At 42.4% G+C, this 227,376-nt stretch overlaps 17 protein-coding genes and 1 long non-coding RNA gene across 40 annotated transcripts; 7 read left to right on the forward strand and 11 right to left on the reverse strand.

Moving 5' to 3' along the window:
* Window positions 1–27,675: 27,675 nt before the first annotated feature.
* LOC117901698 (tubulin-specific chaperone C) lies at window positions 27,676–29,727 on the reverse strand. Of its 2 annotated transcripts, none has more exons than XM_034812560.1 (2): window positions 29,704–29,727; window positions 27,676–28,986 (listed from the first exon to the last, which is right to left on the reverse strand). In XM_034812560.1, exons 1-2 carry the CDS (start codon window positions 29,710–29,712, stop codon window positions 27,883–27,885), a joined length of 1,113 nt encoding a protein of 370 aa, XP_034668451.1. In that variant the 5' UTR covers window positions 29,713–29,727; the 3' UTR covers window positions 27,676–27,882. The 2 variants fall into 2 exon arrangements, with proteins under 2 accessions (XP_034668451.1, XP_034668452.1); XM_034812561.1 differs by lacking the exon at window positions 29,704–29,727 and adding an exon at window positions 29,210–29,300.
* LOC117901699 lies at window positions 29,375–30,317 on the forward strand. Of its 7 annotated transcripts, none has more exons than XR_004649333.1 (4): window positions 29,375–29,574; window positions 29,887–30,001; window positions 30,054–30,125; window positions 30,183–30,317. It is a non-coding gene; the product is annotated as an uncharacterized LOC117901699 (long non-coding RNA). The 7 variants fall into 7 exon arrangements; XR_004649330.1 differs by having other exon boundaries at window positions 29,387–29,574; window positions 30,063–30,125; XR_004649335.1 differs by lacking the exon at window positions 29,375–29,574 and adding an exon at window positions 29,617–29,640.
* Window positions 30,318–30,890: 573 nt separating this feature from the next.
* Window positions 30,891–41,874, reverse strand: LOC117901701 (nicotinate phosphoribosyltransferase). 4 transcript variants are annotated; one of them, XM_034812562.1, is made up of 12 exons: window positions 41,620–41,874; window positions 39,404–39,723; window positions 38,281–38,451; window positions 38,091–38,217; window positions 37,536–37,619; window positions 37,341–37,468; window positions 35,382–35,522; window positions 35,144–35,315; window positions 34,151–34,546; window positions 31,876–32,141; window positions 31,408–31,817; window positions 30,891–31,345 (listed from the first exon to the last, which is right to left on the reverse strand). In XM_034812562.1, exons 2-12 carry the CDS (start codon window positions 39,495–39,497, stop codon window positions 31,268–31,270), a joined length of 2,067 nt encoding a protein of 688 aa, XP_034668453.1. In that variant the 5' UTR covers window positions 39,498–39,723; window positions 41,620–41,874; the 3' UTR covers window positions 30,891–31,267. The 4 variants fall into 4 exon arrangements, with proteins under 4 accessions (XP_034668453.1, XP_034668454.1, XP_034668455.1 ...); XM_034812563.1 differs by lacking the exon at window positions 41,620–41,874 and adding an exon at window positions 40,248–40,502; XM_034812564.1 differs by lacking the exon at window positions 34,151–34,546.
* Window positions 41,875–42,013: 139 nt separating this feature from the next.
* On the reverse strand, window positions 42,014–43,651 carry LOC117901704 (putative tRNA pseudouridine synthase Pus10). The gene is made up of 2 exons (XM_034812573.1): window positions 43,478–43,651; window positions 42,014–43,415 (listed from the first exon to the last, which is right to left on the reverse strand). Exons 1-2 carry the CDS (start codon window positions 43,595–43,597, stop codon window positions 42,039–42,041), a joined length of 1,497 nt encoding a protein of 498 aa, XP_034668464.1. The 5' UTR covers window positions 43,598–43,651; the 3' UTR covers window positions 42,014–42,038.
* Window positions 43,630–44,416, forward strand: LOC117901709 (NADH dehydrogenase [ubiquinone] iron-sulfur protein 5). Of its 2 annotated transcripts, none has more exons than XM_034812581.1 (3): window positions 43,630–43,774; window positions 43,967–44,184; window positions 44,250–44,416. In XM_034812581.1, the coding sequence occupies exons 2-3, from the start codon at window positions 43,972–43,974 to the stop codon at window positions 44,340–44,342; spliced, it is 306 nt and encodes a 101-aa protein (XP_034668472.1). In that variant the 5' UTR covers window positions 43,630–43,774; window positions 43,967–43,971; the 3' UTR covers window positions 44,343–44,416. The 2 variants fall into 2 exon arrangements, with proteins under 2 accessions (XP_034668472.1, XP_034668471.1); XM_034812580.1 differs by having other exon boundaries at window positions 43,664–43,716; window positions 44,250–44,388.
* An 80-nt stretch (window positions 44,417–44,496) lies between these two features.
* On the forward strand, window positions 44,497–45,793 carry LOC117901705 (U5 small nuclear ribonucleoprotein 40 kDa protein). The gene is made up of 3 exons (XM_034812574.1): window positions 44,497–44,688; window positions 44,760–44,889; window positions 44,953–45,793. The coding sequence occupies exons 1-3, from the start codon at window positions 44,581–44,583 to the stop codon at window positions 45,756–45,758; spliced, it is 1,044 nt and encodes a 347-aa protein (XP_034668465.1). The 5' UTR covers window positions 44,497–44,580; the 3' UTR covers window positions 45,759–45,793.
* A 50-nt stretch (window positions 45,794–45,843) lies between these two features.
* On the reverse strand, window positions 45,844–46,659 carry LOC117901707 (protein transport protein SFT2). The gene is made up of 2 exons (XM_034812578.1): window positions 46,406–46,659; window positions 45,844–46,337 (listed from the first exon to the last, which is right to left on the reverse strand). The coding sequence occupies exons 1-2, from the start codon at window positions 46,589–46,591 to the stop codon at window positions 45,906–45,908; spliced, it is 618 nt and encodes a 205-aa protein (XP_034668469.1). The 5' UTR covers window positions 46,592–46,659; the 3' UTR covers window positions 45,844–45,905.
* A 266-nt stretch (window positions 46,660–46,925) lies between these two features.
* Window positions 46,926–48,951, forward strand: LOC117901703 (probable tRNA (guanine(26)-N(2))-dimethyltransferase). 2 transcript variants are annotated; one of them, XM_034812572.1, is made up of 4 exons: window positions 46,926–47,018; window positions 47,073–47,521; window positions 47,580–48,659; window positions 48,715–48,951. In XM_034812572.1, the coding sequence occupies exons 1-4, from the start codon at window positions 46,992–46,994 to the stop codon at window positions 48,887–48,889; spliced, it is 1,731 nt and encodes a 576-aa protein (XP_034668463.1). In that variant the 5' UTR covers window positions 46,926–46,991; the 3' UTR covers window positions 48,890–48,951. The 2 variants fall into 2 exon arrangements, with proteins under 2 accessions (XP_034668463.1, XP_034668462.1); XM_034812571.1 differs by having other exon boundaries at window positions 46,977–47,018; window positions 47,070–47,521.
* A 1,947-nt stretch (window positions 48,952–50,898) lies between these two features.
* Window positions 50,899–51,641, reverse strand: LOC117901708. The gene is made up of 2 exons (XM_034812579.1): window positions 51,104–51,641; window positions 50,899–51,045 (listed from the first exon to the last, which is right to left on the reverse strand). Exons 1-2 carry the CDS (start codon window positions 51,558–51,560, stop codon window positions 50,924–50,926), a joined length of 579 nt encoding a protein of 192 aa, XP_034668470.1. The 5' UTR covers window positions 51,561–51,641; the 3' UTR covers window positions 50,899–50,923.
* A 1,870-nt stretch (window positions 51,642–53,511) lies between these two features.
* LOC117901706 (serine/arginine-rich splicing factor 2) lies at window positions 53,512–56,270 on the reverse strand. Of its 4 annotated transcripts, none has more exons than XR_004649337.1 (5): window positions 56,095–56,270; window positions 55,834–55,964; window positions 54,598–55,033; window positions 54,450–54,526; window positions 53,512–53,868 (listed from the first exon to the last, which is right to left on the reverse strand). XR_004649337.1 is itself a non-coding variant. In XM_034812577.1 (4 exons), exons 1-3 carry the CDS (start codon window positions 56,170–56,172, stop codon window positions 54,622–54,624), a joined length of 621 nt encoding a protein of 206 aa, XP_034668468.1. In that variant the 5' UTR covers window positions 56,173–56,270; the 3' UTR covers window positions 54,111–54,526; window positions 54,598–54,621. The 4 variants fall into 4 exon arrangements, 2 of the variants coding, with proteins under 2 accessions (XP_034668468.1, XP_034668467.1); XR_004649336.1 differs by having other exon boundaries at window positions 54,450–54,534; XM_034812577.1 differs by lacking the exon at window positions 53,512–53,868 and having other exon boundaries at window positions 54,111–54,526.
* A 406-nt stretch (window positions 56,271–56,676) lies between these two features.
* Window positions 56,677–62,048, forward strand: LOC117901702 (eukaryotic peptide chain release factor GTP-binding subunit ERF3A). 4 transcript variants are annotated; one of them, XM_034812568.1, is made up of 8 exons: window positions 56,677–56,809; window positions 56,912–57,577; window positions 59,219–59,404; window positions 59,462–60,231; window positions 60,304–60,390; window positions 60,456–60,632; window positions 60,701–60,869; window positions 60,930–62,048. In XM_034812568.1, exons 2-8 carry the CDS (start codon window positions 57,145–57,147, stop codon window positions 60,971–60,973), a joined length of 1,866 nt encoding a protein of 621 aa, XP_034668459.1. In that variant the 5' UTR covers window positions 56,677–56,809; window positions 56,912–57,144; the 3' UTR covers window positions 60,974–62,048. The 4 variants fall into 4 exon arrangements, with proteins under 4 accessions (XP_034668459.1, XP_034668458.1, XP_034668461.1 ...); XM_034812567.1 differs by lacking the exon at window positions 56,677–56,809 and having other exon boundaries at window positions 56,894–57,577; window positions 60,930–60,994; XM_034812570.1 differs by lacking the exons at window positions 56,677–56,809; window positions 56,912–57,577 and adding an exon at window positions 58,217–58,238 and having other exon boundaries at window positions 60,930–60,994.
* Window positions 62,049–64,258: 2,210 nt separating this feature from the next.
* On the reverse strand, window positions 64,259–69,073 carry LOC117901540 (solute carrier organic anion transporter family member 74D). The gene is made up of 8 exons (XM_034812331.1): window positions 68,823–69,073; window positions 66,986–67,344; window positions 66,688–66,929; window positions 66,374–66,626; window positions 65,823–66,310; window positions 65,568–65,761; window positions 64,771–65,510; window positions 64,259–64,706 (listed from the first exon to the last, which is right to left on the reverse strand). Exons 2-8 carry the CDS (start codon window positions 67,203–67,205, stop codon window positions 64,537–64,539), a joined length of 2,307 nt encoding a protein of 768 aa, XP_034668222.1. The 5' UTR covers window positions 67,206–67,344; window positions 68,823–69,073; the 3' UTR covers window positions 64,259–64,536.
* A 288-nt stretch (window positions 69,074–69,361) lies between these two features.
* On the reverse strand, window positions 69,362–71,235 carry LOC117900622. The gene is made up of 5 exons (XM_034811050.1): window positions 71,119–71,235; window positions 70,952–71,057; window positions 70,642–70,894; window positions 69,990–70,586; window positions 69,362–69,933 (listed from the first exon to the last, which is right to left on the reverse strand). The coding sequence occupies exons 1-5, from the start codon at window positions 71,211–71,213 to the stop codon at window positions 69,722–69,724; spliced, it is 1,263 nt and encodes a 420-aa protein (XP_034666941.1). The 5' UTR covers window positions 71,214–71,235; the 3' UTR covers window positions 69,362–69,721.
* A 403-nt stretch (window positions 71,236–71,638) lies between these two features.
* Window positions 71,639–75,392, forward strand: LOC117901400 (solute carrier organic anion transporter family member 1A1). The gene is made up of 5 exons (XM_034812134.1): window positions 71,639–71,876; window positions 71,939–72,127; window positions 72,823–72,979; window positions 73,040–74,337; window positions 74,401–75,392. Exons 1-5 carry the CDS (start codon window positions 71,810–71,812, stop codon window positions 75,270–75,272), a joined length of 2,583 nt encoding a protein of 860 aa, XP_034668025.1. The 5' UTR covers window positions 71,639–71,809; the 3' UTR covers window positions 75,273–75,392.
* Window positions 75,393–75,805: 413 nt separating this feature from the next.
* LOC117900969 (C-type lectin 37Db-like) lies at window positions 75,806–76,448 on the forward strand. The gene is made up of 2 exons (XM_034811551.1): window positions 75,806–75,939; window positions 76,009–76,448. The coding sequence occupies exons 1-2, from the start codon at window positions 75,811–75,813 to the stop codon at window positions 76,414–76,416; spliced, it is 537 nt and encodes a 178-aa protein (XP_034667442.1). The 5' UTR covers window positions 75,806–75,810; the 3' UTR covers window positions 76,417–76,448.
* A 1,194-nt stretch (window positions 76,449–77,642) lies between these two features.
* On the reverse strand, window positions 77,643–126,297 carry LOC117901779 (protein bunched, class 1/class 3/D/E isoforms-like). 4 transcript variants are annotated; one of them, XM_034812684.1, is made up of 3 exons: window positions 126,092–126,297; window positions 100,740–100,791; window positions 77,643–80,052 (listed from the first exon to the last, which is right to left on the reverse strand). In XM_034812684.1, the coding sequence occupies exons 1-3, from the start codon at window positions 126,280–126,282 to the stop codon at window positions 79,582–79,584; spliced, it is 714 nt and encodes a 237-aa protein (XP_034668575.1). In that variant the 5' UTR covers window positions 126,283–126,297; the 3' UTR covers window positions 77,643–79,581. The 4 variants fall into 4 exon arrangements, with proteins under 4 accessions (XP_034668575.1, XP_034668577.1, XP_034668576.1 ...); XM_034812686.1 differs by lacking the exon at window positions 126,092–126,297 and adding an exon at window positions 118,024–118,199; XM_034812685.1 differs by lacking the exon at window positions 126,092–126,297 and adding an exon at window positions 106,944–108,063.
* On the reverse strand, window positions 123,166–190,015 carry LOC117901778 (protein bunched, class 2/F/G isoform-like). Of its 2 annotated transcripts, none has more exons than XM_034812682.1 (3): window positions 189,949–190,015; window positions 178,795–183,103; window positions 123,166–123,184 (listed from the first exon to the last, which is right to left on the reverse strand). In XM_034812682.1, the coding sequence occupies exons 2-3, from the start codon at window positions 181,986–181,988 to the stop codon at window positions 123,181–123,183; spliced, it is 3,198 nt and encodes a 1,065-aa protein (XP_034668573.1). In that variant the 5' UTR covers window positions 181,989–183,103; window positions 189,949–190,015; the 3' UTR covers window positions 123,166–123,180. The 2 variants fall into 2 exon arrangements, with proteins under 2 accessions (XP_034668573.1, XP_034668574.1); XM_034812683.1 differs by lacking the exon at window positions 123,166–123,184 and having other exon boundaries at window positions 178,919–179,120; window positions 180,179–183,103.
* Window positions 124,157–124,920, reverse strand: LOC117901780. Its single transcript, XM_034812688.1, has one exon. It carries the CDS (start codon window positions 124,873–124,875, stop codon window positions 124,192–124,194), a length of 684 nt encoding a protein of 227 aa, XP_034668579.1. The 5' UTR covers window positions 124,876–124,920; the 3' UTR covers window positions 124,157–124,191.
* Window positions 190,016–227,376: the final 37,361 nt, after the last annotated feature.

A 227,376-nucleotide genomic window follows, 5' to 3' on the forward strand; every position in this document is an offset into this window, starting at 1 on the left:
TAAGAGTATCCCAATATTTAAGATTTATGTACATAATTTCCAATAAAAAGCTTTGAAAATTTCATAAAAGATATGTATCTCTAAAATATTTATCAGGAAACTTTCAGAATATTGAGGTCTCTTTCCCAATCTACTTTCATTGCTGCTTAATTATAAATTATTGCAAGATTAGTTCCAATATTTGACCACTTCCCCACGATCCTTTGCCTGTCAAAGATCTCTCCACACCCACCCAACCCATTGAAATACCATAGAAATCGATGACTCGACCATCAAAGGATATTTCACCCAAAATGTCTGCATAGTGCAGGCGCCAGCCAGCTAGCCAGCCAGCCAGAGGAGTTGCCAGGCAACTTGCAGTTTGTATAAATATTTTATAAGCTGTCCGACGGCACTCCCTATCGTCTCTCCCTCTCTGGCAGAGTGTGTGTGTCTTCATATGTGTGTGGATCCACCTGTGTGTGTGTGTGTAATGATTATGCAAACTGCAGTTATTTGGTGTATGCAAGGCAGGCCAATAAATTAATTTAGAGAGAAGGCTGCGCTGCTTGAATGGTTGAATGAATGAAGAGAGAGAACGGGAAGGAGGTAGGTGCAGGCAGCACTTGGCGATGGCGTTGAATGTCCCACCTGGTTGCCAGCCTGTCTGCTGGTCTTAACAGGACATGACCGGGAAAGGCAGGAGCGAACAGTCAGGCCAAGCCTCAAGCCAAAAGCCAGGCCCCGAAAACTGGAGACGCCTCAGTGACGAGCACGGACTTTGGTCTCCGGCTCTTTGCATAATTGATGGCTGCAGGTGTATTTGCGCTCAAATGAGGCATGCTAAACACATGCCTTTGACACTTATATACAGAGAGGTCCTGGGTAGTGGCCTTAAAACACACACAAACACGCAGACTGAAACAGGGAACGTCCTGCTGCTGCCAACGTCGGAAAACTGTCGTGCTTTTTGAGTAACCCGTACAGCAAATACAAACATAAATATTCATATAAATATTTAAAAAAGTAGAAGAACACACAGAGGCAAATAAAAAGTGTGTGCGTGTGTGTGTGCCTTGAATGTGGGTTAAATTTGTAAATGGGTAAAACAATTTTCAGTTGGTATTTAACTTGGAGTTTCATGGGGACTTGTCTGGGCAGAGATTTCAGTTGGAAATTAAATTAGCGAGAGGGAACCTGAGGCGGAAGTTAGTGTAAATTTAAAATTTACTTTAGATGGAAGTAAATAATAATATTAAACCATCGAATAATCGCTGTTCCCTTGAGAGTTTTACAAATGTAACTACAATTACAACCCACAGGGCAACTTATAATCTAAGCATCTCTCGGGCCCACAAGTTACCATTTGATTGTCGAAACTGATTCGATCTATCTTGCCGATGTATGACTTTCTCTCACCTTTAAAATTCTATGTGTTTAACATCTCTAACAACATGCCACCTATCGAACCTCTGCTAACAAAGGACACGGGTCCCTTAAGCCTACGCCTCTATTGCTGAGGAAAAAAGTCCCCAAAAAAAGGATCGACGTCCATTCAAATTGAAAAATTTACGTGAAAAACATGCAAATTTATGCCATAAACACAATGAGTTTAATGTGCGACACACACACACAACAGAGAGTCACAGAGAGAGAGAGAGAGAGAGGACAGACAGAGAGGTAAAACTTATGGGCTGACAGTATTCAACCGCATTCAGGGCTACGATTTGTAGGCCACACGACCGACATAAAACCCCAACCCAAAAGAGAAAAAATAAAAGTGGAGAAAATATATAAAACACTCCATTTTTTTTGCTGTGTGGCAAACAGAACTACGTTTGGGGGGGCGGGTGTTCATTTTTTTCATGCCTCTCTGCTCTGACATTTTATTGACAAAATTATTGAACACGTTTTGACCGTGCCGCAACAGAAATCTAGGAAACGCAGGCGGCAACATAATGGCGGCTCTCGGCCCAAAGCCTACCATTGTGTGTCCCCCACCTGGGGGTCGTGGGGCGGGTCTGCTATATACAGGTGAGAGCATTGGCAGGGGCTGGAGCAATGGAGTTTGGTGTCTGGATGAGTGGGATAATGGCTCGATGGTTGTGGCAGCGCGTCGCGTCGGGCATTGAATTTATATGAATTTATAAATGAAAATTTAACAAGTGGCAAAATGTTTGGTCAGGCATCAAGCGCTGATGATTGAATGCTCTTCAAAATGTTACTTAAAAGGAGGAAATGCTCACCTGTGTAGCAGTTGTTGTGTTTTGGGGATGCTCCTTCATGAGTATCTGTAAGAAATTTATTAAAATTTAATTTAATTAAAAGATATTCAAAATGGTTCGAAAATCACTTGGATAGAGGCAGACAAAAAATTTAAAGATCTTTCTTGATGGACAGTTTCCTAAAACCATAAAAATAATTAATTTGCATGGTTTCCATGAATTATTAAAAAAAAAAAACAATCGTAGACACTCCTTCCCCAGTGTGGCTTAGCTTGAGGGCGTTAGAGTTGATCTTCGACTGAAATTCATAGAGGATTTCATATCAGCCCACTATTTCTTGAGAATTGTTCTCTGTATAACTAATGAATTATGAAAAGATCCTTAAGGCCCAAAGATTAATGTTTTTCGCCTGGAAATCCAATTTGGATTTCCAATTAGTTTTAAGATCTCACAACTGCTTGTTATTCCTTGAGCTGCACTCCGTTCAAATATCGTAAATCATTGCTCCCGTTTCAATCAAAGATATATGTACATAAGCAACTCCACATGATGCCACATGCACCATCCACATGTCATTTTCCATCTACCCCTGAAATGAGTTTTGTGACAGCAAGAGAGAGATGAAGAGGGAGAGAGAGAGAGACAGAGGCAGCGACATTGAGTGCAGGTTGGTTGCACGTTGCATTTATAATGACAAATGCATTTTTGATAGAAAACCCCATGGAGCGTCAAAATTCTCATTTGTGTATGCAATTCATACGTGTATGTATGTATACATACATTTGTACATACATATGTATATACATATTTGAAAATCCCAGCGATAGGTGAGTGTGGTATGTATTTAAGTGGAGTGTACTCCGTACACGGCTGCTGCTGCTGCGAGAGCTGTATTTGTGGAGCTCTCTCGCTGTTATGGATAGCCTATACCCGTAGCTAATTTGTTTGCCTAAAAGGTAGGGAGGGGGAATGGTGGGTGGGCATGTATTCACATGCATATGCATGCCATGTACATACATATATGAAAGCGATATGTCAATTTGGAACACTCCACCGTGGACACACACACTCACACTCGCACTGCGGGTGTGTGATGTATGGACATGAATAATCATACACTCCGGAAAAATGTTCCGAAATAACAAATAATTTATTGCATTAATCTCTCTCCCAGCGTGGCTTTGTAACAAATAATTGCTGTAGAAACTGTACACCATGTTCCAAAAATTATATAAATTCTTGCAAATGAATTTCTCTCAGTGTTGGCTATATCCCATACAAACTTCCCGTATACTGGCTTTCAGGGCATTCCGTCTGCCTTTTGTTCGGCGATAAACTTAATTTGAATAATAAATTACGTTGATATTTAATCAGCGTTGTCCTGCGATAAAATCCAATGGCCCCTAGAGAAGGACATTGATAGAGAGAAAGAGAGAGAGACAGAGGGGTCGAGAGTGGTGCGACGAGTGGTGCGACGAGTGCTGGCGTGCAGCTGATAATGGATAAGCCGCGCCGTGTCCTTTTACTAAGGGTCCCTGGTTCTGGACTGCGAATCCTGGCGCACGCACTGCCCATAAACTGCATGAAGTCATTATCGTTAAGCGGAATTTGTGTTAATCTGATAACAAAATTATGAACAATTAAGTCATTGCATGCGAATTGAAAATTTAAACAGCCAACAGGCCACAAGCCACCCCCACACCAGCCAAGGACGTGCATGATCTGAAGCCACATTCAAAGCGACATTAATGCCCCATGCAACACACACAGATATTAATGTATCTGGATATATATGAATATATATTGTATGTAAGTAAAATGTATGTGGGTTTATCTGTGAGTGCCATAAGAGGGCAATGCACTCCACGGACTGGAACCATAAATGAGCAACAGACAAATGCAAATTAAGCCCCATAAACAATGTCGCATATTCATACGAAACGCCGCCAAAAATGGCCTAAAAAAAATAAAAGAGAAACAGACTAAAGCACCAGAAGCTGTACATTTCGCTTACATGGCAATTATGTTAAAATATTCACAGGCACAAAAGCCACACAGACAGAGAGACAGACAGACAGGAATGAGAATGCGAATCAGGTGAGAGATTCCACAAAATGACTGCCGGGCAGATGGCCTGCAAAGGTGGCTGAGATTATAGGGTGAGAGCTAGGGAAATGAGGAAGGTATCATGGGGAAAGTTCACCTCCATGGAAAAGGTGGAAATAATTTATACTTTTGGCTAGAAAAAGGATTCATTTGTACACGGTATATCCGGAAATACTACTCGGTAAAAATATTGAAAAATATTGAAAATATGAAAAAGAATTGCAGAGTCTGCATAGATTGTTCTACACATCTCTATCCCATCCAATTGTCACCTATTTGCGCACAAAACCAATGAACAATACCAAACATAATGGCATAATAAATGTTGAAAATGTTGCATCAACAGCAGATAACATGCAACAGCCAAAACAACAGCCAACAAAAAGACAAAACGGGGAAAATGGAGTCATTAGAAGTCAAATGCAGCAGCAGCAGCATCAGCAGAAAAGTATGCTACGAAATACGAGTATTTTCCAACTCTCTATCTGCAAGTGTGTGTCTGTGTTTGTCTGTTTGCATAAGTGAAACATATGTTTTGTATGCAATTTCATTAAACAAACACACAGCAAAATGGCAACAACACCATCTCTCCCAGCTATGGTAGATAAAGGTTGGCGTTGGGTCGCTCGTTTTGTGGTTTAGCCCCGCCGTGGGGTGCCGTGAAGTTCCTTGCTGCTGCGTGCAAGAGGAACAGCCGCCATGTTTTGTTTCCGCCGGAAATCGCACACAAAAGTTGTAACCAAAAGCGACAGAGAGAGAGTGGAACAGGAAGAGCTAGTTAAAAGTTGTCAGTTTCAGAACAAACAGAAACAAAACAAAAATTTGAAAAATGTAAAAATAAAACACCCAAAAAATGTAAAAAAAAGAATGAATACAACACCGAATCCAAAACCATTAAAAACTAATGAGATTTAAATGCAAATGCTAGTACAAGTGGGCGTAATATGGGGCCACAGGGGGTGCACAGGGAGGGCGTGGCCTGCTTTCTGTTCTGTGTGTTGGCAAATTACTAAAAATTTACATAAACCATTGAGCAGGGGAAATGTGCTGTGAGAAAAGCGGTTTGGTGGGGAGGCGACAACTAATTCGGAAGTGTCCATCCAGCAGGATGGATGTGCAGTTAGATGGTACGGACTATGCTCCATGGAGAAACCCTAAGGGGTACGCAATCATTTAAGCACCCAATTGAATGGAAAACAATTTTAATATGAAGTCAAAATGCATTATAATCGTCACATTAATCATGGTTTCTCATGGTTTTATGGGACGGGGTATCTGCTATTCGTTGCCCTTATTTCCCCTTGATTTTCCACTCATTTTGTATTATCATTTTTTTGTTAAATTCTTTATTGTGTGTGTGTCACTTTCCATGCCATTCCGTTGCTTCGCGGTCATTTTGGTCAAATTTTTGCCAGCGACAACGAGTGGTCATTGTCATAGTTTGCCGTTTGGCTATTGACATTACACCCCGCCCCACCACACAGACACAGCGGAGCTCCAACACTGCCCTTTTAACACTGAAAATTTAATTCAGAAAGCGCGAAAAGAGCGCGAGAAAATTGTTGAAAGTGGCAATCAAATTTGCATGCCTGTAAATATATAATTTAAATGAGACGCACGCCCGCCCCACCAACGCCAGCAAAGTAGGCACTAATTTTAATTCCCATTTTTTTGTACACAACCGTGACTCTGTGATTGTACCCTGTTGCTCATTAAGGGTTTGGGCATGCTGTGTCTGCGGGCAGCGCAGTTAAAAGTGGAGCGCAGCTTGAACACAGGGACGAATATGCTCATAATAAATACGCGGTAATTCGTAGCTTCGATCGCCGCGTCTCAGTTTTTGCCTTCCTCTATTCCACCCCCACGACATCGAGCTTAAGTATCAGCGTCTTTGGAGAGAAGGAGAGGGCAGTACAAATATTGGCATCTACCTGCGGCGACAGATCAGCCGCGCTGGCCGAAGCCCATGCAAATTGCAACAACACTTTTTCATAGTTCTCATTGCCGTACCTTCGCCATCGAGCTGTGTGCAGGTAGGCGCTTGCAGGGCAGAGAAGAGTCACAGAAATTGAGCTTTGGTCTGTGTATTTCTGTGACAAACAGTCGCTTTGGTTTGGGTGCAGACTTCTATCCTCTGATTTAAAGCAGGGTAACTTTCTAGTCGCAAAGCAAGCACCTTTCAGCTATACTTATTTTTTGTTGTTGGCTATCACAAACACGCAGGGAGCAAGAGAGAGAACGAGAAAGAGATATGGCTAATTGCTTCTAATGAGCAATCCAACAAGATGACACACAAAATAGGAGCAACTTTTTCCCATTGTTGCTGCTGTTGTTGTTGCTGCTGCTCTATTTGTTGTTGTTGCTGCTGCCTGCCTGCTGCTGCCTGCTGGCTGCTGGCTGCTGCTGCTGTTTGCTGTTGTCATGTGTCGCGCAAAATGTTGACAATGAAAATGATTATGACTGACTGCATGCTGGGGGTGTATGTACGTATGTCCACATCCACATACACGTCCACGTCTACGTCTACGTATATGTTATATCAAAGCGAGAGGCGCTTGCTATGACGACGAGGAGTAGGTGGAGGCTGTCGGCTGCTGTTTGAAATTGCTGCGACGTGTAAATGTCGCTAATGTGCCGCCGCGAGGACAACGACAACGTGGACGAGCGCTGATGTGGGTTGTGCGGAGCGGATGTGAACGTGGATGAGGCTGAACGCTGAACGCTGATGCTGAAGAACGTTGCCATCATGGCCAGAGATGCAGGCAGGCAGGGCAGGTGTTTTGGTAAGCTTTTGGCCTTGTCTAAGCCAATGTCAAACGCGATGCTGGCTGACAAAGAGAAACAGCGAAAGAGAGAGGGAGTGAAGTGCAGGGAAAATGGGAAAAAATAATGCTAGAAAAGTGTGACATTCAATGACGAATTTATGGATACACTTGCAGAATTTTTCTATGAATTTATTTTCAAGGAAGTTTCATGCAGTTCGAAAATAAAAGACACATTTTTGACCTACTTCTGCTGCATTGCAAACCTGTTAGGAAACTCCGAATACCCTCTATTTATAGTGTACAAAATGAGGGAAAAAAACTTGGAATTCTCGTAAGTATGAGGCGGCAGCGGAGAGAACACATTATAGCACACATCGTTGGCCATAAGGTTAAGCTGTTTTCATAATACTAGAAATGAGACACCCCACACCACACCACACATCACACCCACACACACACACTGACAGATACGCCTCACTGCCACAGCTGTCGCGTGCCCCCAAAGTCAAAATGCTGCAAATTAGATTTTTATGTTAATTAAAAAGGTACGGCACTCACATCACACACCACCCAAACAACCCACACACACACAACCCACACACACACACACACAGACATTCCATTCCCCGGTTAGAACTTCTTGAAATCTTATTTTCCGCCCAAGAATCAATTGCTTGGAAATGGATCTTAATGCCCTCAAGAGTTTGGCCAAGAAGAAAATTACCAAACGACTGACAAATCGATGATTGAGTGAGTGATTGAGCCAATGAATGAATGAAACTGAATAAATGAACTGAAGAGCAACGAGTCATCGAGTGGCAGGTGAAAGTTGAACGATTAAATGCCAGAGATTTCCAGCGGCTTATTGAGAGATTAACCTTGGAGTGCGGCAAAGTAGTTTTCTGTTGGGGAAAATTAAGAGAGATTTAGAAGGGAGATTAATGCGGGAAGAGGAGGGACAAATGCAGAGATGAATATGTCTAGAGAAGGATGGGAAACACTATTATTTAAGTAGTTCCTCTCAACCCAATCTGTCGAGGCTTTTTAGCCTTGGCAAAGTCCTTCTTTCAAAGTCAACCCCTGCGCTTTGCTGTAAGTAGACCCTTCCGCATCTTCTGTAATTTGTGGCCAATTAAAACCTTTCCTGAAAAGTATTTTCCTCGCTAAAATCGCTAATTAAAATATAATTTCAAGGCGAATATTCCAAAACTCAAGTGGAAACGCAAGTGGAGAGACAGGCACGACATTCATATGTTTCGCCTGCCCCTCTTCAAAGTTTATAACTTTTAAGTCAAAGCGCCAAGCCCCCGCTCCTCGAATCACTTGTAAAGTCAAAGTCATTCAAAATACACGGGCCCGGCCATACTTCATTTCATTTCATAAATTACGAGGCAGGGCATTAAATGGTACACCAAACCTGCCACTTGCCTCCCTTCCACCTGCCTTGCTGCAGACTCTCCACACACACTCTTCACCTCTCTCCAATCTCCAATCTCCCTCTCTGCTGAAGTCCTCGAGCATCGGGGAAGAAGTTCTCTCAAAGCAATTGATGCGCAACATAAATCTTGAGGTATGTGAAGAGGCATAGGAGCAGCAGCAGCAGCGGCAGAGATAGAGCCGCCTGCAACTCGCAAGTCAACCTGTGAGCGGGGCCCATGAATACCAAGGGAGGGGCAATGAATGCTTAGGTAGGGGGAAATAAATGCTAAGGAGTGAGGGGAAATTGCGGTGTTTTGAGGAAGTAACAACGTATCAGTCGCTGCTATTTATCATTTAGGTCTGGTCTCCCTCGCTTCGCAGTTAGTCAGTTAGTCATGCCATCAATCCATTTTTTTATTCGCCCCTTTTTATTATGCAGGGTATGCAGAGGGTTATATAGGGTATATTGGGTGCAGGGAGAGCAAATTTAAATTTTCGAACTTATTCCTGTTGAAAACTTAAGAAAAATTGACTTGAAAAAACACGGCAAAACTTCTGATAATTAAATTGATCGAATTATGGTCATAAGCCAAGCAAGTAAGACTTTTCTACTCTTTTTTTCATCTTCATCAAGAGGTATCCGCTAGTCCCTGTGTCACCCACCACATACATACATCATTCTTATACGTTTTTCTTCTGCGTTTGTGTGTGTGTGTCTGTGTTTGGTGTGAGTGATTGCAATTCTGCAACGATTTTTCTTTTCGAGTGCCATTGCCGTTGGCCACTTGGAAAAGTTTCATATTCCAGTGTGGCAGTTCAAGGCGAGAAAAGGATTTTGAGCAGCCGAAGCAGCTAAGGAATGACAGCGAAAAGGCAGGTGGGGCAGAGGCAGAGGCAGGAGCAAGTCCATCTATATTTATTCCTACCTCCAATCTGCCAGCTCCTACTCTCCTCCAATCTCCTCTTCTAGTTCTTCCTGAAGGCTGTTTTGTGATTTTAATGCCGATTGACAAGGGGCAGAGCGTGGAGCAGAGACTTTCGGGCAGAGATTGAAGGCTGCTGCTTCCGAGGGGCTGCTGAGTGTCGGAGGAGTCGGCATTTGTTGAGTCAGTGTCAAGGCGGGTGTTATCCTCCGCCATCTCGCTCTCTCTCTCTCTCTCTCTCCCTCTATCAGGACACTGTCTTCGTAATGGACTTGGCACTTTGCAACTTGCCCATTCAAAATGTGTGTGTAAGAAGTTTAAATCGCATTCACAAGCAGCCAGAGCAAGCAGGCAGCCAGGGCGACAGACACGCAGATAGACAGAGAGACAGGCGGCCAGGGTACTCCTGGGGCTGCTCTGATGCTCACACTTGAATAAATACCAGAGGACGATGGACCAGCCAGCACCCGGATGACGATGGCGACGGCAATGTCATTGCAATTGCAAATAAATAAGAAAACGCAGCCAGCCCAGCGTCAGCCCAGCGACAGGGATCTGCTGCAGAACGAACAGAAAGTTTGAGCCCCAAGAAGGAGCTTGGAGGGGAGCGCGGAGCGCGGAGCTGTGGGAGGTTTTAAGTTGCTTGTAATAAAATTGCTGCAAGGACTTGAGAAAAGTGCAAAAATGAAGTGCACAGATGCTTATCAACTCGGGCTGCTCGCTGTCCCTCACGCTGATTTTTCCTTTGCCCCTGTCTGTTCCCCCCTGCTTTCCCTCACACTTCTCCTTAGTGAAGCGCTGAGATACTTTTGCTATGATTTAACCGACACCTTGCACTGGGGATACAGACTGGTGCCAAGTGAGGTAAGAGGTAGAGTGGGGAACACAGTCCGTTACTTGGGTGTCACAAAAATGAAAAATAGCTTTGGTCCGAGGCTGCAAAAAGCTGCACTGAAAAGTATATTTATACCTCATCTGCTATGGACATTTTACTCAAGAGAAACCCAAGCTAGTTTGTAGTTCCACTTCTGGCAATTTCTGCAGTCGAATTGTAGTTTAATTTCTTTCCAAACAAGTCCTTCTGCTGCTTAATGTCTACTCTAATATCAGCATCACTAACAAGTAATACAAAATACATAATACAAAATACAAAAAATCGATTTACTTAACGATTTTACAACCTATTTCCCTTCTTTAAAACTCATTTAATCTCCCCGCCATTAATTTCTCTCACTGCATTTACCTGCTTCCATTTCGGTCCAAAAAGAAATGCTAAGTAGTCGTCGCTCCTGCCCGTAAGTCGGATCTACTCCGATAGGGAGCCAACGATAGGAGTTACCCCAGAGAGAAGGAAAGCAAAAAAAGAGAGAAAGAGTGAGAAAGAGTGTGTGGGGAAGGCGTGTCAAAGCTCATTACTTGTTGTCATGTTGCGATTACGTTGGGCAAAAGCTTACGTTACGTAAAATGTAATTCATAGCCATGTGAGGAGAGAGGAGGAGGAGTGGCAGAGCGCAGTTTCAGAACAGAAGTGGAGCGCTTCCAGAGGAGTTTGTGGAGCCAGCAACCAGGAGCTTGGGTGCCATTATGAAGTGTCTGTGTTCCTGCCTTTAAGGGAATCCTGCTACCGATTCTGCTCCTGCTTTTGCTCCTCCTGCTGCTCCTCCTACTCCTCCTTATGCTCCTCTTCCTGCCATGTGATGTATGGCTGTCATTTTCCTTTCCATGTGAGAGATTGTCTGAGTGATTGTATAGCGTCGCTACCGCACCGCCTGTCTCTATTCCGTCTGTCTGTGTGATAAGCCTGTGCTAACTAGCTCAGCTCTCTCCCTGGTTACAGATTTGTTTCAGTTACTAAAACTTCACTTACAGCTCTATGGAACTCTCCTCCCCCCACAGCGGATAAGCTTCATTGCTGCCTGCATCGAATGCCGGGACGGAGGGGCAGATGGACTCCTGGGCGCTAATGTGACTTACACTTAACATCCATGTGCTCTCCATCCTGCACTTTTGTATGCCAATTGGTAAGCCATGCACTTTGTAAGCCAATAAGTATGCTCCATGTGAACCAGGAGACTGTTTGTTGTTCATTGAAATCTGTTTTTTGCTCTTTTTGCCACAATTATCGGTTAATCAAAATGAATTTGCAAGCGGAAATAGTAAGAAAAAGTTTCTTGTTTAGACGGGCTATGCCACTGTACTTGTATGTTATGGTGGTACCCTAGAAAAGTCACTGAAAATATTGAAATTGGTTTTTTGGAACAATACAAATAATCTAGAAAATTGATTGCCTGAGATTGTTATTCAGGAAGCCATAGATTGTACTGCTAGAAGTCGCCCGCAGCAATTGTCTGGAATTGTTTTGGTAAACTTTCTCATACTATTTCTGTTATAATTTATACAATTTTTGGTTGATTAATTTAATTGTTTTCCTGCTATTAATGTATTTTTCTGGTATTCTTTAATTTATTATTTGTGGTATATTTTGTAGTCTTATCGCCATTGCATATTATTATGTTTATATCTGGTGGATATTTACTGAGCTATTTTTCTAATATTTTATGGCCATCTTTTCGAATAATATTTTGACAATTTCTCAGCCATATTTTGATATTTATTTGGAATTTTCTATAAAATGTTCAAGGCATTATTTATTTATACTATTCCCCCATGATAACCTACAACCAACCTATGGAATATGACCCCTGGAATGCCGTGTGAGTGATACACACAGTATTTCCACAGCTCATCATCCTCCTAAATGGAGCATTTCCCCGGCAGCCAGAGCCAGAACACAGCATTTCCATGCCTGGGAAGCAAAAAAAAAAAGAGAAGAAAACTTTGCCAAAGCAAAAATTGTTACTAAATGGTTTATGCACACATGGAAGGCAGCAGCAGAAAAAAAAAAACAGAAAACTAGGAACAACAACAAAAAGAACAAGGAAAAGCAAGTGGAAGGGGCAGGGGAGAAGGGAGAGGGAGAACCGTAGAAAAATAAATGCAACATGTAATGATTGCAAAAGTTATAAAACGTAAATTAAGTTGAACGAATGAAGAGTTACCGACCGAGGCTCGGAAGCTGTAGCATAATGTAATGAAAACGGGGGAAAATCTACCTACCACTCGCTCCCGCCCTCTTCCTCTCTCTCCGCCCAGCCAGGAAAACAGTCGGCAACAAACAGAAGCCAAACCACACAGTAGCACACACACACAACATGCTGGCAATGTTATTTTTCCAACTTTTAATGCCAGAGAGAAGGAAAAACTGTAGGAAAACTATGAAATTAACTGCTTATTAAGGGCAGCGTGGACGCCTGTGATGGATTCCGTTTTCCACTGCTCGTAGGACTGTGGCCCCCGTGCTCTGCTCTGCTCTGCTCTGCTGATGCTGCTGCGCTCTGCTCTGCTGCTGCGGACGGACTACTTCAAGTTTTGTCAAGTGAAACTTTTCTGCCAAATGGCATGGAAAATGGTAGAAAACCCACAAAGAGGGGAGGGGGAGACTCTGAGACGACAGACGACAGAAGCATCATTAATTATTTTGCTCATTAGCGTGTGTAAGAGACATTACTAACCAACCCAACCAGCCAGCCAACAAGGCACCCAAGCAGCAGCAGCAGCAGCAGCATAGAGATTCAACCAAAAACAACAACAAAACTGCATAAGAAAATTCTTGAACATTTCTTAGTTTAGGGTTTGGGTTTTAGCCTGATGTCTCAGCATCTCAGAGATAGAGATCGGGGCAGAGAGTGAAATAGAGCGAGCTTTGTGGCTTGTCAAAAGCAGCAAATGCAGCACAAAAATTGCAATTTAAAATGTCCGAAAAATAAAAATGAAATAAAACAAAACTAAAAATAGAATGTGGACTATGGAGTGAAGAACTTTAAGAATTCCCGTCGCGCTGTCCTATATTTGGGATAAGAAAATGTGTAAGAAAATTGAGAAGCGTCTAAGCTAAACCTCGAAATTTTCTTAAATTTCCTTAATTTCATTTTTGTCTCTTTTTCTGTATTTCTGTATCCTCCATTCCTTAAGCTACAGTAACGTCCTACATTTCCATTTCTTACTCATCTACCCCCAGTAAATATCTCCCCTCTGGCATGCATTCCACTTTTGATAAAAGCAATTGCCAGGCAGCAACAAGCTGCAGCTTCAGCGTCATTCGTTGTCTGCAACGCTTTTGCTGCTGCTGCATCACGTAACAAAAAAAAGGGGCATGAAGGGACGCTGGCAGTTCAAAGTCAAATCTACACAATGGATCCAAAATGTGTGCTTAAACATTTTATTTATCACGTCAAATACATGCAAAGGAATGCACCATGCATGCATGCAGAGTGGAGTAGAAGCGGCAACCGGAAACGGAAACGGCAGCACGTGTGTGCATCTGCCTGTGTGTGGATGGAAAAATATGCGAAGTTTCTGCATCACGTTGCGGGTATTCAATGATTTCTACCCCCAACCCTTCAACTCCATCCATTTGCACTCACCCCCCGCGCATTTATCGCAATTGTCTGCATTTTACAGCTTTTCCTTTTTGCTCTCTTATTATACCCGGTACTCGAAGAGTAAATAGGGTATATTGTATTTGTGCGGATAACGGTTGTATGTAACGCACAGAAGGAAACGTTTCCGACCCCATAAAGTATATATATTCTTGATCAGCATCAATAGCCGAGTCGATTGAGCCATGTCTGTCTGTCCGTCTGTCCGTCTGTCCGTCCGTCCGTCTGTCCGTCTTGTTTGTCGGCTAGTTCTCAGAGACTATAAGAGCTAGAGCCACCAAATTTTGGCACCAGACTGCTGTATGCTCACACTGAAACCAGTGTATTTCAAAAATGAGCCCCGCCCCCTTCCGCCCCCGCAAAAGGGCGAAAACCTCCCAAATCTACAATTTTGAAGATAACAGAAAACTAAACCATATCTATCAGATCACCAAATTGGGATCCGATTGGATCATTATTATAGCCACAATGAAGAAATTAGTTTGCAGTGGCCAAACCCACCCCGCCCCGCAGCATTTACACTCTGCTTCGCGCTGTTTATGGCCTGGCCCCTGACACGTCACTGCCTCTGCCTCTGCCGCTGCCTCTGCCGCTGACTCTGCCGCGACTCTGCAGTTAGTTTCTAGGGGAGGGTGGCGAGCTAAAGGAGCGTGTTGGTGTGAGTAGTGTTGTTGATGTAGATGACAGATGAAGAAAAAATGTAAAACTGGACAAATAACCGCTAAAGTGCAGATGTAGTACTGAGTGCCGGGTATAAAAGTTGTGACGCGTAAGAAGCGTCTCACACGTCCCTTCTCGTTTTTTTTTTCAATTCCCGTACGAGTGAGATTTCTGCTGAGTGTTGCTCTTTCTTATCTATATTTTCTTTGTTTTTCTTACGAGAAAAACAACGTTGTGGAGGGTGCAAAACTAGAATTTAAAAAACTTTCTGCGTGAGGAACTGCATTGACAGGAGCCACGACAGAGGGGGGGAGCATCGTTCTCCTTCTTGGGGTATCTTTTAATAATGGCATAATACCAATTGAAAACTTTTACTGTTTGACTACGTGAGTCATTCACATAAAGTCATCATCGAGAACTATAACAGAGCATTACTCTTATGCGAACATTTACACGCAGAGAGCGGAGAGGGAAAAAAGTTATCATTCTTTTACAGTTATTCTTGAGTAGAAGTTCGTGTCGCTTGTGTGTGTTTTGGGGAAACGTGTCTGAAAATAGTTATCTTTAAGCTGTTTGTGAACGATAAACAATCAAAGAATCATCTGTGTCAACGATAATCATAAAATATTTGAAAAGAATTGATTATAATCAAAGAATATTGGAGGAGTTTCAGTCAATTTCCTACTGAGAAATCTGAGTAATTTTTTTACTATAAATGAGAAGAGTTTTATTTTGCTCTCCATTCTTTCCTTAAACTTTTTCCAAAAAAGTATTTTTCCATCATTAGTTTTTCTACCACAAACAAAACCAATTTTCATTACTTTAATTACTCCCCGAAAATTGGTTTATAAATTATCAAAGTTTCAATTCCACGTAACAGACTTTCCCTGAGCACTTGACCTTCGTTTACCTTCAAAGAACTTTTCTTCGTTTTCCAGTCATTAGGAACCTTTCAAACTCTTTCGTTATCCGTCAAGGTTGAAAAATTATTTCCTACTTTTAATTTCCTTTTTGGACTTGCCCACCCAACCCACACCAGCTACTACCCTTCAGATTACGAGCTGGCCAAAATCTCTAACTAAAATTAAAAGCAAGAAAAATTAAATTAAATGCAATGAACCATTAAACGGGCACATAATCATTGATCTTTTAATCAATTTGGGCAGGGCCAATAAAACAGAATGCGTGAGAGCGAGAAAGTATAGAAGCAGAGGGTAAAGAGAGAGAGAGAGAAAGAGAGAAAAGGCCAGCGCCAGAGTCATAAAACATTGTCTATGTGTATGTATATGTAAGTTTACCTTTGGGTACGGCATGGGGTCCGTCCGCTTGTGCAGATTAGGCCAACTTTTAAATGGTTTTAATGTGCTTTTTATGGTCGAGACTTCAGAGAACCTACGACTACAACGAATGCAGGGCAGGGCCATGCACTGAGGGAAAAACAAGAAGCTTGAAAGATTATTACGCTTCTGATTTTGAGCAATTGTAACCAGAAGAACATTAATTTATGCTCCCAAATTTGCTGCCTGCGCTTTGTTTGTACCCTGTACACGTGAGGCGTTTGGGTATGCTGTTCTTGGGACAGCACTGAAGGCACTAGAGCGCATCATGAGCCACAGTCTAAAATGCTCTCTCGGTGTTCGCCCGGTAATGCATGCGATCCCCGCGGCTCAGCTTTTGCTTTCTTGCGCTCCACCCCCAACGACATCGAGCATACGGGAGAACGGGAGAGCACTACAAACATTGCCGTCTACCTGCGAAAGCCAGTGCAAATTGCAACAACAATTTTTCACAGTTCTTCTATTGCTCAACCTTCGCTTTCAAGTTTTGTGCATGCAAGAACTTGCATTAGCATGCCAGGTAGAATGGAGTCACATAAGGTGTGATGTTTGTCTGTGTATTTTAATGAGAATTAGTCCCTCGATAATTAAGTGCATTTTTGCCTAGTTTTGTGTACTTTTTATCTGTTTTTATTAGCAAAGCTGGCACTCAATGTCTTGTAGCAGCATTTTAGCAGTGAACTCTCTGGCCAACTCTCTAATAAATATTCGCTCGCAGCACCTTCTTCTCGCGCAGTGTAGCATAAATTTCACCTTCCTGGCATTCAATTCCCTGGCATATGAGTAATGAGAGTTTTAGTATGCTGCATTGATTTTTCATTTCATTTCGGGACCGGGACTCCCCACTCTCCCCAAACTCGACCCTAATTACCGGACCTTCTCCGCCTGGTTCTTCTGGCTCCTCTGTTTGGGCCTGTCACAAGATTAGAGGAGGGAAAAGCAAAGTTTTTCTGGCTACCGAGAAACTTCTCCCTTTGTCTCTCTCTCTCTGGACCTCTGGGGGTCTGTTATGACATTGTAAGCGACCGATAAGCAAATGTCATAGAGGAGGAAAGTCACTGGGGGGTCAGTGGAGGCGGCAGCGGTCATGGATAGGGTCAAAGTTGCAGTCGCCTTCTGCCATTTGTCATTTAAATTTTCCAGTGAAAGGGCAAAAGTGTCGGAAGAGCGAGAGAAAATAAAACTCCGAAACATACACCCAAAAACCTCGAGCTTCTTGGTCGGAAATTTGCATCTGTCTCTGGGTACACCAGCCACCCAGCACCCATTCTGGTGTAGACCCCTTTCATTTGTTCCTTTATTTTGCCTTTTGGTTTTTATCTTCAGGGCTCCCACCAACGTTTTCGGCTCCGCTCTGCCCCTGATGCTGGGCGGCGGCTGCTGCTCGTCGTCGAATAAAAAAAGTTGAAGTGAAAAAGTTAAGCAATTAACAAGCTGATAACTTTTTCGGTTGCCCCTTCCGACTTGCAGCCATCTCTCTGTCTCTCTCTCTCAGCCATCTCTCTCTTTGGCTTTCTCTCAGCCTTCTTCAAGGCTTCTTTTATGCCTTATAGCCGGTCCCCCACCACACCCTTTCTCTCTCGTACAGTCCTATCACTTTTCATTTACTGTTTGCATACAATTCGGTGTCAGTTTTCGTTGGCTTTTGGGGTCAAACAGTCCTCCTTCTTCTCCTTTTTTTGGTTAAGAGTTTTATAGCCACAAGGGTCTGCACCATAAAGAGAGAAAGGACATATCCTGGGGGCTATAAGCGTATCCGGGGTTTATGTGCTCATACGGTTCATAATTGCGGCACGGTAATTGGCCTGACAATTGCTACACGAATGCCGCACACAAAAATCCGCTTCACTGCCCGCTTAAGTATGCTATGAAACAAAAAAAAGACTCCTTTCTTCTGACACATTGAAGAGGGGAGTACAGGAATATAAAAGAGTGTATGAGAGCGCCTGTTGGATGTGGCGTCTGTGGTAGAGATGGACAAGGTTTGAAATTTATTATATACTCACGAAAAGAGTATATAAATTCCTCAACAAATCCCATGACAAGAGTATCAGGCATAATCAAACTACTTTCAACTTATACTTTTGGTAAATAAAATACAATACAATTTAATTTGTATAAATATCTATTTTTAGTGCCTTTTAGCACCTCAAGTTTTACAAGTTTCATGTACAAAATAGCCCGAGAATTCCCCCATCACGAGTCCTCACTTATCACGAGGAATCTCCTACCTCCTACCACGACCATCTCTAAAGTGACTTGCAACCTTGTTGGCAGGTTATCAAGTTTAATGCAGCAGACATGTAAAACAATGAACATGAAATGCTATGCTCGTTTTATGAAAGACAATTAAAATGGGGAACACATGAACCAAAATAAACCAAACCTTTAAAAATCTTCCAAACAACAAAAATTCTCTTGTATTTGTCCAACTTTAAATCTAACAAAAACCCAATTGGATTAATAAGCTTTATTGCTGCCTGCCAACTTTTTGCCCAATAGTTGATTAATTGTTTGACAAACTTTGTTGGCTCATAGAAAAGTTGTTGACTAACAAATTTATACATTTTTCAATTAAAATCCACATGTCAGCCAATAAAAATGGACATAAAAGAGATTCTAGTAACTTTTAGTGATGGAAATGAAAGGAATGGAAAAAGTCAACAAAATTTAACTAAATAAATATTTATTTTCGTATATGAACTCCTTTTAAAAGGAAAAGATTTCCTGTATTTGCTAACATCGAATTTTCATGCTACATAATAAAGCACTTAATATTCAAATTATACCAATTCCAGGCACATCTACGAATAAAATGCCAATAAAAAAATGTGAATCATGTCAGAGCCACAAAAAATAAACTGCAAAACCGCTTCACGGACTGTCTGTCAACCCCTTTGGTGGGGGGCATGCCACAGACCATTTGACACATTCCGCCAGCTAATGCTAATGCACAATTCTCTGGAGTTTATAAAAGAAGATGAAGGAAATGTTTTTTCTCAGCGAGAGAGAGAGAGTGAAAGAGAGATAGGGTAGTCAGGGGGGTGCCTGAGAAAGATGGCCATCTTTATGTTTTGGGCCAAAAACTGACAGAAATAAAGTGAAGTTGGTCATAAATTTGCTTTTACGCCAAGATGACTTCATAAAGCGACAAATACGCAAAGCATAATGCCGAGTGCAGTCAACCCAAGACTAGAGGGGGGAAAGAGCGGCAAGTACACACAGCTGGCAAGAGAGAGAGAGAGAGAGAGTGACACCGTGATGTGGGGTGTAAGCAGCAGCAGAGGCGCCGCAATGCAGGCAGGCACCCAAAAATTGTTGTGTCTTGTGTCTGGTTTGGCTTTGGCATTGTCGCCGGATCAAAGATGCAGGAGAGAAGGAGGCGCAGGAGGAGCAATAGGAGAGGGTGTAAAAGAGGGACAAAGAGAGAGAGAGAGAGAGAGAGAGACAGGAGACAGCGGTGCCACAGGCCTGTCCCTGTCCTGTCGCCCGTTCCCAGACGACGCTGATTTATATGCATGTCTTACACATACAAACTAAGAGGGAGAAACAAGGGGAATGGTAGGTGGAAGACCATAGAGATAGGGAGCCAAAAAGAGGATCCCCTGAAAGAGGAGATGGACGACGCCGTCGGAGGTGCTGCCACGCGCATTTTTTCCGATTTTGCATCGCATACTTTTTGGCCGAACGCGTCGCTGCTTGAACAATGTGTAAAGAGGTGGGGAAAAAGACGATGAAGGGGGTGGGTGGAAGATTGGATAGGGGGTTCAAGGAGGAGCATGGATGATACAGTGAAAAGCACCAGCATCAGAAAAGGGAAGGGACACGACAAGGTATTAGAAACAGAAGGTGCTGCCGTAACTGAAATCCGAGAAGGCAAGCCTATGCAAAAAAATTCATCAATAAATCTTGAGATTACGACGCGATAATGAGTTCGCTGGGGTTTGGTTTCATAGTCGAGATCACATATAAAGGATGGTCACTGCTCCACCCTACATTACCACACCTTGCAGCTGTGCATGAGACAGAAGTGCATAGCAGAGAGAGGAGCAGCGCATCCCCTCCCCCCACCAGAAGAAGTGCAAAAAACGTCTCCGATTTTTTTCACTTTGAACACAAATATTGAACGTTTACATTACGACCAACCGTTTCACCTCCCACACCAGCCCGCCACCCAGTCTCCTCTTCCCCATGAATGCCTGCGTACACCTCCCCCCTTTGCATTCCACACACCCCCCTCTCAGCCGTCTGCTACGCATGAGAGCATTGCAAGTCAGCAACGAGAACGAAGAGAAATTGCCAAAATGAAGCAAAAGCAAAACGACCAAAAAAAATGGCAAGCGGCAAAAGCAGCAACAACATGACAAGGAAAGCTGCGAGTAGATCCGCGTTGATCGAGGACTTTAATACCCTGGGGGATTAATCGTTCTTGTGGCAGCTTATATGACAATATAGTTTCAAGAAACAGTGAGAAAGAAAGAATGATCATTATTGAAAGATGGCAATCATGAATGATTATTACAAATAGAGCTCTAAAAGCGCTTCCCTCTCTTCAGCACAAAGCTCTTTTCATAATCCATACACCCTCTCTGCCAAGTGGTATAACAATAACGACAATAACGGAGCCATGCAAAAGATAGCGGCACCAAAGGGAAGCCAGCAGTCTACGTGAGTACGCGAGAGAGGGGCAGAGCGGATGAGAGTGGTGTGTAGGGTGAGCGGGAGAGTGTGGTGTGTTCGGAGTGCGGGAGAGAGTGGTATGGTAGGGAGAGCGGAAAGGCGGAACGGAATTGTGAGCAAAGAATATGCAGAAGAGGAAGCGGGATGACAGCAGCAGCGAAGAAGGAAAAGGAGCCGGAGCTGGCTGTGGAGCTGGAGCTGGAGCAGGAGTTGGGGCGAAGCTTACAAGCGCATTTCGATTATTGTTGATGTAATCATAATTTTTCATTTCCAAAGTAAACGATACGCCCAGGCCACGCCCCCTCCCCTCTCTGTCTGTGGCACACACAACTCAACGCACAATCCCCCAACACCCAACCCGCGACCGCCCTTTTGCACATAAAGAATCGACGAGAATTAAACGAACTTTTCATTTATTTACACGAAAAGCATGAGAAACGCGTTTAAAACGCGGCCCGCGCCGATGATTTAAGCAAACAAACAGTTAAGCGGAGTAGGAGTGGAGGAAAGGACTATGGGGATACCCTAGAAAATAGAGAAAATTTAGGGTTTTGGAGGAGGTATCAATTTATCCATAGATTTTTATAATTTGAAGGATGATTTGCTATTAAAATCTTCTTCTTAAATGAGAAATATGAAGAGAATGAATTTCATTTGTCCAGTAATGGAATCTACTGATCTCCAAGGATCTACAATCCCACGATCCATTGCAAACTCCAGTCTGAAGCTTTGAAAAAAAAACTCCTTTTCGAGGGTATTAAAAAAAAAAAAACAACAAAAGCGCAGGACAACACAGGAGTGGTGGCAGGATGACAAGGCCTACCCGGATCTGGCAGAGATTTTCGGTTTGGATCCGCCTGTGGTCTGTACGCCGTGGAGCAACAGCAGCAGGAGCAGCGGATGGGGTTGTGGGTGTAAAAAGGGAGGAATTGGTTGGTACTGCTGCCAGCCGGGCTGTCTTGCATCATTAATTACAATTTGAGCTGCACACGCAGCGCCGAGATTCGAGGGAATAAACAGCTGGAAACCAGGATGGCAGGATGGAGCGGGGTAGCGTTACATAACCAATACTGGCCGATATGCCGGTTGCCCGGGAGCCTACATATAACCTACATACATATATATAAATATATGTAGAGATATCCCTGGCTCGGACTGTGGGCTGCGCTGACATTTTAATTGCACTCCATGACTCCAGTAATTCGCTTAATTAATCAACCATTTTTTTCGCTTATCAATATCGGAAGGAAGGAATTTTTAAAGGAAAAACATGGTTCAGAAATTGGGCAGACAAATTGGAAATGGAAATTTACTAATTTGTTTCTCTAAAAAGTATATGAAACTCCTGGGTAAAATAAAGAAATAATTCTTTAAATATAATTAAAGTAATATTTAGGTGTTTCTCAACCACTAACTCCGGTTAAGTCCCCTTAACTCTCATAATTTAAGTATTCCACATTACCTAAATACAAATTCTAAAAGGCAGTAAAAAAGGAATTTCAAGCAATTTCAACAGCAATTGTTTTAAGGAAAGCCAAAAAGGTGCATGTCGACGGCGTTATCCTGGTTATCCGCTTGAGGTCTGGGGCTTATTGTGGTGCTGCCAAAACCTAATGCGTAAATTACCATCGTTGCCACATCAGCTGAGCCATAAAATCTGCACACAAAAGCATTTGGCGTGGTTATGTGGGTCAAAATAGGGGAACACCGAGGAGTAAGAGAACGGGGAACACTCAGAGTAGGACGAAGAGAGCAGGCGACCAAGCAGCAGGAGCGCAAGGCTGTGGCAGGAGAGACCAAGAAACGGTGTAGGGGCCAGGTGACGCGGGTCGGTAATTTTGCAGTAATTGAAACCATCAAAGCATAGGTAGGTGCCATTTGTGCGACTGGAATGGAGAGGGAGAGAGAGAGAGAGGGAGAGAGTGCGGGAAACGACATGGACAAGGCAAGGACAAGGCAGAGTGAGATGGTCATGTTGGGCAATTACAGGCACATACACGCACACCACACACAGGACAAAACGATAATATTAATGCACATATGGAGGCGGTTGGTCACTGGTGGGTCTGAACGGGGGGCCGGGTCGGTCCGGTCCGGGCCCTTATCGCAAATGCGGCGAATATTATCTGCGATAATGAGAAAACTAATTGTGAGCTATGCAAATGTGGCACCAACAGATGCACCTGTACATCAATATGTGTGAAGTGCTTGTGTGTGTGCTTACCAACACTGGCCAAGTGTGAAAGCAATTAAATTTGATGGTTTATCAGTCAGTGAGGGGCTGACTGGGGTTCATTTGAATAAACGGAAATTGGAACGACGACAAACACTCGACTTCACTCGAGTTGACCAAGTCTTACATTGTTGCGTTCAATGAGCAGCACAGCATTACAGATAACCAAATTGGAGACTTGCAGCTTAAAGCTTCTGTTTAAAGCAGATAATTTCAAACGAATTACCAATGCAAATTGTATGCAAAATATTTTACAAAAGAAAAAGAAGAGTCTAACAGTGAAAGTCGATAGTCGCTTTGGTTTTGGTCTACTCTTCCTGTCGAGCTTGCCAAAATGTCTGCCACTGATGAGAGCACAGGCAGCAGCCGTTGGAACTTGAGAGCTTAATTGCCCTGTCACTGGAGACGATCTCTCTCACGCAGTTGCTGACTCAATTCACCCACACATTACATACCTCTCTCCCTTTCACACCCACTCACACAGTGAGCTACTCAATTTGCAGTCAAATGGCAAGTGAAGCAGAAGGTGTAATTTTACAAGGGACTTCTCTCTCCCACAGAGCGCTCAGCCAATAGCGCCAAAATAGAGAGCCATCGTAACAGCGGAAAATTGTATGCCCCACCCCGTTTAAATAGGCCTTGCTGCAGGCATTCCTGTTACAGTTAGCTGATTATGTCCCCCCCTTGAAACTTAAAGACGCAGCAGCCTCATACACTCGCACATTCTCCGTCGCCATCTTTGTCTCCCTAAGCTCCGTTCAATTTGCAATTCAAATTGTTCAGTGAGTATTCTGGGCAGAGGGTATGTATGATGATTTTGACTAGATGTTTGCAACGTGGCAAATAAAACTTTTCAGAGCCTATACAAAATGTAGTTAAACTCACCTTTTTTTTCAATTTAAGGAAAGAAGAAATTCAAAGAACTAAGTCTTTTCAAGTCTCTATCAGTTAGTTTATTTTGTCCTTTTCGCGCACGAAAAATCAGATGACTTCGACGACGAAACCCGCACCGAAACCGCACAGAAACCGCGAGCGAAACGCACAAAATTTCCAATAGGTGTATACTTGGGCATATTAATTTAAGATGAGGCATTAGTGGACGGAAGTTCGTGTAACACACAAGATGAGAGAGAGTCAGATCAGCAGATTTGGAATGCCTCACCCCATCACTCACTTCACTTTGGAACGCTCGTTCCTTTTTCACTCTCTTTCTTGACTGCGCTATTTTATGCTGGAGTGGGAAAGGGACAAACTTAGCGCCAAATTTTTACACACACTAACACACACTTTGCTGGACTGAATCAATGATTTTTTAACATTAAAAAAAAGAATTTACGCATATTATAATATGCCTTTTTATATTTCACTTCAACACATTGCCAAGCTACCATTTTATGCCATTTTGCCGCTTTCTTCGCCAACATATGTATTAGACCACTTCACTTATTCGCCGAGCTGCTTCATTTTCGCCATTTTGCCAATTCGCCGCTGCCGCTGCCGCCCTTGAGCCAACACATTTTCATACACTAAACACACACTTTATTGTTAATTTTTAGTCAATCACAACTACACTACACTGCACATCACTTCACTTCACTACACATCACATCACTTTTTCGCCATATCGCCATATACGCCAAGCTGCCATTTTCGCCTTTTGCCATATCGCCAACGCCATGTACTCATTGTACGCCAAGCTGCCATATTCGCCATTTAGCCAATTCGCCGCCGCCATGTACGCCAAGCTGCCATTTTCGCCTTTTTGCCAATTCGCCGCCGCCGCCGCCGCTGCCGCCTTTGAGCCCACACATTTTCTTACACTAAACACACACTTTTTTGTTAATTTGTAGTCAATCACAACAACACTACACTGCACATCACTTCCCTTCACTGCACTACACTTCACTTTTTCGCCAAACTGCCATTTTTCGCCATATACGCCTAGCTGCCATTTTCGCCTTTTGCCATATCGCCAACGCCGCTGCCGCTCTGGAACCAACACATTTTCTGCACTAAACACTTCACTTTCACTTACACTTACACTTACACTTTCACTACACAACTGCACCTCACATTACTTTTTTGATTTGTTTCCCGAAATTCCCGATTTATACGGATATAAACGCGGAGACTACGAAAAGCGACCCGCACCCGGCACCGGTTGAAATTTAAAAGAGCGAGCGCAGCGAAGATGCGTGGGCTGCTTAGCGCATTTCATGCCAAGGTGTTGACTTACAAGGTGACATCTTGACCGCTGGGCGGTCTCCCACTGCGAAAACTTTCACCTCGTTAGTAAGCTCACCTTGTGCTGCTGTTCTTGACGTTGCTCTCTCGCGATCTCCTCTCTCATCAGCTAGTTTTGCTATGGTGGTGGTGGAATCTTTCGGTTCTTATTGTCATGTACAGCTTCACCATCATTTGCTAATTGCTTGCATATTGGGAATTGACTCTCATTGAAATCACTGCCCCTTCACCTCTCCCTCTCCGAAAGCTGACGAGAGTGCGCTTGCGAATAAGTGGTGAGAGGGTGTTGGTGCATTGCCGTCGGCTATGCTCTATAACATTCCATGCTCTTCTTCTCTTCACCCCCTCATGCTAAAGCAAAGATCGAACATTTCGGCTGTTGTTTGGTCACCTGTGGGTGGGAGTGAGATGGAGTGGTTGGTGAGAGAACTAAAGCGCTTGGTGTGGGTACAGCCAAAAATGCATAGGCGGCTGCGCTGCCAGCTTTGTTCTAGAACATTCCATGCTCTTCTTCTCTTCACCCCCCCTCATGATAAAGCAAAGATCGAACATTTCGGCTGTTGTTTGGTCACCTGTGGATGGGAGTGAGATGGATTGGTTGGTGAGAGGCTTAAAGCGCGTGGTGTAGGTACAGCCAAAAATGCATAGGCGGCTGCGCTGCCGGCTTTGTTCTAGAATCTAGACTCTACAGCATTCTATTCTCTGCTTTGCTTTTTCTAATTGCGCGAACAAATTTCTTCACCTCAGCCATAGCAATATATAACCTGCCAGGGTGTGCAACGCTTCGACCCCCAAAGCGGGCGTGGCTTGCCTTTCTTGTTTGTGTGATTGTCGCTGTGGCTGCGCTGCTGCCTGGAGCAGCGACTGAGGCCGAAGCACAGGCGTTGATTATGAAAATTAATTCAGGCGAATTCCAGGTGTGCATTTGACATCCACCTGACAGGCATATTGGGCCACTTTTGTCACATTATAAACAATTCATTTGCAATTTGATTGCAGGATTGTGTGTTGAACAAAGACACGGGCATTAAGTGGCAATCGATGGGTACTGTGGGTGCGGAGAGATGGAGACTGACAGGGTAATTACGTTTTGGGAGTTACATTTGGGGTGGCCTTTGGTCTAGCAGCCACAGACATGGGGGTCATCGAGCAATTCAATTTAACATCTAAAGCACTTGTTGCGAGTATTAATTATCTACCATTAACAGTTATAGGCCTTGACAGAGAATAAGCTTTCCGGAATAAACCAACAGTTTAAGATGTTCTGTTTATTAAGATGGTGTAGCCAGTTTTACAGCAAGTGGAAAGTTTACAGTTCATCTGCGCAAAAACCCACAACGCAGTTTGAGACGCTCACAACACAGTCTTAAGCAACAGCCGCGCATAGAAAAGTTGTACAGCCACCAAAAGGTTTTACAGTCACCACACTCAGTTTAATAGCCACTGCCAAGAATCTCTTTGAATCCTCTTATCCTCTTCTCTCTCTCGCTGCACTGAAAACCACAATTTTGATTAGAAAATTGCACCAAGTTCTGGCTCCCCATTGTGCTGCTTGCATAGCAATCCCAAAGTGCCCACCCACCGTACCCCTCAGCAAAATGCCACCTAATTGACGGTTAGCTACTGTCTCTGACTCTTATCGTAGCCTTACTTTACCCTTTAGCTGTAGCCAACTTTGCCCTTTTGTCTTGGCCAGCAGCAGCAGCGGCAACCACCGAAACACGTACTAAATTGTTTGCACTTTACCTTTTGTTCCCACCTCCTCCTCCACCTCTGACTTCACTTTGCTTGCTCCTTGTCTTTTCTTTATCAGTGTGCTCCACCGCCCCACACATACACACACCCAACACCCACCACACAGAAGCCACAAAGTGGACAGCTGTTCTCACGTTGACAGCTTATTACATAACCTCATTCTTCGCCCGCACGCCATACATTAGTGTGGGGGGGGCATGGGCAACGGCAACGCTGCTGTAAGTGTAATTTGCAGTTCAATTACCTCACTAATATGGCATGTCGATATGGTCGCAGCGGTGGTCTCCGTCTTCCCCACTGTCATTGGCTTTCTGCCCACACGCATGTAACTCGAATTCGTTAATTATTTTGACAGTCGGACGAGCGGTCATGTCGACAGCCGCAACAGAAATCAACAGCGCAAGGAGAGGCCCTAAGTAGCATAACGAAGAATGATTACACTCCCTCTCAAGCTGTGATGTTATGACTCCGCATGGCAGCTGTGCTTCCCGACCAGAGAGTAGCCCAAAATTGTGGCCAAACTTTCGCTGTAGTACACACCGCACGACAGAGTTGACCGACCCTCATCAATGTCCCTGTGGCCAAAGAAGTTACCAACTTGAGAAGTCCTGTTGTGGCCACACATGAAACTTGCATGAGCGCCGCCGTCCGCACTGTCCTTCCGCTGTCCGCCACGCCTCCTACTGCTGCGAATGGTAACTGTAATTTGTGTGGCACTGTCATTTTGGCCAGCCACTGATTATGCTATCCCCCGAAATGGACATGATGTCAAATTGCCAGAGACACATGTACACTGCCAACACACACACAAATAACAACTGTGACAACCCAGTGAGCGAGAAAGTGGGACTTTGAGTTGGGGGGAATACATTTGCCGAAAACAGGGGCGGGGTTATATATATATTCTAATTTTCATGCACTTATTATCTATTTACATGCGAGTGCGAGTGCCAGTCGTGGGAGGCACCAGCGGCAGCGGCAGCAGCAGCTCCAGCAGCAGCCAGCCCAGCAGCAGGGCATAGGCCACAACGGTCAAGAGCAGCCGCCGACGCCGCCACTATATAATCGTGCTCGTCTCCTTCTCTTCCTTATCATTATTATTATTATTATTGCTGAGAAAATCGCGACGCAGGGCATTCCAATTGGGTGCCGGATGATCCTTGAGCAGGCTCCAGTTGGGCGAGTGCACATCCGGCGACAGCCAATTAAAGTCTGCCACATCCGTGTAGTTATTCTGGGATTTATTCAGTCCAGAAGCAGCATAGTCCGCCTCTAGCTCCGGGTAGTCGTAGTTGAACTCCCCAATTTCGATTTTCTTGCAGTCCTCGATGATGGCGCGACAGGTGACATGCAGATAGATGCGCGTGGAATGGGAGGAGTGCAGTCGCAGCTGCTGACAGGCAATGGCCACGGTGCAGCGATCCAGTTGCTCGGCAAAGAAGGAACGTGCCACCGGCCCACAGAGCAGGGTGCACTGCGTGGCCTTGGAGATCTGCACAGAGCCGGGATGTCCCTGCAGCTCAACCAGACATTCACTTAAATTGGAAATGGTAATGTCCTGGCCATTGACTTCGTCTGCGGTCAGCACAATGTGCGCATTTCGGCGATTGGCAATGGTCCAAGTGAAGTTGCTGCCGCTCTGCTCCTTCTTTGGTGTCTTCTTCTCCTGTGGCTCCCCATCAACGACCACCGGCAGCGGCTTTTGCTTGGGCGCAGTCTTCTTGCCACTAAAACCAAACTTCTTCTTGGGCATCAACCGCTGGCGTGCCTCATCGTTGCTGCTGGTCAATGCATTTAGCATATTCTGACAAGATTTGATTTTGAAGTCCGAGAGAAACATCGTCGAAGCGGTTAGATAACGCTGCAGTTCCTGTATCTGAACGGTGATCTCTGGCAGCCGCTTGCTGAGATCCGGCAGCGGTGCATCGCCACTGTTCATGTCCAGCATCAGGATGCTCTTCTCAATGTCGTAGGCGCGCTGGCCAAATGTTTGCGCAAAGTAATCCACGCCCTCGTTCTGGACAGTCTCCTTGGAGCGCTGCTCCGACTTGACATCCAAATAGTTTTTCCTGTCCTTGTCGCGCTTGTTAATGCGATCCAATATGAGATCCTTGCGGGAGCCGGTGTCCCCGTCCAGTGTGTCCTCCATGTTGTTGATTAACTGCAATGCAAATAGTGTTAAAAATCAATTTATATCCAAAATCTTCTTTCAAAGAGATGAATCACAACGCAGCGCAGTTGTTGCTGTTGCTTTTGTTGTTGGGGCTGCGCAGCTGCAGCAAAAATCGAACAAATCTTTGATTTTCTTTCTCGCCCAGCTACTCTTTGGTTGTTTTTGGGCACTGCAAGTGCAAAATGGTGTAGTCTTTATGCAGTTTATTAACCTTTTTAGTGTATTCTCTTGTTTATTTTTTCATTAAAAATGGAAATAACAACAGTTAACGTAAGAGGCGCGGTGTCAGCTGTAGAGTGGCGGCGGAAATATCGATACAATATACCGCAAAACCCTTAAAAATATACCAAATATACTTTCTCATTTTCTCATATCGTCTTCTTAAATCATATTGCTCGATTTTGATGTTCTGTTTGATATTACTAGCTGGTTCGGGGTTTCAGCGCTAAAGCTATAATTTTATCCGACCTATCAATCAATTCTTCACAAGATTGTATATTTTTCAAGACTTCCTTTCCTTGGAGTGTTTCCAAATTAAGTTTAAAACTAAAAAGGTCAACAAAAAAGCATTAAACGGTAAGTGAGTAGCTTGTCAACTGTTAGGTATAGGTATAAATTCTCTTTCGGGGAAAGAAATGCTTTGTGAGCATTAGGCATCATTTGGAAAGTTCCCATAATTAATTAATCTTTTTTTGCCGTGATTACTTGATCCATATAAAATACAGCTTGCGTCCAACGAGAGCATTTCGAGAATGGCAAAAGACAGATCTTAAATAAAGTTTAAGAGCAATCAGAGCAATCAGGGCACAAGTTACAACAAATTTTGGGTAAGTTTTTGGCGGACAACTTCTGAACAGATTTTCATGGCTTACTTTGAACTCTTTTCAGTGAACTGTAAGCCTGCCTTTTGCGGTGAGCCAAACTGAGAAGAATCCAGCTGAGCTAGGAGGAGTCAGGAACAGCGCCCTTCCAACAGTCAAACTGGAACTCAGCGCCCCAAAAGGTGAGCGACCATTAAGCTATAAATTCTCGATCAATATCAAATATTTTTTTAGTTTTTCCAGCTGTCGGCTGAACCGGCCCAACGCCCTTCAACGAATTGTCTCGTAAGTCGGTTAAGCGCGTAGGTAAGTAGTTGCACTCCTAAACAGCACATCAATCGAGTCCATAACTTAATCTTACAGATGGACATCCAATAACGTGTCCTAAGTGAGCTGCCGGTTTCGCTCTTGATGACAATTTAGTGTCTTAATCTTTTCAGCGATTCGCTGGCTTCTATGGAAACTCTTTTAGACACACCAAACGCAAATGCAATAAACAGCACAAAAAACACTCCAACAATTTCGTGGCTTCCTTCAGCTTATTTTGTTTTATTTTTGATCAAAACTACAGGCAACAGTTTGAAGTTTGGTTTTATGTTCCTTTTGTTTTCTTGAAGCGGTCTTTGAGTGGGGGTTATATTTGTGTTGGTTCTGTGGGTATTGGGGTATTGTGGGTTATGCTGCGAGTGCTTGGGATGGGCGTTGCGGCGTCTACTCGTACATTTTGGGGACTTATAATTATTAAATTTTGAACATATTTACAATTGCATTTTATACGTTAAATACATAAACATAATATGTAAAGTAAGATATCGCTTATATATATATATATATATATATATGTATATATAAAGAGTATATGTATATATAGTTAGGTGTGTGCTGGTGTGTGTGTTGTGTGCTTGTATGTGTGCCCTATATATTTGCATGCAAAATGTAGATACTAAACAGCATTTGTACTTTTTTAACTTTCGTTAATTAGCGCAACATTTTATCAACACTTAAGTACTAAAAATTCTATTAAATACACTCTGCGCTGCTTCTGCTCTGCTTTTTGCTCTGAGTTTTACACTTTTCTCTTGGTTGATTATTTTTCGTTTGATAAGGCACCTGGACACATTCCTGAATATAATGTGCGTTTCATACATAGATAGTTAGCAATTATTTAATTTTTAAACAAATTAAAATCGACTTAACAATTGAAGTAAACGCAAGAAAATTCGTTACGGAATTTCTGTTTGAAAAAATAGAACCCAAAATTCTATTCCAACAACATCTAGAATATTCATATGACCAGCAAATGACTAAAAAATCATCATCTAACTTCTCTGGGATGATGAGCGAGAACAGTTCTACGTCAAATAAAAGTACGTTGTGTTTTTTCGTTTTTCTTCGGAAATGTTTTCTCTGCTTCGGTCGGTCGGTCGCTCCCCTTATCCTTATATAGATCATGAGAGTTCGCCAATGGGCGCATTCTGCAGCCACAGATCGTGTATGAAATTGTACAGATTATCGCTGACCGAAACCTGCCAAAAAACAGAACCAATTCATTATAAATGGCCAAAATTTAATATTAATTTATGCTCACCTTATAGGGCGTTGGGTTCAGTGTACGCTTGTGATCATTCCTCAGCGTCTTCAATGAGATTTGCACCTTTTCGCGCACCTGCTCGAGCGTCGGCAACTGCTGGCATATCTTGCCCGACTTCCAGTACACTTTGTACAGCGATTCCACATGCGAGGGTATGACATAGGCGCGCTTTGACTCCTGGAACGGATGGCGACACAACACCTTTTGGCCCACAGCTGGTGGCGGCTCCGAGACCTTTTGCAGCAGATCAATGAGTGCGTGTCCATCGGCACTGTACAAACGATAGGCGTTCTTGTTGCCCGGCATGGTGACCTTCTCCACATCCTGACTCAGCTTGATTCGCGGCTGTCCATTGATCTCCACCAGCTTGTAGACACAGCCCAAGGCAGGCTGGCGCTGACAGGTCACTGGGGAAAGCGAAAAAACCATTAAAATCTGTTTGCAATTCCAACTTTGATGACTCACCCAAATGTGTGCCTATGCCAAAGCAATCAATCTTATGTCCCTGCTCATTCAGGCTCAATATGGTGTCCTCATTGATGTCATTCGAGGCCACAATTGTAAGCTTATTGAACCATGGGACCTTGAAGCGTTCGGCCACCTTCTCGAAGGTCTCTCGCGCCAAACAGCTGAGATATGCCAAGTCCCCGGAATCAATTCGTATGCCCAATGCATGATAACCCAAATCGTTGAGGGCCAAAGCCACGGCACTGAAATTCAACAGCCCGCTCCTACGGAAAAAGCAAGAAAATAACAAATTTTGATTAAAAATTGTGTCTATAAATTTCAACAAGTGCTGCTGGGGTTCTCAATTCAACAAAAATAAATTTCTTTTTAAGTTTTTCATTTTTCCACTAATTTGCAGGCGAAAAGCTTACACAAAAATATGTTTTTATAAGGTGTTTGGGGTGTAGAGCTCTACAAAAGTGATGGAACCACATGGGATTCCCGCTATGGGTTTTTGCAAGTGCTTCTAGAAAAATCTTTTCCTGTGTTGGAGTTTTTCGTATTTTTACTCATTTTTGAGAGCAGCACAAAATGTTGAATATTCATTTCTTTTGTTCGTTAAGCCATGCAGTGTGCTCTCTCGGACGCTTTCTTTCAACTATTTACAGTTAACAAAACACTAAACAAAAAATTGTTGAAAAATATTGAAAGGATTAAAAATTTCTTCGGGGTTGATAGGAAAATGGTTCCAAGTCATAAAATAATGGTAAACATTTTAGACAATAAAAAAAACAAAACTTAAATTGGGTTCCACAAAATGTTAGGGAAAACTGAACAAAATGTTTTGTGTGGAGAGTTTCAGGACAAGGGACATGTACCAGTATTACACGGGTTAGGAGTTGGGTGGTCTATGACAGCATTAGGGTGATTCAGAGTGTGATTTGAATATTTCTCTATGTTTCTCTACAAAGTGCATTAAACAATTGGTCATTCAGAAGGTAGTTTTACATTTCTTAAAGTTTGTTGTTAAAACGCACAATTTTGCCTTTGAGCAATGTTTTTCTATATAATTTATGTATTTAATTTCATCTACAGACTGTTTTCCAATTTGTTTTGTGCAACTTTGGTTAAATGTAATCACAAATTACAGTTTCAAACATTTTATATGGTTTTACTTGGGTGAGTGGAGCGTATTATGCCATATGATATTATTGTGCAGTTGTTGTTTATTGTCGCTTGATTGATTTTTGTATTGTTTTTTGGGTTTGTTGTTGTTTTGTACGAGTAACTTTGAAGACGTGTGTTTTACATACCTCTGCCAAAATAGTGCCGGAAGTCATTTTGTTTACTATGTTAGAATAGGAAATTCTTTTTGCTATGTTTCATTTTTTGTATTCATGGGTTCTCTGATTCGGTTTCGAATAATGTTTGATTAGGGGGAAAAGGTTGACACATTCAGGACGATCAAAAATAAAATGCATTAGAAACGAAAATGAATAAAAATTAATGTTAGAAGAGAAAAGTTGAAGAAAATGATTGTTAAAGAAAATGTGAGTACAAATTAATGTTCAAAAGAAAAATGTGAGTTAAAATGTTAGACAATAAATGGAAAAGTGAAATAGAAAGAAAAAAGGTTTAAAACCTATTGAAAGCGGAGAAAATAAAACCAGAAAGTGCGCATGGAAAAGGAAAAAGACTTATTTCAAAAGAAAGCAAAAATATTAGAGTATGAGAAAGAATAGAGTAGAATATTAAAAGAGTATAAAGAGCAAAAATCTCAAAAATAAGTAAAAACAAAAACCGAAACTTCACCTGTTTTTTCTGGATTTATCTTTTAGCCTTTTTTCCAATCTTTTCCCAATTATACGAGCTTTGTACTAAAGGACCAATGTAACACCATAGAGTAGCAGGGACACATACATAGACATACAATATATTATATGTACATATATATAACTATATATCTACATATATATGCATGTACGTGGTTGGCTTATTAAAGCGTTAATTTAGAATAAGTTTTTCAATGAATGTTTCGATGATTTTTAGTGGCGTAGGAGGAGGGACACATGCAGCACCCAAAAACCATTAGGAAAAAGATCACCCAAAAACGAAGAGAGAGTTGGAATGGAAAGTTAAAGCTTAAGTTAAACAAATAGCAGGGGAAATTACACACAAAAATAATGCACATGATTCACATGAATAAGGAATGTTTTAGGGTTTTATTTCGTTGAACTTTTTTTCCGATTATAAAATTCGTTTTTGGTTCCCTCAAAGAGTTTTGGACATTTACCTGAATGACTTCTCGACATATTTTGGTAGGTATGCCGTCCCATTGGACGTTGTTCTTGTTAACGTTGTTGCTGCTGTTGCACTTGTTCTTGTTCTTGTTGTTGCTGTTGTTGTGCTGAGATTCGTTTCATTTAGAGTATCTTTAAGGGGCGTTCTACTACCACCAATAGCGCCACCACCACCAACAATATTCTGTGCAGCAATACCATTCTGATGGCCATTGTGATTGTGTGTCTTGTGTCCATTGCTGGCTGATTGTTGGCTCTTGCCATTAGTTATTTTTTTCTGTCCATTAACAGTGCTCTGTGGCTTTGACGGACTGCTGCTGTCTTTTGATTTGGTAGCATTTTGGTTACCCGATAGAAGATCTTGTGTAAGTTGCTGTTCTGTCTCTCGGCTGTTGGATAATACTTTGTTGTTGTTATTATTACCAATACAAAATCAAAAGCAAAAGTGACAAAAAAGCGAGCACAGGAAATGAATTACAAAAATATGGAATTTGGGGAGCAGAAAAAACATGATCATAAAACAACTGAAGGATGGAGTTTAAAGGATTCAAAACTAGTTTTAAAATTTCATATTTTTCACTGTTTTATGGGTTTACTCTTTGGGGGTTTCTTGTAGCTTGGTGCACGTCTCAAAAGTTTCAAGTTTTACGAGTACAAAAGAGATAAAATCTAGAACTTAAGAACAACATAGAGGGAGGTGGAAGGTTACCAGGTAATGGACAGAGGAAAGGAGATTACCAGGATATTGTCAAGGATTTACGATGGTAATCAGGAGAGCAGCAGGAAAGGAAAGCATTCGGGAAAGTCCACAAGGGAAGATTGTTTATGGATCACAATCAAAAGTCTCACAAAAAGTGATAAAAAGGTTTCCAAATACAAAAACCAAATCAAAACAAGGAAAAAGATGTAAAAAACACAAACACAAACACAAAGAAACAAAAAACCCGACGACACGTTCCGAGAGAATCTGCCTAAAAGCGAAATACCTCTTAACATCGTACGTATCGACAAGTGCCATAAATCCATCCGGAAATGCAATGGCATATGAGACCATAGCCGCCAGTTCGCCCTCACTCGACTCCTCCGTTGAGACATCCAAGACGTGGGACAACATGCCACGATGCCGAACAGCATGCTCCAACAGATCCTCCATGACACCTGCAAGATATGGAAATAAATATCAAACTGATACTTTGATTTAGTTCAAGGATTTGTGGCACTCACCCGTTTGCTTGTGCTTGAGCAGACGCGTCTTGAGCTCGCCAATGCTGCTGAAACTGGTGATGTAGGCATGGGCATGGGTGCCCTTGACGGGTATGTTGAAGAGTTTGCCAGCCAGAACATTGGAAGTGCCATCAAAACCACCTAAAAGGGACAAACGAAAGGGTTTTAGTGGGAGTTTTAGTGAAGCTGCTGGAATTCCTAAAAAATGGGACATAAAGTTAACAAAATGTAATGTGGTTAAAGCAACTCTTTCTCCACCCTTTCCCTGCCCCAAAGAACACCTGTCTCTCTGCCATCATATATGACTTCATTTCCTCATGGAAATCCATAAACTACAACAATGCTTGCCTGCAACATTTCAATTTGTAAGACTGCCTCTGCTCCTTTTTGTTTTGGGAAGCCTTGACAGGAACCTTGACGCCAACTGGACGCGGCGTGAGTCACGCGCACGCGAACCCATCGATTGTTCGGATAGGGTTTACCCTATCACCCTCATAGGAGCTCCAACAATAATTTCGAACGCATTAAAAAGTTGTAGCGTTGAAGCTTGCCAAGCAAAAACGTTGAAACGGAACCCAAAAGTTACGATGTGTGAGCGCCAATTGAAAGGAGCTCTGAGCTGGATGGTGGTACCAGGCACCGACTTCCCTATGCATGAACACCCAGAGCGGGTCCGCTCCCACACAACATTCTTTATCAATGGGGGCATTGCGTGTGCCACCCACTTTTAGGGATCTTTTTTTACTGCCTATGGGGCGCAGCGCACATTTAGTTTAACACATAAACAGAGTTCTTGAACTTTGTCCCAAAACAGAGGAGATGTATTATAGGTAGAAGGCAACAGAAGGGACTAAGGGAAAGGCAGGTAGTAGGTAATCCTAGGGTTAAGGAGTAGGAGTAGTAGAAGCCTTGGGAGTAAGTTCTGGTAGCAAGTAGAGGGAGGAGCAGGTTGATATGCCTACCGGCTACTGACAGTGACACGTGCTTTGCATGCATGCACATCATAAAAAACTCACAGGCACAAAACAACATGAGAAGCGGTGTTTTTCCTCTGTTTGTCCACCCATAACCCACTGAAAGCGATCAATTTGGAAGATGTGGGTAGGTAGTGGGGGTTTGGTATACCCTAAAAAAGGTACCTAAGCTGTGGGGATTATAAAACAAATTTTGATTTGGCCATAAAAAAGACCAGAATGCTTCAAATTGTACAGTTTTATACAGGGTTTTAAGAGAATTTATATCTTTTTCTTGGTTAACACATTAATTTGTTATGGACATAATAATGTTGACCATTATTGTTGGAAGGATATTGAAGATGGAATGAAAACTGATAGAGGAGATATCCCTTAGGGGATAAACCCTAACCCTTTTTGAAGCTATGACAACCATTTAGTATCATTTAAAACCACAAACAATTCGAGCTGGTAACGTTGGTTTTTAATTAACAAAAGATGTCAATAAGTTTGTGGTTTTAAATAACATTCTCATGACTCATTCCAGGCATTACAGGGCATACATTGAATTTACATCGAAATTTCTAATAGATAACTTCTAGTCAAAGTGTTTGCCTTATTAACCTCTAAAGTTCACGGTTTTCTACAAATATTTATCACATCATTATCACAGACAATTCTTGCTCTCGCAGCTGGCAAACGTTCCATAAAACCCACACAACCCGCACCTCGATGGCATACCCAAAATGAAATCATTTTTTGGAAGTGACTATGACTATGACTCCGCGTTGATTCCATGCATCCATTGCTTTGCCCCATTCCTTTTAATTGATAATGAGTTGTCTGCATGCAATTTGGCAATGCCAAAAAATAAAATGTATGTTTATATCGCACACGGATGACCTTAGTTGTCACGACGCTGGGTAGTGGAGAGTAGGAGGAGCAGCGGCAGGATGAGGCGTGTGAAAGTTTCAGCTATTTGCTATGATTTATTATTGTATCATACCTGTGTAGGAATACTTCGATGCGGATAGGCCACCATCTGGTCCCTGGGCACGACGCAGTCCAAATTCCAAAAGTTTGACATGTTTGCCAGCTACCATGCGATATCTAGCTGCATTCGTGGCCATTAAACTGTTATTGTTATGGGGGGATAATAAATTATTAATAAATGTTATTATTGATAAATTCGATACTATACCTAGCATAGTTGACTAGAGTTAGGAGCGTGGTCTCCAGTAGCTGTACAATAATCAGGGGTCCTTCAATCTTAATGATGGGCACACTGTGGAACAAAAAAGAAGATGTCATTGGAATTTGTTTTGTAAAATGTTGTTTGTTTCTTCAGTTATCTTTGCTGCTATGATCTTTACTATATATGCTTAGCCATGTGCTGTATCTGAGGTCTTTATACTCATAATCTTCTGAGCTATAAAGCTATTTTGAGATAGTATTTATTACTAGCTGTCTGGTTTTGATACGAATATGAACTTTGTATGAGAAAATGGATCAAAAACGTAAAAAAAAAACAGCTTTTACAGCTTTCCCCAGCTGATTCGCTGCAGTTAAGTTCCCCTAAACGAACGGACACTTGCCATTGACGTGAAAACGCTGCGTGAACATATTTCTCTGTAGAAATTTACCCTAAACAAACGGTTACATGTCAGTCAGTTGCAAAAGTCAGTTTGAACATCCATTTGGAGCCACTATCAAGATAGTTGTACCATTCCAGACCTCTGTAGAGGACAAAACTCACCGTGGAAATGCCACAGTGCCCTCATCAATGGCAAACAAGGTGACCTCGCGCGCTGTTAGATTGCCCAAGTACTCGAAAAACTCATTCTCAATGCCCTCGGGCAGTGTTTGCTTAAGGTATTCAATATCTGAAAACAACAACAAAACATTATTAATTAAAGCAATATTGACATAGATGGGAAAGTACATACCGCTTTGTGAATAGTGGAAGCTATCCAGGAATTTGAGGCACTCCTCGAGGCCAGCAAAGATGGTGAATTCACCATGGAATGGATTGTTGCGAAAGAATAAATCGAATACCGCCTGATCATCGGTCTTATCCGATTTCCAATATGCATATGCCATTGTGATTTGATATAAATCTGTAAAAATACAAGGTAAGTCCAATAAATGTCTAGACTTTGATACATGTAATCCCAAAATACAACAGTTTATGTGGTGGGGACAAAAACGCTGACCTAATGGCCAAAGGCGATAAGATAAGAGGGGAGCAAAAAAAATGTCCACAGCTCTCATGTTGTGTTGGTGGCCGCAATTAACGTTCCAACAAAAACAAATAGAATCCAAATGCAAATTCTTATCTAAGTGCAAAGACCCTACCAGATCGTGCATTGTATTTGTTCGCCTATATCCCCGTTTCTGTGTCTGTGTGGTCTATAAATACATGTGTATGTTGCTATATATACGAGTGTATTTTCGAGATCTAGTAGCATCGAAACGCGCGCCAAATTGTCTCGGTTTGGTGCTATATAAATGTCAACCCACTTGATGTTTCTTTGGAACGAGTTTTAAATATGAAAAGCGAGAGTTTATTGGTATGGTTCCCGTATTATAGATTTAGGTATATTTATCAGACACCAATTTGATGATGATTTTGGGTATATTTCAGAGCAATGCCTTTTAAATCTTTTAATGTCTTACAAATGGGTTTTATTTGGGAGACATTTCATTTATAATTCCATGCAAATTCTTTATTTTGTATCGCTAATCTGTCTACCATTTTCTATATATTTGCAATTAATTCTTTAATATTAGACTCAGTTCCTATTCGAAAAATTTTACTCCATCTAGCACTAATATTCCATGGGCCTACAAATCTTTACAACATATACTCTTAAATTGTATCACTCTGAAATCTACATCACTTTCTTCTTCTAAAAATATTCCATTACCATCAAATTTCTCTCCCTTATCGTTTATTTCAAACGTAATTCCCACCAAATTAAAACAGCTCACACCTTTAGACCCCGTGAAAACCCAATCAACCTACCGATAAAGTATCAATTCAGCTGGAGAATTTAAATTTCCACTTACCGGTTAGCAATGGCTGGACAACGCCATTCTGGTTCATTCGTCCGCGATCCATAAACTGGCCGCCCGCATTGCAGCTCAATTCACGGTCATTCATTTTGTCGCCGATCCGCTCCGATCTGCTGTGCCTCTGATGAATATTTCTCTGTATGTTCTGTGACTATTGTTTGTATAGTTGTAGTTGCCTATTTGTCGTATTGTTTACACGCGACTCGTATATGGGAGATCAACGAATGTGCCAAATAAACAAACTAATTAATTTGCTTTGGTTTTTTGTTTTATTTACTCTCTACCGAATGCCGTTGAACTTTTGTGTCGGATATCTGTAAAGGCAGCAAAAATTGGTAAAATTGTTTATTTTGCGTTCGTTCAATGATTGTTGTAATTGTAAATTGTTGTTGCTTCGGCTGCTGATGTTGTTGCCTCTTGCTGACGTAAGCGATGGAGCACCCAATGACCGTTTGTCAATCGTTTTTTTGAAATAATTTAGCATAAGAATGCAATAGAAATTAAATGGGAAGGTTAGGTGGAAGATATTACGAATAGTTGGGCTACCCTCGATACAGGAAGGCATTTTTTGGGAAAATTGTTCCACTGTGATTGCAATCTTTCAATTAATGATCACTCTACTACTTTTATGGATTGTTCTCTTAATTATCACTATTAAATGTATCTAAAAGTGATGATTTTGGATACATTTATGGATAATATCATTTTATATCATCCAGAGCACAATAGCCAACAAACCCCAACACTCTACGATTATAGGGTACCACAATAAAACGCAAAAATAAAACACCAAATCAGTGAAACATTTAAAACGATTATGAAATAAAAATTAGCATACGAGAGGCGAAAGAGGCGGCAGTCGGAAAGCGGCAAGCGGCTAAAGAAAGAGACAGATGGTACGCGTCTTATCAATTGGCTAATCACGATATTATTGTATTTAGGCACTGGGTCAGACGACCGGCTGTCAGGTTGATAAGGCGGGCGAAGCGACTAACGAACGATGATCACTTTATTTTCGATTTGTCGGATGTGTCTCACGGAACGAAAGCTTGGGGCAAAACTTTTCCGCTGAGCGATTGGGGCTCAACTGAGTAGAAAAAGCTGCGACGCGAGCGAGTTAACTGCGAGTGGGTGCACAGAGCGGGGCACAGTGGGCGACGCCGTTCGAAAACAGTTCATAATTAAAAGCAATTGCTTGAACGTTTTGGTCGTGGCACACGTGAAAATAATTGAACCTCTGCGAACGCATGCCCTTTTTATAATCGAAGAACTTTCACTTTTGATTGGTTAAAAATAAAAGATGAGCCAATTCTGAGGATAAGTATGTGTTTGTTTTCTCTCCCAGAGACCCCACTGTGCGCTGGCAGCGACGCAAGCAGCAACAGCGATTGAGCAGAGAGCGAGCAGTCGGGGTACAAACAAGAGAGCAAACGAGCGGGAGAGTGCAACAAACAGATGCAGTTATGATACCCTAGCAGAGGGTATGATGTTTTGGTAACTCAAATCCACAGTAGGTCTGAGTTAAAAAATATTCTTGAGCAGCATCCACACGCGAGTCGAGCAACAGAGCATTATTTATTAAATTATCATTATCAATTATTAAGTCGTATGCAAATCACTATAAAATATTCCATTAATTTCACAAGCATGCGAAAATTTAATGGAAATTAAATGACTCTATCAAGGCAACAATCGATCTGCGAGGGTATCACGTGCATCGGACTGTCGCTCTCTCACTCTCACTCTCTCTCTGGCGTTTCTCTCTTGTTTTGATTGAATTGTTAGCGCGTAGAATTTGTTGATTTTTTTTGTTGATTGTCGGTTACCCGTGGCAGCCGGCAGAGGGCGGGGGTGGGAGCCAGATACCTTTTTGTTTTTTGGGTATTTTGTTTGCTTCAGCGGCTGCTCTGCTGGTGGCTGCCCCCTGATGACGCTGCTCCTGCACACTGTCACTGCTCCTATTGCTGATTCTATTGATTACACACAACGTGTTGCTGCATGTTTTGTGGGCTGAAGGTTGTGTGAAGGTCGGAGACGCTACCAAAACGCTTCAATTCGCACGATTTACACAAACACAATCCCGAGACACGCGCGCGCATATGCATTAAGGTGGGTTTGGGTTGGGTGATTGCCGAACCGAAGGCTTACACTTCCCAAGTGGGCGTGGACCATGGATAGAATCTCTATGTACTTGCAAATGCAACACTCACTTTCGATTTTTGCGCACGTTTCAATACAGCACTTTGTACAAATTCCAGCGGCTATTTCGGGTATTCCATTTATTTGTACGGCATTTATTTTTAGCACACAGAACTTTGGTCGAGGTGGAAAAGAAAGCGGCGTATCCAAATCAAGTTATTTCAAGGCCAGGAAGTCAATGCACCAGGCAACCAGTAGTATGGGAGACCTGTAGTATACGCCAATGTCCATTAATATACTTTTTTATTTCATTGAATAGAATGTAGGCTGGAGGCGCACGCTCCAGCTGATAAGAAATAGTGATGGTTCCATGAGCGAACTGAACTGGTGCAGGAACCACAACTCGCGAGCAGTGTTGTTAATTGTCATACTTAATTTGGCGCTAAATAAGACGATATTTTGATGTTATTTTGTTTTTTACAACAGACTTTTATTGGGAAAGAGAGTTATCCACCTCTGGCGGCCAATCCAGATCAATGCCCACCACATCCAGGGCCTGTATATCAATGGGCTTGCCTATAATCGAAGAGAACGATGGAGTGGTCCTGCCGAACTCGCCGTGAACCAATTCCTTAATGTAAGTACCCGCCTGTGTGACAATGTCGATGACCAGCACAAGGGGATTGTCGCGTTGCAGGCGCGCCTTGACGCTGTAGATTGTGCGCGGACGTGTGTGCAGCGGCCGACGATGTAGCACCCTTATGGGTGTCTTCTGTTGAATGTCAAAGCTCTCGGGGATCTGCAGTTTCTGAAGAATTTCCAATGTGGCGGGCTCCTTGAGGGCACACAAGGCGCGATAGTACTTGCGTTTCTGCTCCTCACCCGTCTTGATGTGCATCGCCTGCTCGCGCGGCACCACCTGCAGGTTGAGGATGGATACCTTGCCAGACTTATCCACTGCCTGCTCCATGGCCAGGGCCCGCTCTTTTGTCAGCGAACTGTGCCTGGAGTTGGGTATCTCCAGCACAAAGGGACGGCCCTTGCCCAGACAACGCACATCCACATCTTCTCGTCCGCTCGACATGAAGGTGATCTTTGGCACAGTCTCCGTGAAATGTGGACCCACACTCCGTATGATAATCTCCTCGATGCTGTCCTCCATCTGACGCACTCCCTGCAACAGCCACGGCGTGTGCGAGAGCTCGCGGCTCAGCTTACGGTAGCGTCCGGCCACGCAGACCATGGGACCCTGCAGATCGATTGACTTGAGGCTGAGTGACTCGTCCACAGCTGGCGGTGGAATGGGCAAATACTTTTCGTATGTCTCCGCCTTCACACGCGATGGTTGGTACTGCTTTTCCAGCAATCCGCGCGAGATTTCTATGCGTTTCAGCGTCTTGCCTGGAAAGGCCACACGATTCAGTTCCACCAGTTTGTCCACCTCCTGCTCCTCCACCGTGTGCCGCAGATCTATGCTGATCATCAGTCCATTGGCATCGTACTTCTTGTCCAGCTTCTTGCATATTATGGGATGTAGAATCAGCTTCACGGCCTCCTTGATGGGCACATCTGGCGGTGAATTGCTGTGGACAGTGGGTCCAAACTTCCGCTGCAGGGCAAACCACATGGAGAGCTGTCGCAGCTGCAGGCTCATGGGCATTGTAATGGCCAAAACGATGCCCTCGCTGTCATATTTGCCAAAATCCGAAGCGATAATCCCCTCGATGAGCTCACGCTGAAAGTCCTCAGAGAAGATGCCCAAACAGGTGGAGCAGTGACTCAGGCGGGGCTTCTTCAACGGCTGCTCATCAGTGGAGATTCCATTTGTTTCATCCTCCAACTGATTTTCCGGCACTTTCACTCCCAGCTATGGGCGAAAAGTTTACCTTTGAAATAATTGTCTTCAAAGAAAATCCCATTTTTACTCACCCGCTGGAAAGATTGGTTGATATCGTTGTACTCCGTACCGCGGGCCCGCAGGTAACGCAACTGGCAGATAGTGCAGACACCACAGGACACCAAATAGTCCACAAGTTCTTGATTTTTCATTTTACTTTTCAAAGCAAAACGTGGGTGCCGCTAAAAACTCTGTTTCACACACACAAACAAATCCACATGCATAGAGTCAGCTGTCGGCCGATTAAAACGTTTGCCAACACTAAGCGCTAGTCGGTTCAAGAAAAACAGAAAGAAATTGTTTTCATTGCCAATTTATTGGAATTTAAGGTGCGTGACAAGTCAAATTAGAACAAAATCACACAAAATAGCAAGTTTGAAATAAGAATTGACCATTTAAGTTTAATTGGAAGCCAAAGTGTGGCTTCTGTGAGCTTTGTTATGGTTACGTCACAGAAGGAACAGACAAAATCTCTTTCCAGACTCCCATGGACATAATGTAGTTTCCTCTTTAACCCGCAGGCAAGATGTCTCTGACGCCGTTCCTGCGCCTGCCCCTCACGGATCTGACCGGCTGCCTGATTAACCATCAGACCTACGACAAATGTGGAAAATTTGAGATGAAAATGATGGACTGCTTGGAGGCTTACGGTCTGGAGCGCGGCAAAAAAGAGTGCGCCGATCTGATATCCGACTTCCAGGAGTGCGTGGGCATGAATAAGCAGCTCTTGCGTTTCCATGTGCGTTTCCAAATGCCTTTATATCAATGAATTATTTAAATAATCATTATAAATCTACATTTTAGGCCATGAGGAACGAACGCTACAAGCAGTGGCTGGTGGGAGAGCGCAAGAGGTCCGAACTCCATGCTGAGCCACCACGCGTGGATGCCTATTAAGAGGGAGATCAATTTCGTGTAAAACTTCATATGAATAGGCGCAAATTGTATACAAAATAAACAAAATTATAAAATAAATTATGTATTGTAATCTATCGGTACTTGCGAAAAATCATCGCTGTCTGCAGCGTACAAAACTATCGCTGACATCCAGTGACATCCCTATTTGTTTTTCGGCTGAAAAAAAAATTGTTCTCGTCGGCGAATTTTTTTATATTTCTGAATAAAACCAAATAAAATGGGCACCAAACGACCCCACAACAGTGTGGTGCTGGCCCAGGAGTCAAAACGCAGTAAAAATGATATAATAGCATACACAAATCGGGATAAAGCACTCTTGGAATCGGTGAGCGTGGTGCAAGAAGAAGCATCATTCAGATTTCTCAATGGAACTTTTGATACATTTATTAATTTTAGGGTGTACGAAGAACATCGAATCTGCAGGCACCCATAATGCAATTGGAGGGACACGAGGGAGAGATCTTTACGACAGAATTCCATCCGGAGGGAGAACTGCTGCTGTCCTCCGGCTTTGATCGCCAGCTCTGTGAGAAAGACCCAAGAAAAACCATGGAAAACCCTTATGACTGAATTTCCTTTGCTTTTGCAGATATTTGGCAAGTCTATGATGACTGTGAGAATGTCATGGCCATGTCCGGGCACACTGGAGCCGTGATGGAGGCTCATTTTACGCCCGATGGCTCTCACATCTTCACCTGCTCCACAGACAAAACGCTAGCCATTTGGGATATAGTCACGGGGCAGCGTTTGCGTCGATTCAAGGGCCACACGAGCTTCGTGAACAGTGTGCAGGGCACGAGGCGGGGACAGCAGCTGCTGTGCTCCGGCAGCGATGATCGCGGCATCAGGATTTGGGATGCAAGGAAGAAGCACGCCGTGCAGACCCTCGAGTCGCCCTATCAGGTGACATCTGTGTGCTTTGGCGACACTGGCGAGCAGGTCATCACGGGCGGCATCGACAACGAGCTGAAGATCTGGGACATACGCAAGCAGGAGGTGCTGCACCATCTGCGTGGACACACGGACACCATCACGGGCATGTCTCTCTCGCCAGAAGGTGACTTTGTGCTCACCAACTCCATGGACAACACCTTGAGGGTGTGGGATGTGCGTCCCTATGCCCCCGGCGAGCGATGTGTCAAGGTCTTCCAGGGACATCAGCACAATTTTGAGAAGAATCTGTTGCGCTGCGCCTGGTCCCCAGGCAGCGATAAGATCTCGTCGGGATCTGCTGATCGTCAGGTCTACATTTGGGATGTGAACACACGGAGGATACTGTACAAGCTGCCGGGACATAATGGCAGCGTCAACGATGTGGATTTCAGTCCCAAAGAGCCGCTGATACTCTCCGCTTCCAGCGATAAGACTTTGTACTTGGGCGAAATTGAGGAATGAAATTTGATGATTAATAAACGAAGATTCAGCGCCGATTTCGTTTGTTTGTAGTTATTGTATCACAAATAAGTTTTATTTTGGATTTATCGTAAGGTTAAATAAATTATATCGTTGTGTGCGCGGGGCTATGGCGCCTATGTCATTCTTTCACACCGGCAAAGCACTCGTTGAGGCAGAGACGCTGCTCTTGAAGAGCTGTCCAAAGAATTTCAAGCCTGTGGCACCACCCGGCACCATGCCCAGGACCATGAAAAGCAACGCAATGATCTGGGCAACAGCAAACAACACTGTGAAGGCTGTGCTCTTGGCCACCAGAGCACAGTAGAGGGTCAGCACCAGGCAGACGCTGTAGGAGATCGATGAGAGCAGCCGCGGCTTGGAGAACATCTGCTTGAGGAAGGCCCCGAAGCCAGAGAGAAAGCAAAAGGCCAGAATGAAGAAGAGGCTGCCCAGTGTGTAGAGCAGCGCGAATTTACGCGCCTTGAGGATCAGCACCGGAATGTAGAAGGTGGAGAGCGTCATGCAGAGACCGCCCATGCCCAGGCACGCCACGAAGCCAACTATGCGCTGCAGGCGGGACTGAAAAGAGAGAGCGTTACGTTACACACAGTCTACATGTGACATTTACAAGGTTAATGACGCCTCACCAGCTTGGGGCAGCACGAGTCCTGTGTGTCCTTCAGCCAACTGTTGGCCTCCTGGGGCTCTGTCTGGCGCGAAAAGATGCCCCCCAGGCTGGGCACCTTCAGCTGTGGCATCTTTACATTGAAATTCTTCTTCTGATCGCTCTGCAGCAGCAGATATTCGTCCAGGTCCTGCTTCAAATTGCTCATCGCGTGTCAAAACTTCTTCCAAAAACAAAACAAAACACAAACAACCAAACAACAGATTAAATATACTGTAATATACCAAGCAATTGATGTAATATACCAAATAAATCAGAGTGAGTGAACGAACTCAGGCCACTTAACCCATTTAAGCCACCATTTAAACAGGTGAACAACTTGAGTTATGCCGCCGAAACTAAAACTCCTTGTAGGTAGGGGGAGCTTATCTCCTCACATACAATTTTATCCGTTAGATGAAGATTGGTTGATTTTAAGGACTCCCTTTTATTGAACTATTTATAAAATATGTCCGATCGAAGTATTGAGCAGGCAGAAGTTTCGGTCACATTTCTAGCACTTTTCACGTTTTTCAGCACTGCCACACGTGTTGTTTTTACCGGACCAAATGGAAATTGACGAAGAAAAGCATCAGGTTGTTGTGTGTAAACCTCGTAATTAGAGCCTCTAAGAACATGTCCCATTGCAGGAGACCATTCCGAAGAACCCCAATGAGAACATTATACGCGAGCGCCATGCCGAGATCGTGTCTGGGGGCAATGTCTTCTACAATCCAGTGCAGGAATTCAATCGAGACCTCAGCATTGCCGTTTTGAATGTCTACCAACAGCGCCTGACCAAGGAGCGATGCGAGAAGGCGCTTAAAAAACTACGTAAACAGGTGAACGAGCCGGAGGCCACTCCGCCGATTGACACTCCCCCGACCTACGTGGCAGGCACACAGTACGCGGATGGCTTGCGGATACTGGAGGCATTGGCTGCCACGGGACTGCGCAGCATTCGATATGCGCAGGAGATAGCCGGCGTGCGGCAGATTGTGGCCAATGATCTGTCCCGACAGGCCGTGCAGTCCATTAACGCCAATGTTCAGCACAACAAAGTGGAGCCGCTGATTGAGGCCAGCCATGCGGATGCCATGTGAGTGGAAGAGCAAAAGAGTGCACAGACTTTCTGCTATAGTTGTAATCCATTGCAGGACTCTCATGTATCTGTCTACCGCTCAGGAGAAGCGCTTCGATGCCGTTGATCTGGATCCTTACGGCTGTCCGAATCGCTTTCTCGACGGCGCCATGCAGTGCCTGGTCGATGGTGGCCTGCTGCTGGTCACAGCCACCGACATGGCCGTGCTGGCGGGCAACGCCCCGGAGGCCTGCTACGTGAAGTACGGCTCGGTGCCACTGCGGATGAAGTGCTGCCACGAGATGGCACTGCGCATTCTGCTGCACTGCATCGAGAGTCATGCGAACAGGTATGGCAAGTACATTGAGCCGCTGCTGAGCGTCTCCGCGGACTTTTACGTGCGCATCTTTGTTCGTGTGCATGTGGGCCAGGCGCAGTGCAAGCTGTCCATGAGCAAGCAGTCCTGGCTGTATCAGTGCACGGGTTGCGACACCTACACGCTGCAGCCGCTGGGCATCACCAAACCAAATCCCACCGCTGGCAATCCCCAGCAGCTCAAGTATGGCATCCCAACGGGTCCAGCGGTGAACACCCAGTGCGAGCACTGCGGACACAGGCATCACCTAGGCGGTCCCATCTGGTCTGCACCTCTGCACAATCCAGACTTTGTCAAGGATTTGCTCCAGGCTGTGCAGGAGACGCACCTAAGCGAGCTGGGCACACAACGACGCATTGTGGGCGTGCTATCCGTGGTGCAGGAAGAACTTCCCGATGTCCCACTGTACTACACACCCGACAAGCTGTGCTCCGTGCTCAAGCTGGAGATTGTGCCCATGCTGAAGTTCAGGTCTGCCCTGCTGCATGCCGGCTATCGTGTGTCCTACTCGCATGCATCGAAGAACTCGCTGAAAACCGATGCACCGCCCTCCGTGCTGTGGGACATTCTGCGCTGCTGGAGCAAGAGGCATCCAGTGCGGCCAGAGCGGATGATTCCGGGTACACCCTTGCAGGCCATACTGTCGAAGGCGTGCACCAGGGACTACGAGTTCGATGAGCTGCATGCGGCGGCCAATCCAAAGAGTCGCCGCTCGGCGCTCTCACGCTTCCAGACAAACCCAGCGCCACACTGGGGGCCGGGCACAAGGGCAACCATCATGTAAGCTAGTCGCAAGAAAGTTTTTCCCGCAAATTACTAATTGTTCTCTCTGCAGGATTGGTGAAAATAAACTGCCAAAAAGTTATCGTAACCAGAACAAGAAGCAGCGCCATAAAACGTCACAGGAGGCAGCTGGGCCACAGGACGAGCCAGTTGAAGCGGAAGAAGAGGAGCCAGAGACAGAGGCACATCTCCCCAAGCAGCCCAAGCTGGAGGCAGCGACTGCGTGACGTTGCTTTATGGGGCTGCTTCCTTGTCAAAATTTAATTTTCAATAAAGTTCTTAAACGCAATTCGGCTTCCCGCTGATTGGGGCTCTCTTTGCAAAAATAAAAAAGTGTGGCATACTTTCAGGGTGACAACTTAAAAGAGCTTAAAAATGGTTGATCCTTGTGGTCCTTCGTTGTTTCAAACGATTCACGAGACTCTTCCGCTCACAAGGACATGCATCACGTCCTGGTCGGATGTGAAATGGCCATAATATACAAATTATATCCTTAGTCCTTGATGTCCTTGATGCCAAAATGATGCAAAAGAATCAGGATTTTTTTCCTGATTACGAAAAGGTACGGCATGTCCTGATCGGTGAACGAATGGCCAGGATATGGCAAAAATGTCCTTAAAAGACAACAATTTTTAGTGACGAGATTTAAAAAAAAACGGTCAAGTTTCATGGCAGCCAGCTTTTGAACGGATGAAGAAACATAAGACCAGCCACCTTCTGCTGATTTATGTTCGCCTAGTACTCGGTTCGAAAATTGCCAAGCAATTTCAACAGTCGTTGAAGACAAAAACCAGTGGCAATTTTCGGACCGAGTACTAGGCGAACATCAATCAGCAGAAGGTAGCTGGTCTTATGTTTTCTAATCCAATCAAAAGCTGGCTGCCATGAAACGACCGTTTTTTTTTAAATCTCAAGTCACTAAAAATTGTTGTCTTTTAAGGACATTTTTGCCATATCCTGGCCATTCGCCAGTCCTTTAGACTCAGGGACACTAAAGATAATGACATTCTAAAGTAATTTGCATATAAAATCCCTATAAAGCTAGAGCTCTGCAGTTTCTAATTTGATGAAGCGTCTCACACGTCCATTCTCGTTTTTTTTGCTTTGTTGTTCCAAACAACTTTATTTTGTTTGAAAGCGTTTTTCTTTCCATTCATTATCTTCCCCCTCTTCTACCTACAAACCTGCAGTCGGTGAAGTTGATGTAGATGCCCAATAATAAAACATATATATTTTTGTTGTATCTCTTTTTTTTATACCCGGTACTCGAAGAGTAAATAGGGTATATTGTATTTGTGCGGATAACGGTTGTATGTAACGCACAGAAGGAAACGTTTCCGACCCCATAAAGTATATATGTATATTCTTGATCAGCATCAATAGCCGAGTCGATTGAGCCATGTCTGTCTGTCCGTCTGTCTGTCCGTCGGTCCGTCTTGTTTGTCGGCTAGTTCTCAGAGACTATAAGAGCTAGAGCCACCAAATTTTGGCACCAGACTGCTGTATGCTCACACTGAAACCAGTGTATTTCAAAAGTGAGCCCCGCCCCCTTCCGCCTCCGCAAAAGGGCGAAAACCTCCCAAATCTAAAATTTTGAAGATAACAGAAAACTAAAAACGCCATTCCGTAGGGAATGACCATATCTATCAGATCACCAAATTGGGATCCGATTGGATTATTATTATAGCCACAATGGAGAAATTAATTTTCAGTGGCCAAACCCACCCCGTCCCACAGCATTCACACTCTGCTTCGCGCTGTTTATGGTCTGGCCCCTGACACGTCACTGCCTCTGCCTCTGCCTCTGCCGCTGCCTCTGCCCTGACTCTGCAGTGTGTGTTTCTAGGGGAGGGTGGCGAGCTAAAGGAGCGTGTTGGCGTGAGTAGTGTAGTTGATTTAGATGACAGATGAAGAAAAAATGTAAAATTTGACAAATAACCGCTAAAGTGCAGATGTAGTACTGAGTGCCGGGTATAAAAGTTGTGACGCGTAAGAAGCGTCTCACACGTCCCTTCTCGTTTGTTTTAACTACCAGTTTACGTAATACATAGTTAATATACATATGCTTATATATATATATATTTATATATATAGTTAAGAATGATTCTTAGCGGGATCCGTAATACGTTTATAAGTCAAATACTAATGGAGTTTACAGCTAAAGTTGCTCTTTACTTGCATATGAACAAAAAACAGAAGTCTCCGAAATAGTAAACATATATCAATCAATATACATATATATGTAAGCTTCGCTACGAAGCTTAATAGCGGAAAAAGTTGCCATCGGAGGTCTGGCGTGAGAAGCCATTGTTGACCAGTTGATTGTGGACGCCGCTGCAGATGAGCTTGACGCTATGCGGATGAATCTTTTCAATGCAGCCGCCTGTAGAGGGAACTCCCAAATTAGTCAAGTTTAATTTACGATCTCGATGGACACTTACCAACGCGCAGGGGATGACCCAAAGCATCGTCTTGTTTGCGGCGTATAACGCGCGTATTGCGCAGCACTCGAAATGATTGATGCTTAGCGCCAATCTCCTTGGCACCGCCAGGCGCGGACCAACTGCAGATGGCCATGCACGTCTCGCGCTGCAGCACCGAGTCCACCTTCTCCGGGAAGCACTCGCGACCATGATCGTAGCGCGATTGCAGCTGAAAGTCCAGCGAATCCTTGGGTACATTCGGATTGGCACGATAACGCTTGCTGTAGCGCACCGAGTTCATTGTCTGATGGTAGAACAGACGCTCATGCGGCTCCAGATGTCCATGCCAGGTGCCTGTGTCGCCAAAGGGCGGCGGCGGTGGCGGCTTGGGAAACTGACAGATGTAGGTGCCCTCCGAGCGCAGATCCGGCTCGTACGAGTCATTGCGCAACTGCACCTGCGTGTACTTAATCATGATGATGGGACTATTCTTTTCCTTTATTTCAACTGAATTTTGAACTGATAAATATAGTTTAAATGTGGGACAGAGCAGCTTGTCGACTGAGTCTCGGTTGCCCTGCCAATATGTTAGTTGGGTCAATAAAACACACGCCTACTCTGACCGATGGCACTTGGAAACGGGACACTAGTAGTCATGATATCCCCCATGAGAATTGTCAGATTGAGTTGGCCATGAACCAATAACTAACTCCACATCAGAAAACATTTCAAAAATATTCGCATTCGTTCTGAGGCTAGTGATACATTCATCGCTATGCAACACTAAACATCAAGACTGGCTTCTATCTCCAGGTAATTTGACAACTACAATTTATTAGACGAACAATTCACTGAGTCACGCAGGTGCTTCTTGTTTACAGCGAGTTAGCTTGGAAAGGGTCGTAGTGCAAAAGCCTAGCAAGTTCCTTTGCTGCGCGACATGGCCAATCGCTAAGCCTGAGAAGAACGCCGCCATAGTACATAGACGCCACTCAGGATCCACTAGATCTACAATCAACTGACTCCTCATTGCTCATGGGCTGCAGTGCCAATGCCCAGCCCGATAACGCCGACTCCCAACTGGTGGCCATCCGCAAGAAGCCGAAAGTGCAGATGGTAAACACGAAGGCAATGCGGAAAACGTTGAAAATTGTATTGACGGGCAAGTCAACAAAGAAACATCGCCATAAAAAGGCACAGATGGAGATAGTTGCAGCGCAGCCTTATATTGTCCATCGTTTGGACACTCAACTCACGGCTGTTCAGTCAGAGCTGCAATCCATGCGCGACGATCTCGAGGTGGCATTGGAGCCGCTTGATGCCGCAGCAGTGAACACCGAAAATATGGCACCTATCGCCCGCAGAGATTCACTCAACTGTAGAGCGAGTCGATGTGAATATTTGCTTATTTCCCGAGTTCTTGGTGCTGTTCGATATTGGCATTTGGATTTTCAAGGAGGACATTTTGGGACCCAGCCCCGGGAGCTTCCTCTCCACTGCCAGCAATTCACGTGTAGCTCGTCCGGAGTTATGCCCAACTCCAAACGTTGTTTCCGCAAGTCACCATCATCTACAGCTGCATCCACAACTCTAGCGGTTGCAGCAGAGGCACAAGAATACACCAATGAAGGAAGGAAAATCTGCAAGCTAGATGGATTAATTTCCTCCAGTTGACTAATTCTTTGCAAACAATTTATCAATAAATTTTGGTGTACCTCAAAACGGTTTGAAACTTACTTTGTTTGAGGGGTTTTGTTTTAGGGCCTTTGTTCCAGATTAGCTGAAGAGAAATATTTTTCTAGAGTCTAGATGAATGCCAAAATTAAAGCGAACTTGAACTACTGAACTACGAATTTAGAATGGCTTAAATGTGTCAATTACAGGCTCTTATATAGCTGACGCAAGTGTCAAATGCGGGCACAGTCGCCTACTGCCATGAGGCATGAAATTATTAGGTTCGATGAAGCATTCATCCAATTAATATCGTTTAAAACGATGTCTACCGTCTGCACACATTACAAACACATTAGTTGTGGAATAATTTGATTTTATTGTATATTTCTTTGAGCTGCAATGTAATGGTAAATGTTAGTCCTTGTTATATTGTCACTTACCACACGTATCAGAGTGTGAGGATGCAAATCCAGGCCAAGTCCGGGTGCAAGAGCATTCCGTTTTGCCAAGTCCAACTTGTGTCCATAGCGGCTTTGCAGTAAATCTGTTTATTCGCCTAAACTTAAAATGGACGCCCACCAAACGCCAAGCGGCAACACAGGAAAGACACCAACTACGCCAATCAGCAAACGGCGGCAACCAGCAACAAACGACGGGACGAGAGAAGTGAAGAAACAGGAAACCGGAACCGGCAAACGGCTAACGGCAAACAGCCAAAGAAACAGTCTATCATATAGTCTATCCCTTCTTTATCTCCCACTCTGATCGAGAGTGTGCAGCACGGCAGCAGCAACGGCAAACGGCAAACAGCAGCAGCGGTAGCAGTAGCAGCGGCGCGGTGGTGGCGGCGACAGCGGCTGACAGGAAACGCCAACGGCAACACAGCAACAACAGCTACGCGATGTCCGCTCTCGTGTCGTGTCGTGTTGTCTCTCTGCTAGCGCTGGACGGGGGGAAGAAGAAGATGCTCTGATGCCTCGTGCTGATCGGATCCGAACTCCGATAATCCGATCACCGATCTGATCTGATAGATCTCCTCCTCCTCCTCTCCTCCCTCGCAATAACCATAACATTATTCTCAACCGCAACACTGCCACACACCAATTTGCCTGCATATATAATAAATGTGTAGAATGAGTGGGAGAAGCTGGTTAATAAGTTTTGTCGTTAAATTTATAACAAAGAACGAACGAAACGAGCAACACAAACGGAACGTAACGAAACAAACAGAGAAAGAGTCAGAGAAAACTGTTTCCTTTTTTCTTCTTCAATATTCTTCATTCATTCTCTGGCCTCTTGAATCATCTTCCTTATCCTCATCTTCTTTTTGTATTCTTTGTATTTCCGGGAATTTCGTAGCCGAGTTATTTTGAGTTTTATTTTGTCTTGTTAATTGAAGCACTACACAATTGGCCAATTGCCAAAAATAACTAAATGCTACCATGTATCATGTATCAAAATCCCTAGCACGCCTCTTTTGCGGGGTGGATGGGATGGGATGGCATGGGCGGTAGATAAAAGAACAATAAAATATTTGGGGGGGATCATCCCACCTGTGTGTGGGTGGGGATCACATCCTGTACATAATAGTGCGTGTGTTCTCTACTTTGTTTCTTCCTTGCCAAAACTTAAAATAGTTTTCTATAAATAGTTGTGTAATGTGTAAGACTGTTCAATTTGTTTTGTATACCTGCTGTTCTGGTACAGCATGACAGGATGTGGAGCAAGATCCATGAATCGGGATCTCTCTTGTCAGGCGAGTAAAAACTGCAAAGGCAACAACGAGAGCACTCATTAAAGATCTATGTCATCCACTTGACACTCATTACAAAACATACCTCGCTCCAATTGGAACGTGAATATTAAGAGCGACTGCGACTACGTGAGGCTCCCACAGCCAAGGCGGATGCTCCGATCCCGTTGCGACTCTCGCCACGCACTGGACTGCGCGAGAACTTGGTGCGACGCTCCGGTGAATGGCTGCCAGCCGACTGAGAGCGCGAGCGCGGCGAGTAGGAGCGACGACGAGGACTACGCGAACGGCGGCGCATCGGTGAACGGGAACGTGAGCGACGACGACCGCCTGCACCTCCACCACCAGCTCCTCCGCCGCCACCACCACCACCACCAGATCCTCCACCACGACGCCCGTTGCTGCGTGTGGGCGACGAGGGACGGCCATAACGAGCCATCTGGACACGGAGCTCCCTGCCATCTAACATGCGACCATCCATGGCCTCAAGTGCGTCTTCAGCATCACGTTTGTCATAGAAGCTGTGGGAAATAGCGGATAGAAAGACATTAGATACTCTCGCATTTATGCATTCAATCAGTCATGGATTCAGTTCGATTGTGGTATTCGCAATATGTCGGCTAAAAATAATTTAGTAGGCAACAGTCAAGGAAAACACATTTTTCTGGCACTGTTTGCTGAAGAAAATGTCCAGAATGGTAGCTGAAACATCTTCGAGGATGGCAAATAATGCAGAGCACATGACGGATGAGGCCTAAGCTGACTTTTTGTATAATTCTCAGTATGTTGGCTAGCAGGGTTTTGGTAGGCAACAGTTGCAAGAGAACACAATTTATCTGGCACTTTTTGCTGTAGAAAATGTCCAGAATGGTAGCTGAAACATCTTCGAGGATGGCAAATAATGCTGAGCACATGACGGATGAGGCCTAAGCTGACTTTTGTATAATTCTCAGTATGTTGGCTAGCAGGGTTTTGGTAGGCAACAGTTGCAAGAGAACACAATTTATCTGGCACTTTTTGCTGTAGAAAATGTCCAGAATGGTAGCTGAAACATTTTTGATGATGGCAAAAAATGCAGAGATGATATCGTATGTGGCTTGAGTAGAGTTCTTGTAAAATTCTCAGTATGTTGGCTAGCAGGGTTTTGGTAGGCAACAGTTGCAAGAGAACACAGTTTATCTAGCATCTCAAATTTGCTAGAAATACGAACACAAATGTGACATGTTCATACATTTGACAAGCAAGAAATGCAAGACTTTTGTCGGATGAATTTATTATTCAGTGGTGAAAGCCACCTTTCTCTCTGTATGGAAAAACTTACCGCACAAAAGCAAAGCCACGGCTCTCACGTGTGTAGCGGTCCCGCGGGATGTAAATATCACCCACTTCTCCGCAACGCTCAAAGACACGACGCAAGTCCTCTGGAGTGGTGCGATATGTGAGATTGTCGACCTGTACAGTACATATAAAATACGCATTATTTTTATATGCAAAAAGAGGTTAGATAACCCCGGCAACGTTGTCTGACGCAGCAGCCGGCCGCCATTTTGTGTGCTGGGATTTGACTTGTTTTTGTACTTGCCTTCAGCGATACCATGCCATCGATGCGTGGTGGAGGACGTGTTCCACCCAGTCCCCCAGCACTTCCACCATTACTCATTTGTATTTAGATTAATAGGATATCACTTAGTAAATTACTAGTTCCAAAAATTTTTGACGCGTCTACTCTCTGTTCACAATTTTTATTTTCTGTGAAAATGGCGTTTGCAGTGTGACCGCGAAATTATTGATAAAATATACCGACAGACCCTCAAAAATATACCAAAACATACCCTTGCATTTTCAAAATATACCGTAAATGTACCATATGTCGATATATATTTTTGTTAGATATTTTCAATCGATGTATTTCTTTGTGGCGATATTGAAGAGATTATCTTTTGGGATATAGACAATGTAAATATTTCGGCAAAATATACATATAATTCCAAAGTAATGCATATATTTTTCTCGCTCTCTCTGAATTCTTTTCCCTTAAATCCGTATAAGTCATCCGGCTAAGAGAGTTAGGCAAGTTAGCCAATAACTGGCACCGCCTGCATACTTTGGCACATCGATAGAAAACAGTATCGATAACTATCAATCTTTGTCTCCATGCGTGGCGCTTCAAACGTAAAATAATATTAAATTATATTAAATTAAGAGGAATATATTTAGTTGACAGATATTCCAATCACACTTGCATACGATAAAAGACATACCGAACCAAAACCGTCACACACGGCCTGCAGACGAAGGTTAGATTGCCAGAATAGCGTATGTTTCGGTCGCCAACAACAGAAAGTGGCCTGGCATTTACCATAGTGCAAAAAGTTAATCAGGTTCTAACAAAACAACAGTTCTCTTTAGTTATTTATTCTAGCTTTATAGTCTGGCTCAGGCCCCCCGCCTCTACCGCTCTCACCCGCGAATCAACGAAAGGCGTGTGTTCTTGTGCCATTCCCGACCGCCGACCGCGTGTGTTTGTGAGTGGACGCAGCGCGAAGAAGAAGCAGAAGTTGAAGGAGGGCGAAAGTGTGTCGCGTGAAAAAAGTGCGAGATTTTTCGTTGGGCATAATTGAAAGCAGGAACCATGGCCGCTCAAGAAAACTCAGATGTTTCCACAAAATTCTCCACGCTGAACGTGAACGCAGTGGAGTTTGTGCCGAGCTTCAGCTACGGCGGTCCTGCCAGCACGGCGGCTGTCGTATCGGCGCAAGCAGAGGGCGAAGCGCCACCGCCAGCGGACACCCAGCCGCCTGGAGCTGGCTCAGGGTCGGGATCAGCCACACCAGCCACAACTCCGGACTCCACCGGCAGCGGGGGATCAACAAATGCCTTGGTATCGACCGGAGCAGCGGCAGCATCAGTAGCAGCAGGACCTGCGGAGACACAAGCGGGATCCTCGTCGGCCGCCGCCTCAAACTCAGCCTCGCCCGCTCCAGGTTCACCGGCTACCACGCCTTCAACGGCGGCAGCGGGGCCAATTGATATCATCAGCGCGTCGGACAAAATTGCAAACAATGGTAAATAGCCTAAGACTATCCCCAGGGAGGTGGAGATGGGGTCGGCAGCTTTCTAACTGCTTTGGCGCATTGAACTTTTCCTCTGTGACGTCACATTGACTCGTGCATTTGTATATGTAACAAAGACAAGTCGCTTGCTATTGTTGTTGCCGAGTTCACCTGCCTCCCTCCCCCCAACCTTCCGGTACCGACACCAATAAAGAAAAGGAAAAGTCTGCAATTGCTAGGTTATTATCGCCTCTAACACATAACCTCAATGTGCGGTGTGCAGCGTCGGCAATCGTGACAGTCGCATGTGTTGTGCTTCGGCTGCATTTGGGTGTGAGATTTGTATTTCAACGACTGTAAACAGCAATTTTCATGCATGGAAACAGTTGTTAGTCGCGGCAGGCATTTTCTTTGGCCCGCCGCTTTCCACGCCGTCGTGTCGCCAACTCTCAGAGATGCGAAAATGATTTTCCCGTGACTAATCGCAGTCTCGCAAGAGCAGATTGTGAAATACTGTTTACCCAAGCAAAATATTTCAAGTGCGGGAATAATAATACACATTACCAATTTAAAACAGTCAACAAATTTAGATAGTCACAGCTAGTTAGAGTTCAGTGAAATTAAAGACATATCATTACTCTCAAAATCACAGTTCGCCGTAACAGGATGTTAAGTATGGATCACAGCTACTGCGCATCTCTATCCACCTTTCACATTTGGATTTCACCCGGCGACGCCGACACACCAGCTGTTTCACACATTTGCCATTCACTGGTGCCATTCGTGCGCCTGTTACGTTTTGTGCATGCGTTTATTTGTCTATTTGCCTCACACGCTGACCAACACCACCAAGCACACACACACACACGTGTTTGGCCATGTCTCATGTGTTTTGACACGTTTACGTTGCAGCTTTTGCTTCCAAGCTGCTTCGTACGGTGCGTGGAGCGACTGCTAATGCTTCGCCTTCGCCTTCCACGTTATCGCTGTGGCGGTTGTTTCGGCCTGAATGGGGCACTTATTGCAGCTCCCCTGCGGTTGAAACCGCTTCGAACTTGATTTCAGTGCGGCAGTCACACCGAAGAGAGCGGACCGCGTAGTAGTAGTGCCTGCCTGTTGACTCTTACACTTCGGCGCGATCAGAAGCCACGCGACAAAATTACTCACCTTTTGGGCAACAGTTTGTTGTTTTCTCTGATGTAATAATGATTAAACAGAACGGTGCCGAAACCCAGAGCACTGGCTCCAAGGAAGAATCGAAGAAAAGTTAGTAACTGTGGACACGGACAGAGACATCCGGATCCAGCTTAAAATCATCTCCTAGTGAAATCCAAAACGCGTCCAGCTTCAACTGAAAGCAAGTAAAATGTCTTCTGGCCCGGCCCACCTAGCAACCTCCTGAAACTGTCTTGGATCACAAGCGAACCTTGCCTTTAGCACCACATATGTGACACGTGACTCATCTGGGTGCCAAGCGATTAGCATGTCTCAGCCGAACCCAACAATTACATGGGGAAAGTCGTCCCATAATATTAGTTTAACCTTCGAGAACCACAGCATTCATGGAATATTCCATTAGACGGGCATTCCTCTGTTTAAATCCGCTCATACTTCATAGCCATAACTGATGTGATGTGTTTTCTCTTCAATTAGAAACCGATCCCGCTGATAGCTGGGATGTGGATGATGATACAATCATAACACCTGAAGACGAAGAGGCCGAGGATGAGTTTGTGGAGGGCGAGGCCACGCCGAAGGTGTCCAAAAAGAAGATCGTCAAGGTCGAGGAGAACAGAAGCAAGCGGGAGCACGTGAACGTAGTGTTCATTGGTCATGTTGGTAAGTGGATACGATTTTCTTGTGTGAAACATAACTCAATTCCCGTCTCACGAATAGATGCTGGCAAATCAACAATTGGCGGACAGATCATGTCGCTCACAGGGATGGTGGACAAGCGAACGCTGGAGAAGTACGAGCGCGAGGCACGTGAAAAGTCGCGAGAGAGCTGGTACCTCTCTTGGGCGCTGGACACAAACCAAGAGGAGCGCGACAAGGGCAAAACCGTGGAGGTGGGACGAGCCTTCTTCGAGACAGACCGCAAGCACTTTACCATCCTCGATGCCCCCGGCCACAAGAGCTTTGTGCCGAACATGATTGGCGGCGCGGCACAGGCAGATCTGGCGGTTCTGGTCATCTCAGCGAGAAAGGGTGAATTCGAGACGGGTTTCGATCGAGGCGGACAGACCCGAGAGCACGCCATGTTAGCCAAGACGGCGGGCGTTAAGCATCTGGTCGTGCTGGTCAACAAAATGGACGATCCTACAGTCAGTTGGGATCCGACGCGTTACAACGAATGCAAAGACAAGATACTACCATACCTCAAGAAGCTGGGCTTCAATCCAGCCAAGGATCTTACCTTTATGCCTTGCTCCGGCCTCAGCGGCTACGGTCTAAAGGATCAAATTCCCGAGTCCATCTGCCCATGGTACAGAGGGCCCGCGTTCATACCATTCATCGACGAACTGCCCTCGCTCAATCGCAAGTCTGACGGGCCCTTCATCATGCCCATTGTCGATAAATACAAGGATATGGGCACAGTTGTGATGGGCAAAGTGGAATCCGGAATGGCGCGCAAGGGTCAAAACTTGCTAGTGATGCCAAACAGGGTATGCAAAATCGACTTTATTATTAATTAGATCCTCGATTTTAATTCCATTTTGATTGATTGTTTTCTTCAGACACAAGTGGCCGTGGATCAACTTTTCTCCGACGACTTTGAAGTCACATCTGTTGGTCCCGGCGAGAATGTCAAGATCAAGCTGAAAGTGAGTGGACTCTTACAACGTTTTCGAGCATTGAATCTTAATTTATTCCGGTTTGTTTCTTGCAGGGCATTGAGGAGGAGGATGTCTCACCTGGCTTTGTACTCTGCGATGCCACTAATCCCATTAAGACGGGAAAAATCTTTGATGCTCAGGTCGTTATATTAGAACATAAATCAATTATCTGTGCGGGTTATTCGGCCGTCATGCACATACACTGCGCTGCCGAGGAGGTTACAGTAAAGGTGAGTTCAGGCTTTATAATAATCCATCCCATATATGTACTTACTCAATGTGCTTTAATTTCCCTTAGGCCCTCATCTGTTTGGTCGACAAAAAGTCTGGTGACAAATCAAAAACACGTCCACGGTTCGTTAAGCAGGATCAGGTTGCAATTATGCGAATTGAATGCTCTGGAATGATTTGCCTTGAACAGTTCAAGCTCTTCCCACAAATGGGTCGTTTCACGCTGAGAGATGAAAGTGAGTTCGGACAACCCGAAAAAGTACAAATATCTTTAATATTTTTTGATGTTTTTGCAGACAAAACCATTGCCATTGGTAAGGTACTGAAGGTGGTCGAATAAATTGAGCCAAGCTACATTCTAGCGCCCGCCTTTCACTGCGACTCTTGAGAAATAGCATTGCACACGCCGCGACGAGAGACAACAACAACAACAACAACGCCACGCTTTCTTCATATTTTACAAACAAACCAACAAACAAGGCAGTACAGTACACACTCATACTACACCATATACCGCGTTCTTTTACGTTTAACAGCAATAGCAATTGATTAAACATTGATTAGAGGAAGTTTATATAAATATAGCAAACGAGATATGAAGGCGCTGCAACGGATCCGTACAACCCGAAAAGACATGCAGGCGCTCCGAGACAGACCGAAACAGAAAAGCATTATATACGCGACATAAACTATATTTATGTGTAACTAAATGAAAATCGGTAGTAAGATCAGATTGCATTGCGAATCAAGATGTACTATTTATATATATATACACAACAAGAAAACACACATACATATATATATGCATATATATGAGAGGGGGGAGACACGATGCAGAGATGCCGATGATGATAATTGATTACGAATGATAACACGCATTAAATAGGTTCTTAATACAATTTGCGTTTGTTAAGGCCACACACTCTCCAACACACACACAGACGTACGAGACGTAGTTGCCGCCGTCGTTTTTATTATTTCTTGGTCTATTACTTTTGTATAAAACTGTAAGCATTATCATTATATAACAAGTACACGTACATGCCTAAATCACGCGCAAGTCGTGACATTTTTTAAAAAACTAAAAAAGCAAAACAAAAAACTAAGAGCTGCAAGCTACCCAATTTTTATATTTATACAAGCGAAAAGTAAGAAAAATACAACCGAACTGCAGGTCTCCGCAAATACCCAATCAACCCCCATAGATTTTCCTTTTGTATTTAAAAATTTTGTTAAATAATTACCCCGATTACCAACCAACTTATATTTCTATTTTTTTATAAATACACACACACATATATTATATTAACTAAAGGCTTTAATTTAAGTTTAAGCCCCAAAATATCTTTGCAAAAAGTTAGCTTGATTCGTAAGCTCAAATGATAGATTGTTTGAAATCATTTAACTATAAACAACACCGAAACTGTACGGGGGAGAACATTATCCATTACGTAAACATTTAATTGTTAATTTTATATTACTTACTTTATGCATATATTCCCTTTAAAACATACCCTCCCCCCTCATATTTGTTTTGCTACCACAAACGAATTTGATTTGATTTTTGTATAATTTAGTAAATTGAAGAGATCTTGTGCAAAAATCCACGAAACCAATACGAAAAACCCCCAAAATTAATGAAGGAAAAATAAAAATGCCTTTTTGCTAACAAGCAGAAACAAAAAACAACAAAAAAACACGAACGAGGTTTTTATTTGAGTTTCTATCATTTAACCATTAAGGACCAGGACCAAGGCGGTTTCAAAAAAGAATATTCACACATTGTTCAGAGTTTTGTTTCACTCCTCGTTTTGTCTACCATTAACACACACATTCCCTCGCCTTTGTTAACAGAATTCAAAGTTGAAATCAAAAAGTTGTTGCCATTGAAACATACAAAAAAAAAAAAGTAAATGATTAATATATATAAATTTATATATAAAATAATATCATTAAACAAACAGTCGTTGAACCAGTCGCCCTTTGTCTAAGTTAATTCAATTAACTGAGAAATATTTAACTTTTGAGCGAAATGCTCGCTCGTACTTAACGGAATGGAATAAAAACCTGCTTTTAACGCTTTCCACAGCCTCCACAGCCTAAGAGTCGTCGACAAAATCGAGAGGGATATTTAATTAATTATATACATAATATATAATACAATAAGTGCTATATAATTGTTGACCACGCGAGAACTTATTTAAAAATGTTTCACACAACAAACACAACACTCAACACTCACAGCGATCGACACACACACACAGACACACTACATACAGTAAGTAAGGGAATAGAGCGCGATCGAAATAATAGAAATATATAGACAAAACGGGAATATTTATACAGAAAAACGAAACTCAAATGTATTATTATTATACAAAAATACATACGTATGAAATGAAAACAAAAACAAAAAAACGCATACATTTGAACATTTTTTATCAATAAAACGTGAACAAAAAATTACAACAACAAAACGAAAACGTCACAACTTTTATACCCGGCACTCAGTACTACATTTGCAACTTAGCGGTTATTTGTCAAATTTTACATTTGTTCTTCATCTGTCATCTACATCAACAACACTACTCACGCCAACACACTCCTTTAGCTCGCCACCCTCCCCTAGAAACACACGCTGCAGAGTCATGGCAGAGGAAGCGGCAGAGACGTGTCAGGGGCAGAGGCCAATAAACTGAAGTATCTTTTGGGGGCTGCTTTTGTTCTCAAAAGTATAGCATACTTTCAGGCTGAAAAGTTCCCAATTACAAAATAGCGTACGACAGCCATATCCTGCAGTCCTTGTGGTCCTTGATGGACTCAAGCGATACAGGAGACTCGTACCTTCGCCAGGAGGCATGCCATGTCCTGATCCGACAGGAAACAGCCGAGTTATAGCGTTGAAGGGGATTATATAGAAAAACAATATTCAAATGGCATTATCCTTAATGTCCTAGCACCCGAAGTGATCCGGGACATTTTCCCGATCCCGAGGAGGCGTGACATGTCATTTTTCGACAGGAAAGAGCTGAGCTATAGCCTTGTTGAGATTAAAAAGAAAAAACAACGTGAAAATGGCATTATCCTTAATGTCCTTGCACCCGAACTGGTCGCAAAGGATCCAGGACATTGTGCCGATCACGAGGGGGCGTGGCAAATCCTGGACGGACTACAAATAAAGGAGAAAACAACAAAACAAATCTCTCCTGTTATTTTTGTCAAATTTTGACAGTCACCTCTTTGCACAGTGGCGCCCACGCGATGAAGACGGTCATTTCTGGAACTAAAATAACGTAGTTCGAGAATTGGCCGATCTGTGTTGGGACGCCACTGTGAACTTTTGAAATTGCTTCACTGAAATGGCCGAAAACAGGAAAATTTTCAGACAAAGTACCAGGCGAACAGAAGTCAGCAGAAGGTTACTGGTTTCCATGTTACTGGAAGAACTCTATCAAAACCATTCAGTGATGGATATTCACAGCATACAGATATTGAAGAATATAGATTTAGAGTCTCACATTAAGAGCACCCAGCTTCAAGTTGTTATTAATTCGCTTTTTAAACATTAATTTTACACTCTTATGGATATTCACATACAATATAAATTCATTTTCATTTATTATAAAGCTAATCATGGGTTGGTTCATGTTTGGTTCCTTAAATGAGTAGGTAGTAAAAAAAACAATGACAATTTCAACAATGGAAATAACAACAAAGAATGGATAATTTCCTTAGGGCCTAGGCGCCAGCGAGAGGTTTGTTTGTACATTTGGCTGTGGAATTTCTGGATCCTCCTCTACCAATACTTATGCGAAAAATTCCCTTTTCCTCCGATTCGTTTTATGTTTTAGGAACTCGATCTCGCCCGACCTTAGAACTGAGTATCACGCGTTGGTTCTGGCTTTAGTATTCCTCTTGGATCTTCTCGGATTTCTTGGCCAGCAATGGAGTAATGGGCTGATCCTTTCGGTTGGCACGCTCCTGCTGCTTGGCCTCCTTGTCGCCATAGATGTCCAGATCCCGGCCGTAGTACCACACCAGGTAATCAAAGAACATGCCAAAGAAGGTGAGCACTGAACAGGGGAGAGAGGAAGACTCGATTAGATTAGGTTTCCAGAGAGTTGAGGCGAGTCTTACGGCATGATAAAAAGTTAATGGAGTAGCGGAACCTCGTCTGATCGTACAGCTGACAATTGCCATTGCCATGGCAGGTCTTTGTCCACACCAGACACGTAGAGTCAATGAGCCGTCCGAATATAATCGGACCAGGAATCAGGGCAAACATGCTGATCATCATCAGTGCCAGGCCCTGGGCAAAGGACTTGTCGCCTGTTTCCACTGCACGGTAGTTGACCAGCACATTGCCTATTCGGCCAGAGGATCCAAACCAATTGACAACCATCGAGGTGATGGAGAAGACCCAGAAGCTCCAGTTGCAGCCCTGCATGCAGATGCCAGGCCGAATAACCTGCTCGGGAGTGGATCGTCGCACTCGGGATGGCAGCCGCTCATCAAAGCCATTGTAATCGTTGTCATCGTTGAGCAGCGGCACTCCATCACTGAGCCTGAAGTCTGTCATGGACTCATACATATCTGTATCCGTCGTGGACTCCAGTGCTGGCTGCGACGTGGGCTTCCAGTCTGTCTCTGTCGTGGGCTTCAGCAGCTTCAGCAGTCGCTGTGCCGCATTGGGCTGTATCAGGCCGGCATCCGCCAGACAGCTGCAATTCTCGTACACCTTTGACTCTGTGTTGTAGCCTTGACAGCCCGCATGGCAGGCGGAGAAGTAGGTGGTGTCGGTGGGCTCATGGCAAACTGGAGTGTAGGTAATGCCGCTGCAGGAGCAATTGGAGTTGCAGGCGCTCGTGAGATTGAGGCTGTGGAAGAACTGCTTTAAGTTTGGGATATTTCAGAGAGAGAATTGCGCAGCTTACTCTCCCACATGTGTCATGGAAAAAGTATCCGGGCAGTACAGAAAAGCATAGGAAATCTGACCCATGATGTAGATGCAACCCACAATGACGTTCCACATGAGCACCTTGCTGACGGCAGGCTTCTTCTTGGACAGCACCAGACCAGAGCCAATTAGGCCAACAACCATGCCCAGAATGGAGACAGGACCAACCACCTAAAAGAAAGCAAGGGGATCGTTAGTTTTGGATACATTTTAAGGCCAAAAGTTCACGCACAATGGTGGCACTCTGTGCGTTCTTGTGGAACTGCACTTCCATGTACTTTGTGAGGAAAGTCATAAATCCAGAGGCCCCCAATATATAGAACACAGCAGAGGTAATGTTGAAGATCAGCAGCTTGTTGCGCAACAGTCGCATGAGGGCACGTGGAAAGTCCTTCAGCTTGGGCAGATCCGCATTGGCACCAGCCCCCGCGCCAATGTTGTCCAGCGCCGCATTCGAGGAGAAGCGACTGCTCAGTGAGAGATTCTCCTCACGTTTGAGCTCCTCGTGGCGCATGGCCAGCGGCAGGTGGGAGTTGTGCTTGATGGGATCGTGCCGCTTGGGCAGCTGCTTGGGAAAGAGTCCAATCAGTCCAGAGAAGAGGCACATCAGTGTGCCCAAGATGACCCAGCCCAGCCACCAGGCGCCCAACCAACGCGGATCCTTGCTGTCTATCAGCGGGGTCTTTGAAGGATCAATGAAGGTGTTAAGGGAGATGTAACCTGGGGGGGGAAGAGACACAAAGTTAGCAGTTTGTAAGCTCATTTAAGCTGCAGTTTACTCACCAAAGAAGAAGCCAACGACGGGTCCAATCATGCGCAGCGCCATGGCCACCGCCAGCATTAGCGGCGTGTTTGTCTTCTTGGTGTTGTCATCCAGATAGGTCTGCCCCAGCGAGTAGTACAGGGTGTTGCCCACGCCCAGCACAAACTGCGAGAGGAAAATCAAGACCAGTGGCACGTAGGTGAAGAGATCATCACAGCCCTCCGCCTGCTTGCCCACGCCACATAGTTGCTCGCTTTGGGTTGATGATACATTCTGGAAAGTGAATGGGGAAGCATTATAGTCTACAGAGAGAGTGGTAGAAAGAAGTGCTTACTGGCAGTAGAACACCCTCATCGGTGGTGCCATTTCTTAGACTATCCTGATACTCCTTGGTAAACTGCAGCACATCTTGCCCCGCGCCATAGATGAAATGTGGCAGCACCAGAATGTAGCAGGACAAGCCACAAAAGACAATGCCCCAGGCGATCCATCTCGGACGATTGCGCTGTCCGCCAATGTACGACAAGATGAGGGACAACATGATCTGTGAGATCTCATTGCCACTGAGGATAATGCCTGTAAGGAAAGGACTTCAGAGTGTGCTGCTTAGAACTGTTTCTCTATCGTCTCACCTGTCGTCTGGCTGGGTATCTTGAAGCGTTTCTCCAGCGTGGTCAGTGTCACAATGAAGTACATGTAGGACATGGCCTGAATGGTGCCCAGCAATCCATAGACACCCATAAACATCTTCGTGGTGGCGTATTTCTGCAGCCAGGCCGGATGCCAGTTGGCCATGCCGCAGAGGTAGTGTCCCGGTGGGGGAACCGAGCCCCGTCGTCGCACTTCCGTCATGTTTCAGCCTCTCTGTGGGGGGATGCTCCGCTTACTCTCTGTGCCGCGTCGTGCAGCTCAATAAACCATTGAACGTGGTGGACAGATTAGATTGTGTGCCACCAGACAGACAGTTGAGGGGGGGTAGCAGATAGGCTAGCTGCAATGGAACCGATACGAGAGGTAAAGGCTTTGTAAATAACTAAACCGATGCAATACAACGTCTGTCCGTATCGGAGTATCGTTAGCTTCTGGTCGAAGATTCCTTCAACGATCACTCGTAATATTATGGGGCCATCTGGAAATACTACGGGTAACCATGACTCTTTGAAACCGGATCCCGAAAAACATTCGTTTAGGACATCATATAAAAGCCGAAAGTTAATTGTCTCGATAGGGAAATTCGGCGTATTGATTAACCAACGATAATGGCAGTTACTCAAGATCATATTAGGTCTGGCACTGCGACTGGAACTGGGCCTAGAAACGATTAGATTGGGCCTCGTATTTGGTATCTATATGGCTGGGGGGTGTGCTGTGCTCTGATATTCTGATATTTTTGCTATTTTTAACGCATAACGATGACCACCACGCGACCGACTGGCGGCAGGCAGGCATCCCTTAGCTTTCAGTTCATCAAATCACGCCCTTGGGAAATTATAGTTACGATTATCGTTTGTTTATGATATCTTATCGAGGGCTGGAGGTCTGATCAACAGGTGATTTTCAGCAGAACTCGCTGTGGCTTAATCACAATGACAATTCGATTTGCTTCGAGGAATCCTGATTCCGCCCTTAAAACTGTGTTGTCCCGACCCCTAGAACTCTCAGCGATGTGCCACCTGTTCGCAAGTCCCTCTAATAAATTCTCCTTCTATTTCTTTGATGGCTGGACTTGTGCCCCAATTTCGTGGAACTCAGATATTTTGATGATACTAACTAATCAGTGCGTAAAACACTCTCTAATCAGCTCGCACAAAGGCTTTCATTTGGGTCCGTCAAATGAAATCGGTTTAATGAACTCCAAAAGTAATTCAAGGAAATTCCATCATTGCACCCAAAATAAATGTGCAAATATGATTTCCTTGTCCATCACTCTTTTATTTTCATTGTTCATTGATGTGTTTGATTTATTACAAGTGTGAAGCATAGATCACTTGATATGCGCATGTCAGGGCATGGATATCTTTGCATACCGTAGAATAGATTGTGACCCATGGCAAAGTGGAGTTCTTTTGTTTTCGGTACATGATTCATTACAAGACACATCAGAAATCACAAATCACATTTTTTGTGGGTTGTTCTTCTACTGTGAGTCAGTGAATTTTCACTTCAGAGTACTTCTACCCTAGGGTGGTGCCAAGGAAATATTTGTTAAGCAGTTTAATTATTTTCCCATTTTTGAGGCTGCCTACCGCTACCCTAGAATAACTAAACCACTTGTTAACACTTTATCAAGGATATTCACATGGTTACTATATCCCTTCCTCATGTTGAACTACCCCAATGTCAATCACCGGCGCGGGGCTGCCCAGATAGTGGCTCCCCACCACAATCGGAATGCCAGACAGGTGCACGCAAATAGTGCGATTATTTGTATCTGTATCTGTATCTGTAGGTGTAGCACACAATACGTACTTTTGGTTGAGTAGTTAGTTAGGATAGAGCTAATTTGTAGATTTCCTATATTATTCGCACATTTATTGTCCGTTTATAATCTTATCGAGGTCCACTTGAATGATTAATTAAATTGCCGCCGCTCGAGTTCCTTGCCGAAGGAACTTGTTCCGAGGGTAAACGAGCTTCGAGTATCCCGATTACTGCTTCAAGTATGGGTGGCTGGAATAAAGAGAGGACCGATCGACCGTGCAGCGTTGTGGCGCGAATCAGACTGAAAATTGAAATTTTCAAATTTCGTCGCTATCCGCTGGCCGGGGGCCGCTCTGCTCGTCGCTTGTCGCCAATCGAAGCCCGATAAAGCATTATCAAAGCTATAAAATAAAGCGAGTAAATAGTTCCAATCGGCTCTCGTAGGCCCAACAACAACCCCTACCCACACCCTCCCCCGCCTCATGGCTGACCCACGTGCAAATTTGATTTAGGTCGTTTCTCCAAAAAAAAGAAAACATAACACGTTATCGCGCTGTCTTTGTCTTTCGCAGGCAGGTTGCCTCTCCTGTGGAGACTTTTGCACTGGCCATAGCAATAACAATGACAATAGAAAAACGGGACAATAACAGAACGCGACAATGACATTATTATTACGATGCCACTGTCCACTGTCCACTGACAGTGGCGATCCCCTAATACCGCACCATGATTAGATTTGTAAGCAAGTGAATTGGGCAGAATCTGTGTGGTGTGGAGAGTGTATGCAGAAAGCTTGTGTGTGTGTGGAGAGTCTATGTGCAGCTTGAGCGTGTGGAGAGTATGTGCAGCTTGTGTGTAGAGGAGAGCATAGATGTTGTGGAGAGTGAGAGCATACATAGAAAGTGCATTGCATTCAAGAAAGAGCGCTAACGGGGTATGGCAGGTACCTAAGTGTCCGTTTTGATGTGCAGATCCGGATCGTTTACGTTCTGCACGAATCTGTTGCGGCCAATGTCCCAGAGCATAATTAGACCCACGCACAGCACAAAGAACAGAATGGCCAGTGCGAAGATACTCTGCGAGATCACTGAACTGATGTATTTGTCGCAGTGCCAGCAGGGTTTTGGTACGTAATCCGGATTATAGCCCGAGTCCGAGGCTAAAAAAAACAGAAATGATTACTGATTAATCATTAGAGGAATAAGAGGAACCCACATCTACGCATGACATCCAAGTGAAAGGAGTACAGTGTCAGTCGCCAGCCTTCATCCGAATACGCGGTAACGGACTGACAGCACAGACTGTGCTGGAAACTGAAGAATGTCATTTCCCGAGGATAGAACGTCATATTGGAGTTGAAGACAATGCGTGTGATGAGCCAACTGCCGCCCACGGGCAAGCACTCAATTAACATGTAGCCCATGTGCGTCTTCAAGACCACGACGAAACCCTTTTTGACAGTCTGCACACCCACCAGGCCCATCTGGAGGCTGTCGTTGCCCGTTTTCAGCTGAACGTAGGTGCGATTGTAGCGCACCTCGTGGCCCACCTTGATCTCCATGGCCTGGATGATCTTTTGCACCCCAACGATGGCGAGTTCGTGCCGCAATATCGTGAGGTTTGTGGGGTCGGCCTTGAGACCCACATCGCCAGTGAAGACGACATTCATGTCATCGGTGTGACTGTGCCGCATGCTGGACATGCTGTACACGCGACGACGCCTCAGAGCGGTGGACTCCTCCTCCAGGGCCGTGTAGATGTGGATGACACGGCAGCTCTTGAGCACTTCCAGCACTGCGGCAATTGTGGCATCTGAAATGGAGATCAATCCAGGGATTATCAACTATAAACGATGAGCTGCACCCACCATGAGCTTGCATATTGCGATCCCCAAAGTTGAAGCCGTGAATGCTACCAATCTGGCAGCGTATCTCCTTCGCCAAGTCAATCTCTGATCCATCCATGGATAGCGAGTGCCAAGTCAGGCCCGGCTTAAGCGATCCCCGACTAATGTGATCCAAGGCTCTCAAGGGTTTTTCCACCTGACTGAAGTACCTCACGGGCAGAATCTGACTCATTGCCGGAAAGCATGAGGGGCAGTTGATATCCTTGGCAGTTAGCTATAGGAATTGGCTCCAAGTCAAGTTACGAATCGGTTGTATTTAATGATGAGTTACCTCGGAGGCCAGATAGACAACTATCATATAATCATTTTGTATCGGCCGCAGCAGCCTAACCAAGTCAAAGGTTTTCATGTATCGAAAGATGCTTTCGGGTTGGGGTCTGCAGAGTAAACATTTCCAGAAATTATACTCCCAAGAGATGGAAATATCATTGGACTCACACATCTATGCCCCATATCAGCATGGGTGGCGAACTGGGAGTATTATGGGCCAGGACGCACTTTATAATAACAAGTAGACTCCACCAAGGAAACATTTTGCAGAAAATTAAAATAAGCTCTTCTTTTTTTTTGTTTTTTATGAATTAAAGCAATTCTTTGAGCTTACTTGGAAGCTATAATCAAGACTTGCTCGGTTTTCTTTTAAGGAAAAATAAGACTGAACATTAATAGACATGATTAAACACGATTGAACACGATCGAATAAGTCAAGAAACTTGAATCCCAACATGAACCCATCAACATGGCGATCCCAGCTGCTTAGCTACATTTTTGATGCTGCTGCAACATGTTGCTGCCCACCGATCCTAGCATGCGTAAGCGGCGGCAATAAAGTTGCTACCATTAAGCACAAAAATGAAACAAAAAGCACAAAAATCAACTGTGATAAGATAATAACTGTTATCAATGGACGGACGGGACAGACACTGGAGAGCGAGGTGAGGTAGAGCAGCAGAGTTTGCCACTCAGTTTGCTCGATTCCCGCTATTCGAATAGACGTTGGTCTGGCTCGTCCGCGTGTGTTGAAGATGCCATCGATTCATGGCCATTGATGAAAGTTAATATCTAAAGAACAAGTAGTGCGAAATAACAAAAAACAAACGAATACGAAACGAAATCGAATAGACGCAACATGGCGCAAAATATGCGCAACTCCGATCTATCGCAGATAGCGGTGAATGCCAACAACATACCCGACGGTGCGTGTGGCTATACAAATATTTTGTGCCTCCAGTGTAATCCCTCTCTTCCTCTCCCGCAGACAGCGTTGATTGCGGCATTAAGGGTCTGGGCTGGTGCCGCGGTGCAGCCTGCCAGAAATATGCCCGTCTGCGCACCTTTGTCCTGGTGCTGGCCTGCACAGGCATGCTCCAAGGCGCCTGCGAGTCCTACTTCCGTGTGTCGGCTAAGCAGGCTGCCTTCCAGTACGGCTACAGTGCGCTGCTAGTGGGTGAGTAAGCAGCAGTGACCACAGCTCACAGCTATCGCAAAAACAAGCAGCGAACATTACTCAGGTGTACGCTGTGGTTCTACGGTATTAATCAAGGTGTTGGCCTGGTTCTACGTGGAGAGAGATTTTTTTGTTGTGACTTATCAGTTTTTGCGATTGTTGTCAGTGTTTGTGGGTGGGGGCGGCCAACCCTTCTCTCGGAGTGTTTGGTACCCAGTATTGTACAGATTGCAAGGTTGTGCTGGTTGTGTGGGTCTATAGAGTCGTTGGGTTGTTTATGGTATTATTTCTTTAGGTTTCTTACAAATCATGGATTCCCTTCTTACCGGCAGTAATGGGTAATAAGTTCTGGGTTTTCCTTCTATTTTGCTGCATAATTTAATAAATTTCACTGATAAGTGAAATGTTCCTTTTGTATTCGTCATCAGTATTGCAATACGTAATCAAGACTTCATCCGGTCTGGCCAATTTGCTATGAACTTACTCGGAACTTACCGAAACGTTCTTCGTAGTTTAGGGAGCCTCCAATGGACATCGCAGTTCAACAAAATGTGTTCCCGCATTACTCATACGTCATATCTGTGCTCTATCAATGGGCAGATAAGGATTTTGAGATATACTTGGCCGAGTTATGGGTTTTCCTGCCACTAAAGTAAAGGTTCTTAAGGTTTTCTTTTTGGTACTCTAACCCTCAGATTGGCTGCTGGTGACTAGTGGACTGTGCCAGGCTGTGTTTGCCTTGGCGTTTGCCTTCTGGGCGGATGTCTTTCATCCCATCAAGTGGCTGGTGGGCACACTGATGCTGCAGGCGGTGACGTGTGTCATTGCCGTCATACCATCCATTATGAATTTGTAAGTGGCACAAAAGTTACTCAGATGTACCCCCTCTAATGCTTTGATTCCCCCTCGTAGTGCTGCTGGCACCAAGGCAAAGGATGCTCTACTGGATGCCAATCTGTGTGCCACTTCGCTGGCTCAGTTCCAGAAACTAACGCTAACGGAGGAGCAGAGCAGCACCATCACTCTGGTGATGCTTTTCATACTCCAACTGGCACTGGGCATGGCTGGACTGGCATACTACACCATTGGCGTCACTTACATCGACGACAACTCGCTGTCGCAGGACAGTCCGGCGGTGATTGCAGCCACGCTGGCGGCACGCGTCTTTGGCCAGCAGGCGGGCTCCTTTCTGGTCTTGGGCGTGGGCCTCACGAACGTTGGCTGGTGGCTGGGTTGGGTCATCCTCGCGCCGCTCATCTTTGTGGGCGCAGTGCTGGTGGGACTGTTCCCCAAGCGACTGCCCAAGACGGTGATCCATCAGGCGGCACAGCGTATCATCGAGCAGTCGAACATGCGCAGCTTTGGCAGTCAGTTCTCCACCTACCTGGACGACACGGACTTCTGGCCATCGATGAAGCGGCTGTTCAACAATCGCCTGCTCATGGTGAACCTCGTGAGCGTTATGTTTGTGCAGAGTGCCGTGGTGAACTTTGGCCTGCAGGAGGAGAGCTATCTGCAGAGTCGCTTCTTTTTGCCGTACAACGAGCAGGATGGCCTCACCGAGGAGTGGCGCTCCGCCTTCGTCTCGTACTTCCTGAAGCCGCCAGTCATGGCTGTGGGCATGCTGATTGGTGGTCTGGTCATCTCCAAGGCACAGCTCTCGGCGCGCACCATCACTTCCATCAACATAGGCATGGGCCTCCATCTGGTGGCCATCTTCGTGGGCTTCATCTTCCTCAATTGCGATGTGGGCGCCATTGCGGGCGTGGTTGGTGGCAAACTCAGTCAACCCTACTGCTCCAGCCAGTGCCTGTGCACACCCACCGCCTTTATGCCCGTGTGCCCGGAGAACAGCACCGTGACGTACTTCAATCCCTGCTATGCAGGCTGCACCAAGCAGAGTTCCATCAACAGTTTCCAGATCTTCGAGGGCTGCAGCTGCAGCGGGGATCAAACGATGAATTCCTCGGGTACGATGCGTGCCACAGCTGGTGCTTGCAGTGGCGACATTTGCCAGCAGACCATCATCCTCTTCCAGATCTTTAGCATTTCCTCGGCCTTCCTGCTGGGCGTCATGACCATTGGCAAGACTTTGATTACACTGCGCGCTGTGCTGCCACAGGATAAGTCCTTGGCTTTGGCCTTTGAGCTGATGATTGTGGGACTCTTTGCCTATATACCCGTGCATCTGAGCTACGACTTGGTGACACGTAAGTACTGGTCTTCGACTCTTCTTTGGTGACAACTTGCTTATATTTATTCTTCCTCTTTAGGCTCCACTTGCGTCTACTGGGCGCCCAACTATGAGCGTTGTCTGCTGCGCGAGACCCCAAAACATGGCAACATTCTGGACATACTCACCGCCAGCTTGATTCTCACTGGAGTGCTCTTCGACATTCTGGTGTTTATCTTTGCCAAGGGCCTGAACCTCTACAACTGCAAGGTGACGGACAACAACTACACGCCGTCCCTCTACGCGCCCATTCCACACGAGGAAACAACCGCCTCGGCATCTGCGCCAAGAGGTGGCAGCCCCATGACCACGACAACCACATCCATGGCCTCAGCCTCGCCCATGCAGCGACGAGATGCTCCGCCTGCCACGCACGAGGAACCTCAACATGCGGTGGGAGTCTATCGAAATCCCAGCTCGGTGACAACCTCCTCGGGTGAGGCTCAGAGCATTATTGAGCCCAACGGCAGTGGTGTGACCTATGCACAGGTGATCTTCCCACCGGACAGACGCAAGGCCAACGATGGCAACACCTCGCCCAAGCGACTGGCTGTACCTGCAAATGTTCCACTGCATCATCTCTCCGAGACGGATGTGCGCGCCCAGCTGGGCACCCTAAAGTCCTTCAATGCACCCAGCCAAGTGGCTGATCCGGGTCAAGATGTTGTGGATGAGCAGAATCAGACACAGGCTAAGATACAGCCACTACCACAGGCCCAGCCATTGGAGGGGACACATCGAGGTGTGACTTCGGCTCTGCCTGTCACTGCTCCTACACTGCCGGAAACTGCTCCCCCTGTTCCGGAAACTGAACCACCGACAACTCCGCCTGCTGTACAAAAAGCCGAGCTCAGCAATCAGCGACAGCTCCAGGATGAAGCAAGACCTCAGAGTCCCGAAACGGATTTCTAAAAGGGTCACACACAAAGTATTTTAAATCTTTTTATTACATTTCTTAGTCCTAGATACCAACCAAAATGTCCAACAACGAATCATTTGAACAAATAAAAATATTCTTCATTTCATTCTAAATTGGACTTTGTTTTGAAGATATGCATAAAATACTCGTAAGAGCGTGGGACGGCTGCAGGTATGGAAAGCAAGAGAGGATACTCCAGAGTATTTTTGAAACATTTCGGAAAGACTGCGACATTATGCTAAGAGTTTGACTCTTTCAAAACCACCGCTAAAAAAAACTATCGTAAGATATTAATGCTAGTTTGTTCCAGTGAATCATGACAAAAAGACTCGACAGCGGAAAAGTTCTGTAAATATAATTCAATTGAAATTTGTTAATTTGTTTGTTAATAATAATTGTAATAGAACCCTATACCTTCATAAGATAAAATGAGATAAGCAGACAACAACTGAGAAGATAATATGCCATGTGTGAGTATAAAAAGGGCGATATTTTTGTTAAACCATTCAAAGTGTTCATACAGACAGCATCATGACCATCGCAGTACTCTTAACCGGTGCCCTTTTGTCTTTTGTACTCGTAGTACTTATAAGGGCAGAGAGCTGCTCCACTGGTTTTTCGCGTGTGGGCAATAAATGCTATTACGTGTCCTTAGAAGCGGTAAAATTGCTATAAGCCTTGCATTGACGTGGTATGAATATTGCATCTACATATTATCTACATTTACAGGCCAATTGGCATGTCGCGGATCGCAAATGCCGAAAACTGGGAGCCGATCTCATGGTATTCGAAGATGCACAGGATCAGGAGCTCACAATCGCACACCTCAAGAGCCACGGGCTGACCTTTACCGACGTCTGGCATCAGTCTGTGTGGGTTGGCATCAACTGTCTGGGGGCCAGACGCAACTTCACCCTATCCAAAACTGGCGATCCTGTTCCCTTCTTGAATTGGGTGCCCAGAGAACCGGACAACGCTACGCCCGAGGAGGATTGCGTGGCGTTTGCTAACTACAGAAGGGCCTTTGGCTACCATGACATTGAGTGCAATTACGAATTTTCATATGTCTGCGAGACTCCTGTATCCAATAACTATCTTTGCGCCAAGCAAGAGCTTTTCACTGCTGCCACCCTCTAGTGCATCGATATGTTTGATACTTATTAAATAATTACAAAACACAACTTTCATATTTCATTTCCACTTTTCCAAATATATATGTATAAATGTATAAATACCCCTAATGATTTTGGATTATATAATATACATACATATGTACATATGTATGCCTAATATTTAGAGAAAACAATGCTGCGGCTTGGTTAGATGTCTGAGATTTTGTGCTCCGCCTGGAAGTAGGCAATAAATAATTATCGGTTTTTAGTTAGTCATCAAAGTGGCGGCATCTATGCCTCAATATACCTCAGTTAGTTAGCAATATAATCAGACTTCCAGATAAATTAAATAGCCAATGACACAATTAGTGCAGGAGTAGAACCAATTCTCTCATTTATATCATTCCTGTTTCTACCTGACCGACTTTTCTTGACTTATTTCGCCCAAACAGATTCAGATATGGCCAGATATAATATGCGCCTTTATAAGAGCCCTCCCAAAGCCACTGAAGCGCTTGTGCAGATCCTCCACAGCAGTGTTCATTGTCTTATTGTTGTTTGTTCTTTTTTACGTCTTTCTAGTTGAATAATGTTGGTGTCCAATCTGAGACTTGCTGGCAGAGTACATACAGCACAAAATCCACGTTGAAAACATATGTATGTGTTTTATTAGCACAATGCAGGCCAGTTCCATTTAAATTCATATTTCAGAAGACTTCCTTAAATTTCCTAAGTCCAAGTGGCCTCTGGATATCCAAAAGTAAGCTAGCATTGACAGCCATCCAATATGAGAAGACAAGAGAAGCCACTCCGTACTTCATTTGGTTTTCAGTATAGTTTTATTTTATTTGTTTTCCTTTATTTTAATTATAGGTGTTTTTGCAGTTGATTTTGTTGTATCGTTTTGTTTAATTTATTTGCAATTGTGGCTGCACTTACAAACTAATTAATAAATTAATAGTTAAGCTTAAAAAGAGACTTAAAATGTAGAAATCATAGGAGCAAAACTAGACATGAATTCAAAATAAAAATAAAAATCATGGGAAAAATACTTTGAACAGAATTACTATGGTGTTTTCTTGGGTAGGGTAGTGTATGCTGTCCGTCCTTTGTGTCCGCCAGGGTAGAACGCTAGTTTTGAGCACTTCAATGAGAGTATTTATTTGGTTTCACAACATTTCTTGTTTCACTTGCATTTTGGATGGTTTCTTTCCACCATTCTTTCTCTAGCTTTTCTTTTCTTTTCTTTTCGCTTGCCACGCAAACCTTAGACAATTTGAGTCTCCGCAGGTTGCATTGAGTGTGGTGTGGCTGGGGCTAGGGCAGGCTGTTCTGCCATGCCTTGTGAGCCCCAAATGAGTGAGTGCGTTCTGGCACATCAAAACTTGGCTTCTACGGGGCGGATACGAACGGAACACTTGGGCACTTCTATCTATAGTGCTGCAGCAAAAAATTCTTCATCTTTCATCTTCTTGTGGTAGGGGAGTCTTGTGGCCTTCGAGTGCGAGGTGGGAAAACGACAAACGAATGGGAAAATAAAATCCTATAACAGATTTTTGTATAAACATCGAGGCATCTTTTGAAGTGAAGATTAATGCAAAGTTATCAACTAAATAATTATAACAAAAATAGGACGACCTTTTCACTTTCTTCTCTTATTAAAATTTAACTTTTTTGCATTTTTGTTTTGTTGGTTTTTGCGGGTTTTTGTTTTCCTTGCTTTTTCTCAATATCCTCAAGATCCTCAATATCTTTCGCACTTTAGAAGTTTTTGTTTTGCTTTGTTTCTCTTTCGTTTTGTTCTCAATTTTAGTTAGGTTTTACACAATATTTACAGTTATTGATTGTTGATTGATTAAGAGTTTTTGAACAAACAATTGTGATAAGCTTTCGTGTTTGTTTGGTTTTGCGAATAGTTTTACAATTTTTTGTTTTTAAAAATATATCTTGAAAATATTCTAAAACTACGACAATTTTCTACGTGTTTTTGCATTCGTTTTTTGTTTTTTTAAATTTGAAACATGCATAATTATGATTAAGTTAATATTTGTTGAGTGGTTTGTTTTGTTTGTTTTTTTTTTTACAATAAAAGTAAGGTTTTAAATGTAAATTATAAAAATAGCAGCTGGCTTTTTGTATTATCATTTTTAAATATTGTTTGGAAATTTGAATTTTTACTTTCTCGCTCCTCTCTTGTTTCTTCTTCGCACTTTTTTACAATTTACATCTTATGTCTCTGACTGCACAATGCAAATTATCACATATTTTTCTTTACATTTTCCATTCATTATTCATCGCCTCCTACTCCTTCATCTTCCTATTCCTTTTCTGCATTTCCCAAGCACTCTCTTTTACAGTTTATTGATTTGCGTTTTGTTTTGTTTTACTTTTGCTGCTGGTTTTTTGGCTAAAATTTTACTTTCTGCAAGTATTATTTTGGGGCCATGTACATCATAGTATACATTCTACATGGGTATGGTATTTTTATATTGGGCGATTTTTTTTCACGTTTTATTGGTAGCGTTAATAACATGGAAACAAACGGTAAAACAAGGATAAAAGATAATCAAACAAAAATGGTGGACAAAAAAATCATGTCTACGCGCAGCAGCGCCTCTTTTTTAAAAACTAGCTGTAATTCTTCTTCTTCATCGTCTTCTGTTAAGCTTAACAGCAAACGTTAACAGCACGCAGCCGCAACCACTGTTAACGTGCAGTCTATGTGTGTGTGTTGTGTCTGTATGTGTATGAATTGCTTAAATGGTGTGTGTGTTGGTGTGTATGTGTGGTGGTGTGTTAAACAAATATCACAATCGAGAAAATTAACAAAACAGCGGCTGCGCAGCGTTTACAGGAACAGCCAGCAACCGACAGGCCAGACAACATTCGCTCTTAATTAATACTTTTCATTTGCAAACTGTTAAATGGGTTTGCTGTTGTTGCTGTTGCTGTTGCTATTGCTGTTACTGTTATTTGTTGCTGTCCTGCACTGCTCTGCGCTTCGCTTCGCTCTCTCCCTCTTGTTCGGTCCGTGTGCTGCCGCAGGCTGCGGCGACGCTAGGCATTCGACAAGGAGACAAAGTTGAGCTTACATTACGGTTATTCTTCCCACATTCCAGTGGCCGGGTCTGTGTACGCCACGGCCATGTTACGTTCCAGGAGAGAAAAACTAAGACTAAACACCAACAGCCTAGGACATGGGGCCGTTTGTGTTCACGGGCGTCGCTGTCTGCACAGACGCCGCTGCCGCTGCCGCCGCCGCTGCCTGCTGCTCCACCGCTGCCACTGCATCGACAATGACGCTGCCGCCATTCTCAGCGCTGCCATTGGGAATGGTTGTGGGTGCTGCTGCCGTTGCGGGGCTGGTAGCTGCTGCTCCCACCGCTGCCACCACTGCTGCCTGACCAGCGCCAGCAACGACTGCAGGTGGTGCCTGAATGGCCGGTGTGGCCGGTGGGGCGCCCACTGCCGCCGGTTGCTGTGTGCCGGCAATCTGCAACTGCATTTGCAGCTGCTGCAGCGTCTCCTGCGGTATGTTCGACTTGAGGATGTTATTCTCCAGCTCCAACTTATTGATCTTGTCCATTAGCTCGGAGATGCGTTCCTTTAGGACCTCAACCTCCTCGCGCACGGCGATCATGAGATGCGATTTGACCAGATCCTGGAAAAGCACAAGCAAAAGAGAAGTATTTGATTAGTATTTTGTTTGTTATGATATCTCAGTAATTTGTGGTAATATTATCTTAGTTTTATCTCTATTTAATGTACTGATAGAAGCTCTGACGCATAGAAGAAATATTTACCTAAAGATTACTGTAGCTAGGAGACCAGACACTCTGTTATTTGTACGACACCTGATTTTCTGACTCATTTCAGCCAGCTGTTAGTTAACACTGCTGCTGTTATGCTACCACTGTTACTGCAATACATTCGGATTTCCCACAGCTTTCTGTTGGTTAACATTTTGTGTGCATTGTCTACCCTTTTCATTCTGTTCTTGTCGCCCTCCATTCATAAATCGCATTTCGCTCTTTTACTGTTGCCAACCAATGTTTGATTTGCTCAATGTGGCGTGTTTCCTCTTGCGGGTATTTTGTTCTGTTTGTTGTGTAAATGTAAATGCTTCCCCCTGCCACCACCACCCAAAAAGAATCAAATATGTTCTTGCTCGTTTCATTGTCAATGCCAGGCAGCCGGAACACGTCACCAAAAACACAGACCCTGACCACAACATCATGGCTGCCGCATAGCAGCACACCTGAGCCATCGCCCTCGCCATTGCCCTGACTGCACCTTGTAAAAATTTAATAAACCTATTAAAGAGTAGCCACAAGCTAAAAGGAAAACGCGTGCAATGCAGCAGGCAAAGTCACTTTTTCTAGAATAATTGCAGAGAGAGAGAGAGCCATGTCTGTGGTACATTCGCTTTCTGCAGGCGCATTTAGAGGCACGTGTTCAGGTACCATTTTTTATGGGAAATGTCAATAGGCGGAATGTGGGAAAGAGGCTCTCGGCTCTCTCTCTCCCTTTACACACACAGTCGTTGACATTTCTCTAGTTCCGTTTCATGAAAGAGTTTTCTTTGCACACTCTCTTTGGGCTCCCCACCATGCAACCAACAGCAGAAAATCTCTATAAATAGTCAGCCTCTGGCTGTGCTGCCCGCTTGGATGCTTTCGTCGTCGTCGTCGTCTTCACTTTCAACAATTTCTTTCGACATTTTCTTGTTGTTGTGGCCTGATTTCTGTCGAACGTACAAAATAAAAGTGCTGTGCGTCGTCGGTCGTCAGCATATAAAAATCTCAAAAGAAAGAAGCAATCAACCAAAGGATAAGGCTATATAATCAGCTCATAAGTACGTCAGGCCCAAAACACGGCACGTCATTATGATAAATATTTAGCAGATCCCCATAAAAAGAAACACAGCAAGCCGCAGCTGCAGATGCCCTGCAAAAAGCGTTGAAAGAGCTGTAGAGATCAGCTCCTGCTTTCTATAATAATACCCATTGGCAGGGTAGAAGTCCATTAATTGAACAACTGTGAACTCGTCGCGCGTTTGTTTCCTACGCTTTTCGTATGCTGCACTCATTAGTCATACTTTCTCACATTCTACACGATACGCGGTAATATATAATATATCCCCACACACCCCGAACAGGGCAGGCATGGGGCACCATGAGCATGAGGCATGGAAAGCCGTCGCATGTTCTCGGAGCATGGTTTGGCACCACGGCCAAGAAAAAATAAAATCAAACAAAAAAAATACCAAAGAGCAATGAGAAAATTATACCGAGTATTCTGCACGTTTTTTTCGCTGCTAATAAATAATTTTTATAAAAATAACCACTTTTATTTTTAGACACGGGTACACTCATTAATAAAAAAAAGACTCGGCATTACCAAAATTAGAAGTCAGCGAGAGACAAGCAAAAATTTGATAAAAGTTGGAGGCATAATTCGGTGCAAATCACAAAAAAACAATAAATAGCAGCAACCGCATTAAACAAACGCAAACCGGTTAATACTGCTTTGGTTCTGCTCGGGTTTTGCTGTTAACAATGAGGTGCAAAAAAGCCAGCAAAACAGAAAGGCAAAATAACAAAATAAATACATGGCATATACGGACAGACAGACAGATCTACATACATATGTATGTACGGTGTAGGTACATATAGTGCCTCCAGTCGCAAGTCCCCAGACATCGCAGGTGTGTCTGCATGTTTGCTTTTCTTTTCTTTATCATTTTAAGCATTTTATTTCTAGATCTTTGTTTTGCTGTTGTATAATTTGCGTGATTTATGACTTGATTTTTGCTCTTGTCTTTCTATTATTTTTATATATTGTTTTATTGATGAGATTAAAGTCTAGATGCCAACTGTGCCCCTGCCATTCCCTGCATCTTTTATCAATTTACTTTGCACAATTTATGGCTCGTTCTTCTATTCTTTCAGCTTCTTATCAGTTTTCAGACAATCCCCCTGAAGATAAACCCTGGCATTGCGCTGAATTTGTTGACAGAGATAAAGTTAACCGCTGGACAGGTAACGGAGGTAGGAGAGGCACTTGAGAAGTAATCTCGCTCTTCCTCGCTCTCTCTGTCTCGTTCTTTCGCTCTGAAGCAATGCTAATTATACACACACGTGCACGCATACCTACATGGAGTGCTGCACTCCTACTCATACCCTCAAACAGAGTGTGTCTTGTCTGTATACTGGAGAACCGGGTTGGGTTCGGTCTTGGGGTCAGGTCACGCGCTTCTACTTCTCTTCTCCCCTACCCACTGCCTCTTGTGGGTATCTCTTCTCTCCAAATCTCATGCAGTTCTCAGTTTTCTTTCTCGTTTTGATTGTATTTTTTGTTGGTTGCATTTTTCTCAAACAAACATGGCGGAAGAGCCAACGAGAGGCCCTGAGGCTGAGGTTTTTTGTACTTTTTTGTCGGATTTTCGTTTCTTGTGGTGTACACTTGTCGGGGGTCCTTTTTTTTAGGTACAGGAACCGAGCCGAGCCGAAACGAAACGCGAACCCTGCTGATGATGCCTTCTTTTGTCATCAAAAGAACAAAGGATTTGGAAAATGATGAAATGATTGAAATTTCACTTTGAATATCACATTATTTTTTGCACTTTAGCTAAAGTAATTCCTCAGACAAGTGACGGGCACATTTTTCCCCCATTTTTTTGACATTGAAATATTGCCAGAAAAATGCCACACAGCCTCTGACAGCCCAAATGGATGCGGTGGGAAAAAATCAATAAAATTGCATCTAGTCTCAGTTGGAGACCAGGTGAAAGAGAGGGGTTGGGATTTGGTACGGGGGGAAGGGCTGTCTCTAGTTATACATACTTTTGCATTGGGCACCATCACATAGCAGGGGCTGTCGTAGCCCTTCTGCCAGACCTCATAGAGCCAGTTCTCGGGCTGGCGCAGCGACATTGTGCCCATCATATTTTTTTTGGCTTTTGGTCTGTGTCTTTATAGATTTTCTATTTGGTTTTTATGGAAAGTGGAGATTTTTCTCCCTTGCACTTGCACTGGCACAAAATTTCAGGTTTTTCTTTTTTGTTTGGTCTTTGGATCACAGCTAAGAGTGTTTTTTGGGGTTGTTGTATTTTTTTGATATTTTTCAGCACTTCACTTTGGAATATTCTTCTGGTTTCTTTTCAGCTCTCCTTTTTTGGGCTTGTTTGTGTGGCAAAAGTTTAGCAATAACTGAATCGGCTGCTTAGCTTTTCAGACTGATTTACGAGACCGGCGCAGAGCTTTTTCTTCTTTTCGTGCGAGAGCCGAAGCTTTTTGTTTCAATTCGCTTTTTGTTGTTGCGTGGTTTGGTTTAGGTTTGGAATTAATATAATTCACAAGTCTCTTGGTTGGCTTTTATTTAAAACACAAATAATTGCTGCTACTGTAACATGTACTTATAGATTGTTCAAGCAATATATATTTAATTATTTCTTTTGGTTTGCGTTTGCGATGTGGCGTGTAGCGAGGTTTTTTGGCGACTCCAAGTCTACTCGCGAGTAGCGGAGACTTTATATCAAAATGGCCAGCGCCGCAGCAAGAGAGCACGCATGCGCAAAGAGAGAGTGCGCTCTCTCACACGAACACTCTCTCCTCTCTTTACTGCTGCTGTGTATCTGTCACAGCTGTGTCGGTGCGTGTGCATGTATCTGCCGTTCATCGTGCATGCCATGCCGTCCGTTCGTCGTATCTATAAGCATTTTGCCTTCGCTTTGACACCGCTCCGACTCTCTGTTTGTTTTGACGCGCGCCTCGGACTCGAGTCGAGACTCTTGTGCCGTGTTTTCCCATCAATTTTTACCCCACATGCCCCTCCACATACCCACTATATCTACGCATATATTGGATCACTTTTGTATTTGCCAAAATGTTTGAGTGAATTTTTGTACTGGCTAAAAAAACAGCAGCCGGTTTTTTATTATTTAAAAAATAAAAGCCCGTGCGTGATGCTTTTTTTGTGCTTTTTCTCTTCTTTTCTCTGACTTTTATTATGTTCAAGCTGCGACGCAAAAACTTTACGACACTTTTGTTTTTTCACTCGCTCCCCTCACACTCATTCGCACACTCTCTCGCTCTTTTTGGGGTAGGGGCTGCCGTTCTGTGGCGTTCTTATAGATACTTTTCGCTTGCCACGCGGTGGTTTTCCATGGCTGTGTATGTGTGTGTGTTCCTATGGGGAAAGGGTGAGTTTTCTCACCTTTTTGCGCATTGCATTTCGGTCCAAAATCGTTCTGGGGGTTTGTTTGGGGGAAAATGTGGAAAATTGTACAACTCCAACACGGCTTTTGTATGAGCTTCAATTGTTCCGATTTTGGCATTGACAAACTATACACAATTCAAGGGCTTTTTGGGCAGAGCAAAGCAGCAAAATTTTGCAAAACAAATCGAGCTGCCAAAACAAAACAAAAATCCCCACACACGGAACATATCGATTTCACGCGCATGTTGAGGGAAGCATTTCCAGTCAATCCACAGATCTCGATCTAGTATACGGGCACAAAAGCCGGCAGACGCCTCGTCTCTCACTCATCAACAACAAATTGTTCAAAAATGGACACCGAAAAAAACATCCGCATTGAAAATCAAAAATGAAATATAATAATGCATGGCAAGAAAACAATAATTTAATGGGTGTAGCAGCAGCGGCAGCAGGCAATTACATGCACATTTTATGCAAATAAATACTCAATAGTTTTTAGGGGTGGAGAGAGCAGAGGGAAGTGTTCTCCTAATTGAAACGCAAACTGCGTAGATGGGCGCGCAGATATGGGATGGCGGCGTGAAGTGTTGGAGGGAGCTGTGGCGGCGGAGTGGGTGTCGAGTGAAAAGCGCCGACTGTGTAAACAACTGAAAATACACACTGAGTAGGGGCACTTGAAAGCCTCTCAATTCAGATGGTTGAGAGCTCTCCTACCTCCAGCAGATGCAATAAGTATGAGTTACTTAAGGAATTCCCAGACGTTGTTGAGGTTTAATTGGGAACTGAGGTACCTTTTTAATATTATCAGCAGGCTCCTAAAATGTATCATACACATCATACAGCACAGAATACCAGCTCTTACTGGTTCAGCCAATCCCTCACACAATTTCTCTCTCACAGCCAACACATGTCTGTGGCTCGTGTCAAATGTTTCAGCAGTTTGCAGCTTTTGGATGGCATTTTGCATTGCATTTCAGTGTGGATTGCATGCATAAACAATATTCTCATTCAAATGCCACACAAAAACAATGAATATTCTTTGTCAGAGATGTGTGCGTGTGCTATGTGTGTGTATTAGTTTTCGTGTGTGCATTTGGAATCAACAAATGAAACATTTCCAAATCGTCGCCGCGTCTGGCAATCAATAAAAATTGAACAGAACGGCAAGGGGGGTGCTGGCTGTCCACTGAGTGATGTGTGAGAGGGGAGCTTTGGATGTTTTGTAATGCCCTGACCACTGGGACCACAGCACAAAGAAACAAACAGTATTTTCGTCGCCTAGTCAACCCCTTCACCGACGTAATAAATACCGTACACAAGGCGGAAAGAAAAGTTATAAAATATTTGAACAAATTCAAAATAGAAAATATAGAAAATAAAGCGCAGGGAACCCTGTGCCAAGACATCTGTGGAAAATTACAGCATTCCCATTTTACGTTGTGAATGTTTCCTCTGTTGACTGCTTTTGCATTTCACGCCCCCAACACGTGGCCCCACCCCAGCTGTCCGTGTGTGTGGTGCATTGTCGTGGTGGTGGTGGGTGTGTTGAGGTGGGTTGAGGTGGGGTGTGGTGGCTGTTGTTTTGTGGTCGTCGTGTGGGATGATAAAAAGTATTTCTCACACGCAACACACGCAAATTAATTCGGAATCACTTGGCGGCGCGTGTCGCCAAATTGTAAGATCGAAGAGGAGGAGACAGGAGGAGCTTCACAGCAGAGGGGAAATTCACTTGTCGTGCTGCAGTTTTTTCCAAGCATTTTCCATCACTTTAACTGGACTTTGGGCTTAGATTTAATTCGGTTTCGTTCCGCTCGCTTGAATTATGTTGATAAGATAGGGTTATCAGGGCACAACAAAAACTAAGGCATCTTGACAGGTTGTCCGACTTTACAAGTACTCAAAACATGCCTATAAATGGGGTGGGATTGGGTGAGGGGCGGTACTCAGGGGGGTGGGGTTAGCCGCCGTCAGGCAGTCTCCGTAAGTCTCCGGCACAATGTTAGTCAAAAGGTGTGCCACAAAACAAAAAACAACCCCAGGAAAAGGTCTCCCCAGACTGCTGTGGAAATTTACAAGTGTTTTCTATTGAGTCATAGAGATAGACAGAGAGAGGGAGAGAAAGAGAAAGAGAGAGGGAAGCAACAGCTGGCTGGCCAGTGGAAAATTATTATGAATTGTTATGAAGCTCATGGAGAGCATTTGGGTAACAATTCATGTAACAAAAGTTTGAGGAACTGGCAGTTGGAGAGCTTGAAATCTATAGAGGATGATCCTCAAGATCGTAGTGGAAATTTGGGATTCATAAAAGTATTTTGAATAGGCAAAGGTAGGAGAAACATTTCTCATCAGCTATTGCCCAATCGATTGAAACATTAAGATTAAACTTCAGTTCGACAAGTTCTTTCTCAAATGCAAGAAAATCTATAATTTTCTCTTCATTTCCAATCACTTGAGAATCTTGTTTCCCAAATGGTTTCTTAAATTTTCATTTCAACAGCGATTCTTGAGAGGTTTCCCTTTGCCAGATTTCCATCCACAATATACCGTACAATACAGCGGGAATATTTTCCCAATAAACACAACTTATTGAGCTCGTTAAGAAATTGTTTCGCATTTCTTTGGACAATCGACAGAGAATATGTTTTGATTAGTGATTTCCTTATACAATATTGTAGCAGAAAAACTATCTGTGTTGATTTGTAGCAGTATCTGTTGGATACAATTAGAAAAATTACGTCTACACAAATTGATAAGAGAGAGATAGAGACACTGGGGAGAGTCTGTTTAGTCAGAGTTGGTTCCTCTTTCTCCTGCCCGCTCCCCTGTCCACGTGTCAGCTGAAAGTCAACACGCGCCAGCCGAAAAAATGCACAGATAGATAGGTGGAGGGAAACTATCTATCGGAAAACTATCTAGCTGCTATGGTTTGGCGAGAAAAGGATATTACACACAAATCATGCACACGCATGTAAGTTGTTGCATTTTGTAACTCTCGGTGGTTTCTCTTTGGCCTCCTTCGCCTGTGCAGCTCGAGTCAAGCATTAATACAAAAAACCATCAAAGCAAGAAAGAATCATACATCACACAGAGAGTTCCCTGGGGTTCACCTTAGACTCACCTTCTTCTCCCTCTAATTGTACCTCCCTTTTGTAACATTTGCTGACAATGTTTGCCCTAATCCCAAGTCTATCTCTGCTCTATTTGCCTTTGGACACGCGAATCACGTTGAAGATGAGTGGGATGAGCTCTGACGCTGATAAGCAGCCGCTCAGCTAGACAAAAAGGCAAACTGATAACAGACCACAACACAGCAGAGATGAAAAGTAGCTGATAGTGGCGCACCCCACCCCACACACCCCTCCATCCACATCCACAGCGCCCCTCAGCTGTGTTTGAGTCGCGCAGCAATTTGAGAAATTTTGTTCTTGATTTTTGTTCGATTTGCCGTCAATGAATTTCAATTGTCGCTTGTCCGGGGATCATTTAGCAGCAGGGCGACAGGCAGGCAGCAGGCAAGTCTGCGTCAGCAAACAAAAATTGAATAAAAATCAAAATATGAACACAAAGCGTCTTCGTTCTCCTCAATTCTGCTTAGAACAAGTTTTGTTCTGCCTAGATTAGCTTTTATTTGTTGATAAGAGCTGAGCTGTTCGCGCTGTAGTTCCGTTTTCAATATAAAACATAAATGAGAGATGATAAGCGCCTTTTTTGTGTGTGGCATTCTGGCCAAGGGAAACACCTTGAAAGGAACACGCTATATCAATATGTATTGTGTGCAGCTGTCCATTTGTCCATCTGTTTGCCTCCTTCTGATTATGGCAAATATTTTGTGTGAAGCGAAATATATTTCATGGGAATGACGATCGACAGCCCCGAAATGAGCTGAGAACAAACAGAGACTGAATGCGCAGGGAAATATTATATATTCTAGCGGTAGATATTGCCAAAAAGAAAACGGTTAAGCAAACAAAACGAAAGTGGATCTGCTTGGACATTGAGTGAAGTTTCCTTCGGTGCACGTATCTGTTTCTTGGTTGTGGCTAAAGTAGAACAAGTTCTTCTTCTGGTTTACTTTTTGTGGATTTCTGCCGAGTCTGGAGCGGATTTAGGGTTCATTATAATGACTAATGACTGCCTCTAAGGAGTGTCTAAGAGAGGAGAGAGTTTCAGCGAAGACAATGCAATGACTGAGATGATTTAAATGTTGTCTATTGTTACAGTCCTTCCCTCAACAATAGCCCTTGGAGTGTAAGGCTGACTTTTTGATGACTGTTAAAGCCCTTTTGGCTGTCGTAAATCCCCCTGCTGACTGACCGCGACTCCCGTCTCAGAAGTAGCCTCATGACCACATCCCAAAATAGCATCTTACAGGCCATTAAATGCTAGAGGCGAGACACGAATGTAAGACGGCAGGCCAGGCACACTGCAATTAAAACGTCAGACAAGAGGCCTGGCACTGCATGTGGGCCTCGGTTTTTGGGCCTTCTGCTGCAAATGCTGTGCCGGAGACATTAAATCGTTTTATGGCAGCTTCTGGCACAGGTAGTACCCCAGGTAGAACCGCCTGCTAATTGCATTCGAATGCGCAAATTAGTTGTAAAAATATCTTCGAGTATTCAACCGCGTGGAGGCGGCACGGCTCGGCTCGGCACGTGTGGCACCAATTAACTTTTTACCCGGTGACAAATGTTTTGGATTCCCCCGTTCAAGGTCCCAGCTACAAAATCTATGTGGAAATCCTTTGCTCGTGGCGATATCTTTGGATACACAAAGATGTATCTCTCTTGCTTGTGCTTGTGATTTATTTTTAGACATTTTCAATTTCAGTTGAATAGACTTTCATCTTGACCTGAATTTTTTGCCTGCTACTTTTATTTTGCACAAAAATTTCATTGAATTTTGCTGAGAATTTTGTTGTTGAATTTGTTGCTGCCTTTGGTATCCTTGAGACCATTTCTGTTGGTCGATACTTTAATTGACAACAAAAAATTACTTTTCGACAATTGGCGAACAATTTTAGGTTAAGGACACGCGAAAAACAAATTCCTGAAATATCAAACTAATTGGAAACTTTTGTGGATAAACAAAAAAATGTTTAAGGTTGTCCAAAGAGTAATTAAATGTATTTTAAGTTTTATTTCAATCGAACATTGTATCTTATAACCCACTTACGCAGCAAATTCCTTCCCCCAATCATAAGAACTCTTCCTCGAACACATCAAAAATTGTGCAAACAAATCAAAGTCTTTTATCTCCCCCCTCTCGTTCACATTTTCCCACAACAATATAAGGGACCGAAAACTTGGTAAACAAATGAGCAGACCAAAGCGGAATGATCGAGGAAAAAAGAAGAACTCACAACAAAACGAAGAGAGCCCCGCGCATCAACAATTAACCAAAAATTAAAACTGGAAAGCGAAAAAGAAGAAAAGAAACAACAACACACACAAATGCCCACAAATAATCATGAATTATTCAAGGCCAATCGAGGCGGGCAGCACTCACAATAACACTATTTTATAGAGCTCCACTCCACCCCTCCCTCTCCCTGAGTGTCTGTGTGTGTTGCTTCGTATCATTCGATTTTTGTGTGTTTACTGTTTAGTGTTCTGGGCCCCGAATGACAGACAACCGAAAGAGCAGGCTCTGGTCTGGCTGGGGTTCTGCCCTCTTCCCTTTTACATTCACATTCGCATTCGCACTGTTCGGTATACCCTAACCCTAGGGGGAAGGGTAACATTATTTTGTGGAGAGCTTTGCAACACCTCCAATCATTTTTACAAGTTTGGGCTACATCAGAACTATTAGCAATTATATTTATAATTATTTTTTAAAACCAAAATCTGTTCGTTAAGTTTTGTCTTCATTCCCTTGCCCAAAAAGCTGAAAGAGTATCGAGTTCGGTCATCAAAGCTGCTGCTCTTTTCTGATCCCCATGATATCATGATATTTGCGGCTGATTTCTGTTTTGGGTTCTCTACGCCCTAACGCGAAATAGTTTAATTATTTTGTTTTGCCAACGAAGAGGAGAAACATAGGGGAGCATAAAATAATAAAAATAGAGCAAGAACGCTGAGAGGCGGTCCCCAATTCTGTTTTCATTTGTTCTATTTTTGGCAAAAAATAAACAACAACAAAAGCTCACTCTCTCGTTGATCCGATCCATCCCCTGGAACTTTTCAAACTTGTCAAAGTAATTTCCATTCTAATAAAACTTATTTGTGGAATTTTTCTGCCTTCATGTTTTGATTGAAATTCATTGAACGGGTTGGGTTGGGCGGTTTGTGGAACAATTTCAACTACCATATACCAGATGGTTATGGTTAACCGATTGACTTACGGACCACAACAACAATGTGTTGTTTTCATTTTCTTACGATATATTTTCCATTTGATTTTGTTGTTTTGCTTACCTGCAAAGAGAAGAAGCAGAATGAAGAGTGTCAAAAATGAGTAAACAAAATATAGTCGAATATTTTCTTAGACACATTAAACTGTCAGCGAGAAAATTATATTTCTGGGAATGTGTACGAATAATATTTGCTAGAGGCGGGAGATGCGCTAAGCGATTGTTCTAAGGCGTTTAAAAATGTTCTCAATTTTTGGTGTACGGAAGATTTGCAATTTTTATATTCTAATACAAAATAGATGATTCGCAGTGTATGATCTTCTGCTTGCTGGCTGTCTGGAGTCTCTCTGTACTGTTCCATTCATATCCAAATCATTATTTATTGAATCCAAAGTCTCAATCGAAACAAATTTATATATGCCATAGAATTTCTAGAAGCCATTCCCCCAGTCATGCTCCTCTGTTTTGTCAAAGAAACTAAATGAAAGACAAACAAATGTTTCTCAATCGTTTCTATGTGTCTCGTTTAGTTATAATGCGGAAGCAAAAGCATTTTACACACACACACACACACACAGCACACACACACATATATACATACACATACATACATACACATACATATGTATAGTATATAAACCCCATTAAAGCTCTCTTTGATATATTTATGATCGTTTTGTTTTCGTAGACCAAGAGGAAAACTTTCAAATGTGTGTGTGTGGGGGCCTAAAATTTGCCATGTCGCTTTCAGGCCGCTCGCTCGCTGCCTCGAATGACATATTGGTGTCAATTAAAATGCAAAAGGCCCAAAAATAAACCAAAGACAAAGGCAAAGGCAAAGGCAGCCAGCAAAATAAACAAGCCCAAGCAAACAGGCGGCTGAAACAAACAAGCGAACGACCGAGCGACCCAAGACGACATTAATCATCAATTGCAAAATCGCTTTTTAAAAATGTACGATGAGTTTTTGTATCACTGCTAAAACCAACCAGCAAACAAATACTACATATGGCTTGGGGTGCGGGGCACAAACGCGTTTTTTGTGTTGGTGTTCGATCATGGCCAAATTTAAATCACAGCCCAACCGGCGGGTAGGTGTGTCTCGGCCAAGTGCCAACGCGCGCGCCATGCCACGCCACGCCACGCACTCGCTCAGCTCCGCCCGTGATCAGATTCAGATCAGTTGAGATCAGATCTGTGCGGTTCAATTCGGATTGTTTGCAAGTGGTCGAACAGGTCTCCAAAAGCAGACTCCCTCCCATACAAGTCGTGACTCTGGGGACTGGGTCTCGCGCGCTCACATCGATCAGTGAATGCATTTGACGACATGCCTTGGACCTAGTCTCCTTTATAATAAATTGGAGAACGAAACGCACTTGAAATTATGCTAAATATGTGACTGGAAAATGCATAATAGAAGACTGGCTATGGAATGGCAAAAGCAAATGAGAAATATGTGGAGTACGAAGGAGAACGAGAATAGAGCGAGAAATGTATAAAATGTACATTTAGCAGGCACTACTTTTAAGTGTGAATTAGTATCTTTAACTTGTGACTTTTAGGAGAGATTAAAGTGTCTAAAATCTATCAACAAATGATTGTTTATGATTGACTACTGAATAAACCTCACAACTCTGCAACTTTGATCTCTTGCAGTCGCTATAATCTGTGATTGCAGACACCAATTCATCACAAAATATGTGGCAATCCTTGACTTCGAGTAAACCCAAATTATCCACAAGTAAACCCAAAATTATCTTATCGGTTTTACCCCACTTTGATTTTATACCGCCCGCACCAACACCCCTTCAAGCATTTGTTAAATCCATCAGGTGTGAGCTGCCATTTCAAGTTGGACTTAATCAACTTCCAACTCCACCGACTGGTAAACTGGTTTCCAACTCGGCCTGTGATGTCACTAACCCAATTAGAAAGCAAGTGCTGCCACGAACAGCCCAGCGAACAATCAAACGAATCAAACAACGTAACCCAGACAAATTGCTGCCACCATTTGTATACACAATAATAAATTACCTAAAATACACAAAAATAACAATATAAATAATTGCAAATGCTAAAACTGTGGCAAAAATACATACAACATTCTGAATATATATTTAGTTCATTTTGTTTTGGGTGTAGCTTGTTGTATGGCCAAAAAGTTAATTAGGTCAGCAACTGTTTTTGTCAGTTCTCAATTTTCTCAATTTTTGAAAGATTTTTTGTTGTGTTTTATTTTAAACAAATTATGCGGTGGTGTGTGTTATTTTAAAGCAATTTTGCGTGAGTGAATAATTTGGCTTGGCAACCAACTTGGAGAAACGTTCAACAAACCACAAAAATTGGCAAAGTATGGACGAAAATTCAGCAGCGTTCAGAGTACAGTGACAGCTGGACAGTGGGACATTTGGGACAGTTGATTGACATATTCAGTTGTTGTGCAAAGTGGCACGGCATACGGCAAACGGCGTAGAGAGGCCATGGGCCACAAAACATAATTGTTTGCCCTGAAGCAGAGAGAAATTTTCATAGACACGCCCACAAAAAATAATGGACGTTCCCAAAGGTCAACCCGGCAAAAGCAGAAGAAGGTCTAGGACACACAACAACAACAACAACATCCAAAAAGTTGAAAACACTTTTGCAAGGTTTATTTACGGGCTTTGGGCTGGATTCTTGATCGCCTTTTGTCTTGCCTGATTTATCATCGGCACAGCACACGGTTGCAAAATTAAAAGCGATTAAGAATACGTTGAGCTTTTGTTTTGCTTCCTGCATTTCAACAAAATACTTTTTTAATGATTGTGTGTAGAGCGGCGGGCGAGCGGCAAACGAGCGTAAGAGAGAGAACAAAGACGGAAGATTGTGGCTGGAGTTCAACGGATATGGCACAAAAGGTCAATCGGCAAAGTATCTGAAGCCTCAATATATCACATTGACTGCTCTGAAGACGGGGGGGATTCACCCAAGACAGACGACTACTATTTATTTTATTTAATGTCCAAACGGGTTTCGGTTTAATATTTATTGCCAGCGACTCAGTGAAAACTTTGGATTTTGAAAGTCAAAGTGTTTTGTTGATTAGAAAACACTTTTTTGGCAGCCATTAGGCAGGCATTTTTGCCGTGCCTTTAAAGTTCCGCATTTTCGTTTAAAATTGTAGGCAGCCAACACAGGAAGCAGCTTGTCAAAGCGCAGAGAAAGAGGAAAAGCAAGAAAATACAAATACAAGACAAAGCAAGATGATAAATTGTCTTCGAATTTGATGAAAATCTGCCTCATTAAATTTAATATTAAGCAAAAGTCGTTTGGCCGCATAATTGTTGGCTAATTAAACGTTGAATGAAGCGGAATTTCTCACAAGGTAATTAATGACAGAAATCAAATGTGGCAAATTCCCTGTGTACCCTCCCCTCTTTAATAATCGAATTGATATTTTGCAATGTGGCAAGATAAGCGGAAGCCCCAGGGTATTTGAAAATGTGTTGATTAACAATACTTTTAATTCCCCAAGGTGTACAGATAAGACCGCAAACATATATTCTCACAAGTGCGCCAGACTCCTAGTTCCGATATGCCTATATGAATTCCCACAAGTGTAGGAGTGTCTATCTATCTACTCTCATACGAATTCGAGTGCTTTAATGGGGAGAGAGAGAGAAAGAGAGAGCATGCTAAAACCGCTATAAGCAGGGAAAAGTAATCCACAGTAATCACAGCGCACTTTTGGCCAAGCCACGTGCGTGCATTTCTAGAACTTGCAGAGCCAAATGCACAGCGCACTTTTAAAAAGCTTAAAACAACAACCGTTTACGAAAAGACTGCGATCACACCACACTCTTGCGTAAACAACAGCAGTAAAGATGCAGAAGCAACGGCATTCTGCCATCGAAGCATCTAGAAAGACATACCTCCACAGGGCACTTTTGTCTCATAAGCAAATAACAGCCGCAGCAGACAGTGCACTTTTTGCCGTAACAACCGTAGGCAAGAAGCTTTGGCAATTATGTGTATCTCATGACAGTGCACTTTTGTCACAACGGCCGCAGTCTCTGTGCAAGAACTCTACAGGTGAATCAGCTCATCGCACAATTTCTATTCTAGCGACAGAGCACTTTTGTCGCAACAGCCGCAATCACTCCACATGTGCATCAGTTTACAGCGCACTTTTCTTTCTACTAGCAGTCGCCGCCTCGAGCGACAATGCACTTTTGCCATAACAACCGTAGGTACTCCACAAGTGCATCAGTTCACAGAGCACTTTCCCTGCCAGCAGCGGTCAGTTAACTACAGTGCACTTTATGATAACCACCGCAAGAACTCAACGTGTGCATCAAGCTCACAGCTCAGTCTTCATTTTAGTAGTAGAACCGCATGTGACGACAGTAAAGAGCACTTTGTGATAACAACCGCAGAAAGTTATACATTCAATAACTTCGCAAGAGAATTCAGCTCACAGCGCACTTTTACTGCCAACAGTCGCAGAGGAATTCAATGCTTTCGCATTTTTCGTTTGTATTTTAAGAAAATTGAGTTCGCTTGGCAACAGCAAATGAAAAATCAACTACATCGTGCATATGTACGCACACATATGTACATATATGTGTGTATTGGCGATAAAACTGACCCACTTTTGGAGCTGCAGCAGCAGCAATGCACGTACGAAAAACAGAAAAAAACATCAAGCAACTTGAACGACAATTGCAAAGTTAAACTAAAGGCTATCTGGTCGTAGTCGTCGTCGTATTCGTAGTCTAGCTGGAAAATGTTGAATGTCTGGTCCGGTCGAGACTGTTGCGACTGTTGGGGGAGAGGGTGTGGTGCAGGGCAAACAAGTTATAACCTAGCACAACCAGGCGATGGCTTGGCTATGGCTTTTTGGGCAGAAACTCCTCTCATAGAAAAAACCCCAAGCCAGCCCAAGCCACCCACTCGAATGCATTGCAACCTTGAAGGTGGAAAAACAACGTTCGATTCGGGGAAACTTTGTTTCCTCTGAATGTGTCTGTAATGGAACTCTAATTGCAGTTAACTTTTCTCGCAAATTGTGGCATTAATGACTCACACAGAGAGATAGAGAGAGGGAGAAGGGAACGACTGCGATGAGGTCACCCTCTCGCTCATCCACTGAAATATTAGCTCATTGCATTACAGACTACCTTTCCCAGCAGAGTTTTTTGTCTTGCACTTCAAACGAACTGTGTGGAGAGTCGGCGACCTCCACAAAAGGGTAAAACAAAACCAGAATCAAATGTCTTTAATTCTAAAGAAATCTCTGTACACTCGTCTTATGTAAAACGTGTTTAGCTGTTTGCATTACGAGCACAAAAAAGAACAGAGATCATCATCTGGTTTCTGGGCGTTGAGTGACTGCACTTTGTGACGCAATTTCACTTTGTATAATGGATGACGTCAGCCCCCCCCTGCTGTGTGACAAAGTCCAGTTGGTGGTTATTTAATGGCTAGGCTAGGGATGGGATATGAAGTAATATGATTATCGTAGCAGCAGATATGTATCGATAAATGATCAAAGAGCAATTGCAGGCTCTAGTAATCGCTGTCCATCGATAACCCAACACACACCTGACACCATTTTCCATCTTCCTTTTAGCTTTCAGTCCAACCTTTTTCCTTTCCCTTTCGTGTCCTACTTTTCTGTCACTAGCCCATCTCTAGTTGGGTATAAATTACAGATCAAGCGATAGACACGCAGCGGCAGGCCTTAGCGTCAGTGCCACGTCTAATTAGCACATAACTGGCTCAAACCATTATGGCTTAGGATACGAGCCGAGCACTCACTTGCTGCTTTGTGTCGACCAGTCGACCGACCGACCCACAAGTATCGATTCTGACGTCAATTGTTTGAAAATGGCACCGAGCGGTGCGCGAATTGTCAATGCAATTAGTTGAGTAGATCATGACAGAGTCCCTCCTGCCAGTCATAGCTGAACGACTACTTAAGCATTAGTTATCGATACTCGGGTCAGAGACAATTATTGCTTGGACACAACTCTGACTCCAGCTGGGCACCGCTGGCACGTGGCTTGGGCACGCAGTTGGGTCTTTCTGTATTGGATTTAAGCCAATGTTTACCTCCTACTATGGCTCTTTCTTTTGCAGATTCTTTGCTCTGTTATGTAATCTTCTTGCTGGCTTTCCCGCCAAGCGGGATTCTTCTTTTCTTATCGAAGTTTGTTTGTGCTTCGCTCGCTTGGGAAAGCAAATTCCTTAACACTATTCGAGTGTCGAAAACTCCCCACACTTGCACAAACAGCAGAAACAGACCAAAATGGGAGTGGTAAAACCCACCAGAGTCAAGTCAATGTGTTGATATGTATTTTTATCTTATCTGTCATGCTTTTTTATGGTCTTGTTTATGAGCGGGGGTCTGCATTTTGTTTTTCACAAAAGTTGACAAAAACAAAGCCCGAGTACCGGCAGGCAGTACCTGGAAGTGGGAGGCTCGACAGCCCAACCCCATACGAACCCAGATGCCATAAATGTCATTAAGTCATTAACTGGTCTTAACTTGTATTCATATTCTCCGCTTTATCTGTGTTTTTGTTTTTCACAACTCCTTCCTCAATATTGCGGAGAATCGGTTGGGAAATGTTGGTATTTATGGGTTCCAAATGTGATTCAAAAGATAATATTTATGGCTGTTGGTAAGGGTGCGAAAGCATTCCTTTGATTGCTTTACTTCTTAGCTGATTCAAGGTTTCTTTTCTATGTATATTATCATCCCTAACCATCAAGGTTTAGCCCTACATTTTACCTTGGAACGGTCAAATAATATTCCAAACCAAAGTATTGTGTTTCTAGTCTGGCCTTTCTGCTGATAAGTTCGAGTATGGCTGGCTGGCTGGCTTGTGCCACTTCAAATCAATCATTAAATGTTAGAGTAACCTAAAAACCTTATCAATAGACTCGTCTCCTTCTCGGGTATGTGTGGAGCAAAACATAATCATGGGCGGCGCCTCGGCTCGCTCACACTTTGCTTTGTTTTTCTTTCGATTGGAATTTGTTTTCTTTCTTCGATTGGAAGTCCGAGTACGCGTAGAGAGAGATTAGCATACAAATAGGAGCGTGTGAGTATAGTATTCCTCAAACAGTACGAGTATCGAGTACTCAGATTACACTCCATCAAACGTTGCTGAACGTTTCTGGTGCTGCGCGAACAATGACAAAAGTCTCTGTGGGCATCGCATGTTTATTTCCATATTTGGAAAAGAAAAAGTGCGCAATTATGAACACGGAGGTGACGGTGACGTCAGAGCATCTTGGAATGATTGATAGCTGATATTTAACTCGCTTGAAATAATTGTTTAAGGAAGCGTACGCTTCCGCCTACTTAAAGGGTTGTGTCTCGTTTATTATTATTATTTAAAATGCTGCAGCAAAATAAATTACATTTTATTTGACGTTCTTTTGTGGGGCGAGCGGTCTTCGTGTTCTTTAGGTGACTCAGCGATGAAATACAGTACCCGTAAACCACAAATGGTCTGCCTCTCAGCCCACTGCTTGACAAGTGAAAAGCTGAAGCAGCAGCTACGGCACGAAAGGATGCTAAAGATAAACCAAAAAGATTCAATGGGAAATGTCATAGAATTTGAATGAAATGCGCCAACTGTTGGGGGGCTGCCGTGATGTATCCGTAGAAGAGTCATCTGTGGGCGTTCAAACGGAATTTCATTGAGGTAAAAATATGTTCGAGATGCTAATTGGGGACCTAATTTGGGAACTTTTAAAGAGGCAAACAAATGAGGAAAATTCTAGTGAAATTTGAGGCAAAGCCAGAGTAGATTTTGACTTCTTCCTTTCACCAATTGATGACATTTATTACCGCAAGTAACAGAAGACTCTGTAGCGCACTCTCTCCCCTCTAACACAGAGTAGCTTAGCAGCAAACGGATGTACAAAATGTCATTGCAGACTTTCACTCGAGACAGAAACAGAGATGACGAAACGGAGGAGGATGGAAAGGCCTACTGCGGTGTGTGTCACACAGACAGACCGCGCCCGAGGGCAGTGTCAGTGCTTTGGTGATTGAGTTGAATAATTATAATTATTATCTCAAAGCAAACACAAATCGTTGGTGTTTTTGTTGTCTTCAATTGGCAAACAATTTATGGCACTTTTGAAGTGTGGCAGTTGCTGCGAGTGTGTGTCCGTGTGTGTCCAGAGATAAGCAAAATCCATACAATTGCGAACAAAAATGTCTGCCATTTTGTAAACAACACAAAAGCCCTGATAAGAGGCCCGAGAGTAGAGAGAGCTGCCTACACCCCAACCCTCCGCTCTGTTGAAGCTCATAAAAATATCAGCCCGAAGCCAGCCTCGCATAAAATTTTTATTTTATTGTATTTATTTTTTTTTGCTGCCGCCAAGGTCAAAAGCAGCAACAGAGAACTCAACGCATAAATTCTGTGGCAAACAAAAAAGAGAGAGGGGGAGAGAGACAGAGTGGGGGTGGGGGTGAAAAATACTTTCACAAAGAGAGCGAGAGAGAATGCGGGAAAAACTTTGTGTGGCAAGAAAGAAAAGAACTGCAGTGAAAATAAAATGAAAGTGTGTGTGGGGAGAGCGAGGAGAGGGGAGCGGAGAGCAATTGAATTGACCCAAATGACCATTATGGGTGGCAGCAGCAGCAGCATGGCCACTGCTCTCTCTCTCTCTCTCTGCATCTTTCAATTGGTATTCGTGGAAAAGGAAAAGTTGATTGACTTTAAATGAGGCATGCCACAAGTTGCCACACAAGACACACGATACGACACGACACAACACACAAAATGTGTCACAAACAGCCAGAGATCCGGGAGATTTTCTATTAACAATTGATGCTTTGATTCTGGGCTTTGCCTTAGAAATTATTCCTAAAAGCAAGCGGTTGCCTTCATGAAACGTTCACAGGTGACTGGCAATGGTCAGTGTTGAACAACTCCAAGCAGAAACTAAAGTTTAAAGATAATTTACTGCAGCTACAAAGTTGTTAAGTGTCGAATGACGTTGCTGGCGCCTTTTTTTATGGCTTTTAGGCCCTGAAATGTTGCCAATAGCTTGATTAGATTGCCTCAAATTCGATTATTCCCTGAGCCCACAAAGATTACCCATAAACAAGTCGTTGGCTTTCCATTCATGAGGTTCATTGAAAGTGTTCAAAAAAATCGTTTGTCATCTTGTTTGGTAGGTTGTTCATTTGCTTCTTCGCTGCTTTTAATTGGGTCTAAATATAGAATCGCCTCCATTGATATCCGTGCTGAGAGGCACTCACCACAAAGCAAGATTCAATTCAATTGAACTAAATTCGTGCCTCGAACGCACACAATTGAAAGGCAGAGGGAGGGCCAGCCCACTCTTGATTGAATTGTATCTTTTGGTTGGCCCAGCATCCGAGCACATCGCTCGATGGGCCTTTCAATTGCCCTGTTGGCTCTATTTATGGACTGTACCGGCGAGACCTTGCCTAATCGAGATTAAGAATGGATCTTCCAACAGTCCAAGCGGCCAACCGCTTTCATGGTCAAAAGTTCAAAAACGTTTCGCTCAGTCCATGACGTCGTCGTCGCCTCTCATATTTTTTTTTCATATTTTTTCAGCTTTACAGATAAGACTTGTTTTTTTTCTGACATTTTTTGTGTCCATTATAAAGATTAGCGACTGCTTGTTATCAGTTCTTATCTATTTTATGACCTGATGGTCGTATTAATAAAACTCCGATGTAAAAACAATTAGAAATCGAATGAAAATTGAATGGGGATTGAATTGGGAATTGAACTTACCATTGCCTGTTCGATTTTGTTGTCAATCGCAACTGCACTTGTTCCAGATGCACTGAAAGAAATTTATGGGAGGGTAAAGAATTAGTTGAGAGTTTAAGGTGAGGGAAAAATGTTCATAAAATAATTTGGTGATACATTTAAAGGCTCTACTTTGGTTACTGACTACCCATCTAAGAACCCACCACTGCAGTTGACTCACAACTCTCCGACATTTTACATGAACTCCTACCTCTACCCACAATTTATTGCTTTAAGCCAACTGCCATTTGATGACACACACCATGGCACATGGCACATGGTGCCATTTCTATTATTAGAAATTATTGCGTGCCAGAAAACAAAACCAAAAACATTGCGGCTTGATAAATAATAGACGGGCAGCCAGACAGAGGTACTCCCACATCGATCTAAAGTGTGGCAGAAGTTGTTGCCTTGAGGCAAGATCATGGCTGTATTCGTGTGTGCGTGGGTTCATTGCTCCACAAAGTATTTGGGACTCAAATATCACTTCAGACTGGATTATCTGTGAGAGACGGGCTCATAAAAGTACGCTTACTTTAAGCTGTTTTAAAGGTAGGTTTCTATAGAATATTAATCAATTTTGTAGGTCCTTGAAATGTTTTTCTTTGCTCACTTAAAACCCGTCATTAGCGCCGATCGAAGACCGGCATTAGTGTTGATCAGAGACCGGCATTAAAGTTGATCAAAGACCGGCATTAGAGTGGATCCAAGACCTGCTAAATATTTTTAGTTTTCTAGCTCCAAGGTGAGCCAGAAATTTATGCCTAAATCCATAAAAAAATTCTACTCTTTGCCAGCTTTTATGTAAAGCGAATTCAAGTTGGAAAATTACAGTGTTGGCGGATTTATCTAGCTTTTGCCAGTGTTGCATAATGGCCACGCGAATTGCACAAAGCAATGCTGTAATTTTCAGTGTTAAGAAAGTTCATGCCGCACCTCTCTTTGATTGATTGGTTGGCATTAAAATAAAATTTAAAGAAAAAATTCAAAACTCCACCAAAAAGATTTCGATTTCTATTAAATATCTCCCATTCATCTTTCACTCTGGCCCCTTGACAATTTAATTGCTCATTTGGCATTGCAATTAGATGGGGAGCTTAGATTGGTTGTGCGGGGGGTGCTTAAAACTTTAACTCGACATCGAGGAAGTTTTATTGTCAAAGTGACCTCAATTTGCCCGACTGACTGTCTGTCTGTCTGTCTATCAGCAAGGTCAGACTGCCAAAAATAGCGTACATTCGAAGGTCTCCCCTACGATCTCCCACCTGGGGGAAAAGTCTTGCTTGATTGGATTTTAATTGAGGCTTGAGTTAAAAAAACTATTGAGAGATGATGAGGCTATTAAATCTGTCAATTAAATAATGAATATGCGATGATTACTATGCGTAAAATAATTAAGTAGAATCCATTATTTAGAGAGGACATTGATTATAGAAAGCATTTATCGACTTTTGTTAGGTCTTTAAATATTAAAAATATACAGCTAAAAATGCTTTTAAAGTGTTATTCGCACAAAAAAAACAAAAATTGTTCGCATGATTAAACACATTTTATGTGACTGCGGCTCTTTTGTGTTGAAATGCATTTTAGTTTACGAGAGATGCGAATACTATAGGGAAAAGGAATGAGGCATGGAATGGGAAATGCACAAATGATGAGATGCGATGAGACTTTTGGATGGATTTGCAGCTGGCGAAATAATTAAAGTCGCTGTGGCAGGCAGGCAATAAAAAACCGAGACAAGGAGCACCGCAGCAGAAAAAACAGAATCGAAATCGGACTCAGAGGTTGCTCGGAAATCCGACACGGCGACTCCACCCTGAGTGCACAGCCACAGCCACAGCAAGGACGCGATGCGGCAAAGTTTTTTAACCTGAGAGGGCCCCAAGGGCCAGCGGCGTATTTTTTTATGACTTTTCATATCTCGAGAAAAGTAAAAGTCTTGGCCCTCCCCCCTTCCATGCAACGGATGCAGACGGGGCGACGAGCGCCGGTAGAGTGCAATGACTCATGTCGTGACTTTTGTTCTCTTTCTTTTGGCACAAAAATGCGAGTAAGTGCGAACAAATGAATAAAACAACGCTACATTTATTTAGTCAATGTCAGACGCGGACAACGGTCATTGGCGTCTTGTGAATATTGTTGTTGTTGTTCACTTTTATTTGTCACGGGTAAAAGAGTAGGAGTTTTTTCTTCTCTTTTCCTCTTTTGGGTGGAAATCCGTGTGTCGCGTGGCAAGAGTATGGAAATACCCATTGGTCATGGGAATATGGAAATTGCAAGAATTAAAATCAGTTTTATTGTTCCACTGCAGCACATTTATGGCCTCCTAGATTGCATCGAACATTTATTTAATTTAGGCTAAGTTTCCAATGCTTCAATTTCAACAGCGACCCCCAATCTAAGACCCTCTCCTAAGCCCATCATCTCTATGCAGCATCAGACTTTCGCAATCATCGCACAGCTGGAAACATCATTGGAGCTTTTATTGTTATGGATTTCTTATCATCATCCCATCAGTTGTTATCGTCTGGCCTCCCTTCTGCTGTGCAAGAATTGTACAAAGTGAAAAGAAGCAAACGAAAGACAGAACAGCAAACACAAACACACACAACGTAGAGCAGAAGCAGAGCAAAGCAAGCGAAAGAAGAACACCAACAAATAAATAGGGGCGCATAAAGAAATGCAAAGTTTATTAAAGTTCAAACGCTGCGCAGTGCGGGCTCCCGAATAATTCTCCATCAAAAATACGAATGATGTCATTTATTTATTTGTTTTCATTTTGTTTTTGTAAGTTTTCAGATTATTTTATTCATTTGATTTGCTGTCTTTTTTTGTATTTATTTTATTTTCGCTTCTACTGTTTTTTTCATGCAATTTTGTTTATCAAATCACGTGATGAATGAATAAAAAAAATCAACAAAAAATATGAAATAAAAGCTGTCACTGACAATAACAAAATGCAAATTTAAAGCAGCGAAAAAGGCAATAAATGAAGCGCGGCTTTAGTTGAGTTTTTTTCTGTGACAAGCTTTAAGTTGTGCTTCGAGCTTTTTATGGCCTATATAGAACTTAGGAACTTATGTCGTTGTTTGTAGGATAAATCTATTTATAAGAAATGTTTCTGTATATCAAGTTTAAGTACGATAAATTCATTCAGAGTTTAAAAATGTTTCTAGAATTCGTTATTCCATTCCATTCCTCATTCCATCTCCCAAAACATACAACTTCGAACACCTCTAAAACTTATATAAAACCATCAGATATCCCCCCATTTTCCAAGTAACTCAAAGTATTCCGTCTAATACCAGACCCAATGCAAGTTTGTTTTGGTTTTTATTTCTGGTTTGGCTTTAGTATTTTCTTTTCTCTATTTTGTTGCATTTTTGCTGGCGCCACTCGCTTGAACGTGCCATTTTTCCCTCACTTGGCAATTGCAAAGACATCGTCAAATTACACGACGCCAATTGGCATGCAAATTTGGACGAGTCGAAGTCGTATGGAACCCGTTCGATAAGCGAATTATCGCTGGCCAAGAGCCAAGTGCCCGGCGGCCAGGTTAATCCCTTGAATGTCGCTGCTCTTTGGCATTTTCTCTACTTGGGGTCTATTTTCATGCCATCCACCACATCGGACGCACCCAAATAACAGGCGACACTTCGACATTCCCGAAATTTTCAAAACTGTTGCGGATGTCAGGCCATTGCTTCGATCCCCCCATACAAATTGCTCTTCCAGCATTTTTCACACCAATTGTTTTCCGCCAATGCGGCAAAAAAGAGCCAGTCCCAACCACCAAATGGAATGGGGGAGAGATATTGAAATTTTTGCTGATGCAAAACATTTCTGCCAAAGAGAACTTGGCATATTTATGCCACAACAACTCCTCGATTTCCCGGTGACGACCGAACGAACATTTCTCGAGTGTTTATTTGCATTTCGCGGAGTGTCTCACGAGCTGGGGGATCTTGAGCGTTCCATGGGAGCTCTGATGACAGTGAGTTTACGACTCCAGGAAGTTGACATCATACAAAATGCTGGGCGCAAAAAAAAAAAGAAAACAAATAGCCAAAAAACAGGAAGTGCATTTCGTAACAAAATATGTAGAGGGGGGATGGAAGAATGCGTAACAAAATAACAAATTTAAAATATTAGAGCTGCTTTTTGGGGGATCTCCTAAACGATCTTTTCAAATTTTGGAAAGAAATACAATTCAATTAAATGCACATTTTTTAACAGAAATTAAATTTCTTTGGGAAGTCTCATTTAACCTTATTTTTTTATCAGCTTTGCCTCTCTTTCGAGTCGATTTTCTGAATATTCGCGAGCCTTATTCGAGTCCCATTTTAATCGTGTTCGAGTGAACTTCATTCATAAACAATAAATCAACACAAAATGATAATAAGAAATACAACAAAAAATGGGAATAAATTAAAACAAACTAAAGGCGACAACTGGCATTTGCCCCTGACCCAATTAAAATCGAAAATCATGGAAATGAGACAACAAAAAAACACCCAAAAATATACAAAACAAAAATATCCGTGTAAGTAGGAATGGAAGAAAAGGGTTCCAAGACAAAAACAGGCCAGGCTAAAACCGTTGAAAAATAAAAATGCCACTGCCATAAAAGTGGTCCAAGTGCAAGACCGGTTCGGTTCGTGTCGGTTTCGTGGTTTGCCGCCTTACTGCCAAAGGAAGCCTTGCTGAAACAACAACAAAAAGGCAAAGAAAATGTCTCCAACTTGTCAGGCTTCCATGGCAAAGATAGGCGCGTGGCAGGCAGTCAGGCAGGCAGAGAGCCTGTAGCTCCAGCCTAATACACAACTTTGCAACAAGTTGCCTAACTGGACGGTAACGGACACAAAAATAAAACAACAAAAATGAGGTCAGCGCTAAAAAAAAGCATAGTATTTCATACACAAAGTCCGCACACAGAGCTAACGCTGGCTGCGATGCGTTGGCCCGTTTTTCGATGATGTAAGGCGGCAGGAAGCGACAGGCAGGCAGGCAGTCAGTCAGGCCTGGAACTTGTATCCGTATAATCGTGCAGGCAGCAGTAAAAAGCTCTCCCAACGGGCCACAGGAGGCAGTGCCAGAGGGTGCCTGGGGGGAGTGCAAAATTATTTCCCTAAAAATTACACCATTCTAAATGCAACCTAAAACTAATTTGTGTAGCTATAAAAAAAACCCATCAAATGTGCAGCTTCCGTAAACCTGATCAAGCATTTATGATCTCTCTCGCCGTCTCTTACCCAACAAATATCATTTACCCATACAATTAGAGCGTAAGCCTCCCCAGCCTCTGGGGGTAAATATTTATGTGTGCTTATAAAATCAAGATTCAGATACAAGCTACATACTCGCATCGCTTCGTAACGCTATATCCAACTTAGCACCTTGAAGTCAATTTAGAAGACACTCTCTAAGTTGTTGGGTGGTTGCCAGGCACGGCACAGAGCCAATAATTGTGGTGTCTGTTCATTATACATCAGCATGATGTCTGTCCGCTCTGCTAATTGATTTTTTAAGCAGTGTATCACATACAGCCAAAAGTTGTTATTGATCTATTTATAGCCACCTGTTCAATAGTCGCTTGTTTTCCCTACAAATTTCCACATGCATTTTTCACATAAATTTGCTAAAATTAGCTGCAAAAGCAATTGGCAACTGTCATTGGAGACACTTTGGAGCATTAGTCACCCACATTTGGGGGTGGGGTAATTATTTAGTTGGATTCCAATCAGCAGTGGCTGATGATACCATAGCTAGCGCTGAAAGTGAAGTTGTATAAGCTAGGAGTTGCGTAACACGGTAATGTACATACATATATGCTTTAAAGTAAACAATGGCTCTCATATTCCCATCTAAAAGTAGAACCCAAACAAGTCTACCCCACAATAGCAATCCCATAAAATTACCCACCCTACTGGCTTACTTAACCAAACGCCCAACAATTTTATCTCAGCACAGATAATGGAATGTAAACACCTATATAAAGTGCTACCGTATTCCAACCCAACATAGAAATCCCTAACCAAATAGAGGCTTTGTCAAAGAACGATTTCCACCTTTAGCTGGACAATAACCTCAGGCTATCTGGCAGAAAGTAGCAGTGGCTGAAAGTAGTCAGCCATAAGGCTTGGAGGTTATAGCTCTGATCTAAACCTAATTCATACTCACTCTGGCAGAAAATAGTCGATGTATTTCATTACGACTTCCCGTACGGGATCCTGTTGTTTGCCAGAAATACTTGGATACATATCGAAATCCATATTGCTTTTATTATTATTATTATTACTAGTAGTGATATTATTGATATTATTGCTGCCGGTTTCAGTTTTCATTATCGTTAATACGATACGTTGCGATAAGGTGTGTCGGGTGCGTAGAGCAATTTTTCAAGTGTTTCGTTTCGCGTATGATATGTTTGAATTTTTTTTTGATGCTTTTTATCTGAGGGGTGTATACACACACACACTCAAGCACGCACGCGTCCTGTTTCGTGGGCCAAAACAACGGGTTAATTGGGTTTTGTTTTGTTTTTGTCTACTCTCTTTCGGTTGGGCTTCTCTTTTAATGAGTTTCACTTGCAATTATTTTAAATGCACACACACAGGCACACACACGTGTGTGCTTTTTTGTAGGCTTTTGTGCTTTTATTTTTGTGTTCTGTTCGTTTTTTTTGTATGCTTAAAACAAACAAAACAACAAACTTGGGAGCTCTTTTATTTGTGTGCTTCTTGCCCTGCTGAGAGAGCGTACAATATGACTCTGCTCTCTCTCTCTCTCTCACGCTCTCTCCTCTCTGTCTGTATTCAGCTACCTTTGGGGTATTTTCTTATTCAGCAACTCAACTCCCTCAGCGCGCGCTCTCTCTCTTTCTTGACTAGCTCTCTCTCTCACCGAGTGAAAATGTTAAAATGCGCGCGAGACGTTTTTATTTTTGGCTTTTTCGTGTACAATTTGATTCTGTTAAGACCTTTTGCAATTGTTTATCTGCTCCGCTGAGCTTTTCTATGCAATTAACTAGACTTTTCATTCATTTAGAGATCTCTTTGTTGGCCACTGTACTGTGTGCCCCTTTTCTGCTCTTTTCACACTTTGCTCTCACAATTTTATCACACACAAAAAACACTTTTTGCACACGCACACAACGGGCAGAACAACGCCTTTACAATTTATTTGTTTAAACTAAACAACAGCAACATAAAAAACAAAGCCCAAAGCGAGAAAAAATGCTTCAAAGCTGTATCTCCTCTTTATCTGAATTTTTTTCGTGTTTGCTGCACCAGAGCTCCCAACATAATGTTGACGTCTCTGTCGCTGTCGCTGCTGTTGGTTGCTGGCGCTGTGGCTAGAGACACAGAGAGAGAGAGCAAATCGGTGAAAGAGAGCAACGCAACATCCGCGCCAGGTTACAACAGCTTTTGGTGGTGGTTTTGTTGGATTTTTGAAGTTCCGAGAGAGCAAACAGACAGACAGCAGAACTAGCGGCAGCGATGGAGCAGAGCAGCCATTGAAGCTGAAAGTTGTCTGGTTGTTGTTGTTGTTGCTGCTGCTGCTGTTGTTGTTGGGTGGGCAGAAAGGGCAGGCAGCGCTAAAGCAAAGCTTAGAAAAGAGGGGCATGGCATACGAAAAGCAAAGCGTGAACGGCAAGGCAGTTACAGTGGCCACTCGTTAGGTGAAACGGAAAATATGGGACGGTGGTTCATACATTATATCGAAGGGGTTCCAAACTGTATTATACTGCTGAGAATAAGGAGGATCAAGCTTATATTTGAGAGCATCTCTTGGACTTGAAAATGTCATAGAGCCGAGCACACCCTTGACAAAACCCACAATTTCAACCATCACAGCTAGCTCCCACTGTACTTCGTTTAGTTACTCTCCTTCTGACTCCACTGTTCTCGCTCTCCGAAAGCAAAATGATATGATTTTTTTGGGGGCCTGTTGTGGCCTTTCCACGTTTTTCCTTGGATCGTGCGGTAGAGGCAGGCGGCAAACAGAAAAATACACGAAAAATAAACAAACAAGATACAAACAACAAACAGAAATATTTCAGTTAATTTTTGAAGCAAAGAGAGCGCCCATGTTTCTCTCTTACACTCACACACACACAGTGGCATTAAAAAAGCAACATGGCTGCTTTTTTGAAAGCTTTTTAGCTGAATGCCAGATACAGAGAGAGAGAGAGAGAGAGCAAGCGAAACCATACAAATGGTTTTGTCAGCAAATGAGAAAGGCTGCGAGAGAGAGACGCAGTCAGAGAGAGCGAGAGCGACAGTAACATGTAACGGCAAAAGAACTTTTGAATTTCAGCGAAGCGATGCAGCAGCATCAGAGTTGATACTCCGACCCACCGTGCTCCATGCCACTTGACTATGACAAGGTGCCACGTTGAAGGCTCAATAACCCGTACTACCAGTGAGCACCACCAGCCGATAGACTGACAGACAGAACCACCACCCACAATGGGAAAGGTGGGAGAGCCATTGCCCATGAGCTGTGCATACATTGCTTTTCTCACGCTGTTGCTCTTTGGGTGGGGTAAAATATTAATATATCGCACTTCAGGTTCCAATCAGCTGATTATGGCTGAGAAAAAGTAGGGTAGGTAGGGAAATGTGGATCCCAAAAGAGGTAACAAATTCGTAGATTTCTTATCGTTTACGGGGCTGAAGAAGCGTCCGCGAAGTCCCTTAAATATCTACAAGCTTACCCATACTTTTCTCATATTTTTTTACAAGAACTACGACATACATATGCAAGTACATTCGAAAACTCACCTGCAAAAGATAAGAGAAGAGAGGGATCATTAATTAACACGAAATTTTAATCAAAGACTATACAATTAAATTACATTTTCTCCCATAGCAATGTAGGCCTAACTATTTCACGCATTTAGGCCTATTGTTTTCCGCAATTTTACTACATTGTTTTTAACGACTTTTGCAACACTCTCAACCAAAAGCCAACGGATTTCAAAACCGCATCGAAATTGTTAAAGAAAATTGTTGTTGGTCACGCAATGGATACACAAGTGAAGAAAATGAGCAGAGAAAGGGGCGAAATAGGAGAAAGAAATGTGCGTAACGATGGCGTTGTGAAATGCTGATTATGGAGTTGGGATTATTTTGATATTTGTGGAAATATTAAATATATGTATTTGCGTTGAGATTTAAATTAAAATAGATTATTCCACACTCCATTTCTGAACTCATTTGAATCTACATATGTTTACCCCATTTTGAACTCATATATTTCCATATTTACCCCGTTTATCTCTGTTCCGCTTCTCCCACAATGATAAATCTCAAAAATATGCAAATTGCTTAAGCAAATTGTTGATGGCAGCCAAAAGAAAAGCCAAGTGCAAATAAATGTCAACAAAATGCTTTAAACAAGCGGCGCCACGTGTCAAAAAAGTATTCAAAATATACACAAAGTATACCAATAAAATACTGTATAAATACCCCCGCTAATGAGTGCGATTTTCATGTTTGTGGAACAGCTGTTGAGGCTGTTGATTTTTCGCACAAAACAACATTGTTGTCGATTGCAGCCACGCCCCAGCAATTAGCAAGAGGCCTCTACTAAGCGTACCCAATAACAAAAAATAACAACGAACAAAAAAAAGAAACCAAAAAGCCGCAAGAGATCGTCAAGCCTAGCCGGATTAAGGCACTCTCCGCAACAAACAGACAACTAAGCAACACAAAAACAATTGTGTAACATAAAACAGAGTCTAACTGTGAACATTGTTGGCTGCTGACAGGGGAGCCCGTAGCGCACCGCAGCAAACTGAACCAGCCAAGACAGATAGATATTTCCAGGCATTGTTTGGTTGTTATGAAACCCAAGACACAGCCAGCGAACGAGCGAACAACCAGCCGACAACAACATTTAATCGCTTGAGGCTGGAGGCGACGCCGCATCATTATACCCTCACTCATGCAGGGGCCAGTACTTTGATTTTGGTGAGAAGTTGGAGACGGACTTGGACTCAGACAGCGATTAAAGCAGAAACTTTAAAGGAGTAGAGATCGTGGCTTCATTCTAAGCATTTACCTAGTAGTAGAAAATATTTTATATTTGAGCCCCTTTTCATCGAAAACATAGAGCATGCCGGCTTCGCCTCACTGAGATTCGCTGCCTTCCATGCACATTTGCTTTTTTGCAGCAGCAGCACAACAAAATCGTGAGGTTTTTGTTTTTGTTACTTTCATTTTCAGCGTTTTTTCCAGGCAATGGCAATTTAATGCCAGGCTGCAAGTCATTAGGTGGTGCCTGCACCTCTGACCTGCCCCATACCGTCACCAGCTCCAAACTGCAGCTCGATGAAAAGCGAAAGGCAAGCTCACGTCAAGTTCAACCTTTGACCTCAAGCCTGTACGTGTGTGTGTGTGTGGGTGGAGAGTGTTAAGCGTAAACAAAAAACAAACCAAAAATGCAACACTGATTAACCATTTGAATGTTTTCCACCGCTAATTTCCACTTGACATGTCAATTTCTCATTAATTCGAGTTGAATGTCAGCTGTCGCGGGGTGCCATTTAATAAATTTCAAATTCAAAAATGTAGATCCTAATGGAGAAGGACAAGGATGGTTTCCCATGATGGGGGATTTATTTATGCATATCTAAAACCTTTTTCCTTTTTCAATTTAATAATATAATTCCTGCTTAATCTTGCTGTAAACTTCCTTTGGAAAATTTCCCTTAACAAAAACAGTTCACCCCGTCACGCATTTTAATTAAATTGTATGCAAATTTACGCCCGGACTGCTCCTTAAAAATTAAATTAAATGCTCAAACAACAACAAGTTGAGGTTAAGCTTTTGCGGTCTTTTTTGCCTTTCACTCACGCACCGCTGCTGACGTTTTACGTTTGTTTTGTGGAGTCGTAAATTAATAAAACAAATAAAGATGTTGCTCATAAAAGTAAATAATAATAGCAAACACATAAATAAAGAGAGAGAGAGAGAGAGAGAGAAATCGGCTAGATGGCGGGGTATTTCAATGGGATTGGTTACCCACCATTCGAAGGGGAGTTGAAATCTGAGAATTAGTTTAAAGTTGTTTCACGTAAACACAAAAACTATTTGATAAGAGAAGCCACTGGATAACAAATAAACAAGGCATCTTCTTCCACTTTGCATTCATTTCTTTGATTATCCCTTAACTGCTTCGATCCCTTTACTGTTTCACTCCCTTTACTGATCCGACTCCTCTCCTTCTTGCACGACCAACCAATTGCAGCAAATGTCCCATTAGCCAAACTCTTTCCTGTCCTTTCCTTTCCTTTCTTTCATCGCTCAGAGCCTAGAGTGCGTCGTGTGCGTAAATGTGTCCAAATATAGACGCCGCAAAGTGTTCATAAATCTCTCAACAATTTGTTTGCTTGATGGGTTGACGTCATGTGTTCCGTTCGGCGGCATTCACTGAACATTGAAAATGTTTGCACTCTGTGTATTTACTTTTTAATTGAGTCATAAAACCCGAACCAAGCAAGGGGCATCCGTAAAGATGAAAAGTCGAAATATTTACAGTCGAAATATGATTGGGTTGAGCGTCGAGCAAAAAGTAAACGAAAAATGACGTCAAAAATTGAGTGAGTAAACCCGGCAAGTTGATAAACCTTTGGGCTTGAAGGGAGCCAAAGTTTTGGATGCAATACATAAGTTTGAGGGTACATAAAGACTCTTTTTCCATTGCTCAACTGTCTTCTTGGAAAACTGCCAACCTTCTTCCCTAAGACCACACCATTAACATTTATTTACTTAATCAGAGAAGGTCGTGCCGGTCACACCTTCACGTAAGTGGATTGATTTTCGATTTAGCTGAGAGACAGCTTGGCGGCGGCGTCGAGTGAAATATTATTCCCCGCGTTCATCATCTGTCTGTCTGTCTGTCTGTCTGTCGTGCCCAACGTTTTAGCATTATTAAACCCATCTAGTACGTATTTATGACTCGCTGGCAGACGTAAGTTAACCGCAGAGCGGTAAACAAATCGAAAGGAAAAAGGCACGTAGAACCAAGCTGCCACCCCTGAAAAGTGCACTCTGCCACAGCCACTAAACACGCTTGACCGGATCGACTCGACTCGACTCGACTCTATTGCCGTATCATTCATGTTTCACGTGCTAAATCCACACGGAGATAATCTTGTAAGTGGCAGCAAAAATATGGAAATGGAAACGTGTTTGTGCAATCAAATTAATCTAAGGAGGGGCAGGGGGACCTCAAGATAGTGCTAAAGCCAAGTCTATAATACGGATTATGGGTTAAACTCATTTTTCTATTAATCGTTTTTCCAGCAATCAACGGATAGGGGGAATGAAATGTTTCTTTGTTAGTTGCGACATGACAGACACCTAGCGATAATGGGAATCTAATTTTGATGATGATCGTATCGTTTTTTGTTTTGTTTCATGTTACTTTTTAATGTGTAATTATTAATGGGGAATTCTTTGCTTTACTTGACTGTAAAGTCGAGTTCTTGATGTACTTTCTTTGTTCGAAATATATCAGCGAGAAAGTCATTCAGGCTATGATGGATATGACATTTAATTACAGCCAGTTACTCATTGTACAGTAAAATATAATATTGTTCTGCAATAAGTTTCAGAATGATTAAGGGATCCTTAATAAAAAAAAACCCCTGATAACGATGAATATTTTCAATTGCAGGGCCTTTAAACTTCCAAAAAGCTCAGAAGAAATACATGAAAAAAAAACATTATTTCATAGGTTTAATTTCCTGTGAATAAATTCATATTTCAGAAGTCGAATATCCATTTCTAGTAACGTTTGTGCCACTAGTCAGAGCAGTCCAAAAAGAGGCTTTCATTTTATGCTTTCATTATTTGTTTTTCTCCCTCTTAGCGCTTGAACACCTGAAGAAAATGTTGCGGCCAGGCGAAAACAATTTTCATGGTCAAGCTAATTTGCATGTGCGTTTGCTGAACACACACAACATATGTACAAACATGTGGATATGTATATTTATGACTGAGTGATCTGTGAAGCAGACAACACATGTTTTTCGAGGCGCTTCTGTCTTGCCAGCCGCTAAAAACAAACAAATTAAAGCGTAGCAAAAATACAAAAAAGAAGCAAACCAAAAAAAAGGTGCAAAATGTGCAAAAGAAGACACAAAATAATTGAAATAAATATCTACTCGAGTTGTAAAATTATGAACAATATCCATAAATGACTACACTTAAAAGTGCTAAAACTTTACTCTCCCTCAAGCATAAATTTTGGCCCATTCCATAATTATTTTCAGTGTACATTATTTGACCTTCATAATTGTTGATTTTTCAGCCGCCACTCTCCGGCATGTGTAAGTTTTTACGAGATATTTTTCGTAGATGTTTTTGCCGCTTCGATTAAGGCAAACAGTTGGATGGTGCTGTGCCTGCATCCCTTTGGTGGCTGGCGCCCGAGATTCACCTTGAATATCGAAATTGTTAATTGTCTGTGGCCCGCTCGCTCTCTCTCCGTACTATTCAGAGAAGATTTATGCCCTCCCCCGTTGCTATTGTTTATATATTTCTCCAACCATTTAGTTGCTTATATTTCTTGCTGTTCGGCTTTAGCTTTTTTTTTTTTCGATTTTTGTTAAGCGAAAATTTATTGAGCATCAATTGTGAGGGGCGCCTCCGCCGCCGGTCTGAAGAAAGTACTGTGTACGGCATTCCCCCTCTTGTATGAAAGATTAATTATGGTTTTATAATCTTTCGTATTTTTTATTTTTTATTTTGCATACCGTTTCATTTATCATTTTTTGACATTGTCTTAATGTCAAGGTTAATGCATTATCGCCAATTTGCGTTGTACCTTGTTCGATTCGATGATGATCATCGCATCGGGAGAAAGATAATGAGAAATACAGTGAAAGGTCCCTACAGAGAACAGCTCTGAAGATTGAATGTAAATGTTACATCTGTGGGGTTGTGATTTGGTCTCTCTCCTAAGCTCTCTATTAGCAGTACTGCGAACATCATGTCATAGTGTCCCAACACGTGTGGTAACATTTTGTTAAATATTTCCCAAAAAAAAATGCCTACCACGCCTCTTTTTACCTACCCAACAATCCGAAATTTCTTTTCTGTGTACCCCTGTCTACGCCTCTCGCAATTAAAAATAGAACCAATCGATAGCTCGATATTAATAAGTTCCATGTCCTCCCTCTGATAAGCTTCGACAGCAGCAAAACTTCTGGCCGACAAAGTTCCCTCCTCGACTGTTGGAGCATGTGTTGCCGCTTTCACGCCGCTTTTCCACTTGAAGGAGCTCCGTGTCTCTCCCCAACCATCCTCGCCTCTCTCTCTCTACCCGCACATTCATCACAGTTGTAAGCATTTCTGAGCACGAAAAGGTCAAAGTTCATGTAGTAGCTGTTCAGGTGCATTTACCTTTTCAGTCGTTGACACAAAAAGACACACAACAACAAAATAAAACTTCTTTACTTTTTTTCGCAGTTGTTACTAGGCGGCACTGGGGGGCGTGGCTGTTGTTGTTGTTGCTATTGTTATTTCACTGAAGTTCTTAACTCTGTCGTCTGTCTGTCTGAGTTTTTGATGTTATCTGAAAGTTTTTGTGTTGGCATTTGTCCGAGTTCAAGGCAGTTCATTGCTGGAAGACAATAAGTAGCGGAAAGGGGACAGAACAGACAGAAAGTTTCGCCTAATTACCTCTCATTGTTCAGTTGTAGGCGTGAATTGGGAATTAAGAGAGAAGAAAACTGGGCACGGGGATGGGGAAGGTGCAGACAAGACAAATTGGAATCGCGTGTGCCCCCAAATTTGAGTTTGAGGCAGGAAGGAAAGAGTGTCACATGGGGTTAATGATGATGGCAGACAGTGGCGGAAATTACTCTGTGCTCTATCGTGAAACAGATTAAAAATTAGATTACGTTCAGAGTGGGACAATGAAGATGACACAGCAAAGTAAAGGCAGGAATGCTGTAACAAAGAACAACTTTGAGAAAATGTAGAACAATTATCGCATTATTCAAGGTTAGGGCAGAACAAAGAACAGAAATGTGTGGAATGTCTGATAAGAATAAAGAACAAAGTCAGAACTCGAAATTTTGAATGCGAAATTTGCTAACAAATACATAGTCAGTGTTGGAAAATTTCAATATATAAATTTGCTTGAAACAATTGAACTTAGGTCTGTTCTATCTAAAGCTGTGTCCACTGTACTCTCAGCAAAAGTGAGAAAATGGAATTGAAACAATGCACTGGAAGAGTTTTCCAACAAAGGAACTCGACGATATTTTGAATATTACATATTTGAAGGTGTAATAAATAGTTCCTTCACTTAGAGGCTGGAAAATATATGACAAAGACACAGCAAAAGGAGAAACAAAGGAAGCAGCGAAGAGCGCATTGAAGGTCAACTCAGTGCCAAGTTGATTAATTTGAAGGCGATGCATAAAGAGCACAGAAAAAACCAATTTGTAATGGCTTTCTTGTAATATGTGTACGTGTATTTGCATTTGTGCTTTCTTTTGATGACGTGCAGCAAGGGTGAGCACTTATTCTCAATCTCTTACACACAGACTACAATTCTGACGTCACCTCACCTCGCTCAACGCCTTGCCGAAAGACATCAGCCCATACCTGGCGACGCGGTCCCCTCCTTGGCACTGGTAGTGAACCCATCTTCCCGTTATTCCTAGTCGACTATAAAAACTGATGTGACATCCGCCAACAAAATGCGATTTGCCATCAAATACGAGTGTGAGATGGGGAGAGCTATGGAGGGGGGCTGTGCATTTTGCAATTTGCAATTAGAAATGCAATGAGCGATGACTGCGATAAACGGTCAAGCAAATGAACTTCACTGCCTCTGCGCCGCTCACACCTCTCTCTAGCCTTCACCCGAGTACAATATTTGGCAAGGGACGAGCGGGGGCGGGGACGGCGATTAATGCACATGGGCGCGCGTGGCTGTTAAAACAAACACAACGGCAAGACACCACCCGCAATGCACAAAAGGGAGAACCGAAAGAGTGCAAGAGTGGGAGAGCGCGAGAGTGGGGAGGGGAGTGGAAGAACGCGCGAGAGTGGGGAGGGAGTGGGAAGGCAATGAGCGTAAGGTGACTTATAAAACCAGCAGAAAAGAGAGAGTGGGGGAGAGCGCGAGGTACGGAACTACAGGCGGAACAATAAAATGCAACGATTTGGTTTCTTCTTCTGTCTCAACACGACTTTTTTGGGATACCCTTCCTAAGGGGTTGCCTATGCTGAGACCCTAGGGTGTTTAATTATAAAATGTATAATTATTTTCAAGCCATTTTAAATATAATCAGATCAACTAGCTTACCAACTAACTAGCTGCTACAACCGATCTGCTAGTGTATCCTAAGCTCCGGCCCTTTATTTTTATGACTTTTAATTCATTTTGCCCCTGCGTTTTCTTTACACCTTTTGTTGTTGCAATTAAAACAATTTGCATTTTTAGCAAATTTGTATTTTATATTTGTTGTTGTTTTATTTCATGTTTGCATTTTTCTGATTTATTTATGCAAATGGCTTGGAAATGGAAAATGATTTTGTAATAAAAAATAAAAACTATTTTATGGAAATACAATGCACAATTCAATGTGAAAAATGGCATGCCATAGCAGGTTTTGAAGCACTTAAGGTGCTAGGGGAATCATTTCAAATCAATGACTTAGGGAACTCAGGGATGAGTTTTGATTAATTTTAGTTCCAATTTATTAGGCTTACATCGTTTAAAGATGTTTTATACAAAGTATTTATGTAAATATTTATCCAGCTTCATTTAAATAATGTATTATATGTGGTAATAACCTGCTTTATAAACCAGATTCATGCATATTCATGGGGCTTTGGAAAAACTAGAAAATACAATTTCTCTAGGCATAAATCTCGTAACAAAAAGGTTGGTATTTAATTTGAATTTTTAATAGTCGCCGTTTTTGCCGGTGTTTGAAGGTCTTTCAATGTCAACTCTCTGATTAAATATTTGTGAGGACATTCTAAGAATTCATGGAGCCTTTTTCATGATTAGAAAGGGACGATATTAAGATTCAAGAATGTGCTTTTATGGCATTTGACTTTGAGTTTGTGAAGAGATGAGAGTACATCTAAGAGGAAATAATAGAAATGATCCTGAGCTGATGCTGATGCAAAATAAGGCTCTCTTAGCTTTCCCTTAAATCCCCCTACATAAAAAAGCGACCCTTGCTTTACGAGCACCGATTAAAATGCGACTGCAACTTACTTGTCGACTTCAGTGCTAAACATTCGCACCATGTGACGCTGCAGATACTGGGGCACCGATTGCGGCGAGGCTGGCGGCGTCTGATAGGAATTCATCATGGCCTCATCATCATCAAAGTAGCCCGAAGACGTGGAGGAGGAGGTGCGCGGATATTTAAGCATTTTATTTGGCACTATTTTTACTTTTTCTTTATTGATTGATTGACGATTGACTGGTTTTCACTCTTTGCTCTATATATTTAGGATTTAGTGGGTTTCCAATTGATTGGAGCTTTGAACAGATGGATAACTTTTCCGTGTAATTGTTGTATTTTTATTGTGGGGTTGCTGCTGTGTATTTAATTATTATTCAATCATGGCACAGGAAGGGAAATGGCAAACAAATTGGTTAGCCGGTCGAGCGACAACTAAAAACAAAAATTGCTTTGAATTTTCGATTTTTTTTTTGCATTAATTTTGGTTTTTTTCTTTGTGCGACGAGTTGGCGAGTCAAGAGACTCGGAAAGGGCGCGAGAAACTGAGAGAGACATGCAGCCAGTCGCTTGGACGTTGAGCAATTGTATTTATAATTTTATTTATATATTTTGCATTTTTTTTCTTGCTCCCACTCTCTGATAAATTGTTAAGCGCTGTCTGGAACTGGTTGCGCGTGCCAAATGGCAAAAAAAACTAATATGACAGAAGTACGGAGCGGCGACGCGAGAGTTCCCCGAGCACTGGCTGCTGGGTGGAGCGGGTTCCGCTCCTTACTCGGTAATTAATCAAGTCTTGACTAAAAATAAATATTAACCAATTAAATTTATCTATGGAGATACGCACAGCGGCAGCAGCAGCAGCAGCCATCGCCTAATTGTACTCTCCAAAAGATACAAAGTGCAAAAACGCAGACTAATTTTCATGTTTGTTTGAGATACGAGAGGAATTTTCGGGTGGCAAAATATCACAATGTGATTTTGGGTTCTTGTTTGGAGAAGCGAAGTATTTGTCTAGGCGTTGAGACAGGCTAAGGAAATATGGAGTGTAGAATTTGCAGAATATGTTCTATAATTTTGATTGTTAAATAATACAAATGGTTTAAGGTATAATTATGCCTAGAACTATTTGCCGGAATTGTCTAAAAAATCTCTTCCATTCGAAACCCAAAACTAATGTAATTTAGGAGTGGTTTACGGATGATTTATAATATTTATTACATCCATATAAATATGGTCTAAGGTTCATTAATGCCTCGAATTCGCTGCTAGAATGTGAGTGAAATTCTTTCCTTTCTAATAAAAATTGAATTCCTCGTTTATTTCCAATTTTTCCATCCCTTATTTATTCTAAACCCCCAAAAATGTTCCTCCAAATGGCATAAACATAAACCCCAAACACGAAGGCCGAATGTAAGGCAAAACTTTCGAACCAACCCAAAAAATATACAAAACAAAAAAATACAAAATGTGTTTCAAATTTTGTTATTGCTTTTTGCGTTTTTCCCTCATTTCGTTTTCGCTGGCGGTGTATTTTTAGACACAATTTTTGTTTGTCGTTCGTTCGCTTCGATTTAGCTAGATAGATAGATGGATTGTGCGTGCGATCTCGTGTACATAGATAGATTTTGTAGCTACCAAGTGAGTACATAAGGGACTGGCAAACTGGCGGATAAATAAGCGCCGAAGAATTCACAATCGGGCAGTAACAAGGTCAGGGTAACGCACGTCATTGCCTCGCCAGCGGCGTATCCGAAAGATACAGATACAAACAGACACTGTAGAGAGTGCTTCTGTTCGTCTACGCTTTTGTCGTGCATTCAACTTAAACTATAACAAATTGTTTAAACAAATATCTCTACTTTGTTCACACACAAGTAAAATATTTTACGTGATTTTTTTGGTTTAATTTTTTTCTTTTCTTTTTTTTTTGTTCGCGTTTACGTCTCACGCCGGCGACAAGTTTTTGTTTACTGAATTCGAACCAAAAACTGATTTTTACACAAAATCCAAAATACCGTCCCGACCCGGCAGCGACGTCGCACCCGGCGCTGGCGCTGACGCTCGGCCCGCTCGCTAGCTCTGGCGGGCCCGCTGGCTGCTGCGTTTTTCTGTATCGGTGGTAGGAGGCCTCAGCAATAAAATTATTTTCAAAAATACATTTCTTCTCTCTCCGCTCCGTAGTTTATGTATTTTGTTTTTTGGGAGACGTCGACTTATGGGCGAAAACAACCAAAATTTACACAGACGAACGGGCAGCCATGGAGGCACTTTTTCTGAACGATAACAGCGACAAGTCAGTCCAACGGAACGCCAAAAAACACAATTTAGATTACATCAAAGCACCGTTTTGTGCTTATCATACGCGTTCTATCTAATCGCATTCTGATAATTAGCATTCACTGATGGCAGAGCGAGGGAGAGAGAGCTAACAGAGAGAGAACAGCGATAGATAGAGCGAGAGGGCAAGCGTCGGCTGTGGGTGTCAGCTTTTCATGTTCGGTTTGTGGGTTCGAAATATTAAGGCGTTGAATAAAACCCCTAGAAGCTGATTGAAAGGCAATCATCATCAATTATAACGATGGCTGGAGGGCTGTGGATTTATGACAAATGTCAAGTGCAAGGGAAGGAAATCAGGAATCAATAATGGCAACGACTAGGCGGATGCCCATTAGAGAGACTTTGAATAAATTTTTAAAGAATTCTTCAGTTTTCAAACATAGCCGGAAATTCTGTAAATTCCATCACACATTTCCGCCAAAATATATGCAGCTTTAAAATTCATCAAAACATAATTCAAAGTAGACACACCGCAACTACTGGGACACACTCTTATCTTTGCTGTATCTTATCTGATTATAATCTAGAAGAATTATAAGGCTCTGAAGTATTACTCTTTGGTTTGCTGATATGCAAAAACACAAATATTCAAAACAAATTGAGACTTAAACAAAGAAAACTAATCAAGCGATTAATCATACCGAAAGCTATAGAAATGAGCAAGCAGAATGGGAATGGGAATAATATTTGCAAATGATCAACTGAGGGATTAGAAATGGGACTTGAGGTGGCCCACGTGGAAGGGAGCTAGCGCTGAAGCAAGCGAGAGAGAGAGAGAGAGAGAGCGCCGGCGCACCCTTTGAGTACACGAAAAGTCACCCTTAAGTGCTAAGCCACACTGTGAAAAAAGATGATAAGAAAAGGGTATTACGGGAGATTCATCTTGAGGCACAAAAGACGGTCATAAAGGTATGATTTAGTTGCCTCTGAAATCACTGCGTCATTCTGACAAAATATCTATACTATCAGTATTGTTAAACACACAAATTACTGCCGATTATTGCCTTACAAATCGATTCCAGACTATAGATAATCTCCATCACATTTGCCAGCCAATTCCAAAGACCGCCCCAAACCAATCAACCCAAATACAAATACACCAACTAAGTATACAAACTAATGCCATACAATTCCTATCAACGTCACGCAAAATACGCCAGCAAAAACTATCGAATGACAGGAAAAGCGTGTGCACTTTTGATTATAAGCCACTCGACTAACGAACTTTAATGAAAATATATATGGAAAGAGCTACAATAAACGGAAATCACACAACAAATAAGAAATGTAAAGAAAATGTAAGACTTGGCACATGTTTTGCATCCAATTTTGTGCTACAGAATTGCAGCTAGCAGCAAGAAAGTATCAAATGAATGGGACATGATGAATAAAGGAAGGAACATTTGATAGAAAAGGGGCCGAAATCTGTGCACGAAAAGGGAAGAAAAGGCGAAGGAAAAGTGCAGCCTCGACAAGTGTCGAGTTGGCGTGAAATTTACAACCAAGAAAAACAGTGAAAGAAAAGCCAGGACGGACGGGGGAAAGAGACTCATTGCAAACGATTCGCGCGCTCTTTGCTTTCTGATTTAAGCAAATTACCGCAGCTGGCCACCTGCGCGTATACGTAATGTGAATTTATTGGCTCATTAGAGAGTTGAGCAAATGGCACGGGTAGCAGCAGCAGCGAAAATAGTTTTTGCAGCGCTGAACACACAATTTATGCTTGGCATAATTCCACTGCCACTCGATCGTCTATATAGCCTGTGTGTCTATATCTATATCGGCCGAGTCATACACATGTCTAATTGGCGTTTAATTGCAATCGTTCGAAAGAGGCATTGGGCATGGGCCAGCGGCCAGTGGCAGCTGTCTTCGTGCGACAAGAGTCTTATCAAGCTACTGATAATCTGGAAACACTCTATGTAGTGGAGGTCGTTCGATAAGCAGTTGGGTGTACGAGTTGTTTGTTTAGTCATTTGATGTGGAAACAGGCTGGGTTGAGTCATTTTCTGCTTGGGGTAGAAGTGTGATTTAGTGGACAGGAAGTGGAAACAGTACGTAGGTTTTGAGTTGATGGATGCCCAGAGCAGTGCAGTGAGCCATGAGCTCAAACTCAAGCTGCTAAGCCACACTGGGATAGGGAGTGTGTATCAGAATGCTGTTTACACATTCAAATAAATCTAAGAGCTTTCTGTGGCAGTTTTCTTTCCCAATAGCAGTTCAAATTCTCTCTCGCTGACCACTTAAATTACACAAAAATTCCCTCAGGTTCTCTCTAACTATTACCTCTCCCCCTCTTGGTTTTTCCACTAGCTAACCAGGTGTTGCAGTCACGTTTCCCCCTGGCTTACGATTTATGTTTCTACAGCACTTACAGCAGCGTAGAGTCAATATTTGAGTGGCGTTTTTTAATTAACAGTCAATATGCCGAGCACAGCCCGCAGTCCAGTGCTACAGTCTGGGAGGGAGTTCTTATGAAACCATAATCGAGAAGTTGTGCAAACACAGGCTGTGTCTGTCTGGGTGTAGAAGAGTTTTGCCAGACGCTCACGAGTCGTGGAGGGTGAGGGATTAGTCATGAGGATTTTAGTTACTGCTGGCAGATGGGTCAACAATTTGTGGCTACCATGAGATAATATTTGTAGATGGGTTTAAGGGAATACAAAGTAGTATTTGCAGTTGATTTAAAAAGTAGAGTACTTTTGTACTGGGTACAAAAATGAATGCAAAAATGAACTAAGTCAGTGGCGAATTAACCATCAATCTTGCAGCCCCCAAACCTTTGTTTGAATCCCCTTAACTTACTGTCTTACTGTATTTGTGTTTCAGTTTGGAAATGGCAACGCTTACCTGCAAAGAAAGAGTGTAAAATAAATATTAATTAATCAATTGGAAGGCCTAATTGCTTAGGAAAATATTTGTATTTATTTTTGCTTTCAAAAACGACGCAAAAACTTGACCAAATAAAATTTCGTGAATTTAATTAATGGCCGTAATCAGGTACGTGGCAACCAATTAAAGCTAAGTATTCGTTTCGGTTCTTTACTTACAAAAATAGAAAGACAAATCTCACTTGCCAAAAGACGTCACACGAATGCAATTTGTTGGCTCGAAGTGAAAAGGAAAATTGCAACTTTTTGTTCGGTTTTTGGCCATTTTTGGCCATTTGTAATGCGAATTCTGTGGGCGGGTGTTGATGGGTTGGCTAGAATATTCTTTCTCGACATGACAGCTCATAGAATATAGGCTACCCTCCACCCACACCCTCCTCTGAGACTTATAATTGAAACACTCTGCCCAATTTGACATTGTCGGTGAAATATCAAAGGTTTCGCCGGCCGCCCCCCAAGCTGTGTGCCAGCAGCCAGATAATTGATTTCGAGGAATTTTAATGAATACACAAATTGCCAATTGGATTTCTGGCGAAGTGAAAGAGCATCGAGAAAAGTGTTGCAAGAAGACGAGAGTGAAAAGAGATTTCTAGGGAAAAACTTTGCGTGTTATTTAAGATGAAAACATTTAAGTTAAAAAGGCATTAATTTTAATCAGATATGCGAGAGGAAGACCCATGGCGTGAGGAAAACTTATTGAAGGAATGGATAGCGCTTTACAATTGAGGGGGTTTTCCCCGAAAAGAGCTACAAAGGGAAAGTAGAAGAGGAAAAATAGATGAGAAATGAGATTCGATGGAAAACAGAGCAAAATATTCTAAGCAGATTTCGATAGGATCTTAACACAAAATAATTATGGATACAGCCATAGAAAACTGCCCAGAAATTGTAATGTTAACTATGAAATATTGAAATTTGTGAATTAAATATGTTTAAAAACTATTTCCAATTCTATTTATATTTCTATTAATCCAAATCCAAGTCAATAATTTGATTTGGTGCATTATTCAAAGACATTACTGGCGCGGCAGTTTCTGCGTTCAAAAACTCCTTCAAAAATTGTTCATTGCTCAGCGAATTCTTCACAGAATCCTTCATTCCAACCTCAACCGACTTAGTGTCCATCTTATCCTGACAAAAATCGAATATCTTCTGATCCTGCATAATGTCTTCAAGTGCTTCGCTGTTTTGCCAGTTTATCTCCTTGCGCATAAACAAAGGATTGCCCTGACGATCAACCAGACTGCCGACACAGTCATAAATGGTGTCCAATTGATTCTGCCAGCGCTCCACAAATGCTGCGCGCTCCAGAGGCTCCAACGGAAGTTCTGTATTCAAATAACGACTGAAGTCGGTTCCCGCCACAAAGTTGAGACTGCCGCCGGCAATGAATTCGGAGTCTGCCGATACATCGTAGATTTTGCCTTTAAAAGCGACCAGAATCCTGCCATCCTGTCGTGTGCCATTGTAGCGTTTGAGCTGTCCGAGTGTCAGCTTGAGGGAGTGTAACGGTGGCAACACTGGCGCCTCATAGAGCGTATTGATCTGCGACCAACTCTTGTACACATGAGCATAGATATAGAAGAGTATGATGACACATGAGATCAGCACACAGCCGACAATGGCACCAAATTCCACACCAAAAACCATTTTATTGTGAATTTTGTTTTGTGCCGAACAGAAAATGTTGAAGTAATGTTTGAATCGAAAAGGAAATACACAAAAACAAACAGCAAAGTCAAGGCCAGGTGGCAGCTTTCTCCCCCTAAAACTACTCCCAGTCACAGCTCTTTCCCTTTTCTAAAAGTTCTGCCATCCACAGCTTATTTCCACTCTAAAACTACTCCCAATTCCAGTTCTTGTCTCGGCTGATATTTGCTCTGATAATACCCACATTTTTTCCCACTTATTGTCTCTGGGTATCAAGTGGCTGTCTGTTATCAAATTGCCGAGCAGTATCAGTTATCATTCGCGGTGCCAGTGCCAGTGCCCCAGGGCAGGTGATAATGTCAGCAAGTGTATCAGGAGCACAGAAATTGGAGCACAGGCAACTCGGAGCACGCAAAAAGAAACTCGACAAAATGTTGAAATTGTTTTTCTGTATTATCAGTTGATTAAATATGAATTATATGAACAAATAAGACACAGCCACAGCACACACACACACACAGCTGAGTGTGTGCTTGTGTGGGAATGAAAAATGATAAGGCGCCGGCAGAAATGAGCGACAAGAGACACCCTATACAGGGTGCCCTGTGTGTGTTTAGAGTTACTTTCAAATGACTTTTAGATGATAATTAATATGAAAATTTGTGTGAATATTTATGTGTATATTCATATTTATGTTTACATATTTTTGTTCATTTTTGTTGTTTAATTTCGCTGTGGAAACGAGTTTAATTTTTTTGGCTCATATTAGCAACAGTTTTTTATGGTTTCTAGGCGTTAATCATAATTTGCATTGAATTTGTATTTGAACTTAAAATTAACAAAAGTTTTAGTAAGGTTTTATTGGTTTTAATAAAAGTTTTAAAACAAACTATAAGCATAAATTAGTTTAGTCATAATTTTCACAAATAAAATCAAAACTAAACCACTTTAATTTTCATTTTTAGTTATAACAGTAATTTATAATAGTTTTCACATCATGTATTTTATTTTTAGAAGTAGTAATTTTTCACAAAATAAATAATTTAGTTTTTCATGGCCTTTAGTGTAAACATCTTTTTGCACTCTCAAAACCCACAGCAAACTTAATGCAATTCAGTGTAAACGAACACAAATTTATAATTTCAAATTTCGCTTCTTTTGTAGCCTTTCACTTTGCACTTCTTCCGTTCGTTTTGGTTTACTTTCGAGTACTTACCCAATGAAATCTTTGATAAAACAATAAACCTTAAATAAACCGCGATCATTGTTGAGCAGATAATCGGGCTGTATCATGGCTGCTGGCATTAGATGGATGTTTTTCTGCTGTTGCTGCTGCATTTCTTGGGTGCTGCCGCTGCTGCTGCTCGTCGCCATATTGGCAGCCATTTTGTGGGCTAACGTAGCCATTTTGTTGTTACTTTCGTTGTTGTTGCCGCCATGCTGGCACACATAATGCTCATGCAGTTGTTGTTGTTGTTGTTTTAGCTGTTATTTTGTTGTTGTAGTAATTGATTTTGTTGCAAAGTTATTTGCGGCTGCTCGCAGCACATTCGCGGCTTTTTCTTGCGAGGCACAAAGTTTCGTATGAACTTTTAAATCAAAATTAAACTTATGGAAAATAGAGGTAAATAAATTGTTTAAAAAATAAACCCTGGAAGCAGGGGGTCTCTAATATTACTACAAGATATTTTTAAGGTAACTTTTAAAACTCGTTCTGGAGTGCTTTGAATCAGATTCGAAGTAAATTTGGAATGGTTCAAGAACCTAAGAAATGCTCCTGCAAAAAAGTTCTCTACTGGAAACCCACTGGATTGCGCAGAAGAAAAGATTCCTGTATGTTAAGGCTCCAATGCATTGGAGATATTCTGCCATTTCGGTTGAAATACAATTAGCCACAATTGCATACATTTTTGTTCTACTTTTAACCTGCTAAAATATTCTTCTATTTCGCTGTAGAATCTACTTAGGCCATGGAATTATTTGATAAGTATTTCAGCCAAAATTGAGTTTAATTTTGTCATCGAAATAAATTCAAGAACAATCTGCAAGCTTCAGATTATCTTCTCTCTAAATTGTGGACTTCAGATTACATAAATCATAATCAGAACAAAGCAAAGAAGAAACAAATAGCGACGAACAAAATTCAAATTACAAAAGCAATTGGCAAATATTATTTTTTGTAATTTGGTTGCCATGTTGCAACCTTGCAACCAATTTTCCATTAATTTCCGTTGCACTTCAGTGAGTGTGTTTTGGGTGTTCGTGTGGGTGTCGTTGCATTAATGTTTGTTTGTGTGTGTGTGTGTCTGTGTGTGTGTGTTGCCTCTGTTTGTAGCATGTGTCATCATAAAAAGCAAAGTTCCAGCAGCCATGGAAATAAAGCATTTAATTAACATTTTGCCCAGCCACTGACATGCCACAGGCATTTTGGCTGGCGGTGGCTGCATGCAGCATGCCGCAAACACACAAAAACACGTACACGAAGCGAGAGATGAGCACTTACATAACAGTACATGAAGCGGATGAGCGAGCAGACGAGATGCAGTAACAGAGAAATATATTCGGGTGAGTCAGGGTCTGAGATTTGTGGGAAAATATTTTGAATTTGATGGGGAAATGGGGGGATAATGGAATGTCGACTGCAGAGAAATGTTATTGTTGATTTTGGGTCGTTTTTGTTAGTTCTTTAAGCATTTTTGAAACAGTTCAAATATTATTTAGTGCTAAGAAAATACCCAAAAAATAAACTGAATTTCGGTTTCAACTGTGAAAATTTCAGAGCTCCCGAATTCCCCTTCAATTTATTTATTTTGCACTTTATTTATTATTAAACGAATGTTTGGCATATTGAGCCACCCTCTTGCTTAGGAAACTGAGCTACACTTGCCACAACTGACTGTCAAAATGTAATATGTCGCCGCAGAGAAAAATCTGCCAGTGGGGCACTGGGAAGGAGAAAGCAACAAATGGCAGCCAGCTGACAACCAGCTGACAGCTCTGCTCTGGAATTATGACAGCTGTTAGAGCTGGAGGCGCACACAGTCCCCACTGACCGCAGACTTTTAGCTAGTGCTGTGTGTCCGACAACTTGTTAGAGATGTCCCACGAAACATAGCGATAACAGGCAGCAGATGCCTCCCTGGAGACACATTTCATGACACACAAAATACATCATTAATTAACATAATTAATTGAGGGAATTCCTAAAGCCAAAACAAATACCAAGGTTAATGGGTACCTCAACGGAAATGTGTAATTTACCTGAAAAATAAGGTGACCCTGACTTTGACTTCCCCTCCTTCTGCCCCTTCCCCCGTGCCCTACCCACAAACAACCTGCCAGTCACGTTCTAAAGAGGCGGCCCCCAAAGTACATTTTTTGTCAAGTGGTCCACACACTTCTAAACCGAAAAGTACTCAGAAGGCAGGCAGGCAGCGACGGGGACGACGACGACGACTATTTCCATCCAAAGAGTTGGAAAACCTTGAGTTCCCTCCTCCCCTCCCTCCCCTCCGCCCCCACAACCACTAGTTCACTCAATTGAAACTGACACACGGCGCCGCAGTAAGCAGCAGCAGCAGCAGCAGCATGCCCCCAGCATGTCCCAGCGTGGGGCCAAAACAAAAACGTTTTGCCTTGAACAAAAAAATGTATTCATAATGGCACAAAAATCTCTCATTCTTTCTGAGTGTGTTTGAGCAGAGAATGAAATGCAAGTCGAATGTTTTGTCGAGACAATGAATGTTTGACAAGGATTCCTTCTCGCCTGCTCCTGCCGCTGTGTGGTCTGGCACGTGCACGGCCCCAGAGCCTTGATTTATTGGCTGGGGCATGAAGCCGTGGGGAGTATTAAGAGATTATCCTTAATGGGAGGGTTCCAGCAGTTCATCAAGCTGGGAAAGAGGGGTTTAAAGTATATTAACTGCGGCTAGAACTCATAGAAAATGCAAACGATGACCACACAAATTATTGCTGGTGCGCTTGGAATATACAGAAAGGATGTAGATCAGGGCTCGGCACGGCCCTATCCCATGGGTGCGGGACAAGGCGCTGCTGCTGCACTGCCCTCACGTACAAGCGTATTACAGTGATTCGTACCAATACCAATGTTCCGTTTCACACACAAACGCAAAAACGGCTCGTTAATTGTATGGGTGCCGAGCCCTGATGTAGATGCAATGGCTCGTGGCACATCCGCAGTAGCGCCAGTGAAAGGCAAAGGAAAGTAGAGTAGCGGGGAACGAAAGAACTACAATCGTAAGAGATGTTCAATGCAGTTGCCCTGTTCTACTGGGAACCCATTCTCATTCACTTTACTTTAGATTCAACGTTTGTAATATCCAGTAATCAGTTGGCTAGGTCCAAATGTGTTCTGAGAACTATGCATCCTAGAAGTATGCACCCGAAATTGCGTTGCTCTAGCATGAAAGTGTGCGAAAGTCAAGTGTTCAAGTAGCCAAAGAAGGAAAATACATACTTCAAGAGTTCTTCTGGCTGTGACATTTGTTTGAATACGTTTAATATATTTTTTCCTTCCTGAAAGCTTAAAGTCTGCTGGTTATAACCGCTACTAAAAGTTTTTCCTGTGATTCTCCGTTCCTTATCCTCTTTCCCCCACTCCCACTCCCTTCCTTGAACTGCAAAAAGTTGTTCATAAATAAATGCCAAGAAAAATCTGTCGCACAATAAAAATAAGAATCATTTAAGCATGAAATTTATGCACATCAGAGAACAACGTCAGCTCTCCCTCTGCCCCTCCCTCTGCCTCTCTCCCACCACCCATCGTAACTGTATCCACACTTTATTTGTCGCAAGTATCTTTTGGCGGACTTAAGCGCTACTCGCACGCAGCGCATTCAGAATGAAATTATGCAAAGTGGTAGCTGTATGCATGTGTGTGTGTGTTTATGTGTGTGAGTGTGTATTCACGCGTCATTGAGCTAAGGGGAGGGAGAAAAACAGAGGCAGAGGCGGCGGCAGAGGCAGCGGCAGCGGCATGTACAGCCAAGGATTGAAGCGAAGGACTCGTCAAGCTCCACCAAAAGCGCATTTCCCAGCCCCTCTCTGTCACACACAACCATACACACACACACACACAGAGAGGAAGAGAAGAATCATGACCTTGACCTGAAAATTGCGCCATTCTCTCCCTCGCTCGCTCGCTCTCGCTCTCTTAGCTTCGCTCCCTCTCTACGGTTGTGTGTGCATTCCGTCTCTTTCTGTGCCTGCATCTGCCTGTGAATGGGCTAGCAGCAAAATACGAAACACGAAACACGGAACATGTTGTGTTATTTGAGTTGTTTAGTTTCCCGAGTTCTTTTGTTGCCGCTGCAGAGATCCAGCAGCAGAGTGGAGCAGCGTCCCAGCAGCAGCCCACGCTCAAATGCAGCCACAGATGCCCAGCTGCACAGATACACACATAATTGTTGTCTGGGTGTTGTGTGTGTGTGTGGCAAATGTGGGTCGTGGTTGATGTTCTCTTTGGGTCTGCCCCTCCACTCCCTCCTGCACTACTCGTCACGTACGTCGCTTCCTCGTCTCTTTTTTATGGCTTTTCCTTCAGCTGCAACTTCTGCTGCGTCTTGGACAATTGTTGGCGCCAAATGCAGTCAAGGACTTGAGCATTATAGCAAATGATTTCATCGCATAAATGTCAGGAGTACATGGGAGAGTACATGAGAGAAGAGCCTTGGCTTGTGGCACACAAGAAGCCCTTAATGGCGGCATCCATAAAAATTACTTTGTGCTGTGGCAAATGTATTTATGGATTCTATTTCTAGAGCAGTTCTGTGGTTGAGACTAATAAGGAGCTGCATGGAAGGAACCATTATTGAAAAGAGGGAACACAATGGCAGCAAATCGGTTGGGAATTTGCACATGAAATGCGTAAATGTGTTAAAATTAATTGAATGACTTAATTCAATCGATTACGATTCGATGGTCTATTAGCTGCGTTCCTTTTAGCTTTTGTTCAATTGATTTATCATTAGTCAATAAATATATCCATACTGTCGGCGACATTGGATCATTGCAGAGCCAATCAACATCCATCGAAAAGCTGCCCCGAACCGGCTTAAGTCAGTTTGAGTTCATCAAGAGAAATGCACAGAACGCGATACGCTTAATAGACAAACAAACGATTAAGTGAACCCAGAGACCAGATGTTACTTCTCTCTATTAGATATATAATGTACTCGTATGTACACTCGACTCACTGCAAATTATCAGCCTGAAAAGATCTCAAATTAAATATGTTTTTTTTCACTAACCAAAATTGGCATTTAATAGACAGAGTTTGCCAATGCATTCAAGCGCATAGAGATCTTCGTTTTGATTATTTTTGGGGTGTGTTGTGTGCTCCCCAACCCTCTCCTGCAAATGCTGAGGTCACCAATCATCAGTATTGCGTATACGCCGTGACGCCTTTGTGGCTGCCAAAAGTAAGGAAAAACACCCCCACAACCAGACAGTGCCAGACCTCACCCAACAACGGGGAAACGTACCTCGAGAACGCCAAGCAAATGAATGAAATTCCAACTTTCAAGTAAAAATTGCGTAATCAAAGGGGGAGTGCGGGGCGTTGGGCCTTTGCCTTTGCCCTTCTAAGGTTTTACCAACAAACGAACATAAGCTGACAAAATACAAACGAAAACACAAAAGAAAACAGAAGAAAATACAAGGAAAGAAAGTAGCCTAAGAAGCAATAGGCAAACGGAGGAAGCAATAGGCAAATCGGGAAATGTGAGGAAGAACACCCAAAGGCAAAAATCAATGAATTTTTTGTTGTCTACGAAATTCCGCCTTCAATCATTTTTGCACAATTAAACCAAAGTTCTCCTCCACCCTTCTTTATCGATCTGGGATTAATGGATATTATTGGGCTTCTTGGGGGGTGGCTGGTGCCAGAAGAACACTTTTATTGGCGTCCCATTAAGGACGCGCTGACATTGAAGGCAAAGTGCCAGTCAAGGCGATTAAATTTGTTGGCCTTTCAGTCAGCGCGCTCGCTCTCCTTGAATGTGAAGTGGGAGGGCACTGGCAGGGAACTGGCAGGGCACTATGGAGGAGGAAATATCGTACATTGTTAGGTGTAAACACTACAGTCCATACAGTTGGGGGTTGTTCTTCGTCCCCATCTAGTTCTGGTGGTTTGTTAGCAGGAAGCTTGGGTTATGTTGATTTTGATGGCCTGTGGGCAGTTTCTGTGGGTAGCTTGATTTGGGAACTAGTTCTTAATGACAAGAGCCAAAATGTTTCTTCTGCATAAAAGAGGAATACTAAGCATTAATAGCTGGTGTTTAATGTTTCGATTAATGTAACATGGAGCAAAAGAAAATGAGAAACGATTTTTGACAGAAATTACTAAATGGAACCGCAATAAATCCAAGTACTTAAAAAACTCCTAGCTACGATCATGCTTTAGTTTCGAACTAGTATTGGAAATATAAAAGTATTTATGTAGCCTGTTATGCCAACAATGTACAATTATTTGAATTTATTATAATTTATGTTTTCAGTTTTAATTTATTTCTCAATGTTTTTCCTAATTGTATATCTATTTTTTTATGATTAACCTTTTTGATGGATTTCCAAACGGATTCTCCCTTCATTGGCCCCCAGAAATAACCCAAATTCCCTTTTCCTGACCCGTTTAACTTCAACCTCTGACCTCACCCAATCCCTTAAGGAAAAGCCCCAAGAAATAGACAAATTACAGGCTGAAAGGGGGCGGCATAGGTATAGACACCCTGGCCTCGATAGTTAATGCGATGTTGGTTTAATGCTGATAAAATGTTGGGAATAATTCGATTATTTGCCATTTATTTTGTCGTAAATCAGAAACAAAACCCGGAAAACAGAACTGAAAAGCGGACAGAACACAAAACACAACAACAGGAATTTAGTTTTTTGGGGGTGCTCCACATTACCTTTTAATAAATATATTTCCGTTATTAAAAGCAATTTCTAAATTGTTTTTGTTTTCCATGAATGAAATGTTGTAATATTTTCTTGTTGCCGCTTCAATTGTGGTAATTATCTTTTGGTGGCAAGAACGGCCACCAACTGCAGATAAAATGGATGAATGGGGGGGTGGTGGACCAACAAATAGGCGCGAAATTCTAGAAAAAATATCTAGGGCCCGCGAGAGCGTGAGAGAGCGCGCGTAACAGGGGGGGAATATCTGTATATAATTCACACAGAGAGAGCGAGGGAAAGAGCGCACATATACACGTTTTTTGAATGAAATATTCTTTTCTTTCCGCTTAAATGCAGATTAAACTTTTTCTTGTGGGATTTTTATACAATTCCCTTTAGCACTTTTGATTTATATATTTTTAATTTATTTAATTTTAATTCTCTGCACATGCACACACACACGCTGGGGCACACACACACACAGTTACAGTTACCAAACGGTCTGACAGTCCGACGACGACTGAATGACTGACGGTCCGACCCAACGAGCAGCGCAAAACTTCCGCGTTTCGCACAACACGAAAATTTCCTTTCACGAAATTAAAAAAGGGGGATTTACCCTTAACACAATTGGTGCACAAATATTTGCCGTTTCTTGCTAGAGTTCTACGGATTTGTTGTTGATTTCGTTTATATAAAATAAAGTTTAGTTAAGGTTTTTTGTTGTGCTGTGTGGGAAGCCAGCCAAAGTGTGGATTGACAGTCGAACGGCACTGACTGAGGGTAGGATTTCTATTATTTTTTCACATTTTCCTTTTGTTGCTTCTTTGCAACATGCAGATGAGAGGCACACAGAGCAGAGGCAGAGAGAGAGAGAGCGAGCGAGCGAGCGAGTGTGTGGGAGAGCAAGCGCTCTGGGCGGCTGCAAGAGAGCGGGAAAGCCCCACCGCGTGCCACGTGAGAGAGAGCGAGCGTGGCGGTGGGTTTTTTTGGCTAAGGAAAGTGGGTGAATTTCTCTCTCTCTCTCTCTCTCAGGCAGAAGCAATTTTTATTTCCCTTACCCCCATTAAAAATTTCCTTCTATCTAATTATCTCTCTCTCAGCCTCTCTCTCTGTTTCGCTCACTGTTACTCTTTCGATTTGTGTATAAGTTAACAAGAGTTAACTAAATTTACCACTGGGTGGGACGAATTCTGCATTATTGTAAAATAAGCAGTTTCGTCACCCGTGGGATCGCCGTCGTCGCGATCGCCGGATGCCGGCCGCCACTGGACACCGCACACGAGGCGCAAGGTCAGCACTTTTGCTGGGCAGCGACGAGCGCCGTGGCCGGCAGCTAAGGGTCTGCAAGTTGGAAGTTTAGAGTTCTTAAGTTAGTTTTTAATTATCAGCCGAGTGGTGATGACATACAAAGTCTCGCCTTGCGGAAGTTAATCTCTCATTCCTTTGTTTAATATAATCAATAAATGACACGGTAATTCCCGTAGAACATTTAAACATTACTGGCGCCCAACACGATCAAACCACCCCCGCCCGAGAAAGTAAATTAGTGCGGAGACAACGCCCACTAAGTGAAAATCGGTAAAAAGTGAAAAAGTCATAAATCAAAAGATCAACAGTATCGGGTGCGGAGACAACGCCCACTCGAAAAAAAAAGTAAGGGATTCAAAAATCAGTAAGCGAGGAGACAAAGCCCGCTAAGTGAACATCGCCAAAAAAGTGAAAAAAAAGGTCAAACAAAAAGACCAAAAGACATCGAGTGCGGAGACCAAACCCGCTCGAGAACAAATAAAAAAATAAAAAAAAGAAGACGTGGAGACAGTGAAGCGCGGAGACAACGCCCGCTTCACAACACGAACATAAAAAGTGCGTGCAACAATTGCACTAAGAAGCTCCACTAATTAACCCCAAACTGTTACACCAGAGCGGACGGCTTTGGGCAGCGGCGACGATAGAAGAGAGAGGAGGACAACGCAGAATAATATAAGAAATAATTTACCAAGTGGAGGAGAATAAAAGAGGAGCATGTAAGTGAAACTTTTCTTCAATTATCGCCCAAAAAGAAAAAAGTAAAAACAAAACAAAAACCAAACAGATAAAACGTTTTTATATTCAAAAATATTCGACCGTCATTGTTCTCAAACAATGCTAAGCGCAAGTAAGAAACATAACACCGCACCATAAATACATTGTTGTCGGCGGGCAACAACAACGACATCTGTGTTTGAGGGAACTTGAATTTGATTCCTTAAGAAAATAAACAGTAACAACGGCCCGGCGGAGCTTGATCTGACCCACAACAAAGACACACGAAACGCTAGGAGGGGCGACCGAAAAAAATTCCGTTTATGCCTATTTCTGATTTAGAGAGATTGTTCGGCGGACTCAGTTTAAACCTTGAAATAGAACCCGTGGAAAGAGTAGAAAGAATGGACCCTGATCAGATCAAAGCCATTATAGAGGCGGCGGTCAGCTCTGCGCTAGCAATACAAAAAGCTGACTTTAATCGGCGTTTGCAGGCTGTAGCTGACCAGCTGCAGGCTGCAAGAGTTCAGGCTCCCGAGGCCAGGGCCTACGAGGCGGTCACATTGGATCGAACGGTCCAATGTGACGAAGCTCTGGATGCGGTAAAAACGCTGCCGGAATTCAATGGGGCCCAGGAGCAGTATGTTTCCTGGCGCCAGGCAGCAAAAGCTGCCTATAAGCTGTACGAGGGTTTTGTAGGAAGCTCGAAGCACTATCAAGCGGTCTTAATAATCAGGAACAAGATTAGAGGGCCCGCTGACTCACTCTTAGCGTCGTTCAACACAGTGTTGAACTTTGAGGCAATCATCAATCGTCTCGACTTTTTACATATTCGGACAAGCGTCCGATACACCTGCTGGAGCAGGAGCTTGCCACACTACGGCAGGGCGGATTATCCATTAATAACTTCTACGAGGAGGTTGAGAAGAAGCTCACCCTTCTGACGAACAAGACAATTATGTCACAAGACGCCGCACAGGCGCAATACATTAACGAAAAATATAGGGCTGACGCACTCCGTGTCTTCGTTTCGGGCTTAAGAAGAGGCCTCACGGATACACTGTTTGCGGCACAGCCTGCGGACTTGCCGTCGGCCTTGGCATTGGCGCAGGAAATTGAGGCCAACCATGATAGGCACGATTTTGCAACAAATTACGCAAGAGCTTTAGAAAACAAACCACAGAACCGAATAAAATATAAGCAGGGCGCACAGAATGAGCCCGATCACTATAAGAGACAATCAAAGAACCCGTTCTACACGAACAATCAGGGGAACCACCAAACGGGTGGAATCCGTAGCCAAGACAAAGTAGAGATGATGGATGTTGATCCGTCTTCCTCAAAATTCCGTCAGCCAACTGCCTTTCAAAAGCAACAGGGGCACAACCCAGGCCTACCGGCTACAGCAAACCCTAATAACGGGCACCAACAGGGTGCGTATAAAAGGCCAGCTGGATCCCAGAGATTCTCCGACCAGCGCAGGCAGAGGGTCGATCACCTCGCTCAGGTGGACGAACAACAATACGAACAGTTAGCATCGGAAGCAGTGGCGGAGATTGATGAGGACAATGGTGCAGGGTACGACAGTGATACTGTCAATTTTTTAGGGGAAAATCCCTGCTCCCGTTCGTCAGACGAACAGTAGCAGGGAGAACGCTAAACCTTTTAATAGACACTGGGGCCGCTAAAAATTATATCAAACCACTAAAAGAACTCAAGGGAATTGTCCCTGTAGAAGCCCCATTTGTTGTAAAATCCCTGCACGGCTTCAATAAAGTAGAAAAAAAATTTTCTAACCATATTCGGCATTAAATGCCCGTTCTTTATCTTGCCGGAGCTGTCAACTTTTGATGGCATCATAGGGCTCGACACGCTAACGGAAGCTGGCGTCAATATAAACCTGGGGACTAAAAATCTCCACTTTGGACAGGAATCTGAAAGGATCCTATTCCACAAATGCCCCAGCGTTAACTTTACGAAAGTGGACGACATCGAGGTCCCGCCGGCAGTTAGGGATGAATTTCTCAGAATGATGTCCAGCCGTATAAAGGCATTTGCAGATCCGACTGAAATGCTACCCTTCAACACAGCCGTAGTAGCCACGATTAGAACCGAGGATGAAGAACCAATCTACTCGAAAATGTACCCCTTCCCTGTAGGAGCCACTGATTTCGTCAATGATGAAGTGAAGGACCTATTGCGGAACAAAATCATTAGGCCTTCCAGGTCTCCGTACAACAACCCCATATGGGTTGTTGGGAAGAAAGGCACTGACGACTCGGGCTCAAGCAAGAAGCGGCTAGTCATAGACTTCCGCAAGCTTAACTCAAAAACCATACCAGACAAGTACCCGATGCCTTGTATCTCTATGATACTTTCAAATCTGGGGAAGGCAAGATACTTCACTACCCTTGACCTGAAGTCAGGGTACCACCAAATCACGTTAGCTGAACGCGATCGTGAAAAGACCTCATTTTCAGTTAACGGAGGCAAATATGAGTTCTGCCGTTTGCCATTTGGTCTCAGGAATGCGTCAAGCATCTTTCAACGGGCCATCGATGACATATTACGGGAGCATATCGGTAAGATATGCTACGTGTATGTTGACGACGTCATTGTATTCTCAAGAAGTGAGACGGATCATGTCAGAGACATTGACACCGTGCTTGGCAGCCTCCACGACGCGAACATGAGGGTGTCGAAGGAAAAATCCCAGTTCTTCAAGGGACAAGTGGAGTTCCTGGGCTTTGTGGTGTCAACCGAGGGCACGAGAACAAGCCCCGATAAAGTCAAGGCTATTCAGGAGTTTAGACAACCCTCCACCCTGTTTGCCGTAAGATCATTCCTGGGTCTTGCCAGCTACTACAGGTGTTTTATAAAAGACTTCGCTCAGATAGCAAGACCTGTCTCTAGCATTCTGAAGGGGGAATATGGTAAGATCAGCAAACAACGCTCGAAAGCCATTCCCATACAGTTTGATGAAGTTCAGAAACAGGCCTTTGATAAACTTAGGAACATTTTGGCGTCGGAAGACGTCATCCTCCACTACCCAGACTTCAACCAACCATTCGACCTAACCACTGATGCCTCATCCAGTGGCATCGGGGCGGTCCTGTCGCAAAATAATAGACCCATAACCATGATTTCTAGGACTCTGAAAGACAGAGAACTAAACTATGCGACCAATGAAAGAGAGCTTCTGGCGATAGTCTGGGCCCTAGATACGCTTCGTCACTACCTGTACGGAAAGAGTGACATCAACATCTACACAGACCATCAGCCACTGATTTTCGCGGTTTCAGATAGAAACCCCAATTCCAAGATAAAACGTGGAAGGCGAGAATCGATGAATGCGGCGCAAGGGTATTGTACAAACCAGGCAGGGACAATCACGTAGCGGATGCGCTATCACGACAAAACATTAATGCGTTAGAAAGCCAGAGTCGATCCGACGCAGCAACAATTCATAGTGAAGCCTCGCTCACTTACGTAATTGAGGCCACAGACAGACCAGTAAACTGCTTCAGGAATCAGATAATCCTGGAGGAGTCAAATACCCTTCCAAAGCAGTTTCACATCCTCTTCTCCGAAAAGACCCGTCACAAGATCGACTTTGCCTGTCGAGACACACTTCTTGCGTCCATCAAGGAAGTGGTAAAGCCTGGAGTCGTGAACGCCATTCACTGCACTCTGCCAACTTTGGCGTTTGTGCAAAACGATCTCGTAAGAGCCTTTCCGGACACAAAATTTCGATTTTGCAAGACCTTGGTGACGGACATCACCAACGACGGGGAGCGAAGAGAGATAATGACAGCTGAACACAATCGGGCGCACAGGGCAGCCCAGGAGAATGCGAAACAGGTACTGCGTGATTATTATTTTCCAAAGATGGAAAAAATCGCAGCAGAAGTGGTGATAAACTGCAGGATATGCCAGAAAGCCAAGTATGACCGGCACCCTAGGAAGCAAGAGTTAGGGGTGACTCCAATTCCGGCAAGGGTAGGCGAGTTGATTCATATCGACATTTTTTCCACTGCAGGGAAGTACTTCCTCACTGCAATTGACAAATTTTCAAAGTTTGCAATAACGCAGCAGATTGCTTCACGCACGATCACAGACGTGAAAATACCAATTTTACAGTTGATAAACACCTTCCCAGCTATTAGAACCATCTACTGTGACAATGAGGCAGCTTTCAATTCAGAGACCATTCGGTCTTTATTGAAGAACCAGTTCAACATTGATGTAGCGAATGCCCCACCGTTGCACAGCACGTCAAACGGACAGGTGGAACGCTTCCATAGCACCCTCTTAGAAATAGCCAGGTGCTTAAAACTGCAACGCCAGGTGGACGATACGGTTGAACTAGTTATTCTAGCGACCATCGAATACAATCGAACCATCCACTCTGTCACAAACAAGACACCTATGGATGTGGTCCATGCAAGTTGCGACCTTGGGGAAGAGATTATGTTGAAGTTAGCAAAAGCCCAACAAGAACAGCTAGATAGGAACAACCCGGCCAGACAAAATAGGACCTTTGATGTAGGCGAGCAGGTCCTGGTGAAAACCAACAGGAGGTTAGGGAACAAACTAACTCCCCTCTGCGCCGAACAAAAGGTAGAGGCAGACCTGGGAACCACCGTTCTTATTAAAGGGAGGGTGGTCCACAAAGACAATTTGAGGTAGATAAGGAATTAGGTCTAGGAAATCAGGATTCATAGCTCTAAGTTCAAGTCCACTAGGACAAGTTAAAAGAAAGTATAGTAAATAAGCCGTTGTGTTCAACAGACAAGACAGGTCGAGTATGACTTAATAAATGCAAACAATAGACAGATAGCCATAAATTCAAGGACTCAAGCACAGATAAATGCCCTTACCGAAACCATTAACCAATTATTAAAAGTAAACAAGCAGGAAGAAATTAACACTGCCCATCTATATGAAACACTCTTAACCAGAAACAGAATGATGACGCTCGAATTGCAGAACTTAATGATCGCCACTACGCTGGCTAAAGTAAATATCGTAAATCCGGCTATCATCGATAGTGATGACGTAGAGGCGATTTTGAGGAAAGGTTCCACCGATATCAGTGTAGCCCAACTTTTGGACGCTGGTAATGTGAGAGCACTAGCTAAAGGAATTAATCATCTTTGTAATCGAAATGCCTAGACCTAAGCTCATTTGTAAGAAAATAACCATCTTCCCAGTAGCACACAAAGGCGTAACGATCCATCTACCTGAGGACGTTATAGCAGAGTGCGGCAGCAAGATCATCGCTGTCTCATCATGCAAGGGGCCCCCATCATTAGCCTTCTGCAAGGAGGCACCGGCGAATAGCTGCGCCCAAGAACTGCATTTTGGCGCTGTGGCCCACTGCGAAACCAAGCCAAATAACCTGCCCCCGATCTTGGAGATAGATGAGGGTATCGTGGTAATCAACGATGCCACCGCCATTGTGACCACCGACGACGGCCCTGAGCGAAATGTTACGGGAACGTTCTTGGTAACCTTTGACCAAGTCGCTCACGTCAACGGGACAAAATACACCAACTTCAACAATGCGCCAAAGAGAGTACCTGGCGTAGCTACCTCGGCGAGGATTAATGTCACCCGCCACCAAACGCTGTTGAGCCTGCCGTATCTTCACAAGCTGAACGAGGAAAATCTGCAGCACCTGACCAAAGTCGAAACAAACCTTACGATCGGTCTAGCACTGGCCGCTGTCGTGGGCGTGGTCGGGTGCGCTGCTCTAATCGGCGTCTCCTGGTGGATGCGGCGCAGGCAGCAGAAGGGTAACACCGTCGCTATCGAGCAGATGCTGAAGAGCATAAGCTTGACCGAGGACGGTCAAGTCTTGAAGGAGGGAGTAGTTAACAAGAGTTAACTAAATTTACCACTGGGTGGGACGAATTCTGCATTATTGTAAAATAAGCAGTTTCGTCACCCGTGGGATCGCCGTCGTCGCGATCGCCGGATGCCGGCCGCCACTGGACACCGCACACGAGGCGCAAGGTCAGCACTTTTGCTGGGCAGCGACGAGCGCCGTGGCCGGCAGCTAAGGGTCTGCAAGTTGGAAGTTTAGAGTTCTTAAGTTAGTTTTTAATTATCAGCCGAGTGGTGATGACATACAAAGTCTCGCCTTGCGGAAGTTAATCTCTCATTCCTTTGTTTAATATAATCAATAAATGACACGGTAATTCCCGTAGAACATTTAAACATTACTTATACACACATTAATATGGAATATATATAGCCATGAATGAAGGAAGCATAAATAACACCTGCTCCTCGCAGCGCTCTCTCTGTCTGTCTTCCTCTCTGGCGCCTGCGCAAATTCCCTCCAAAAACGTGCTCGATAAAAGGGAAATTCTCGTTATTTTATGACCAAAAGCGGGAGCGGGAGAGCGCTGTACAGCTATTTCCCTCAGCTGTCCCCATTTGAATTGTACTTTTCGTTTTTTTGTTTGCTTGCACTAAAATAATTACACCAATTTATAAATTATCAATGGGGCGAAGGCGACATTTGAAAGGACCTTCCGCTAGTCAAGGCTTCCAAGAAAGGAATTTTATAAATATTACAAAAGCTAGCAGCAAAAACCATTTCAATGACAAGGTAAATCCACGTCGGAATTGGCATGACGGTAGGAATTTCCATTGTTTTGACATGGCCACAGGCACTCCCCCAGGGGGCATTCTAAGGACAAGCCAACATTAACTGTAGGTTGTCTTCCCTCTCACTCTTCCACTCTGTATCTCTATCTCCATGTCTCCCTCTCTTTTGCTCCGTTTCCAAGTGGAGCATGACCTACATACGCGCATAAACAAAGCATAAGAAATTAACTATGCGAATATGCACAGAAAGAACAACTTCAGTTCCAACAAACACACACCTTTTGCCATTGTATAAGTGCGAGCTTTGTGCGTGTGTGTGTGTGACGCAGAAAAGCTAACATGATTATGTTTTCTCATAGTAGTGGGCAGAAAAGAGACCCAATCAAACATGGGGTTTCCTTTTTATTAAGTTAGCAGAGTGGCGGAGCACATTTGACTCGAGGCTTACTTGGGCAAACATGCGTAAACGGAATACTGTCGTGGAAGGATACGCAAAGAGTCGCACAAGCGAATAATGCAGAAGAGAATGCCCAAAATCCTGAATCTCTGGGCTCACAGATGTGGGAGAACTACCTTGAAAACTACCTTTCTATAGCATACTTTGCAGAATGCTATAGCAAGAGGTTCTTGGAAATGTTCCACTTAAAATATGCTATACAATGTTATACCCACTGACAGCCCCTCCCTTCGCATAAATCATTCCATGATAAGACTTTGGGCAAACAGACTAATAGAAACTAATGGAAAACAACCAAAAAGACATAGAACTCTTCCGTTTATAACAACATGTTAAGGTACTTACTTAAAATCTCTACACATAAAAAAATATCAAAGAGTTTACTGTCATGAACATACCTGTAAATAAAAGAGACAATTCATTAATACAAATGTCGCTGAATAAATCAAATTAAATATTTTAAACATCTATCATAGTTTCTAATTGAAATTCAGTTCATTGAGGAAATTCAATCAATGACAAATCATCGATCAAAGTGGAGACTCTTTGAAGAAGTGCAGACCGTTCTTTTGAGTCAACACTTTTCGATAAGATAAAGTCTGGGAAACTGATTAGATGACAAAGCTTTTACAAATGTATGTGCATAAATATGTATTCTTTTTATGATGGCAAAACTACTCTATAAAGCAATCATCGGCTGGGTCCGTCGCTGTCTGGGGCGGAAAAGTAAACAAAACTGGTTGGCTGTCCGCTGTAATTTTCCACACGGCAATGGGTGCAGTCGGTCAGAGACCAGACCAGTTCTGTAAAAGGTCGCCACGCCACCTCCGATGGTCACGATCAATAATGGGGTTCCACTTTCAAAATTTATTCTTTCTTAATATGTGCCAAAGCCCAAGAAGGCGAGCAAATCTTTGGTAGATAGAATATGAGTCTAGTCATGGTATTGATAATTCTTATAAATTATGAAAGTTTGATCTATGGCTGGTTGGGAAAGTGATAATTAGGTGGTGGACTTTGGACTACTCGAGTTTGAGGTTGAGATTCAAAAGAGACAATAGGAGTAGTGAAGTTTTTCAAGTTTTTAATTCAAACAACAAAGTTTAAAGTATCTTTTCCATCTTTTATTTGAAAATATTGTTCCCTCAAAGTTGATCAACATCTATCTCTGCAATCTTAAGGTTTTTGAACCTCAAAGCTTCCATCAAGGACTGTTTTTAGTTGTATTAATCATATCTTAAGAGCAAAGTGCAGATAACACCTGAGCAAAGAAGCTCGAATTGATAACCCATAGTGCAATGATAAGAGTTTCAACAATAAAGTAAATACAATTTTTATTTAAATGCACGCAGAAGAGATGCGGGGTGCGGGGGCTCAACGAAATTGAAATGCAACACAAGAAGCTCTCGAAAGCGCGCCAACAGCCACACAAAAGCTTGAGTTCAAAGAGAGCGTAAGGCGATCAACTAAATGAGAGCGAGAGCTAACCAGATGGAGAGCGGGAGCAATTGCCAGAGAGGGAGCGCAGTTACTAGAGTAGCAACAAAAACAAACGGCAGACAAAAGCTAAACCGGCACAAAACGACAACAAAGAGCCGAAACGAAGCGACAAAACGAACCGCAAACACACACGAGCAACGGAGAAACGAACACGAAACAGCAGCAGCAGCAGCAGCAACAACAACAAACACCCGCACCAACCGACCGACCAACCGACCGAACGACATTCGTCCAACACGACTGAAAGGTACGCTCAGTGCGACACCGAACGTCGTACCTGTTGTGTGTGTTGTGTTTTGAGAGTTTGAGTTGCAATTGCCATTGAGCGTGGAGTGGAGTCTCGCATCGAGTTTGCTTGCTGTTTGTGCGGTGTTCTGGCAGCTGATCCAGAGACCATAGAAAACTACAACGGAAAATACTCAACCAGCAACAGTTGTCTGCCTCGACAGAGATCTAATTGAACAACAAGGCGGCAGCAGCAACCCCTAAACAGCAGAACCTAAAAATCATCACAAAGGGAGAACGAGCAGCACCAGCAGCAAACATGTTTGAAGTCGCCTGCCTGATGTTCATCTGCCCTTGGCTCATACTCGTCGCCCTCATGCTTATCGCCATGACTGTACTCTAGAGAGAGACAACAGAAGAGGAGCAGCGCAGAGCAGCCATCAGAATGTAGATTGACCCAAATGGATGGTGGATGGATGGGTGGATGGGCCACACAAATTGCAACATCTTTTGGCAATGTGCCCGCATCATCAGCTCTCAGCATCGAAAATGAACAAAAGAATTTGCTTACTTTGTCACCCAAATATTCCTATGAAAATGTGCTTTGATTGTTTTTAGTTTCTGTTTTTTTTTGCTTTGTTTTTTAAAGAGTGAATTGTGATTAAAATGTAGTCTAAGAGCTTACATGTACCTAAAATTGTATATAAACGTACTTTTAATTATGCATTAAGTTTGAAAAATAAACTGCTTAGGCATACAAAATAATTTTATACTGGGTGGGGGAAGAGGTGAACACACTTAAAAATTATTGCCTGTGGAATACATAATTCTTTGGTTAATTTTAATTCATTTAGCCTTTAAAAACCAGTTTAAAGCAAGCGTTGATCCGCTCTACTGGTGCGGCAGCCAGTAATCCGACACGTTGTTTTGTTAATAAACAAATAAGAAACAGGCAAGAAGAAACAGCGAGGGAACAACAAAAAACTGCAAAAAATACCCTAGCAGAAAAATGAAGAGGGTTTATGGGGTTGTGGAAAATTTAACAATAAGAATAACAATAAGCAGGATTTATTATGAATTTTAAAAATAATTTAAGAAAAGGAACAAAACTGTACCCAAAGACACACTTCTACCTATAATTGTAATTGCATTGAAAAAGGAAATCAAAGTAATTAGTCTCCCACCTCCCACACCTGGGTTGCTCAATGAGCTTTATCAATCTATCACGCCCCTCACACTCCCTAGACAAAGGTCTTGCGAAATCGAACAACTGTCATATACAAACATGTTTATATGGTGTAAGCCCCGCACGTTATCTAGACAGTTGTCGTATCTATTGAGCGATAAGCAAGGAAAGGCTAGTTTGGGTTATGACTTAGCCCAATTAAAGCAGCTCCAATATTTCTATTACTCCCAAAAGGCTACCTACAAGAGGTTTATTTTTAGCCAGTCAACTTTCAGATATGTTAAATCTGACTAAGAAACTTTGAGGCAGGCTTCCCCTAAGCGATCCTAAAATATTTCCTCACGTACTTGTTGAAAAAATAGTGAAAGTTTGGTCACAAAAATAAAAGTGTAAAATAATTACAGCTGTAGTTTTTGTCTCTACCCCTTTGGGGTCTCTCTTGGGAACGTCCATCACACAACGTGCGTCAGCGCGTTAAAAATAAATCATAAGAGAAACAACAGAGTTGCTCAAATCAGTCATGAAAATTAATTAAACACAATCATAAATACACGCACACAATTCAAATCAAACAAAAACAAGACCAGAGTCAAAATCCAGACCTTTGTTTGCGCTTAAATTTGTAAAGATTTATTTTTCATATTTCGTTTGTAAGCAAACAAGAGAAGTTTTCTCTTTGGCTGAGGAGTGGATTTGAGTGTCAATGAACCTCGTTAGCAAATGGAGGAATGGAACATTCACTGGGCAAAAGAATCTACTTAATTTACTTAGGCTTTTAGGGCAAAAGCAATTTTGTTGTTGAGCTTGCCAAAGCTTTTCTTGAGAAGAAAGTACTTTATCAGCGTATGTGTAAAAGCTCAGTTAGAGCAAAGGGAAAAGGGTTGGAAAACGATGAAATTGTTGCAGTATTGCAGAGAATCTCATTTCAATAATTTCTACACTATTTCTTAACCAAAGGTAAAAGTTTCTAACGCTTCAATTCAGCGTCAAACACAATTAATTTATTCGTAATACTGAGCTACCAAAAACCTCACCCTCACCCTCTCCACCCTAAGATAAACCCCTTCCTCTTCTAGTCAACCAATTAGCGTTGTCTTTTGTTTTGGTCACATTCCAATTGCTTTTTGCCTCTTGTGCAAACGAGCAAATATTTTGACTTCGTTGATGTTTGACCAACGAGTACGAAGGCGCGCAGCGCAAATGTTGACCCATTGATGACTGGCTAAAGTGAACTGGCGAAATTCCCGTACTTTTGACTCACTTTTTTGAGACTCTATGAGGTCTGGGGTGTACGCCTGCCATATGCAACAATTCGTGAAAAAGGAGACGACACATCGCGTGTCTGGGTCTGGGGGCACAACAGGCAATTTGTGTAACGAAGGTGGCAGGGTGCAGGTCTAGGACTAGGACTTGGTGGGTGCTGGAGCAGTGCAATCACCTCCGGAACGGAACGAGTCCTTTTTGTGGGTCAGCAGGACCTGCAATTGTTGTGGCTTGGGCCTGGGGAGTATAAATTTTGAATGTTTACAATTTCTCGTGCTGCAAATATATCTGTGTGCCCGTGTGTGTGCCCTGCCTTTGGCGTTTGCCTTTAGCTTTTTTCTGCATTTGCATTTGCATCCCGCCGCAATGGGCACTATGAACTCGTAGTTCCGGCCGTCGAGTCAACACGGGCCACAGTTCATTGCTCTAATTTCTGCAACAACAATAGCGGAATATATTGAATGGTCGAGCTGCAAGCGAACCAATCCGAGGCGGCACGGCACGTTCTCTGATATTATAATTTTTGTTATATGAGTGTACCCTGTAATAGAGAGTGTAGCGGGGCATGTTGTGTTGTTAGAGAGCTTACCAAAAAGATTGTAGACAGCAAAGAGAATAATTTTTAGGAATTTAATGAGAAATACAGAAAGCCACCCCAGGCAGGACTCATACATATCTAGTGGGGCTCTATGTTGATTTTTCTATTATTTTCTCATTAGTTAAACCCCCTTAAAGGGTATCTTCCACTCGCAATCCTCTACTACACTGTTGCTCCTTCTTACGTGATTTTTTCTTTGCTTTTCGGCTCAAAACTTATTTTTTTATCGCTGGCCATAAAATCACACAATTTCGCACATAATTAAATGCAAAATGGCAAAGAAAATGGGCAGCCGCCGGGGCTGGCTAAAATCAAGTTACAACTAATCATCATTTCAGCGTTGTTTTCCACATTTCCACCTTTTGCTTTTCTTTATTTTTTGTGCGGTTATTGCGGTTGCAGTGGCTGTTGCTTTGAAGTTTTTCAATTGCTTCGGGTGCTGCGATTGTTGCCGTTTTTGCCTCTACAATTATTCGAAATGGGCGGCAACACTTTTCTTTTCTTTTGGCCGGGCATTTTGGGCTTGTCATGGAGGTTGGGCTGTGGCTGTTGCTGCTGTGAATTGGCTGACTGGAGGGCATACAATGACCTGCTTTGGGTCTTGGGAACTATTAAAAATGCATTAAAACAATATTTATAAATTTATTGCTTAAAGGTTAATTTTGTCATGGAAATTATGCGCAGCCAAGAGTTTCAGCCAACAGAAAGTGTATCACAGTCTGGCACCTGTCACGTTTTGCATTATAATTGCCATAAAATCGAGCAATTTTATCCAAAATGCTGCAACCATCAAAATTGCATGGCCTGGAAGTTTCATAAGAATTTCCTTGGATTATGCAAACAAATAAAACAGCAACAACAAAGTGAACATTTGTCTTTGTCAACGGATTTCGCTGTCTTTTTGTCGTCTTCTTGTTTGCTCTTTGTGTCGCCTCAATGTCTGCCACGTCCTCTCCCTGTGGCAACCCGACACCATAATGAACTTAAGTATTCTAGAAAATTCAGTTGTCAACTGTTTTCCCCCACCCAACACCCACCACATAGTGGCTTTCTTTTGCTTTTGTTTGTGGCCCCTAATGATTCCAGCCATGGGTTGATTTTTGTGGCTTGTGGCTCCCCCCGCCCAAAAGGTTGCCTAAACTGTGGCTTACCTTTCTTTACCCTCCCCTCTGTCGCACGGCTCATTAGACTGACCAAATAAACGCCGCTAAATGGCCAAACGGCAATTGGTTTTCCATGTGACTGTCTCTCGTCTCGGCTTCTGTTTAGCATTTGCCACGTGGCTGTCCGCTTGGAAACTGAAGGCAGGACTGGGGCGTAAAATAATTAAAATTGTAGCCCTGGCTTGGGTCAGCAAGGTTCAACCCAATAAAATGTCTAAAATTGACAAAGGGTCCAACTTTTGGTGGAAGATTGATTGAGGATAAGTGCTAGCCTTTCATTTAGGAAAAAGAGGAGGGACGTGCAGCTATTTATGTAATCTGCTTAATAATCCATCGATACAAGAAGAAAGTTACCCCGAGGACTGTGGGACATTTTTTTGATGTGAATATCGAATCTTTCATTCATGAAAATATCTTTAAATGTTTCTAAGAACATCTAGCAGCAATCTGCCAACTACTTTGACATTTCGCATCACAATTCAAAGCAGTTCTCAGCCCACACCTCCCACACCTGCTCTAGCACCTGGTGCTTCACCCTGAACCTTGAAAATACCAACCTATCCGAGATCGTTCTGACTTGCATACAAAGTCGCAGCTGTCGGATCACTATCAAGCGCTGCTAAAGTTCAATCGGAATCTATCGAGATGAGGCACAGGCACGCCTCGTAATACTTTTAATTGCGCACTCTGTGGGGGCTTTATGCAACCATTTCTCAACAAGAAATATTCTAGGGGGAAACAATGCGATAATTAAAGTAATTAAAAGCCAGAGACGTTAATCGATGCGAGCAAACGGCCAAGCCGCAAAGAAGCCACAACAAAAGGGAAATTTGACATGCCACACACGATAGATATCAGAATTTATGAACATTTAAGCGAATTGATACTAGAGAGGGGAGATATTTTAGTTGCAGAAGTAGAGCAGTAGTTAATAGATATTTGTCTGTATGTTTTTTGCATTTCACTTGGAAATTAAGCGAAAAGCTAACCCAAAATGCATGGGCGTACCCATCATTAAACTGCCTTTTGGTTGAAGCCTCCCTCGCGCTGTAATAGGAGCTTCCACTTTAATAAACTATGGCATTGGGGCACACGTGTCGTTAGTCAGTGCATATTCCCATTCACCCTTAACCCTCCTCGCTCCCTTTGTGCCACACACAATAGACACTTTAAGTGGCAGCCATTTAAATGTAATTTGCCGCACATTGCAATGCAATGCAAAAAAATAGAATAAAGGAAAGGAAAAATGTATCTATGGCTGCAGGCTTTGCCTGTGGTTTGGGGCTCACCTCACCGATACTTGGGTTGGGGGATGGGATGGGGTACAAAATTAACGATTTCCAGTGAACGATCGACTGAACGATGTGCTGCCAGACATTATGGCGTCGCCATTCAGCTCTCTCGTTGTGTGTCTATGGCTTGATGTGTCTCCCTCTCCCTCTGGCTCTGGCTCTGCCTTGTCAACGCTGCTGTTCGCTGTTCGCCCTGTCCATGTCTCTGTCTATTTCTATCGTTAATGCTAATGTAATCACATCGATTAGTGTGTGTACTGCCGGTGCTTAGACAGTTGGGGTTCTTCTGCAACTTCCTTATGGACTCAATTTATGGTTATTATAGTTCATGAACTGTCTGGAAAGGGCCAGGAAGCACGGATTAGGACTAAGCCCAAGCCTGAGCCATGAGCCAGCTAGAGTAAAGTAATAATTTACACAATTTTTAGGCTCATCTTGACTCTGATTGATGACTTTTTAATTAGTGGCTACCGCAAAGTTAAACAACAAAATTTAATTTAAATAAAAACCCATTTTCAATGACATTTTTGGCCATGATTTGTGTGATTTTTATTTTAAAGAGATGATTTGGCAATGCTACGCCATAACTCTAAGGTTTGGGGCTCTTTTTTGTGTGGAATTGCGAAAAGTTTTGCCACTTGATTGGATAATAATTGGGCATGGCGATTAAAATTGATTTACATTGAAACTTTTTATGTTTTCAAGAGTTTTAAGGAGCTAAAAATAAACTTTCTTTGACGGATACTTAGGAGTATTTTAATGATGATGTGCTGCTCTTTTTTATTGTTTAAATCTAATATTTTTATAGCTCTTTGCATAACTTACCCCTCAATCCCACAAGGAGGTTTTAATATGATTTTGACGTACCTGCAAGCCAGAGAATATTTATTTGAGTTAGTAAACATTTTATGGGGTTAAGTAAAAGGCTTTTGAATTGGGTTACAAGTTGTAATCTTTGGTTTGGACAACAATCAGCATCAATAAATTATTAATGTATGTCTGTACTTATGCACAATCTGTGCTGCGTGTCTAAAAATAGAATGTGAAATTGTGCAAAATAAACAAACGTAAATATCAAGCCCACAAATCTTCCATCGAGTGTAGGCAATAATTTGAAATGACTTGACAAGATATACTTATGGTAAAAAAGGTTGTTTTTTGGTGCAGACAAAGAATGATCTCAGCGACGAAGATGAAGTGTGCCACAGCATGCCCGAACCTCCACCTCCTACTGCTGCTCCTCATCTCGAGTGCTCAAAGCAAACACAATGGGCGATGGGAGAGAGAAATCTTCAGGCCAGTCGGGACGGGCCAAAAAGTAAACAAGAAGAATCTGCCTCAAGAGAGATCTGCTTCTTAGCCAACATCCATTACACTTGGCCATAAAGAGACTCTCGTCTGAACAATGGCCCCACGGCCTAAACCACTTCCATAAGATAATTGTGTGGTGTGGTTTGTGGTGTGTTCGCTTTGGGGATACTCTTCCTTAGCAGGCAGGCTCTTAGCAGTGTAATGAATAAATTAATGTATGAAAAGTAAATCTTGTGATGTGTGAAGGTCAAGCTATTGTCGCTCTGCCCTAAGCTATTGCTGGCACGATCTGACCACTCCATTATGTAGCTACTATGAAAATAATCGGCTACTCCTTTCATATCTAAACACAATCCCCAAACGATCCATCCCCAAAGTGCATCCAAACCTTCGACTCTAAGCCTACGGCCTTCCTTTTCTTCCTTTTTTTATTTTCGTTGTTTTTCTTTACTTAAATATTATTTTTGGCATGTTTTGCGGCTTTTTTGGTGCGGTTTTTGCTTGCTCTTTTTCTTAGTTTCTTTTGGGATTTTGTTTTGTTTTTTGGGCATTGTGTTTTGGTCTGCTGGCTGCAAGCATTTTGTGTGCCAAAAATAAATGCTGACATCATCCGCAGCCGCCACAAAACGTCGACAATGAATCGAGAGCCTCACTTTTATTTTATGGATGGAGACGGGAAGACGGGAAGAGGGGAGGCACCAAACATAACACAAAATGTTGTACATTTCTCTCTCTCTCCCGGTCTTTTGCTCTCCCTTCTCTTTGAGTGAGATAAAGCCAAAGTTCTTGCGAGTTGATGCCTAATTGAAATTCTAATTGGACTGAGAGTCGGGGAGTCCATTCCGTTTCATTCCGCCCTTCGAAACACGTAAGAAAATAAAGGAACTGCCGAGGGAGAGTCCCAGAGTCCAGAGAGTTCTCTCCGGATTGTTGACCTTGAACTTGAGTGAGTGTTTCTCTTAGATAAGCCTTTGCTTGGCACTGGAAGCCAGTCAAACATCTTCTCTGCCGTTTCTTGTGCAGCACACACTTTTGGCATTTTTATTTTGTTTTTTTGTTTTGTTGTTTTTGAGTGCATTTGCATTGCATTTTTGGGAATGTGGAAATAAACAGAGATAAAAGAGCTGACAGGGACTGTACTTATACTGCTGGTTGGGGTTTATCAGGCCTTGAAGTTCATTGAAATATTTTTTGGGTAGAGAAAATGTTGCTTGAGGATTTTGAATAAGTCAGTTTTAAGAGATTCTTTCGGTTAAGCTGAAACTATTTGTCGGTAAATACCTAGAAGCGTTGGATCTACATACATATACATAATTCAATTCAAAAAGTACCATGAACAATCATCGATGATTCACTCTGTACACTGTCTTCTCTGTAGATAACAAATGCAAGCCACAATTTGTCTCTGAATTATCTTCCCATTCAGCGCGGAAATTATTCCGAGCAACTTTAATTGAAAATCGTATCTCTGGGGTATGGTGTGGTGTTTCCTGATTATTCATCCAATTGCCTGGGTTTTCCTACACGAGTACATTCCTATATTTCCATTTATGGCGTAAACTTAATATTTTTTGTTGCCTTTGAACTTTTCAAGTGAATCAGATGTGAGTCACATAAATCGAGCAATGAGCTCCGCTCATTAAATAGTTTTTTTTTGCACTGGAGCTCTATTTATTTTCACACCGCAAGAGACAAATTCTTTAGCGAACTTTCTGCCATTTATAGAAATATTTTTGCGTCTCACTCTCTCGCTCTTTGGGAGGCCCAAAAATATAATGCGCCATTTCTCAACAAAGCCTCGCCTTTGTGGGGGGTTTGTTTGGAGCAAAGGCCCCCCAAAGACCCTTTTCCTTCTTTTTTGCGCAGTTTGGCGGAAAGAAATTGCGTTGTGGCCACCTAAAGAAATTGCTTTTTTATTGCTTATGAGGCAACAAATGCTAACGCATCATCATAATCATCGTCATCACCATCGGGCGGGCAAGAACATAAGCGAATAAATGCACGAAACACGAAAGCCAAAGAATTACAAGAGAGAAGTCAAGTTTAGGTATGACATCATGGCCAAAACCCGATTCCGATTGCGATTCCGATCCCAAAGTCAAATTCGCACAAAACTTTTAAATGCGTTGAATCTTGATTGAATAGTTTGTGGAGCGAAAGAAGCGGCAAGGGACCGGGATCCAACGTCCTGCCTTTGCACAGATTGGATTTTATTTTATAATTAAGCAAAAGGGAAAAGAAATAAAAGGAAGGAAGACCTGAAGGGCTTTATAAATTGCTTTGGCCCACGGAAAGGATGCATTTTGAGATTGCTTCATGAATCACCCGACTGACGAATGACGCAACGCATTTGAAGGTTGAAGACAGAATGTTTAATTAATTTTGCAAATGGCAGGGAAACATTCAAGAAATTAGAGAGTCATCAAAGTGGATGAGTGGAAAAAACTAAGAGAACTTTCAGGGGCATTACAAATTAAACTGCAAGATGGTGAGGAAATGATTTATACACTGTGTGGAATGAGTTTGGATTCTTTTAATATTTTTGAAAATATTCTTTGTATGGTTAAACTTTTGTTTATTATTTAGTTACAATTTTGTAAATCAAGCTGCCAAAATTGACCATCAAAATCGATGTTAAATCATGCCGATAATGTGTAAAAAACTTTTATTTATTGACAGCTTTTAGTAAGGAATTTTAGTAACATTTATGGAATTTTTCGTGCAACATGTAAGTCAGACACCGAGAGAGAAGCAGTTAGAATACATTTAAGGCACAGGCAGATAGAAGACAGATTAAATATAGAAATACACACAGACAGATAGTAGATAGAACATAGAAAATAGAAAGAGACAGTTACAGTTACAGGAAACATAGAAAACACAGAAAACAGAACCCGCAACCAGAGAGGATGAGAAAAAAGAGTCAACCCCAGCACCGACCTGTTGACTCCAGAATGTTTTGTGTTGACATCCCCCAAAATGGAACCGGATGCTGTGGCAGCTGCAGCCACAGCAGCAAAAACTGTGGCACATTCCAGCGGCGAGCGTGCACGTCCCGCTGCATTGGGTGGCACTTGCAAACGCTGGAGGGCAGGATCATAGCTGAAGGATAAGCGAGAAGCGGGATGCGCGGATGCAGCATTTGGTGGGTGTAGGGCTGGGTGTCCCGTTGTCTGGACGGGTGAGGATAGCGTTGTGTCCGGCGAGCTGGCATAGAACGGCGAATAGGGATGGGCATAGATCGAAGGGCTGGCACTGAAGGCCGTCACATAGTTGACACCGCCCGATGAGCCGCCCATCCTCTGCGAATGATGAAGCTGCGGCAGATGCTGCGGACTGTTCCCAGCACTATTTGGTATGGGTATGGATCGACTCGCACGACTCTGATGGTATATCGTGGGCGAGAACTGATCGATGGCCTCCTCATAGTCCTCATCGGCATTGCCACTGGGCGTGGTATATAAATTCGTATCGCTGGCCCTGACAATCGAGGGCCACAGCGACTCATCCACACAGAACGAGCTGCGACCCGACTGTGATTTGTTGTAGTAATACAGATTTGGGTTCAATCGATGGACATCGTGGGGTCCCCCTATGTGGGGATTGCTAAAGGCCCTTTTCCGATTGCTGTTGGCGGTTGGCATAAAGCTGGGTTTTTGGTTTTGTATTTTTGGTTCATAAAACAGTGTTGCAAAAGGCGCAAACAAAAAATAAAAAATAGAAAAACAAATTGGAAGTATAAGAAGTGGTGGAAGAAGCCAAAGAAGATACGTAGATATATTTTGAATTAGATTTAGAATTTTGAATTTTCCAATTGTCAAATTAAAATATATTTTTGTTTACATTTTTGTTGGATTTGGGTGGGATAGGAAGTGGTGGGGGGTCGTGGCAAGCAACTGAAGTCGAGTTTTATGTTGCTTCATGGGTTCAGTGATCAAGTCGTGATTTTTGAAAGTGAACTGTGATCGGGGATTGATTGGGAATGACCAATGACAAATTGATATTAATTCCAATTTTTGCAATTTCTGTTTTGTTAAATAAAATTTTTATTTAATTCCAATTTTTGGAATTTCTGTTTTGTTAAATAATTTTTTATAGAATGTATTTTAACTGAAAGAAAATTATATGCAATTTATGTACATTTTTCGAATAATAAATAAAATGAAAATGTTTTATTCAAATATTCCAGAAAATCCGAATTTTTCAACCAAAATTATAACTAAATTTCCATCTTCATTCAGATAAAAACTCAATCTCAAACTCTATTTCCACTTAATTTTCACAGAAAAAAACCAGGGGAAATTGTGTAGATTATGCAACATTTGCTGCAACATGTCGATGCGCTCCAATTCTCGGCATAAACAACCCACTGGGAGGGAGAGTGCAACCATCAACTGCTACAGATGATGGATGTGGCATGCCCCATGCAATTTATGCGTTGAAAATGAAAAATAGCAAAACAGACAAGCAAAAAAGAGAAACGCAAAAAAATATCATGAACATTGTCAATTACTTTGTTGCACATTCAGTGGGAGGAGTGCAGCATCCACTTAGAACAGCCAATTAATTTCCTTGGAATATGCTACAGCGAAACATTTCCTCTCCACTCCGTTTGATCTGTGCCACATAGTGACGACAACACAACTTCATTTGGGGCCACTCTTCTTCCTTATTGCCAGCCAGCTCGAGATGATATTCCTCCAAAATTTGAACGCATAAATTAAATGCAACAAGGCATGGAGCAAAGGGAGGGCGGTCTACTCGGGGACCAACAGCAGCTAAATGGGGATTTGGCGACAACACTTTGCTGCCGGCCACAGAAAAAGTCTTCTTTAGATTTGTTGGTGTGTTTTTTTTCCATGCACATATCCGGGTATAAACGAGGAGCACTAACAGAATAGCAGCACCACCAACAGAATAGGGAGAGAGTCAGAGAGAGCAGCAGCCGCAACCAGAAAAACAACAGGCAGGGGCGTACCTAGCAATGTAAAGGGGAATGATCTTTCATTCAAATCAATGCCTTGTTAAAGGGGAAGATTTCACAGCAAGAAAATAAAACACACACAGCAGGCGGGTGTGTAAACAAAGAGGGGGTTAGAGAATAGCTAACCGCACGTACGCCACTGGCAGAAGCTGCGTAGACCTACAAATACAGACGTACAGACGCATCGACACAAAAGAACAGTAATTACAAGACTAAACCGAAGGCAGGCAACAACAGCGCACGGTAGAAGAGCAAAGAGAATGCAAGAATTGAATCAACAACTGAAGCCAGGTAGCTAGCTTTGCCAAAGCTGAGTGGGTAGCAGGTAAGGAAATCTCGAAGGGAAGCTTCTCTCCCTCCCCCAAAGCACAGCACAGCATAAAAACGAAAGTGAAACTGGCAACTAAGACAGCGCTCTGGGATTGGCACACCTTGTACCTTGATGCCTTGATTTTCCGTCGTAGAGCAACAACAAAAAGGCACAGCACAGCACCGATAAGCAGAAAAAAATGATGAGACAACAACAGCAACAACTACAAACAGCAGCTATGCGTCTGTGGGGAGTAGAGCAATAACACGGCATTCTATGCATAGGTGCATAGAGCAGTAGTCGAATCTTGTAATACACTTTCAGTTCGGTTACACATATGTACATACATGTGTACGTATGGTATCACTAACTTTTTTAATGCATAGTAGTTTTTGGTTGGATTATCACACAAATTTATTTTTCAAGAACCACCTGCCGTCATGCTCAAACCAAAATTAATAAGAACTTTATTTCTTCGGCTTTGCTTTCAGCGTTGCAAAACTTTGCTTAAAATCATGCAACCATCTGAAAGGGCATAAAGACAGCTGCAGTCCAGCCGCAAAAGCAAACAAAACAAAGACGAAAACAGTTTTTATTGCACTTTTTCACTCTTTCTCTCTTCCCTTCGCTTTGCGGATCATCCGCTAAAGTAATTTTTTTTCCCCTGCGTTTTGAGCTTTTGTGGTTTTCCGTTTTGTGACTGCAGCAAAAGTTTTTCTTCTGGAAGTTTTACTTTTTTTCGTATTTTTTGTGTGTTGTGCAAAGATTTTAATTTTTAATTTCAAGTTGCAGGAAACTTTTTAATGTGACCCCAGAGTACAAAGATAATCTAGCTTTTTGAGGGCAAGAACTGTAAAAAAGTAGAACGGAAATGGTAGAAGAAGAGCAGTGGAAGAGAAACAGGAATTGGAACTACTTTCCGGCACTATGCAGAAGATTTAAAACAGCTTAAGATATTAGTTAAATCTACTATAAAATATCGACAGACATCAAAGCTCTTACTAACTCAATTTTCTAAGCCTTGTCATTATCTGACAATTTTTTCTAATTTTATTCATCGCAATTACCGACTTCCTTCCTTACTAAAGGAAACGCGTCGTCACCCTAAGTCCAAGTACTTCCTTCCTGACCACTCAAAAAAGTTGACTTTTCCCCATAGTTTCCCCAGAGTCCACCTCTTGGGATATCCCCCCTCAAAGTAGTGTCATCCTTTCATCACTCTCAACTGAATTGTCATCATCCTTTCTTTCTCTTTACATCTTACATAACAACAACAATGGGAAAATTAGCATAAAATGCACAACAAAATGTGAGAAAAACTTTTTGAAATCTATGGAAAATAGTGAGTCAAAGCAGCAGCAGAGTGTTGTTTTCATGTGCCACTGCAGTGTGCCACACTCTGCTGCATTGTTAAGGCAACAACAAATTAAATGCACATTACATGCAACTATTCCACTTCCCAAAGGCCCCCAACCCTCCTCCCCCCGCTGCCTTTCAACTTTTCATCTATGTGGCATTGTGTTTTCCACTCTTTGTTGTTATTATTGTTGCTGCTGCCACTGTTCAGTATGTCGTACAAAAAGAAACCAGCCAACTAGGAAATAAAAGTTTTCAAAAAAGAAAAGCGAAAACTCATGAAAAGTATACCATTTTGGAGCATGAAATTTTGTATACACTTGCAGCGAGAGGTTTTCCAACTGCTCAAAAGAGAATGCCCGGGAATAGTACCTAGGACTCGTTTGAAAGAGTAGGAATTCAGCATTATGGTACGGTTGGTTAATGGAGAACTTCCATGATCCGTTCTTGTGGATAAAACAAGCATCCCATTAAAAGCTTGTATACTCCTCCTTATATCAGGGTACTCCTAAAGTCTGTTGCTGTTTTTGGCGAAAAATTAGGTGAATGGAGCTGCTAAGCCAAGGAAAATCCACAGCAGCAGCTGGTGAGAGCGGGAGCGAGTGCTGCTAGGCCGCCAAAACGGGAGCCCCACGAAAACTGCGATCGCAGATAAGACAACAAAATAAAAAAAAACGTTGAAAAGAAATTTTGCAGTCAGTTCGCAGATAGCTAGAGAAAAGTAGTGGAACGCGGGGGTCGGGTTAGCGCGGTAAATTAATCGCTTTACCGTTTTGTTTTCGCAGTTTATCGGCGAATTTTCATCGCTCGATGCTTCGATGCTGCCTTTTTGGCCACTTTTACCGCGCGCCAAAGCCCAAAATTTATTTGCCAATTGTTTTTCATTTATTTCTATTTACGTAATCTGATGTTCACAATGTTTCGGGTTTCTCGGTTCGCTTCGGTTTTCGAGGTTTCTGTGCAGTTTGATTTGACAGCACAATTAGCTTGAAAGGACAGCAGAAAGGATTGCATAAAGAGAAAGAGACAGCGACAGATAGAGAGGAAGTGAAAAGAGAGAAGACAAAGAGACAACAAATACTTAAAGTTAAGTGTGGATCCGTTTATATCCGCATGACAATGGACTTGAATTGTAACTTAAGGTTCGCTAGGATTAATGAGAAGAAATCTACTAATGTTTACGTACAAATCATCTCTGAGGATCAAAGGTTGCAGGCCATGTATATAAAATTAATATGGGAAATAGTTGACTAGTATTGGGAGATCCTAAAATGTTACTGAAATCTTAAATGGATCTTTTGTTTAAAGTGGACCAAAGTGGATCCAATTTAGACCGAATGAAGGAAGAACGTTACGAGCTCCTTTTTTGGTTGAAAATCCACTGTCGCATCTAAAAGATGAATTGAAAAGTTGGCTCCAACAGCAAATGCAAAAATGTTTCATTCAAAAACAATAAAAGAAACTCTTGATGCTGCTATCTGCCGCACAATTTCCGGTCATAGTCAAACTTTGAAAAACTTTTAGTCAGCACAGAGATATGAAATAAAATCACATCAAAAAGTCTGTTTGACAGGCTGTCGCTCCACCCTAAAACTATGTATTTTATTTTCTTGATAAGATGCCTATCGTCAGAAACTTTAAACCCTTTTTAGCGAAATTTATAAGTCCAGTTGCCATGCAGATATAATACCCAAAATAATAAGTATTGAACTTGGTTGCTAGGCTAGTTTTATTTACAAGTTAGTTGGCGATTCATGTAATAAATTATTATGATGCAGGGAGGACAGCGATAAACAGAGCGATAGAGAGAGATAGGTAGAAAGTGGATAATGTTTTCTTTGATGCGGCGGTGGGGAGAAGGTTGACATAGTACTCACACACACATAGACAACGCTTAAGACTAGCGACGTTGGATTCAATTTGCTTACCTGCAAATAAAAGAGAAAAGAAATTGTTTAGTTAAATTTAGGAATCATTTAATTGTACAGTACAATAATGGATTATATTTATTTATATTTAATTTGGTTCCACAACTGCAAAACCACTGCTTGAAATCGTTCAGCACGACTGAACTGCTTGCTTTACCAAACTTCTAGTTCCCTAACAATTCGCTAGAGGGCGTGGGTATACAATTATATTAACTGCTTGCATTGTCATAACATAGAGACAGACTGTTTTCTGCTTGCTTGCTTACAGTTTAGTTTTGAAAACTGCTTGCCTTAAGCAACACACAATGCTCCACAAACTGTAGCAGATGGCGCTGACGTGCCGTTTGGTTTGCTTCCCTGCTAAGTTGGACAACTTATAATAATTCACACTAGCTGGCGCCAGTGTACCTAAAAAACCCATGTGGAGTATAATTTACAGTCCACATCCACATCAAAACTGCTTGCTTTCAGTTAGAAGTTGCTCAAGTTTAAAAATTGGTTTAAAAATGCCCATAAAATAGACGTAAAGTAGATTTTAACTTAGAATTTGTTCGCAAAAAAAAGACAAAACCGAAACGCAATAAAATAAATGTGTTTGCATTTTTGTTGTTGTCGCGGCTTTAGACGCAGTTGCCTCTGCCGAAGCTTCAGCTGCTGCTGTTTCTCTCGCTATCTCTCTATCTCCCTCATTCTCTGTTTTCGTTTTTGTCTTACAGGCGCAGTAGCAGCGAAAAATGGCAACAAATACAAACAAGGCGATAATGTGCAATGCACAAAGTCGATCAATAACAACAACAAGAAAAGCGTGAGCAGCGAGATAGAGCGAAAGAATGAGCATGGAACGGGCGAAGCCAATAACAATAACAAAACAAAACAGACGCAACGATAGAATGCAATTAGAAGACGTACAAATGTGCAAAAGGTGGGCAAAGAAACAGTCACAGAGGGAGAGAGTGTGAGAACACACTCACGTGTGTAATAAACAGAAAAACCTTGTAAGAGCGAGGGGCAGAGTGGAGCAGAGGGAGAGAGAGCACCGCAAGTGATAAGCAGCTAAATGAGAGCAAAGAAGAACTAACTGTGGATCTCTCTCTCTCTCTCTCTCTCTCTTGGTCTGTCTCTCTTTTAGAGCTTACTGTTTGTCGCATTTTGTTTTGTTTTTGTCATGCATTATTGCTCTCTCCCTCCCGCTCTAGTGCTCTCTCACTATCGCCATCTCTTTCACTATTAAAAATAGCAATTTGCGCACTATTTTTAAATGTTTTGAAAATTGTTTAGTTTATTTATTTTTTGTTATTTGTCCACTTCGGTTTGTTGTTGCTGTCAATCACAAGCAAAAAGGAAAATACAGGCACAAAAGGAAAGAGCGATTAGGGAGGGGGTGTAACGAATTAAGGTGTACCCTAGATGGGGTGCAATAAGGCAATTAATTATTTGGAATTTATATTATTTGAGGAACACCAAACCAAATATCAGAAAAGGGTATAAAGATGTGGTAGGAAATTAATTGTATTTGTGTTTGATTTGTAGTACACTATAGTAAACCTCCTTTACATCCGTACATCCCATATACCCCAAAGAGTTACAGGGTAATTCACATTCTGCCAAGCGCAAGAGAATTGGCACTACATTTGCCTCCCCGCTCTGTGGAATTCTGGGGGCTGTACTACAGCACACGCCCCTTCCGATAGCTATCTCTGCCACACCACACCGTTCTCTAGTATACGAATTCGCCTAAGCGCCTTGGCGCCAACTGACAAACGGCAAACGACAAAATCTATTATATTCCTATTCACATTTCTATCTATTTTTTTTGTTGTTCGTGTTTAAAGCCTCAGACTACTACTTAATTTTATATATTGTATGTACTGCGGGGGAATTCACGTAAGACAAGCATAATCGATGGCCTGCCTGGTGCTGCGCCTGTCTCTTATCACAAACACGTTGATAAGAGGCAAGCAAAAAAAGAAAAAGAGAAAGAAAGAAAGAAAAAACAAAAAATAAATATGAGCGTGCAGCAATGAAGCGAAATTTAATTTCCCCAATTGATAAATACGCAACGAAAAAAAGAGATTTCGTTTTTGCAGCATTTCCGGGAAGCGTAAAATATTTATGTATAAATATAGCATTTTTTCTGTCCATTTTATATAATATTCAAGAACAGTTCATAGAATTATTTGGAAATATTTGGACTAATTTTTGGGTCTACCTTGAAACAGTAAACGACTTTTCCAGAAGCCTGGGAGATAGATCATTAAATCCCATAGAGGTTCTTCAACCCTCATTTAATTTCTCATTTCCCTACATAACTTTTCCTACAAGAGTTCTCCCCGAAATGACAATCAATATTCTGTGTTGACGTTCAAGTGGTTACTGGGGAGAGCAAAACTTGGAGCAATTCTTTATTTACTGATTAATTTGACAATGCGATAAAGAAATTATTGCCTGTCCAAATGATTGTGTCATTAAAGACGTAATACTTTTAAATCGTTTCGATATTTACGGCGTTCTTTTTATACCTTATTATATATGGAAGATGTCTGTGATTTGTTGGAAATTTGTTGGCACAGGGAGGACTAAGGTATTGAATAACGATAAAAAGATGCTAATCATTGTGGCATGGGACAAATCGTTCCTATCCCTCGTTCAACTTCCTTCTTCCAAATCCTCTTCCTCCATCTCAATATTCTTCCTGATTATTTTACGAAATCCATCAATGCAAAAACCTTCAGCTCTAAACCCCATTTAAGACGCAACAAAACATTACAAGATTCCCATCGGAAGAGCACAGTTTGATGTTGCCATTTATAGATTTATAGATAGAAAAAACCTGACCATACCTAAAATAGCAACAAATAGGAATTCCTCAAGCACACAAAATGTGCAATCAACAACAAAGCAACAACCAGCCAGGAAGCACCGCGAGAGCGAGTAATAAAATATTTAAACAGTTGTAATGTTGCAAATGCTTTTCTTTGCAAATTGTTTAATGACTCGATCGCAATCAATGCCTCACTTCAATCCGTAATAGCCATAAACACCAATAATTCAATTGTTCAAAATATATTCAACAAAAATCCACCAATCAATAGATCGTTTTTGCCTGGCCTCCATTTACCTTTTTTGAAAAACACAAAAACAAAATAAAAACATTGCTCAATGCACAAGAACATTTCAGAAAATGCAATTTCCCTATTGATTTATGGTTTTATGCCTTTGAAATTGTATCTCATATATGCACATTGCACCCTGTGCGGAAACCATTTTGGCAATGACAAATTGACCGATCGCAACGCAAAAGCAATATACAAAATAGACAACAAAATAACACATAAAGGAATCGGAAGAGCCACAACATCGTTGAGCCGAGGAAGACTACGATTACATTTTATGGAATAAGAGAAGGGAATATGTGCTCTGAGATACGCTTAATCCTTGATTCTGAAATGGCTCTTTGAACATCTGGCTTTCGTCAGAGCTGGAAGAAATTAATCTGCCATAAATATGTTTAGCCCCGTTTGCCATCAGTTTCTTTTTTTAATATCCCATCAAAATGTTACGATATCTAGAGCCCAGCCTACTTTCATTCTCTTTGCCTACAGGGTATAATAAATTTACCGAAAGACGTTGCAAAAATTCTCATTTAATTTGTATTTTTCGATGCGCCTGCCTGCCCCATTCGTTGCATCGTTGTCGCGTCGCTTCGCATAGGTGGCAAACAATTTTATTTATTTAATTTTAATTTATTTTCTTGTTCTGTTTTTGCTCAGTCCCTGACAAAATGCATGTCTCTATTTCTCTATTTCTCTCTTTCTCTCTCTCTCTCTCTCTCTCTCTCTCTCTCGACAAAACAATAATTAGGCAAAGTAAATAAATTAATTTCGCATTTTCGCGCGTGAACAAAATTAATGGGAAATTAATGGAGCGACAAGGCGTCTGCTGCTGCTACGTCGAATCGCCCAGCCATATCCATTATGGCCATATATCCAGACAGTCCTCTCACTCACTTGTACAATTTGCCAAGTGTTTGGTTGCATTTTAATTACCAATTTATTAATTGGCAGTGCCAGTGCCAGTGCCAGACAGCACAAATAGCTCTTGAAACAAAAAATGTGAATCCGTAGAAGAAAGTGATTAAGAGTAGAGCTGAGTGCAATGGAACTCCACTCTCTGTCTGTCTGTGATTCATGCAAGGAGTGTTTGTACTTATTATGGAACGAGTGCAACGATTGCAGGGGATAATAGTTGGATTAGTTGCAGGGAAGCTGTGATTGGATCATTATTTTTTCTGCTAATTAGTAAGAAAAGATTTGCAGCTTTTATAATTTATAATAATAACTAATATTTGACTTATTTCTAAACAAACTTATGAGCCATCCAAATGCTTATCCCTTCATTGAATCATTCTTATAAATAAAACCTATATTCATTTGATAAAATGATCCTTTTGCCCTATCTTTCACTCCACAATTATAGAAAGAGTTCATAAACGGCGCCCACGCACGCCCGTATTATAATTAACTTCCTCTGTCCCTAAGCGAGTGCCAATGACTGTTCTCTGTGTGTGAGTGTGTGTGTGTGTGTGCGTGGTGGATGCCATGTGGGCGTTGTCATCGTCGCCAAGAAACAGCTGTTGGCCGCTGACTCCACACAGCTGGTTTGTGGTCGTCTCTCTGTTGCTGAGTCAAAAGAGTGGCAAACAAAGAGGAGGCGCCCATGCGTGGAGCAGGGAAGAGGGGAGGGTAGGCAATGGAGTTGCTGTAAGTGGAAATCAGTGGGGTGGGGAGTAGCAGAAATGAGTGTATGTGGATGATGATGACTAATAAACACTCATTCCACAACACACTCATTCGTGGCAAACAAACAGCAACAAACAAAACAATAAAACTCGAAGGAAACAACAACTAAGCGGAGGGAGTCGCAGGCTTAGATTCCCTTTTTGGGGGGGTTTGGGGGTTGAAAAACAAACCAAATGAAAGCTTCAGAAGTAAAATAGCAACCCGCAAATAGCTGATTTTTTTCCCAGAAAATATACATTTTACAAACTACAGAGGTACACCTTCTCCTCAATCCCAAACTATCATTACCTCTCCTCGCCAAAAGGGTATCCAAAACAAGCAGCAGCTAAAAATAAAAAATTCAAACTAAAAACCGGCAAAATAGCTAAAGAAACGAACATCGAGCAGAGCAACCCCCAGACAAAGAAAAAACCGGCTTAAAACTATCCACAGAAAATAAATGGAACGAGAAGGGACGTGTGAGACGCTTCTTACGCGTCACAACTTTTATACCCGGCACTCAGTACTACATCTGCAACTTAGCGGTTATTTGTCAAATTTTACATTTTTTCTTCATCTGTCGTCTACATCAACAACACTACTCACGCCAACACGCTCCTTTAGCTCGCCACCCTCCCCTATAGACACACACTGCAGAGTCGCGGCAGAGTCAGCGGCAGAGGAAGCGGCAGAGGCAGCGGCAGAGGCAGAGGCAGTGACGTGTCAGGGGCCAGGCCATAAACAGCGCGAAGCAGAGTGTTAATGCTGCGGGACGGGGTGGGTTTGGCTACTGCAAATTAATTTCTTCATTGTAGCTATAATAATGATCCAATCGTATCCCAATTTGGTGATCTGATAGATATGGTCATTCCCTACGGAATGGCGTTTTTAGTTTTCTGCTATCTTCAAAATTGTAGATTTGGGAGGTTTTCGCCCTTTTGCGGAGGCGGAAGGGGGCGTGGCTCATTTTTGAAATACACTTGTAACAGTGTGAGCATACAGAAGTCTGGATGCAAAATTTGGTGGCTCTAGCTCTTATAGTCTCTGAGTACTAGGCGCTCATCAGGACGGACAGACGGACAGACGGACAGACGGACAGACGGACAGACGGACAGACAGACAGACAGACAGAGACTCGGCTATTGATGCTGATCAAGAATATATATACTTTATGGGGTCGGAAACGTTTCCTTCTGTGCGTTACATACAACCGTTATGTGCACAAATACAATATACCCTATTTACTCTTCGAGTACCGGGTATAAAAATGGCAAAAATTATAAAAACAAATGCAAAAAGAGACTAATAAAAGCAACAACAATAACATTGCATGAAGCTGGTGGAATTTTTTCATTTTCTTTTTTTAGTGGCGAGTGCGAAACGATCGTCGGAGAGTTGCAGAAAAATGATTATTGCTATTTCTTTAGAACTACTTTCATGAGAAGGCCACAAAGAAAAAGATATTAAATTATGCGAATGTTGTTGGAGGGTTTGAAGGGATAGGGGAGGAGGGTAAGGTTAATGGCAGAATGGGAGAGGAGAACATGGAATAAGGGAGATTAGAGTTTATGATTAATAAACGGAAGATTATGCTGCCCAGAGCAGACAGAAGTTGTTAAATATTTTGTCAGGTTTTTAGGAAGAGAATTTCAGTGCAAAAAATTAGAAGAATGTTTGAAATATTGCAAGAAATTGGGAGGAGTGTTGCAGCATTTATTATACCAATTTATTAATTAATGCGAATCCATGCCCCTTTCCATTTGTTAAACATTTTTCGTATTTTAAAATAAAATATTTCCTTAATTGAAACAAACAAGCAACAATATTATTTCAAAACTCATGACTAAAACCAAAAAATTCATTAAACAAAAATACTTTGTTGGTGGCCAATTTCTTGTTCAGGGGAATTTCCCCATTCTGCTGCTGCGTGGGAGTAAAATATAATAATTCGAGCAGACACAAGACATACAGAAGACATTTATTGCCAATAGAGAATCCCTCAGTGATAATTGAGATTCAGTTCCACAAAGTTCTACAACGTTCTGCGCTAATTAATGGAAATGCAAAATGTATGCAAAAGATTTGGGGGGAATTTGAAGGGAAAACGAGTTTGATTTTTCGGATTTGATAAGGAAATTCTTTATGCCAAGCCATTTGGAAATTTAAATGCCAAATATTATCTGTGATAGAAGGGAAGGAAATAACCTTTTGATGGAACAAAATCTTTCATAGAAAAAATGTCTAAATAGAACAGAGAATAGACAGGGGATAAAGAGCAATATCACAAATCTCTTTATGAATAAAGGGCAGCAAGAAAAAACAGAAAAGAAACACTCAAAAATGAGCTCATTGGAATGAGCTTGAGAGAGAGATTGTAAATGCAATCCAGAGAACGTGGAGAAAGAGAAGAAAGATAGAGAAGGAGAGCCACAAAAGCTTAGCTTTATGGAACGGAAATGAATCGAATGCCAATAAAGGGAACAACAAATTGTTTTCTGTGTCTGTCTGTGTGTGAGTCAGTGATAAAGAGGGAATTCAATAAAATAAAATAAATCAACGAGAAATATGCATACATTTTCCACGTTCGTTGAACTGCTTCCCCCACTCCCGCTCTCTAGCAACAAATTAGGTGCGAAAATACAATTTGAGAGGGAAAAAAGTTCTCTAACGCCTAATGATGACGACGACGGCTATGCCTTAACCGTATTAGGAGCACAAAATGCCTGATAACAGAAATGCATTTTGTCACGCACATTTTTTGTGTGTGTTTTGTTTAGGAGCCGCTTTGAGGGTTCAACAGTCCCCACCATACCACCCCTCCCTCCGCTCAGTGTAGCATTTTCCAGGGCACACTTGTGGATCTTCCAGACCGAAAAGACGAAGGTTTGGGGGTGCCACAAATGCGTCAATCGGTCGAGGCCATTGACTAGGAGCCACCAAGAATGGCCAGAATGGGTTCATTCACTTTGATTTTTGATATGGAAATGTTTATGGCAATAATTGATTGATTTATTAAATTGCTTTACGTTACTTCTACTTTGAAAATTTCTTAAAAATGTCCAAAAATCTCTTCTTAATGCAACAACAATCACAGCATTGGGGGCATCCCTTTCGGTTCTGTTTTTACTATAATTTCCCACTTTTACCTCAAAGGAAATACTTTGCACAATTGCTAGCTAATTTCCAAAACCCACGCCCCCGCCTCTTGACGATGGTGTGAGAGATGCTAATTGAAGGAAAGGTGCCATAAAAAAGAGATGTAAGCTCGTTTTTACACACTTTTCCTGTCTGCAACTTTCACGTACAGCTTTTAGCTGATTTTCACCCAACACCTTTTGACATTTTCCCCCTGTTTAGCGCCCCTTCATTTTCCAAGCCTTCTTCAACGTTTTCCCTACACTCTTTTATTGATTTTCAGTTAGAGTCACTTTACAGCAAACTACGACAAAACGACGAAAGCAAGTGAGCAAATTGCGTTTCAGTTTCAGTCGTCGTCGAGCCTTCTCTCCAAAATGCAAATCCATAATCAACTTTCTGCGATTTGTTTGTTTTCCCACACACAACAACACAGACACACAGACACACGATAATAATTTCTCTCTTTTTTACCATTTCTCTGGTTATTTTTCGCTGTCAAGGTCGTTGTTGGGTCCCTCCGACTGCCGACTATCCCCCATTCTCCCAATCGTTCTAGGTGTTCCGGCAACAGTTTTCTTGTGGCCCAAGCAGACATTTCCAGGGGGAACTTTAACTGAAAATAGGCCTAAGCACCAATGAAGCAAATAAGAGTCTTGCCGCAGATCAAATTAATTACCAAACCAAGTACCTAAAAAGTTCTCCTTTGTTACACGAACATTCTGTGCTCCTCCAAAAATCCCCCAGTGTATCAAGTGGTGTGGAACTACCCAAACATACCCCAAACTACACCAAACGTACAAATTCCAACCCCCTTCAATTTGGTCTCGTTTGTTGGTTCGATTTTGTTGCTTTTGTTTACATCCTTTGTTTTAGCCCAAAAAAGTATCAAATTAAGTTTGACATGCAAAATGGAGCAACATAAATTGGATACCACTTAGACTCTCACGAGTATACGGGGTCTGGGTTATTATTTATCAAAAGACAAGGAGTTAATTAATGGGGAATGTCCAAGCATTGTTTGTTGAGGACTCCATTTTCCGCTCTATGCTGTTCCCATCTAATGGAAGTGTTCCATCAAGTAAAGTATTTAATGGAATTGTTCTCTGATGTTAAAACAAATAACATTTTATGCTCTCTGATGCAATGCGATAATTGCTTTTGATGATTTTAATAAAAATGTGTAATGCGTAAATACAAATAATATTTACTACTCCCATACAAAGTTAGCTAATAAATACTTTTATTTTGTATTATTATTTTCAGAACATCGTCATAGAAATATTCACCACAAATCTTACACTTTACTGATATTAGGGATATTCATTGAGTGTTCTTTTAAAAGTCATTACTCTTTGAAGACTTGAAATGCTTTATGCATTTTGCATTCTCAGCACATAAAACCATTCAAATAATTGCGATTATTGACCCACTGTACTCTGTAGACAGCATCGAACCCACAAGAGACAGAGACAGACTGAGAGAGAGAGCACCAAAAGTGCCTGCTGTCTGGCTGTTGGGGGTGAGAGAGGACTGCTGCTGTGTGTACAAATTTATGAGCAAATAAATAATTCCTTGATATTGTGTTTGTGATTTTACTTTTTTTGCCGATTCTTTGTTATTCTTCTCGGTCTTCTCGGTATTTAAATCATGTGCTCGGGCTCCGACGGTCTCCTGTCACCACAACCCTCTCTCTATCCCTCACCACATCTCCTTCTCTCTCTTTCATTCAGTCTCGTCTATAAGATCACAAGCCAAGTGACGTCTATCAATAATTTCCTTTTCTTTCTTTTCATTTCTTTTCTATTTAATTTGCCTTTTTTACGTATTTTTTTTTTGCTGCTGTTGTAATTTCTTGCTCTCTTTTTTCACTCTCTGCGGGGTTTGGTCGTGTTTTATTTCTCTCTTGTAGCCTGTTCGAATTTGACTTGCAAATGTAAAAGAAGTCAACACCCAAAGTCAAAGCCAATCATCCATCAATCAATCAATTCGTGCGGACAACGGACACATTTGCATGAAGAGGCGCCAATAAATCAATAAAAATGCCGCTTCCACGGCCTGTCAAGGCTTCAATTCGTAGTCGTCTTCGTCTCCTTCTTCTTATTTTTCACACCAGAAATGCCCGAAACATGTGAGAGAGAAGTGTCAATTGTAGGAGGAGAACACAAGAGCTGCGAGGAAAATTTTAGGCAAGCAAACTGTAACATGCCGAAGAGTAAATGCTCTTGCAAATCTTTCTCTTAGTGAAAACCGAACCTTTGTTTCATGAAAATAAATTATTCCTTGAGGATCATCATTCTTCAGTTATTTTATCATAGTTCTAAGGGTAAAATATATAATTATTTATTGATAACTACATACATATGTATGTATAACCTCCCCACCAAAGGGTAACCAACAACACCAAGACACAAACAAAGCTTCGAAGAAGGCGTAATCAGGAGGTATTCCCTTTTCAGCTCACATTTCGCAATTTTTGAGCGTTGAAAGTTCTCTGCCCTCCTTCTCTCCCCTCCACTGCTCTATCACGAAGCTCTGTAGAGCAGCGACCCTCAGACATTTCGTGTTCGTCACCGTCATCGTTTCCGTCAGCACCACCGTCGCCGTTGCCGAAGCCAACACATGGAAACACCTGTTCAACATTTCAGCTCTGTTCGGGTTCCCATCGCTGCCTCCCTCCCTCCCTCCTCGCCGCCCAACAACAGTGGGGCAGGTTGCGAGCCGTGAGGTATTTTTTGATAATGATTAGAAAGCAGCAGCAGCTCACACTAGCCTGGCAACAGGAGGAATTCGTTATAATTTCGTTTGGGTAAATGGAAATGGAATTCACTTGAAACTATTTTGCGAAATTTATATTTAGAATATGCCAAAAGATAAATAGATTCAAGTACGAGTGATGAAGGCTAGCGAAGAGTTCTTTTATTGAAAATTAAAGATTAACAGTTTGGGGTGGCAAAATTGTATAACGGGTGTGGATACTTATTTGATTGGAAAAATGCGGAAATTGTAAATTTTAACATTAGTTTCTTAAGCTATCCATATCCAAGCTTATATCCTAGCCACTCGTTTACATTATGCACTGGTATTATGCACAAGCACAGGGGGTCTGCGGTGCCATCAATGGGTTAAGCATCATCATCCACTTGAATGAAGGCAACATTGTTGCAGGCCAGACAGGCACAGACATGCACGACGATGACACCGCCCCCTCTCCCTCTCTCACACCAACACATCACTGCCTTATCCGAAAGAGCAAGCTCGTGGCGTTAAATGGGAAAGCAAACAACAACAAAAACGAGATGGAAAAAAAATTGCAAAAAAGGTGCTAAAAAAGTTGGCGCGCAAAAAAACATAAAAAATTGCTTCAGCTAGAGAAATTTCGTTGCAAAAATGTTAAAATTTTTGGAATCATATGATAGAGGGAGAGAAGAGTTAGTGGGTGAAAAAACAGAGAGGGAAAGAGAGACGGAGCGAGTGAGCATGAATTAAATCTAATTTATTCATTGACTTCAATCAACGCATGACAGAACGACTGTGCTGCCGCTCTGCTCTGTCTGGCTTCATGAGCGAGGAGAGTGGTGCGAATGTGAGCGCGGGAGAGCGAGAACATGTGAAAAATAAAAATGCCACGCGCAGCAGAGTTTATTTTTAAGCAACAACAACGCATTATAATAACAGCAACAACTACAACAAGAGCAGAAATAGTCGCACATTGATAGGCGATGCCATGGTAGAATTACTAATAGGTAACGGATTCACCACAGTGCTTCTCATTCGAGGCCGGTAAATCTTGTCAGTCGTTTGCCAAACGTCGACGAAAGAGGTTGTGTAGCGCACGAATTTTTTCATTGTCTTCTTCTTCTTTTTCTTCATTGCTTACGAATGAAGGCGTAAGCGGAAGACAATGAAATTAAGTACTGTACATGCAAGTACTTTTTTATTTTGGATGTATTTTTTATTTTTAGAAATGAAAATGTCTGCAAAATATTGTTTGCTGTGCCGATCCAAAACTTTGCATGGAAGTATTTTAGCTCCATTATTTAGCTCATTTATTATCGAACATCTTTTCTTTGCTGTCAGCAGAAACAATAAAAACGAAGAGTGCAGAACGTAAAACGTTTGCTATCTGCTAGAGAGAGATAGCTTGCCTCTCTGAGAGCTGAGAGAGCGTGGTGAATAAGCTTATGGGCCTGCACTCAGCTGACGACGTTACCTATTAGTAATTCTACCATGGGCGATGCTTCATACACCCCTCCCCCCACCCCACCCGCCCTACAACAATGAAGAGAGCGTGACACTAGACACTGTCGAGGGGGATTTGGTCGGCGGTCGGTCGGTCGTCGTATAAAAATCAACTTCAATATTTGTGTCTATTTTTAGACACGCAAGACACGAGAAGGCGATACGAACGCATGACCGTTGTGGGGTGTGTGTGAGAGAGAGAGAACTAAATTGTCGGCCTCTGAGAGCAGAGAGTGGTTTGCTGCAAAATTGTTGTAATGCGCGTCGCCGGCCAACGATCGCAAGAGCTGCAGTAACAACAAATACAAATGCAGAAAGCTCTCACTGCATCGATTGGCATGCATGTGTGTGCGAGTAAGTGTCTGTGTTTTGACGATGCGACGCGACGCGACGTCAGGGCGCAGCTGTCTGTGTGGCTGTTGTTGCTTCTGTAATCATTCAGCTTTGATGTGGTTAAGCCTGTATGACACTTTCTTTTAAATTGTAATGAATGGGTAAGTAGGTTTTAGAGAAAGAGTGAGTGTGTTAGAGCAACTAAAATGCGAGTGGAGCATTGCAAAAGTGTGAGCTTATTTTATTGAATGAATCAATTTCTATAAAGTGCTAAGCTATTGTCATACGCTCTTTACAAATCCGAACGGACCGAGCTTGTGAATTGTGGCTCTGGTAATAGCTTGGGAATTCGAACTACATTTTCAACGCAATTTCCACATTTATGTATATTAATAAATACATTATTACTGATAATTAACAAAAATATTTCACAATTTTGTTTTAGTAAAATATAGCTTGTAAAAAGATTTCATCATCATCCTCAACTAGAAAGTTGTTTGCGAGCGCATGGCGCCAAGCACACCTTGCATGCGTCCCTCCTCCACCCCAAAACGGCATCGAATTTCCCAGCGAAGGTCAATCTGTGTGTTTTTGGTTTTGTTACATTTTCCCTCCACGAGCCCCTCCCGCTTGTATTTGTTGTAAAAACGAATTATTTCCAGTTTTTACTACTTTTTTTTCGTTTGTTACTTTACATCACAATATTTTTCACAGTGCGCATAAGGCGAAGCTCATTTTAGCGTTAAGCGTGGGCTCTTATGTAACTAATGCACTGGGGTGGGTTGGGGGTGTTGTGGGGCGGGGCCTGTGTCTACGAGGGTTACATGCCTCCTCTATATGGCACATTTTCAGATGTAAACGAGACGAAAATAAAAAAAATATATTTGTACATTTTTGTATGTTTTTGTTGTATTCCCCATGCAGGAAATGAATTATGAAACAATTTAGGAGGCGTGTGCACATGATGTTCTAGGAAATGTGTCTAACAAATTTATAAAACATGTGACGCAGAGGAATGTACAATTTAAGCGTATTTATTGTTCATTTTTAAATGGTTTGTTACTATCCATAAGTTTCATATCCTCCCTATACAAATGTATCTATAGATCCTACATTTAAAAGTTTACCACACCCTTATCCTTATACCGCTTGTTACCAAGAATGTTTTCTAGAAACTGATCTATCTTTTCCAGGTAAAATATATTAGTAATGTAATGTGTTTGCCCAAAAGATAGGCGCCACAGTTGTTGACATTTGATAATTATAAAGAGTGCCAAGAGCCGATTATTTTCAGTCATAATTGAATCACCTTTGTTTTGACTTTTTACAGATTGCGGGTGCCCAGCTACAATAAGGAGAAATTTAAGAAGAATGACTCAGCATACAGCATACGCAAGAGTATCAAGAAATATAAATATTCCACTCTTGTTAGTCATCCGATCTAATCTATGGAAAGAAGTAGAAGTTACGTGGCAACAGTAGATATTTCTGAGATTTTTTATGCGGTCAGCAGTGTTGGTGATTAGCTTTTGGAGAAGGAGAAACGTGCACAGACCAATGGATAGAAGAATTGTGGAGAATTCGGATGGGAACAATGTAGAACATGAAATAATTCATATAAGATAAAATCCTTCCCTCTAAGAAGCTACTGTAAATGTATTTTCTATAAGATACCTTTCGAGAACTCTGGCTAAACATTTTATCCAGACAAAGACAAAATCTCCTTCTAAAAAATACATTTATCTCGTAAAAATTCCAGCTTTATCCATCTCAAAATTCGCAAAACCCGAAAACCTTTGTTTGAAAATTTCCCCACTCTCTCTCTCTGCCCCCTGACAGCCTGTTGTCTCAGCTGTTTTTATGGCTTTTTAGCTACAGATATGCAGATACATTTGCACAATCTGTTGGCTCGACAAGTGGGTGGTACAATTTGGTTCAGGCAAATAGATTCTATACACACACACACACGCATACATGTAAACAAATATTCCATATAATTTAGATAAACAATTGATGTACGCTGGGCAGTGGGGCTCGCAGACGGGGGGGAAAAGATAAGAGAAAAGAAAATCCCAAACGGAAGTGACAACCGCGTCAGGAGATTTCTACACTTGAGGATGAAAATAATGGAACTTTATCGGCTGAAAAGTTCTCCCCTTAGTAGGTCAAATACGTCAAAAGGCGACAGGCAGGCCGAAATGTTCAGCCCCAAGGCAAAAGTAACTCAAAAAAGAAAAAGAAGAACAAATTATCTACGCGACTCAACAAAATATAAAAGAAAATAATAATTTGGCACAGATGAAGGAGATGGGGGAATATTTTTGACCTTGTGGCAGAGCAAAAATAAATATTTTCAATATTTTGTTTCCCTAACAAAAATTAATATATATTTTTGGCCAAAAAGTGCTGGACATGATTTATTTCCCTTCAGGAATCTTGCGAGTAAAAACTTTTCTAGACCTTCCTTCATCTTCCACAGTCTCATCTTTGCCATTGGAAATCTGAGCATAGTGGAAACCTCGTGCTTTGACCGCAGGTGTCTGATAATTTCTTTCTGTTTATTCCATGCGGAAATTGGACAGACCAGGGACAGACACGTACACCTTTCTATATAACTTTGACATAGATTTTAGCGTCGATTTTTGCACAACAATACAATGAATAATTGTGGAATGGTCAACAATTTTGTGCTGCCAGTGCTCAGTAGTTCTAAATGTACCGGGTAGAATATTGGTTTTGGGGGAAATATGTGGGAATAAGGGGAGCAGGACAACTTTTCATAGCCAAGCTTTTAACATTAAAAGACGGCTACTATTTAATGAGGAAATATAAATAAATAATAGACATTTATCTCCAAAAAACTAACATTACCCTTGTCTAAAGCTAATCCTAACTGATGCTCGTCACGCGCAAGTGGAAGGTGCAGCTTGTCCCCCCCTATCTGAGTGCAGGGTAGTCCCATATTTGATTCTTCTTTCGCTTTGCCCATAGCGTGAATCAGCTTTGATTGAGGCAGAGGGGGAGGAAGAAAGAGAGTGAGAGTATGAGTAATTGACAAGCTATGTCTTGGCGCCTCTTCCACTCACTCGCTCTCTCCCGGAAGTTCATGTGTCGAGGTCATTGGAAATCCAAGAACCGGCGGCCTAAACTCATCAACGCTGCTGCTGCTGCTGCTGTTGCCGTTGCCCTACCCCCACCCAGCTCCTGTTTCTTGTTCCATTCAATTATTCTAAGTCGGTCAATGCCAGGCACGAGTCAAGCCAACATTTTGATATATGAATTGCTTTATTGTTGTATTTTGTTTTGGGTCTGGCCCTGCCTTGAAAGCGATTTAACCAACCGCATGAGGTAATCACACATACAGAGACACTTCCTCCTCATGGGTTCATGTTTCCTGGCAGTGGATTTGTTCGGGGGAGATTTGCTATCGTTGTCTCCTTCTTGTCAGGTTCTTGCGATGACTCATGCGAGAGGGTCGGGTCCGACGATCGGCTCGGCTCGGGGTCGTTGCCTCTGCCAAAACCAATTGCAGTAAATCTGTCAATTGGCTGCACACACACATATGTACACACAACCACACACCATGTGGGGTGGGGGACCGCGCAGAGTCGAGTGAAACATTGTTCCAACATAAATTATGGCAAGCACACAAATGCGGAAAAGATTTGGCTGCAGCGGAAAGGAGAAGGCAAAGAGGAGGGTGTGCAGAGCTCAAGTTATGGACAGAGAGAAGCAGGAAGGGCAGTTGGTGATAGGCAACTGAAGAAGGTGGAGGAGACAGAGAATGATTAGAGATGGAAACAGAGCCCTATAATATTTGCAGATTTTCACATTTAAATGAAGTTAAAAAGGTACCACCAAAAGTCATAGGTGTGACCCGAAATTGTGTCTAAAAATGTCAATCAACAGCTGCCCATTCGCGAGATTATTTTCCTGAATATTTACATGGAAAAATACATTTGTACATTCACACACATTTCTGTGTGTATATTCCGCTTACTTTCTGCTCAACTAATTGACGGGCTGGACAGTGTTGAAAATTAGTTTCTTTCCTCTGTTCTTTTTCATTCCGAAAACCGAGAATGAGCTCAGCTCATGGCTCCATGGCTGATGACTACATTTGACCAGCCATGGGACCCACCAGAACTTAATGAATTTTATTCTTTGCCTTTCATGAAAGTTATTTGAATGTTGCAAATTGTTTTTTTTTCGCAATAGCCAGGCCAGCAATTTATATTCCATATGGCAAAGGAATTCTGGGAATGCCAGCAATAAAAATTCTTTGATTTCAAAGCATGGGGAGTACAATTGTTTGACTTGAATGCACGGGGGAGTAGTTCTCTAGACACAATTAATTATATTATAAGAGAAATAAATTCAAATAAAAAATGCAATATTTGTAATGGTTCTTTATCGCGAGTTCCCATAAGCAGATTAACAAATGGGGGACTACAAATGGTTGACTGTTCAATTTGTAAACCAGTTCCATTCGATTTGTGTTACAATTGTTGATTGTGATACAATTTCAATCACAGAAAATGTATCTGGTACATACACAAGTGTACTTCTTGTATTTCCCCTCTTTTTATGCAGAGAAACCGATCCACAGTGTGGCGGCTGGGCCTGCACTTGGCTGCCACATTGTGTGTTGTGCCCACGCCAAAGACTTTTCTTTTCCTTAGACAGGGACTGAAACCAGTTCGGACCACACCACTTTACATTATTGTCCAGAGCTCCAGAGAGGGGGACACATGACGTAAGGCAGGGCCAGACGCCCTTGGGCCCACCGCAACTGCATTCAATCAGAGTCCCTCTAATAAACGCAAAACCCATGGACGAATTGTCTGCGAATCACTGCCAGAGACAGTCGGAGAAATAAATTCAAAATGAAGACTTCCCGGGGAAGAAGTTGTCAAGTGCAGAGAGGGGCCAGCAGTTGTGTCTTGTACATTTTACATTATTTCAAGCTGTTGCTAAGTCGACAAAGTGAACATGAACAGACATGTCGAAAGCAGTGGCGGGCAGAAAGGGGGGTCAAAAGTGTACAACTAATTTACTGAAATGTACCATTGAAGATCTTCGATTTGTAGAGCTTTGGAGCTTCATTTATATTTTTAACAATCTCTAAACTAAATCGAAGTTCCCCTCTTGTACAACTTGCACCCTACACCACTGTAAATATTTAACTTTACGGAACATATGGAACTGCATTACTCATACGACGCATTGTCAGACTTCTCTCCTCTCTTGATCCCTTCACTCTTTCGAGGGCTATTTTTAATACCCCAAGCCACATAATTCAATGTAATTTTTGCCTGCCGCCTACCCGCTACCCGCTGCCCCTTCCCCAGCCACAGCCCTTGCCTTTCGAACATTTTCCAGTTGCATTTCTGTCGGAAGAAAGAACTGCCTGCAGGGAGTGGAGTGCCATGGGTGGACTGCCTTCTCGTCACACGCAAAATGCGCAATCCGCCCAGAAATATCCGATATGCACACATGTATCTGAGTAGCTCTGTCTCTCAGTATCTGCAGATACACATGTTTTCCTTCAGTCTCTCCTCCGCTCTCTCTCCCTTGTCGCATCTTTTATTGCTAATGTTTTTTTGTTGCATTTTCTCAATAAAACTCGCCAAAAATCCCCCAAATGTTTCCGCCTTGCTTTTTTCTAGTTTAATCAAACGTTTTAGCATCGCAAATGCAAAGCGGCACACAGAAAAATGAATCATCAGCTTCATAAGCTTTTGCTATGGCAAACAAATTAGTCACCAGCCAAATGAGGGAACCCATAAAACAAAAGAGTTTGTCAGTGAAGCAAAGTCTAATAAAATAAAACAGTAACAAATTAGTGTTGCAATTTTAACAAGTGATGAAAGCGGTTGGTTATGAGTGACAAAAGTTATAAAAAATTTAATGATGTGTGCAAAAAAATAGGGAAGAAGTTTATGTATTGGAAAATTGTGGACAGATTATGGAGAGCTGTTGGACACTGGTGATGAAAGCTGGTAGAAATTATAGCAAATATTATACAATCAGAACTATAAGCAGCTAGAAAGTAGAAGACTGACTCGTAGACTGAAACTGGTCTGTCGTTGAACCACAATTTCAGTTCACCTTCTATTTTGTTCCCAGTGCATGACAATTGAGTCAACTTTTGAACGCTTTAAAACGAATTTAAACTTAATTAAAGCGACCTTTTGTGTCACGCACGTGTTGTTGTTGTGTGTGGGGTGGTGTGGTGTGGTGTGCGGTTGCCCTCCCACACAATTGAGCCACCGCCCAACCACACCCCACCAGCATCAAGCAACCACAGAGAAAAGCGAAGCGCAAAAAGCATTCAATTCCATGGCTAATTTCATTGATGAATTTTTATTAAATAAATTATTATAATGAGGCTTAGCCGCTATGCGAGGAGAGTCCAGCAATTCCAGCAACATTTTGCAAGCAAACAGAGAGAGAGAGAGAGAGAAATAACGGCAACAAAAATAATTCGAGTGGCAAAACTGTTTCTTGAGAACAGGGCGCGTCACACAAAGAGACAGAGTAAGAGAGGGACAGAGAAGGAGAGGGACAGAGAAGGAGAGAGCGATACGGAGACACCGAGGCGCGTGTTGGCACTTTAGCGGTTGTCCAAAATGAACCTGAAACTAGCCCTAGCCGCGGGGTGGGCCGGGAGGGGAGACTGCCTCAGAACTTGTTCAAACAACAACTAACGCTGCTGCGACTCTGTCGTTTGCTTCTGGGTTCTAAAAATAGTTTCAAAATGCAAACCAAAGTCGCCGTTTGCTCTCCGTCCACAAATAACTTTTCGGTGGGTTTTTGGTCTTCAACTCAATTGATTACGAACCAAAAGTCTATGGCATTATCGTGTAAATATTTGAACAAGCCAATGCTACAGCACATTACGAGCGATAAGACCTCAGCATAATGTGGAAAGGGCAGCGGGTAGCCCACATTTGAACATAGAAAGCGAAAAGTTTTGTGAATGAATCTGAAATTTTTGAAATGTAAGGGAAAAAGTCAAGCGGGCGATAAGATAAGGTGGAAAATGTGTGTCTTGGGTCGAGGAGATTTTCTCATTGAGAAACTTTTTTACTACAAGTGGAAAGCGATTGAAAATTTGTGCGGTAAATAGAATTGTAATGGGAGGGAATATTTATTTACGCGCATAAATTTCTAAAATATAAATTAGTCGTCGGCTGGCAAGGAGTTTAGAGACAATTGATTGACACGTTCAGCTTTTATCTTCTCGTAAATCCAGTAAATAAATCCCCCAAATTTAATGCAAATGGTTGACTCACCTTTCAGTCTCGGACTCTGCATTTGGTTGCTGCTGTAGCTGTTGGATTTGCTGCTGTGTTGTTGCTGATGTCGATGTGGTGGTGGCTCCTCCCGCGGCTGCTGCTCCTGCCGCTGTGGCTGCGCCTGCTGCTGCCGCCGCTGCTGCTCCCGTTGTCGATTGGTCATCGGTCGTCAAGGGCAGCACCACGACAGACGATGGTGCGGCCTCCACGGCAACGACGACATTTGGATTCGTTAGATTTAAATTACTATTATTATTGGCACTAACACTCGCGATATTTGTTGTGGGTATCTGTTGCTGATCCTCCTGCTGCTGCTGCTGCTGCTGCTGGACAATCAATTGCTGTGCGTCGACTATGGTCGCCGGTGCACTTTGCAGCTGCAACGTGGGAATCACTGCTGTGGCGGCTGCTGCAACGGCCGCGGCACCCACCGTGGCTGCCACAACTGAGGCTGGCTGCTCATAGCTGTGTGTCATGTGTGATAACAGTGGCAAGGTCACAGCCGCTCCTGCTGCCGCTGTTGTGGAAGTGTTTGAAGTCTGTTGTGGGGCAACTGTTGGTGCAACTCCCGCTGCTGCTGCTGCTGCACCTGCAACGGTGGCTGTTGGGGCTTGTTGCTGTGGAGTTCCTGCCGCTGGGGCCTGCGTGTACTGCTGACTGCTGCTGGCTATCCCATCGATTTGGGACGTGGCCTGCGCCTGCCCAGCGGCTGCTGCCACTGCGGCAAATGTGGGCGTGATCTGCGGCGTCTGTGGCGCCGGCGACAGTGGCTGCTGCAGCTGTGTCTCGCTCGCTGCCACAGCAATCGTTGCTGCCTGCGCGCTGCTGCTGTTGTTGTTGTTGCCTGCCGCCGCAGCATCGCCGCCATTCGGCTGGTAGCTCTGGTAGCTGCCACCCGGCGGTGGCACATCCATGGCCTCCTCCCGCTGCTTGAGCTGTTGCAGCGTCTGCTGCAGCTGCATGGCCGCCGCTTGGGCATAGTCCATCTGCGACTCGACCGGGGGATTCGGGGAGCTGGCATTGGCGTTGACGCTATCAAAGAGTTGCTGCTGCTGCTGCTGTTGCTGCTGCGCCTCCATGTGCAGCTGGTGCATGCCGTGCACCACGGTGGCAGGAGCTGTCATTACGCCACTGGGCGTGGCACTAATTTGGGACTGCTGATGCTGCGACTGCTGGTGCTGGTGCTGCTGCTGCGAGTGCTGCTGGTGGTGTTGCTGCTGCTGCTGTTGCTGCTGCTCCGCGGCATAGTTCCAGTTGGCATCCGTTGCATTGGCCTCCAAGTGATTCTCCAGGAGTGCATGTGTGGGCGGGAGTATCATGCTCTGGGTTGTCTTTTGTGCCGCATCCGCACCGCCTGCTGCGGCACCTGCGCCACCGCCACCGCCGCCTGCTGCACCATCGCCGCCGGCAACGAGCGCCTCGGAAGAAGAAGAGCCAGTCTTTTCGTTATTATTACCACCCCCACCACCCGCACCGCCACCGCCTCCGCCGTTGCCCACACTCGAATGGTCCAAATAGTCCATGCACATCCAGCGTCCGCGCTTGAACGGCTCCGTGGACTCGATCTTGACCACCTTGAAGCGCTCGCTGCGATGCTGCGTCGTCTCCTTGCTGCTGTTGTCGCCGCCCTCCTTCTTCTTGCTGCCACCGGGCGTCACCGCCGAGTGGCTCACCACGTTGATGATATTGTTGTCCGTGGACACATTCACCTGCACGTTCTGGATGGTCTGGCCGAGTGCAGCGGGGCCAATGGGATCCACGACGACGAGGCCGTACTGCGAGCTGGTCGGTATCACCGGCGCATTGGTGCTCAGTGCATTGTTGGCATAGAAGACCTCCTCCTTGGAGAACGTGTCCTCCGACATCGAGGGCGTTTCGTTCTCCAAATCCGTTATCCGACTGTTGTCATCCGTGTGAGATTCGTCCAGATCGTCGGCCGACTCATCGCCAGTGTCGCCGGCAGCGTTCAGCTTTGGATGTCCCACCGTCACCGAGGTGATCTCGAATGAGGAAGTCGTCTTTGGTTTGCGTGTGGTTGTGGTGGTCAGCACGGCGGCGATGCCAGTGGAGGGTGCTGAGGAGCCCCCGCCGCCAGCTGCCACTCCTGCAACGGTTAGGGAGTGTCCTTGACTGTGGCTAGTGTGGGGCTGCGACGACTGCTGATGATGATGCTGGTGCGAGTGATGGTGATGATGATGGTGGTGATGCGGCTGATGGTGATGCTGTCCAGCTGCAGCAGCTACCGTGCCAGCTCCACCTCCACCGCCTGTTCCTGCAGCTGCTCCTGCTCCTGCTCCGGCTCCTCCTGCCGCTGCCATTGAGCGTGCCCCATTATTATTGGGCGAACTGGCCTTGCCACCGGCACCGCCACCGCCACCACCGCTGCTGCTGCTCGCCTGCGACTGTTGCTGCTGCTGCGTGTTGCTGCTGCTGCCGCTGCCGCCACTGCTGCTGCTCGTCTTGGGTGCCACCGACGTCGACGTCGATGTCGATGTCGTAGTGGACGAAGCCAAGCTCGAGTTGCTGCCTGCGCGCGATGATGCCACTGTTCCTCCACCTGCACCACGGTTCAGCGCATTCAAACGCAAACTCTCGCTGGTGGTGCGCTGCAGCGCGGCAACTGCCGCCGAATTGTTGCTGTTGCAACAATTGCGCTCTGGCAGCGCATTTATGTTGGGTGGATAGCACACGGAAAAGTGATGATTGCTGGACAACGAATTGACCTTCGTGAGCTTGCGCATGCTGGTACCGCCAGTGCCCACTGTCACTCCCCTTGCGCTGGACATCAGCGAGTTGCGGCGCCCTGCATGCGGATTATTTCCGCCGCCAGTGTTGCCGGTGCCCGGCTTGAATTTGGCATTCACCGTGCGATCGAACATGTTGCTGCCGGTTGTGAGTGTTGCGGTTGCAGTTGCGACTGTTGCTGCTGTGGATTGCTGCTGCTGCTGCTGCTGTTGTCGGCGTATCCCAGCCGTCGAGGGTAGCGCTTCCTGGGAGTTGTTCTCCGGTGATGAGGCCTGAGAGTTAGTGGGCGATTGATTGATTGATGTTTGGCCAGCAGTATTTGCTGTTGTTGTTGTTGCTGTTGTGCTGCTTGCGGTTGCCGCTGTGGTTGAATGATTGACTGAGTGCTGCTGTTGTTTCTGTTGTTGACCGGAATCTTCGCTGGCCGCACTTTGATTCTCGGCCATAATCGAATTGGATTTCAGCGTCCGCAAAGTTTTTAGCAAATAATCCAGGATTGCTAGCGATTCTTGGATTATTTGGTGCCACGAAAGAAATTTATTTATTAATTATACCTAGTGGAAAAATTAGTTTTTCCTTTTAATTGTTTTGTCAGTAGCACGCTCGGAAATTGTGCTCTAATTATTATTACAATTTGAATTATTGTTTGTTTTGGTTTGCTGTCAGTTTGAAGAGTTCTCCCGCCAAATTGTTGCCAGCTTCTTCGTGTGTGCTTCGACGATTACGATGCATCATAGCGCGCTCTTAACGGTTGCGCTTTCAGGTGCAACCCAGTGTCAACTGATCCCGAACCGAAACGAACCGCCCACGTACAGGGACACGACGACGGCGGACACGACGCGACGGCGACACGACACGAAGGCAACGCTCGACCGACCGACCGATCCGACTTTGAAACGCGACACTTTTGCTTGTCTCTCTCGCTCTCTCTCTCCCACTTAGGGACGTTAAATTTCTTTTGTTGGATTAAATAGATTGAAATTGATTTAAAGTGGGGGGAGACCTTTCCGCGTTTTATGCGCCGCAACAACAGCAACAACTAGGGTTTGGGCTGACCACAAGAATGGCATAGTCTGGAGCGCCATCAAGCGCTTCAAGTTTGCACACACGGCACACACACACGCGCCCGCCGCCGCCGCTGCCCACACATGCACAGCACAGCACAGCTGTTCCGTCTTGATGGTTTTCGCGTAGTTGATGTTGCACGGATTTTTTCGTTATTTTCGGTTATTTCGGTTTTTTTGTACACTTTCCAAACTGCGACTTAAAATTACTTTCAATTTTGTTTACGTTAAGGATGGGGCTTAGATTTTAGCATCGATTTTAATTATTTATTTTAGGTTAAATATATTATTTATAATTAATATTTGTTTAGTTGCTGCTGCACTTTTATTTTTGTCACACACTGTACATTTGTTCCCGTTTGACTTGGAATATTTGTTGTGGGTTTTATTATATTTTTTTGTTTGCGCTTTGGTTCTTTTTTTTTAATCGTGGAATTATTCAATTTCTTGGGCTTCGTTTTACTAGCACATTGCAGTAATTGTTAGAAATGATATTCCTGTGGAAAAAGAAGCGGAGAAATGGTAATCAGCATTATAATTCAATTTCAATTAACAAAACACATAAATATCACTTTCTCTATATTATTTGCTTATCAAATTAAATGCAAAAGGCGGCGACGTCGCTAAGCCGCTAAGAAGCGGCAGCATTTAGATAAATATTTGCACCCGTATAACGCAGCGAATTCGTAATACACTAGGGAAAGGGATAAATAACGAGGAGTATATGGGTTACAGGGTGTGCAGGTTGCTCACTGTCCCCTTTTGGATTAATTAAAAATATTTAAATGGGGACTTTAACGGAATATTTAATTTTGTAATTTCATTTTTTGCTCCCACTTTGCAAAATGCAATTTGAGTCATGAGTCATAAAATATGCAATAATAACACACATGGCAGTGTTCAGGCGTTATCTTTCCTTTAGCCAAAAACTTCTTTCCAAATTATTATAATTTGTGCAGGTTTCTAGTATCAAAGATCACAGGCCTTATCTGCCTATCAATTTATCCGTTAATCTACCTATTGGCTGTTTGTCTGTCTGTTTCTGTCGGTCTCTTTAAATTTCAATGCACTTTTCTACATATTTTTTCTCTCTATCCTCTTAAATGTATTCATCTCTTCCATTCTATGCGATATCTTTTAATCCATCAATCCAATTAGCATTCTTTAAGATTTACATCTTTGCACCTCTCTCGAGTTCTAGAACCCTTTGGCAATCGCAACACAATCCCCATCTGTATCTCACTCGTGTGGGGAGGTTTCTCTGCCAAGTATCTTTTTTCCACGCGCATCTAGTTAGATTTCATAACTGCGTAGTTGATGTTCGCTTATCATCATTATCATCCCATTCATGATGATGATGCTTTTGTGTGTTTTTCATTATTTTTGTTGTATTATTATTGATTTCATTGAGTTGTCTGCCAGTCCATCCGTCGGGGGGTACGTCGTAGTTTTGTTGAATTAGTTAAGTGCTACATTAGAAGGCAGTCGGTGCTGCTCTTCCTTCCGAACCGAAAAAAACCCCACCGATTTGTTTGTCTTTAATAACTTTTTGCAAAAAACGAAGAAACAAAAAAATTTCCCTGCACTCTTCCTCTTGTTATTTATTTTTGCATTTGCAATTGAGTATTCCAATATTTATTTTCCTTTCGGCATTGATTTTTTTGCTCCTACTTACTCATTATTTAATCGATTTCGTTTACGGAAATCAGAAATGAGCGGGGCCAGGCACCCAACGGAGAGGGTGATGGAGAGAGAACGAAAGAGTTAAAGGCAATGCAAAAAACCAGAAACAACAGGAGGAAACGACTATGAGATGACCTACAATTCAGGGGGTTTTAGTTATAATAATATTATAATTGGTTTAGCACAAACAGACATGGGACTCGGTAAAATGTTTGGCTTTGATAAATATTCAAGGAAACATTAATCCGTCAATAACTTAATTTTCCTACTGCCTGTGCCCAACGGGGACCTACAGCCAAAATACCCTTTCCCACCCACTAATTACAGGGTGCACGCACCGAAAAAAAGATGCCAAAAAAAGTTTTGCAAACATTTTCAGCCACACGCGCCTGCCTGTCTGTGCGTATGTGTGCGTGCGAGTGCGAGAGAGAGCTCTGCCAACTGTGCACTTGTATGGGTTAATAACCGTAAGCTTTGACGATCATTCATAAATTGCGTGGACTGTTTAACAGATTGGATGATTGTCTGCAAGTGTGTGTTTGTGTGTGCTGAACTCTGCGTGTGCCCTGCCAGAAGGCAACAGTCAAGACCTTGACGTTGCTCTTTTTTCTGTTCTCTCCTTCTATAATTTATTTTACCTATTTGCCTAATCGAGTTATAAACGACGCAAAAAAAGCGTCAAAAGATTGCTTTTTGGTGGGTAGCGAAAAGAGAGGCACAAACATTATGCATATTCCAGTTATAGGTCAACATTGGTCGTAGCACTCTGTCAAGGTGGATATTTTATTTTTTGTGTCTTACTTATTCGTGTGTGGGTCTGGCTCTTTGCTGGCTCTTTGTTGAGAGTCTATTGGCCTTGTTCTTTGGCAGCACAGGTGTTGGGAACTGTTTCTACAGCTAAAGAATGGCGAAATATAGTTCCCATTTGGAAGTTTAAGTTTGGAACTGAAAGCTCACAAGTTTGGGACTGGATTGTAGGGTTCTGAATTTACAAAAGAATGTTTTTGTAATAATTTGGCTATTTTGTAGCCATAATGGCTGAGCTTCAAGTCCATAATTTACCACAAAAACCATAATTTGGTTAACCATCTTAACAACAAAGCCCCCATAGATCGAAAAGAATGGGTTCCAATACTAGTTCTAGTTATATTGCGCGCAGAGGAATTTCGAAGGAAAAAGTATTTGGTTTAATACACTTTTTACCTAAAGGAGTGACTAAAAGTTTACCAGTAACTGCATTTAAGTAAGGAGCAAAATAGCTTCATTAAAAGTCAGGTTTTACTTTTTACAGTTTTTTCCCATGCACTTTTTACTCTCCATACACCAGAGAACCTATCCTCCTCGTCATCATCTTCTCGCCTATTCAGAACTATTAAAAGTGGAACCGATAAATATAAATCAACTGCGCTGTCGCCCCCTCTCTATCCTTTCGCACACCTTTGCTGTTGCTGTTGCTGCTGCTGTTGCTCCTCTCCTGCTTTCCTCCTACCAACCCACATTGAGAACTACCAATAATCAAAGTATCGTTGTATTTGTTACCAGATTGTCCACACACACACAAACACACTAAAAACACACCTCAGCAAAAGGTAAGGAGAGCAGAAGGTGCAGGAGATGGAGAAATTCTGCTGCGGCTCCACCGCTGCCCTGCCTCAACAGCAGTGAGCAGTCAGCCAGAAGAGGAGAGTGCCATATGAGAAAGAAAAATGTGAACTAAAAGTGCAGACAAGAAAACGAGCAACAGAACAAGAAAAAGAGAACTAATTGCAACGACAAAAGCATAAAATCGATGAAGCGCCAACAACAACAAATACTAGCAGAAGGAGACAGACAGAGACCGCGAGAGAGAGAGAGAGAGAGCAAGCGAATGCGCGTTAAACAAATTGCAATAATTGTGCTCCCTCTCTCGAGCGGAGAGAGCAGGCAGCAAGAACCAAGTGAGAGGCAGCCTGTTGGGGCCGCCTCGCTCTCCTGCTCAACCTTTGGTGGGCGCCTACAAGTGGGTGGGTAGGGGGGCGGCAGGCAGCATACGAAAAAGAAAAACAACAACAATTTGCAAAGGGAGCGAGCGCATAGGAACCCGAAGCGGAGCGGCGCTCTCTCTCTCTCTCTCCGCTGCCTGACGTTCTCTCTGTGCGAGGCAGAGGAAGAAGACAGCTGCCGGTAATCAATATTGATGATGATAGCAGCGCAGCAGCAGAGGGCAGCACAGCAGCAGCAGCCAAAGAAGATAAAAGGCAAAAGGGAAAAGGTCAAAATGGTACAGAGAGAGAGAGAGAGATAGCACAAAAGAAGCAGAGACAAAAAAGCGACAAAAACAATTTAATTAAGCTCAAAGAGGGAAAAAAGGCAAAGAAAAAGGTCCACCCAATACCCTCCGCATACCAAGCTACTACACCAGAGGAAATGAATCACTCTGCAAAAAAAGGCGTTGTAAGAGGAAGTAGAAGAAACGAAAGAAGTAGACAGGAGAGAGATAGCTAGAGCGAGAGGCAGAGATGCACAGCGAGGGAGAGCAAAGCAATGAAAATGTTTATCAAACGAGCAGAGAGAGAGGCGGTGGGCAGAGTCAGAAAGAGATTACAATGACAGTGCATCCATGAGATACGCCATGAGACACGCTCAGATACAATTTCCAAATCAAATAAAACTTTTCAATTCAATTGAGTCGCAAAATGTGGCACACACATAACACCCGAAGCAACAAATTAAGGAAAATAATACAGGAAAACCTACAGAAGGGGCTTTTGAGGGGGATTCGGAAGGATTCATTAATAATGCAGCAATATTTATATTCAATGTTTATTTACTTTGTATTCCAGTTCCACTTTTAGCTAGTTTAATTGTTCTCTTTTACTTTTCTCTCCAATTTCAATCATTTATTTATACTCTGTTCCTAAGGACTTGAAAGTCATTGTAAATAGGGTAGCTTTCCTATAAAATTAACACACTCAATTCCTACTCAAATAACAATAAATATTGTTGATATCTCAACCTAAATTACTTGACATCAAACAATCGTTTACAGGGCTTGAGGGCAAGGGTAGACGTGACTGCCTGCACACACTCACAAAAACTTTCGCTCTCTACAACCCCAAAACAAAAACCAAATCAAAATTTGATATTGAGAAACATCTTGCGAGGTCCATAATCATATCAGAATTATAAACAAAATCTCTGGCGACAGTTTATTAAATGTTGCTGTGCTAAGCACAACATTTTGCAAATTTTAATACATAAACAGAACCCAAGAAAAAAGATCTTGCCAGACAGCAATGTTATTTCCCTTTTTTTTGGTTTGATGAAATTGAACCCGTTCATGATTGGGTTTTTGGGAGGGATGGAATCCTGAAGCTCAAGGGCATACAGAGGGACATGCAGATTGGAGGCTAGAGTAAGTGGAGTGGAAGAACAGGTTCTAGTTTTAGGATTCTCTTTGAAAGCATTCAACTGAGGTAGGCACTCTTACTTGTATAAAAAGTATCACTTTTTAAGGTTGAATATCATACTGAAGCATTTCTGCAGAACATTAAAGATCTAGCAAAGACATTAGACTATGTGGATAGGGAATAGAATCGAAAATTAAATTTTTTAATTGTTTTTTAATCCTTCCCAAATCGTTTCCAAATGAATTGTCATGTCTAAATAAAATTCTGAAAAAGTTCTTATTAGATAAAAAAAAGAGCTAGCAGGACAATTATTTTTCATTATCCAAAAATGCAAGTGCAAAAAATGATTCACAAAAAAATAGGGGAATATAAATGATAGAACAGCTGACGTTTTAAACAAAAAAGGAAGAAATGAAAACAACAAAAATAAAGAGTGAAGTTACTCAAATGCTGTGACAGCTGTTTTGGTTCCATCCAGAGGGTATTACGCTTTTAGCTACAAATATGCTACCTTATCTCTTTGCTTCCATATGAATATTTGTTTTGAAGATAGTCCAAGCCCACTCAAAAGGCAGTTTTCAAACTATTTCTGATCAAAATCGATGAAATACATAATATAAGGGAAACACTATCGATCTGTCAGGGTATCACGAGATTTGGATTACAAAGCCAGACCTTCTTTTCTTTTCTTTACTTGCTTTGTTTGTTTTTTTTTTGTTTTGTTGCTATTCATTTTCTACTATTTGTTGCTGTTGTTTTTCTGCTAAGGTTGTTGTGTTTATGCTATTTTATTGTTTTTGTTTTTCTGCCTTTTGTTGTTCTTTCTGCTTCTTACTTTTTGTCTTCTGCTTTCTGCTGGAAATCAGAATGGAATGGAGGGAAAATCTATAGCAAAGGCTGAAATAACGGTACAAAGTGCAATCACAGCAGCAGCAGAAGCAGCAGCAGAAGCAGCAGCAGCAACAACAACAAAGCGAAAGTGAACGAATTTGCAGAGGCACAGAGAAGACGCGGAGGATGAAGTCCAGCAAAGGATGGGCAGAGACACTCACACACACGCACGCACCGAAAAGTCACTCTCCTTCTCTCTCTCTCTCGCGTAGCATAAGAGTGGATTAAACACGTTTATTATATAGTACAACTATTTTTGTTCATTGCTTGCCAGCTTTGTGGCTATTTAAACCAATTTTCGTGTAATTTTCATGCGGTTTCCCCTTGGGGTTTTCTTTTTAGATCGATTTGTGGCACTGTGCGGCAGGCAGCAAGCAGCAGCGGCGGCGACAGTGGCGGCTCTCTTTATCTTTCACTCTTTTACAGTTTTTCGTTGAAACTCACACGAATGGGCACACACTATGCTTAACTGTGACCTCCGCTTTCCTTAATAGTTTAAAACAAATTGAATTTTTGCACAGAATTCAGTTGTATATTTTTTCTCGGTTGCGCTTTGCGAATCGTACAAAAAGAAGGTAAATGACAGTTTTGACAGTTGGCTCTGGCAAAAAACCGAGAGAGAGCGCAGTCTGAGTACGAGAGAGCACAGCGAGTGAGAGAGGAGAGAGAGAGAGCGGAGCAGAGAGCGCGTTAAATAAACGAAAAAGCGTGCAAAAAATATTGCAAAAAAAGCTGAACAACTCATAGGGTTAATGCTGGGGGACGGGGAAAGCACTAAAAACAACAAATTCAACAAAATTTTGCAAAACGTTTTTTTCTTCTGCCTGAGATTATCTAGCGGCTAGCAGAAACACACACACACACTTGGAAAGAGAAGAGGGGGAAGTCTTTCTCTCACTCTCCTGCAATTCCGGCAATCAATTCCATTCCCCACCAATTTTTTCGCTTCTTTCTTCTGTCACAATTTACTTTAGCTCTGTTTAGCCTTTAGGCGCGGCGGTCTCTTTTTCGTTTTGCGAAATAAATTAACTTTTCAGCCGTATATAAATTTTCCATCAGTGCTTTTTGTGCTCCCTTTTCTTATTCATTTAAACACGCACACACGGCCAGCTAGAGCTCACCAGCGCGAGCAGCACACACATGCACAGAGTGGCAGCCCAACACACTCTTAGCGCACACGTCACACTCACACTTTCACGTAAACGCACATACACAGTTTTTTTTCTTCTATACGTTTTGAGCACACAAGCCACTTTTATTCAATCATTTGATCAAACACGCTTAACCGATTTATCTTATATTGTAACGAATATGTTTTTCCGTTTTACCGTCGGCCTTTGCGGTATTCTTGTTGCTATTTATCAATAAATTTTTTTCACCTTGAAATTTTTACAGCCATCAGCGGGCCATTTGCAACACTTTTCTTAAGGGTGGTAGAAATATAAATAACCATCAATATATCGATATTTTATAGAATAAAAATATTTTTATATCGTGATATATTTTTGTGATATTTTTTTTATATTCAGTGATATTTGAAAATTTCTTAAAAATACATAAAAAATTTATTGAATGTACCTTTTTGCACAAAGATATACCATAAAATTACGTGACAGGTAATATAAATATAATTAACCCACTTAACCCCCCTCTAACTAAACAGGTGCTCAACAAGAGGTGCACAACGGTTGAAATTTGTAAATTATTTCTGTAGATCCACCCACAATATTTTTGCCACGTTATCTTTCGTCTGAACTGCTCAAAAATTAATCAGTATTCAAATTTTCAACTCTAATTCTAACTAAAATTTACAAAATGAGTTAATTCACGATACATTTTAAATATTGAAATGAAACATTGTTGATGCTGTTCAGTTGGCTCAACTGTTCCAAAACAGTTGGCAACCTATTCAAGTTCAACACAGTCCTGTTATACGCGTGAGTACGTCTTCTCGTCAAAAGGTGGCGCTTTCAAACAAAAAAATGAAGCATATTTTGGAGTGGCTGCAGCAGGTCGCGGGCGAATTTAAAAGTACTCTAATTAATTATTATTATAATGTTAAATTGATTGTCGATATCTAAAATAATTTGCAACTCTTTAGCTGAAAGTGATGGTCGCATTGAAGCTATTTCGAATGCTCATTCCTATTGCAACGATGGATTTAGATCTTATCCGTTTATTCCGCAATCAGTCAATAAATAAATAAGTAAAACAAAAAATGACAAAAACAATTTGCGCCACCGAAATCACAGTGGGTACAATCCCCGACACTCGAATTTCCCTTTCTTTGAAGTCTCTGCCATCGATTCAATGTCAAAGCGGAAAGGAAATCACGCTAATGATCAGGGGATCTCGAACCCTCCACCAGCAAAGACTCAGCCAGCCACACCCACCCACGCAGGACATCACACCACAACGCACTATGCCCCATGCCCTGCACTGCCCCTTGACCAGTCCCGTCTGCGCTGGAACGTGTCCTGGATTAGAATTAATTCCTTTGACCAACCCCCGCAGGAGTCGCCTTTTTACGGGGCATGCAACACCCTCGCTGGCAACAGGGATACATCTCATTTAAATTGCAAGTCGAGGGAAAAAAACAAAGACCGAAAGCGACAAATGCCAAACAGACGCCTCAAGGTCCCACTCCCCCGCCACCACCATCCGAAAGTGAGGATTTCGCCGGACATTGCTGGCTGCGTAATTAGTGCATTTGCAACCCTCGTTAAAGTACGGGGACTGGCCTCCTCCACACCTACTGCAGCCCTGGCAGTCAGTCAAGCGAATGCCTTTGCCCCCCCACCCTACCTCCTTGTGGGCATTTTCTTTAACAATTTCCATTTGATTGCATTTTCCGAAGCGAAAGAGAAAATGTTTCCTTGAGCATTCATTAGGGTGGTGGCCCGTCCGTCCTGAGCTTAACTGTCATTTCCATAAAGTCCCCCCAGCTCTCCCATTGACCATGGCTTCAGGGCAGAGCGAGGAGGCTGTCTGTGTGCTCTCCCCCACCCACACACACACACAGACGGACACACACACTCCTGTGGCATATGCAAAACTTTCTCGTTTCATTTGAATTTCCTTCCTTGCCCGTTCCTTTATCGTCGCCTTCTCTCTCCCACCCCCCACTTCGTTCCTATAATTATGAAGATGAATGTTCTTATTGCTTTTATATCCTCTTGGCGTGTGTGTGTGTCCTGTCTGTGTGTCTTAGCATGTGTGGTGTGTGCCTGTGTCAGTGCAAGTGTAGCTGCCGACATTCTCTATTAATAATGCTCTCAGTCACACTCTGCATACACGTTCGCTTGAATCTGTTGCCATTCGTCGGGGGCCCGGGACTGTAGGAATTTTGTTTGTGGTTCGAACAGTGGGTCGGGTTCGATGATAAAAGGGCAATAAGACCACTATAATGTTACAGATGGCAACATACGACATTCATAAGTACCTGCAATAATTTTGGGCAGCTAAAAGCCACTTTTTCTGTTTTTAATCATTTATCAAATAGTATTTATTTTTCTATTTTTCATGTTTCAAACAATTTTTGTCCCACCGTGCCTGAAGCGAAGCGCGTGCACCGTGCGGTCGCCGGCTGCCCATTCCCTGCCTCTCTCCCTCATCCTACCACGCATCTTGGTCCCGCAATAATAAAGGAAAATCCGACAGGATGCTAATGCGTATTTAGTTATTTAGTTTATTTGTGTGTGTGTGTGTGTGTTTGTGGATGTGTGTGATGGGAGAGGGAAAAGAAAAGCCACGAAAGTGTGGGGAGCACCACTAAGGACCTCGCTCGTCCGCGTTTATGTTTGTTTTACGCTCTCATGTGTGGTGTGTGCGAGTGTGTGTGCGAGTGTGTGTTAGGGATGCAAAAATATATTTGCATATTATCGATTTCTCTCCTGCTCCTGGAATGGGAGGGGAACACTGGATACAGAAACAGAGAAAAAATAGCAAAAAGAATAAAAATAATTTCTCATTCGAGGAAAGCTCATTTGCCATTTATAGAAAGTGGCTGGCGGAGGTTCTTAAAGACATTTTTCAGAAAAGATTTAACGTCAGTAAATAAGAGAAAAAAACATGAATTGCATGCATAAAACCCTCGGTGAAAAACGCAACGTGCCACTGCCCTAAGTAGCTTTTGGGCTTAGCGAATAAAACTTAAACCGATGTAAACAATTTGTTTTCGAAATGAAAGCAGAAATTTGAGACTAAACACAAAATACAAACACGGAGCAGATCCTTGGCAGAGTCCTTTAGCGTAAGCGGATTCCAACAATTTAAATAGAATTCATTTTTTTTTTGTGTGCTTCAGAGGGCAAAAATGTCAAGCAGGAAAAACGAAACGAGAATGCCCAATGTCCAATTAGATTGTTGGGCAGGGGCCGGAGAATTTTCGAATCCACCCTCCCAGAGTTTTCCTTCGGTTTTTGCTGCGTGGGATTTTTGAACAGCTGCCGAAGGGGGGTGGGTGGATCCACCTACACACAAGTGCGAAGGAGAAGAGTGACAGAGAGAGGGAGAGAGAGTTTACAAAGGCAGAAATTATGAAAAGTAATGAACTGTAACTCGAATTGCCATTGTAAAGGAGAGCCACGAAGCGAGGGAAAACGTTTACCCACAAAAATAACATTCATAAATAAATAAATAAATAATATTTTTTGACAATTTGGCAATCAGAATAAGAATATTTTAGGGGGCACACAGGCAAGAATGCCATTGGAAAATGATTTAAGGTCATGGATAATAAACTGCATGCTATTTGTTGTAAACAAAAGGAAACAGAAGAATATTTTAAGATGCTGCGGAATTTATTTATGTGCCTATTGAACCATTAAAAATATGTAAAAAAAAGGCTTCACTGTAGAGCGTATCACATCCATTTGAAACTCTCTAGAAATAGTTCTAATAAATTGTTAAATAATGTTTCATTTGTAATGATTGATTGACGCCCAAAAATATATTTCCTGCATGAACACAATTTGCAAAAATTCCTAATTTAATGTTAGATATTTTTCCATTCCATCGCCAATTTTTGTACATTCCATTTATGCCACGACTATTTTCCATTGCATCAGCAATTTATTTCGGTACCTTCCGTCCAACAGGACACCATTTAAACAACGACCAGAAAATCCCTAGATGGCAATTTTTGCTTCGTTTTTTCTTGTTTCAAATGCAGCTGAAACTTCCTGAAATATATCCCCAGGCTCAACGTGAATAAATCTTGCAGCTTTGCCAAGGAATTTGGGTATGCGAAATGTTTATTTTTATGCGAATAAAATCACATGGAAATAATGGAAAAGCAATTTCCATTTCCACGGGGGAGCGGGAGCGGGACCGAAGGCAGACAATTCCCCAGCAGCGATTTGACCATTAAAATTATACCCACAGGACGATGGCCAGGCATAAAAAGTGGAGGTAGAGGCAGTGCTGAGGGGGAGGGACTGAGACTGAGACTGGGCCTGTCTCCTGCCTGAATATGAAATCGTTTGGAAATGTTCAACGACTAAATTGGACTGCACAGAAGGACAGAGGCGAAGATGTTTGAAAAGAGTTTTTGTTGTCTTTTCCCTTTTTGGATACGTTTTCCTTTCGTTTTGTTGGCCACATTTGTGTTCTCGTTAACTTCTTCGGAGGGGGAAAACGCAGAGGCGTGTGCCCCGGGAAACTCTCTCGCTCTGGCAGGGAACTTCCTTACGTGTTGGCTGGTAATATTTTAGAAACTAATGTGACATTTCGATTATTCGATTGGATTTAATGTGTTTTATGAGTTTTACACGCTCCAAACGTTGCCGCAGAAAGGGTGGGGCGAAAGTGACGACAACTGGGGGGAGAGCAGAGAGTGGGAGCGAGCTTGAGGTAGTGGTGGAGCGGCACAAATGGTTAGGCTCTGTCATTGCCTTGAGTCAGAGATAAGTGTCAGGGGCGTGGAGGACATTCAGAGCATGAAAATGGAGGGAGGGCTTTGGTCTCATTTTGGTACTTTTTTTGTTGGTTACTCTCAGCGGAAAAGAGTTTTTATGGCTAAAACGAAATGGAGAGGAGTGCGGAACTATGGATGCATTTTACTCAATATTTAACTGAATTGTGGGCAACATTTGTAAGCTTATTCTTATCTTTTATATATATTTTATATGTACCGGGAGTAGCCAATACCCCCCTCCAATGCGGGTCTGAAATTCACTTACGCATCTCTCCCATCAGCCCACACTCGTCACCCCCTCGAAAGGACAGCGAAGAAAGGCAAACCCGAACAAAAGTAACCATTGCCGGGGACTTACCATAACCCAATGGAAGGAAGCCCCACAATGGAAACCCCAAGCGAAACTTTAACTCATTTGTATGCCAAGCAGCAACAGAACTAAAAGTTTTTTCATGTGCCGCCCCCGCCCCCGCCCCACTTGGATTTATTTATTTTACTTTTTCTCGCTCCGCTCTCTCCCTGCACTTATTACTTATTACTGGACACACACAGAAGAGAGGGCGAAGAGAACCCTAGACATGCGAGACATGGAAATTCATCATCAAAAATGAATAATGTCTACACTTAATGCGACGGGGGCCATGGGATGTAGGCAAAACCCAACTGGAAGACATGGCAAAACCCTCCTCGGACAGCACAGCACAGCACGGGACTCGGGACAGGACTCCGGACAGGACTCTGGCTAAGTCGCATCTCGCACCCTGCATGAATCGCCATTCGCACCCCATCAAATGGCGGGGCGTGAAGCCAACTAAAGGGCAGCAATCCCAAGTAGATCAGGCTCGGCACGGGGCCCTTTGGGTGGGTAAAAGGTTGCTTGAATATTAATTGTGAATATGTAGAAGACTCGGAAGACAGCACACAAAGGGGGAAACAAATGTGCAAACTTACAAATGCAAGCGACGTGCATGGGTCTGGGACACGGATTGATGCAGAGGATGGGGTTGGGGATGGGTTGGCTACTCGGAATCTTTGAGTCGGAAATCTAATAGATTCCCCTGCCAAGTGGCAAGATAAAAATGTTGGACGGAGGCTGGGTAGCTGTCAAAAAGGAAATTACTTTGAAGAGTGGGCAGGGAATTGCTCTAAGGAGGAATATGGAGATCATTTATAGGGAATATTCTCTGCACTTGGGCTAAATCTGATAAGATCAGAAGTTCATGTAAAATATTCTTTGACTTGAAATTAAATTAGATTGTTTCTGTTGCGTATTCTATGCCAAATTCGAAGTACTTCCAGTGGCTTATAGAGCAACGCTTCAGACCTGGAGAAATCACTCAACATTTGTGGCACTTATGAGTATTGGCACGGCCTCTGACCCCACATCGACAGATGATAAATATCCACGAGCAAATCAGCACCAGGAGGAGGCTGTCTGACAACCCTTGTCCAGGCATGGCAGCCAAAGGAAATGCAGTGCGGAAGTCACAGCCAGACTTGACTGTGATCCATGACTAGACTCGGCCATTTAGTGATTTGCTAACTATAACAGAGAGAGGAAAAATAGAGGGGAAAAAATAGAAAGAAAAAACTAAAGCGACTGAAGAGACATCCAAAAATTAAATGAGCTTTGAAATTGTGTTCTGCTGCTGCTTTTGCGCCTAATTTAGTTTTGGCAAAGCGAAAACGAAAGCTGAAACCAAAACCGAAACGAATTGAAATCGAAAAGAGCCAATAGACTGAAGAAAGTTGTTCTAATGCCAGCGATAAGTTATTGGGCAATTAATATGTAACACGTTAGATCCGATTTCGATTTCGACTTCGAACTTCTACTAATGGCAGGCAGTCCTGGCTGGTGGCAGTCAGTCCTTTCTCTTAACCATTTGTCAGTTTTGATGTGGCCATAAAAAACGTACAGCCTACTCCTTCACTTGTCCCCAGATAAATCACCATTAAAAAAACGAAACGCGTTTTAGGGCTGCACATAAAATAAAATTAACTTAAAAAGCAAATTCTCATGGACATATTTTATGTGACAATGTCCGAATTGGGCTTTGTGCGCTCATAACTCAATGCGCTAATCCTTTAAATAGGACATTCATGTTATCCTGCCTAGACTGGGCCCCGAGATGTGACCATTAAAATGTAATTTATATCTGAAAAAATGAACAGAACAGCGGAGAAGTGGGAACTCTTTCTGCCTGTGTCTCTCATATTGATATTTATGACATTTGCAATGCATTAAAATGCTTATTGGATTGGTATTATTGTTATATATGATGGTTGGCTAAGGCCTACAAATGCGAGTGTTAAAGGGAGAACTTTGGGTTAAAGAGAGTGTTGGAGTCTAAGGTTGAAAGCTCTGATGAAACGAGGAACGAAATTCAAATGAAACTGACGAGCAGAAGCAGCGGCCGATCTTGCGTCTCTCTATCCCGTCTTCTTCGTTGCTGCGCCTTTCTCGCTCTAGCTCTAGCAAAGCTTCGTGCGCAGCCAGCAGCCTAGCGGCAGCGCCGATGCTGCTCCAGCGCTCTCTTGCCATCGCTCTCTCTCTCGGTTGCTTAGGGCACCGGCACTTCGGACCGTCTGCCTACCTGCAGCTTTTTGCTTGCGCTGATCTTCATTGCTTTACCGTTCTCTCCGTACATTTGCAGTCATTACCCTTTGCTGCAGCTCCAAATTATGTTCCAAAAACACATCTAGAATTTCCAACAGACTTTCATACTCGTATTCCGCTTTGCTTTATCGAACCTAATCCCCCCTCCATTTTTGCGACAAAATCCATTAAGTAAAACCAAAAACTGAGCAGCGAAAATGATTCAGCTGCTATACGGGAAATATGATTGATGACTCCGCAACCCAACTCCCCGGCCCACCAAGGCAACCCTTTAACACTTGCTTAACCCTTTTGTGTGAGGTTTCCCCACCCACTCCACGACTTTCTTCACTCTGCTTAAAGTTCATTAAGGAAGTTTTCGCTGGCAGCGTGAAGCCACCAAAGATGGCTGCCGTTGCACGAAGGATGACAATGTGGAAACAAGCTCTCTCTCTCTCTCTCTTTCTGTGTGTAGTTTTGGGGTTGCAAAACTTTGAATGCTGAAAGCATTTCGCTGTACGGGCAGCATCCCATCTGAGGGGTTTCCGTGCAAAATGCTTCAGACAGGTTAATGACCAAAAACAGTTTTGCATTCAAACGAGGAGAGTTCCGAGTACAGAGCGAGTCCTGCAGCCACCCTTCAGCACAGAGGGGTTGTCATGACGAAGGAAAATCTAATTTACAACATGCAACTGCCACAGGGGATGGCTGAGAGAGAGAGAGAGGGAGAGGGTGTAGGAGGGAGTGCGAGCGAGAGATTAATTACACTTTGTGGGGGCGCAGTTAATGAATGCCCCGTTTGCCGATAAGGGGTTAATGCTCAAATTACCAAGAAACTTTTGCCACCACGAGCATGACACAAATCTACGCACAATAATACGATATTCGAATTTTCAACTTCTTTGTTCATAACTTTTACATTAACACTCTCCAAGCCCCTTCCCCGCGTGGCAGGATGAGGCGGCACAACCACAACCACAAATCGCCAAACGAATATTCCACTTGATTGATTTCGTGCTAATTTCTGCGAAAATTATGAATGTGGCGGTCAGCTATGAAAGGGAGAGTGAATATTGCATGGAAGATGATGTATGAATTTGTTGTAGCAGGGAGGACTAAAGGGGTTCAGCAGGCAGTGATGCTGCTCTCGGTCTGGAGAATTATCCGAAAAATTAATCTAAAAATGTTATAAAATGCTCCCAAGCACCCAGCAGCATCTGAAAGCATCCCAAAACTCTTCCCTCTATTAGTTATCTCCATACATGATATTATCACCCCTCCCTTTATGGTATTACAATGAAAAACACTGCAACATTAACTAATTTAATGGCTCAATTCCATCGAAAAATTGCTTATCAAAGCAAGACACGTTTCTGGCTTTGGGTTGGGACGCGGAAAGTCAGGCCTGGAGCGGGCTTGTCAGGCCGTTTCCCTTCAAAAATGTTCCTTTTTAAATAAATGTCTCATTATATGGCAGCCCTTACGAAACTAAAAGAAACACCAAACCGAACACACACAGACACACGTGCCCGTGTCCCAGTCCATGTCCCTGGCCGTGCCACATTCAAAGCTGTCCGTCCAGCTGCTCCCTCACTGTCCTAAGATTTTTCACAGCCGACATGTGTCCAATCAGTGGCAGCGTGCAACGAACCGTGGAACACAGCGAAGGAACCTCAAAGTCCAACTCAAACCTCGAGCTCGAATGTACAAAAAAGAGGCAACATTTTGCCTCATTTTATTTACACTGCAAGGGGGACAGTGGAATGGGGTCCTGTGATTATTTGTCTTGTGCCAATATATGCCATGCTGCATATAGATAAAGGACCCACGACAGGACACAAATAAAGTTCAATATCAATGCTGATGAACCAAAAGTTTGAGAGTTTCGCTTCATGTTTATTTAACGTTCGAAATTTTGTACAGCTCTCAAAATGGGGCAAGCAAAAATTCGCAAAAGGTGTACAGTTGTGGCAAAAGGCTGACCGGGAATAATGTGGGGTGCCGAAGAGGGTGGAGGAAACAGTTTTAAGGATTTATTTTAATAGCGGAAATTAACAGGGGGAAGAGAGCTTCAAAGGTACAGTTTCCCAAAAGGCGGTCAAAATATGCTCAATGATTTTAAGGCCAACCTTTCCATGCGGAATGTTCATTTATATCAACACTTTGCAGAACCGAAGCGAAATCCTGACGGATAAAAAGCTTTGGGCCTGGCACCCAATACAAATCCCAATCCCAATCGCCATTCCAATCCAAAAGTTCAAATTAAAAGTAAAATGGCAATGGCGGCAGCAGCAGCAGCCCCGCGCCTCTCCACTTGTCAGAGCTGCCACTTTTGCGACTAATCAAAATGCCTTTTGAATGCCTGAGTAATCAAGTTGGATTTTTATTTTGCACCCACGCTCACGCCCACGTCCCACGTCCCACCTACACCCTCACGGCAAGTCACAAATATGTGAGTGGGAGGGGAAAAAGTCAGAGAGGGGGAAGAAAGTCAAAGAGCAGTGGAAAATGCGTAGAAATTAGCACAGACATGAATAGACACACGAGTGGCGAATGAGGAGAATGAGAATTGAAATTGGGGGGCCACAAGGATGAGCACAAGGAGGGACAGCTACCAAGCACACACAGAGACACTCACACACACATACACACTCAGATATATATGTATTACTTTCTATATAAGTCAATTTCATTACATTGTTGCTGGCCAGCATTGTAGAATTTCTCCACTTGCTTTTCTTTTTATTTTGAAATGTGCAAAAAAAACAGCGGTGCAAAAAAGAAAGCAAACTTGAAACGCCAACGTCAAATATTTGACTTTGTATTGTACATAAAATATATGTGTATATAGTATATGTATATATAGCATTTATATATATTTATCTGCTCGTGTCATGTGCGTGCCAATCAGGTGTGTGTCCCTTTTTTTTAGGACCTCGCACAAGTTGCTGCCATTTTCTTTTATTTTCTTTCATTGCTAAATTTTAAATTACATTTGCCATGTGTCTTGTTTTCCTTTGCCTTTTCGACGCAGAATTGTTGCTGCCACTGACACACACACTTACTGGAGGACATCAAGTGTACAAGGACCCTCCCGGCAGAACTTTCATTTTCGACTTTTGTTGATTTTTTTTCGACTTTTGTTGATTTTTATTTGATTTTTAAGCTGCGTTTTTTTGGATGCGTTTTTTCTCTGATTTATTTTCCTGGGCCTATTGGTGGGGTATTCCATGATAAATTTACTTATTTAAAAATTCCATTTTCTCAACTATTTTTACACTTTTGAAAATATATCCAAAATTTGTATTATTATTGCAATTCCCTTCCCCGTTTAATAGTTTTAATTTTCCACTTAATAGGCCAACATTTCTGCCACTTTCTCTGTCCATAATTTAAGTGATTTTCAGCTCTTCAAATAACTTGAGGCACTCGGCCACTCGTCCACTTGAGCTGTCCTGCCCCTTGGCTCGCTCATCGCTCATCAATCAACATCAGAAATTCAAGCTGGAATATGAATATGACATTTTTACGCAAATTACACGCCACTCGACAAGGGCCTTGGGGGGCGCTAAATCTGTATAAAGTTGGGGGAATATCTGCGCTGTAATCAAGTGAGTAAATCAAATTTGAACAGTTTTTCAGGGGGCCTCTGACCAGCGGCTACTGTAACTATTCTTCTTATTTTGTTGCCATTTTCTGTGGCGATTTTCTGCTGCCATTTTCTGTTTGTTTGCCCTGTCTGTTATTTTTTTAAACGCATGAAAAATGATGGCCCAGAGCAGGACAATGAAGGAGCAGTGCCAGACCAGAGGGGCAGCAGCAGCACAGCAACGGCAGTCATTCATCATGACACCCTTCGCTGAGAGACTGAGTCCTTGTCCTTGTCCTCTTCCTCGTCCTCGTTTATTATGCAAGCTCATGGCAATGCCACTGGGGGGGAGCCGGCGACGAAATGCTAATCTCGGTAGAAGGGAGGAGCCCCGCAACTCGATATTAATGAAATCTCACAAGTGTCTGAGCCCCAGGACTCGCCATAGAACTCCCACATGCAAAATGGCGTTGGATGCCTTTGATTGATTGACTTTATGTAAATTTCTGGCAAGCCACTTAAACTTTACTGCCCGCCCTCGCAGCAGTAAATGTAATCAGGGAAAAGTCTTTCCCTTGCCCCAAAGCCAACTCTGACCGGATTATTTCCTCCTCTTTATTGTACTCTGGGGCTCGATTCTCTGTGCCTGCAATTTTTATGGCATTTGTGGAATTGTAAAATCTAATTTGTCGGCAAAATGTTTGCGGCCTGAAATGGAAAAATGAAAATACAATTCGATTTTCAATTGCGTAATGTTGCGTATGGAATTGGCATCGGCACGGCTTTTGCTTTCAGACTGGAGTTGGTAATTCGATTTGAAAAGTTATGGTTGGAACTTATAGAGGGGCGCGGGTTCTGCTGAGTTTTGTAGAGGTCAATGGGGAGTCAACTGGGCAAATAGCTACAAGAAACGGCTCTGAGATTGGTCGGAAGTTAGTGTTATCAGCTCTAGATAAAATGGCGACTTTGAATGGTAGGAAATTGTTGATTTTTAAGTACTTATATTCTGCTTTTTCCCTTCCAATTTTATATCTGATACATTTTATATTCTTCATAGATATATCCAAATATTTTAAGCACCCCTTTATAATCGTCACCCCCTATAACCTACATGCAACTCTTAGCTAAACATTTCTCAAATATTTTCCACAATTATTTAGACACAAAAACAGGAAATGCTGAAATGTCACTCTGTGGTAATGCTGCTGCCATCAGCATTCCCCATTCAGTGGCATCATCAGAGACGGCATCAGAGGGTCAGTCGAAATGTGCCACAAGGAATAAAGGAGCTCCCCCTAGCTGGGGACAGGCTGAAGCTTACTCAGATGTCAGGCGCTCGGGGTCTCATGGCGCATGGCAGCCGTAACGAATGGCGAATGCCAACAAAAGGAAACACACACAACAAAAAGTGAAGCAAAGATACAACAAAAAAACTAAATAAATTATAAAATTATTTCAGCATAATAACATGTCAAAGTTGTGCACCCTCGTGGGTCGTGGAGGCGGAAAAAACAACACTGTTAACATGGAAAAAACTCGCCCGTGGCCATACACATCACATATAATTTTTGTTGAGGTTATTTTTTACATTTTATTCATCTTTTTGCCACCCCTCGTGTGTCTGGGTCTGGGTCTGGGGTTGTCTCTGGGTAATCTTTCATGTGGGATTTACAGCCAGACACCCTGCCGGCTGATGCTGGACATTTGGAAATTTTTTACTGGACTTTTGTGGTTAGATTGTTTCCACCTTCATGCACCCCTTGCCCTTTTTTTTGGATGTGTGTGTTAGGAATTTTATTTTTTTGTAAATTTATGTTTGCCAAGGAAAATACAGTACTGCTCGAGGGGGAAATATATTTTGTGTATGAATGAATGAATTGCGAATTCGTTTTACATTAGCAAAATGTACTCACAGTCATAGTCACAGAATTCGTTCCACACTCAAAGGCCAAATATTTATTTCGTATATTTTGCATTGCTTGAAATATTTTCTAAATTATTCGCAGTCTTCAGCATGAGTTGGCCACAAATTTTCATGCATTTTTTTATGTTATGAAAACACTTAAGGAATAAATTTGAGGTCTCCAGGGGGATTTCTGCGGCATGTCCCGTTGTGACCTAAAGTGCCTAATGCTGCCCAAATGGAATTTAAATCTATTTGGTATTAGTACCGTGTGTGTGGGCATACATTTGTGTGTTTGGTGTGGGGTGTTGGCTGTGAGGGTGAAATGTGAATAATCTGAGAATTTGACAATTGCGGTTTTCAGCGTTGTGTTCTACATATGTACATACATACATATGTACTATGTACATATATACATATGTATATGCATAGGAGAAGATCATGGGCAGCGCAGTCGCAGCGTGAAAGCTTCGCGTGGCTTCTGGCGCAGCAGCGACAGAGAGACAATTTCGTATGCACAATTGCTCGGCTGCGTCTTCCGCAGCGGCAGAGAAGCAAGAAACGTTTTTGACTTCGTGTCTGTTGTCGGTGCATACAAACGCACTAAGGGCACACGCACAGACTATAGCTGAAAGCGAAGCTGCATTAGCTTGCTGATAAAAACAAAGAATGCTCGATCAATGGCAGAGCTTTCAGCTCAGCTAAGCAGCAAAATGCGCAGTTGAACTGGTGCAGTGTGTGTGTATTTTTCGTCTCCGCTTTCTGCTTATGTTTGCGCGAGCCCAAAAACAGTTGAGTACCTGCGTGCCGTCCCCTGGTTAACGGGACTTCTTGGGTACGTTTGCAGTTTTACTTGGAACATCCGAATAGCAAATGATGTCACGGGAAAGTTTTAAATTGTTTGGTGAACACTTCCTTGTAACACTAAAAGTTCCATTTGGTTTCACTTCTTTGTCTAGTCCTCTTTCTTTATTTATGCATATTCCAGCACATTTCCATTCAACCAAACCCCTCCACCACAATGCATGGCACTGCATGACGCATCTGTCTTTGTTCTGTTTGATTGTTCCAATACAATAAATTATTCAAAGCTTGCGCCTTATTCCAAAATTTACGAGCGTTTCTTATTTATGAACATAAAAACTGTTGCAGCAAGCAAATATCAAGCAAAAAAAAAAAAAAAAACTCAAAGCTGAAAGCCAAAATAGCAAAATAGAAAGAAAAATCAACATAATCATCGATGCAATTTCATTGAGCAGCAATTCAAAAACATAGCCTCAGACAAGGGGATGCCCGAATGGACAAAGATGATGACAATGGATGAAAGCAAGAAGGACACAAACTACCCATACTACCCGATTAGTAGACAGTGTGAGGCAGAGTGCTTGGTCAGCTCACTCACGGGCTAAGTGCACAGTGGGATGGTAGTAACAGGAAAGTGCGATGTATTGAGGTAATTAAAAAAAATAGTAATTATTTGAAATTTGATTAATTCTTATTATCATTCCCATAGAAACAATCGGCTCATCACATTATCATCCACAATTCTCAATTGCCTTAAATCTAGCTCAACTGTTCTCACTCCCAGTGGGACTTAGCAGTGAAGCATGTATTTTTCTTGAATTAACTTAATCTTAAAGATTAAGAGTTCTCAAGAATATTTATAATATCTTTACTAAAATAGAAACCTATCCATCCCACTGTGCCCACACAGTAAGCAAATTGAGTTTCGTTTGTGGGGCGCTGTTGCTTTTGCTTTTCACATTTGGCATTTTTATTGATATGCATACATGCACACACACATAGAGGATATTCGCACACAACACACACTCACACAGTCACAAAGATTCATTTTATTACAGCTGGACAGCTATTTTCAATATATTACCCAAAGCATAAAAGGCAAAAGCGCACTTGCCTCTCGGTCCGCTACGGTCCGGGATACGCATTTGCTTTTTACATACGAGTCGAGGAGCCCTCAAGAGCGCTGAAAGGATATCTTTGAATGTGACTGCGTCTATCTGTGTTTGTGTGTTTGTGTGTGTGTGCTTACCATACTAAAAAACGCATAAATAAGGACCCGTCCGAGAGGAAAATAACTGTTATGTCTGTTGCTGGTCGCTGGTCGCTGGTCGCTGATGCTGCGTGGTGGTTGCCCTCCCATCATCATCATCTTCCGCCATTGGGAGATTGGTGGTTGTTTTTCGTCCCTCGCTTGGCATCCTTCTCGCTCTCCTTTTGCCTTTGGTTTTGCTTTTTATGCATAAAAAGTGCTTAGCATAAAGTCGTAAAAAACGTATTTGCCGCTATATACACACACACACACACACCCAGGGCAGCCCATCGATGTTTGTTATTGGCAGAATGCCTATGGCGCTGCTCGGTTCCTGTTCCTGGCTGGTACCGCACGCCGTTCGACCGATTTAGATGCTGGCGATAAGTTTTGCGTTCTGGTAGTGCCTGCTGCCCGGTGCTTATTTGCGTTATTATGAATTTATGACACTTTGCTCGAGATGTATGACCAGGGGTGGGGTGTGGGCTGGAGTGGGGTAAGGTGTGGGTTGGGGTGTTGCTTGGGGTTGAGCGAATCGAGTGGGTGATAGCGGTATGAAGCGGTATGTTTGTTTGGTCTGCACAGCGGGAAAATTGTTGCAAATATTTGAGGTGGGAATATTGAACAAAATTGTAGGAGACAGTGGAAGAATGTAGAATTTATGCAGATCTACCTACATATCTATCTCTCTGCGGCTTGCTGTCTCTTGGACCGGTTGATGGTGCAATTTAATCAAAATTGTTCACCTTTTCTTATTTTTCCCATACAAATTCCCAGCTGGCAACCCTTCTCTCCCTAAATTTCGCGCAGTGTATTCCACTGAGAGTGGATCCCCAATGCGCGCTCGTGAATAATCGCTGCAGCATGAAAAATACGCTGAATCGCAAGAAAATTTCGTTTTTGGCAGCGTTCGCTTTGGCCATTTGAGCATTTCCCATTTCTTCTGAATTTTTCTATTCCTTACCACTTCCCCACTGATTTTTGTTGTTGCTTTTCCTGCCACTTCCTCTGCTGGTGTTTGCTTTTTTATCTGCGCGCAGGACCTTGCCATTTTTTACGCAAATCGTCGTGGGCACTCGTCGACGCGCCAAATGTCCAGGCCAGGCCGGGCCTATCGAGCCAATAACCAGCTCAGCTCCAGCTCCACAGCTCCTGGAGGAAGGACTTGAATCAGCTTTATTGCGGGCATCATTATTTTTATTATTATGACCACTTACATTTCCCGCCACCCACAGCAGCACCCACAGCCTCTCCACGTATTGCTATGAATTTTTCCTACCCTCTCCGGCAGCTCCCTCCTTCCTGTCCAGCCTGTGGGAATGTAAATGTTTGTCTCTGGACCCCAAACCCAAACCCGAACCCGAAAACGCGTAAATAACTTCAACCCATTTGTCCGGTTGCCCCCCCCCCCTCGTATATAAAAATAAATTGAATTGAAATGCTAATTTTATGTTAATTGAAAGAGGTTTTTATGCAGCTGTACTTATAGATTTTATGTGCTGTTTTTTGTTGCCATTTCTTTCCTTTTTTTGCTGGTCAGCAAACATTTGAGACATTACCACTAAAAGCTGCTCATCAGTTGGTCATTTTTTGTGTAATTTTTACGTTACGTTGCCCATAAAATTCAATGGCAAAATATCTGCTATCTCATATCATTTTTCGAGTGCTGCTGCGGCAAATTGATAGTTTCGCCTGAAAGCATGCATCGTAAATTACGTTGTTTTTGAGCGCTTTCTTTATAGTTTTGTTTACAATTATATTTGCTGGTTGATGCGGGTTAATGCGGGGGTTATAAGCATGGAATTTACATAGAGTACGGCAGGCTTATAAATGATAATTCAATTCTTAATGGTATTATTGGGAGCTGGCAATTTTGGCTGCATGATTTAATTGAATTAAATTAATAAATTACCTCTAAGAACCTGTTGTACGAAAAATTGATAAAAATTCGATTTTCAATGAACTTTTCGGAACAAAATATATTCCAGACGTCCTATAAATTATGCTAAAAAATGTGCTCGAAATGTTTGTACCTTTTTCCTTTTTTTGTTAAGTTTTTTATGAATTTTTCTTTGTTTTTGTGTCCTGAAAAATTGTAGACCTACCACTTTTAATTAATTTAACATTAATATAAATTATAACTTATATTTCTTATATCCAAAAGTTCTCCAAGTTGCATTTATTCCATCTAATTTTATTTAAATACCGAAAACGAAACTTTTCCACTCCAATCGACTGATGATGCCCCAAGCCACAGATTCTAGCCATGCCACGAGCCCCTCCCTCCTCTCTGTCTGTGGAAACCGGATATCCTGCTGCAAGGCAGACAGATTCCACACACACACCGAGACACATGAGTACGCTTGCAATGCTGCCTTCGTGCCACATGTGTCGTCTTTTCGCTCTCATTTCTTACTTTCTTATCGTGCACGCACCAGTCTGGATGCTGTTTCAGCTCTTCAGTTCTAACCCTCCCTGGCCCCCGCACATGCAAAGCAACCTCCCCTACCCCACAACCCACAGGGAAACTTTTACCTCGAAAAGGGGGAAAACCATGGCAAAGTAAAGGAGAGTTTTCCACTTGGGTTTTCCTCTTTTTGCCTGCTGCACACACAGACAGAGGGAAGGCAGCAAACGGCTGTGGCAAGTGACATAAAATCGATTTTATTTGCTCTGTCTAGATAGAAGTTTTATATACAATATAATACAAATACAAAATACATTCAGATGTACATACATGCATATGTATGTATGGAAGTGCAGACTGTGTGCACTTTGTGGAGCTCCACCTGGACCATGGAACTTGCGACTGCGAACTGAATAAAAATGGGGAACACGCCTACAATTTGAAACACATAACGTTGGGTGCTCAAAAGGAAGAGACTGGACTAAATGGCAGTCTCAAAACTGCCCCTCAACCCCAAAATGTCTCATTTTTGCTGATTCTTAAACGCCCTTTAAACGTCGGCGCCCATTTTTTGCATGCGTCTCTTTCGATGGCAACTTTTTGTAGCTCAAGGCAACCCTTAATAGCTCCATTTTTGAACATCAGCCATTTAAAAACGTTTTTTTTAAACTCATATACAAATTTGCCACCACCCTGCAGCGCGTAGTAAGAAATCCTTCAGTTACCCCTTCTCTTTCCCAACTTCATTTGCATCTAAAGTAAGGGTAGCTGCAATTTACGTAGGGTTGGTTTTCACCCTACCATAAACACCACAAATCAGCGCACATAAATCTTGTGCTAGTAAAAATTATATACATTTGATTAGTCATAAATTCAAATGTGGGTGAAAATGCTAGCGAAAATACTGCCGAAAACTTTTGCCAAAAAGAAAATCAGCAGCCATGAGCCATGATTATTGTATGCATAATTTTTGGCACAGCGAAACACACACACACAATTTTTATGATTGTTATTATTATTATGCATGCAAGGCAAACTGAGATATATGGCACACCCCCCAAAATCCCGCTCCATAGATTTTGTGCCGAGTTGGCAGTTCTAACGCTTCACTGGAGGCTGCGCCGAGTGGGTTGGCTGGGTGGCTCTGCCTCTGACTCTGCTTATGATTCATTGTTGCCGCTTTGGCACAACTTTCTGCGCACCACACAAAAAAGGTGAAAGCCATAGGAAAAGCCAAGCCATATCCGGCCACGACCTGGACGCGGCTCATTAGCATTGAGCTACCCTTAGCGCGGGACATCCGGGAATCTGTATTCTAGCTTCATTTGGAGATTTATGTGCTGCGCTGTCATAAAACTAAATATGCAGCAATTTGAATAAGTTTATGGAGGAGCCTCGAGGGGGGACAGCTGGAGAGATGGAGCGTGCTGTAATGTAGTAATATTGAGGGAAATATCTTTTGGTTTATGTTTGAAAAAATCAGAAAAATCTGAAATTGTTTATTTTGAAATGGCAATAAACTGAACGCGTTAAAGAATAGTTTTTAACCAGAAGTTACCCATACATTTTGCACAAATCTCTAGCTCAGCTCTTCCTGTGTTAAATTCTCAACTGAACTTAATTAAATTCCAGCTAATTCCGCAAAGTGTTTCCCCTCTTTTCAATCCTAGTAGATTAAAGCAATACTCTGCCCATCAAATAGTGATCTTGATTACCATCTGCCTGTAGAAATTAATTTAACAAATGTAACTTTGCAAAAGTATGCAACAAATTGGCAAAAAAGGAAACTTCAAAAAAAAAAAGGAAAGAAAGGGCAGGAATAGAAGACAATTCAAAGTCTTGGCTGTGGGGAAACGCATTGCCTGTCAGTCAAGTGAAAAAAGGGCATTAGGAAAGATTTTTGTTGGAATTTTCACTTTAGAATTTGTGGCCCCCAAAGCAGAGAGAGGGAGAGAGAAGAGCAGGAAGAGAAAGAAGGGCAGGGAGATATGTAAGCACGCAGAGGCAGCAAATAAAAAGCAAGTAAAATCGTGTAGAAAAAAGTTTTCCATTCGCTGTGTATGTGTGCGGCCAAGATAATGCAAGGAATGCGATTTGGAAGCGCTTTGAGAGGGGAGCGAACTTCGATTATAATTCCAACACCTACAAAGTACAGCCAAATGGGAATTGAAGGCTACCACGAGGCGGGGTGCGAGGGCAAGGATGGAGGCAAGGAAAAGGCAAAGGCGAAATTGCGCAGACGATTGACAGTTGAAAATATAAAAGCGGATTTGTGTCTGTCCGAGTTTCATGTGTGTGGGCAGCCACCACCCCTGGCCAACATTAATGGGAAGGCAGGAAGACAGGGGAAGGGAAATGGGAAGGGCAAGCCCAAAGCCTGAGAGCTCAGGCTCCCCACCCATAGAAACAAGTCCTATGGGAAGTGTGAACGAATGTTTTGCTGCAGATAAGCAAAATAAGTGTAATAAGAAATTCTTTTTTATTTTTTCTCTCTCTCTCCCTCCGCTGAAGTGTTTTTTATGCCACACGTTCCTTCAGTCATTCCTTCATCCATTCATTCATGCATTCATTCGTTGGATCTGTGTTTTATTCGCTTGCTTTATATTCAAAGTGATGTCCTGTTGGGCATCCGTTGTCCACATGTCCTGTGATGTGCTCTATGCTGTATGTATTGCTGTGTGTTTGAGAATGTCCATCAGTCGCCTGAGATGCGTGCCTAAGACGATTTCTTTCCTTTATTATTTACGGTAGTGCAGGAGAGCAAGAGTGGATGTGAGAGCGGGTGGAGAGGAGCGCAGAGTGGATGGGAGAGCAGATTGGAAATGGAATCGCTGGATAGGACAGACATATGTCTAATGCTCATTGTTTGTCCTCCCGCTGGACTGTGTCTGAACCATTGTCAACAGCCCCCGGCCAGAGACGAAGAGTTGCGGAAGTTTCAGCCTGTCAGCCTGCAGTCATCCGATAAGCTTCACTAATTTCACTTCGTTTTTTTTTGGCTCCAGCGAGGTATGAGTATGTTGTGTGTATGTATGTATACATATGTCTGTGTCAGGGAGCTATGACTAAGATTTTGAAAGATCAACCAAAAAGATCAAATAATAGAATAAGAAAATTATAAAATAAGGAGAAACTCAAACCTTTCCACTGTTGTGGGAATGATGGTAATAAAGTGCCAATATGCCACCCAATTTGCAAGCAGGTAGTCATGCTTGCCGATCCCATCGCTGAGCGCAGCTTCCGCATAGAAAAGAGAGCATAGAAACGTAAATAACGAAGAGCGAGCTTCGAGAGAACGCAACGCAGGGCAAGCAACAACAAAAATACGACTGAAGGTGAATGAATGTTTTTGCAAAGCCAGTGGTCGGTGCAGTCAAAGTGCAGCTTCGCTTCGACAAGCTTCGACAAGATTCGACAAGAGAGCATAGAGACGCATAGGTACATATGTAAGTATAACGAAGAGAGAACGCATAGAAGGGCAAGAAGAAAACAACAAAAATGCGGCTGATGGTCAAGCAGGTAGGCGGCGACGTTCTGCTCGGAATAACTGTAAAGCTCATAGCTGGCGTAAAAATGGGTGAATTGTTTTTGGGATTTGAAGGCACTTTTTATATTTTTCAGATATTTTTCAGGTATATGTGCTTACATACATACAGTTGTACATACATATGTATGTATGTGTTACGAATCCAATGTTTTACTTTTTCCGCATATATTTATTTTAATATTATTTTCCAGACAATTCATTACCTTTACCATTTTTATAAATTAATAAAAAGTCTACCACTAAAAGTTTTACTACCTAGCAATTTTTGCAACCACGAAGCACTCGCCAAGACTATGGCGTGCCGCTGATGCAAAACTGGAACAGCGAAAAAAATTAAATAAGCTTTCATATGCATAGCTAATTGTGGTCGAAGGAAAACTCTTTTCAAGTTTGCATGCGATCTGGAAAACAACAACAACAGCTAAAAGTATTGTATGAAAATAGAGTGTTAATTTATTTGTCTAGAGGACCAGCAGGCAGCAAGCCGGCGTCTGTGGTGGCCACCTGTGGTGCCATCGCCATCGGCATCGCGGGGGCCCCCCGTCAGTCTGCTGTCTGCATGCATTTGCAATATTTCACACTTTAGTAAATTTGCATGATGCACCGTGCCACACGAACTGCACAGCACAGCACTGCACGGGGATCCGACTGCACTTTTAATTACTTTTGAGTTAAGTTTTTCGAACTAGATTATATTTCCATAGAGAACGCTTAATGCCTACGCATATTTATGGGGCATTGTCAGACGATTCCGTTGTACCTATAACACTCAGATGGATGGGCAGGAAAACTGTTTGCCAGATAGGGGAAAACGTTAGATGGATGCATAACATGGCCGGAGGGTATGAGTTTGGTCATTAAACAGAAGATTTAAAGCACACTTTCAAGAGGAAGAGGAGCTTAGTTCTGCACAAGGGAAATACAAATTAGCTGGGGTTTGAGTACAGCTGAAAATATGGTTTATAGGTGAGAAATATTTCAAATAAAAATAAATGGGCATGATGGATAATATTTGCGGTAGTAAAACTATTAAAATGATTGATTGTTTTGTGCTAGGAATTTGAACCAAAATAACGATATGATTTTCTGCGAAAGCGCAGCGAAAATATTATTAAACTAATTTAAATAAAATCCTGCAAGGTTCCATTAAATTATTGAACCATACAATCAACAGGTAAAATTTAAGACAAAATATTAAATATTTATCTACAAGAATCTCATCGCAAGAATAGCAAAGAACTTTTTCTCTTAGCTCTGATCTTAGCTCAAATTTAATGTATAACCATGGCCTATTATTCTCTTAAAATACTTCCTGGCGATCTGCCAAACAAGCTTACAATCCATTGCAATTAATGCCAGCTAGCCATAATCCACATCATAATCCGTGCAATAATTTCCAGCGCTATGCAAAACTCCAAAGAACAGCTTCAACTGATCGCTGTATCATTAACTGATATGGACACGCCCCGACATAACTAAATATGTAAAAATTGCTAACCAGATTTCAACTTTTACAAGGAAAAATCTGCAGCACAAATCTCACACGAAAGGCGAGCTCCTCGAGCAGACCAAAGATTTATTAAATTATTCCCAGCAACATGTTATTATGTTGGTTAATAATAGGTTAGGCGGAGGCCTCCAACTAATGGCTGAGTGCGTTGTAAAGATTATTTTTACTTTATTTTATATGTATTAAAAAAAACAAATGAGGCTTTAATGTGTTTATTAGTTAAGCGCAGTGGGGATTAAGCTTCAGTGGATTTGCATGCCAGTGTCCCATAAAATTCTGCTTCAGAGCGCTTCAGCCAAAAGGGCGTAACCCCCCTTTGTGGAGTGTAAATTTGAAATGTGTTCTGCGATTTTTTGCATATAAATCAAAAACCGAGTCACACAGGCACAGCCATGGCGTGTGTTCAATCATTTGCATGTCAAAGTCGCATTAGAATTGAATGTTATTTTCAAACAGAGAGGCTGCACCTCCCTGACAAGTCCGTCGATTTCCATAGTTATGTTCTACTCGGTTATAATCGGAGCAGGGAGGTCTAATGATGGGTTAGCTTAGATCTGACCTGATCTGCTGCTCCTCCTCCTTTGTGAAATCTTTTATTTTCAACAATTTATCCATGCATAGATAATTTTTATGCATCTTGTCAGGTTGCATGCCGCTTTCGATTTAGTCGGCAATGTTCTGCCATATCTCTATTTATATATAAATAAATCTACTTTAATGTGTGTACATTTTCGTTCATGAATTTGCTAATTTGTTTTTGGTTCTTTCTACATTAAACTCTTCTTGTTACAGTTTAATGGGCAATTGTTCTGGAGCTGGAATCGGATCTTCCTTTCAGGCATGAAAAGCTTTTAGCACTTAAATTACAGAAATATTAAGTAAAATATTACTTAGGCGCCAAGAATGTAAAGAGTCTTTTATGTATTTTCTCACATTACTTTCATCAATTTTTGTGACTTTTTTATTAGTTTTATCGAGCACTGAACACTCAGAAGCAAAACTAAAATTCCCTCACAAAATCTGCTCATGGTCTCGCAACATTTTATGTTTGTGGCGCATAAATCACCACAATCCACCGACAAAAGACTCAAGTAGCGAACTTACACCCGACAGTGCCATAAAAAATGGCAAAATTATACCAAAAACACACAAAAAATTAAGCCTGAAATATTGCAATTATTTTTCAAAAAATTATTGCACTTTATAAGTTATGCTGAAGAGCAACAAATTGTTGGCCAAACAAAAAATATAATAAACTAGCAAATGGCAAACAAAAACGCGCAAACGTAAATACAGAAAAGGAAGGATAGAAAATGTTTAATAAATTATGTGTAGGAGGAGGAGTGGAAAAAGGTTGGGTCTTGAGTGCAGTTTTGCGTATCCGAAGTGGCTTTTGCATGGCCTTAATGCCAGTTTACAACTTTATTTCCTGGTGGATTGTACACTTATAAGGGGTGTTTGGGATTTGTCAGGGAACTAAGAGTCCCAATGGTCCCTCTTGTAACATGCAAATTAGAGGCTTCAATTAAAAGACATATTTATCTAAAATAATGATAAATTTTTCACGATGAAAATCAATGAATAATAATATTAATAATTATTTTTGCAAGTGTATCTAAGACTCTCCTTTTCCTTTTCCTCTTTCCTTTCTGCTACAATTTTTAGTTAGTTAAAGAACTATTGTTGCTTTAGCTGTGGCAAAGCGACAGCAGCGGAAATTAATGAGCATAATTAGCAACACGCAGGGGCAGGCAGGGAAACCCAAGAAATATCATTGCATGGTCGCTGGGCTGAACATTTTTTGGTGTTGCGCATTTTTATTGCCACTTAGCCAAGGTTTTTTTGCAGATGCTTTTTTCTGCAGTATTATTAGTTTTTGGTTTTTACTGCCAATGCATGTCTATCGGCACAATTAAATTTGTTGCACTCGCTGCACAAAATGCATAAACAGTTGCCGTTTGCCACAACTCGATGGCTCTGCTACTGCCACTGCCTCTTGCCACTCGACGGCTGCCACTGCCTTTTCTGTTCACAATTTGACACGCAAATTGTTCCAGGAGGAGTGCCAGCATTTAACTTCAACGAGGCAGAAACCAAAAACCAAAGTTATGTTCAAAATGTTGTTCACTGTTTTCATTGCTAATTACAGTAAGTGAAAAGAGATAAGCGATCAGCGGCATTGATATTAAATGCGAAAAACTTAAAAAAGTTAATAAAAATGGCTATAAATCAAATAAAACTGAACTAAACGCAAAATTACACAAAGATATTGCCACATAAATCTACAGAAAAATCTTTAAAAATACATAAGAAATATAAATTCAATTACAAATAGGAATAACAAATATGAGCAGTTTTAACACGCAGGAAAGTAAATCAATAAATAAAATAAAGCGGCTAGATATATTATCAGTTTGGTACTGACTAAATTTGTTTAAAAATAAAGCAAAAGTTGTGCGTTTTTCTGTAATCCGTTAGGTAATCCATTTATTGTTGAGTGTAATCCAAGGCAGAGTAATCCTAAATCCTTTTGCTGAGCATCCAGCCCAAGTCTTCGCAATCCTTCTGCCATAACCTTTCGCGAGCGCCGTCAACAAACGTTTGACTGCCTTGACTTGCGGGCCGTCTGCTTTTTATACAAATTTTTGTACCTCTTGGAAAGGTTTCCCATTTTAAAAGGAGACGCAGAAAATTTGAATATGCGCACTCGATGTGCGCGACACTAATAAAAAACGAGAAATGAACCACTGGAACGGTGAATGATGTGTTTTTTAGGGTGGCTTTTGGACGGTTAGCGGTGCTGCGATGGTTTACCAACCCTTTCAAAAAAAAAAGCATTTAACCCCTTTCGGTTCCATTCCAGGACGGGAATTGGCTCTTACCCCACATTCGAGCTACGAAAGCAATGCACTTTTTAGATCATGGAGTTGCCGGATTGAGTAAAATGAAAGTAAAAATTCATAAAAAGGTGTCGAACTCTTTCAGTTTAATCCATAAATGCGCATTGGAATTTTCCGGAAGGGAACTACCAACTCATTTTAATATTTTTAATACCAAAATTCAAGAATTTACACAAAGATTTTTAGCACAGTGTTGCCAGACTCTAAAAATATATTAAGCTGCCTTGTAGAGCGATATCCGTTTGGTTACCATTACTCCCTCTAAATATTAAGAGCATTGCCAGCTCTTAAATATTTAGCACACAGCTAAATGTCAGGCCCAAAGAACTCCAACTCCAGTCACAGCTTCGAGCCTCGCATTAAAAAAATACCAAACCTCACAACATTCAAACCGAAAAGTTAAAAATCAGTAAATTGTTTTTCTTGCTTCGTTGCATATTTTTTGTGCAGTTTTGTTTTTGCCTGCGTCATTATCGCATTTGCCAAATATGCATCCGTGCGCATGTCCAATTTCGACAATCTCCAGTGCCGTCAATCAAAATGCAAATAGTTTTACCTCATTAAAATCGGCTTGAGGCGCACAACAGCAGCAACCACAACAACAATAAAAAATGCCAGAAAGAAGAATTTACATTTTCCAAAGAGACGAAACAAAAGTTTGTTTTTTGGGGAGAGGCGCGCGCTTGCGCATTGCCAACAATTAATCGGTTCGCGGGTAGCAGCAGAGGCACGGCGAGGGGCAGCCTCAACTGTTGACAAAATCTGTCGACAAAAAGCGTAAAAAAACTATAAAGAGGGAAAGGGAGAGATGAAACTAGGGATGGGAGCGTGACTTCTTTTGTATTTTGTTGTAGGTAAGTTCAAAATAATTAAAACTTACAAGTAGAAAACTGTTAAATCAACTCTCAGTCACAGTTCACGCTCGCGATCCCTCCCTCCTGTCACGCTGCCATCTCTGTCAGCTCTCAAGTCTCCAAGCTTGCATCTGTTCGAGAGACGTTCAGCTGCTGGCGACGTGTCGTTTGTCGTTTTCAACGGTTTTTACACGATTTGGTCAAAAACGTCAAACTGACTGACAGCTGCCAGCCAGCCAGCCAGGCAGCTACTGGCCCCAGGCCGAGGACAGAACACAGCAACACTCAGTGGCAACAACACTTCAACTGATCGTTGCAATGTCGCCAATGTTCCTCTCTCATTCGCTCGCACTATCTGTAGATCTACCCCTCCTTGTCTCTGCTGCCAGTGTGTCATTTTGAGTTCGATTTTGCAGCTGTTTGGAAAACAATTTTGCCTTTGAATAATTTGCCAAGTTTTTCAGTTGTGCTGTCTGCTGTTTGGCTTTGACTTCTGCTTATTAACGTAACAATAATTGCAATTGCAAATCGAAAATTTGCATAATTATATAGAAATCACGAGGCTAGTTAGTCAGTCAGACAGTCAGTTAATCGGGCAGTGATTGGCAACAATTACCATGAGCAAAGTTCCAATGGAATGCTGACAGTCAGTTTGGCTAAAAATCGAGCATTGCGGCAATGAACAATTAAAAAGGCTTTACATTAACTCGGATTTTCCGCATAAAAAATTGTTCACAATTGACTAATATTCACACTTCACTTTGAAAGGCCGCTGCCGCAATGCCAAGACGAGACCTGCACCGATTTCCATTTCTAACAAATGTAAATTTGGCTTTGCTCTCCACGATTGCCTGCCTTTCAATTTCGCGTGAGTCAGACCCAGGCCCCAAAACAGGGGTCGGCCCGCAGGTACTTTAGTGCGTTTGTATGTACATATGTACATAAGAGAAACGAAGTCAAAAACGTTTCTTGCTTCTCTACGAGGCGGTTTCTCTGTCGCTGCTGCGGTTCCCTTTGCATGGGCCGAAGCTACACGAAGCTTTTACGCCATGCGCGTGCCGACTGCGCTGCCCGTGCTCTTTTCCTATGCACAAAGCATGGGCGCAGCCGCCGATCTCTTATTTAAATATTGCAGCAGCTACTGTTTTGCTTTCAATAATGCGATCGAGGCTGCTTCTGGAGCTTTTTCTGCTGCTGCTGCTTCCACCTCTGATGATGTGTTGAGGCGTCGGCGCTTTTCAAGAGCCACTGCCAGACCCGCCCCGCGGCTGCAGCCGGAGTGCGCTTCACTTGCCCTTCCATATTTTTGCGCTTATTAAAGATTTTTAAATACTGTAATTTGAGCAAGCCGCAGATGGACTTGAACTTGCCGCCTCTTTTAGGACTGTAGAGTGCCAATTTATCAGAGATTCGTCATGGTCTGCCCCTCTGCCTCTTATTGGGCAGGATTCAAGGGTAGCTAATTTACCATGGCAATTTTTTGAAAAATCATTCAACTAATTGTCCTTTGGAGCGCTGAAATGCTTTTAGACATCAGGGAGCGCTTTTTATGATAATTGTTGAATAAAAAATCAAAGTCTACAATTTATGCAAACATTTTGTTGCCTTGATTGGAATTAAATATATTTGCACTGCTTGTCATTGAACTGATTGTTCAGCGTTAAGCGAATGAATGATTCGCGAATGTGAATGTTGTTTAGAGTGCGGGGAAGAAGGGGTATATAAGCTAAGGAAAGAGTTCAAAAATTATAAACAAATGTAAAGACCTCTCAGACTCGGACTTTTCCAATCTCAGTAGCTTCCCTTTCAGTCTCAATAAATATTTTTCCTTACTTCTTACCCTTCCTAGAGTACCCACACTTCGCTGTGCCACCTGCCACTGCTTCAGTTTACCCGCTGCATTGCGTATTTCGAATCGAATGCACTTGAGAATTAACATTTGGAATGCCTTTAACAACTGATCGGAGCTTTGGCATTTAATTGAAAGTCAACATACTTATGCAAATCTCACCACAACGACCACCTAACGAGACAACTCGGACCTCAGCTGACTCCAGCTCAGACCTCACCCGCTCCAAGTCGTACCTCCGTGTCCCTCTTGGCTGGATCTTTGGCCCACTGATTTGCATGCTTGTATAGGCCTCTGTTCACGCAGGAAATGTATCTCCGGGCTACACGAATGCCAGTTCTCAAAGACAGGCAATAAATTATGACAAAAGTTGGTTTAAAATAATTTACAAATTAAACAGCAGAAATTACATTAAAATGAGTGAAAATGCGGCAGCCAGTAGCCGGCAGAAGCAGCAGCGGCAGCAGCACGGGAAGACAGCAGCAAAAAGCGGAGTTGGCCTTTCCGAGAAAGCCAGTTGGATGCCAAAGACCAAGGCGACGCAGTGCAGCTCAAGAGCTGATGATGATGCCTCGATGACGATGCTGATGCCTCGATGCCGATGCCGATGCTGACTGATGTTAATAAGGCGTCTCATAAATTATCAAGGCGAAACGTGCTGAGAGACGAGGAAGAGACGCGCTGCCAATGCCATTCCAGCAGGCACAGGCACTGGAGATGGTAGCGTGAAGGAAGAGAGACAGTCACTAAAGTACTTAAAAAAGATTTTCTAGGAACTTCAAACTTCAGACAGCTATCAAATGTATTTTAAATATAATAAATATTACATAACATTTGTACTGCCAGCTCCAAAGTATTTGTATTACTTGGCTGCACTTATTGATCAGTAAAATCTTCCTTGACGATCCCATCTCTAGCAACCATCGTGCACAGGCCCCAGCCTCCCCTGCTTGCCAGCTTGCCACTCCATCTCCTTGGCCATCTCCTTCATCAACATTTTGTTGCTGTCTTGACATATGCAATGGCGCGCACAACACAAAAAAATTTACATCGCGTTTATACGGATGCGAAATGCAAGACAAAGCTGAAAACCAGAAAGGAAGGCCAGAAGCGACAAGAACAACGAAGATGGGAACACTCTAGAAATGTATTCCATATGTGATATTGGTAGGTATTCATTTAATTATTAAATATTATTTCATTTCGAGGAGTTATAAATATTGTAGAATGAATTAACGATCCAGAACGATCACTGAACGATCCACTATTGATATTTTCAGACTGCTACAGAAAAGAGAAAATAAATCGGAAATTTTTAAAGCTTTGCTTGATTATCTGTACAACGATCAAAATAATTTCATACAGAAATATAGAGTAAAGCCTCGACTGCAATCAAACAATACCCAAAATTGACTCTTCCGAAGTTTCTCTATATTTTTAACATCTATTAAATCGAAATCTTCCCTTAATGGACTCGTACCAACATCCCATAAGAAAATCATCATAGCCTCTGGCAGTGTATAATGAGGTGGTCCACAGGAGGCGGTAGGAGGAGGAGGCTGGCTGGCTGGCAGCTACCACTATTAACGTGACAATTTGTGATTTGTGCTGGCTGCTGTGGCTGTGGCTGCGGCTGTGACTCTCTGGTATTTAGAATTTCTTTCTCAGCCGCTGCTCCGCTCTCAGCATCCTGTTCTGATCTGTGTGGGGAAAATGTCGCCAGCGTTCCTGGGCTTGTTCTGTGTTGTGTGTTGGCTGCATTTAGATTACGGAATTATTTAAAATATTTTATTAAAGAGCGACTGAGCGATCTCTCTTTAGGCCGCGCACAAAATGCCAGCTGTGCGTGGTCAGCGTAGCGGGGTATTAATTATATAAATTATTCACAAGTTTTTCTCTCTCTGTTTTCTCTTAATGAAATCCTAGAAAAAAAGTACAACAGCGCCATCTGGCGGGGTTTACCTACCCATAGAAGGGGTTGGAAGTGTTCTAAAAATCGGGCAGCCTATGCAAAAATGTAACACTGGAAATGCGTTTCCACGTAAAGGGTTGAATTGGTGTTCATTTTTTAGCAGAAGGGTTGCTGGAACAATGTTTTTTATGGGGTGTGTTTAGTGTGATTTTGTTGCTGATAATAGAAGGAACGAAAGGAGAAACAGCAGCGAAAAAATATATATTTATAAGGAATCAATTTGCCATGCCCTGAGTTCATTTGAAGCAGGTGAGTAATTGAAATATTTGTGATAATAATTTGTTCAAGAATTCTTTTATTTCCTAGGCACACAAAATAGCTAGTTTTGAGGTACTTTTCAACTGGCTGCATAATTTTAGTTTGTATTATTTAATAGTGGGACAGACTGAGTAAATCTGAGCAAGATTTTATGAAGAGTGAAAGAAAACCTTCAGACTTTCCATTTATATTTGCAAACCATATTTTCGGTGCTCCTTTAGTTTAATAACTAGAAGCTGAAATGTTGTTTAGTGCAATAACTTATTGTATTAATTGAGAGAATCGATCCAACATTCTTGAATAATTGATTTAAGAACTCTTTGAGTTTCAGTAGTTACTCCAATCTTTTCTTCTATAAAAAGACAACCAAATTGAACTGCTAATATTTGAAAGACTTTAAAAGTTTGTACACCGAAAAGCCTCTTAGCTTGCCACTTGAATTTATCCCCCCACGCGCTCCGCCATAAGAGCAAAAGCAGCTAAAACCCACAGCTAAACTTCTGTCTATATGCCCTGCCACGTATCCATGACTAAATAAACAAACAAAAATGCATATCGCAGCACACTTGGACCAATTAAGACACCAAATAAGCATTGTTTGAACACGCGCCCAATGGGTTCAATTTATAATTTAAATATTGGAAACTCGTTGATATTGTTCCTACTGTGCTTGGCCACGCTTTCAGCCCGCTGCAAGACTCAACTCTCAATGGAAATCCAAATGATTAAAGCCAACAAAAATCCATAAGCCAGCAAGCCTTCTTTTTGTACGATCATTTCCGTTTTACACCGAAAAGTCAAACTTGACAAATTAGACAAATAGAAAACAAGTCGAAAAACGGACTGACTGACGTCTGACCCGCCTCAATTAAGCTGCTCAACATATTTCCTTTTTTTTTCTTGTTTTTACAAGTCATGGCGAGTGCGTAAGACCGGAGGTACAGCAGGGTTTCGAGGTGTCTGCTTGAGGAATGGGTTCAGGCAGCGAGTTGCTAATTAGAATAGACCCCAGGTGGAAAAATGTTTACTCATGGCTGCAGCTAGTGGTGGGTGCGTGGAGGCATATTTAAATAGAAATCGGAATGATAAATGTTCGCAGAATACGCACGGATAAAGTGTGTATTGCAAAGGGAATAGATTTTTTTCTAGCGCTTACACATAAAATATTTATAATTGTTCAAAGTCTTAGAAAACTTTTTCTCTACCTTCAACGGTGTTCTCAGCACCCATTTCTAGCTCAGGGCACAAATGAACAACAAACATTAAAAGGGCGACAGGAAAGTCAAATTTAAATTCGTTTAATTTCACAGCTCCGCGATATCGATCAATGAACAGGGCACAGAAGGCAGCAGAATAAGGCAAGACGAGGCTGTGGACAGGCAAAAAGATGTGCAGTCATGGCAAGAGGCAGCTTCCGTCTCAGACAGGAGACAGGGGGATAGGGAGACAGTGGAAGGAGGGGGAGACAGACAGACAGATAGACAGACAAAGAGATAGTAACTCTCTGGCACCATCCCAATAGAATTCAGACACCTTTTGCCTTGGTGCCTGGTGCCTGGTGCCTTGTGGTTCGTTCCCGTGCCCGGGCCGAGCCTGGGCATTTGGTCGTAATCAAAATCCTTTTATAGCATTTACATAGCAGCACATACAAATCAAGTAATGCCTGCTATTGGTCAAGTTTTTTCCTCTGTCTCATAGCCAGTTCCAGCCCGTTGTCCACTTGTTTTGCAGTTAGAGTTAGTCATTGAGACTTGGGGCCATGTGACAGGCGCGATAGCCGCGAGAGCCACTGATCGTGGGAAAATGATCGATTTCATCAGCAGTCTGTCTCCCCTCTCTCTCTCTCTCTCTCTCTCTTTCTCTCTCTGTTGCTCCCTCGTCTCCAAAGCATAGCCATGGAGCAGTACATGACATCGAACATCGAACATCGAACATGCCCGAGATGCGAGTGCTGGCAAAATCGCAATTGAAACGTGTTCATAAAGCAATTTTCGACACAGCTCGTAACATAGTCGAGGATTTTTTGTATGTATTTTATTTGCTCGTTTTCTGTTGTTGCTGCTGCCGTTTTATGAAATGCATCTGACAGATTGTTGCCAATTTGGTAGTGCAGCCTTTTTGAATATTGATTTGATGACCGTGGAAAATTGATTTTTTACCAGCACTTTTTTCCCTCTCTTCTCCTACTTATTGCTCGCTTTTGATGGACTGTTAGCTTGAGATGAAGACTAATGGACATTTAATGATTGATTAAGCATTAATGCAGCTTGGTAGCAGGTTGATTGGGAGCTTGCATTGGTGGGGCTAAAGAAAGATTTGCACGTCTATTTTTAGGTGAAGGAAACATAATCTAAAAATGTAATAGGATACATAATAAAATAATACAAGTTAGTTGCCAACATTTAATAAAAAATAATAATATTTGGATCCACTTATCAGGCTTGGAGTAATTTTTCCAATTATTTGAATATTTTTTGTGTGAATTTCGGACTCTTTTGCGCTTCTTTTGTACAGCGAATGCACATTATAAATAAATTGAATTAAGAACCTATTCATTCATATTTATTCATATTGATATTAAATTGTAAGCCTTCCAGTTTCGTTTTTTTATACCATAAGTTATCTTTATTTTGATGATTATTTCAGATATATTTTCTTGTATTTTTTATACCAATTAATGCCACACAAAAGGTCATCCTATTCTACCATCTCCAAGTACATAGATCTTGCCCAAAATGTCCAATAGCTCCCAATCAATATGCCTAATTTTCCTTCACATTTTCATGTGAGAAACACAAAACTTGCTCCGCCAAAGATTAAAATTAAAATGCCGTCAGTCAGCCTTCTCTGCTGTAGCCTTCTATTCCATCGCTAACACTCAACTCAAAACCCAAAACCTCATTGGCAATGCTAATTTTTAGCCACAAATGTTTTTGTATGCATTATATTTTGCACACTTTTTAGTCTTTACTTTGGGACACACCTTTCAGAGCGCTCCCTCACCTTGTAATGGTATTTGTACTCGTATTTAATTGCAGCGTTAATTTATTTCATACATTAAACACATTAGCGATGCTTCGGCTTTATTAAATTAAGAAAAAAATCATTTCACATGTCCGATTTTATATATATACATTTTCGCTATTATGCAGGAAAACTCACTCGAGCCAAAGCGGATCAAATGGGAGGACCAGCTTAAAAATTGCCTCAAAGAAAATTCTACAGAGAGCTGGAGGAAAAAACTTCTTCAAAGAGGTTGGAAAAACTGGAACAGACCAACATTGGACGGTTGGAAATTATTATGCAGCAGCAATTACTCGCCAATTGTCGTCGCAGTGAGATGGAGAGCGAATGGGGTGGGAAGGGGGAACAAGAACAAAAGGCAGAAAAAGTTGTTCAAAAAGGCGATAATCCAGTCGAGAATGGAGCTGGCCAAGGAGCATCGCAACGATCAAACGGCACAAAGACTTGGAGTCTGGTCGAACCGTTTGGCCGGCTATGACCAAATGGAGAGGATCAGCCAGCGCGCTGACTACTGTGATTATTTTTATTATAATTGCGTGAGGAAATGTCTGGGATCCCATTGGGGGACCCGGCCCCGAGAGAGTGTGAGTCGTGTGAGTGCGATAAATTTCATAATCAACAAAAATCAAACAACCATTTCGTTCATTTCTCTCTTTATTTCTTTCTATTTCTATTGGCAGTGTTGCCAACTGCTAATGACGACGACACCTTTAACAACACTCCTGCCTCCCCTCCTGCCTCTTCGCACACTCTGAAAACATCCCACAAATTTTACCATATATGTCCAAAGTGGTACACCGACCGGCAAATGGCCAACGGCAAATCGACTTTGATTTTCCTTCGTCTGTGGCAAAACTTGGCGCTTGTTGTACAGCATTTTTGTGTCTCTTAAATGCAGTTTAAGACTTCAGTTGCTGTTTAGCCGTAATATAGTTTTTGACTGCGGATTAAGTATATTTTGGATGCAGTCAAAGAGTTTTTGCCGACTGTTGTAAGGTATGATATAAGTGGCAAGAGATTAGGGAAAGAGTCAAGAGGTCTGAGTTACTGCAGACAATTTGTTTGCGTATTTTGTGAGTGCAATTTAGGAACAATTTAATGAAATTAAAGATTGAAAAGCAAAGACAACTCCAAGTTTTTACACCAAACAATAATGAGCAGACGTGGAAATTGTTCAACTGCTTTGTATTTTCCCCAAAATATATTTGTAAAAAGTGTGTTAATCCCCCAGAAGATTACACAGTATTCCCTTCCCTTCAGTGCTTGAATGTTTATCACATAAAGTGCTTCAAACATTAGTTCTTCCATCTATAATTCAGTAACTACTTCAAAAAGGTTGCTTTTATTTTGATTGTATTTTGAAATGCATCAAAATGAGTACAGCAATTTTTATACATACTTAAAAATGCGGCAATTAGTGTGTATAGCACTCCTTGATTTTGTTGCCATATCTGATATGTTTTTATTGTATTACCAAATTGCCTATTTCCCACTTGACGTAGCTGAAGTGCAGCCTTAAATCTCACCTTCAGCAGTTGCAATTCAATTGGGAAGTGCATCCAAAAACCCAGCCTCAACCCCAATTAAACGAAAGAAAGATTCCCTCAGTAGATTGCGTTTACACCAATTGCCGCTAAACTGTTGGAAATCTCCCGCTGCCATAATTAGTTATTGAAATGAACAGCAATTGGAAGCACAAAAAGTCTCCGCACAGATGAAAATCTGAGCTCCCGCGGCAGCCTATCACAGCAAACCGATCTGAAAATGATGTACAACAAAAATCCCATGTAATGGTTGAATTTATGGCAACAATTTAGAGGGGCGGAGTCGAATGGGCGGCGGCGGCGGTTTTCTATGCTAATTGAAACTCAACAACACTCGTAAATGGAGCCAGGCCAGACGACTGTGGCCTCAGGCAAGGATTTGCTTTAAAAACAATTAAATGCACACAGGAAAAAAGGCAAAAAATAGCGAAAAAGAGCGGAAAATAATTCGCGTTCAACCAAAATTAAAATCATCCAAAGAACCGCACGCCAATGGCTCATTTGTAATGCTCCAGAAGCGGGAGAAGAAAAATGCCCCCGCATCGTCCAGGGGGCAGTGTGGAACAACGTCTAATTACACAAAGCCTTTTGTTGTCTGCACGAGCATTTGTTGTTGTGGTGTTGTAATGCGACAATTAAAATTATTGTACAACTTTCTGTTTTCTGTTTGCTGTTTGCATAATCGCACAATTTGTCAACACCGAGACAGCCCTTTTAAGATCAACTTTAATTGTTTTACACACTGCTTTGGTTTTTCTTTCAATTAAAATGCAAAGTTTGTGAGGGTTAAAATGCGTTAAAGAGAAAAATGTGTTCTGGGCTGGCGTGTTGCAAGTGTGAAATGAAAACTTGCACTGCCAAGGCAGTTCCATTTATGGATGAGCTGCCATTTGGGTGCAAATAAAGGTAAGAAAAGGCAGAAACAAACAATTAGCAAAGGTATTTGAATGATGAATATTATAATGTATTTTTATTATTATTCGTTGTGTTACACCGTAAAGGAATTTAAACTTAAATGTAGCAAGAATTTATGCCTTTGGCAACGATTAAAATAAACTCTTGGAATAATTGTAGTCTTGGTTTAATTTAATTGAATTTATTACCAGCTTAAATTTCCATTTTTAAAGAATATTTCTACAAATTCTGCTCGTTAATGTTGCCAAATACTCGTAGCTCAAATTTAAAGCAATAGCTTATATAATTTTAGGTGACTAAATACCTAAACGTAGTCAAAAATGCCACCAAATAATTGTAAAATTTTGAGTGCACAAAAATCACCAATAAAAACCCTTCCAGCAAGTTCAACGACTCCCATCTTGTAGACTAAAAGGTCTATAGTTTTAAATCAAATCACCGTTAAAAACTCTTCCCTACTGCACTTGAATTCCCCTCTTCCCCCCTTCAACTCCACGCCTCAGACACCCTCAACAATCTTCCATATCCAAACAAATCTTTGCTCTGACTTTGAGCATCAATTGGCGCATGTAATGTGCCCATTTCCAGCAATTATTAATTGAAATTATCAGCTAAAAACAAGGCAAATGCATTTGGCATTTTAAACGTAACAAATAAACTAAACAAAATTATGGCAAATAAATATGGATGTAAAAAGCAAAGAATGCAAGAGAAAAAGAAGAAAGAAGAGCAAAAAAAGATTTGCAACAACTTTCTATGACATTTAAATGGAAAACATGAAATCGAGCAGTTTATGTTGAACAAAACTAACCATCGGGATTAGACCATAAAGCATAGTCTGCGGAGCTGCCAGTAGCTCTTGAAACTTGCAGCAGTGCCAGCAGCAACAGTGGCAACTTCAGCCTCGGCCTCTGTGTGTGCGTGTCAGCGACTGTGTCTTTTCGGGCTTCATGGTGCACTGGACCCAGGCCGGGGCCTGGACCATCAAACCAGAACGGCCGCCTATGAAGAATTCTGCCATAAATCATGGTCATAAAACTTAGCTGTAATCCATAGAGTAATGAAGAGCTGCAGGGCGGGGGGAGAGACTTTTTCTTGGTTTTTCTCTTTTTGTTGCGGAAGCATTTCGCGGACTTTCCACTGAGCATAACTTTTGATTGATAATGATGTGTCAATAATATGTGTTTGCAATTTTATGCTGACTGAATAATGTGAATGTGAACATTGCGATGAAATGCCGGGTCGAATGGATCCGCCAATGAAAAAATACAACATTTAAATGGTAATTTAAACATAGATCCAGCCGGGTTGCAAGAAGCAAACGAAGCGTGATGAGTAAGTCGAGGCTGCTGCCAGGATACCCAATGATCATGGGGAAGGCACAGTGATACGATCTTATGCATTTTTTACTCTAATCATACCAAAGAATTGTAGATTATTAAATAATCAATAATCATAATAGCTTATCAATCAGCACTAATAATATTTTAACTAAATTTTCCAGCAAGGTATAAATACAAAGAAAATCAAAGCAAATGCAATTAAGATAAAATAAATAAAGAAACACAAAATGGAAGCATTGTTGGAATTAATCGTTAGAGCTAAAATTATAATTGCTTTCCTTCATGGAAGAGTATGTAATAATATAAATTATTTTGAGCAAGCAAACTTTACTGTATTCTACAATTGGAATACCCTCTCCCCATTTTCCACACTTCCTAGCCCACTGTGCGCGGCAGTTTTGAATGACCAAAAGTGCGCAATGCCTGGAATTTGCATTCAAATTGAGCGGCTGACGTGGCTCTGGGGGGGTCGGGGACCAGAGGCCAGGGCGCCTCTTCAACAAAGCAAAAACACCGCAAAAGTACGGCGCAGAAATGCAAACGACAGGCTAATAAGCCCGAGTGGACAGCTCGGAATTCCCGGCCGGACTTCATATGGTAAACAATTGTGCGGTCTCCTCTCTCTC

Source organism: Drosophila subobscura, chromosome U, assembly GCF_008121235.1.
Source record: "Drosophila subobscura isolate 14011-0131.10 chromosome U, UCBerk_Dsub_1.0, whole genome shotgun sequence".
NCBI lineage: Eukaryota > Metazoa > Arthropoda > Insecta > Diptera > Drosophilidae > Drosophila > Drosophila subobscura.

Excerpts from the sequence above, each read along its gene's own strand:
- LOC117901701 (XM_034812562.1), bottom strand. The coding sequence starts at position 39,497 with ATGAATGACCGTGAATTGAGCTGCAATGCGGGCGGCCAGTTTATGGAT. Across the intron at positions 38,452-39,403 it reads TGTCCAGCCATTGCTAACCG|ATTTATATCAAATCACAATG; the intron begins GTAAGTGGAAAT and ends GTATTTTTACAG. Across the intron at positions 37,469-37,535 it reads ACTCTAGTCAACTATGCTAG|TTTAATGGCCACGAATGCAG; the intron begins GTATAGTATCGA and ends TAACAATAACAG.
- LOC117901704 (XM_034812573.1), bottom strand. The coding sequence starts at position 43,597 with ATGAAAAATCAAGAACTTGTGGACTATTTGGTGTCCTGTGGTGTCTGC. Across the intron at positions 43,416-43,477 it reads TCAACCAATCTTTCCAGCGG|CTGGGAGTGAAAGTGCCGGA; the intron begins GTGAGTAAAAAT and ends TTTCGCCCATAG.
- LOC117901709 (XM_034812581.1), top strand. The coding sequence starts at position 43,972 with ATGTCTCTGACGCCGTTCCTGCGCCTGCCCCTCACGGATCTGACCGGC. Across the intron at positions 44,185-44,249 it reads AGCAGCTCTTGCGTTTCCAT|GCCATGAGGAACGAACGCTA; the intron begins GTGCGTTTCCAA and ends TCTACATTTTAG.
- LOC117901705 (XM_034812574.1), top strand. The coding sequence starts at position 44,581 with ATGGGCACCAAACGACCCCACAACAGTGTGGTGCTGGCCCAGGAGTCA. Across the intron at positions 44,689-44,759 it reads ATAAAGCACTCTTGGAATCG|GGTGTACGAAGAACATCGAA; the intron begins GTGAGCGTGGTG and ends TATTAATTTTAG. Across the intron at positions 44,890-44,952 it reads CGGCTTTGATCGCCAGCTCT|ATATTTGGCAAGTCTATGAT; the intron begins GTGAGAAAGACC and ends TTGCTTTTGCAG.
- LOC117901707 (XM_034812578.1), bottom strand. The coding sequence starts at position 46,591 with ATGAGCAATTTGAAGCAGGACCTGGACGAATATCTGCTGCTGCAGAGC. Across the intron at positions 46,338-46,405 it reads ACTCGTGCTGCCCCAAGCTG|TCCCGCCTGCAGCGCATAGT; the intron begins GTGAGGCGTCAT and ends CTCTCTTTTCAG.
- LOC117901703 (XM_034812571.1), top strand. The coding sequence starts at position 46,992 with ATGGAAATTGACGAAGAAAAGCATCAG. Across the intron at positions 47,019-47,069 it reads TTGACGAAGAAAAGCATCAG|CAGGAGACCATTCCGAAGAA; the intron begins GTTGTTGTGTGT and ends CATGTCCCATTG. Across the intron at positions 47,522-47,579 it reads GCCAGCCATGCGGATGCCAT|GACTCTCATGTATCTGTCTA; the intron begins GTGAGTGGAAGA and ends AATCCATTGCAG.
- LOC117901708 (XM_034812579.1), bottom strand. The coding sequence starts at position 51,560 with ATGATTAAGTACACGCAGGTGCAGTTGCGCAATGACTCGTACGAGCCG. Across the intron at positions 51,046-51,103 it reads GGGTCATCCCCTGCGCGTTG|GCGGCTGCATTGAAAAGATT; the intron begins GTAAGTGTCCAT and ends TTCCCTCTACAG.
- LOC117901706 (XM_034812577.1), bottom strand. The coding sequence starts at position 56,172 with ATGAGTAATGGTGGAAGTGCTGGGGGACTGGGTGGAACACGTCCTCCA. Across the intron at positions 55,965-56,094 it reads ATGGCATGGTATCGCTGAAG|GTCGACAATCTCACATATCG; the intron begins GCAAGTACAAAA and ends TGTACTGTACAG. Across the intron at positions 55,034-55,833 it reads CGTGGCTTTGCTTTTGTGCG|CTTCTATGACAAACGTGATG; the intron begins GTAAGTTTTTCC and ends TATTTCCCACAG.
- LOC117901702 (XM_034812568.1), top strand. The coding sequence starts at position 57,145 with ATGGCCGCTCAAGAAAACTCAGATGTTTCCACAAAATTCTCCACGCTG. Across the intron at positions 59,405-59,461 it reads AGTGTTCATTGGTCATGTTG|ATGCTGGCAAATCAACAATT; the intron begins GTAAGTGGATAC and ends TCTCACGAATAG. Across the intron at positions 60,232-60,303 it reads TGCTAGTGATGCCAAACAGG|ACACAAGTGGCCGTGGATCA; the intron begins GTATGCAAAATC and ends TGTTTTCTTCAG.
- LOC117901540 (XM_034812331.1), bottom strand. The coding sequence starts at position 67,205 with ATGACGGAAGTGCGACGACGGGGCTCGGTTCCCCCACCGGGACACTAC. Across the intron at positions 66,627-66,687 it reads ATGAGGGTGTTCTACTGCCA|AATGTATCATCAACCCAAAG; the intron begins GTAAGCACTTCT and ends TTCACTTTCCAG. Across the intron at positions 65,511-65,567 it reads TCCATGACACATGTGGGAGA|CCTCAATCTCACGAGCGCCT; the intron begins GTAAGCTGCGCA and ends GTTCTTCCACAG.
- LOC117900622 (XM_034811050.1), bottom strand. The coding sequence starts at position 71,213 with ATGTTTCCTTGGTGGAGTCTACTTGTTATTATAAAGTGCGTCCTGGCC. Across the intron at positions 71,058-71,118 it reads CTGATATGGGGCATAGATGT|ACCCCAACCCGAAAGCATCT; the intron begins GTGAGTCCAATG and ends TTTACTCTGCAG. Across the intron at positions 70,587-70,641 it reads TCGCAATATGCAAGCTCATG|ATGCCACAATTGCCGCAGTG; the intron begins GTGGGTGCAGCT and ends TCTCCATTTCAG.
- LOC117901400 (XM_034812134.1), top strand. The coding sequence starts at position 71,810 with ATGGCGCAAAATATGCGCAACTCCGATCTATCGCAGATAGCGGTGAAT. Across the intron at positions 71,877-71,938 it reads TGCCAACAACATACCCGACG|ACAGCGTTGATTGCGGCATT; the intron begins GTGCGTGTGGCT and ends CCTCTCCCGCAG. Across the intron at positions 74,338-74,400 it reads GAGCTACGACTTGGTGACAC|GCTCCACTTGCGTCTACTGG; the intron begins GTAAGTACTGGT and ends CTTCCTCTTTAG.
- LOC117900969 (XM_034811551.1), top strand. The coding sequence starts at position 75,811 with ATGACCATCGCAGTACTCTTAACCGGTGCCCTTTTGTCTTTTGTACTC. Across the intron at positions 75,940-76,008 it reads ATTACGTGTCCTTAGAAGCG|GCCAATTGGCATGTCGCGGA; the intron begins GTAAAATTGCTA and ends CTACATTTACAG.
- LOC117901780 (XM_034812688.1), bottom strand. The coding sequence starts at position 124,875 with ATGGTTTTTGGTGTGGAATTTGGTGCCATTGTCGGCTGTGTGCTGATC.
- LOC117901779 (XM_034812684.1), bottom strand. The coding sequence starts at position 126,282 with ATGGCTACGTTAGCCCACAAAATGGCTGCCAATATGGCGACGAGCAGC. Across the intron at positions 100,792-126,091 it reads TTTATCAAAGATTTCATTGG|TGCATCTGGAACAAGTGCAG; the intron begins GTAAGTACTCGA and ends AATTTCTTTCAG. Across the intron at positions 80,053-100,739 it reads ACAAAATCGAACAGGCAATG|GATCTGGTCAAATCGCATCT; the intron begins GTAAGTTCAATT and ends GTGCTTTTCCAG.
- LOC117901778 (XM_034812682.1), bottom strand. The coding sequence starts at position 181,988 with ATGGCCGAGAATCAAAGTGCGGCCAGCGAAGATTCCGGTCAACAACAG.